At 41.7% G+C, this 243,761-nt stretch overlaps 2 protein-coding genes across 6 annotated transcripts; one reads left to right on the top strand and one right to left on the bottom strand.

Annotated features, from left to right (window-relative positions):
• Nucleotides 1–6,905: 6,905 nt before the first annotated feature.
• Nucleotides 6,906–142,525, top strand: MARCHF8 (membrane associated ring-CH-type finger 8). Of its 2 annotated transcripts, XM_063086959.1 has the most exons (8): nt 6,906–7,463; nt 59,378–59,557; nt 120,946–120,996; nt 133,479–133,561; nt 133,803–134,651; nt 136,087–136,267; nt 138,223–138,370; nt 138,757–142,525. In XM_063086959.1, exons 2-8 carry the CDS (start codon nt 59,456–59,458, stop codon nt 139,056–139,058), a joined length of 1,716 nt encoding a protein of 571 aa, XP_062943029.1. In that variant the 5' UTR covers nt 6,906–7,463; nt 59,378–59,455; the 3' UTR covers nt 139,059–142,525. The 2 variants fall into 2 exon arrangements, with proteins under 2 accessions (XP_062943029.1, XP_062943030.1); XM_063086960.1 differs by lacking the exon at nt 133,803–134,651.
• Nucleotides 142,526–160,805: 18,280 nt separating this feature from the next.
• Nucleotides 160,806–203,148, bottom strand: ALOX5 (arachidonate 5-lipoxygenase). Of its 4 annotated transcripts, none has more exons than XM_063087138.1 (14): nt 202,999–203,148; nt 196,873–197,071; nt 193,342–193,423; nt 184,007–184,129; nt 175,781–175,887; nt 174,862–175,034; nt 171,836–171,982; nt 165,267–165,470; nt 164,549–164,635; nt 163,399–163,577; nt 163,060–163,181; nt 162,708–162,808; nt 162,254–162,424; nt 160,806–161,045 (listed from the first exon to the last, which is right to left on the bottom strand). In XM_063087138.1, exons 1-14 carry the CDS (start codon nt 203,146–203,148, stop codon nt 160,866–160,868), a joined length of 2,025 nt encoding a protein of 674 aa, XP_062943208.1. In that variant the 3' UTR covers nt 160,806–160,865. The 4 variants fall into 4 exon arrangements, with proteins under 4 accessions (XP_062943208.1, XP_062943209.1, XP_062943210.1 ...); XM_063087139.1 differs by having other exon boundaries at nt 163,399–163,490; XM_063087140.1 differs by having other exon boundaries at nt 163,399–163,481.
• Nucleotides 203,149–243,761: the final 40,613 nt, after the last annotated feature.

The raw sequence follows: 243,761 nt of genomic DNA, 5'->3' as shown, positions 1-243,761 counted from the left end.
TTTTTTTCTTTTTTTCCTCAATTGCTTTTTTTTAGAATTAATGTCATAAGAAAAATATACCTGCATCTTATCATCAGATTAAGAATTTCCAGGTTCTTAATTATATAGTTTGTATACTGGGAATCATTCTTGAAGACCTTGTTCACATAATCACTTGACTTTTGTTCTAACTTAGTATTCTTATAATTTATTTAGAAATACTTTCAAATTTACAGAAAAGTTATAAGTGCAGAAAAACAACTCCTATAGTCCTTTCACTCACGGTCCCCAGCTACTAATATTTCACTGTATTTGCACTCTTTCCCTCTGTGTGTGCATATTGCAATTATCATTACTCTTTTTCTTGAAGCATTTGAGAGTAAGACGCAGGCATGATGCCCAGCCATTCATATGTATTTCCAGTATGTACTTCTCCTGAACAAGGACACACTCCTACATAACTTCAACTTTTGACTGACACAGTATGAGTATTACTGTCTAGTCTGCAGAACCCATTCCAATTTCACTAGTTTCCATGACAATGTTTCTTTTTCCTCTGTAGTTCAGGATCCTTGGGCAAAATTTCATACAAGGCTTAGGAAATGTAAATTTTGAGTTCTTTCTGGCATGTATAAAATTGTCTTTCCTATGCCCTCACATTTACGTGGGTGGTTTGACTAGATTTTACAAGTCTAGGTTCAAAATTCTTTTCCTTCAAAAGTTTGAAGGCATTGAAACACTGACTTCTGCCAACAGTGTTGTGGACGGAATCCTAATGCCAATCTAATGCTTACATCCCTGTTAGTAAGGTAGTTTGTTTCTTTCTAAACTAAAAAAGCTTTCTTTTTTAGTTTTTGGGCCTCTGAAATTTCATTAATTTTTCTTGGCATTTGGTGTATCCATTCATTCTGAAGTCCCAAAAGTTTCTACAGCTCAAGGACTTTTTTCATTAAAAAAAAAAATGTGATTTTTCCTCTTCATTGCCTCTGTTCTCTCATTTTGGAAATTCTATCCGATGTTTGGTCGTCTAGAGAGGTCCTCTGTGAATTTTTTTTTTTTCATTTTAAATCACTTTAAAACTTTTCTGAAATACATTGCATTTACAGAAAAGTGAATACTATATGCACAAAATATGTACAGCTCAATGACTTGTCAAAAAGCAAATCTCTGTGTAACCATTGCCCAAGTTAAGAAATATATGTGCAAGACATTGCCAGTACCCCAGAAGCTATCAACACCTCCTACCCTTTCCCAATCGCTACTTCCTTTTCTATAAAGGCAACTACCATCCTGCTTTTTTTGTGATTGTCATTTTCTTACTTTTCCTTATGGCTTTACCCTTCAGTTTTGCCTTACCAAAGACATCAAAGGGAGGAAAAGTTGATAAAGGATGGAATGAATACTAATAGACTCAAGTCTTCAATAAAAAGAAAAAATTAAGGTAGGATCAAAAAATAAAAACCAACACCTTGCTCCCTATAATAAACAATTGAAGTAGAAATATGTAGACAAATATCAGGCCTATCTTTTACTTTTAGCTCATTTATTTCTATTAGTAATATCTCATTGTATGAATATATTTCATTGTTACAAGAGGGCCTAGAAGCAACAATACCCCAGTAGCAATGATCACATTAAGTGCCCAGATCTTGGTTTCTAATACCATTATTTAATAAAAGGGCCAAGACACCTTAGAGAGATAGCTAATTGAAGGACCGGGACAGGAAACATGAAGATGTCTTGTAGTGCCAGCAAGTGAGGAAGTGTTAAAAAAAGAAAAAAAAAAAAAAAACCATCAAAAACTTAAAATAATGACATGGTACATCAGAGGAGCAGGGGAGCCAAATTAAAGTGTTCCTAAACTAGGAAAATTTGAGCAACAAAACAGAGCAGTATTGAGTTATAACTCAAAGTATAAAATAAATGTCCAGAAGTTTATATTGATATAAATAAATGATTAAACAAATGAGGGAGAAGAGACATATATCCCATGCAGAATTCTGTGTCCTTGAAGAGTAGGAGCCTAACTCCCTAACCCTAACCCTTAAGTGTGGGCTATGCATGTGACTTCCTTCCAAAGAGTACAGTATGGAAGGGAAAAAGAGTAACTTTACAATGGAGAAAGAAAACTGACATCTCAGCCAGATGGTCGAGCTCAACATCAACAGTCATAAATCATGTTGATAATGTGTACCCTTGATATGAAGTGTTGAAAATGGCACTTTACCTCTGTAGTCTTCCTCTCAAAACCCACAACCCCAGTCTAACCAAGAGGAAACAAATAATTCTCAACTGCTATAAAGTATCTCACCAACATTATGAAGGCCATCAAAAACAATATCTGAGAAACTGTCACTGCCAAGAGAAGCCAAAGGAGACAGCATGCTGGATGGGATCCTGGAATAGAAAAGGGAAAACTGAGGAAACCTGAATAAAGCATGGACTTTAGTTAGACAATGTATCATTATTGGTTCATTAATTGTAACAAATATACCTTACTAACGTAAGATGTTAATAGGGGAAACTGAGGGTGAGATATATGGGAACTCTGAACTATATTTACAGACTTCCTGTAAATGTAAAATTGTTCTGAAAATAGTTTATTAAAAATCTTAAAAAGATACCTGCAAAACAAAGTGGAATTGACTAGGTAATGATTGCCTTAATATCCATTGTAGATAGAATAAGTTAACAGTGAAAAATGATGGATTTAACAGATTTTTGTAGAGAATAAAATGGGGAAAATAGTAGAAAACATGTTTTCTCAAGTATTTGATTGCTTTATAAAAAATTCACTTTGGGGGCAGGAAAATCCATGTAAAATATAAGAAGTAGAAATTTCAGACACTACATTCTTAGAAATATTGTGTTGCAAAATGCTGTTATTAAAATGTACAATTAAAGACAAAAAATCTTCACATTTAGATAAAAGAATTCTAGAATATATTATTTTATACAGTATTTATAAATAGAACTTACTAAATTTTGCAGGACATAGTCGAAGCTGTAATTACCAGAAAATTCATAGTGCTATATTTATTATAGAAATGATTTAAGGCAGAAATGTCTAGATTACCAAGAAAGAAAAAAACCCACAATGTATAACTAATCTAAAACTCGGGAAAAGAACTCAGAAAACCAAAGGAAAGGAGAAAATGGAAATTAGGGGGAAAAAAGTGAACCCTGGAAATTGAATAAAATTGTGCTTGTAGTGAAATATTTTAACCAGATTCACATCAACATTACCTTAAGAAAGAAAAGCAAACTAGCAAAATTAGAAATGAAAAGTGAAGTTTAATTCAGAGGTGTCTAAAAAAGTATTAGGGAAAGTTAACAAATTTAGAGCCCCAGGAATTTTGAGAAATTTCATTAAAATACAGAATTCAGTCATTTAATAAATATTGAGCACCTGTTAGGTGTCAGGCTCTGTTCTAAGTGCTGTGGATACAGTGTTGAACTAAATAACATCCCTTCTTTCACCACTCACATTCTAGAGGAAAGAAACAATAAAAATAAATATGCCAGATTGTGTATTCAGATCTGGCTTTCATTTGCTAAGGCTTCTGTACAAAGTACCACAGATGGGGTGGTTTAAACAACAGAAATTAATTTTCTCACAGTTTGGGAATTTGAAAGTCCAAGATCAAGGTGTTATCAGGGTTGGTTTCTTCTGAGGCCTTTCTCCTTGGCCTGCAGATGCTGTCTTTCCTTTTGTCTTTCACACGTTCTTCCCTATGTGTCCTAATCTCCTTTTCTTATAAGGACCTCTTTTTAACTTAATCACCTTTTTAAAGGCCCTATCTGCAAATATAGTCACATTCTGAGGTACTGGAAGTTAAGACTTCAACATATGAATTTGGGGAAGGGACAATTCAGACGATAACAAATATTCTATTATACTGTGGTAATAAATTAACCCCCAAGCTCAGTGATTTAACTCCACAATATTCCTTTCTAATACATGGAAAATCCAGTGAGCCAAGCAATTTTCCAGGGCAGCTGCCCAGTGAGATAACTCAGTGATTCAGGCTGTTTCCATTGTGTGGCTTCCTCACTGCACCATAGGGTCTTCCAGGTTGCTGCTGCAGGAAGGTTGCATTTGGCTTTTAAATGTTTTGCCTAGAAGTGTATATTCCTTTTTTTGCTCACAGCCCATTGGCCAAAGCTGGTCATGTGGCCCAACCTAATTGCAAGGGTTGTAGGAAGGGGTGTGTGTGTGTCAAATTGATATTTAATGGGCTGTAAATGTCTCCCTCACAGATGGCCATAAGTGCTAAGAACAAAAACCAAGCAGGGGAAGGTGACATTGATAGAAGTGCTGTTTCACAAAGGGGGGTCAAAGACAGCAAGGTGGCTGGAGTAAAGTCAGTGAGGAGTCAAAGGAAATAAGGGGCTAGATCATGTGGGAACTGTATAGAACTGGGAAAATATTGGGGTTGACACACTCTGACTTTAGTTTTGAAAAATCACTTTGGGGATTGTGTAGAAAGAGACTGTAGGAGGCAAAGATGGCAGTCAGGAGAAGAAAGACACAGCAGTCATGTGGGAAGTCATGGGGCTGGGATGCAGCACTCTCCCAGATGATATTCACATCCTCACCTCTCTCCCTCCTCCCACTTTTGGTTTCTTATTTTATTAAACTACTGTATAAACAATCAAAAAAGAAATTCCACATGCATCCAACAACAAATCTACCAAGCTGACTGTACCTGTGCTCACCCACTCCTTTTCTCTTGTCCACCTTAGCTAAGGATGACTCCTCCCTCCTACTCAAGATTTCCTTCCTACAGTTGTCACTCTCTTCTGCATCTGTATTTCCTGTTTCGAGACTATTTGTATTAGTATATAAATATTTAAACAGAAAACCTTAACTCTCACATTTCTTGCCTGCTGTGGTCCCATTTCCAGGCTCCCCTTTACAGCAAAAAAGAAATGTATCTACTTGTCACCGCCTATTATCTCTACAATCAGGCTTTTATCCCTGCCTATTTATCTTAAGTGCTCTGGCTTCAAGGTCTCAGTGATCTCTATACTGCCAAATCCAAAGGTCAATTCTCATCTGACTCAACCTCTCAGTAGCCAATGATACACTTAGGCACTTCTCTCCTGAAACATTTATTTCACTTAGCTTTCAGGACTCTTCTGTTCCAGTTCTCCTCTTACCTCTGGCTGCTCCTTCTGTTTCCTTTTCTAGTTGTCTTTACTAGTGCCACTTGATAGCCATTGGATCTCTTCTTTTGTTGCGATTATGCAATTACTGGCCTAGGTCATTGACTTTCAGTGATTTTCACAGTGTAGGCCACAACTGTTACTGGGTTAAATCAATTGAGTTGGGAGCAAAAATTTAAAATAAACAAGTAGAGGGGAAAGGGAATCGTGTATCATACATAGGAAGGGTAAATTTGCTTCTAGAAACTTAAAAATTATATACATGTATTTAGGCAACATGTAGAATGTATTTTGTATTTTGGGTTGGGGTCAGAGGTATGAAAGTTACTGCTCTGTGATCTCATTAAGTCCTGTGGTTTGAAATACCATTGACTAATCTCCAATTTATATCTCTCTGTCTCTCCTCTGAATTCCAGGCTCTTTTATCCAGTAGTTAACTGTATAATTCCATTTGGATGTTAATAGGCATATCAAATTTAGCATGCCCCAAATCAAATTCTTGATTCCCCCTCCCCCACCAACGTGCACATAACCCTTCATCTCAGTAAATGACAATTTCATTATTTTGGTTGTATAGGCCAAAAACCTTGGAGTCAACTTTCAGTCTCTTATTCCACATTGACGTGTAATCAATCTGCTGTATATGGTTAACATTTAAATTGTTGTGCAGGCATTGTCCCATTTTGTCTCATGACCACTCTATTCAGTAGATACCTTTCTTTTAGATAGTTGGAGAGGCTCAGAAGCGTTAAATAAATTGCCTAGATTGTAATGGCTGAGCCAAGACTCACCCTAGCTTTGTCTCCAGCCCTTCTGCTTGACTTATAGATCCCTCTGGAACGATGGAGCTTCTGCTGCTTCCTACAGGAGCATGGCAGGATTCTATATCTATAGATCAGTCAACCAACTTTTTTGCTCACCAGGCATAAGGTAAACCAATGGAACATACTGTTCCTGCCTTCATGGAACACCTGCTGCCAGAAGTAGTAGAAAGAGTCAACCAGGTTGTGGCAACTGGCCTTGGTAACTTATTTTCCACAGTAAAAGACAAGTGTGGACAGAACTCATCACTACATCTTTTACTCTTTGTAATGTGGCATTCTAGGTCTGTTATAGAAATAAAGATGTTTTGACCTTGCTGTATATCTGGAGGATATTTTGAGCCCACTGTTTTGACCCTGACAATTTGCTCTTTATTTATACAGACACGTATGCAAAGTGATCAGAACTGTAGCAAGGAACTTGATTAGCTATGCAATAGATCACTCCTAAACAACAGAGCAATTCTGGAATATTTGAGATTTGCTCATGAATTTATAATAAATAATACAAACAGTCTTTTATGCAATTTATAATGAATATTATGGGAGAAATAAAATTGGCAGTGGCTGAAACAAAACATTATTATTTACTTTCCCGCTCCCCCTCCGGTTTGCTAGCTTCTTTCCATTTTTTCTTTCAAGTACATCATTATGCCGGACCGACTCTCTTCTTCCAAAACACCGATAACATACGGGGTGAGGCCCGGCACTAAGGTACGAAGCCGGGCTGGGAGAGTGTTTCCACCTAGGCAGTGCATTCTCGCCTCCGAACCGCCGGCGGGAGGCCGCGCAGAGGGGAGGGGCGAGGCCGCGCTGCCCCCACGCCCGCTCCCACGCGCCGTCGTCGCCGGGCAACGCCTCCGCCCACCCCTCCGGCAGGGCACGTGACAGCAGCGCCACGTGACGGGCCAGTCGGCGTCCTTCCGCGGAGGGGTGTAAACAGGACCCGTGAGGTGCGGCCCCGCTGCGTCCGCTTCTCCGGCATGCTCCAGGCGGGCTGCGGCGGCCGCGCCGCGAGCTGGGCGCCTACCTGAGGAGACTCCTGCGGCCCTCGGATCCGCGTCCAGCGCGCCTCGCGCCCCGCCCCGCCCCGCCCGGCGCCGAGTGGCCGGCCGAGCCCCCGGCCCGGGCAGGGGGTGTGGCTGCCGGCCGCGCGGTCCGCGACAGGTGGGCAGCCCGGCGCGGAGCCCTCGGAGAGGCAGCCCCGCCTCGGGGCTCGCGTCTGCCCCTCGCGGCCGGGCCGAGCCCGGGGCCGCGGGATTCCTCGGGCGCTGAGGGCCTTGGGCTAGCCGCCGGGTTCCGAGGTGCGTCCCAGGTGAAGCCCCGCCCCTGACGGGCTGCGAGGCCTTGGGCAGGCCAGCCCTCGTCCTTGGCCTGAGTTTCCCCGTCTGTAAAATGGGAGTCTGGACTAGTGATCTTCGAGGATCTTCCCCGTCTGACGTGTGATCGCGAGAGAGACCTGCATACGGTGAAGCTGCCCGGGGGAAAGCATAGGTAGCTATTTTGTCTTCTAATTGCTGACTTTTGTCTTTAAATCTGTCTTCATGTAGAACGATTTGGATTCTTGTTCACTTGGGTGAAGTTTTTTTTAAAAAGTAGGGAGAGTCATGATGATTTATATTATGGTTTTCATGCTTCTTTAATGCAATGGGACCTTTTCTCTTAAAACCTTCTTTGGAAGCGCAATTTATAAAACATAAAAATGAAACCTTTTTCTGCCTCACTGTCTCCCCATCCGTCCCCCTAACCGCCCTTAAGTACCCCCAGAGGTCACGCGTTGAGAAGCTCCATTATGGGGTTGAGGAAATGTTTCGTGTATTTGTTCATTTGCTGGGATCTGGAAGATGAATTGTTTGCGTGTGTGGAGGTTTATTTTTCTCTTGATTTTGTTCGATTCTATGTCATGCAAGTAGAGAGACAGTAAGTATATTCTTTCTATACTGGTAAAAGGGCTCAAAATTTCTAATGAAGACCTATCTCTTTACATTTTTTCTTTTTTTAAAAAAAGATGACCGGTAAGGGGATCTTAACCCTTGACTTGGTGTTGTCAGCACCACGCTCTCCCAAGTGAGCTAACCGGCCATCCCTATATAGGGATCTGAACCCGTGGCCTCGGTGTTATCAGCACCACACTTTCCCGAGTGAGCCACAGGCCGGCCCCTTTCCATCTTTTCTTGCATTTTAGTCCCAGGAGAAGTGAGTGCACGAGGGTACTTCAAAAATAGAAGGGTACTGGAAAAATAGAGTTAAAGGATATCACGATTCTTTCCATGAACTTTTTGAGGTACCCTTGTATGTTTGTAATAGTGAGACCTCACGCCTCATTGCCGCTTTAGTTCAGGCACAGGGTGGGAGTGGAAGACTATTATTTGAGGTCAACCAAATGGATTAGGACATGTCCTCTGATAAACACGAAAACTGAAAGAGTATATGAACTAAAATCGTTAAGAGTCCTGAAATAATGTGAACATGCTCTTTTACTGAATCTTGAAACCCCAGGGCAAGAAAATTTTGGATTTTGAGAGAACTGGGTTTAGGAGAAAACAATGTCCTGTTTCATATAATGAGCAAACATACAATATGAGGTAGTGATGTGTAGGCAAAAAAATTATCAGGAATTTTTTTTTCTTTAAGAGCAATGCGTAGTTTCCTAATTTGTTGTTTTTGGATACTAGAGTTGGTAGGAAATGTACCGAAACTTGAAGTTTGATGTTAAAAGAGGAAAACCGTATCCTTTATAGCTTGTCCACTTGGTGCTTCTGTGAAGTGAACAAGAATTGAAGGTGAAATGGACTGAGTGGAACCCAAGGTGACCTACTGGAATATGTTTTCTCTTTTCAAAGCAAACTCACTTGCTTGATGTTTAGTTTAAGCTTGGGCAAGTCACTTCCTGTCTTTGGTTCTCAGTTTCTGCTACAAAGTGAGGAAATTGGATTGATTACTGCTCCATATTTTGGCTCCAACTAGGGTTGCCAGATAAAATACAGGATGCTCAGTTAAATGTTTTTTGTTTTGGTGGCTGGCCAGTACAGGGAATGAAACCTGGACCTTGGTGTTATCAGCACCATGCTCTAACCAACTGATAAATACGACTTTCAGATGTTCTCATACAGTGAATACATTTTTAGTATAAACATTACATGGGGCATACTTATACTAAATAATTATTCGTTGTTTATCTGAACTTCAAGTTTAGCTGGATTTACTGTATTTTTATTTGCTAAATCTGGCAACCCTAGCACCACTATTTTTGTCTCCTTTAAATTAGCGTCAGGAAGAAATTAACTCAAAGCACAGATGGAAATGAATTGACTCAACCAGTCAGGAACCTTTATTTGTTGTCAGTAGTAGTTTTTAGTTCTTGAGGGTTATGTCTGTTTCTCTTGTGATCTCTTTCTCTTTTTCCCCTTATGCAGCAGTTTCATTTCTACTGTATTCACGTGTAGATTTATACTTTTGGTGGTAAATAGTTTAAAATATCTGAAGGCAAATAAAAAATGTTGCTAAAATTTCTAAAATTGACCTGTATTTGAGTTTTGTAATGGCATATTCTATTTTTTTTTTGTAAAAGAGATTTTACAACTCTACCTGTTCTCCAGTTATGTGATTAAGACATTTTTCTAAAGCAGTAAACTATCCTGACGATAATCTTTCAGAAGTTCTTATGCCTTCTGATTCTCCCGTCTGTGAATATGGAATATGATCAGTGTATGCACTCTAAACATTTTATGTTTTAGGTGACTGTTGTCAACCTTGTCTTTGCTGTATTGAAGAGTCAATTTTTCAAGGAGTATAATTTTTAATTCTTCATTTTTTGAGAGGTTTTTTTAAAAACTAGGCCAGATCCAATTTCTACTCAACACACTCAAAGTGCCTGAATTTTCCAATTAATTTATTCATTCACTAGTTCTATCAGTCTGTTTTGTGTTGCTTATAACAAAATACATGGAACTGGGTAATTATAAAGAAAAACGACCTTTATTGTTTACAGTTTCTGAGGCTGGGAAGTCCAAAGTCCATCTGGTGGTGGGGACAGTGGCCCAGGGGTCTCAGATTGCAAGATGGTGGAAGCAGAGAGAGCAGAGAGAGACAGAGAAACAGACTCACCTTTTCTTCTAAAGCCCTCAGAACCACACCCCTGACCACTATTTTTAATCCGTTCCCTATGGCATGGTCCTACAATCCAATCACCTCCTCCAAGCTCCACCTTTCAATTACCATAATAGGATTTTTCGCCCTCTTAACGGTCACAGTGGGGGCTAAGTTTCTAATACATAAAACTTGGGGACACAATTCAAGCTTCAGGGAGTTTTGGGGGGACATAATTCAATCCACTATAGTAGTCAACAAAAAAGTCAGTGCTTTCTGTGTGCCAGGCTGATGTTGTAACTAGTGTTCTCCAGGTGCTTATTTCTGATGAGGAGTTAAATCATTGTAATGCAAGGATAGTGTGATGAGAGCCTTGAAGTGTGCTACAAGCCCTGTGGAAATTGAGAGAAGGGTGTGTACCTCTCAGGTTGACAGACCGAATGGCAAAACCTCCTGGAGGAGGTGGTATTTAACCCAGGTCATGGAAGTGAAGGTGGAGTTAGGAACAACAGAGGTGGGCAGAAAGGTGGAAAGAAGCAGGTAAGGGCAGGGAATTGATCTTCTTAGTTCTACAAAGCTCATATTTCGTTGGATTAAAAATAGATGATATTGTTTACATATGATGCTCATCTACCTTGTATACATTGGGATTGAACTGCTTCAGTGTCTTTCTGTATTAGAAATACCATCAGTTGTTAGTGAAGCTCTTTGAAAAAATGTTTATGAAATGTTGCACGTACAAAAATATGCATTAAAAAATAGAATATTATCCATACCATTGAAACCTGTGTGCCCCTTCCTTCTTCTCAGAAGTAACTGCCATACTAAGTTCTATGTCTGTTATCTCTTTGCTTTTCCTGGTAATCTTACTTTACTTGAGGAAATTTCTCTGAGGAGAAATACATCTAGGTTTGGAGTTGTTTGCAGGGTGTGCAGTAATTTTACTAAACAGTACCAAATTGCTTTCCTATGTAGTTGTGCTATTTTACTCTCCTACCAGCAGTGTATGAGAGTTTTGGTCTACATGCTCGCTAAATGTTCAGTATGAGAAAAATTCTATTATCTAATAATACCTAATTATATATCTAATATCCAGAATATATAAAGAGCTCTTTCACCTCAACAATAAAAAGAAAAAGAACTCTATTAAAAAATGGACAAAGGATTTGAACAGACATTTCCTCAGACAAGACATGCAAATGGCCAATAAGCACATGAAAACATGCTTGTCATCATTAGCCACCAGGGAAATGGAAATCAGAACTCCAAAGAAATACCGTGTCACACCCATTAGGATGGCTGTAATCAAAAAGACTAGTAATTATAAGTGTTGGTGAGGTTGTGGAGAAACTGGAATCTTCATATGCTGTTGATGAGAATGTAAAGTGTTGCAGCTGCTTTGAGAAACAGCCTGGCAGTTCCTCAAGTGGCTAAATATGGGGATAACATGACACAGCAATTCCACTCCTAGGTATATATACCGAACAGAAATGAAAACATATATCTACACCAAAACTTGTACATAAAAGTTCACAGTAGCAGTATTCATAATAGCCAAAACATAGAAACAGCTCAAGTGTGTATCAACTAATGAATGGTTACATAAAATGTGGCTTATCCATACAGTGGAATATTATATTATTCGGGCATAAAAATGAATGAAGTACTGACTTATGGTGCGATATAGATTAACCTTGAAAATATTATGCTAAGTGATAAAAGGGAGTCACAAAAGGCCCTGTATGTATGATTATATTTATATGAAATGTCCAGAATACACAAGTATTTAGAATTGGAGAGTAAATTAGTATTGTCCTAGTGCTGGGATTGGGGTGGAGGGGAAATAAGAGTTTGATTGCTAATGAGTTTCTTTTTGGGGTGATGAAAATCTAAAAGTGATTGTGGTGATGGGGCACAACTCTGAATATGCTAAAAAACATTGAATTGTACATCTAGAAAAAGCCATGGGTGGAAGGAAGGAAATTTTAAAAAAAGATGCCATGTGAGAGCAGACTGGAGAGGCCTATGTGGTAGGGACTGAGACTAACCCATAGCCACATGAGTGAGCTTGGAAGCAGAGGCTGCCCTCCCACCCACAGCCCTCCTTGCACAGAGTCCTGTCTTCAAGAGGACCCCACAGTTAAGCCAGCAGCTTGAGTGCAACCTCACGATAAACTTTGAGCCAGAAGCACTCAGTGAGCTGTACCCATAGTGAGGAATTATAATAAATGTTTGCTTTTTTAAATCACTGATTACTGGGATAATTTGTTATGCAGTAGTAAATAACACATACATGGGCAGCAGCATTACAATATATGTTGTTTTTAATTTTGGTATTCTGGGAAACCATGGTGATCAAATTAATAACTATTAATTGACTCTTTTATCTATCATTTTGTTAACCATAATTCAAAACCAGTAGGCAGACATACACACATTTCTTGAAGTATCCTCTGAATTATTGGGGGGAAATTATGTTTAAAATAGTTACAATTTGTTTTATTATTTTAAAAATTTGTAATCTCTTTACATGATGCACTGTGAATCTTTATCAACCAGAATAGGCCATTTCTAGAACTTATAATAGTACAGAACATTTTGCATGTTGCCACGGTCTTCTGGTAACCCTTATGTATTTAAAAGTTATGGGTGGTGTTAATATATCTTAAGAAATTTATTTAATTATTTGTACTACAGCAAAGGCATCAAAAAATAATCATTGAGGCAAAACTACAGTTTCCTAGAAAGCAACCTATTCTTATAGGAACTATATGAAAGGAGATTAAAAAGATTTTTGTTCTTTTCCTTTGAGTAATATTTCTGTACTTCAGTAGAAGAAAGAGTGTATGAAAATACTGATAAACAGTGACTTTTGAAATTTGGTTTAAGAAATAAGACCCGTTTCTAAAGTTTTTAAGGATTCTTCCTGTCTTTTTCTTACCTTTTAAAAAAAGTCATATGTATATATTAGCATATAAAGGTTTCTGAAATATTGTATGAAAAAAGCAGCCCACAGAAATTTTCTCTTGTGTTTCATTCTAGAAGTTTTATAGTTTTAACTCCAATATTTAGGTCCATGATCAATTTTTAGAGGTTTCTAGGGTATGTGCTGTGAGTTATGGGTCAAGGTTTATTATTTTCTTTTATGGATACACAGTTATTTTGGTATCATTTGTTGAAAAGATTATCCTTTCCCTATTGAATGTCTTGTCCTTTTTCTATCTTTTGGCCATTGAATTATCTTGGCATTTTTGTTGAAAATCAACTCATGATGTACATGTGGGTCTATTTCTGAGCACTGTGTTCTCTTGATTTGTATGTCTGTCCTTATGTCAATACCATATTTTCTTTATTACTGTAGCTTTATGTGAGGATTTGGATCAGTTAGTATAATCCTACAACTTTGTTCTTTATTTTCAGAATTGTTTTGAATATTCTAGGTCCTTTGTATTCTCATAAATATTTTATTCTTTTGTTTGTTTTGTGTTTTTGTGTTATCTTTGGTGGCTTGCTGGTATAGGGATTGAATCCTGGACCTTGGTGTTATCAGCATGTTCTAACCAACTGAGCTAACTGGCCAGCCCCATCATAAGTATTTTAAAATCAGCTTGTCAGTTTCAAAAACTTCTTGAGATTTCAATTGGGATTGCCTTGAATCTGTAGATCAGTTTGTGGAGAATTGCTGTCTTAACAATATTGAACCTTCTAATCCATGAATGTGATCTGCCTGTCCATTTATTTAGTTCTTTAATTTCTTGCAACATGGTTTTTAGTTTTGCAGTATACAGGTCCTGTGCATGTTGTGTTAAGTTTATTACCTTAATAGTTTATATTTTTGATGCTATTGTAAATGGGATTTTTAGAAATAATATTCCAAATGTTCATTGCCAATATGTAAAAGTACAGTTCTTTTTTGTATATTGCCCTTGTACCCTTTCTAAGTTGACTTATCAGTGCTGGTAGTCTTTTGGTTAATTTTGTAGGATTTTCTGCAGACATAGTCATTGAACAAACAAAGCTTTCCTTCCTTTCCAATTAGTTTGCTGTCTTTTTTTTTCTTGATTTATTACATACTGGCAGGGACCTCAAGTCTAATGATAGAAGTGGTGAGAGCAGACATCCATGTTTTGTTCTTAGTCTGAAGGTAACATTTAGTCTTAAGAGATACAAAAAGCACTAACTATAAATTTTTTTTAATGTTAAATTGGACTTTAAAATTTCTGCAGTTTAAAGACATTGTTGGGTTGGATGGTTAGCTGAGTTGGTTAGAGCGTGGTGTTATAACACCAAGGTCAAGGATCCCCGCACCAGCCAGCTGCCCCCCCCCCAAAAGGAATTGTTAAGAAAAAGGTATGCTATAGACTGGGAGCAAATATTTGTAATTCATCTATCTGACAAAGGACTTTTATCCAATATTTATAAATAATTTGCATGAATCAATAGTAAAAAAGGCATACAACCCAAATTTGCAAAATTGTTAAAAGATTTGTACAGAAACTTCAGCAAATAATATATTTGAATTTCCAATAGGCACATTAAAAATTCTCATATTTAGTCGTTAGAGAGATGTAAATTTGTTATAGTTATAAACAACTGTTTGTCTACAAGAATGATTAAAATGAAAAGATTGACAATATCAAGTGTTGGTGAAAATGTAGAGCTACCATAATTTAGATAAATTGCTGGTAGGGGTGTATGGGCACTTTGGAAAACAGTTTGATGATTTCCTATTAAATGTGCACTTACTGTATGACCCAGCATTCCACCCTGGGTATATGTATTAGACTATTTCTGTTGCTTATAACAGAATACCTGAAACTGGGTAATTTATAAAGAAATGAAATTTATTTCTTACAGTTTCAGAGGCTGGGAAGTCCAAAGTCCAGGGAACTTATCTGGTGAGGGCCTTGTTCTTGGTGGTGACTCCCTGCAGTGAGGCAGGGTGTCACATAGTGAACAGGCTGAGCAAGAAAGAGCTAACCTTCTTACTTGCTGTCCTTTTAAAGTTATCAGAACCACACCCATTACCACCATTAAACGATCAATGGATTAATCTATTCATGAGGGTACAGTCCTCATAATCTAATCACCTCCTAAAGGCCTTACCTTTCAATTACCGTAATAGGATTTCCCACCCTCTCAACACTGTTATGATGGAGACCAAGTCTCCAGCACATGAACCTTTTGGGGACACATTTGACCCCAGTATAAAATAAAAACTTAAACCCACAAATGACTTGTATGCTAATACTCAAAGCTCAAAACTGGAAACAGCCTACATGTCCACCAACAAGTCCACAAATATACTACCACTCAGCAGTAAAAAGGAATGAACCACTGGTGATGTCACAGCATGAAATTCAAAAATATACTGAACAAAAGAAGCTGGACAAAAGAATACATTGTGTATGATTCCATTCACATGTAATTTTAGAGCCAGCAAAACATTTAATAAGGAAAGAAGATGAGTGGGTGCCTTCAGAGGTGGGGGGGCAGGGGGGAGATTGACTGCACAGGGGCAAGAGTGAACTTATGTGGTGATGAAAGTGTTCTTATTTTGATTGGGTGGTGTTATGCTCCATGTATGAGGGTTCTTCAGAAAGTTTGTGGAAAAATAGAATTAAAAGATGGTATGAATCTTTCCATGAACTTTTTGAAGTACCCTTGTACTTTTGTCAAAACTTATTGGGCATTATACTTAAAATGGGTGCATTTTATTTTATATGATTATATATCAGTACAGTTGATTTAAAAAAGCAGGGGTCTAAAAAACATTTATAGAATGATCATATACATACGTGTGTGTAATGGTGATTTTACATAAAATATTTAGTGTTTGTATATACACACACATAGAAAATGCCTGAAAGTGTGTTCAGCAGATTGTTACTGAGGATGTCTAGATGGTGGGATTTCAGGTGGTTAAAAAGATGATTGAACTTTTATATATTATTTGAATTTTTTTTTTTTTTTTTCAATGAACAAACCTTGGTAAAAGAAAAAATTTTTTTCGTCTTTTGGTTATGTAGAAGTTTGGTTATCTAGATGTTTTCATCTTTTTAAATATTGAGTAGACACTATAATAATTATAAAATATGTATAGAGTTTAAATAATATTGTCCTATAGTCAGTTAGGAACAACCATACATTATCGTTGATGCCTGTGGTCCCCTTTTGTGCCCCTATCCTCTTACCTCCCACAGACATAACTGCTGCCTTAAATTTCGTGTTTATTTTCTTGCTGTTCTTTATGTTTGATCACATTTGCATCTCTGAGCTGTGTTGTTTTGTTTTGTGTACTATCTAACTTTATAACTAGAATTTCTGAGCTATGTTGTTTTGTTTTGTGTACTATCTAACTTTATAACTAGAATTGTACTGTGCGCACATATTTTTCACTTGCTTTTTATTCCACATAATATGAGACTTGAGACTCATCCCTGTTTTTGTGTGTGGCTGTAGTTTGTTGATCTTTCATTGCTATATTATATTACATTAAATGCGTATTCCACAATTTGTCCTTTGTACTCTCCATGAATGACTGGGTTGTCAATTTTTTTTTTCCCTATTATGAGCAGTGGTGATATGAACATTGTTGTGCATGTCTTCTGGTGCACGCTGGCAAGAGTTTCTCTGGGTATGTAGTTGGGTGTTGTAGGGAAAGTGAAGGTAAATGGTCAGGGTCCCTCAGATGTTCAGAGTCTTGCTGAGCATTTGATGTAAATATACGTGTGCGCCCAGGTGTTCTTTGGTTATTGTCTAATGTAATTGCACATGTGCACCCAGGTGTTCTTTGGTTATTGTCTAATGTAATTGCACATGTGCACCCAGGTGTTCTTTGGTTGTCTGACTCCACCCAGGTGTTCCTGGGTTATCGGATTTAAGTATAAAGGACGAATATTTCTGATTCACCATGCCCCCTGCCCCCAGGATATGCCTGGGGAGGCAGCTACTGCTGCTGGAGGCAGTTGCTACAAACTTTTGCTGCCAGGGCCCCCGAGGATGCCCCTGGGAGGCCACCTCTGCTGGATCTCCTGAAGGCTGTTGTATGCTGCTGCTGCCGAAGAAGCTGAGTGCTGAGCTCGTGTTGGAATGAACCTGTCAATTCTGCCATGGATCTTTCCCAATTATCTTTACCTAGCTTGCGACCTGCATGTAAGAGGTCTGGTGACTCAGCCTGGCATGTGGGGGGTCTGTGACCCAGTCTGTTCAATAGGTTAGAAGCGTCTGAGCCCTAGCCTGTAAGATGTATAGCTGCTGGGTTGTAGAGTAGTGCATCTTCAGTTTGTCTAGAAGTATTAATTTTCTATTGCTGTGTAACAAATTACCACAAACTTAGAGGCCTAAAACAATACAAATTTATTATCTCATGGTTCTGTAGGTCAGAAGTGCAGTAGGTTTGGCTGGGTTATCTGCTCTGGGTCTTACGGGTTGAAATCAAGTTGTCAGTAGGACCGCAGTCTTCTGGAGGCTTTGTAGATGAATCTTCTCCCAAGCTCGCTTAGGTTTTGGAAGAATTCAGTTCCGTATGGTTGTAGGGCTGAGGTCTGTGTTTCCTTGCTGGATGTCAGCTGATGGTCATTCTCAGCTTCTAGAATACACTCACATTCCTCAATTTGTAGCCACTTCCTTCCTTCGTTTTCAAAGCCAGCAGTAGGGGGTTGGGTCCTTCTCCTGCTTTGAATTTTTCCGTCCTCCACTTCTGCCTCCTCTCTTTCTCCTCCTCTAGCTAGAGACAGTTCTCTGCTTCTAAGGGCTTGTGAGATTAGATTGGGCCCACCTGGATAATCTAGGCTACTTTATTTGCACAGTCCCTTCACAGCTGTACCCAGATTAATGTTTAATTAAATGACCAGAAGCAGGAATCTTGGGGGAATATCTTTAGATTTCTGTCTACCACACTATGATGGGTCTTAAAAAAGTTCATGGAGAATGCATATTATGAAAAAACTATGCATGGATTTCAAATTTTTATTGCACCAAAATAAACTTTTATTAACTTGTCATAAAATGTCTGAGCAGGATCTAGTTTGAGGCACTAAGAAAGATAAGACATCAGTTTGAAAAGAGCCCCTATCTGAGCAATATGAATTCTGTGAAAACTGGGGCAAGAACAAACATCAAATTTATGGTTAAGTTTGGGTGGAAGAATAGTGAAATTTTTGATGCTTTATGAAAAGTTTATGAGGACAGTGCTCCAAAGAAATCAGCAGTTTACAAATGGCCAGCTGCCAAAAAAAAAAAAAGGAAAAGAAATCAGTTTACAAATGGATAACTCATTTTAAGAAGGGATGAGACGATGTTGAAGATGGAGCCCATAGTGGCAGACCGTCCACGTTAATTTGCAAGGAAAAAATTAATCTTGTTCATGCCCTAATTGAAGAGGACCAATGATTAACATCAGAAACAATAGCCAATACCATAGACATCTCAATTGGTTCAGCTTACACAAGTCTGACTGAAAAATTAAAGTTGAGCAAACTTTTCACTGAATGGGTGCCAAAGCAGTTGTGCCCAGGTCACCTGCAGACAAGAGTAGAGCTTTCCATGGAAGTTTTAAACAAGTGGGATCAAGATCCTGAAGCATTTCCTTGAAGAGTTGTAACAGGAGATGAAGCATGGCTTTAGCAGTATGATCCTGAAGACAAAGCATAGTCAAAGCCATGGTTACCAAAGGGTGGAAGTGGTCCAGTCAAAGCAAAAGCAGACCAGTCAAGAGCAAAGGTCTTGGCAACAATTTTTGGGGGATGCTCAAGACATTTTGCTTGTTGACTTTCTGGAGGTCCAAAGAACAATAATATCTGCTTATTATGAGAATATTTTGAGAAAGTTAGCCAAAACTTTAGCAGAAAAATGCCCATGAAATCACCAGAGAATTTTTCACCACAACAATGCTCCTGCTCATTCTTCTCATCAAACAAGGCCTATTTTGCGAGAGTTTTGATGGGAAATCATTAGGCATCCACCTTATAGTCCTGATTTGGCTCCTTCTGACTTTTTCTTGTTTTCTAATCTTAAAAGATCTTTAAGGCACCCATTTTTCTTGTTAATAATGTAAAAAAGACTGCATTACGTTCCCAGGACCCTCAGTTCTTTAGGGATGGACTAAATGGCTGATGTTGCTTACAAAAGGGTTTTGAACTCAGTGGAGCTTATGTTGAGAAATAAAGTTTATATATATTATTTTCATCTTTTAATTCTATTTTTCCATGAACTTTTTGAAGTCCTTTCGTATATAACGTAAACTCTTTTCTGTAGTGGCCGTGCCAGTATGAATTTATACCATTTGTGTATAATGAGTTCTTGTTCCATGTCGTTGCTAGCTTAATATTGTCAGGTCATCTGGTGGCTTTGAAGTGGTATCTCATGGTGTTTTAAATCTGTATTTATGGTTCCATATTTATAGGTCCGTATTTATCCATAAATAGATGGTTTTATTTTGTTGCTTTTTAAAACTTTACGTAAATAATTTTATACTGTTTTGTATTCTCTAACATGAGGTTTCCCTCAGAATTGTGCTTTTGTGGTTTATCTTTGAGTTTTTTAACTACTATATGTTATTTTACTGTGTGAGTATATTGTTTCATTCTTTCATTGATAAAAATTTAGATTATTTCTTAATTCTTCTTGTGAATATGTGAGAATTTCTTGAGGATATATACCTAGAAGTGAAATTGCATATATGTAGGTAAGATCTAGAAGTGAAATTGATGTGCAGCTTCTTTTATTTTACTATATAGAGTGATCTCTTTTACAAAAAGTAAGTTATTTCCTTCCCTCCATTCTTCTCTGCTTTTCTTTGTTTACTGCTGTTTATCCAATCTGACAAGCAAATGTGTTTATTGTCTTTTAAAGAACTAATGTTAATTGTTAAAAAAATTCAAACACTAAAAAGTACATAAAAAGTCTCTTATCCAGTTTTACTATGTATTTTAATAAAAGTGGGATCATACTGCATGTTGTTGTTATTATTATTATTGTTGCTGTTGTTATTAATTTTTTTTTGGTGGCTAGCCAGTACAGGGAGCTGGACCTGTGACTTTGGTGTTACCAGCACCACATTCTCCCAAGTAAGCTAACTGGCCAGCCCCATGCACATATTATTTTGAAATATGCTTTTTCACCCAGATTAACACGTATAGATCTACGTTCTTCTTTTAAATAAATATGTAGTATTCCTTTGCTGGCTGAGTTTTGTTTACTGCTCTATACCCAGTGCTGAGCAATCAATAAATACTTGTGGCTGAATGGAGAATATACAGGTACATATGTTCATAATTCATTCAGCTTTTCCCCGTTAGTGGATATTTAGTGTGCTCTGATTTTTCTCTTTTATAACAGGGTTGTAGTGACCATTCTCATATATGTCTTTGAACATTTGTGGAAGTATTATTATAGTATACACAGAGCCCTAGAAATGACTCAAAGGGGATTTAAAACTGGGTCGTGGCAGTTGGTCATCCCATTTTTATTTCAATCCATACTCCCAGCAATAATGTTTAGATATTTTTTTTCCCATTCCCTCGCCTACATTATCTATTACCAGTCTCTTATTTTTCTGTATTTTAGAATTAACGATTAAATTTTTATCAAAATAATACTTGGACATTGTTTAAAAATAATGAACATAAAGCTTTATAATGAGAAAGAGGCAAAACTGTTTCCTTGTTTCTATGGTAGTTAACTTTCATATTTCTAAAAATAATGTTGATACCACTATTATTAATTTTTCAACTTTAGGTATTATTCATTGCCTTCCTATTTTGATACTTGAGGATTTGGGCATCTTAAACTGCTCATTTACCTTTTTTCCACTCTCCAACCATGGTTATAGCCTTATTTTTAGTGAGATCAATAATTAATCATTGACCATTAACTATTGTTCAACTGCAGAGCCAGAGTAATCTTTGACTACATTTCCTTTCTTATGTATCTTTTATGTTAAATTACCTAATTTTTGTACCTGCATGATTTTTTATATACAAATTCTTAATTTTTGCCGGATGGCGTGTCATATAATTTATTCTGTCAGTCTTTATTCTCGCTGGAGGTCTTGCCTTATATCATCCTGCTTTAATCTGAACTCCAATTTGTTGCTTAATTGGAAGTGGTGTATATGTTCAGAGCTTGTATCCCAGCAAGATACAATTAATTACTTTCTAGAGAAATTAAGAGGAAGAGACTCTTTCTGTTGGTAGATTACCACCCCCTTCCCAAGTCAGTGTGTGGAGGCCTTTTCTCTGGGCCATTCAGTTGCTCCAGAGAATCCCACTGTGTGTTAGTCATGGTAGTTTAGGCTCTTGCTCTTCAAACTATGTTCCTATAGGCTCTTGCTCTTCAAACTATGTTCCATAGACCAGCCATATTTGTATCATCTCAGTGCTTGACATGTATTTTCTCAGGCCTCATCCCAGACCTGCTGAATCAGAACAAGATGATTTGTATGCACCCCAAATTTTGAAAAGCAGTGGGCTGTGCTGTGCTGTGGTAACAACAATAGCAACAACAAAATATTTATTTCTGTCATGCAAAATCCAACACAAGTTGGATGTAACTCCTCTATTTGTAGCTATGCCATCTAGCCTCCAAAATGGCAGTGAAAGAGAGACCTGGAGGAGCTCAACGAATGTTTTTAAAGGTCTGGAAGTGGCTGACATCACTCTCCTCATATATTGGCCAAGATTCAGGCACATGTTCCCTGACGTAATTGCAAAGAAGTCTAGAACATGTAGTTTTCTGGGTTGCCTGGGAACAGGAAACTGTGCAGTGAGTAAATAGCATTGACACTGCTTCAGTTGGCCCTTCTGGGCCCCAAGCTGTTTCATTCTTCTTCCCACATGTAGAGCACACTAACCCCCTATCTAGGGAAGGCAGCCTGGAGTTCTATCTAGTCATCGCCTTTAGTTCATAGTACAGGATCTCTGGCTTATGTGGAAGAGCCTCTGGGAAATGATTGAGAGCATGAATCTCTGCTTAGCTAAGGTTTCTCAAAAAGCTCCACGCCATAGATGAGTCCTTCTGTGTTAGTTCCAGAAAGGTTAGTTTGTTTTTAGGTGAACTTCTTCAGGGTGGTTGATACTTAAACTTGACTTTCTCGTTAAAATAACCTTTCATTTTATGCTAGGAGGTTACATACTATAAACCTTTACATTTATCTTTAAAATTATTATTAAAAAATAATATAAATATATTCCCAGGAAGGATAACTTTTACATTAGATTCTATCCAAGCGTAAACATTTTAAAGAATTACTGGAAGTCTTAAGTTTGTTAATTCAGTTGTGGTAATGTTAGGAGTATTCTAGTACTTACCCAGGTCACATAGTGGTTAAGGGTATGGGCTCTGGAACTATTTGCCATAATACCTTGGATGTGGATTTCTTCATTCATATAGTGGGTACTACTTCATGGAGTGATTGTGAGGATTAAATGAGTTATTGTATGTCAGATCTTGGAGAAGTGCCCTGAGCCCGTAGCTCCTGTTGATAATTGGCTTGGATTTTTATTGTAATCAAAAGTACTTATAAATACACAATTTTTTCACAAAGTGAGATTTTTTAAAACTTACCAAAACTGAAAACATTTTTCTATTTTATTATAAAACTTAAAAAAAAAAAGTCAGTCCTGCTACCCAGCATCTTATTATACATCTTGGTATAGTTCTGAGGGCAAAAGAGTTAGGAAGCTTGAGTTCCACTCTGGACTTTCTGGAGCAGCTGCTTGACTTCTGGCAAGCCAGCCTTCTTCACCTCTCTCTGCCTTGTTTACTCATTCATGAAAGTAGGATTGGATTTGAACTGGTTTATCTCTAAGATTCCTTCTAGTTCTACCATTCTGTTTTTTGTCTCCCATTGAATCTTAATTGCATAACTTAAAGAGCTAGCTGTAACAGTTAATGAGGAGAGTACATTTTGGAGAAGAAAAAGGCTTGGGGTGGGACAGAAGCTTTAAGGGTTGTTTTGTAGAGACTAATTAGGCTTGTTTCACATGATTTGAAACTAACACCTGTTTTTGGAAGGGAGGTGCTCTTGATTCAGCATAATGGACACATTTCTGAGAATTAGTCCTGTCTATCTTTGACATGGGCCACTTAAAGTATACCCTGAAACTGAAAGGACAAAGGTTAAGATCATATGGGCAAATGATGCTTCAGAGACAGGGATTTAAAAGACAGCCAGGGATGGTACCGGATAAATTCTCTAAAACATTCTGGCTCCCATGGGTGGAAATTATGGCATGATAAAATAATTGATAAAAACCTATTGTGGTGTAACTCGGTGGTTATGTCTTTAACTAAGTAATAATATTGATTATTTACCAAATTCCTTTTTATCTGCATTTTTTTTTGTTTGAAGTGCAGACTAAGTATTGTTTGTTCTCAGTTTTGAAAATGTTGCTCCTATAAGTCTTGTGTAGTTTTTGATGATTCATCTGGGAAAGCAACACTTATTATTTTCTCCTTTTTGAGTGATTTTTGAATGCTTATCACTTTTCTCTTAAACTAAGCTGGGAATTATGAGTTTAGGTTCTTAGGTCCTGTTGAGATATGCTGCTAAATTTGTCATTGATATGGGTGTGTTGCCAACTTCTCTGGAGATGTTTACTAGTCTGGGCAATTTTGATAGTATTTATCTTAGAGTTTCTGCTGTAAAGCAGTCTTTGAAAAAATATAAGATATGTAGGGAGCAAGCTCTTGGGGAAAAAGGCATTCTTGTTACTTTTATTAAATTATGAGGGTACTTCAAAAAATTGGTGTTATCTTTCATTTCTGTTTTTTCATGAATTTTTTTGAAGTTCCCTTGTATAATGCTCTCATTTCTAATTCCCGAAGAGGTAGAATTTTGTTCACCGAAGGAACAGTTTTCTCACCTTGCCTTAGCATCTGAGGAAGAAGGTTGTGTGTTTGTATTTACATTTCCTAAACTACCTTAGGTTTCCTTTACCCACTGGTGTCTTGTTTTTGCTGAATTTAGTATTAGACTACTGTACTAGTGGATACATCAATTTATGGCAAGATTTCTCAAACTTAGCATTATTGTCATTTGAGGTCGGATAATTCTTTGTTGTGGGAAGCTGTCCTGTGCATTGTAGGATCTTTAACAGCATCTCTGGCCTCTTCCTACTAGATGCCAGTAGCACCTTCACAATTGTGACAACCAAGAATATCTCCAAGACTCTGCCAAAAGGCCCCTGGGGTGCAAAATCGCCTCTGTTGGGAACCACTGACTTATGGATGCTTCTTAGCTGGCTGTCTGCCACGGTTAAGGCCATCTTATTATGTCTGGTTTCTTCATGTTCCCAGCCTTGCTCACAGCCGCCTCTCCCTTACTGTGCTCTGCTCAGCTAATTAGATGGAAAGTTGCCAAGTGGAAGGTGGAATCAGTGGGGAATAGGGCAAAGCTAGAGTCAGGTGTGGCCCTGGGTAGTGGCTGAGCTCTGCAGCACACAGATTGGTGTAGTTTTTGGTCGTAGCTAATGATTAGACTGTTACAAATGTTCCTTGACATGTGAGTGAGCTGCCGATGACAGCGGTGGTCCAGGCACGCACTACCAATCAGGTATGTGGTGTTTTCGTATTTTCTCAGCCTGGCTTGGGAGTCTGGGGTTACGAAAGAAAGCTCCACAGATGTTTTCTCCTTAATGTTCTTATTTGAACGAAGCAAAGAAAAGTGAAACTGCTAGGTGAACTTCTTTGTTCGATTCAGGTTTCAGTTTTGAGATGACTTTAATAGCTAGACAGAGTCCATTTTTTTTTTTTTTTTTTTACATGTATGAAATGAGATGGGAGAGTTTGTAAATAGGAAGCAGCAAATGCATACTAGATGTTGCTGGGGACGGTGCCATGCCCTCAAGAAACTCTCAGATTGCCAAGGGAGCCAGACAAGCAGATGGGAAATGACACCACCATGTAAGGAGTGGTAGCTGTGTCTTGGGTGGGGACAGGAGCTGAGGGGTGGGCAAGTGAGAGCTCAGAGATAAACTAGAGACTGGGACAGGTGTTCACACTCCCTGTGTATTTTCATTTTCAAACACTGTTTATTTTTAGTGTTTCTATTCTGGGCTTTATGAATTGTTTTTTACTCAGTTAAGGATCCTTCTGAATGCCCATTTTTGTAACCTTTATTCTCTTAACATTTATTACATCACATATCCCATTTTTAATAACTTTAAATGGCCACATATTATTGCATTTTGTGGTTGTATCCTAGTTTATGTAACCATTTCTGTATTGTTTAACCTGTAGATTATTTTAAAGAATTTTGCTACTGTAAATATCTTTTGATGGATATCTTTGGGCATACATTTTAATACAAGTTCAGATTATTTTGTTTGCATAGTGTCATGAACCAGAATGGTGTGGATATTTTTAAGGTTCTTGATCATATTCCTCAACTGCTTTCCTGGAAGGTTCTTATTAACATTTCCACTAGCAAAGAGGAAAGTGGCCATTTTAGAGCATATTGGTGTTTTTAAAAAAGAAAATTACTGATTTAACAGGTGGAAAATATCTCGTTGTCTTTCTTTTGAAATTATTAGTGAAGTTGAGTTCTTGTTGTTTTTCTTTTACCTTTTTTTTTTTTGGTGGCTGGCCAGTATGGGGATCTGAACACTTGATCTTGGCGTTATAACACCATGATCTAACCAACGCCATGAGCTAACCAGCCAGCCCTCTTCTTCTTTTAGAAAGTTCATTAGCTTCTTTCATGAATTGGCTGTAATGTCCTTTTCCCATTAATAGTCTTTGTATATTAAGGGTAGTGGCCTTTTGTCTGTCATATTTGTCAAAAACATTTTTCCCATTTTCAGTTACATTTTTTGCTTTATGTGTATCTTTTGATGTGGTGTCAAACATACAGAAAAAGTGTAAGAGTACAAGGAATTACCACAAATCCTTTACTAAGATTCACCAATGGTTTGTATTTTACCCCATTAGCCTTACCATTTTTTCCCTCTTTCTCCATAGACATATATAAAAATGCCTTTTTTTTTTGGATTCATTTGAGTCAAAGTTGTATGTCCTAAGAACACTTCAATATGTTATTCATTTTAATTCACAGTCCGCATTGCAGTTTCAGCACTTGTCCCTATAATGTCCTGTAGTAGTCCATTCCTGTTGCTTATAACAAAATACCTGAAACTAGGTGATTTATAAGGAAAAACAAAATTTATTGCTTAGTTTCTGAGGCTGGGAAGTCCAAAGTCTATCTGGTGGTGGCGACAGTGACTCAGGGGTCTCTTGTTGCAAGATGGTGGAAGCAGAGAGAGCAGTGAGAGAGACTCTACTCTCCTCTTTTTTTAAAGCCATCAGAACCACACCCCTGACTACTATTTTTAATCCATTCACTACTGCATGGCCCTATAATCCAATCACGTTCTCAAGCCCTTGTAACCGTCACAGTGGGGGTCAAGTTTCCAATACATAAAACTTGGGGGACACAGTTCAAGCTTCAGTGAGTTTTGGGGGGACATAATTTAATCCACTACATGTCCTTTGTTCATTTGTTTTCTTTGTCTGGTAATCCAGTGCAGAATCACTCTGAATTTAGTTGTCTCATATTTCTCTAGTGTCCATTAATTTGGAATAGTTTCTTAACCTCTTTTTGTCACTCCTGACATTGACATTTTTGAAGAGTACAGATGAGTTATTTTCTAGAATGTCCCTCAATTTATGCTTGTCTGATGTTTGCTCATGGTTAGATTCAGGTTATACATTTTAGGCAGAGATAACCAAAAAGTGATTTTTCAAATTCTCAGTGTAACATATTAGGAGCCACCTGATGTCAGTTCATCCCAATATTGGCGGTAACATTGGACACTTGGTTAAGTTGGTATCTGCCAGATTTCTCTACTGCCAACATACTATTTTCCTAAATATGCTGTTTCTCATCAAATTTTCACTCACTAGTTTTAGCATCTAATGATTTTCCAACTCTATACTTCCTTCTCTAGTTGACATTCTCTCCTCCTCTTATCTCCTCATTTATTCAATTATTTTTTGAATGATTCATACATATATTCTTATTTAGTGGCTTGTAATTCATTACTCTAATGTTTCATTACTCAAATTTCCCCAAATTTGGCCCATATGAACCCTTTCAAGCTGGCATCTGTGTATTTTTACTATGTCTCCACAATTTGAGCACTTGTTTACTTTCTGGTGCAACAAGATGCTCTGGGCTCATTTTTAATGCCCCAGCCCTCGAATTAATTTCTCTCAGAGGAGCATCGTTTCTTTTGGTGAAGAGTTGTATTTGGAAATCAAGACCTGGGTACATGATATGCTTATTGCAGCTGGTGTGCCATTACTTCTAGGCCCTCTCAGTGGACAAAGTATATATACACACATATATCTATATTTTTAGTTTATATGTTTGTTTTAGTCCATTAGTGCTGCTGTAATAAAATACCTGAGACTGGGTAATTTATAAACAACAGAATTTTATTTCTTACAGTTCTGGAGGCTGGGAAGTCCAGGATCAAGGCACCTGCATTTGGTGTCTTTCGAGGGCCTTTTTGCTATGTCCTTACATGGTGGAAAAACGGAAGAGCAGAAGGGCAGTAGGCACTTGCTTGTTCCCTCCAGCCCTTTTTTAAGGTCCCTAATCTCATTCATGAGGGCTATGTCCTCATGATTTAATTACATTTTAAAGTTTTTCTATCTCTTAACACTATCACATTGGTGATTAAGTTTCAACATGAATTTTGGGGGACACAGGCAATACCAACATCTGTGTGTACACATATCTATATACATTAAAAACTATGATTTTATACTGATAGTACCAGTGTGAATCCAACACCATGGGAGGGTATTTCTAGTGTCCCCCTTATGTTGAATTTCATCAAATGCTTTTCTTGTGTCTTGCCCACACTTGGGGTGTGAAGATATTCTATATTTGTTCTAAAAGGTTTATGTTTTTTGGCTTTTAGGTTTAGATCTGTGCCCAATCTCAAATTATGTTTTTTTATGGTGTGAGATAGAGGTTGAAGTTCATCTTTTTTTCTGTATAGATATCCATTTGCTCCAGCACCATTTGTTGAAAACGCTTTCCATTCTGCATTGAATTGCTTTGGGTGCCTCTTTTGAAAATGAATTGACTATGTAAATTGAGTCTATTCCTAGACTCTATTCTGTTCCTTTGATCTGTTTGTCCTTAGCACAGTACTGTCCTGATTACTGTAGATCTGTAAGAAATCTTGAAGTCACATAGTGTAAGTCATTCAACTTTATTCTTCTTCAAGATAATTTTGGCTCTTCTAGGTCCTTTGTTTTTTCATATAAATTTTAGAATCAAATGGCCAGTTCCTATAAAAATGCATGGTGGGAATATGGTTAGAATTGAGGTTTGGGCAAAATCATCATCTTTACAGTATTGAATCTTCCACATTACAAACGTGGTGTATGTCTCCATTTATTTAGGTATGTAATTTCTCTCAGCAGTATATTGTAGTTTTCAGTACATGGGACATGCATGTCTTTTGTTAAGTATATTCCTAAATGCTCTGCTTTTTGACATTATTTTAAGAACAAGTTTTTTTTTTTTTTTTTTTTTTTTGGAGGCTGGCTGATATGGGGATCTGAATCCTTGACCTTGTTGTTATAATACCATGCTCTAACCAACTGAGCTAACCAGCCAGCCTGATTTTAAGAACAAGTTTTAAAGTTTCATTTTCTTTTTCTTGCTAGTAGATAGAAATATAATTGAATTTTGTATATTGACCTTACATCCTGTGATCTTGCTGTATTGACTTAGATGAATCTTTCTAGACTGACTCAGAGTTCTTAGGAATTTCTTTTATTAACAATTACGTAGCCAGTGAAAAGAAAGTTTTACATCCTCCTTTCCAATCTTAATGCCCTGTACAGATGCTCCTTGATTTACGATGGGGTGATGTCCCCATAAACCCATCTTAAGTTGAAAATGTGTCAGAAATGCATTTAATACACCTAACCTATTGTAGCTCAGCCTTAAGTGTGCTCAGAACACTTACATTAGTCTGCAGTTGGGTAAAATCATCTAACACAAGTCTATTTTATAGTAAAGTGTTAAAATATCTCATGTAACTTATTGAATACTGTACTGAAAGTGAAAATCAGAATGGTTTCACATCATAATAAAGTTGAAAAATTTTAAGTCAAACCATCGTGTTGGGGACTATCTGTATTTATTTTCCTTGCCATATTATACTGGCTAGGACCTTTTGTATAATGTTGAGTAGAACTGTTAAGAAGTGGGTGTATGTATTAGTCTGTTTCTGTTGCTTATAACAAAGTACCTGGAACTTGGTAATCTATAAGAAAATGAAATTTATTGCTTACAGTTCCCAAGTCCAAAGTCCAGGGAACACATCCGGTGAGGGTTTTCTTTGGTGGTGGCTTTACAGCAGTTCAGGAGTCTCACATGGCAGAAAATGGCAGAGCAGAGAGAGAGAGAGAGAGAGAGAGACTCTCATGTGCTCTCCTTTTAAAGCTCTCTGAACCATGCTTCTGATCACCATTGTTAATCCATTCGCTCTGGCATGGTCCTACAGTCTAGTCACCTCTTCAAGGCCCCAACTTTCAATTACTGTAAGAGGACTTCCCATCCTCTTAACACAGTTCACAGTGAGGACCAAGCATTCAACACATTAAACTTTTGGGGGGACACAATTCAGTCCATAATAGCATGTTTACCTTGTTGCCAGTCTTTGAAGGAAGGTCCTCAGGATTTCATTAAATGTGTTATTTGCTCTAGGTTTATATACGATTGAGGAAATTTCTTCTTTCTGTTTCTAGTGTGCTGAGGGTTTTTTATTTCTCTCTAATCCAGAATGGGTGTTGAACTTCATCGGTTGCTTTCCTCCCGTTGTTATAGGTGTTGGGAGAAATCACCCTTGGAGACTGATATAGAAAAAGAAAAAGATTTTTATTTCCAGCGGCTGGGACCACACCAGCCAATTCAGAGTGCGGTGGTGAGCCGTTTTTACTTTCGGTTTTTAAAGCTGCAAGCACGGCAACTCAGTTGCCCGATCACTGCGCTAGGAGTTATTAGCCAATGCAAGCAAGCCAACAGTACGAGCTAATTTTGCAGTTAGCGGAGCTCCTCCTGTCCCAGCCCCACTTTCCCACCTAACTTTCACACAATGGAGGGGCTATCTTTAGTGGCTTCGGTCCTGCTCTTAGAAAGAGGGCATTACTTCATTCCCCACTGGTTTTAAGGGAGTTCCTTAAAAGCGAATCTTTGCCTAAGGGTCAAGATCTGGTCCCCAACTTAAGTGTTCCAAATCTTCTAGTGGAATTTGGTCATAGTGGGAATCGAGAACCAGTAACTTGACCTCTTGTATGCAGGACTGGATCAAGTTAAGGAGTTTGTTGAAAAGGCACGGTCCAAAGGTTACTAGCAAGAGGAGGATTATTAATGGTCCGATAAGGCTGGAAGTTAAAGTTGTTAGCCATGGAGAAAAGTTAAACCAGGATTCAAACCAGTTAGAGGACTGTTCTTGTTCTAAGTCCTGTTGCCTGACGTGTTCTCGTAACCTTTTTATGGAGTCTTTAATGACTCCAGTATGATCTGTATATACACAGCACTTTTTCTTTAATGCCAAACAGAGTCCCCCTTGTTGTAGATAGAGGAGGTCAAGTCCTCTACGGTTTTGGAGGACTACCTCGGAAAGGGAAGACAAGGAAGTTTGGAGGAGGGTTATAGAATTTTCGAGCTCATAATCATTAGTTTTTATATATAGTCCTTGGTTTTGCACACCACCAAGCGTAAGTTTAGGCTTTTATCCCCATGGGCAGAGTCTGTCTGTGGTGATTTCAGTCAGATTCAGAGACCTAACAGTTTGGTTCACAGGCCTAGCCTTATCGTTTCATTCCCCCCTGAGAGATTTTATTCTCCTTATCCTTAAGGTAAAAGGGGCTGGAGGTCTCTTTCTTCTGAAACTTCTTCCTGCAGACCATGGGCGTAGTCCCTGCCTGCATTTTGGAGGTATAAAATCTCTCATTGGCTGATCTAGTGATTTATAGGGACTTAGTTCCTCTCAGGAAAGGTTGGGTTGGAATCCTTGGGTTATCACTGTCTTGACGTGGAACTGTAGCCTGGAAGATACAAGCTTTATAAACAGATTAAAAACACAGGGCTAGAATCAGATAACAGGTGTGTTAGTGTTTCCTTTTGAAAAATAATTTTTTCTCCAAGTTTTTCAAATTCATCAAAGGTATCTATGACAAGACTAATTTATTCGCAAAATAAGTTTAGTTTTTGTCCAGATTATTTGCATAAAGTGCAGCAAGAGTAATGGCTTATCATATAAGATCTTTTTTTTTTTTGAGTTGGCTTTGCTGGGACATTCATGAGGAATCTCAGATTAGACCTTTAAATGCCATTCAGGTCTTAGGAAGCCAAGCCAAGGATTTGACTTACTCTCTGATTACCTGTGTGAGTTGGGTGAATTCCTTTCTTCTGGAAGTCCCCAAAATATCAGGGTTCTGGCCTGTCAGAAAGTTACATTCTTTACTTACTGGAAGACCAGGAACCTTGTAATTATGTAGATAAGGTATTAGGCCCGTCTCTCCAAGGGGCTTTTTATTGGCTCCATAAAAGGGTCAACCTTAATTCCTTAAGGCAGTCTGGTCATGTCTGAAGGTATGATATTCCAGTCAAAGCCTCGGTAAAATAACCAGTGTTTTCAATTGTGTCCTGTTACAAAAAGAACAGATTCTTATTGAATTTATGCAAATAACTGTATTGCTGTAAAACAACTTGTGAATAGTTTTTGTTTTTTTTTTAATCTTGTAGGGATCAAGTAGAGAGAAAGGTGTTTAAATTTTTGTTCATAAACATATACTTTAGCAAGCTGTTATACCTTAAAAGATTTTCTTAGATCTAGAAAACAAAACATTAAGAGAATCAGCAGTGTTTCAAAATAAATTGTAAAAAACTATAATTCCTTTTAATTAGTCTGCCAATTAACTTTTGTTGTTTTGACCTTTGTGAACAATTTCACAAACTCATCAGTTTATTCATTAGAATTTTGGAACTTCGGTTTAAAGCTATGAACTTAAAGTTTTTCGGAAACTGTAACTACCAAAGTTTTTTTCATGAAATATTTGAAGACATAACATTTTAAAATTATAATTAAACCAAGATTATGACTGGTAGCATTTATATCAAGACAGATATTTAAGAACCTTACAAGATTTTGGAACACATATCCATAACACCTTCAGTACTGACGATGCTTTCCCATATAGTCTACTTTATTAAATAAGCCAATTAGCTCTGCTACATCTTTTATACATCCTTTGAAAAACTCCAGGGCCCTTGGAATTCCTTAAAGTTATTTTAAACTTTCAGAATTTAGTGTTGGAAAGCTCTGTTAAATAACAAAAAAGCTTAAAACGCTTAGTTGAATAAAATCACAAATTATTACAAAAAGTAAAACCAAAGTAAAACCAAACAAAAACCAAACAAAAAGTAAAAACAAAGGGTTTTAAAGGCAGAGAGCACAAGAACTTACCATGATAAAACATGAAATAAGCTCTCTAGGCCAGTTATCTAAAAGACAAAGAAAAACTTTTTATAATTTTGTATTAAGAGCAATCAAGTGTTTTTTAGAAAATCTGGTTGTTCCTTCACAGGAGAGCAAGTTCTAACCCTGTATTAGAATACTTTTGACATTAATTTTTAGAAAAACTCACACATAATTTGTTTTTAAATCCAGTTAATTATTATTTTTTTAACTGTAAAACCCTTTTAACAAACTTATCTACCTAAACCATTATCAAGACTTACTCAGACATTCTGTTTTTGTCCTATACTTCCTACTTTCTAAATAGCCAGTCATTTCACTCTAGGACAAAAATACACTGTACCAGATGCTTTCTTACATAAAAATTATTATTTTATTTTTTTCTCTAGCCCCTCTAACCATAACCATATCTCCACATCTATAGCCTTTTTAAAATTACCGTCTTTAAAAAATTACCTCCTTTTTACATGTTTGTTTCGTTATTATCAATGTCAAATTGGCCTAATTTGCCTAAAAATTATACATAGAGAAAGGTTTTTCTGGTTTTCGCTGGGTTTTTAATTAAAAGCCTCTAGTAAAGACAAATATAATCTTGTTTGATTAGTAAACCCAGGCAAACATGTACACTGATAAAAACATTTTTATATATTCAGGCTAGTAAATGCAGGTCCATTTGTCAGAGCAGATTATACAAAGCCCAGTTTGAGTCTCACCTATTTTTACCAAATAAGTATTTATGGTTTTTCCAGCCCCCAAACTTGGTTTATTAAGTAGTTTCAAAGGTCTCTTAACAAAGGTTAAAGTTATGAGGCAGCAATCTTGAGTTTCCATGAATTACAGAAAATACCTTTTTTTATCTGTTATTAATATTATAGGAAAATTTTAAGAAGGAAACCAAATTTTACTTTTTGTACCAGTGCACTGTTAATATTACAACTAATTTGAATAAAAATTTATAAACAAATCTAATCTCAGTGAATTTATCACATAAGATTATCATAAACTTTTTATTAGTTCTTATAAACCCTTTATTTTTAATTTAGACAAAAAAATTTTTTAAACAAAAACCATATTACCTTTGTTTTTAATAACCTTTACCAAAATGTATTTTTATAAAAAATATTCTGTTAAAAAGTCTTTATACCTAGCAGTTTGAATTATGCATATTGATTATAATTGACTCATTAGCTCCAATTTTCCAGTAACAAACCTGTGAAGCAAGTAATTTTGAATTGTTTTATATTAATATTTGTAGATAAAAAACTATTTCTAACTTCTGAAGAGACATGTTTTAATTTTAACAGATTCAAATAGTTGGGGTTTTTTGTATCATATAAAAACAAAACACTAAAATATGAACATAAACTTATATAATAATTAATGTTTTAGTATTTTATTAATATAACAATTTAAGATTTCAAATTCCTGAGAAGCAATTTGAAATAATGTATTTATTTATGATCATTTAACCTATTTATATTTGTATAATTTTTACATCAAGCTACACCTTTATTAATTAATATAGGTTTTGTTTACAATGTTAATGAGACAGATAAAATAGAAAACTTACTAGTTCAAAAAGGACAGTTGATTTTAAATTGCATTTCTGAAAAATGCCAAAGCTTATCTTTTTTAGAGAAAGCAAGGTAACAAATTTACATTGCAAAGCAAAGTACGTGGGAATTTTCAAGGAGACAAATTTACATTGCAAGGCAAGTATGCAAACCTTTTCAAAGAAATGCAGAGAACGTTTTCTTCTCTAGCCAGATCAAATGGAGCAAATCTTCCCAAATATTTTGCTGTAATTTAGCTGGGCACTTGATTTGTTACACCTAGGCATTGCCTTTTCCCAGTGATCTTAAGGCCAAAAGCACAAATTGGATCTTGTGACCCCTAAGTAGTAGCTTGAAAAGCAGGCAGAAATAGTTGCCATATATACAGACAAAACACTCATGCATATGCACACACATACATCCCAAAGAGACATCTCAGCCAAAGTAGTTGGTCTAAGTTGTAACTTGTCATACTCCACACCTATGGTACCAATCAACGGCATGGAATAGGGGGCATCTGTGTTTTGCATGCCAACAGGATTGTAGGGCTTATTCAGATTGCTGGTACTCAACTAAATGTCTAACCAAGCAAACAAAGGGAAAAGAGGAGCAGTGGGGTCATCCAGTTCAGCTTAGTCACAGTGGTGGGGCCAATTTATTCCATTAACAGTAATTGATAAAAGCAGTTTTCCCCACTGTTTTCAGCATAAAGAAGGAAAGTACCAACCAGATTTAAATCAGAAAAACAAAGCCTAGCCAGGAGCCCTCCAGGGTGCACTTAAACAGAAGTGGATACAATCCAACGGAACAGAAGAGGGCTCAGAAAATCAGAGAAAGATAAAGAGAATAAAGCATTTCCTTATCAGAATTTAGGCCAGGGACTCCAGGAGAGATCTACCAGCAGCAGAGACATGGGAGCAAAATAGTCCCAGTGGCCACTTGCCTGTTGCAGCTGGGGTCCTCTCTGGTACCCAAAACTTTCTAATTTTTGCCAGTAATTAAATTAGGCTCTCACATTCCAGTGTCACAGAAATGTATAACTAGCATAATAAAGGTCAGAGACACAGGATGGCACATACTTATCATGCTTCACTATTATATTACATATGACCACAGTTAAAGACATACAAAGCTATAAAACGTATATGCATACCCAGCAACACACAAAAGACAGAGACAAGTGGCCACAACAGATTTCCAAACAATTCCAAACCAAAGGACCCGACGATGTCTCGTGGGAGTCCTGGACTTGGGAAGTAGTGCTGCATCCAGCCTTCCACAAAGTCCCTAAATCAGAGCTCTGATACCCAAATGCAAAACAAGACTCACAACAGCATAAACTCATGAGGTTAATATGAAGACAAACACAAAGATAATACACAAGTTTGGCCACCAAGGGAGGCCACCAAGTGGACCGCAGCGACGTCTCGCTGGGTCCAGGGAAGAGATGTTACGACTGCGTCCAGTCTTGCCTGATTTCTCCACCAAAAGAGTCAACACACCCAAATCTAGAGGCGCCAGGAAATCCTAAGCTGGCCATCAGAAGATCGTGTGCCTCCAGGGCTGAGGAATGTCTTCTCAGGAGCTCCCCCCTAGAGACTTCGTAGTGTGGAAAAAAATCCCAGCACTGTGGGGTCGGTCCCCAAAGGGTGATAGTTATCCCAGACAAGCCCCCAAATGTTATAGGCGTCAGGAGAAATCACCCTCGGAGACTGATATAGAAAAAGAGAAAAAGATTTTTATTTCCAGAGGCCGGGACTGCACCAGCCAATTCAGAGTGCGGCAGCGAGCCATTTTTACTTTCGGTTTTTAAAGCTGCGAGCATGGCAATTCAGTCGCTTGATCACTGCACTAGGAGTTATTAGCCAATGCAAGCAAGCCAACAGTACATGAGCTAATTTTGCAGTTAGCGGAGCTCCTTGCGTCCCACCCCCACTTTCCCGCCTAACTTTTACACAATGGAGGGGCTATCTTAAGTGGCATCGGTCCTGCTCTTAGAAAGAGGGCCTTATTTCACCATCTGTTATAATGGGAAATGACATTGACTTTTAAGTGTTAATTCAAACTTTATATTCTTGGGATAAAACATGCATCATCCTGATATATTATTATTTTCATATTATTGATTTTGATTTTTCCATTGATTTACTAAGGATGTTTTTATCTATGTTCATAAACTGTGGTCATGTTTTGTAGACATTTTATAATTTTTAAAAAGTGTTTTGGTGATAGGTCTATGCAAACCTTCTAAAATGAGTTGGGAATTGTTTCTTCCCTAATTTTCTTCCTTGTATGTTTGATAGAATTCACCAGTGAAACCATCCGAACTTTGAGGGTTTTTTTTTTTTTGCAGAAGGGTAGGCTAACCAGTTTAACTTAATAGATCTGTGCCTATTCAGATTTTTAAAATTTCATCTGTGTCACTGAAAATGTTGTGCTATCCACACTATTATTAATGTTCGTATGGTGTATCTTTTTCTGTCCTCTTACTTTTAACCTGTGTCTTTATATTCAAAATACCTCTCTTGTAGACATGATATAATTGGGTCTTTTTTTTTTTTTTTTCCCTTCCCTGTCTAACAATCAGTACCTTTTAATTGAACCGTTTATTTAGTCTCTTTATGATTAATGTACTTTTGATACACTGATGATCCTCATTTTTCATGGATTCCATATCTGTGAAAATTGCAAAATGCATTTGTAACCACGTAGTCATACTCTAAGTACTCTTGTGGTCATTCATGGACATGCACAGAGCAGCAAAAAAATTTGTCCTTTTTTTTGGCTGCTGGCTGGTATGGTGATTTGAACCTGTGACCTTAGTGTTATAAGGCTGTGCTCTAACCAACTGAGCGTACTGGCCAGCCCTGTCAAAAATTTTAAGGGAAAGTTATATGCCTGTATGGATACTCTCCAAAGTATTAAACTTAGTTTTTATAGTAATAGTAACTTCTTATTTTGTAGCCACATTTGTGCTCATTTGTGATCAGTTTACATAGCATTAAATCAAATTATACAACTGCAGTAATGAGTACAACTGATAAACAGGTTTGGAGATGAACAATAGATCTTTGATAATGTACCCAACTGGTGGAAGCAGAAATGTGCATGTTGATAAAAGAGTAGCTTAATAAATGTGAACATTCTGTACATTCTGGGCATTAGCTATTATATTTTAGGGAGGGAGTGGATAGCATCAGTCCCCTTCTGACATTTTCCAGTTCCCAATAGGAGCCTGGCATTTAGAAGATGCTCAGAAAATGATGGATGAGCCAATTCAGTGTTTGGGTCAGAGTATGAAAATACATGCTTGTCCATTTGTTTGGTTAGGATAATTGACTTAAATGTTTTATTTTATAGTTTGGGGCAGCTGGCCTGTATGGGGATCCAAACCCTTGACCTTGGTGTTACAATGGTGCACTGTAATAACTGAGCTACCTGGCCAGCCATGACTTAAGTATTCCATGTCGTCCCAAAGAGAAGAGATTTAAAATGAGGTTAAAAATCTCTGAAAAGGATAGCTGATTTAAAAACAAATAACTGATCCCATACTGGCCAGCCACCAATAAACAAACAAACAAACAAATAAATAAAATAAATAAAATAAATAAATTAAACAAACAAACAAACAAACAAACAAACAAACAAATAAATAAATAATAGCTGTTTCTTATCCACACTTACATTACTTTAAATTAAGTCTTGGGTTATTGATTTGGGGATTGACAGAAACTCTTTTGCTCTAACTATATGGTTTTTTCACTAGAAGGTGTTTTCTAATTGGAGAAAATTAAAAAGAATGGATTCTAGGATCATAGAGCAAACAGTAAACCTAAAGATTTTTATATCCTACCAACTGTGTGCAAATTAATGTTAAAATTCTTAATAGACATTACATGTCTTTGGGATTTAACCATAGGAGAGTGAGAGCAGTGTTCCTTTACTTTCTTACAGCTTCTTGCTTTGTTATGTATTCATATTAGTGGTGCAGAAAGATTAGGAAACTGGAAGGAAGCAAGGTTTGTCGTAAGGAAACACAAATTAAAGTTCCAGGAATATTTCACCCCTGCTTTGTGTAGAGCACCATAGGGAGTATTAAAGAAATATATAATGGTACAGAACACCATAGGGAGTACTAAAGAAGTATATAACTGTCCAGGGAACATTTAGCATTGTATAGGCCAAGATTTATATGTTACAGGGAATGATCTAAAACTATGGTATATTGTACCAGTTAGAGTTCTCTAAAGAAGCAGAAATAATAGGTTGTGTGTGTGTGTGTGTGTGTGTGAACGTGCGCCTGCTCACATATAAATACATACACACAGTCTGTGTGTTGAGAGAGAGAGGGAGGGATGAAGGGAAGGAAAGAATGAGAGAGGTATTGAGACTTATTCTGAGGGATTGGCTCGTGATTTTGGAGGTTAGCAAGTCCAAAATCTGCAGGGTGGGCTGGCAGGCTGGAGATCCAGGGAAGAGCTGATTTGGGGGTTTAAGACTAAAGGTACCCTTCTGGCAGAATTTCCTTTTTCTGGGGTAGGTTACTCTTTCTTATTAAGGCCTTCAACTAATTGGATGAGGCTTACCCACATTATGGAAGGTAATCTGCTTTATTCAGAGTCTACCAATTTAAATGTTAATTTCATGTAAAAAAAAAATCTTCACAGAAACATCTAGAATAATATTTGACCAAATATCTGGATACTGTGACCTAGTCAAGTTGACATGTAAAATTAACCATCACATATACTGAAATACCATTTTTAGGTGATTAAATGTCAACCTGCGAAGAATATGGGGTGAGTGCTGTGGGTGGTGAGAACAGGGAGGGAGAACTTGTTTTGCTGTTATTTGCCTACAGGGGAGAGAGAAGCTTTGAGATGTGCTCTGAAGGCCAGGGAGTTTTTGGCCTGGTGGGCAGAGTGTGGAGAACATGCCAAGAATGTGGAGCAGAATGCACAAGGGTGGGGTTGACCATGGCATGTCAGGGGTGCTTGGGAAGGTTTGCCCTGGCTGAGCAGATGAATAGGTAAGGCAAGCCCCTCTCTGGTTTCTCCAGTTTACTGCAGTAAGTAGAGAAGATGCTTGCTGCAGCCTGGGGTGACAGCTGGCTGGCACAGAGCAGTCAGTCTGTGCCACCAGCATTGTATGCTACATTATACAGTGACATGCTGAGAATTCCTTTTTGCAGGAAGCGCTTCAAATGAAGTATAACTGCTTTAGATTTTTCTTATAAAATGTGGCTAAAGTTCTTTCCTCTGTCCAGCTATAAAAGATTCTTCAAAAGATCCACATGTTTGTTAAGAAACATAAGATCTTCAAATGGCATGAATTGCTGCCAAAAGTAATTCTAGTCTTTAAACTGTAGCAGGTTTTGGATCCAGTTATTTCTGAAGTAGAAATAGAGCACATCAACTTTTTTTTTCCACGTTACAAATTAAAGATCATAATTAGTTATGAAGATGCAATAGGTATGAAAATGTATAATGAAAGAAACTCTACCAATGAAAATAATAATCAGAAAGATAGCAAAACAAAATGTGTGGTAAATTGTTACAGAATGGCCCCTAATGAATCACCTTTGCAATGTGATTTTGCTTGTTCCTCTCATCAAGTGGTAGAGTCTCTTTCCCCACCCCTTGATTTTGGGCTTATCTATGTGACTTGAAACTGGCCAGTGGGACATGTGGACATCAGCAGACATGATGAAAGCAGAGGCACCCTGTGCAATGGGCAAGCCTTCTCAGGATGTTGCCACCATTAGGTGAAGAATCCCGAGAGAAAAGGCTAGGTGGAGAGGTAGGCCCACCCTTCCCTGCTGAGCCCAGTGGAGCACCCTGAGTAAGTCAGGTAAGAATAGCAGAAGAGCTGACAGGCCAATCCATGGACTTGTGAGAAATAGGAAATCGTGGCTTGTTTTAAGCAACAAAGTTTTGGGTAGTTTGTTACACAGCAGTAGAGCACAGAACATCCTGTGATAAGTGGCTGGAATCCATGCATGTAATTATAATCATCACTTCATTACTGAGCCCTCAAGGAGGGAGGCAGGAAAGTAAACAGGTCACTTCCTTACAATGTGGTCAGTGTCCAGGAAGGGCTCTGGGCTGCTGGAGCCTTGATCTCTCCTCTTTCCCCCTTTCCTCCTCCATAAGGATCAAACACTGCAGGGCAAGATTGAAGAGCTCTTGGAAGAGTTAAAGGAAGTAGACTATTTCTATACTTCGTTAATGGTGTTTTCCATCTCCAAAGGCAGTTAGATTTCCCTTTTTGTGAAATGCTAAAAGAACCCCAACAGATCTCCTTTTTCAAAGAGTGTTTTCACTATTTTTGTATTCTGTGCTAAGGGAATTCCATGGCTAGACCCTAATTTCCCTCAGGTTAAATTAAAAAAAAACCAAAACCCTACATATTTTAAGTTCACCTTATAAGTTGCCATATCCTACCATATTTAATAAAGTATAGGTTGCACATTCGTTCACATTTTAACATCTCTGTAATTGCCACCTTGGAATCCCAGGTTAGGCAGGGAGCAGTTGTGGTCTAGTAGTATGGGAACTTTATGTTGGCACATTCTATAAGATCAGGCGAATGCCATAGATTCCCTGAAATATGACCATGAAACCTTGGGTCAGTTAATTAGCTTCTCTAAGCCATGTGTGAAATGGAGAGAAAAGTTTCTCTCCCTCCTGGCACTGCTATGCAGTTTAAATGAGATATGCATGTAAAGCACTTATAATTTGCAGGTGCTTTCATTTATTATTATTTTTTTCTCTGGCATTATTATTCACAGATGGTGTATTAGTCCATTTATGTGTTGCTATAACAGAATACCTGACACTGGGTAATTTATAAGGAAAAGAGGTTTATATGGCTCAAGAGTCTGAGATGGCGGCTTTTACTCATGGCGGAAAATGGCAGGCAGCTGGAGGGTGCAAGGCGGTCATAATATTTGCACTTAAATCATGGGGTATCAGGAGAAGAGTAAATATCATCTGAGGACTTTACCAGGGATTAATGCGTTTTTGGTTGTATGCAGGATAGGCAGAGCATCATGTTAGGCAGAATGTTACATTACTGTCTCATTTGAAGATTAAGTATGATCTAAGGAGCTAAGTATGGACACCAAATTATGGACAAAGGGTGGACTTGTGACTATTATTTATAGGTGTCAACTTTACTGGATTAAGGAATACTGATAAAACTATGTTATTGGGTGTGTCCATAGGATGTTTCCAGAAGAGATTAGCATGAGAGCCTGAGTAGACTGGGTAGGAAGGATCTGCCCTCAGTATGAGCAGGAACCATCCAATCTGCTGGGGGCCCAGAGAGAACAAAGATGGAGAAAAAAGGCAAATTGTTCTCTCTATCCACTGTAGCTGGGATACACTATGCTCTCCTGTTCATGGATATCAGAGCTCTAGACTCTTCAGCTTTTGAGTTCCAGGACTTACACCAAGGAGATCACATGGCCCGAGGAAGCAAGAGAGAGGGAGAGGGAGAGGGAGGGGAGGTGCCAGGCTCCTTTAAACAACCAGCTGTCCTGGGAGCTAATAGAGCAAGAAGTCACTCGCTATCCCCCTCCCCCAGGGATGGCATCAATCCATTCATGTGTAATCCACCCCCATGACCCAGACACCTCCTAACACTACCACATTGGGGATCAGATTTCAACATGGGCTTTCAGAGAGACAACATATCCAAACTATATCAGGTGGTATTTATATTTTTTTCAGTTTGTTTCTCAAGCTTTATCAGCTGTTTAAACCATTTATGCTTTGGATTTCATTTTCCACTTCAACATTGCTATTATTATTTAACATTGATTTTATTCTTCATTACCTCTAATAATGCTCTGAATTGTTCAAGGAGATATAAAAACTAACAAACCAGTCTTTTGTGTCTCATTGAACTGTAGTCTGTGGTGTATGCTTGTGTTTTATGATTTCTGCACTTTAGTAATTGCATATGTATTTTCTGGTAATTATTACTTTATTTTTGTTGCATTTAAAATGTTTGACTGATTCTGATATTTTAAAATAAGGTCATTGTTCTTTGAGTTAAGTGTTAACAGATGAAGCCTAAATAACAAAGCTTTGTTTCAGACTTTTTTTAAAAAAAAGATGGCATATAACACTTTCCAGTGTTACTATATTATTTTCCCTGAAATTTCTTAGTACTTTGAAGTTTAATTTTGGTCTTCATTTCAGTAAAGCACAGGAGCAGATAATCCTTTATACCTTAGGGTTTTTGCCTTGCTACCCCGTGGTCTAGTGAGGGTGAGACCGTTGCCAGATGTGATGTGCTTGTGGGGTAGTGTTCTTCCTGGCTGAGTGAAGGGAATAAGGCTTTGAAGTGATACTGTTAGTGCAGTAGTGTGTTTTGTGTCCTTATCTGATTGTGCAGATATAGTTTCAGTAACTTGCTACCTATTCAGCATTGGAGTTTTGGCTAAAAGGTTGAAATTTCTCGTCTGTAACTTATGAAAACTTAAGTTTTCCTCTAAAAGTGATTTTATCAGTAATTCTTAACAACTTGTAATTGTGGCCTTTTAAGAAATATTCTTAAAGATATTTAGATCACATTTCATTATATTTGAATTCCATTACAATTTATTTTTTTAAATTTTATTTTGACACATTGTATTTATACATACTTAATGGGATACAGTTTGACGTTTTGATACATATATATGTTGTATGATAATTGGGTTAGGGTAGTTAATATATCAGTCACCTCATGCATATATCATTTCTTTGTGGTGAAAACATTCAAAAGCCTCTCCTCTAGCTATTATGTAACATACAAAATTTAACTGTTAGTCATAGTCACTGTACTGTGCAATAGAACATCAGAACTTGTTCCTCCTATCTAATTGAACTTTGTACCCGTTGATCAACCTCTCCCTTTTTTCCCTCCCCTTCATTTTCCCCAGTCTCTGGTAACCACCATTCTACTCTCTGCCTCTATAATATCAACTTTTTTTTCTTCTTAGAGTCCACAAATGAGTTGAGGTCATTTTTTATTTGTCTTTATGTGCTTGGTTTACTTCACTTAATATAATGTCCTCCCAGTCCAGCCGTGTTTCTGGAAATGACAGGATTTCATTCTTTTTTATGGCCGAATAGTATTCCATTTTGTATATATACCACATTTTTTTTTTTAATCCATTCATCTATTGTTGGGCACTTAGATTGATTCTGTATCTTGGCTATTGTAAATTATGCTGCAGTAAACATGGGAGTGCAGATATCTCTTTGATTACTGACTTAATTTCCTTTGGGTATATACCCAGTAGTGGGATTGCTGGATCAAATGGCAGTTCTATGTTTAATTTTTTGAGAAACCTCCATACTGTTTTCTATAGTGGCTGTACTAATTTTCATTTCCATCAACTGTGTGCAAGTGTTCTCTTTTCTTCACATCCCTATCAACACTTGTTTTCTTTTGTTTTTGATAATAGCCATTCTAACTGGAATGAGGTGGTATCTCATTGTTTTGATTTGCATTTCCTTGATGATTAATGATGTGGAGCATTTTTTCACATGCTTGTTGGCCATTTGTATGTCTTCTTTTGAGAAATATGTATTAAGATCCTTTGCTCATTTCTCAGTTGGGTTATTTGTTTTTTTGCTGTTGACGTAAGTTCCTTATATATTCTTGATATATTGTCAGATGTATAGTTTGTACATATTTTCTCCCATTCTTTAGGTTGCCTCTTCACTCTGTTAACAGTTTCCCATTACAATTTTGAACTAAGTCTGATGTCAGTCTGCTCCAGATATTTAAAGAGCATTGGTTTCTTCTCAGTTGAAAGGAATTGTACCAGATTGAAAAATATCGAATTTTTGTTAGTGTTTTCTAAATTTCCATAAGAGTACTTGATCAGCATTTAAGATAGTTAATAGTGCCGGGTAATAGCTTGAGTTGCAAATGAAATTCAACCCAATTCTGGCTGCTGTCTCAGGGAGATTGATCTACCCAGCATTTATTGAATAGATCTTATATGATTAGGCATTGGGGAGAAGTTGGGGGTGGGGAGAGATATGCAAAGGTGAGCAAAACAAGATATGATCTTTGCCTTTGGGGAGCTTACAGCCCAGTAGGGAAGGAAGTCCTTAATTAAAAAATTCAATAAATGTAGAATTCCATTTGTGATAATTATTAATGAAATAAAGGTTCTTTATTGATGCTGTAAAGACCTATAAATGTGTGATTTTCTTCCCGAAGACGGTTGGATGGTTGAGTAAGAGTTACTTAGATCATGAGGGAAGGAAGAGCACTGCAGGCAGAGAACAGTATATACATATATAAAGGCCCTGTGGTAGGAAGGATCTGGAAGGTCTGAGAGGACTGGACCGTAGAGGGAGAGGGTGTTACAAAATGAGGTTGGATAGGTACATAGGGTTCACACCACATAGGGCCTTGTCAGGCTGTATTAAACAAGACTCTAGAGGTGGAATTTAGAGACCATGAAATTCATGTATTACAAGGATATACAATTCAGTTAGGTTAGTGAATTTAGAGTTGTGCAGCCATCATCATAATCCAGTTTTAGACAAAGTTTCCTTGTGCCCATTTGTGGTTAATTCACTAGGCAACTGCTGATCTGCTTTCTGTTTCTATGAATTTTCCTTTTCAAGTCACTTCATAAAAATAGAATCGTACGATATGTAATCTTTTTTGCCTGATTTCTTTCAATTTGTTTAAGTTTTGAGGTTCACCCATGTTGTAATGTGTATGATTGGTTTATTCCTTTCAGTTGCTGAGTAGTATTCCATTGTGTGGATATGGCACATTTTTTCTGTTGATAGACATTTGGAATATTTTCAGTTTTTGGTTATTATGAATAATGCTGCTGTGAACATTCATGTGTGTGTCTTTGTGTAGATGTATGTTTTTGTTTCTCTTGGATGTATTCTGAAGACTGGAATTCCTGGGTCATATGATGTTTATGTTTAGCTTTTTAAGAAACTTCCAGACTGCTTTCCAAAGTATCTATATTGTTTTACATTCTTACCATGAATACGGAGTATGTGAGGGTTCCGATTTTTCTGTATCAGTTAGTAATATTTATGATTATAGCCATTTTAGTGGGGGTACAGTAGTATCTTGTGGTTTTACTTTGCATCATCTTGTCATGAACTTATTAGCTATTCATATATCTTCTTTGGTAAAATGTCTTTTAAAATATTTTGCTCATTTTTAAATTGGGCTGTTTGTCTTTTTAAGTTGTAGGAGTTCTTCATATATTCTGGATACAAGTCTTTTATTAGATATATGATTGTCAAATATTTTTTTCCCAGTCTTCGGCTTGTCTTCAGTTTTATTAAAGGTGTCTTTTAACATGCAAAAGTTTTAAATTTGGTGAAGTCTGATTTATCAATATTTTTTTTTGAACAACATCACAAGGGTGGTCAAAAAAAACCAAACCAAAACAAACAAAAAAACCCCCACTGAAGCCAAAGTTAGGGATTAGATTACCCAGGAAAAGGGAGCACAGAATGAGAAACAGAGAGGGTAAAATGGAGCTTTGAGGAATCTTAACATTTAATGTGCTACAGGAGACAGATCAATGAAGGAGAAATAGGAAAATTAGGAGACTGTTGTGTCACTTAAGTCAAAAGAAGAGAGTATTTTCTGAATGAGAAGAGACTGGGAAGAGAGTAAAGGTGTTAAGTCAAATAACTACATCATAGGCTGGGAAATGTCCTTTAGGCTTGACAGCATGGAGAGCATTGCTGACCTTACTTTACTGAAGCCAGATTGCAGTTAATTGAAATGTGTGGAGAGTGAAAAAATGTTGAAGGTGAGGGTAGACAACTCTAAAAGAGCAGGAGCGATGGGACAATAGCAGGAGCCAAGTGAAGTTTTCTCCCTTTCTTTTTAAAATTTTAACAAGACAAGGGAACCTCCTTATTTATTACCTAAATAGTGATCCAGGTATAATGCTACTTTTGGAAAATATGTGGAAAAGATATTAATCCATTTAAAGTCATATGAGTTTCCTACCTGTTATTCTCTTATACTTTCTCTCCATTTATTTGTTCAGAATATCTTTAAAATTAAAAGAATGAGAGTCATACATGTACATAGTTTTTTGAAAAATGAAATATAAGCCCAAACTCTCTTATTCAAAACCCTTTGGTTGGAAGTATTTTGGAATTTAGAAATTTGCAGGTTTTTAGAAAGGTAACCTGCTACACATACTATGTATTATTGAATACCCCATTGAGGCTTGCGGTAACACCCCTTAATCAAACACATTACTATTTCTGCATTGAAGTACAGTATTTACACTTGATAGCATAAGTAGAGTTTATGAGTAGCTTCCTATCAGTTCTGGTCAGGTTTTGGCCCCATAGGAGTTCATATAAGGTCAGGTCTTCCTGTTAAGTAAGTAAAGGCAGGCTAAGTTGTCTTTTTTTTTTTTTTTTTTTTTTTTTTTTAAGTTTCCTGAGTTTTAGAACTGCAGTTAGGAGATTATAGTACCCAACCTCCTGTGATGAAAAACAGCAGTCCTTTGCTCTCTTCCTCCATAGTCCTTGTCCTGCTACCCAGAGGCAGCTGCATGTAACCCATAGTTGCTACTTCTGGTAGTTGTGTCCATGTTTTCAAATGATATGCTTATCCTATTTCTTGACTTATAAATATTAGATTAACATCTTCTGACTTTCTTTTATATCCCACCTCGCTTCTCCCCATCTTCCTTATACATATCCTTAGCTCTTCTTAGGTCTCCATAATGTTGTCTGTCATTCCATCTTTCTTGATGAGACATCTCGTATTTTGGAAACCTGCTCCTGAAATATTGCATATGTCTACTCCACTCTGTACTGGTACTCAGTAGGCCTACTGTGTAGCTTTTGCTGGGTGCCCCTCTGAAGTTATGACTCTTTCCTGCATTCTGTGCTTTTCTTTTCCTTGATTTAGTTATTTTGCTCTAGAGCGTATCTTCCAGGAGTCTCCTTTGAAAAGGTACATTGGAAATTTATTTTCTGACTTCTCTCATGCCTCAATATACCATTATTCTCCCTTCTCATTTGTTCGATAGTTTGGCTAGATGTAGCATTCCATGATGGAGTATTCTCTCAGAATTTTGAAGACATTATGCCTCTGTCATTTGGACCCATTTGGTGCTGTTGAGAGGTCTAATTTAATTTTGATTTATATCCCTTTGCAACTCCTATCTCCCCTCCCCCAGCTAGGAAATTTTTCTTTCTAAAATTTTCCTTTATCTCTGGTGTCTTAGAATTTTATACCTTGGTACCTGTTCCCCAGTGTTCATTGCAGCACTCTTTACAATAGCCAAGAGTTGGAACCAGCCCAAATGTCCATCATCGGATGAGTGGATACAGAAAATGTGGTACATCTACACAATGGAATACTACTCAGCTATAAAAAAGAATGAAATACTGCCATTTGCAACGACATGGATGGACCTAGAGAGAATTATATAAAGTGAAACAAGTCAGGCACAGAAAGAGAAATACCACATGTTCTCACTTATTGGTGGAAGCTAAAAATAAATAAATAAATTCATATACACACACACACACAAAACCGGGGGGGGGGGGAGACATAACAATTACAGTTCCTTGAAGTTGACACGACAAGCGAACAGAAAGGACATTGTTAGGTGGAAGGGGGGAGAGAGAGGGAGGAGGGAGGGACGTTTCAGTGATGGGCCACAATAATTAACCACATTGTATATCAACAAAATAAAATTAAATAAAAAAAAAAGAATTTTATACCTTGGTGTGGACTTTAAAAAAAAAATTCGATGTGCTAGGTTGGCCATTCAGTGTGGGGGCTTGTATCATTTTTGATTATTTGCCTCCTTCTGTGTTCTCTCCTGCTTCTTTCTGGATCTCCTTTTGGGTCAGATGTTGGAATTCTTAGACTGATAAAGAGATATTCTTTTTTATTTTTGGCTGGTGGCTCGTAACAAAGATCAAACCCTAGACCTTGGTGTTAATCAGCACCGTGCTTTAAGCAACTGAGCTAACCAGCCAGCCTAGCAGATACTCTTTTACCCACAAATCCTATCTTCTGTCTCTTATTATTTGTCATGTATTTTTGTACTACTTTCTTGGCAATTTCTATGACTTAATTTTCTAATGCTTCTGTTGAATTTTTAACTTGCTTTTCATTTTTAACTACGTTAGTATTACATTTTACTTAGCTTTGCCCCAAGTTGTGGAAATTGAGGTTACTTTGTTTTTCTTTGTTGTAAACAATGTTATGTTGCCAATTTTGGGGCTTGGAGATTTTGGCATGTTTTTCATGCTAAGCTTACCAAAGGTAAGCTGTTCCACAGTTTCCAAGCCCTGTTGCTCAGCAGTTTCCCCTATGGGCATTCTGAGTTTATGATGCTGCCAGAAGGCTGTGAGACACAGGCTCAGCACATACTGGTCATAGACAGGTTTTGCCATATTTTTGTAGAATTCTGTAGAGGGAAAAAAAAAAGGGTTCTCTGAGCCAATGTCTTTCCTTGATTGTTAAGATGTTAAGTGATGCCCATGCCTTCGTTTACTAGCTTTACATCCTCCTTTGTGAAATGGCAGTGCGTATGCCTTGCCCTTTTATCTGTGAGGATTTTAATGTTTTTTTTAACATTTATTGCTATTAACTTCTGTAAAAAAGATATTAACTTTCTGTCCTGTGTACTACACATATTTTCTAGTCCTTTATTTGTCTGTATATTATTTTGGTTTTTAATTGTATAGTCATATCTACAAATATTTTTCTTTCGTGATTTTTAAAAATTTTATGTTTAAAAAGTCATTCTCCTTTTAGTTCTTTAATATATTAATTTGCAACCGAATTTTATTATGCTTTTCTGTGTTTCTTTTTACATTTAACTTTTATATCCATCAAAATTTATTTCAATGCATAAAATGAGTCTAAATTGATATTTTTCCCCTTCCAGATTGTTAACAAATTATCTCAACATTATTGTTGAACAACTTGTTCCTTTCTTATAATTTTGGATTGCTTCCTCCATTGGCTGTTATAGCTTCTGTATAATTCAGTCTCTCTCTTCTCTATAATTCAGTGGACTCTCTTTTCGGTCTTGCACCTTTACCTAGTTGTTTAACAACAGTTTCCTTATAATGTTTTAATATTTCACAGGACTCATTTTCCTATTGCTGCTTCCCAACATTTTTATTTGATTGGCTTATTTATTATTGTGCATAGCTTCAGGATCATTTTCTCACATGGAAAGCCCTACTTAGGCTTTGGTTGGATTTACATTAAATATATGTTTTAGGAAGAACACATCTTTGTAGTACTAAAATATACTCTAAAATCACTGAATGTTTTTCATTTGAGATTCTTAGGTAGTTTTTATATCATTTATCTCTATTTCATGCTTTTTTGCTTTGTTGTTGTATGGGAATGTTGGTGACATTAATATATTTATATATATATATTTCTTACACCAGAATACATTATTGATTTTATACAAATGTTTGTGTATTTAACTGATTCCAATAGTTCTTAGAAAATTCCTTTGAACTTTAGTTTTTCCGTTGTACTATGAAATTGTTTTACTTTTAGGTCTTATTACATTAGCAGAATCATATGTTAAAAAAATAACAGAGATGATGTGCTTATTTTGCTTTTTACTTTAATTAGAATGCCTCTAAGAGTTTTGCCATGTGACTATGTCAAATTTTGGCTTGAGATAAATGTTTTTTAATGTTAGGGATTTTTCCATTGCTGCTTTCTAAAAGACTTTAAAATTCTGTATTGATGTCAGATTTTATCATTTGGTTTGTAGCATCTAATGACATAAGTGACTGATTCTACAGGTTTTCTTTGAAAAACAAATTCTATTCCTGTATGTTCAGGTGTCACGATGCTGGTGACTCTCAGTCTGCATTATGAACATATCTTGAGTTTCCCACAGGCAGGTGAAGCTTAGTGTGTCCACAGTGAGCTCACCTCTCTCCCCACACTCCTTTGTGCATTCCTTATGAATGTATAGCCAGAAACCAGGGAATGGTTTGGACCCCTTACTTGTTAGTCCTCCTTTTCAAATGGTCTCTCTGCTCTCCACATCCACTGCTCTGAATCTGGCCCATAATTCAATGCTGGTTTCTACAACTGATCTCACTCTGCTGGCTGCTTTTTCTTTTTCTGTGTCTGCTAGCAGCTGTGCACAGGCTTTTCATTTTTTATATGAAATATACTTCTGATAAAGACAGGTTTAACTTAAAGTTGTTTATTCTAACAGCACTAGTCAGTATGTTAAGATACAACTCACAGGAGGAGGAGCAGGTGCTGCTGGAGCCTGGCACTCTGTGAGCAAGGGTGTGGGGAGGCATTTGGACCATTCCTGGGGTGACTGTTCCTCAGGGAGGCTGTGACTGGCATCATTGTCTCCTCATGGCTCCCACTTTGTCAGCTGTATTTGTCTACAACGTTGTTGCTGGAATGGGCAGAATCCTTCATTTATCTTGACCATCTGGAAAGCACGTAGAACAGTTTGATTGTTAAGCCACGCTAGTTGTCTTTGAGATCAGTCCTTCCTCTCACTCCCTTTATTAGGGATAGCATTGTCAGCCTTGATGTTCTCCTCAGAGTCATGCTGCCTAGAGGTCTAAATGAATGTCAGAAAGGATTTGAGGGCCCAGTTGTATAAATCTTGTGTTGGACTGAGGCATAGGGGGACAGAAAATAGGACTGGAAAGACAGAGCAGACAAAGAGCCTTTGTGGTGCAGTGAGAGGAATCACTGCGAATGCCTGGGAGAGCCTGATGGCAGATGTGCTCCGGTTAGAAGCCCTTATATTTGTGCACGTGGACACAGTGTTACTTGATCTTCACAGTAATCCTGTGAAATGAGTAGAGATTATTACCCATCTCTTTTACAGACAAGGGTACTAGAGTTTAGAAATTGATCATATTGCCCAGCGTCACACAATTAGAGCCAGGACTTGATTTTTTCTGATTGTGATTTTGTGCTCTTTCTATTGCCTTTCTCAAAACCGGGGTCAGATAGGGTAACAATGGCCATCTCCATGAAGTCTGGATAAATTACATTAGGAATAGAACAAAGAAAAATAAAAATTTTCTCTAGGTTAGTTATCCACTTTAATTATATCCATATTTTTTTTATTTTTAATTTTATTTATTTTTTAAATTTTTATTGAATCATATTTGATTAGACATATTTTGGGGGTTCAACATTGACATGTTGATCAAATCAATATTACTAGCCTATATATTATTATAAATCGTACTTATTCTTTATGTCCCTTGTTCTAACTCTCCCTATCCCTGTCTCCCTCCCCACTCCCACCTCTGATAACACTAGGTTTCTTCTCTCCTGAAAGAGTAATGGTTACTCTGTTGATTTATTGCCTAGATAATCTGTCCAGTGCTGAGAGGTGTGTTCAGGTCCCCCAATATAATCATAGAGCAGATGCTTTTTCTGTAACTTTGGAATGGGCTTTGTGGAGAAAGACATCCTCTTCTTTTCTTTGGTCTCTGCTGATGACTCTCCTTGTGTCAATGCACTCCAAAGGCTGGCCGACCATCTGTGTGGTGGTTATGGCGTCTAGCCACTTTCACAGCAGCTGTGGTTATTGTGATGGCTGTGGTGGGCCACCCACATGGAGGTGATGTTTTGGGCATGCTCCTTGGTGCTGGCGGTGTGCCTCATTGGGGTGGGGGGGGCGGACCTAGCTCCATACCTCAGGACCCTGGTTGGGGCTGGAACTAATTTTCTGTCCTTTGTTTACTTCTAAAATGGGGGAAATTCCTGTGGGGACCAGTACTTGAGCTGTGTGGTTGAACTAAATTGCTGCTTTGCTGCTGTTTCTCTAGGGAAAGCTTTTTGTGCAGCTCAGGTTTTAATGGTTGACCTTGTAGGTAATTCCAGCTCTCCGGAGACCTGGTGCACCTGGGTTGTGTAGAAATTCTGATCTGGGCCTGAGTCTTTTCATCAAACTGCACCCCATGCAATTCTGTATTCCTGACCAGTCTCCTCTGATTGGTCCTTCGCTGATTGGGGTGCCAGTCATCTGTCCTTGCTGTGCCCTAGTGTTCCCCTGGTGGGCCCATCTCCCCCACTGCCCATGCTGCAAACACTTCCCATGGGACGAGCTGTGCGCTGGTCCCTTGCGATGACACACTGGCCTCTGAGTGGCTCCTTTTTTCAGTTGTTGTGGCTCCTTGCTTCTATGTGGGTCCACAGGAACCCTATTAGTGGCCTTGCTGGTCTGGGTGTCACCAAGGCCCTCTTCTTTCCTGCTGCCTCCAAGCAACTCCATCCAAAGGGCACAACTGTGGCTTCTTCTGGCTCCTGCTCCGTGTGCTCAGCAGCTCCATCTTTAAAGCAGTCGTGGCCTGAAACGCTCCAGGCAGTTTTTTCTTTCTCTCATCGTGGCTTCTCCCGCCTTCATGCACTCTGTAGGTCTCTCCTTCTCTTCCCCTGAGCTCTAGTGGCCCCAGCTTGGCTGTTGTTGCGTTTTTATACTTGTAAATTGGTTGTTTGTGGGAAAGAGTGATGCTGGGGACTGTCTATTTCACCATCTTGACCAGAAGCACCATATTCTTTTTCTAAATAGCTTTATTGAGATGTAGTTTACATACATTGATTTGAAGTGTATTATTCTATGAATTTTAGTATACTCAGGAGTTATACAGTCATCACCATAGTCAAATTTAGAGCATTTTCATTACCCTAAAAAGAAACCCTTTTAGCTGTCACCCTCTCCCATTTACCCATTCCCACTGTAGCCCTTGACGACCACTACTCTACTTTCTGTGCCTATATAGATTTACCTACTCTGGACATTTCATACAAATGTCATCATATGATATATGGTCCTTTGCAACTGACTTCTTTCACTTAGCAGACTGTTTTCAAGGTTCATCCATCTTGCAGCATGTATCAGTATTTCATCTCTTTTTATTGCTGAGTAGAGTTCCATTGAATGGATATACCAATTGTATATATCCATTTACCAGTTGATGGATACTTGGGTTGTTTACACTTTTTGGCTGTTACAAATAATGTGATATGAACATTAGTGACATGTTTTTGTGTGGACAAATGTTTTTATTTCCCTTTGGTGTGTATACCCTAGGAGTGAATTTCCTGGGTCATATGGTAACATATTTAACATTTTGAAGAAGAGCCAGATTATTTTCCAAAGCAGCTGCTTACATTCCCACCAGCAGCATGCAAGGGTTTCAGTCTGACCACATTTTTGCCAACACTTGTTATTAGTCTTTAATTACAGACATAAAGTGATATCTTTATGCCGGCGGAAGGATCTGGGAAGTCCAGTAGTCAGCCTCAACCCACTACATCCTCTTACCAGTTTCTTGACTCTGCCACAGGAAAGAATTCAAGAGCAGAGTCACAGGAGAAAGTGAGAACAGGTTTAATGTAACAGATAAGAAATACAGGTTCCACAGAGAGAGTACGGCCTAGCTCCAGAGACTGAGCAGGCCCAAACCAAGTTTAATACAAGAATAAGAAATACACACTTAACGTTTAGAATGGAGTGCAGAGGGCTTAAAAGAGTGAGCAGCCCCCTGCTAAAAGTAAGCTTTAATACAGAAGTAAAGCATACACACCTCAGCTGGTGAAGTGTGGGTTGGCCCCAGGAAAGTGAGCAACAGCCCTGCCTTCTGCTGGGATTTGGTTTTTATAGTTCTGCTATCTAATGAATATTCAATTAAGGGGGTGGTTCCCAGTTATGTAACATAGTCTTGCACATGCTCAGTTGGTCTCCTTTGGGAGAAGGTTCATTTGTAAAATTCTGTCACATGCACCAGACATATTCAAGAATAGTCAATACTCTTTAGCACCCCTAGTGGAAGGTCATTCAAAGGATAAACTCCCTTCCACTGAGCATGCCCAGCTACCAGGGTTATATAAGCCCTTTCTACTGAGCATGCCCAGCCACTAGATTTGCATAAGGCTGAGGTCTCAGTTTCCCCTTATTGGTGCTGGAAATAGGTCTAACTAACAACAGTAACTTTTTCTACGGGAGGGCCCCGCAGAGGGGCCTGAGACCTTGGGGAATGGCTTGAAACCCAGAAATGTGTCCTGTAATATGAGCCCAAGAAACCCAACACCTCCTATCTGAATCTCATGGTTTTGATTTGCATTTTCCTGATGACTAATGATGTTAAGTAAATCATTTTTCATTGGGCTACTTGTCTTTTAATATTGAGTTGGAGAGTTTTTTTATATATTCTAGATATAAGTTCCTTATTAGATACATGATTTGCAAAAATTTTTTTCTGTTCTGTGGGTTGGGTTGTCTTTTCACTTTCTTGAAGCATCTTTGAATGCATATAAGGTTTTATTTAGATGATGTGTAATTTGTCTATTTTTTCTTTGTGTGAGGAAGGGATCCAAATTCATTCTTCTGCATGTGGCTATCCAATTTCCCCAGCTGTTTGTTGGAAAGACTATTCTTTCCCATGGAATAGTCTTGGCACCCTTGTTGAAAATCAGTTGACCATAGCTAATGGGTTTATTTCTGGACTCTAAATTCTGTCCCATTTATCTATATGAGGACACTTCAAAAAGTTTGTGGAAAAATGGAATTAAAAGATAATGCAAACCTTTTTAAAAAAAAATTTTTTTATGTAGCTGGCTGGTATGGGGATCTGAACTCATGACCTTGGTGTTACAAGGCAGCTCAAACCTTTCCATGAACTTTTTGAAGACCTCTTGCATATTCCAGTGCCACACTGTCTTCATTACTCTTCTTTGTAGTAAGTTTTGAAGTTGGGAAGTGTAAGTCCTCCAGCTTTGTTCTTCTCTTTCAAGGTTGTGTTAGTAATTCTGTGATTTCCTTGAATTACCGTATGAATTTCAGGATTAGCTTGTCAAATGTCTGCAAAAAAGTTAGCTAGGTTTTTGATAAGGATTGCGTTGACTCTGTAGATCAATTTGGGGAGAATTATTGTCTTAATAGTATTAAGTCTTCTGATCCGTGAACATATAATATCCATTTCCAGACTCTTAAACAACCAGCTTTCGCATTTCAGTTCTTCTATATATGGATGTTTATATTAGGTGTGCTGCATGTTGCAAGTTAGCATTAATGGAATTGAAATCCTCATGCCTGGATTGTCAGGCACAGGGCAGAGGTTTAACTGTTGCTCTTAATTTAAAGATTAGTTGGATTGGCATAAAACATATATGGGAAGTATGCAAAGAAAATAGTATGAGCAACACCTGCCTTATGGTTTTCATATGAACCTTCACATGGTCTGTTTTGTGGTTTGTTTATAAACTTATTTTTATCCTAAATATGTCTGGCATAGGAGAAGGATTGTTCAGGTAAATTTACAAGTCTGTTGACTGGAAGTGGGGGCACATATCAGAAGAGTAGCTTTAATGGCTTTAAGGAGGGAAGTCCTTCAAAACTCTGCAAAAAATTTAAAACCTTCTTGCATTTCTGTTTCTCTGGCATACATAGTCCTTCCTAGGCCTTGTCATGGGCATGTATCAATGATGTAATAATGATGATTATATCAGAAGCACCACAGGCAGTTATTGGCATGATATGTAGTAAAGTTCTGGTCATGGTTAGTTTGACTAAGTATTTCAAGAGGCTGAGTTTGTCATCTGTGACAGGGGACTTGAATGAATTAGTGATGAGAAAACTGCTCACCCCAGACTGTTGTGATCTCTCAGAGTTTGTAAGGCAACTCAGCAGTAAGTAAGTCCCTCTTGTCTTGTATAATGTTCTTGAATGCAAACATCCAGACCATTTGTTGGACACAGTGCTCCATTGTGTGCCATCCTCATCAAAGGCTTGGAGTAGAATAAGTGATGTATAATATCTAGACAATAACATCACCTACTCAATTTTCCTGTTTTTTTTTTTTTTTTTGTCTTTTTCGTGACCGGCACTCAGCCAGTGAGTGCACTGGCCATTCCTATGTAGGATCCGAACCTCCTGAGTGCGCCACGGGCTCGGCCCTTCCTGGTTTTTTTGGTTATCACCTATCATCCACCTGTTACGAAACTAGAGTTTTGAAAATAGAATATTCTTTTAGCTTATTTTTTCATACATGTCGATTCCTTCCAGTTTCTTGTTCTTTCCTGTTCCTTGTTGATTGGAGAGTTGTGTGAATGCATCCATTTCATGAGTCCTGGTGCTCCTCTGCTTGGTTAGTGACACTGTCAGAGGTGGGATCAACCTCACTAACCTTTGGTCCAGAGCAGAGTTTTGGGAAAGGTGGAATAAATGCCTTTTTGTCAGATGTGACCTTAGGGTTGTCAGGCCTCATTGTTTACCCTCCTTGTCTACTGCCTCACCGCCAATATATGTTTCATAGATGAAAATCCCCAGTTTATTCTTTTGGCTTAAGGCTTGCATTCTCTGTTAAATTCAAACTGCATGACACATTACTATGTTAAACCTTGTGTATAATATGTGTTTAATTGGTTTTGTATACAAAGTTTGATAGATCTTAGTGGGGGCAGTAGGGGGAGAGAGAACATACAATTCAATCACTAAGCACTTTGGGGGAATATAGGAGAAAATAAGGAAAAGGGTGAGGTGCCTGGAATCCTAAAAGACAGCTTATGCTACACTATTATTTTGCTTGAGGGCAGCCTTTTTATGGTTCCTTGCATTCTGGAATGCTTCCTTGGGCTTCTGGTTGGGTTCAAAACAATAGAAAACCCAAGTTGGAGACCTGAGGGAGGACAGTTTCTTCCCTTGCATCCCTGGGAAAAACCCTTTAGAATAGTGTTTGGCAAACAACAGGCCTGTGGACCAAATCTAGCCTGTCACCTGTTTTTATAAATAAAGTTTTAGTAGAACATAACCATTCTCATTCATTTACCTTCTGTCTATGGCTGCTTTTGTGCTATAATGGCAGAGTTGAGTAGCTGGAACAGATTGGTCCCACAGCTCTTATAATATTTATCTTGTCCTTTACAGGAAAAGTTTGCCAATAGTTGGCCTACAGAGTCTAGACTTTTGGAAAGTTAAGACTTTTGGATCATAGATACCTTAAATTTAACTTAGACTTCTTAACCTCTGATTTTACCATTATGTGGACTCAGGGGCAGCAATTTTAAGGAAAGATTGCTGCTTATATCAAGATGAATGCTTGATCATGAAAAACAAGTGTAACTTCAAAAATATTTGTATAATAAATGGTGACACTGCTATGTTATAAACTTAAGTAGCCAGTGGAAAATTAATCTATGATTATACACGTACCTGATCTACCAGCCTCTTACAGGTGCTCCCATCTTATCACAAAAGAGAAAAAAATGGTACAATTCTTCCTCTAGAAATTCATTTTCTATCATTTTTGAAGACCAAGCATTTGTGTCATTGTAACTTATTTATATATAAATAGGAATATAGATATAAAATGCTAATCTCACTCTTGGAAATCCGAGAAATGTTTTAGCTCAGTTGTTTTTCTTCACTTTTTTTTTTTTTTGGCAAGAAATTCCACTTTAATGCAATATTCATAAAGCAACAATGCAAACTATGCAACAGACTGTGAAGAGGGTAGAGGAACTCTCTGTAGAATATTTGTTTTTTTTGTTTTTTGGGCAGCTGGCCAGTACAGTGATTTAAACCCTTGAACTTGGTGTTGTCTCTAACCATCTGAGCTAACTGGCCAGCTTCTAGAACGACATTTCTTAAACTTTTTGGTTCAGGTATTCTTTATAGGTATTGAAGACCCAGTGAGCTTTTGTTTTTTGAATAATACCTATTAATATTTCACCTATGTAAATTTAAGCTGAAAAAATTTTAATACATAAGTTTGTACAAGCACATTCTATGACCTGTTAGAGTGATGACATCACACATCACTTGACCTCTGACAAAGACCACCAGACACTTGAGAAGAGAATGAGAGAAAAAAGACAAATAACATCTCAATACTATAATAAAAATAGTTTGATCCTGTGGACTCTCAGAAAATGTCTCATGAGTCCCCAGACAATACTTTGAGAAACACAGCAATTGGAAAATGGAAGTAATTTGGACATTTAAATGAGTGCTGAACTTAGCCTTGTAAATTGCGATGGCATGTTTATTATTGATACCAAAAGAATTAAAAGCTTGTAAAGGGTAATAATTTCAAAAAGAAACTAAAAACATTAGCATTGATCTTCTACCTAGCCTAGACATCATTAATTTTGTTCATAATAAAGTCAGGGATTAGTTGTTTTAGTATTAGTAAATAATAAATAATAAATCATCAGAATAGATGATTTTCCTACATTTGCCACTGAATCATCTGTTTTTCCCAAGGACAAGTTTTAAAGTGATATCATTTTGATTTTGCAAAGATTTAATAAAGCCAAAAATTAAAAACCCTGTCATGGCTTAGGAGATAGCCTGCCTATCTGTGTGCTCAGCGCATATTACCCATGCAGATGCAGAGACACATGCAGCTTCTTCCTTCTGGCCCTGACTCCACGCTCACAGTCCATGTGACTGTAGCAAACAACAACACTGTCCAGGGGCCTGGTTAGCTGTCTAGGGGTGTATTAGTCTGTTTCTGTTGCTTATAACAAAATACTTGGAACTGGTTAATGTATAAGAAAAAGAAATTTACTGCTTACAGTTTCTGAGGCTGGAAAGTCCAAAGTCTAGGGAACACACCTGGTCTTGGTGGTGGCTTTACAGGAATGCAGGGGTCTCACATGGCAGAAAATGGTGGAGCAGAGACTAACCTGTCATGTGCTCTCCTTTTAAAGCCCTCAGAACCATGCCCCTGACCACCATTATTAATCCATTTACTATGGCTGGGTCCCAGAATCTAATCACCTCTTCAAGACTCCACCCTTCAACCACCAGAATAGGATTTCCCACCCTCAGCAGTTAACAGTGGGGATTAAGCCTCAGTGAGGTTGGCGGGCATCTCATCTACAGCAAGGGGCTGGATTAGTACCCTCAGGCAGTCAGTACAGGGTAAGGCTAACTTGCTTCTCATGGAATCCACAGAAAGCCGAGCAAGTGACCCCCTCAACACTCTTCAGGGGGATAAGAAATTAGGGAGTTTTTTTTGTTTGTATGTTTTCCTGTTTAGTTTTTATAGGCTCCATCATCCACCAGCTTCGTGGTTAATTGTAACAGGCTGAGATATAATAGCCTTTATGTACTCACATTAATGGCTAAAAGTTCTAATTTGTTATTTATATAGATTTGATATTCTTTGTTTTGTGGACCCTAATCTTCAAGAAGGGTTTCAAAGTGAAACTTTATTTTTCTCTTCTCTTCACTTTCTCTCAGCTTGAAGTCCATGGCCCAAAATGACCCTACCAGTGGAGACTCTCTTCTGTAAAGAAGACAGCCAGACAGGAGGCTGGGATGAGCATGCCACTGCATCAAGTCTCTGCCATTCCATCCCAGGATGCCATTGCTGCTAGAGTCCACAGAAGTAAGGCCAAAGAAAAGGAGAGGGAAGAACAGGTAACGAGAGAATACCTTTTTTGGTTTGATTAGTTTTATTGAATTTTCATTAAACATGATCTAGAACTATACTTAAGCTCTAAGATCTGGGTTTTCTCTGGTAATATATTAGCACATAAATAGTTGTGCTCAAAAGAAATCATCTTTTGGTAGGTTTCTCAGTATTTAGATTTTGGTGTAAACTTAGTCTACTTGTAAACAGTTATAAATGACTTATTTATCTTCATTGGTTAGGTCTGCCTGATTGTCTTTGGTAAATCATGGAGGCAAAGTTCTTTGGATTCTCAGAACATGATGCAAAGGATAAATTTATTCAAACAAAAATTTATAAGTGCTCTGCTTGGTGTGAGAGGTAACATAGTTAACATCACAGAGCCTTTCTCTGCTGTTGTACAGCTTGTGATCTGGCTTGACAGTTAAATATGCATTAGAGTCTAATGAGGTCGGTGATGGAGGAAGTTCAAGACCACCCAGTCCCAGCCCAAGGGGTCAGGAGAGACTTCCCCAGAGAAAATGACATTTACGTGGAGAACTGAAATAGTGACCTGCAGTTAGTTAGGAGAAAGGGGGAAGGTAGAGTGTCCCAGGTGGGGGAAATACTGTATGCTGAAGGTCCAAAGGTTAGAGCAAGGTGAGTCTGAAGAGATTAAAATAAAATAACTGGAACATGAGGGTCAAATTGTGTAGTGACAAGATACGAGTTTGGAAAAGTTAGCAGGAAGTTACCTTAAGGAGTTGGATTTATCTTTGCACAAGAATGAACGAACAGATTTTTGTCCTTAAAACTTTCACTCAGGCTGCAGTTTGGAGAGTGAATTGAATGAGTGGTAGGGAGACTGGTCAGAGGATTGTTTAATAGCTTACTTAGCCTAGGTTTGGCAAAATTTTTTTTATAAAAGGCCGGATAATAAATATTTTAGATTTTACGGGCCACACAGTCACAGCTGCTCAACCTTTCCATTGTAGTATGAAGTTGCCCAAAGACTGTGTATGGACATGACTGTGTTCCAGTAAAATTTTGTTTACAAAAATAAGTAGCAGGCTGGATTTGGCTCACAGGCTTATCCCTGCAGATCCTTGGCCTAGGGCAAAGGTGATGGTGACTTGCCGAAGTCCAGCTTCAGCGAGGGGCGGGTACCCGAAAAGGGATGGAGAGGGTTGGTGAAAATAACAAACACAGATGGAGACCTCAGTGCATCACTATACACGTTCTCTCTGTGCGGGCTGTCAGCGCTTTGGAGCTGGAGCCCCATAGAGCATGAGACAATGCCTTTTACTTAAATTTACAGCTCTGTAGGGGGGCTTTGGGTACTATTTTTATTACATCAGCAAGCTTGAGTCAATAATTCAAAAAGGATGGGGGAAGCCAGTTTTTTCCCTTCGTCAGCACGTCTCAGGTGATTAGCTCGTGCTTCCTCCTTTTGGTATCAGGTTATCAGATCGGGAACATCTTCTCATTGTCCTGAAGTTAACCTGTGACCTTTTCCTGTTGGCAAGCTGTGGTTAATATCTACCCTGTTAACAGGGTGGCAGCTATTGTGGTTACAAAGTGATAGACAGTACTATCATATGACCTATGACTATTGTTAAATGTAAGTACAAATTTGCTAAAAGGAACAATGCTAACATTTAAATTCTAATGGGGGTCTAATGATTATGTTCTAATGGAATGAAAAGGAACAATGGATATTTGAGCAGCATTATCACGCACATTTTGAGGTTATGCATTGGCTGTGGCCCTGCAATCTTGATCTAAATGTTAAAGTGTCCTTGTGTACAGCACCATCCCTCACAAAACTAGGTGTACTCTCTTATTCTTCTAAGATCTAATTTTGCAGGTTTAATAATTTTACAGCATATATTTTTATCCCAATACCTGATTTTTAATGATTTATTAAAACTGGACACCACCAAGTGAAGGGGGTTCTACGGTTTCATTCCCATATACTTAATTTGTCCCAATCATATAATTTCTCATTAATGCCAGCCATTCTCTTGCCATTAATACAATCTCCAGTAAATGATGTTTGCCAACTTAGATCAAACTTTGGACGTCCCCTGGGAGGGTACCAAATTTTTCCCTTTCTCATTTTATATCCCATGTAACCATTTACCCAGATGGTGGGAAGAGGATGGGGACTTCTTTTATTTATTAATTTCTCTGGTAAAGGCAGTTGCTCATGATTAATCGTGACCGATGTTTTGGAAACATCCGTTGGCATAATTAATTGACTCAAAAGGGACAATTTGGAATTGTTCAATCTTCCCGGATCTTTGGTGGGACTGTCTAATTTTCTGACAATAACTGTTTGTGTGTCATTTTCTGCGTCTTTTGGAAACTCAGGAAACTGCCACGCTGACAAAAAAAACAAAAGAGAAAGTAAAAGCAGTACCACTATGCTGAGGCAGAGATCCTTACGGTGAAAGCAAGTGCTCATAGCTATGGCCCTGCCAGCAGCTCTCCCTCCAGCGGCCTTGACAACTTGGAGAGGGCAGGCCAAGCTATTCTTTTCAGGACTCCGCCATGGCATGGACCGTGCCAGTGACTCCATCTAGGATAGGAATAATGGGGATAGGGATATTTAGTTTATTAATCCATTGGGCTTGATGATTGCAGGTTGGGAGAGACAGGGAGGAGTCAAGGATGACTCTCTGGGGCCTAGCCCGTGGCGCACTCGGGAGAGTACGGCGCTGGGAGCGCAGCAACGCTCCCGCCGTGGGTTCGGATCCTATATAGGAATGGCCGGTGCACTCACTGGCTAAGTACCGGTCACGAAAAAGACAAAAAAAAAAAAAAAGGATGACTCTCTGCTTTCTTCTTGGCTTTACAATGTGCTTTACAAATATTTGCTTATACGTTCTTGTAGCATTCCAATTTTATAGTTAATCTGTGCCCAAGACTGTAGAGAATCCTTTTTAAGTCAAGAATTAGTAAGTCTCATTTGAATTTGAGTCATTGTACTGGGACACTATTCTTTCCATTATTCCATAAAGAACTTTTTAAAACAGATCTATCATATTATAGCTCTTGAAGTATGTGGACTGTAGAAAAAAGTCCCGTTAAATTAAAAGAGGTCTCAATATTATTTGTGTTTTTCTTTTTAAATTTATTTGTGTTGTCACCCTATACCTTTTCTGTTTTGCTGAGCTTTTGGGAAGAGTGTGTCCAGCACTGGTTGAAATGCCAACTCTGGGTAGTAGTGGAGTAGTGATGGTTTGTGGATTTCAGTATTTCAGTTTTTACTCAATTTGTGGGAATGAGAGAATACCTCAAAGTATCTTTTTCCATATTCTTCCTGTCAATGAAAGATTTAAGATTTATTTGAATTGGTAGTCTTTTCTTGTTACCCCAAATGGAGTTTTAAATATAACTAAATAGAATCCTAGTCTAAGGTGGTCACTTACACCAATTTGGGGCTGCCAGTTTAATATTCATTTTAGTGTTGAATTTGGACTGTAGGTGGCCAAAATTTCTTGGTGTGTGTTTTAATCTGCTCTGGCTGTTGTAGCAAAATACATAGATGGAGTGGTTTAAAAAACAAACATTTATTTCTCACAGTTCTGGAGGCTGGAAGTCTAAGATCAGGGTGCCAGGATGGTTAGATTCTGGTGAGGACCTGCTTCCTGATTTGTAAACAGCCACCTTCTTGCCGTGTCCTCACGTGGGGAGGGGAGAGAAGAAGCAAGCTCTCTTCATATGCAAGCACTAATCCCATTGTGAGTGCTCCACCCTCAGACCTGTTTACTTCCTGGAGGCCCAGTCTCCAAGTACTGTACCATCAAATTGGGGATTAGGGTTCCAACATATGAATTTCGGTGGGGGGAGATACAGACATTCAGTTCATAGCTGGGTGTGTATGAGGAAGCTATACAAACTTGTTTGGAACAGAGAAAAGATGATGTCCAATATTTTAGATCAGGAAGGGAGATTCTTTTTTATATAAACCCCACTGTAGATTCATTGTAGGTGGGTATTTAATAAGTACGGAATTGATCTATTTGATGAGATTCTAAGGTTTAAATAAGGAGCGTTAGCCAGATGTATTTGTAGAATTGGGATTTTGATTGGTTTGGGGAAGAGAGAGAAGCTATCCTCTCCCACCTCAGTGTGGGGACTAGTTTGAACACCTGGTGGCAACCTGACAGTTCTGAGAATCATGGCACTGAGTGGAGGTGGTAGGTGGTAGAAGAGCAGCAGGATTTGTTTGAAAGATAAATTTTTGTCTGGTGAGCCACCCTCCCCCCCCCCCTTTTAAAATCTACTTTCCCTGGCACAACTTCAACCCAGTCTTCTGGTACGATTTCTGACCTTCCTTTGCTTGGGAGAGGAAGAGAGGAGAGCACGAGAAGCTTTCTGTCTCCACGTGAAGATCATGAGCTTATCTATCACTCCCCAAAATTTCTTCATGCCCCTTTGTAATCTCTCCATCCCACCCCTCTCCATCCCCCTTCTCAAGCAGTATTGATCAGTTTTCTTTCACAATAGATTAGTTTGCATTTTCCAGAGATTTATACAGATGGAGTCATACATTATGTCCTCTTTTTTTGTCTGGCTTCTTTCACACAGCTAAATTCTTTTTAAATTCATCCAAGTTATCGAATGTAACAATAGTTTGCTCCTTTTCTTGCTAAGCAGTATCCATTGCATGGAAATACCACAATTTGTTTATGTTTTCCTGTTGATGGACATTTGGTTTTTTTCTAGCTTTTGACTATTACAAATAAGGCTGTTGTGAACATTCATGTACCTATGGACACAAGACTATATTTCCTTTTCCTTGCATAAATACCAAAGAGTGGAATCATATGGTAGAGTATGTTTAACTTTTTAATAAACTGCCAAATTGTCTTCCAAAGTGATTGTACCATTTATACATTCCTACCAGGAATATGAGACTTCCAATTCTTCTACATCCTCACCAGCACTTGGTAAGGGCAGTCTTTAATTTTAGCCATTCTAATAGGTGTATACTAGTATTTCATTGTGGTTTTACTTTATATTTCCCTCACGAATAATGATGTTGAACATGTTTTCATGTGCTTATTTACCATCTGTATATCTTTTTTGTTGAAGTATTTAATTTTTTGTCTATTTATTTTGTATTTTATTTTTTTCATTTTACATGTTTGTGGGATGGGATAATTCTGTCCATTTAAGAAATTTGGTGTTTTTCTTATTGTTAAGTTTTGATCATTGTCTGTATATTTTAGATATAAGCCCTTTATCAGGTATGTGCATATCTGCAAGCGTTTTTCCTCAGTACTTTGTGTCTTCTACCAGTGTCTAGGTTGTCTTTTTGTTCTTCTACTGTCTTTTGAAGACCAAAAGTTTTTAATTTTTGTGAAGTCAAATTTATCCTTTTTTCTTTTATGCATTGTACTTCTGGTGTTCTATTGAGAAATACTTACCTAATAACCTAAGGTTGCAAATGATATCTCCTATGATTTCTCCTAGAAGTTTTATAGCTTTGGTTTTACATGCATGTCTATGATCTATTTTGAATTAATTTTGATATATTGTGTGAAGTATATATCCAACATCCTTTTTTGTATATGAATATTCAGTTGACCCAGCCATATTTGTTGAATAGACTTATCTCCATTGCATTACCTTAAATCATTTGTGCATATATATGTGTGTTTATTCTTTGATTTATTTGCCTATCTTTATACCAGTACCACACGGTCATAAATACTCAAGCTTTATTATACATTTTGAAAATCAGATTCTTCTTTTTCAAACTTATTTTATAAATTATTTTAGTTTTCTTTGTAATTTCTTTTAAAGGCCTACTAGGATTTTTATTGGGATTATGAAATCTATAGTTACTTTTGGGGGAGAATTGACTTTTTAACAATAGTGAGTCTTGATTCATGAACATGGTATATCTCCTCTTTAAGTCTTATTTAATTTCTCTCAGCAGTGAGTGTAAATTTCAGTGTAAAGATCTTACCTTTTGTCAGATTTATCCTTAAGTATTTCATATTTTTGTTGTTATTGTAAATGGTCTTAATTTTTAAATTTTAATTTCCTATTGTTTATTGCTAGTGCATAGAAGTAAAGTTGATTCTGTATATCGGCCTTTTGCCCTGCAGTTTTTCCAAACTCACTTATTAGTTCTAGTAGATTTTTTGTAGATTCCATTGAGTTTTCTACATAGGTGATCATGCTGTCTGTGAGTAAAGATAGTCCTTTATGCTGTCCTTTTCTATCTGGATGCCTTCGTGTCTGCCTGCCTGCCTGCCTACCTCTGCCTCTGCCTCCTCCCTTTCCTTTACCTGCCTTCTTCCCTCTCTCCTCTTGCCCTAGGGAAGACTTTCAGTACTATATTAAATAGAAGTGATGAGAATAGATATCCTTATGCTGTTTCTCATCTTAGGGGGAATAATTCATCATTTCAGCATTAAGTATGACATTAGCTATATGTGTTTTGTAGATACCCTTACAGATTGATGATGTTCCCTTCTGTTACGAGTTTGCTGAGAGTTTTGATCAGGAGTAGGTGGTGGTTTTTGTCAAATGCTTTTTCTGTGGCTTGTCAAAGATAAACAAAGTTGTATGGTGGTTAAAGGGGTAAGGGCAGGTTTTATATAAGCAGTAGTAACTATCATGATTGGGAAGAGAGTCCAGGGTGAACTGAACTCAACTTTGATTTGTGTGGTGGTCACTGGATGTTTTAAGGGGAGAATGAAGGTGTATTATAGTTCATTTATGTTGCTTATAACAAAATACATGGAACTGGGTAATTTATAAAGAAAATGAAATTTATTGCTTATAGTTTCTGAGGCTGGGAGGGTCAAAGTCCATCTGGTGGCAATGACAGTGACCATCAGATGGCGATGACAGTGACTCAGGGGTCTCACATTGCAGGACGGTGGAAGCAGAGAGAGAGAGAGACAGACTCTCCTCTTTTAAAGCCCTCAGATTGATGCCCTTGACCACCATTTTTAATCCATTCACTACTGCATAGTCCTGCAGTCCAATCACATCTTTAAGGCTCCACCTTTCAATTACCATAATAGGATTTCCCACCCTCTTAACAGTCACAGTGGGGGCTAAGTTTCTAATACATAAAACTTGGGAGACAATTCAAGCTTCAGTAGTTTTGGGGGGACATAATTCAATCCACTACAGAGGGATTAGGGAGAGGAGAACCGAGGGAAGTGAAAATTTACAGTAAGTGGGAAAGAAGTTGGTTAGTGTGATCAAGCCATTTGGATTTGCTAACTGGAGCTTATCAAAGTTAGGCTCTCTCCCACAGAGACTGGGGTATCGGAGCTCTATCTTCAGGGGTTGGCTGGAACAAACAGTAAATGCTTTTGGCAGCCTTCAGTTTTCCCAGGTAGGAATTTAAGGGTGTTGGTGTCATCATCCTAGGGACACAGCCTTGAGCTGTTAGAAACTGTGCTAGTGTTTTCTCAAGTCTCGTAGGGCAGGGATTTGGATGTAGTCATTTTATGTGGAAAGTTCTTGCAGTTTTCAGGCTATTGAGATAATCATATGACTTTTATTTTTTATTTTATTAATATAGTGAGGCACACTGGTTGGTTTTTTTTTTTTTTTTTAAAATAGCAAACACATGAATTTAATGTTATCCAGGAGACAACTGATTCACATAGGGTTGGTAAATACTGGAATCTGACCTTGAATCTTTCATGTCAGTGACAGGCAAATGTATTACAAACTGGAAGAAAGCTCTCTTCTGGGTATTTCCCAGGTGTTCACAGAGGAAGGATAGAATGCTTCCAAGCATCTATTTGGGCCTTAGAATGAGCCCTAGGCTCCCTCCCTCAGATCATGGGTTTGCTCAGTAATTTGTGCAGGAAAGCTGAGTGCATGGGGAAGTAAGCAGGCTCAATGTAATGCCCAGTCCCGTGGTGAGAGATGATCTGGGGTTTTTTTCTTTTCGTGGGTCTATAACTGTTTGGAGGCTACTTGGGCATGTAACTCACTTCTCCAGTTATGGTCATACTGAATGACAGTGAGTAGGCCCTGGGCTTTCTCTAATGGAATCAGGCTAGGGTTCTCATACCCTCCTACAATCCCATTTCATGTATCCACAATATCTAGGAGGCTTGAGAAAGCTACCTTGATCTTCCTTGGGTCGTGGCTCAATGGTAGGATGCTAGTCTACTTATAGTGTATATTAGCCCGTTTCTGTTGTTTGTAACAAAATACATGAAACTGGGTGATTTGTAAGAAAACAAAATTTATTGCTTACAGTTTTCAAGGCTGGGAAGTCCAGTGTCCCTGGAACACATCTGGTGAGGGTCTTGGTGGTAGCGACAGTGACCAGGTGTCTCACATGGCAGAAATGGCAAAGCAGAGAGAGAGAGATAGTTCCTCACGCACTCTCCTCTTAAAGCCCTCAGAACCATGCCCATGATCACCGTTTTTAATCCATTCACTAGACATGGTCCTACAATTTGTTCACCTCTTCAAAGCCCCACCTTTCAGTTCCATAATAGGTTTCCCATCCTCTTAATAGTCACAGTGGGGATCAAGCTACTAATACATAAAACTTGGGGGACACAATCCATATCATAGTATATGGCTTTGTTTCCACTGAATCCAGATCCATTGATGGAAACTGTGGCAATGCCTGGGCCCCTGACCTGGGGATGTGGAAGCATGTAGCCCCGGGCTTCTTCAAAGTAGTCCAGGTGTAAGCTGTCACATTCCTTGGGAAGATCTTCAAAATCATAATAAGCTACAGCCAACATTGCAAAGCCATGGCCAGCCAGAAGGCTGGCTTGATATTCCAGTAGGGCCCCTCCAGCACCAAAAATGTCAGTGATCTCTGGGAAGGGTCCAGGTCCTGGCAACAGGAAGAGTGAGATGCGTACCAGCTCCCACCACCTGATTTTTTTTTTTTTTTGAACTTTAAACCAATCCTCTATTCCTGGTATTAACCACATTTAGTTATGGTGTATTATCTTTTTTTATATATTGTTGGATTTGAATTGCTAAAATTTCGTTTAGAATTTTTGCATCTATGTTCAAAAAAGATATTGCTTCGTAGTGTTCTTTGATTGTAGTGCTTTTGTCTGATTTTGTTATAAGGTAATGCTGGTCTTATTCAATGATTAGGGAATTATTTCTTCCTCTTCAATATTTTTGGAAGAGTTAATACAGAATTGGTATTATTATTTCTTTCTTAAGGTTTGATAAAATTAGCCAATGTAGCCATCTGGGCCTGGAGTTTTTTTTGTGAGAAAGTTTAAAACTACAATTTCAATGTCTTCGATTAATATAAGGCCATTCAGGTTATCTATTTCTTCTTGAATGAACTTTTGTAATTTGTGTCTTTTGTAGAATCGGTTGTTTCATTGTTGAATATATTGGCATAAAGTTGTTTATATTGTGTCCTAGTATACTTTTAATATCTTTAGAACGTGTAGTGATGTCACCACTTTCATTTCTGATGCTGGTAATTTGTCTTCTGTTTTTTTCCTGATCATCTGGCCAGGTTTACCAATTTTACTGGTCTTCTCAAAGAACCATCTCTTGGTTTCATTGCTTTTCTCTATTGTCATTCTGTTTTCTATTTTCTTTGGTTTCTGCTTCATATTTATTATTTCTCCCCCCTCACACCCCCCCGTGTTTCTTTTGAGTTTAATTTGCTCTTCTTTTTGTAGTTTCTTAAGGTAGAAACCAAGGATATTTATTTGAGACCTTTTTTATTCTCTTACATAGGTGCTTTAGTGACTATAAATTTTCCAAGTTCTGCTTTTGTGGCATCCCACAAATTCTCCTATACTGTATTTCATTTTCATTCAGTTCAGAGTATTTTCTAATTTCCCTTTTGATTTCTTCTTTGATCTGTGGGCTATTTTTAAGTATGTTGTTTAATTTCTAAAATTTCAGGACTTTCCAGAGATTTTGCTGTTACTGATATCTAATTTAATTCCATCTTGGTCTGAAAACAACTTTGAGTTACTTAAATTCTTCTGAATTTATAGAGGTTTGTTTTATGGTGCAGAATTACTTGTATGGTCTTTTTTGGTAAATGTTCTGCATGCATTTCAGAAAAATGTGTGTATTCTTTTGTTGAGTGGAGTGTTCTATAAATGTCAGTCAGGTCAGGTTGATTGATAGTGTTTGTCAAGTGTATTATATCCTTGCTAATTGGCAGTCTGCTAGTATTATCAGTTATTGAAAGAGTAGTAGTGAAATTGCTGATTATAATTGTGGACTTGGCTATTTCTCTTTGTAATATCAACTCTGCTACATGTATTTGATGCTGTTATTAGGTGCATAAACATTTAGGATTGCTTTGTCTTTTTGATAAATTAACTCCTTTATCATAATAAGTGATGATCTTTGTCCCTGGCGTTATTATTTGCTTCAAAATCTACTTGTTTGATAATAATGTAGGCACTCCAGATTTCTTTTGAGTAATGTTCACGTTATTACCTTTTCTGCCCTTCTACTTTTAACCTATTTGTGTCCTTATATTTAAGATGCATTTCATGTAAGCAGCAGATGGTTGTCTTTCTTTTTTTATCCAGTCTGACAATCTCTACCTTTTATTTAGATGTTTAGACCAATTTTATTTGAAAAGGTTGTTGACATGGTTAGGGTGAGTCTTCCTGCTTGTTTTCTGTTTGTCTCATCTGTTCTTTGTTCTCCTTTTCATCCCTTTTCTGCTTTTTGGGGGGTTGAGGTTTTTTTAAGGTTTCATTTTTTCTTCTTTGTTGGTTTATAAGCTATAACTATTTTAATATATATCTTTAACTCACCACAGTTTATGTTCAAGTTGATATTATTTCAAGTGTAGTATAAGAACTTTACAATATTGTACTTTCATTTATCCTCTCCTGGCCTTTATGATATTGTTGTCACCCATTTTTCTTATAGATTATAAGCCCCAGAATACAATGTTATAATTTTTAAGATACTTTTCTGCTAAACAGATTTGTATAATAAGAAAGAAACATCTCTTTATCCGAGTGATTACCGTTTCTTCTGTTCTTCATTTCTTTGTGTGGGTGCATATTCTCCTGTGTCATTTTCCTTCTGTCTGAAGGACTTCTTTTAACATTTCTTGTAGTGTGAGTTGGCAGACAATGACTTCTTTCAGCTTTATATTTTTTCCTTTATTCTTTGTTTCTTGTATCTGGGGTTTGTTGAGTTTCATGGATCAGTGGGTTTATAGTTTTCATAGAATTTGGAACTTTTTGACAATTCTTCAAATATTTTTTCTTCCCCTCTGCCCCCTTGGAGACTCCATTACGCACATTAACTCACTTTAAGTTGTCAAATGTTATGCTTTTATTGTTTCTTCATTTTATTTTGGATGATTCCATTTGCTATGTTTATCAGTTCATTAATCTTTCTGTTTTTTTTTTTTTTTTTTTTTTTTTTTTTACATCTAATCTGCTGTTAATTCCATCTAGTGTATTTTTCATCTCTAGAAATTCAATTTGAAGAACAAGAAATCAGTTTGGATCATTTTTATATTTTCCATGTCTCTATTCAGCTTTTTGACCATATGGAATATAGTTATTATAACTCTTAATGTCCTTTTCTGCTAATCCTAGCATCTGTGACTATTCTGAGTTTGCTTTTTTCCTTGAGTTGATATCTTGTCAGTTTTATTTTTAAATAAATTTTTTATTTTAGAATAGTTTTAGATTTACAGAAAAATTTATGAAGGAAGTACAGAGAGTTCTTATATACCCAGTACCCAGTTTCCCATATTATTAACTCCTTAACAGTAGTATGGTGCATTCATCACAATGAGCTAATATGGATACATTATAATTAAAGTTTATATTTTATTAGTATTTCCTTAGTTTTTACCTAATGTTATTTTTGTGTTCCAGGATCCCATCCAGGGTACCATATTACATTTAGTCACATGTCTTCTTTGGCTCCTCTTGGCTATGACAGTTTCTCAGACTTTCCTTGTTTTAGATGACCTTAACTGTTTTGAAGAGTCCTGATCACGTATTTCAAAGAGTGTCCTTCTGCTGGGAATTGTCTCATGTTTTCATTTTGGGAAGGAAGTCCACAGATGTAAACTGCTGTGTTCATCACATCATGTCAAGGGTACACACTGTCAGCTTAAGTTGTGACTGTTGACGTTGACCGTGACTGTTGACGTTGACTGTGACTGTTGACGTTGACCTTGACCACCTGGCTGAGATAATGTTTGTCAGGTTTCTCCAATGTGAAGTTACTTTTTTCCTCCCCCTTTGTACTGGACTTTTTGAAAGGAAGTCACTATTTATAGCCCACTCTTAAAAAGTGGAGAGTTATGCTCTCCCTCCTTGAAGATGGAGTATCTACATAAATTATTTGGGATTCTTCTGCATGGAACATTTGTCTGTTCCCTGTAATTTATTTATGTATTCAGTAATTATATCAGTATGGGCTCATGGATATTTATTTTATACTTTGGGTTCTAATCCAATAGTACTTTACATTGTTGCTCAAGTTGTTCCAGCTTTGGCCACCAGGGGCTTTTCCAGTTGGCTCCCATGCCCCTTTAACATACCTTCATCTTCGTTGTTTTGTTTGAGCACTTCCTTGCTTTCTAGCACTAAATTATGTTTTAGGCTCATCTCATATACATCTGGCCCTAGTCTTAGAATCAGCCTTTTCTCCAAAGAGCCTTGGTTCTTTTTGTTAAAGAATGGTATTTAAAACCAAGATCTGGGTGCTAGGTGCTTTTGTTGGTTTCGATTGAGTGATTTTTCTTTTCATGTGTGTCATGTTTTCATACTTTTTACATGCATTTAAATGTTTCATGAGATGCTAGACAGTGAATTTTATCTTGTTGGTTATTGACTATTTCTGTATTTCTGTGAATATGTACACACACACACACACACACACACACACACACACACACACACACCCCTATGTTTGGCAGCTGGCCAGTACGGGATCCAGTCCCTTGACCTTGCTGTTACCAGCATTGTGCTCTAACCAAGTGAGCTAACTGGCCAGCCCTTATGAATGTTTTTGAACTTTGTTTCTTGGATGTAGTCAAGTTACTCCGAAACAGCTTGATCCATTTGCATTGTGTTTTTATTTAAGGCTTGTTAGGTAGGACCAGAGCTACATTTTGTCTTTTTTTACTAATGAAGCAAGACACTTTTGAGGACTGTATGCAGTACCTCGTGAATTATGAGGCATAGGCACTGTTCCCAGCCTGTGGGAGTGTGGGTACTGTACTCTGTAATGCTTTTGGATTATTTCCTGGCCTTGAGTAGTTGTCTTATTCACATGCACTGCTCTATACTTAGCTGAATACTTCAAGGGGCCTTGAGCAGATCCCTAGGGGCCTGTGCGTGCAGCTCTGTTCCCTTCTAGCCAGCTTGGTGTCCCTGACCCTCACCTCCATCTCCTCATCTCACAGAGTCTGCTAAATCTGCTTGGTTTCTGCCTCTTTGCTCTACAACCAGGAAACTTTCTGAAGACAGAAAACTGAGACATTTGTTGGATTCATTTGGTTTCTTTTCCATTTCTCATGCATCACGATTCTTTATTTCTTCATGTCCAGTGTCTTAAGAATTCTTTTTTATATTTTTTTCTTTTCTTTCTTTGGTTGTTCTTTTTTGGTTGTTTATGGCAAGAAGGTAAATTCAGTCCCATTTATTTCATCTTAACTGGAGGAATAATTAAATTCCAGTTTAATGACATGCTTATGTATTCTTTGTAGATTTAAAAAAAATTTCAGCATAGTTGTAGATGCTTGAATACGTTTCCATTTGGTTTTTCTGAGATTTTCCTTCATTTCTTTTTCAGTTCCCTTTTCTTTTTCACAAATTTTTTATCTGTGCTTTTCTTATTCCTCTGTCCCCCTTGTCTGTTATTTGATGTCTTTGCTTATTCTTAGGCTTATTTTAAAACATCCTCTGTATATGTCAGTATACAATTATTAACGTATATTTTAAAAAGGCTAAAAGACAATTTTGTATTTTTCTATCAGAGCAGTGTTTGGAAATTCACATTTCGTTTGACAGTCATCATAAGTTACTTTCTATCTCAAAATAATGTCCGTTTCATTCCGTTATTAACAGATCAGGGCTCTAGGGTCCACTGTAAGCAACAGCATCATTTCTGTTTAGGTTAAAGAGAGAACTTTGATACAGGGAAGTAGATACTTGCAAAGTAGTTGGAAAGGCTGGTGGAGCAGGCCTTCACTGGCTTTCCAGGAACAGCTAACTCCCAGCACCCCAGGACTGCTCTGCTACGATCAGAAGCTGATAAATCAGAAAGTTGCTATTGGCACTTCCGATGAAAAAAATTCTGTCTCTCTGTCTTTACCATGGTTGGAAAAACCGCCAGTTCTGGTACAGACACTACTGAGTTAGGAAGAAGCTGTAGGCCCTGGAACCACATAACTTTTGCCATGATCTGGACAGGCTAAGTGAATGCTCTGTCCTCTGCCTTTCTTCCCCACATCTCAATTCCAAATCAAAGCTTTGAGCATGAGTGCATTGCCTTAGTGGAACCTAATCGTGTCTGGAACCCAAGTTGCAAGACTGTCCAGAAAATATACTTTTTAACTTTTTCCCCCTCTACCCCTTTAAAATGAGATTTGGAAGAACTGATCTACATCATGGTATTCCTGAAAGGAGATTTTAAGAAAAGGTAGTTGAATGATTAGCTTATATTTGAACAGGAAGTTACATGGAAAAATGAAAGGGGTATATTCTTTTATATATTTCTAAACAGTCCAATTTCGGGCTCTGTTGGCTTCACCATCTTGCTTCTGAGGGCAACAGGGGAATTTTACAATGAAGCATCAGATGATGGTCATTTAACCACATTTATATTTGCTCTGAAAATATATGAATGTTGACAGCTAATATTGTACTCATCTGTACCTGACATCATCTGAAAAGATGGTCTCACAGTTGTTCAAGTGATAAGTGTTTTGAGGCATAATCACTACACGTTTATGTCTTAATTATTCTCTTTCTCTAGTAGATAAATTATTTCCTTATAAATCATAAAAACCTAATAAAAGGAACCTGGAGAAAACCTCCAGAGTTTTGACATCCTAGAATCGCCTGAACCATGTAACCCAACTCCAGGTTTAATTCTTGAACCTGCTCTGTATCATCACAGCCAGTTTGTTTTGGGGTCCCCATTAGGGTCTCTCCCATGGCGCTGACCCACTACTTCCAAAGGCAGTTCTTTAGTGTATTTTGGCTACCAGAGATTTGAGATCTAGTTGAGAACAAATTGTCTGTTGCTTTCTCTTATTGATAGTCCTACGTTTTGCTTCCAGGAATTGAGTCTTACACTGCAGAATAAAAATCCTTTGTTTTATGTATTATGTAGTTGAGTTTCTCAACATTCTGGTGACTCTCTTTTTACCATTCCTAGCGTATTTATAGAAGTAATTTAAATGAAGAGATGAATATGAATCTTTAAAATATAACTGTTCCAAAGTACTCTCTGGTCAGACATCACTATCTGTGAAATCATTTCCATCGCTTCTTGAATCATGTATCTACCTTACCTGTGAGGGCCTTAAGAGATTAATATTCCCATACCTGGAAACCAGGATTTCTTATGTCGTTTGTTTACCTTTCCTTGGTCTCTAGAGTGATTCTTTCACTTCTGCTTCCAAGCATGTTTTTCCTATCTGGTAATCACACCATTCACTGTAATGACCTGGGTGCTTCTCCTAGTTTGTTCAAGAACATATAGAAAGTTGTAGCACGCTTATTATTTAAGAACCAAAGATGACTCCTTTAGTAAATGGTTATTTTCTGCCTTGTAGACTTGTTTTCTTTGACAATGAAGAGATAAGTTTTGAATATTTTCCTAGAGATAAAAAAGCATGCTATTAACAAACATTAAATTTAAGTTGATTAATTTGAACTGCTGCATTTTCTTTTGCATGCATAAGTTTTGAAGCTTAAATGCAGACAAAATTAGGTGCCACTTTGAGGTCCTGCAACTTTAGATATTCCTAGTCAAAAATCAACAATATTGGTTTTGGCTATTTTATATGTTAGCAACTTACCTATCCCAGCCAATTCTCACATAAAACTTGGATTGGTAATCATTTACTGTTTACTTATTTAGGGTATGGAGATGAAAGTTCGCACAGAATGACTGTAGCTGACCTCTGTGGATGTTGGTCTAGTGACAGTTTGCTAGGTGAGAGTCCACACAATCTAGGTAAAATCAAGAGTCTAGTCCAGTAAGTGAAGCATTAGCTGTTGGTTGTAGTGTGTTGTATAGAGCTCAAGTGAAGGTGGTATATGAATACATTTGTTTAGATATCACTGCAGGACTCAATGATTATGGTTTGTTGGTTGTCACTACTCTCTTGTAGCTGTCCTATGTGAATTAAACAACTGGGTGACAAAAAAATAAACAACTAGGTGGCAGTTAATTTTTCAAATATTATCAGTAACTGTTGAAAATAAGAACCCCCCCACCAAATTTGTTTTTAATGCAAAGATTTCAACGCATAATACTGTAGTCATTGTATCCTGTAATAGTTGTTAGTGGCTTTTGATATCTGACATCCGGGAGATGACTTCTTTATTTTACACATGAATAAACAGATCCAAAGAGAGATAGATGCCTTACTCATGGTTACCCAACTTTGTATGATATTTTTCCATATTATTTTTTTCCCTCTAAATAGTACTTTCACATGTATGGAGTGTTCATAAAGCAAATGTACTTCACAGGGCCTGGTTTTCCAAAGCCTTGCGTTTCAAATATTGACCGTGCAAAGGACAGGAAATTTTCCCCAGGCTATAAAGTCTCTGTTGTAAGATAAAGAATTGTAACACAGCAAGGTTGCTGGCTCAAAGACAGACAGGTTACCGATTGATATGTAAAGATACTGGGAAATTGCTGTAAGAAGAGAATGTTTGCTAAGATCAAGCTTTTGTTAGTGGATCAACTTAATTGCATGTTACCTGCTTCTATTGTTAAACTTGTTAAACTGTACTTAGCAAAAACCCCACCTATGTTCTCTTCCTGTAACTTGCTGGTCTGGAGAATAAATGCAGGGAGAGAACCCCAATTCGTGATTAATTTTCCAAATGGAAGGAATGCCTTGCTCTTGTGGGTTCTGGGACATTAACCCCTTTTGGAGGCTTCGCACTGCTCAGAAGAAATGGGCTTTGAGTAATCTTTGGCGGCTCCGTCACCCAGGGGAAAAGGGGTGACAAATCCTTGAAAGACAAAGCAACACACATGAATATAAAGTTATGACACACATTTATTCTTTCATCCATTTGTGCATCAAACAGATATTAACAGTGAATTATGTATGTGAAAAAATCCTGCCTTCCAGCAGTCTGTAGTCCAGCAGGGGGACAGCCTGTGTGACTGAATACAGTAAATGCTGTGATAACAGCCTCTGCAGTGTAGTGCCACCAAGACTTTTCTGATCTGTGATGTGTTTTTCTTCACTTCTGCAGAATTCTTAGCTATTATTTCCCTCAGATATTGCCTCTCCCCCATTCTCTTCATTCTCCTTGTTTGTGTGCTTCATTGTGGATGATTTGGCCATTTTCTTTCAGGTCTAGTCTTGTCATTGAGATTTTTATTTAATGTCTACATATTTTTATTTCTTGTGTTTTTTTCCCCATAATTTCCATACTTGCGTTATGTGTTTTATTTTTTCCTTTATCTTTGTGTACACATAATTAAATGTCTCTTTTAGCTGTAGCCTCTCATGTAACTCTCTGACTTTAAATTTTTTCCTTGCTTTTGGCACCTGGGAATTTTTTTTTTTTTTTTTTACTTGCTTTTGCACTTGGTTATATATTAAAAATTATTCTGTTATATTTTATTCAGGATTTTTATGTGTTTGGAGATGGGAGTTGGGTGTTGTATTTTTCTTGGAGCAGCTCTGAAGTTTCCCCAGTGTAAAATTGTGGGTATATATATTTTTAAATTTGTTTTAACTATTACCTAAAACTCTAGACATGGATAATTTTCACATTTTGCAGTAAATAGGATTGATATGTGTCTCTGTAGTGAGTGGAGTTATTCTGTTAATACTTTTCTTTGTACGTGGCCATTTTTATGGCATCTAAATAGGTGAAGCTGCTACCAAGGATTTGCTTTATTTAGTTTAACATAGCAGATAACATATTTACTTTGTGCAGTTACTGTTCTTCTAAGACTTTACAAATATTAACTCATTTAATTCATTTAATCCTCACACGAGTGCTATGAAATACACACTATCTTTGTCATCTTCATTTCACAGGTGAGGCACAGAAAGAGTGAGTTGCCCAAGGTTCTCTGGTTGGCAGATGGTGGAATTGATATTCAGACTCAACCTCCAGACCCAGGCTTTTCACTCACTTGCTCTTCACAGGCTACTCAAGCCAACCACTGGGCTGTATCCCTTTAAATCACATGTTCCTCCCTAATGACCTCGCCTTCTCAACTCCCTCTGTCCATGTTTGTACTCCAGCGTCATTTAAAAATTCTCTACTGAGTTCAATTCAGGGGTTCTTCTTTATCTTGTGTCTCATTAATTTATTTTTTCTTTGAACAAATATTTACTAAGCACTTGTTACATAGCGGGTACTGTGTCAGGCATTGATCATAAATGTGGCATAATGCAGAGATATTCTTTGTGTTGCCTTATTCTCACCCCAGGCTATGTTCTCTGAGTCCCCCTGCTGCCATGATAGCGGAGGCCCCCATTACCTGCACTACTGCAGCAGCCTTCATACTGGTCTCCTTGCCTCAGCCTCCCTCCTCCCGCCTCATGCTGTAGCTGGCAGGGAAAATAGACAATTAAACAGTTCGGTGTGGCAAGTGCCATGGTCCAGAGAAGAGCCCCTGACCCAGTCTTGTGATGACAGAGAAGGTTTTCTGGAGGAAGAGACATCAAAGCTGAATCCTTAAGAGGTAGGAGTTGAGTGAAGATAGAGGAGGATGGTGTTCAGGATGGAGAGAATGGTGCACTGCAAGCATTCTTAGAGAGAAGAGCACACGGTGTGTTTGAGGTGCTGGAAGATATTTATTTTGACTGGAATTTTACAGATGGAGTGTAGTGAGACAGGCTGGAGTGGCCATGTGGATGCTAAGGGCACTGAGAAGTCAGTGAAGGTGTGGAGCAGGGAGTTACATGGTTAGAACTCTATTTTGGTGAGGTCACTATGCAGTTTAGAGAATGCATTTGGTGAGGGAGTCAGGGAAGAGACCACTTAGAGAAGGCTATTCCACCAGTCTGGGTGATGGTGGCCTGAAATAAGGAAGTGATGTTGGGGACAAGGGAAGTGAGTGGATGGCTGGAAGGTGGACAGGAGGCACGCTGGGCAGTGCTGGTGGGTGATGGATCGTGGTGGTCAGAAGTAGGTGAGCTCTGGCCTAGACAGCAGGGTAACATCTGCTGTGGTAGAAGAGGTGCCGCAGGCCAGTGGGAAAGATGGTGGGTGAAGGTGATGGTGGACGTGCAAGTCTGAGGTTCTCATGGCTGGTCCAGCTAGAGATATCCCAGAATTCAGTTGTGTCTGAATCTCTAGAGAGAAATCTGTCTAAGCTAGAGATAGAAGGATAGAAATTTTGGAGTAAAGGAAAACCCTAGGAGTAGATCAATAAAATTGTCAGTCAGGGAGAGTAGTCAGAGAAGAAAAATGGTGTGTGACAGAACACCAAGGAAGAGTGTCCCCATCTCAAGTCATTGTCTCATAGATACCCCTTATCATGACAGCAAGTACCTCTGCTGACAGGTACTCTTGGTGCTTGCTGCATTTTGAAATATTTTATGTCTTTCTTCCATACGGCTTTTTCTTAGGGAATGAAATATCACCACTTTCATCAGGTCATCCTAATGCTGAGTTTGTGCATTTTTCATGTTTGCTTATGAAGAACCCAATTTGCTACATTTCAGAAGCCTGTCTTTTTTTTTTTTTTAAAGTGAGCAGGCAACTGCTGTTGGATTCACATTATTCAGGCAATATGTGAATAACTAGTAGTGGTACAGTTACAAGGAAATCTTACATCTTTTGCCCAGGGCTTTGGTTTTGAATTGGACTTAGGCTGATTAAGGCTTAATGCTTGTGCATTAGTAGCTGTGTAATTAGCTCTTCTAATCAGAGTCACACACCCAAATTGTGAAAGATGCACTCAAGTGATTTGTACTGCACCCCAAAATTGTTAACTAAGGTGCATTGATGTCTGTTCCCTGAGAGCAAAGGTCTTCTCTTCTAATTAGCAGTGTGACCAAAGGTTCTTACTGAACATGGATGAATGAGCCTCTGCTAATTCTCCAGAAACTGGTGGAGATGAAATGGTTAATGTGTGTGAGATGGCCACTCAGTGAGTGTCACCTTCCTCCCTCCTAGCCTCAGTGGCCCTTCCATACCGATCCTTTGGTGGCAGTTGTCATCTCAAAATCTAACTCATAGTCACACAGCCTAGAATCTTTTACCAAGTGAACTTTGATAATAACTTCGAAAACGTTATTTTATTAAATTCAAGATAATTTTAAAGATTTTTTTGAGGAAAATTTGAACTTTGAACCCTTCGCTTAAAAAAATTGTTTATCATGAGAAACAGCGCAATGTAAGGGGACTGTTTTAGATTTAGAGAGACTAAAAAGAAAACCAAATGTAATATGTCAATCTTGATAGAAACCGTTAGGAAAAATAAGCTGCTGTAAACTGTGTTTTTTGAGACAAGCGGGAAATTTAAATATTGCCTATATTTAGATAATTATAGTATTATAATTATAGTTAATTTTATACATCAGAATATGCATCAGAGAAGGAGAGAAAGCAAATGTGTCAAATTTTTTAACAGTGGATACATCTAGGTGAAGGATGTATAGGTATTCATTGTACTGTTCTTTCAGCTTTTCTGTAGATTAAAAGTTTTTCAAAATAAAATGTTTTGGGAAGTAAAAGAATATGCTGTTGTCAAATGTGAGATAAAGCCAGGGTTGCAGTTACAGTGATAAACAGTAAACAGTAAGAAACAATTTAGAGGCAAATGGGTGGGTCACCTAACACTTCTTGGGTATTTATATATTTTTAAATCAGATTCCAGATTTTTTATTTTAGGGTTATGTAAGCATTTAGTTAATATTCATGTTGAGTTGTTGAAATAAAGAATACTGTTTTTAAAATGTGGTTATTTCTGGTCATTGGTGATTGAAAGAAAGTGAGCTGAAATGCCGGTACTGATCCAGCTTTATTAAAGGAAAAGAATCTGCTGGACTGCACTCAAAATGGAGGGCAGCAACCAGCATTAGGGTGGGAGAACTTACCTGGGCTGTAGGGCACCAAGATCTGGCCCAAGCAGTCAAGGAGGGGCACTGTGAGGGAGGGCATTGCACCGATGTGGAAGCAAAAGGGTTTCTGTTACACAGAAGTCAGGAGGCTTCTTGTGAAGGGAAGAGGGGAGAGGTTGGCAGCCATTTTGTGCTTGGTCTTGCCTAAAATGGTGCTGGTTATGTTCAAGATCTATCAGTGACACTCCTGATCCATCACAGTAGCAGAATGTACAAAATGGGAGCTGTGGCCAGATTCTGCTTTATATGTTGCATTTCAGGAGATTTTTCTTCCTTTTCAGTTGTGGTATCAAATATCTGTACTTTAGAGGCTCTCAGATGTGTGGCTCGCTCAGTCCCTTGTTGACCTTTTCTGACATATTAAAGAATAATCTTCAAACTGGCATATCTATGTGTCTCAGTCCATTTAGGCTGCTGTAACAAAATACCTTAGAGTGGACAACTTATAAACAATAGAAATCTGTTGCTCATAGTTCTGGAATCTGCTTAGTTCCAGATCCAGGCACCAGCAGATCTGGTGTCTGGTGAGGTCTGTTCAGTTGTGAGAAGCCCTCATGACTTAATCACTTCCCCAAAGTCCCCATCTCTTTATACTGTCACATTGGGGATTAAGTTTCAACATATGAATTTTGGGGGGGACACAAACATTCAGACCATAGCACCACATCTGGGAGGCATGGGCAGACTTTCCAGAGGAAATTGCAATTATAAGGTAATTCATTTTCAAATCCTCACCTTCCACATATACTTGAGCCTTAAACTGCTTTTACTAGGTGTTCACCCACATCTCCTCTCACACTAGCTGTATTTCACTCTGAAGAAGAAAGGCATGACCCTTAATTTTCTACCCTCTGTTGTCCTAGGGAATAAAGATCTTAGGTCATCAAACAAAGGGACACTTGAAATTATTGGTTTTGGGAAATTCTCTTTTTACTGATTAATCAAATCACTGGATACCTGCCTAAGCAGTTTATCTTCCTGTCTTATTCAGGAGGCTTCAGAACTCGGCTATTTTTGGCACATTCTAAATTCGTGTATAGTGTAAATAGATTGATAAAAGTGACTTCACCTTCACTTTCATCCCCCATCAGCTGTTCTTTGATGAAGAGCTTTTGAGAGAGAGAGACCATTGAAAGCAAAGCGAGTTTCAAAGTGATGAAAAGAGTTTTAAAAAATATTTAACATATTTAAAGATATGCTAATTTAGTAGCAACTCACAGTTTTACTTGCTAGGATGGACGATTAGCCAGAAAGTATACACCTTTACAGAGCAGTTTTTCAAGATATTCCAGATAAAAAGACAAGGACAGAAATATTCTGTGATTTCCTTTAGATAAAATATGTACCATTCAAAAGAGTACTCAATGCCACTTTTTAATCACATGTCATATTTATTCCAATTATATTTAATCCTCATAAAATATTTTATATTTCTTACCTCCTAATAAAAAATGAAGTTATATTTTTGCTGTCAGACTGGTTTGTTTTTAGCAGTATAGTAATTGCACAGGTTTTAGTAATTTCACCTTGGTATTTGCTCCACATCCACTCGTGTGGTGGAATGGGATTTCATAGACTAGATAAATACTTAGACATAACAAATGCCCCAGAAATATGGTGACTAGTCCGGGCCAGAATCCTACTTGACACCTAATTTAGACCCTTGTCCTGTTCTGAGTCTTAAGTCTCACTTTGCTTTGCCTGAATCATAAGTAATTTTGTACTTTTTATCCTGGCTAACACTACTTCAGCATTGATTTTTTTCCAGCATTGAAGAAACTTAATCTGAAATAATTGAGTTTAAATAATACTGTATACTATGTCAAGTGTTCACAGATTGCTTAAATGTTTTAAGAATGTTTATTACTGTGAATACTGTATTTAAGTAGGCCCACAGAAGATGTATGTAAATTACCTCTATAACTTATATTTATGGATTCAAGAATGGCTTTCTATTCCTCATAATGGCTAACACTTATATATCATTTTCTGTGTCAGGCATTGTCCCAAACACTTTCCATGTGTTGACTCATTAAATTGAATCCTCATATCAATGTTATGGCCAACATCCGACAGGTAAAAGAAATTTGCCCATGAGAACCGAGTGATAGGAAAAGGAAAAGAGTTTATTTCTGGCAGCCAGGGCTACGCAGGCCAATCTCGAGGAGCGTAGCCCCAGAGTTGAAACCTCTGGCAGCTTTTATTTTTAGCTAGGCGGGAATTTTTCGCACCTGGCACAATCTAGCCAATGCAGCAAGCCAGCGATACATAAGCTAATTTTTGTGGGTAGCCCTGTAGCCCCTCCCCACCCTGGATTCCCCATAGGGACTTTTCAGGCTAAAATGGCAGAGCCACCTAAAATGGCGTTGGCCATGCTTCTCTGTTTATTCCCCTTTATTTTAGCAAGCGACTTGTACAGAAGCAGAATGCATATGTTAAGGTCAGTAGGGGTTGGGGCGTCCCTTAACATTCCCCCCTGTTGTTGTAGCAATAGCAGATCATTGCTATCTTAGGGGTTGAATTTTTAAAAGCATGTTAAAGTCTCTTTAGTCTTATCTTAGTTGGGCAGTCAGTGGTCTGGATGCTCCAGCAGTCGGTGTTGGGGTTTGTGTTTGGTGCCGGTTTGACGTGAGTCCAACGTATCTAAGCGTCCTTTCCGGCTGCCTTTACAGCTGTGGGCGTGCTGAGGATCACTGGTGCTGGTTTGACGTGAGTCCAGTGTATCCAAGTGTCCTTTCTGGCAGCCTTTACAGCTGTGGGCGTGCTGAGGATCACCGGGTATGGTCCAGTCCAGTGGGGCTGGAGGGACGAGGCAGTTAACTTCTTTATGTACACCATGTCCCCGGGTTGAGGGATGGGTCCGGGTGGCTCCTGCTTTGGAAGGGAAGCGTTAGCATTTAGTTTGTTTCTGATTTGTGAGCAAATCTGTTGTAGGGTTTGAAGTTCCCCCAAAATAGGGGCAGGCAGCTTTTGGGGGTCAGCTTCCATTGGCACTCAGGGTAATAGGGGCGGGAGGCGACCAAAAAGAATTTCATAAGGTGTATATCCCTGTTTATATGGGGAATTTCATACCCTTAATAGTGCAAAGGGAAGGAGGTCTACCCAGTTTTCGCCAGTTTCTAAGTGAGCTTAGTCAAGGTTTCTTTTAAAGTTCTGTTCATGCACTCAACCTGTCCTGAACTTTGAGGGCGGTAGGCGTAATGTAACTTCCATTTTATTCCCAAACATTTGGCCAGTTGTTGGGATATTTGTGCCATAAAGGCAGGTCCATTATCTGACCCGAGGGTTGTGGGTAGCCCAAACCGGGGTAAAATTTCATTGATTAATTTTTTTACTACTATAGAGGCTGTTTCAGACTTGGTAGGAAACGCCTCGACCCATCCAGAATATGTATCTACTAATACAAGCAGGTATTTGTATCCATACCTTCCAGGTGTAACTTCAGTGAAATCAACTTCCCAGTGTTCTCCTGGAGTATTACCTGTTTGTCGAACTCCAGACCATCGATGAGTGACCTGTTTAGAGTTTACTTGAGTACATGCAAGGCATCGGTTAGTTAATGATTCAACAATTTTTGATGCATTATTAAAATTAAATGATTGTCTAATTAATTCTAATAGCTTTTTTTTTTCCCTATATGGGTGGCTTGGTGAATTTCATGAGCCAAGCGTTGACCCATTTTTTCTGGTAGCCATATGGCTTTGTCCTTTGATTCATACCACCCAGTGGTTATGTTTTTTTGGGTATCCCAATGTTTCAGCCTTTTTCTCATCTTCTGGAGAGTACTCAGGTTTTAGTGGCAAATGAGGTTGTGATAGCAAAGGTGCTATGATTGACGTCCTGGTTGGTTAGAGTGCCACTGTTTTAGCAGTCTTATCAGCAAAGTTATTTCCTTGAATTTCTACAGTTGTTCCCTTTTTGGTGTGCCTTGCAATGAATAACTGCAACCTTGGTTGGAAGCCAAATAGCTTCTAATAGTGCAAGAATTTCAGGAACATTTTTAATTGTCTTTCCTTCTGAAGTGAGTAACCCTCTTTCTTTGTAGAGGGCCCCATGTACATGTACAGTAGCAAAGGCATATCTACTGTCAGTGTAGATATTTAGTCTTACCTTTGCTAAGCTGAAGGGCCTTTGTGAGAGCGATAAGTTCTGCCCGCTGGGCTGAGGCCTGGGACCCGAGAGCTTCTGCCCATAGTACTCGTTCAGGAGTAACCACCGCGGCACCTGCATACCTGACTATGTCAACCATGTAGCTGCTGCCATCTGTGAGAAGAGTTAGCTCTGCCTCCTTGAGAGGAGTGTCTTGCAACCCTGGTCGGGTGCCCTGAAAGCCGGCTAAGATTTCAAGGCCATCATGTGTGACTTCGCAGCGGTCAGGGTCACTGTCAGGGAGCAAGGTGGCTGGATTTAGGGCAACCGGGTTGGAGAATGTAATATGTTCAGGTCCAAGCAGTTGGGTCTGGTAGTGAGTTAACCTTGCATCTGAAATCCATTTTCCTTGTGGGGTTTTTAGTATAGTCTCTACCCCATGAGAGGTAACAATATTTAGGGGCTGGCCCAAGGTTAACTTATTAGTTTCTTTTACTAGGAGTGCAATTGCAGCTGTAGCTCGTAAGCATGTGGGCCAGCTGGTGGCCACTGGGTCCAGCTTGCGTGACAGGTAAGCCACCGGTCGTTTCCATGGCCCTAGATCTTGGGTTAGCACCCTCTTTGCGATGCCCTTGTTTTCGGCCACAAATAAGGTAAAAGGCTTTTCTAGATTGGGCAGTGCCAGGGCTGGGGCCTGCATAAGAGCGGCCTTTATGTTGTTGAATGCCAATTGGAGTCTCTCAGTCCAAGTAATTTGATCCCCTGGTCCCTTAGTAGCCTCATAGAGGGGCTGGGCCATTTCAGCAAAGTTGAGAATCCATAAGCGACAGTATCCTGCGGCTCCTAGGAATTCTCGAATTTGCCTTTTAGTCTTTGGCTCTGGTATATTTAGGATGGCTGTTATGCGGTCAGGGGACAATTTCCTTTCCCCTGTGCTTAAGATATATCCCAAATATGTCACCATCAGGGAGCAAAGTTGGGCCTTTTTAGCGGATACCCGGTATCCTAGGTATTGTGAGGTCTTTAATAAATCCCCTGTGGCTTGTTTACAAATCTCCAGGGTGGGTGCAGCCAATAGCAAGTCATCGACATATTGTAACAGTGTTATATTTGATCCCCACTTTGCCTTGAAATTTTGGAGGTCTCAGCTCAGTGCTTCATCAAACAGCATAGGTGAGTTTTTAAATCCTTGGGGCAGTCTAGTCCATGTTAGTTGACCAGAGTAGCTTCCATCTGGGGCTTCCCATTCGAAGGTGAACAGAGGCTGGCAGATTTTGGCTAGGGGCAGACTGAAGAAGGCATCCTTTAAATCCAACACTGTATAAACCTGATGGAGGGGATTAACCAGGCTCAACAACGTATAGGGATTTGGTACAGTTGCATGGATAGTTTCCACCCTCTTATTGACTTCCCAGAGATCCTGGACAGGCCTGTAGTCATTTGTCCCTGGCTTTTGGGCCTGTAACAGGGGAGTATTCCAGCTAGACTTGCAAGGCACTAGTATTCCTTCTTGTTTTAATTTATTGATGTGAGGTTCTATCCCTTGTCGTGCCTTTAATGGAAGAGAGTATTGTATTACTCTGGTGGGGGTGGCAGTTGCCATGAGCTGGACCACTATTGGAGGTTGGTGCCTTGCTAGCCCAGTGGGATTAGACTCAGCCCAGACCTGGGGCACAAGTTTCATGTTATAAGCTAGCAATTCTTGGTGGTTGGAGGTTTTATCCTCCCGCAATTGTTCTGGCAAGAGCTTATATTCTTTGGACAAAGGCAGTGTCACCAAAAGGGTGGCAGGTTGCTCCAAGCTTAGTGCAGTAAATCTCTGCCTAATAAAGGCACTGGGCAGTCAGGCATTAAAATGAACGAATGAGTAACTGTGTTCTTGCCTAAGTCGGTGAGTCGCCCTTCTGTCCATGAACAAAATTTAGTTTTTCCTGTGGCCCCTTGAATGGCAATGGGGGCCTTATTACTAGGCGATTCTGGTTTTTTCAGTACAGAGTATGTAGCCCCCGTGTCCACCAGAAATGATACTGGTTTTCCTTATAGTAGGCACATTGGTCTTTATCCAACGGTGGGCGTTTTTTCACCCCCGTGTTGACTGCTCCTTTAGGGGTCTGAGGTTTCTTGGGTTGGCCTTGTGTGGCCAGCAGAACCTTAGTTAGTCTTTTAAGCTGCTTATCTTCAGGTGGGTCGCAATTTGCGAAAACCTTTTGGGCTATTTCTTCCAACTCTGAAAGAACCTTGCCCTCAAATCCCTCTAATATCTGCAACTTCTATTTTATATCGGGTGCAGACTGAGTTACAAAGACCAAATTAACTGCCCTTCGATTTTCAGGTGCTTCCGCGTCTATGGGTGTATAGATCCGGTATGCCCCTAGGAGGCGCTCTAAGAATGCACTTGGAGATTGGGCGGGCTGTTGGGTTACTTCACCAACCTTAGATAGGTTTGTGGGTTTTCGGGCTGCAGCTCGAACCCCTCGTAACAGGACCTGGCGAAACCGATCGAGAGCCTCCTTACCTCTATTACTATTTGGGTCCCAATCGGGGTGGTGGGTGGGGAAAGCAGCAGCCAATCGCTCAGGGTCATCCGTGGGGAGACCACTGGGGCCCAGGACAGCCCGTTGGGCCTCTCGGCGGATTCGTTCACGTTCCTCAGAAGTGAGCAATTGTTGGCGATCATCTCAGGTGGGCTGGTGAGTATAAAAGACAGACTCAAGCAGAGAAATGAGACCGTGTGGATCGGCGGAAAAGGAAGGGTTCTGCTTTTTCCAGTTGTAAAGATCACTGGTGGTAAAGGGAACATATACCATAGAAGGGCCGTTTGCCCCTGCGGCCTCACGCAAGGGGAAGAGTCCAGGAGGGGAAGCAGTTGAGGGAGGTGAAGAAGGGGAAGCAGAGGAAGGAGAGGAAACTGGTGGGGTGGGACTCTGGAGACAATAAGAGGCCCCATAGTGGGTGTGGGGGAGAGATAAGTGGGTTAGACACTTGGGTGGGGTCCTCTGCGTAAGGTGGAGGGCTGCGGATCAGGTCCAGCTCCTCTGGAGACGTTGATAAAACTTGCTTAGGGGCAGAATCAGGGCGCGGCTTCGTCAGGAGAATGGCGGTGGTCTCTCAGCGGTGAGCATTTTTCTTTAACCCTGGAAAACATCGTTTTAACCAAGGAGGAGGGTAAGACAGAATTTCAGTCCAAATGAGAATATAAGGTATCTGATCAGGGTGTCCGGGTTTTCTGAAGATGACCCGTCTGACAGCCTGAGCTAATGGGAGGCTAAGAGAGCCCTCTGATGGCCAGCGACATTGAAGGCCGGCCATCAATCTCACAAGGGACTCGCAAGACTTCGGGGTCCACAGAGGCCCCAAAGTCTGCAGCCTTCTCTCGGAAGGTGTTAAAGTTCATAAGAAAACATTGGAGGACAGTTGGTCTGGAGGATCCTTGTCCCACGATGTCCTGTGGAGCAGAAATGGTCAAGCTACACTTATAACAGACAACACAAAACAAAACTAGACGAACAAAAGGACTTAAACACAGACCAAAACTAACAAACGATATGCATATAATAAAAGATTTTAAAATCAAAATGGAAGTCCCAATGACCTAAAAAAGTTCCCAACGGTCAGAACGACGTCTCGTTTGATCCAGGGAAAGAGGCGTCTACGGCTGCGTCCAGCCTAGCCTTTTTCCCAACCAAGGAGTCGACTCACCAAATCCAATGGCGCCTGCCGTGGGGTTTGTCTCTCTGGGCTGAAGAACATCTTTTCAGGAATTCCCCCCTAGAGATCCAAAAAGTCCCAGGGCCAAAAGGACGAGCCCCAAAATGTTATGGCCAAAAGGACGGTTCTCGAGAGGCTTAAGGGATCCCGGATGTGCCCCCAAATGTTATGTCCAATGTCCGACGGGTAAAAGAAATTTGCCCACGAGAACCGGGTGATAGGAAAAGGAAAAGAGTTTATTTCTGGCAGCCAGGGCTACGCAGGCCAATCTCGAGGAGCGCAGCCCCAGAGTTGAAACCTCTGGCAGCTTTTATTTTTAGCTAGGCGGGAATTTTTCGCACCTGGCACAATCTAGCCAATGCAGCAAGCCAGCGATACATAAGCTAAGTTTTGTGGGTAGCCCTGTAGCCCCTCCCCACCCTGGATTCCCCATAGGGACTTTTCAGGCTAAAATGGCAGAGCCACCTAAAATGGCGTTGGCCATGCTTCTCTGTTTATTCCCCTTTATTTTAGCAAGCGACTTGTACAGAAGCAGAATGCATATGTTAAGGTCAGTGGGGGTTGGGGTGTCCCTTAACATCAACCTTTATAATACCTTTTGAGGTAGGTGTTATTATCACCAATCTATGGATTGATTAGGAAACTGAGGATCAGAAAGTTTAAGTATATTATGCCTCATGGCCAGCATCAGCACAGCCATCTTAATCAGCGTTCCACCCTCTTCCCCCTTACCCCTCCCTATCTCACGTTAATCAACTTTCCATCCACCTACCCTCTTGCTTTTTGAGAAAAGCCGGAATTTGTGCAAAATAGAATCTTATGCAAAAACGACCACCCAACTCCCTTCCTCTAGTTCCAACCTTATAAAATCTTTTTAGTCTGTACAAGGGTGGGAGTTGATCTGATTCAGTGTCTCTTCTACATTGATGGAATAAAGCTGTTTGGCTGTAATGGCGCCTGGCTTGGGTCTCTCTCTCTTCTCCATCACGCCGAACCTAACAAGGTATCTGGTGACTGATGCTTCTGCTGTATGGAGGCAGGATTTGAACCCTGGCTGACTTCTCCTTGAGTCCATGCATTTGACCATTGCACTGTGCTGTGGTGTCATCTGGGTGGTGAGGCAGTGCAGTTATCCTATAGAGGTGAAGGAGAGGTACTGCTCATATGTGTGTGTAACACTACCCTTGAGTCATCTGGGCTAGAAACTGGGGAGTTAACTTTGACTTCTTTGCCCTCAACATTCCACTCATCAAAGTTTTAGTGATTCTACTACTGAAATGTTTTCTATGTCCATCCCTTTGCTGCTTTGGTTCTACTGCCCTATTTCAGGCAGCTGTCTGAGAGGTTTGCAAATTATAGCTCATGGGCCAAATCTAGCTACCGGTGTTTTTGTATGGCTTGTGAGCTAAGAATGGTTTTTACGTTTTTAAGAGGTTGTAAAAAAGTCAAAAGAATAATATTCCATGATACATTAGAATATGAGACTCAGATTTCAGTGTTCATAAATATGGTTTTATTGGAACAGAGCCATACTCATTTGTTTGTATAGTTTGTGACTACTTTTGTGTGTCAGTGGCAGAGTTGAGTAGTAACAGAATGTATGGCTTGCAAAGCCTGAAATATTTACTCTCTGGCTCTTTATAGAAAAAGTTTGCTGACCCTTCATCTAGATTATTGCAATAGTCTATTTACTGGCTTCCCAAACCTTAACCTACATTGCCTTCCTTTTTATTGTCTATTGTGGGTGGGTGGGTGGTAGTGGTAACCTAGCATCTTTATCCCTGGTGTGTCATTTATTTAGTTTTGCCACATAGTCATTACCTGCTAGTTGTTTACCTGTTTATATCTTGTAAGAGTGTGAACTCCTTATGGTAGGGATGGTATCTTACTCATCAACAGGAGGATGGTTTCCACATTCTATTCATGCCGTCTGTGTTTGAATGAAGATATACTCAGTGTTTTGTAAATGGTAATTTTAATTCTCACTCAAATATTTATATTTTCATTTTAAGAGCAAGTCAAAAAAGGCAGCAGTAAATCTGACAAAGGTTTTCTTGCACCAGCTCCCTGCCAGCATGTTTGTTAGAGCTTTCATAGAAATGAGATTCCCAATACTTCTCTTGTGACACTGGCAAGACCCACAGGTCCTCTGACAAGTACAGTGGTTTGAAAGCTAAGTTATTTCAGTTAGTATATGATGCATGCTTTATTGGAACCATTTTCATCTAGAGCAATGATATGATATTGGTAGCTTTGGGAATGCCCTTGGATGTGGCAAATAAGTTAGAAGAGAGGACTCTGGGTGGAAAACCATATCAGTGTTGTAGTGTATGGTTTGCTGTTGAGCTGAGATCAGCGGGCCGGGGCAAGACTGGCATTATAGAGATAATGTGGAAAGATTTGATGTATTCCTATAGGGTGCTCCCTTGGGCAATCTGTTAGGAACTGAGGAAGTCCTGTTCTCTTGAAAGGACCAAAGAGGCATATAATAAATATCAGAGGAAACCAGATGTCGTGTCTACAGTATATGGCAGTATTTTAGGTAGCAGGTTTCAAAGTTCATGGGAAGCAAAAGTTTATCAGCTAAGAGTCTTCAGAGCATTGGTACAGGCAGGGAAAATCCATGAATGGATTAACTGTAGGCAGGTAGGTTGTTGGTACTTTCCTGTTATCCTTCCTGCTGCCTCAAGGACATGCTATGGCTGTTTTCTTAAGAGTTCTAAGGTCTTGGTTGGGATGCCAGCAATGGGGAGATTTTGTGTGGTACTGTGATCAAAGAATGAGAGGTACTGTGGATTAATCCAGCTTTAAAGCAGAGTTCTCATGAAGGCTGGAGAGACTTGCCTGAGAAACCGTCACCTTGCCTTATTTCAGAATCCTCATGAAAACCTCTGGCCCTCCACAGTCAAGTCTCTTACCTGAGACACCCAAGAAGATCAGAATTCTTTACAAGATACCTGGGATGAATGGTGTGAGTCCATCACCTGTTCCATCAGCTACCAGGGAGGCTAGTTTTTGGATAAAACCTTGTACCTGTACCAGTACTTGTGTAGGTTTTAAGGTCTTCCAGAATGATTCTGTCCGTGAGAATTTTAAACCAGGAATGTAGAGATACTTAGACAGAGAATGTAAGTTGAGGAATACATTATAATAGTTGAGAGACAATAGAGAACAAAGTCATAACTCAAAAATTTGTTATATTTTAAAATATACAAGAAACATAGATTGACTAAAATCTTGATCATCTTAAAATGGAGGATTAGTTTGTCACTTAGAACTAATATTTTGCAGCAATTCCTTATGCTTGTCTGATGTTCATCATGGAAAAAGTATTGAAAATTCTTGGCTGTGTTATATGTTTAAGACTTGTTCACCCTTCAGTCTGCTAAGGAGAACGTGGAGAATACAGAGTATTTTTATGAAGGTATAGAGGAAATTGTGAAGGGCACTGTATTCCAAAATCTTCACTTGTAAAGTTTTAGTTTCTTAGAACAGTTATGAGCCCTTCTTATCCAAGAGGTTTTCCTTTTACTAATTACAGTGATCCCTTGGTATCCATGGTAGCAGGGGTAGGGGTGGGGTTGTGGATACCAAATTTTGAGGATGCTCAAGTCCTTTATATAAGATGACGTTATTTGCATATAACCTACGGACATCCTCCTGCATACTTTAAATTTTCTCTAGATTACTTATAATATCTAATACAATGTAAATGCTATATAAATAGCTATTATACTATATTGTTTCATTTGTATTATTTTTTATAGTTGTATTGTTATCTTTTTTTGTTTTTTCCTGGTTGAATCTGTGGACGGGGAGGGCCAACTGTATATGCATATTATCATCCTCAGGATGGGGAGTGGAAAGAGGCCCTAAAACATGGCATACACTTGTGCATGTGTATAGTCCATAAGAAAGAACTTTAATAACCTGGTTAAGTGCTAATGGGTTCACGATTCTACCATCAACTAACTGATATTCTAGGGAAATTTGGTATCCATGGTGTGACTTGTTGCATCCATGCTCTTTACTACTGCTGCCACCATTGTGAAAAACTGTGTATGCCCTCCTTTTAATTTGCTTCCACAATCTGGTCTTCCCATAGATACCTCAGGCCCAAGGATGAGCCTTATGGTAATAAGGATTTACTTTTAGCAGAGTGAATTGAATTGGCTGCCTTGGGTGGTGGCTGAAATGCTCTTTGTTACTGGGAGTGCTGAGGAGAAACAGCTGGACCTGCTGTATTACAGGATTCGGGCTCTGGATTGGGTTTGACCAAATAATCTTTGTGTTTTTGTCAATTCTGAGGATCATTGATTTTCTGAGCACCCTCAACCACACTTGATCCTTAATAATTAGTTTGAAGTTCTATGCTAATTTAAAAAATACACATGTTAACATGTGTTTAATAGAGTTTAATATTATGGATAGCCCAAATGCTCTGTTAGGATGCTTTTAGCTGCAAGTAACAGAGCAATTAACCCAACCTGGCTTAAATAATGAAAAGCTTTACTAGCTCATTTAAAAGAATGTGCATATAAAAGGAAAGGGTGGGATTCAGGGGTGGCTGATCCAGCATATCAGAGGCTTACTCAAGGACCTAGGTTCTCTCTGTCTGTCTGCTCTCCCACTCATAGGGTCCGCTTCATCTCAAGGCAGCTTTCTCCTTATGGTTGTGGAGGTTGTCAGTAGCATTCAGGACTATACATGGCCTTTTACTAGGGAGGAAAAGAGGAAGAGAAGCTTCCCATTGCTTTCTGCAAGGGTGAGAAAGGTGTTTCCCATATGTCTCCAACAGATCTCATCTTCAGAGTCTCATGGCATGGGCTCTTGCCTACACCAGGGACAAAAGGTGAGGTCTTCATCCCTGAGACAGTTGTTAACTGGAGAGAGGGGATGTGGAAGAGGAGGAGGAGGAAAGGAGGGGTCAGTGTGTGGGCAACCAACAGTGTCCACTGCAGTCATTTCATTACAGTGCTAGTGATTTGACATCTCTTATTAAGTCCTTTGAATTAGAACTATTTTGATGAGACTATATTAGGGTTTTTTGTTGTTTTGGTTTTCTTAAGTAGTAATTTCTCTTTAAAGATGGCAGAGTAAAACCAAATTTGAAAACATCTATTCTTTTAGACCTAATGGTGTTATGATCCCCAAATAGGTAGAAACTGGCAGAATATACCAACAGCAAATTCAGCAAAGAAAACAGCTGATGGCCAATGAGAGTAATGACAGTTTGCAAGAATTCAGAGGGCTTGGCCCAGAGTAATTCTTAACCCCATATTGTGCTCTATGAGAGAAAAGGAAAGTGGGTAAAATACTGAAAAATCCCTAATGGCTGTGGCAGGAGTGTGGGTGGTTCTAGGCAGTCCTGGCAGGGGCACTGGGAATTCCAGATAACTGGAAGTCCTTCCCTGAATGCTTCTCTCCCGTGACAAGGAAGACATACAGGAGATCTCTATTTTGGTATGTCCAGGCTGGGAAGGAAGTAGAGAAGAAGGGTAGAATAGTGATCAACCCAAGAGCAGATTATCTTCATCCGGAAACTGGGAGTTAGCAGAACACAATGCAGAAGGGACCATCAGTGAAGCAAGTGCCTTTGGAGAACAGGAAGTGAAAGAAGGGCATCTTGTGAGTCTCAGGTGACAGGGCTCCCTTATCTCTCACTCATGGAGTGGGGTTGGATGGGGAAGTAGTAGGTAGTCAGGATTTGGAAGAAAAGGAATAACTGTAAAGGAAGAAGAGAACAACCTTTGACTTTTTCTGATGGACATGAAATCTCAGAAGGCATGGGGGAAATTAAAGAATGTTGAGGAAGAAAAGCATCTGTTGCTGGGAGGAGAGAACAGAGATTGTGCTTTCAACAGAGGCTGCTAGTAGCTCTCACCCCAGTTGAGCTGGTTCCCTTTCCCTTTACATACTCTGTGAACCGCCCTCCCGCTGACACACCTGCACAAAGCTGCTAGAATGCAGCACCAGCTCATAATGTAGCTGAAAAGGAAAGTTCCCCTAGACTGCAGAGTAGTACCCACAGAGGCTGGCCAGAATGTCCCTGTGAAGCACAGGCCAATGACAAGCCATTGGCGAGGCCTCTGCACACACAGCAGGATGGACAGAGAAATGAACAGTACATATGGAAGAAGAATGTGAAGTCAAAATAGAAGAAAAAATAATTCCTTTCAGAAAAGGATGAGGATTCCTGAGTACTGTGGAAAAGCTTAATAAGAACCTGAATTTTATAAAACATAAGCTCAGAAGTGATATAGTAAATAAAATATCAGAAGGAACTGAAAAGGGAAAGTAACAGGGCAAAGGAGACACTTTGGAAACCAATTTGCAGAACCAGCAAATAAATTAGAAGCCACTAGGAACAGAATACTCATGTCTGAAAAATTAATTTACTGACAGCAAAGGCTTGAGATATTTACAGTGAGTGTGGAAGAAATAGAAACCAAGAATGAAGCAGTTTGGTGAAAATGGTGGGCTTGAGAAGCAGGTGGAGAACATTACTGGGAATTGCACTTCCCAGAGGTCAGGCTGAGATGGTGGGAGTATAGGCCTTCCATTCTTTTGTTCGTGTTCCTCTTGGAACTTTTTAGTTACAGAGAATTGACTACTTCAGACATCACTCATTTGTAAATATGTAAGCACTGACAAATTGGTGAAAATGAATGTTCATGTGCTTCCTAGAAGAATACCAATGAGATGAAGGATTTATTTATAGCCTGAGACCAGGAAAATTCCCCTTTGAAGCAGTTTATTTCCTGGCATTGATACTCAGAGCTCCCCTCCCCCACCCCATGATGATTTTCTTTGGCTTTCAGGAACTGATCTTTCTTTTGCTAAATGGAAATACTGATTTGCTGATCCCAGGGCAAGCACTTTGTTGCTTTTTCTACAACCAGAACCCACTATGTAGGGCAGGTTTTATGGAGGAAAAGATTTTTTAAATTTTGGTCCATCTGACATCTGTGGTTAATCAGTTATCTTTTCTACATTAAAAAAATAATCCCTTAAGTAAGTCTGGGTGATAGGTTAGCATGCAAGAAGAGCATAGAGATCCAGTATCATTTCCTGTTAGTGACTGGAAAATTGAACTTTAATTCCTCGCATGACACCAAGTATGGCTTAGAATCTTTACATTGCAGATTGCTGTGGGGAAACCATAGAGCAGAAGCGAAATTGCTGGAATGGACTTGTCATGAATTATTCATTCACTACCTCATTCCTTAGAAATCAGCTGGAGGAAGTAGTACAGTTTGATCAAAGGAATGTTACGCTGAGGGCTTCAGCAAGCTCTCAAAGTCCAGCTGTGACAAGGGTGTGTTTCTGCTGGCTGCTGTAGGGCGCAGTGGCTGTGCAGGCAGAGCCTACCCGTGTGGAGTACAGTGACCATGGTGCAAGGTAGAGCTGTACTGAGGACACGCCAATGCATTCTTGTTGGAAAATGAAGCTTCAGGTAGGAGAAGTGGCCTGTCAGTAGTGCCCAGGTTTCTCACTGATTTTAGAAATGCTGTTAGACTTTATGGAGCACATACATACAGAATCCAGAGTTGCTCAAGGGTGTCTCGTTATTGAGGTTCCTGGCAGGGAAGCTTAGCAGATTAATTCCATTTTCAAGGATGTACTTTGTTTCTAACAAAACTGTTCCTTGAAATTGTGAAAAATATTCTTAAGCCAATAAGCATTTAAATATATACATTATAGCACTTTAAATGATATCCACTCACTCTTGATGTAAAAATATCTTTTTTACTGTGCAGTATTGCCCGTTTAATTTTGAATCATGAAGTTATGGCTTTGGAAAATCCTGAGAAAGAACTTAGTTCATAACTTGAATGAGCACAGCAGCAGTCTCTATTGCTATTTGTAGATGAAGTATTGTTTTTAGAAGCCATCTCAATTCTTTCCCCTGGAGCATTCATTCTGGGAAGATGTTTTAACTTCTCATAGGTTGGAAAAATGAATGGAAGACAGAACAAAGAGTCTTTGTTCTGTTTGTTGGTATTATTGTGTGTGTGTGTGTGTGCGTGTGCGTGTGCGCGCGCGCCAGACATGTAATTTCATTTGGCGGGGCTGTTCTTATGTTGCCGTTTGCTTTGTCTGTCTGATTTTGTATGGATGCTGTCTCTGTTACCTTTGCTGAGGCTATGAGATGTTCATGAGCTGTGAGGATAACAAAGATAGGGAAGATGGAAAAAACCACCGCATCAAGGATTCCAGGCCAAATTGGATACAGTATACTATTTCATCAGTTATGGTTTTTTTTTTTTTTTTACTTTTTTTGTGACCGGTAAGGGGATCGCAACCCTTGGCTTGGTGTCGCCCGCACCGTGCTCAGCCAGTGAGCCCACCTGGCCATCCCTATATAGGATCCGAATCTGCGGCGGGAGTGCTGCTGCGCTCCCAGCCCTGCACTCTCCCGAGTGAGCCACGGGGTCGGCCCCATTTATGGTTTTGGACCTCTTCAAACATTACTTGAATACTCTGAGCTCTGAGAACAACCAGAGAAGAATGACAATCTCCTTCTTATACCGTTTCCTTAAGCTCCACAAGAGCAGGCACTTTGTTTTGTTCATTCATCATTCCCAAGGGCCTACAATACCTGGCTCTTAGTAGGTGGTCAATAAAGTGTTCCTGAATGAATATATTCTGTACTAAAGATCTTTACTACAAAGGTTACTTGCTCATGTATAACTGTAAGGAGTAGTTACAGTGTTATAATTCTATAATAACTTTTGTAGCAAATTCTGTTTTGTATTGATATAGATTATTTCATCTTTAAGATTTTGTGTGCTTATTGGATACATTATTTTTAAATGGCAGAAATTTATTTGTTCATGTTTCTATTTGTATAATTAAGATTTTTAAAGAAATAACAGTGAGTATAAAGACCTTTAATTTGTTTTCAGCAAAATTATTTCATATTCAAAAAATGAGAATGGAAAATATTTAATGGAAAATACATTTGAAAAAGATCATATTCTTCACTACATTACTGGGAAGATTATGATAATCATATCATGTTATATGTAACATTTAAAAAGGCACTTAATGTATCAGTCTATGGCAGAAGTATTTTGGGAACTATAAAACCATTTATTCATAACTTTGGGAGTAAGTTTTAAACTGTGGTATGTATGGTACTGAGTGGCACCAAGCAGGGCAATATATTCCATGTACACGCACTGTACTCGAGAGCTCAGAGGAAACAAAAGGGTTGTCTCTATTGATTTCTCCCACTTCCACAAAAGTCTACGTTACAAAGGAGAAAGCTGAAATCCAGAGACTACAGATCAGTGGCCCCAGAACAAGTGGCTAGCTGTTAAAGATCCTGTGCTTGGTCATCTCATGTGTTTTCTAGTTGCTTCATTACGGCCTTATTATAGCTAAGAAAAACTGAAGCCAGTAATCACTTTACTATAAATTTGGACTATATTGTTTTATTTATGGCAATTACTGATGCATTTTTGCATTACTTTAAATAAGTTACCTTAGTCTGTGTCTTAGTCCATTTTTGTTGCTTATAACAGAAATACCTGGAACTGGGTAATTAGAAGGAAACAATATTTATTGCTTACAGTTTTGGAGTCTGGGAAGTCCAAAGTCCAGGGAACACATCTGATGAGAGACTTGTTGTCAGAAGCAGAGAGAGAGCTAACTCTTCACTCCTCTTAAAGCCCTCAGAACCATGCCCATGACCACCATTAAACAAACCATCAATGGATTAATCCATTTACTTGGGCGTGGTCCTCATGATCTAATCACGTCTTCAATGTTCCACCTTTCAACTAGCCCAATAGGATTTCTCATTAACACTCTCAAACTCTTAACACTGTCACAGTGGGGACCAAGCGTCAGTGAGTTTAAGGGGACATACAGTCCACAAAAGTCTGTTTGTTGAAATACACTTTTATAAGTTGTAGGTTCCCCCCCTTTTGTGACGTAATTTTTTTTCCTGACTTAAAATTGTAATGACTAAATGTGTGCTAAATTTTATTTCAAATTTGAACTTCTTGTAAAATATTTTGTGCCATTCTTGTTATTTCTTAAAACTACTTGGCTTTTTCTTTTACTTTTGAGATGTCATAATTTTCCTGAATCCCTTATACTGACTTGTTCGTGTTAGTGTGCTTGGGCTGCCATAACAAAATGCTGTGGACTGCATGGCTTAAACAACAGAAATTTACTTTGTCAGAGGGTTCATTTCCTGGTGAGGGCTCCCCTCCATGTCTTGCAGATGGTTGCCTTGTCTGTGTCTTCACATGGCCTTTTCTCTGTGCACATCCTTGGTGTCAGTTTCTTTTTAGAAGGACACCAGTCCTTTTGGATTAGGGTTCCCATCCCATGACCTCATTTAACCCTAATTACTTCCTGAAAGTCACATGGGGCTTCCAACATGATTTGGGGTCATAGTTTAGTCCATGTCACCAACCAAGGTGATTTTTTTAAAGTAAAATTTCCAATGTTTTTTTGTTTTTGTTTTTTCTTTTTCAAGCTATAGTTTGGAGCTTTATTTTCAAATTATTTAAAACTTTATTATATTTATTATTTACAATGTTTACTATTTATTATCATCTGTAAGCTGAATAATTCTAGTTTCCAGCCTCATCATGTTAGAATTTATTTAAAAATTTGGGAGACTGCCATTCCATCCCATTCCATCTTCTCCCTATCCCAGTCCTCAAGTTGGGATTATTAGGAGGTGTTCAGTCTCCCTCCCCAGAATCAGTGGTTACAGTTAGGATTCACTTAGGTACAGCAACAATGTAAATTTCTCTTATGGGACTTTTAAAGTTTGCTTTACTGCAAGTTTTCTTGAGGAATCTCAGATTAGATTTTTCTAAAGTCTCTTATTTGTGGTCTTAAGGCTAGGAAGTCAAGCCAAAAACTTGCTGTCAGATTTCACCTGTTCTTCATTTCTTGGGGTCCCAAAATATCTTTAGGGTCCTGAGCCTTTCAGGGAGTGGCTTTCCTTACTTATCTATAAAGCTAGTGACTCTGTAAGCTAGTTTTTCCAAACGTTTTGCAAGCGTGGCTCTGTAAAGTCAACCTTAGTTCCTTAAACATATCTGGTCTTATCTGATTGAATGGCTATCATTTTCAAATGTGAGCTTAGTTGCAAAACCAGTATTTCCAATTATGTCCTAGTAAAAAGCTGGACCAGACTTTTATTAAACCTATGCAAATATTATTTTTGCCATGAATATGAGTCTATCCAATAAGTTTCTGAGTTCTGGAGGGCACAAGCGGGGGGAATAAGATGTCATTTACAATTGTTTCAGTTTGCAAGAGCAGAGTCCACTAAATTATTAGTTACAGAAAACATTAAGAGGAAAGCGAAAGGGCTTCCTTATATGTCTAGAAAATAGGGCATTCAGACATCAACAGTATTTCAAACAGAAACTATAACCATTCCTTATCAGTTCGTTTAGCCTTATCTAATTCTTTTTACACTAGATCTGAGGTGAGCAGTCTTATGAACCCATGCTTCTTGATAAGAGTGCTGGAAATCCTGATTTAGTCAAGTGGAATAGTCTCAAAGTTTAAACGATGTCATCAAAAGCCTGTACCCAAAAGTACCTAGACCTTTTCCATGGGGCTCTGACATAGTCCTCTGGCCTGTATCTGATGCAAGGCCTTTGAAGGAAACATCGGACTAAAATAAACAAAATATCTGTAGATGAAAAAAGATATAAATTGGCTGTGATTAATTAAATACTGATAGTTTTCAAAAATGGAAGATCTGATGAGAGTTTATTTCAAGAAAAATATAACTGACAGGAAAATCTGGTTGTTTCTGTGACATGCAAAACAAGGTAATAAAGTCAGTCCAAAAAAATTTAGATAATTATAAACATAACAATGAATTTTATATTCAAAGGATACAGTAAGTAGTACATCTGATTTATAAAATCAGGTGAACATAATCTTTACAGAGAAAAAAATCTTGAGATGTAATATCATAATCTTAGATATAATGTACCATGAACATACCAAGAACACATCAAAGGATATCAAGTAAAGAGATTCAGTTGTAAGCTCCTGTATATAAATGAAACTCCATACTAAGTGATGTGAGTTCCCAATTGAAAACCGCTAGCCTAGAAGATGCTGGATTGGAATTAAGAAAGTAAAGTTGTGACCAAGTTAACATTTAAAAAAATTAACAAATTATGACTGATATCAACATCTATACAGTGCAAAGCAGCAGCCTCAGGACTCTGATAAACGGGAGCATATCATGATGGTGAGGGCATCGACATATCTCTTCTGATTTGTTAATTCTGCCCACGCAATTCATCAGTCACGACAAGTAAATCAAATTATTTCCGGTAATTTTTCTTTTTACAAGGTAAAAATAAATTTTTCTCATTTTTCAAGGGCTTTCTTGGAAATCTGAAAGACAGTTTTAGGTGCAAAAGGTAAACCAAAATTTCTGTCTTAGTTTACATTTAGGATTTGAATTTTTGAAGACAAAATTCAAAAGTTGTCAGATTTGAACACTTAAGATAGGATCAGATCATGAGTGCCTGAGAAACAAATTTGCCTACTCATTTCCAAGTGACATCTAAAATTTGAAAATAAACAGAAGGTAACATGCTTATAAAAGCATTTAGCTCTTCTGTAAGTGAGAAATCTTTGTTTTCTTCTTAATCAAGGACATAAAGTCAACATGAAAAGCGTAGAAAGTTATTCTGGTAAAACAGAGAATCTGTAATATCTAGAGAGCAGATAGCTTACAACCTGTTATTAAGCGCAGACCAATAATCCAAGAAGATTTTAAAATTTTGATGGAGGAAACCAATTTCTGGTTTTGCATCAGTGTAATATTTGATAGGACAGCAACTACAAGCTCTTCTAATAAAATCTTATGAATTAACCTATCAAAACGGAGCTAGGTTTGTCCAAGGTGAGTAAAAGTTCCTTTCCTCAAACCTTCTGTAGCTTTGTATATCAATTCATGTTTTGTCCCTTGCAGCCCTCTTTCTCACCCTGGGACAACTGGCTCTTTTATTTTAAGAAAAAACTATTTTTTTGTTTGTTTGTTTTCTTTTTTTGGTGACTGGCCAGTATGGGGATCAGAAGCCTTGACCCTGGTTTTTATGTTTTTTTTTTCCTTAATAAACAAAACCCATATTACTACCTTACACATAAAGTTGTACCTGTCTGTCATCATTGCTCTAGTAGTCTCATTCACATATGTTAATTACAACTTTTAACCAAGGTAATTTCTACTATATAGAGAAAACTAAGGAGTGGATAATTGTGAGCTATCACACACCACTGTATAAAGCAGACTAGCAGAGCTAACATCAAGAACCGACATGACTTTCTATAGCTATGCATACCTTTATACAAGTGTTAAAGCAGCAAGAATGAACACGTTTGACTGATAAACAGATCCAAAGACATAGCTAGTTTGCAGCATATAAAAATAACCAAAGATACATAAACTTAAAATTATGCTTTTTAATAAATGTTTCAGTATTCTATCTTACTTAGAAGTTATGTAGGCATCCAGTGGATATCTCTTATTAATTCTAATTAGTATTCAAGTTTTTTAAGATTTGTTTAATTTATTTTTTATTTGAAATGTATTAATTTACGTATTTATGGGGTAAAGAGTTACATTTCAATACATAATGTTTAGCCATCAAATCAGGGTAGTTAGCAGATTCATCATCGCAAAAATTTATAATTTCTTTGTGATGAGAACATTTAAACTCATACAGTTTTTTCTATCTATCGTAATTTTGTGTCAATTAACCAGTTTCTCTCTATTCCCTCCACCCCTGCCCAGCTTGTAGTAACTGAAATTCTACTCTCTACTTCTCAAAGCTCAACTTTTTTTTTCTTTGCTTCCCACATGTGACTGACAACATGCAGTGTTTATCTTTCTGTGCCTGACTTATTTCACTTAATATAGTGTCTTTCAGGCTTATCCACATTGCTGCAAATGACAGAATGTTATTCTTTTCATGGCTGAGTATTATTACATTATGTTGTATGCCACATTTTCTTTATCCATTCATCTATCAGTAGACACCTAGGTTGATTCCATATCTTGGTTATTGTAAATAGTGCTGCAGTAAACATAGAGAGGAGTAGATATCTCTTCAGTGTGCTAATTTTTGGATAAATACCCAGAAGTTCTGTTTTTAGTTTGTTAAGGAACGTTCATGCAGTTTTCCATAATGGCTATACTAGTTCACATTCCCACCAACAGTGTATAGGAGTTCCCCTTTCTCCAGATAACATTTGTTAAATAAAATAACATTTGTTGGGTTTTGTTTTTGTTTTAGATAATAGCCATTCTAACTTGGGTGAGATGATATCTCATTGTGATATTGATTTGCATTTCCCTGATGATTAGCAATGTTGAGCATTTTTTTCATAGACCTGTTGGACATTTGTGTCTTCTTTTGAGGTATGTTTATACAGGTCCTTTGTCCATTTCTTAATCAGATTATTTATTTATTTTTTTGTTGTTGAGTTGTTTAAGTTCCTTGTATATTCTGGATATTAATCCCTTGTCAAATGAATAGTTTGCAAATATTCTCTCCCATTCTGCTGGTTGCCTCTTCACTTTGTTGATTGTTTCTTTTGCTGTGCAGAAGCTTTTTAGGTTAATGTAATTATTATTGATTTTGTTGCTTGTTTATTTTTGCTTTTGTTGCTTGTGCTTTAGAAGTCTCTTTAAAATTTTTGACCAGACCAATGTCTTGGAGTGTTTCTGCTATGTTTTCTTCTAGTAGCTTTATAGTTTCAGGTCTTACATTTAAGTCTTTAATCCATTTTGACTTGATTTTAGTAAATGATGAGATAGGGGTTTAGTTTCAGTCTTCTGCATGTGGATATCTGGTTTTCCCAGTTCCATTTATTGAAGAGGCTGTCTTTTCCCCAACATATGCTCTTGATACCTTTGTCAAAGATTGGTTGGCTATAATTATGTGGATTTAATTCTGGGTTCTCTGTTTTGTTCCATTGTTCTGTGTTTCTGTTTTTATGCCAGTATCATGCTGTTTGGTTACTATCGCTTTGTAGTATATTTTGAAGTCAGGTAGTGTAATGCCTCCAGCTTTATTCTTTTTAGCTTCAGATTGCTTTGGCTATTAGGGGTATTTTGTGGTTCCATATGAATTTTAGGATTGTTTTTTCTATTTCTGTGAAGAATGTTGTTAGTATTTTGATAGGGATTGCATTGAATCTGCAGATTGCTTTGGGTAGTAAGGCCATTTTGACAATATTAATTCTTAAATCCATGAACATAGAATATCCTTCTATTTTTTTGTGTGTCCTCTTTAATTTCTTTCATCAGTGTTTTGCAGTTTTCAATGCAGAGATCTTTCACCTCCTTGGTTAAATTAATTCCTAGTTATTTTATTTTTTGGTAGCTATTGTAAATGAGCTTGCTTTCTTGATTTGTTTTTCAGCTATTTGTCATTAGTATATAGAAATGCTACTGATTTTGGTATATTCATTTTGTATCCTGCAACTTTCCTGAATTTGTTTGTCAGTTTTAAGAGGGTTTTTTTTTTTGTGTGTGTGTGTGTGTGTGTGTGTGTGTGTGTGTGGAGTCTTTATGTTTTTCTATATATAAGGCCATGTCATCTGCAGAGACAATAAGACTTTCTCTTTTTCAGTTTGGACACTCTTTATTTTTTTCACTTGCCTAATTGCTCTTACTAGAACTTCCAGTACTGTGTTAAATAGGAGTGGTGAGAGTGGGCACCTGTCTTGTAAGCTTTCAACTTTACCCCATTGAGGATGATGTTAGCTATGGGTTTGTCTTATATGGTATTTACTGGTTCTACAGTGATGCAGTGTATCATATGGTAAAAATGGCTGAGCAAGAGAGACAGCTAACTTGCTCACTTGTTCTCCTTATAAAGCCATTGTAACCATGTCCGTTACTCCATGAATGGATTAATCCATTCACAAGGGTACAGTCCTCACATTCTAATCACCTCTTAAAAGCACCAGTTTTCAAGTACAATAATAGGATTTCCCACTCTTTTAACACTGTCACAGTGGGGGTAAGTTTCTAATACATGAAACTTTGGGGAATACATTCAAACAATAGTTGGGGTTTTGAAGTCTCCAACTGTTATTGTACTGGGGGGCCTATCTCTCACTTTAGATCCAGTAACATTTGCTTTATATATCTGGGTGCTCCAATGTTGGGTGCACATATATTTACAATTATTATATCCTCTTGCTGAATTGATGCTTTCTCATTATATAATATCCTTCTTTGTTTCTTTACATATTTTTAGTTTAAAGTCTAATTTACCCAATAAAAGTTAAGCTGCTCCTGCATGTTTTTGATTTTCATTTGCTTGGAATATATTTTTCTGTTCCTTCACTATTAGTCTATGTGTGTCTTTCCAGGTGAAGTTTCATGAGTTTCTTGTAGGCTGCATATAGTTGGGTCTTGTTTTTTAATCCATTCAGCCAGTCTATATATTTTAAATAGGAAATTTGATCCATTTACATTCAAGGTTTTTATTGAAAGGTATTGCCTCATTCCTGACATTTTATTAATTTTTTATGGTTGATTTATATATCTTTTGTTCTCTCTTTTTTATTGTTTGTCTTTGCTGTTTCATGTTTTTTTGTAGTGATAAGATGTAATTTCTTTTTTTCTCACTTGTGTATCTGCTTTGCCAGTGAGTTTTATTCCTTTACGTGTTATTATGATGGTAGTTATCATTCTTTTGCTTCCAGATGTAAGACTCCCTTAGAGATTGTTACACTTCTCACTGTGTAATGGAGACAAAAAAAAAAACATTACTCAAAGTGACATGAATGCAATGAGAAGCTGGAAGGGACTGCACCTCAGCAACTCCTCTGTTAGTAGGAGAAAACTGGGTACAGCCCAATTCAGAGTTAGCTTCTGTTTTTTATTATAAAGACAAAGAAGTTTCACAAGAACAATCAGTTGATTCAGTCATTTCAAAAGGACACAAAAACATGGGCAATGTGACAAAAGTTATCTGTGGCTGAGTATAGCTTAAACAATGGAAACTAGTAACATTATTTAAATTAACAAGGTGACATTCCAAAGTACAATTTGTGAAAAGCTAAGTTGATAAGACTGTGATCATTATTTAACCCAAATATAAACTCTACCCAAATGATTTAAGCAAAAGTTACATTCTTCTGATAATTGTCTCTGAAGTTTCCACCAACAAGTAGCTTGTCCTTAGCAAACATTTTTTTCACATTTTTCCCTACAGCAATTCATTCAACATATTTTTAACAACAATCAGTATGTGAAATAATCAAAGTACATAATCCCATCTCTAAACAGTGATTAGAATTGATTAGATAGCCTTTTGCCACACTATCTGTGGACTTTTGTCCCCTGGCCAGAGACCTTTGTCTCATGCATGCATTACCTAAAAACACTATCTAAAAATCAAATGAGAATCAAGATTTATAACCTTCTACAGAGATTTCTTGTAGGGCTGGTCTTGTGGTGGTGAGTTCCCACAGTTTTTGTTTGTCTGGGAAAGACACTTCTCTTTCATTTCAGAAGGATAGCTTTGCTGGGTATAATACTCTGGGCTGGCAGTTTTTTTCTTTCAGCATTTTGAATATATCATCTCACTCTCTCCTGCCCTATAAGTTATCTGCTGAGAAATCTGTTGTTAGTCTGATGATGATGCCCTTATAGGTGACTTGACACTTTTCTCTTGCTGTTTTTAGAATTCTCTGTCTTTGACTTTTGACAATTTGACTATATTTTGTTTCAGAGAAGACCTTTTTGTGTTAAATCTGTTTAGGGATCTTTGAGCTTCCTGGATCTGGGAGTTTATATCTCTCTTAATACTTGGGAGATTTTCATCTATTATTTTGTTAATGGGTTTTCTATGCATTTTCCCTTCTCTTTTCCCAGAACATGCATAATAGGGATGTTGGTAGCCTTAAAGTTGTCCCATAGATCTCATAGACTTTCTTCAATTTCTTAATTCTTTTTTCAAAAAACTTGTTTTTAAGTTTAGAAATTCTTTCTTCTGCTTGATTTAGGCTGTTGCTTAAGCTCTCAAGTGTATTTTTAACTTTATTTATTGAATTCTTCAGTTCTAAGTTTTTTTAGTTCTTTTTTTTTAATGATATCTATCTTTTCATTCAATTTCTCTTTCAGATCCTGGAATGTTTTTCTTATTTCATTCTGTTGTCTATCTGTATTTTCTTGAATCTCATTGAGGTTCCTCAAGATTATTATTTGGAATTCCTTTCCATGCATTTCATAGGTTTCCTTTTCTTTGGAGTCTGGTACTGGAGAATTATTGTATTCCTTAGGGGGTGTCCTGTTTCCTTGTTTTTTCATTTTTCTTGTATCCCTCTGTTGATGTCTGCACATCTGGTGGAACAGTCACTTCTAATACTTTGGAGTAGCTTTTGAAGGGAGAGACTGCTTCTGGTAGATGTGTTTGATAATGTCAGTCGGGTAGGGTGTTTTAGGTTTGGATCTGGGTGAGTGTAGTAGTTTCCATGTGATTTTTTTCCAACTGTATTCAGTGTTGGAGTTGTCTGTGAGTGTCTCTGTAGCCTAGACACTGGGACACTTGGCACCTTCTTGCTGGAGTGGGCAACACTGGGCTGGGTTGCAGGGGTCACGGATGAGGTCTCAAACTCTTGGGAGATGAGGTGGGGTGCTCTGCAGCTCCTCAGCTTAAATGGACAGGATTTCTGGGGTCGTGGTCAAGTCCTCGGACCTAGATGGTAGCAATGAGGTGCTCAACAATTCCTTAGCTAAAGTGGGCAACTCTGGATGAGGTCACTGGGGCTTCAGGCTAATCCCTGCACCCCCCAAAAGAGGTGCGGGGTCACTCTATGGTTCCTCAGCTAAAGTGGGCAGCACTGGGCAAGGTTGCTGAGGCTGTGGGTGGGACCTTGTGCCCTCAAGATAGATGCTGCGATGCTCTACAACTGCTCAACTGGAGCAGGCCATTCTGAGTGAGGCAGCTGTGGTTGTGGGAAGGCCTCTGTGACTCCAAGAGAGATGCTGGGGTGCTCTGTATCATATTAGCTGGAGTTGTCCACTCTGGGTGACATTGCTGGGGTTGTGAGCTGGACTCTTGCCACCAAGAGAGACACTGGGGTGCTCTACAGCTTCACTGTTTAAGTGGGCCATTCTGGGTGAGGCTGCTAGGGTTATGGGTGGGGCTCTGCACCCTCAATACAGTTGCTGGGTTGCTCTGCATTATCTCAGTTTGAGTGGGCCACTCTGGACTAGGTTCTTGTGGTTATGGGTGGGCCCTGTGCTCCTAAGAGAGATGTCATGTTGCTATGCTGCTCCTCAGCCAGAGCAGGCTACTCTGGGTAAGGTGGCTGGGGCTGTGGGTGGGACCCTGTGTTCCTAAGAGAGATGCCGGGGTGCTTTCCAGCTGCTCAGCTGGAGCAGGCCACTCTGGGTGAGGCCGCTGTGGTCGTGGATGGACCCCTTTTCCCCCCAGAGAGATACTGGTTCACTTTTATAACTCCTCAGCTGGGGTGTGTGGCCCTGGGTGGGCTCACTGGATCTGGAGACAGGCTCTGTGCCCATGAGAGAGGGTGCTCCACAGTTTCTGAACTGGAGTGCCCATATCTGGGTGGGTTTGCCGCAGCTGCCGTGGGACTCTGTGCCCCTAGAGATTCATGGGTGCTTCACTGAAGAGAGCAGAGCTACCGGCAGTGGCAGAAAGCACCAGTTGGTTCACTCTCTGAATGTTTTTTGAAAATTTACTGTTTTGTGAAATCCAAAAGTCTGAGAGTCATTGTTCTAGGGACTGTGATACCAAACATGTCCAATAACAACTACAGTATTACAGCTATGGTAAGAGTATAGCCCTTCAGATTTGCAGTTCAGTCTACTAATACAGTTGGTCCCCAACAACAATGGTGCTACTTAGGTGTTTTGACTTTACGATGGTGTGAAAGCAATACACGTTCAGTAGAAACTGTACTTTGAGTGCCCATTCTTTTAGTACAGTATTCAATAAATTACATGAAATATTTAACACCTTATTTATTATAGAAGAGGCTTTGTGTTATATGATTTAATGCAACTGCAAGCTATTTTAAATGTTTTGAGCACGCCTAAGGTAGGCTATGCAGATTTATTAAATGCACTTTTTTGCCTTTAAATATTTTCAACTTATGATGAAATTTTTTATCTGTAAAATTTTTAATTGAAAGAATGCCTGGCAGTCAAAGAATAGGTATTCTGACTTGGGCAGATTTTCTCAAAAATGAAGTTTTCACTTCAAGGAGAGCAAGGAACAATTTTTGTTGCCAATGATAAAATTTGAGGTTTCTAAGCAAAAACAGAATTTTGGAAACATTCATCACTGTGAGCTTGGCTGCTTTTCAGTAATTAAATAGTCCTTTGATGACATTGATGGTCATATTGAGTATGAGTGTTTTGATATTATATAAGGAAACACATTGACATTTGGAAGATTTGTATAACTGAGTGAGCCAATAATTTCTATGTGGCCAAGGTGTGATGTTATAAAATCATGAATGGTTAAAGAGATCAATTCAAAATGCAAGATGGGCCAATTGATTTTTAATGTGATGAAGTACTAAAAGTTCATTGATACATTTCAGAGCTAATCACTTGTTTTTTGTGTATTACAAAGAATAATGTCCATAGTTCTCTGAAATAGCATTAAAGTACACCTTCTTTTCTGACTACATAACTGTATAAAGCCAGAGTTTGTTTATTTACTTCAGTGAAACTGTTGGGGAGGAAAAACTTCTCCTCTCCCCTCCTAGGTTCATGGTTGGTGGCTTGTAAATTAAACTGACAAAAGACAGATCAACAGGAGAAAAAAAAAGTTTATTAATATGCATATAGGAGCTCACAAAGAAGTAACTTCTTAAGTGGTTAAAGTTAGAGGCTTAACTAAATAAGTTAACTAAATAAGTTAAATAAGTTAGTAAGTTATTTACTTAACTAAATAAGGGGAAAGGAGGGGAGAGAAAGGTTTTTGTGGTAAGAATAAATGGGTTTCTTCAGGAAAGACAAATGGGTTTCTAGGAGAACAAATTGGAGATAAGGAGGCTTGTGATAATGTTTGTTTATGCAGGTGGGAGTATTCTTTCTTCCTTCTTGGCCATAAAACTCCCCTGGTGAGAGGCATTATGGCAGGTTTACTCTGGTTTTCTTCCTGAAGAGGAAATTTATGGCCACCTTGTTTGTCAGAAGTTTCTGCTTTTAGTCAGATAAAGGAAGCATGGAGAAAGAAGGCTTCTCTTTGTGTCCATTGAATCTCAAATGTCTTCAGCTTAAAATAATCTTCATACCAACTCTGGGCTTCCAAGTGGGTCCCCGTGAAAGTGACATATCAGAAGAGATTGAATGCACAAGCAGATGTAAGAATTCAGCTGCCTTCTGTTAGTTAGAAGACAATAAAATTTACAAAAATGCAAAACAGTGCCATTCTGCTTGCTTATATTTTTTGTTTGTGAAAATAGTTCTTTTGCTTTCTTTCTTTTTTTTTTGGTGGCTGGCCAGTACGGGGATCCAGAAAATAGTTATTTTTCATACAAATGTTACTTATTAGTGGGTTTATTATTGTTAGTGCTAAATGAATTAAGAGATACATATTTAAAAATTGTTAGTTTTAATTTCTAATATGGCAGATATCAGTAGACATAACTCACATAACCAAAAGGTTTTGGGGATCCTTAATAATTTTTTACAGAGTAAAGGGGTCCTGAAAGGGATTCAAAAAGTTTGAGATTTCTGGTGTATACCTTTCCTCCTCATAGTTTCAAGGTAACTGCTGTACCTCCTGGCATTATATCTATGTTCCAGGCTGGTGAGGGAGGAGGAATTCTGGAGAAACGAGCAATGGATGTATCAGGAAAGCAAAAAGTTTTTCCAGAAGACCTCTAGTTAATTTCTTTAGAAAGAACTTTTAAAAATATTTTCCTTAACTGCAAATTAGTGTGGGAAAGTGAGAACTTTTAGCCCGGTCCTTTGCTGTCAGAACAAAGTGAGGGTTCTGTTGGTGGGGGGGAAAGGGTGTTGGGTGTTGGGCAGGCAATTAGTAATGTATATAGATTTTTTTGTTTGTTTTATGACTGGTCCTCGTCAGAGTTTCAGGGAAACAGCCACATGAAGTTCTGTTGTTTGACTCTTTTATATAGATTCCCCAAAACTTGCTTAGACATCTCTCTTCATTGTCTTCTTGATTCTTGGCTTCTACTTTCCAGGGCGTGTTTGGTCTATGTGGGTTCTGCCTCTTGGTTGTACCTCCAAGGTACTTTCTGTTGGAGCCACACATGGACTTGCAAAACATCATTGATAGGACTGATTAAATTGTGTAATATCCCTTATTCTTCAACAGAGCTTCTCTTTATCTTTGTGATTTGGTAACTTCTTATATTAATAAAACTTTGCTTTCTCACACCCTCAGACTCAGTCTTTCCCAATCTGTGTATCAATCTGTTACCTGATTGGCTTATTTGTATTAACTCATTTGTGAACTCACTGCCATCTTTTACATAGAAATTTACATTTACAATAGTCATGATTTGCTTTTTAAAAAATGAATCATAACCTTTATGGATTATTCTGGTTCAGGATTTGAAATGAAATTTGCACCTCAAAGTATAGTCCGGGAACCAGCAGCATGGGAGTTACCAGGAGCTTACTGGAAATACAGAATTGCTGTACACCCCAGACCTAAAAAATCACAACCTGCATTTTAGCAAGATCACTTAAATGGTCAAGTGCATAGAGTTTGAGAAGCACTGTTGTAAGGGAGACAGTGAACAAGAAGAGGGCATGGGGCAGTGTTCTGAGAATCTTTCACATTTAATGTAGTTGAAAAGAGCCCACCAAAGAGAGTGTGGAGAAGAGAGACAGCCAGGGAATGTGTGGCATTTCCTGGTATCTTCTCTGAGGAAGATGCAGCGAGGCTTCCATTTCTCTCAGCGTCAAGATGCTGGTACCCACTAAGCAGTAACTGAATGTTAGAGATCTTATGAAAATAATTTGCCACAATTTTTATTACTTGGGCATTAAAGCTTAGTTTTGGCTTGAACTGGACTCTTCTCTTGGTATGACTAATTCCAATTCTTGACATTGGTGTTTGGCATACTCTCCTCCTCATTCAAAAACGTACCACTCTAACTGTAGGACAGAGTGGTGTCACTTCACGCTGATATAATTTATGTATGTGGTTTTTTATGTCATTCTTCAGCTTTTCCCTAGTTTGTACATTCCTCATCATAACACTGAAAGCAGTGGTGATCTAATTGGCATAGGACTAGGAGTTAGATTTATTAGGTCGTATGAGAACCCTTTTTCAGCCGCATCCCATCATGGTGCTGGCTACCCTTCTCTTCTGCCTTTTTCCTTCCCGCCGGTGCCACAATACCTTCCCGCCGGCACGAATCGTGCGCCAGTCAGCACAGGCTCCCTGCTCCTGGCCCCTTAGCAACATAACTCATCCAATCCCCAAATGCCCTGTGTCCCTTGTAAACCTATCAACTCTCTTCTAACCCTATAAAAAAGATGTACTCGCTAAATAAAATCGGAACTTCTCCGGTGAGCTGCCTTGCGTTTGTGTCTCATCCTTTAACTGGTGCTGAATTTTATTGCTTTCATTGGTGCCGAAACCTGGGGGGCGGGATTGTCCACTGTGGGCCCCGTCTCCATCTCAACCAAGGCGGCTCGCCCTCGTCCACCTTTTTGGGCACTGGCTCTCTGCACTCACCACTGCTTCCACCCTTAGGTAAGTTTCCCTTATAAGGCTGCCACCCTCTTCTGGGCTACAGCGGAGCAGTTATCAACTAACAAGCCTCCGACGCCCTTAAGAGATGTAAAGTTACACCCCATTAAGACCTTTATGGTCGTGGCGGACCCTCCGGCTATACACTCCCTTCTCTCCAGGAGCCTTTGAGCGTGAGGGTTCAGGGTGGAAGCTCCTTTCTGCTTCTCTCTCTCTCTGGACACTAAAATGGGTTCCAAAAATTCTAGTACTAGGTTCCTCGTGACCTCCAGCACTGTGCCTCGTGGGAGCTTGAAGTGTGGGTGACGACCCTCACTCTCCTCCTAATCCGGTTCCTATAGAACCTCCGTGGCTCACAAACTCCTCGGGGGACGCCTCCTGGATTTTGCTGACCCACTTCCGGCCTGGGGATTCATTTCCTCGTTTTCTCTTTTTCTCTTCCTCTTGATTTCCTTATCTCTGTCCACTTCACAATGGGAGCCTCCTCATCCCTTCTGGAAACCTCGCCCCTCAAATGCTTATTTAGAAAGCTTACTGTACTCTCCCTTACACCAGATATTAAGCCAAAGCTCTTGATCAGATTTTGCACTCAAGATTGGCCCCAGTACCCCCTGGACAACCAAAACCATTGGCCTTTTGAGGGATCCCTAGACCCAGACCTCCGTCGTGACCTTTTTAACTATTGCCAGTGCCTCAAAAAGTGGAAGGAGATCCCCTATGTCGAAGCCTTTCGCCTCCTCAGACAAAATCCTCATCTTTGTTCTTCATGCTCTCCCTCCCAAGTCGTCCTGGCCTGTAAGTCTCCACCCCTTTTGACCCTCCTACTTTCGATCCTATGGACGAACCGCCCACCTCCTTCCGTTCCCACTTCCCCCTCCGCTCTCCGCCATCTTCCATTTCAGCTTCCCCTTCCACTCCAATTCCACAGCTGCCCTCCATTTCCCCTCCTCCTGCAAAACCTTTTAGTCCTCCACAGACTAGATCACAGGGGCTCCCTCCGGTCCCTCCCACTATTGCACTGCTTTGAGAAGTGGCTGGCTCAGAAGGGGTAATCAGAGTTCATGTACCTTTTTCCATCTCTGATCTCACACAGTTAGAGAAGAAACTGGGCTCCTTTACCACTCTCCCCACCACCTATGTTAGGGAGTTTCAGTGGATCCTGCAGGCTTACAGTCTCACACACCATGACATATACATGTTGATAGCTAACACTCTCCTTCCTGAGGAGCGAAGGCGTGTATGGGAATTGGCCCGAGCCCATGCAGACAAAACACTCAGGACTAATCCTAACCACCCTACAGGTCCCAATGCAGTTCCAGAACAGGATCCCCAATGGGATTATAACACCCCTATTGGCATAAATTCCCGTGATGTTTTTGCTTCCTGCCTTGTAGCCAGACTCAAATGGGCTGCTCAAAAAGTTGTAAATTTTAGCCGGCCTCAAATGGGCTGCTCGAAAAGTTGTAAATTTCCAAAAGGTGCAGGAAGTAATACAAAAAAAGGAAGAAACCCCTTCCGAATTTTTAGACAGGTTAACCAAGGCCCTTCAACAATATACCAGTCTAGACCCAGAAACCCCAGATGGTTGTCATGTTTTAATGACCTATTTCTTAGCCCAGAGCTACCCCGACATTAGGGCTAAATTTAAAAAGCTAGAGCAGGGGCCCGCTACTCCTCAGACTGAAATTCTTATGGTGGCTTTTAAGCTTTTTCATAATAGAGAGGAGGAAAAGGAACGCCACAAGCAGAGAGCTGATCAGGCAAATTTTCAGATGCTTGCACAAATAATCCAAGGACAGCTGCAACCCAGGTGCCCACAAACCCATAAGCCGCCCCCTGGAACCTGCTTTAAAGGCGGAAAAGAGGGATGTTGGGCAAAAGCCTGCCCCTCTCCTTGGCCTCCAACCATTCCCTGTCCCAAATGCCACAAAAGGGACCATTGGGGATCTGATTGCCCTGCCACCTGACGGGGAGAGGGGCCAATCACCCCACAATCTAAGCCCGACCTTTTGGGACTAGCAGGAGAAGATTGATGGGGCCCTGGGTCTCTGTTCCCGACCAGGACCATCACGACACAGGAACCCAGGGTGCGGCTTGTGGTGGATGGGCGCCCCATTTCCTTACTCTTAGACACCAGAGCCACTTTTTTGGTCTTGAGGGAGTTCTGGGGCCCAACTACACCTTCCACCTCTCCTATTGTCGGGGTAGGAGGTAAACAGATTTTCCCTCATAAAACCCCCCCCTATTAACATGCACCATGCAAGATGTTTCCACATCCTTCCCACACTCCTTCCCTGTCATGCCCCAATGTCCCATCCCTCTACTGGGAAGAGATATTCTCTCCCTTCTCAGGGCCACGATCAGCATCACCTCCCATGCCTCGACTGCCACACAGTTTTTATAGCACTCCTGGCTGACGACTCGGACTCACGGCCTCCTTTTCCAACATTAACTGAGCCTGTCAACACAGTTGCCTGGGACACGTCAAGCCCCTCCACTGCAAAGTGTTCTCCAATACACATTAGGCTTAAGGACCCCACTAAGTTTATATGCCAGGCCCAGTATCCCCTGACCACCACAGCCCTTCTTGGCCTTTGCCCCATCGTTCAGGATTTACAAAAAAAGGGCCATCTCCGGCCCACTCACTCGCCTTTCAACACCCCTATACTAGCTGTAAAAAAACCTAACGGGACCTATCGCTTGGTGCAGGATTTGCGCCTCATTAACTCCTGAGTCATCCCGATCCATTCCTTAGTGCCCAATGTCTATACCCTCCTTTCTAACATCCCAGCCACCACCACCCATTTTTCGGTTTTGGATTTAAAGGATGCTTTCTTCTCTATACCTCTAGCGCCAAACTCTCAAGATATTTTTGCTTTCACTTGGACTGATCCTCACACCCGACACTCCCGACAATTTACCTGGACTGTTCTCCCACAGGGATTTCGGGACAGTCCTCACATCTTTGGTCAGGTTTTAGCCCAGGATCTCACTGATTTTTATGCCAACCACCCTGACTCCATGCTTCTTCAGTATGTAGATGACCTTCTCTTGTGCAGCCCCTCGTGGGAGCAGTCTCAAACAGATGCCGCTCACCTATTAAATCACTGAGCTAATAAAGGATGTCGGGTCTCCCCACATAAAGCCCAAATTTCCCAGTCAACGGTAACCTACCTCGGCTTTCTCCTTTCCCCAGGGAAAAAGTCAATTACGCTTAACAGAAAACAACTTCTCGTGGACCTTCCCATTCCCCAAACAAAGGCTGAAATATTGTCATTTTTGGGATTAGCTGGATACTTCAGAGCCTGGGTCCCAAATTATTCCTTCCTGGCCAGACCTCTGTATAACCTAACTAAGGGTCCCCCTGATGAACCCCTACTCTCCTCCCCCCACCATCCCTTTTTAAAATTGCGACATACCCTTGTACAGGCGCCAGCACTCCATCTCCCTGATCTCTCTAAACCTTTCTTCTTGTACGTCCATGAGAAGGGCGGACAGGCACTCGGGGCATTGGGACAAAATTATGGACCCACCTTTGCTCCTGTAGCATACCTTTCTAAGCAGTTAGATCTCACCATCCGTGAATGGGCACCCTGCATAAGGGCCCTAGCCGCCGGGCAGCTCTTACAAAAGGAGGCATACAAATTAACTGTCGGGGCACTATTAACTATCCTTTCCCCCCACCACTTAAAGAATCTCCTGACATACAAGGGACTTCAGTCCCTCCCTCCATCCAGGGTTTTGTCTCTTCTCACCTCCTTCCTTGAAAACCCTGACATCACCTTTCTTCCGTGCGCCCCCTTAAATCCTGCCACTTTACTTCCCATACCTTGTCCTTCAGGTATAGGCGCCCCTTCCCATGATTGCCTGGAGGCCCTAGAAAACTTCCTGCCCTGTCACTCCTCTATTTCAGAAGGACCTCTCTCTCATCCCGATTACATGTGGTTTACGGACGGTAGTTCTTTCAGACAGGACTCTGCCCATTATGCAGGATATGCCGTAACCTCTCTCACCGAAATCATAGAAGCCAAACCCCTACCGCCAGGCACTACCAACCAGCAGGCTGAGCTTATAGCAGTTACAAAAGCCTGTATTTTAGCCCAAGGTAAATCCCTCTTGCTTTACACTGACTCCAAATATGTTTTCCACATCCTGTTGTCCCATGCTGCTGTGTGGAGGGAACGGGGCCCACTCACCACAAAAGGAAATTAATTCATCCCTTATCACCAAACTTGTAGAGGCCTCTCGTCTGCCTGTCCGGCTAGGGGTAGTTCACTGCAAGTCTCATCAGAAAGACAACTCCCCTATCACACAGGGCAATTCCAGGGCCGACGCGGCTGCACGAACAGCGGCCATGAATCCCGAACATAAACCTGCTCACCTTTTAGCCGCCCTCACTGACTTACCCCCCGCCGACAATACAGCCCTGTTCCAGCTTCTACATGCTCTCTTCCACACTAGCCCCCAAACTTTAACCATCTTTTTACAAACTTTCTTTACGCTCACCCCTTTAGATAAAGCCCTCCTACAGGAAATTTCCCTTACTTGTAAAGTCTGCCAGAACTCTAACCCCAACACTCCTTTAAAACCTAAAGCTTTCTCCTCCCACCAGGCCAGAGGTCACACACCTGCAGCTGATTGGCAGGTGGATGTCACTAACATGCCGCCTGTATGATATCTCCTAGTGTTCGTAGACACCTTCTCTGGATGGGTAGAGGCCTTCCCCACGTCTAATAAAAGGGCTGTTACAGTGGCGTCCATCTTTCTCTCTCAGATTATCCCTAGCTTTGGAATGCCCACTTCATTACAGTCAGACAATGGTCCTGAGTTCATCTATCAGATTACCCAGAAAGTTTCCCAAGCTCTCTCTTTTCAGTGGCACTTACACTGTCCCTATCGTCCCCAGGCTTTTGGAAAGGTAGAGAGATCCAACAGAACTCTTAAAAACATTTTAACAAAATTATCCTTAGAACTACACCTGGACTGGGTTCAGCTACTCCCGTTGGCCTTACTCAGGATAAGGGCTCTTCCAAAAAACCCTCTCTGTTGTCTCCTTTTGAAATAATGTACGGGCGTCCCCTCTTACCTCCAGGGCTCACTCCCTCACAGGGTCCAATACCGCCAGACCTCAATTGACCTCTCCTTTTCCATCTCCGCTCTGAACTTTGGAAATTTCAAGATTGGCTTCTTCCTGACCCTGCTTCTTCTCAAAACTTCTTGCCTCTCCACCCTGGACAACTAGTGTATTACAACTCCCCGGAAGAAAAAGGACCTCTCATGCCCAAGTGGGAGGGCCCCCACCCAGTTATTCTTTGCACCCCTACAGCCGCCAAACTCTCTTTACCTGGTAACCGTTTTACTCCCTGGATTCACATTTCTAGATTAAAACCAGACACCTGGAACCTCGTCCCCACCAGCGTCCAGGATATCTCAGAAGAGTCCCGAGGCTCCCCTCCATCTACTCCTTCTCCCTCTTATTCTTGTACTCTGGACCCATCTAATCCCCTGAAATTGCGATTTTCCTGCACTCCTGCCCTTTCTCTCACCAACCACAATGATGCTCCCTTTTAGTATTCTTAATACTTTTAATATCCTCCTCCTCTTTCTCTTTATACTTCCTCAAAGTTCCTCTTCTTCTCCGTCTTATGTATGGAGATTTAAGGTGAGAGAGTCATACACACACACAACAAACACCAAAGTCACCCATTTGGCTGCTACTGCAGACTGCTCCATCAAAGGTTGCTCCGAGGCTGTCACTATCACTCTTTCCAATTCCAAGTTAGTTAAACAAGCCAACCGTCCTTACCTTTGCTTCCTCTTTGATCAGACCCGCGATTACTGCCGCTGGTGGCCTGACACCTATGGCGGCTGTCCGTACTGGTCATGTTAGATGCACTGGGGGTTAGGGTATATGGGACAGTCTACTGGTAGGAGACTTTTTCAGTGTGACGGCAAACGACAGTGTTTTTTAACCATCCAGGACCCATGGGAGAGCCGATGGGCTACCAGGGTCCTTGCTTCTGTTTACTGTAATGGCTATGCTTCACACCCCTGCGGAACTTTTGAAATATCCCGTGAGTATGTTCCTCTTCACGACCCTATATCTCTTGTCTCTACAGACATAAAACATCATGAACAGAACATCATATCCTCTTTAGAAAATGCCCCTTCCCTTCATGCCCCGGGCTCCCCTATATATACTTGGTTACAGATCATCTCCGATACCCTGTCCTTTTTAAACCAGACTGTTCCATCCATTTCCCCCGGAGATTGCTTTTTGTGTGCCTCCTGGGCTCGCCCCCTGCTTGCCGCTGTCCCAGTCAACAACACTGACTCACTCCTTCGTCCAAACCCTTCCCAGGCCCCACTGCCCTCTTCACCCCTACCCAATGTGCCTTTGTGGGAGCCTGAGGACGGCAACCACACCCTCCTCCCTAGAACATGCCTTTGTGGCCCCACTATTCCCAAATCTTTCAATGACCCCTTTTGCCAATACAGTCTTAACCTGACAAATACCACTCATGCATCTCCTGGAACCTTTTTTTGGTGCAATGGAACCCTTATCACCACTTTCCTCCCCAACATAACTTCTCCTTGCCTTCTCGTAACTGTTGTTCACCAGCTCACCCTATACACCAGCTCAGAAATGTTTCACCTTCTTAATCCCCCAGACCGACAGAAAAGAGCGGCTTTCCTCCCTATCTTGGTTGGTATGTCTTTAACCATTTCCGTCGCCAGTGCCGGCCTCTCGGGAGCAGCCCTGGGCCACTCTTTGTGGGTTGTCGAAGATGTTAAATCCAGGTTAGAAAGGGCCCTCACATCCACGGCAGAATCTCTGACCTCCCTACAAAAACAAATAACTTCTTTGGCCCAAGTGACCCTCCAGAACAGGAGAGCCCTTGATTTGCTCAGAGCGGAAAAAGGTGGCACCTCCTCTTCCTAAGAGAAGAATATTATTATATTAACGAATCGGGTGTGGTAGAAAATAACATCATTAAACTCACTGAATTAGCTACCAGCCTGCGTGCCCCACCCGACTCCAGCCCATTCTCCTCTCTAATGTCCAGCCCTCTCCTAACCTGGGTTTGGCCCATTCTTGGCCCCCTCTCTGTAATCCTTCTGGTATGCCTTTTTTTTACCTTGTATACTCAAGTTTTTTACAAACCCAAGTGGACAAAGTTTCTAACCAGACTTTTAACCAGCTTTTACTTAGAAACTACCAGCTCCTAGCTACTGATGAACACTCCGAGGGCCTCTTCTCGGAAACTCCTCACCACACGCTGATGAAACCTACAGGACACGATGGATTGCCTTCCTAGATGCCCTTTCCTCCGACGCCTGGCTACTACACCCGGTTTTTACACACCAGGCGTGGACTCAACAGATTATGGCTGCAGGGAACTTTCATCCATTTCACCCCCCAGGAGGTTCTTTTATATTCCACCATATTATGGGGTCTCCTGACCATATTCCTCCCTGACACTCCAACCCCTTCCCAAACAACGCCCCCTACCAGCAGGAAGTAGCCAGAGAGAAAAAGGACGTCGCCCTTTTCCTAACAAAACAAAAAGGGAGGAATATTAGGTCGTATGAGAACCCTTTTTCGGCCGTGCCCCATCATGGCACTGGCTATCCTTCTCTACCGCCTTTTTCCTTCCCCCCCAGCGCCACAATACCTTCCCGCCGGCGCGAATCGCACATCAATCAGCACAGGCTCCCTGCTCCTGGCCCCTTAGCAACATAATCCATCCAGTCCCCAAACGCCCTGTGTCCCCTGTAAACCTATCAACTCTCTTCTAATCCTATAAAAAAGATGTACTCACTAAATAAAATCGGAACTTCTCCGGCGAGCTGCCTTGCGTTTGTGCCTCATCCTTTCAAGACTGATTTTTGTCAGTATTCTGTGCCTGATACAGTTGTTTGCATGTGTAGTAGTTGCGTTGTAAATAAGAGTGACTGATTTTAATGACTCCTGGGATTTGTTTTCTGGAAAATATCTGTTGTTGTCCTGAACATCTTAGATTTTTCTGTGAAGTCCAAATCAATGAATATTAAATAGCAAATTTTATGGAGCTAAATAGGTGTTCTGTTGGAACTGAGTTGTTAAGATTCTACCAAGTAGTGGAGAAGCAGCCCTAAATATTGGCAGGTTTCAGGCTTTAAACTGTATCTTCTGGGCTGGTTATTTGTTTGATTTTACCAATATAAATTATTAATTGTTCTAATAATGAAAACAGAATGAAAGCCTGCATCATCAAATTTATTTCTCAAATTCATAAGGGTAAAGAGCAACTTTTAGCTCTCAGTCTGGATGTATGATGATATATAGCTTAACAGCCAGGCATCTTATTTTTATAGTTAATTCCAAGCTCTGTTCTTTTCCTGATAACTTGCTGTATTTCTTTAAGGCAGGAACTATCGTTTTATTCATTTTTGCCCAATTGACCAGTATCTAATATCTGCTATACGCCACTAGTACATAGTAGTTTGTGCTTAGCAAATTCTAGTGTAAGTAATGATGTGTCAAGATTGGTATGATCAGTTGTTCTTTGCACATTTTAATCAAAGCTTGATATTTAACACCTGTTTGGTTTTCTTGCAGAATGAGAAGACTTTGGGACATTCCATGAGTCATTCAAGCAATATTTCTAAGGTAGAGTGCACTAAACTATGTTATTTTAGTACCTTGGGGGTTTTGACCTGGCCTGTATTCATACTTTTTTCTTTTAAAGACACAAAGTTCTTGATACATTTCTGTAATCTGCCCTGGGACCATATGAGATGTGTGGAGGTTATGTTTTTTTAGTGAGGCAGTTCTGAGTCTGTGTTGGGGAACGCAACTTATAGGAGAAAAGTTCATTTCTTCTAGCAAATCATGTACTTTCTGGCAGAAGAAATCTCAGTCTCTAGAGAATCTGTCACCTCATTTAGGAATGCATTTGACTGAAGGTAACAAAAAGCCAACTGTGGTAACTTTTAAATAATTAGGGATTTATATGGTTCAGATGACAAGGTGTCTGGAGGTAGGTGGTCTGGGGCTAAGTTGCTCACAGATGTTGCCAGGGACACATCTCTTTCCTGGCTCTCTCTTTCCTGTCTGTGCCACCTGCCTTAGTATGTTGCCATATACCTGTTTAGCACATGGTCTCATGATGGGAGCTGGACCTCCAGGCATCTTGACTATGGCATTTGCAGGAATAAGAGGAATGATAAAGAATGGAAGGGTCTGTCAGCTGAGAATGACCCCCTCCCCCCTTTTTTTTATCAGGAAGGCAGAAGCTTTCCCAGAAGCCCTACCCAGCTGCCTAACTTCTGCTTACATCTCACTGACCAGAGTTGGATTACAGGCCACCTCTAGCTGGAAGGCAGCTAGAGAAAGGAGGGCCATTTTAATTTATTAACTATACAGCTGTTTTCATCCAGATCACCTTATTTTTTTTTAAACTAAAAGTAGAATTTAGCAAATTCTCTAAGACATTAATTGGTCTATTCTTAGGCATATTTGTGACCTAATCATATGATTCTTCTACTCAATTTTGCATATTAAGAAAAATTGATGGTGTTTAGCATGATATTGTAGGCCATTTACAGTGTGGTCCTGGCTCCTGTCCTGACCCAGTTGCCCCCGAGACCAGTCACTTAAGCCATGGGCTTTTCCATATTGTATGAATGCCTTTCACCAAATACTCCTTCCTGTCCAACCTCCATTTTTTGTTTTTTTGCTGTTCCTTCAGCCAGGAGCTCTAGAACTGTGCAGTGGTTGATCATTACTGTCTGGAAGAAGTGTCCAGTTTTTCCCTATCATCTTTCAAAGGAATTAGTTAGCATTTAACTATCAAGAAGAGAAGGTGCAGAGGCAGATGGCTTGTTTGGTTAAGTTGAAACATGTTAAAAGCACGCAGTAGCACACAGGTTCCTTGCCCCAGTGGCTAAGGCATCTCTGAAAGAGGACGTCATTCTGTGCCTCAAATGTGTACCTGTTTGTTTATGGGTTTTAGTAACTTTTTATTTGCAGTAATTTTTTCTATGGTTAAAAAAAGAGTTTGTAAACCACTCGCTTAAAATGTCTAGAGGAAAGGTTATGAGCTTGGCCTAGGGTGTGGGTGTTTTGGGGATTTGGGGATAGATGATGGTTTATTAGCCATGTGACTTTGAGGAAGGACACATCTCTGAGCTTTAATTTCCTGTTGAGTAAATTAGGGTAATAATATAACCTTCAGGGTTTTGTGAGTCTTGCAGTTAATGTTGTTACAGAACCACAGGGTAGCGTCCTCATTGCACTGAGTCAACAAACCTGACTCTTGTCAATCTTTGTTGAATCCTGGTGATCATGTGTTGATTGGGCCAGTACAGACCTTGATGGTAGTGTTTATATATTGCCGATCAAGAGCAAAACTATATGCTTTTTCTTTTCTTCCTTCTTGCACATGTTTTTAACGTGTGTTCTTTGCACCTGCACACATACTGTGTTCATTGAGTTCCTGGACACTTACTGGGGTCTTAGGAGAATCTTGGGAGTGGAGTATGCCTTTGGAACCTCTGATTGCTCACAGAACTTCCCAGTGAACCCATCAGTATCAAATTTTGTTGCAAAGTGTACCCAGTTCAATGGGGCTGGGGCCGAGTGGGCAGGACCCCTGTAGAAAATAACTTTGTTTTTGAGAATGCAGTTCTTTATTGCGGTATTTATCAAATGAACCGCTGATTGAGGCCACTTTTAGGCCTGACATGTAAAACTATATCTTAGTGTGGCAGACATATTGGAGCAGAGGCTTCATACCCTTGACATAAAAGGTCCAAAGCAGCATGTTTTCTGCTGCCTGAGATCTCCATTCTCTGTCAGGAGACTTTCTGCCAACTCTCGGCATCCAGCTGGGTTTAGCAGGATACTTAGTCACCTGCATTCTGCTATACTCCTGCAGTTTACCTCTTGCTGGCATGAAGTTAGGTGTTGAGAAGAGGTCAAAATAAAACTTTAATCTGTCTCATAGTATTCCATCTAGGTTTTGTTACACGATAATTGAGTGTTTTGGTGTTTATTGGAAGCTTCCCATATTTCATATTGACTTCAGAAACCAGGCTCCACTTTCAAAGACAAGCTAGCAGGCTGTACTAGGTCTGCGGTGGCTTGCCTGTCTCTAAAATGGGCAGCTGGATTCAATCCCCTTAGAAAGTTAATAAAAGAAGCATATTGGTACACTTAACGGAATTCTGATGGCAAAGTCATCACCCAGTGCTTACTTTTTATTAACAGAAATGATGTTAATGGATATCATTTATTGAGTCTTTGTTACAAGTGCAGGATTTCATAAAATCTGTCACCTCTTCCTGTTGGCCCGTCCTAACCACCTAAGTGGTCCCCAGTCACCTTTTTCTCTTTTATTTTCCACATACCACTTACCTCTGCCTGGCTTTCTATTGAATTTTTTCTGTTGCCCATTCACTCCACATGTAAGCTCCATGAGCACAGAACCGTGTCTTGTTTACCCTTGAACCCTCAGATCTAAGGATAGAATGTAGCCTGAGGTTCCTAGTATGTGCTGAGTGAACATTGCATGGTGTTGTACTAGGCGCTTTATACCTAGCCCGGGGTTTCTCTTCATCATCACAGCCACTTCTAGGCCCAGGCCTCCTCAACTACTGCAGTAGCCTCCCAGAGTCTGCTTACATTATGGCCGCCTCCCAAACCATCTTCCACCCAGCAGCCGATAAATAGAATCCTGATGCTTCTTCTTTCAAGTCTTCAGTGCTCCTTATTGCATTTAGAATAAGATCCCAACTCTACCTTGACCTGTCAGATCTAAGGTGATCTGGTGCTGGCCACTTGGAGTCTTGTCCAACGCAGTGTCCCCTTGGTTATCATGATCTAAGTGCAGTGACCACCTTGATGATTCTCAAACAGGCCAATGTCCTTCCTACACGTACACTTTTGGACATGCTGTTTCCTCCGACAGGGAGCCCCCCCCCACTCCCACTGATTGTTTGTGTGAATGGCTAACTCTTGTTTCTCCTTCAGTTTTAGGTTCTTTAGAGGGGTTTTCCCCTGATTAACCTAAATTACGTTACTCATCTGGGTATTATATTTTTTTCCTTTATAGCACCTATCACAGTTTGTAATGATATTATAGCAATGTGTAGAAAATCTTATCTTTTTTTTTTTGAAGCAGCAGAATTGCCCCCAGGGGAAACACCTGTTTTGTTGCCTGGATAAGCTGTTTGAGGTGGGATGAGCCCCACAGGGGACATGATCATGGAAAGATGGGCATTGGAATGCAGCCCTGTGCTGGCCTTCCCCTTGCTTAGACGTCCTGGATCACGTGGGCCAGCAGAACTGTCCTGTAGCATTGTTTCCCAGGTCCCAAGTCCTCACCCCACTCTCCCACCATGTGCTCCCCTTGCTGCTGTTTGCTTAATCATTCTCTAAATAACCAACTCAATTTTATACTATTATAGTATCTGAAATATATAATATTCATATTATTATAATATCTGAAGTCATGTTTGACTGGTTGGTTTTCTAACCTGAAATTAAAACATAACTTTTAAAAAATAACATTCTTCGGTATATCACCTAAACTCATTGTCACCCTCCTCTGGTCCTGATGCCACCCTTTGTGAGACAGAGTTCTGCCAGGGAGGCTGTGTGGCAGAGAGGATGGGGGGTGGGGGCCAGCACTTACCCCAGGGAAGGCAGAGGAAGCCCGGAGCCCCCGGGTACCCTCCTCCAGCAGGCAGCCGAGTTCCTGAGAGCTGGTATGCTGTACACTCTTTTTAGAGCTCTGCATAATTTTATTCAGATACCATTATGCACCTCTGGTTAATTAAATATTCCTGCACAGAAGTCAGACTGGACATGCTTAGTGAGCACTTAAAATTATTGCTCTTCTGTTGTTTGGAAAGCAGATCTCAATGAATTTCAGCATTGACTCTCCTAGCTCTCATGAATATCTGCTAGTTATTGTTGCCATTAGACAGGAATGAGTTGCAGCAGAGTGTCCCATCAAATGTAAATGCAGCCTTAGGGGGGAAGCTTGCCGGTTGTCAAGACCAGTTTGCTTCTCTATTTCTGAGTCCGGAGTTGACCAGTGACAGACTGAGGTTACTGTTTAAAAGTTTCATAATAATCCCAAGGCACTGTTTGCCTTTTTCACTCTCGTTCTCTCACAAGTGTGCTCATACAGTTGAGTTCCCAGAGGCTTCTCTTAGACACTGATGGAATATGTTCTTGTGTTTTAAAATGTTCTAACATAGTAAAGGTTGAGAGATGTAATCTGCATAAACAAAAGCTCTTTGGGGGCCTCAATAATTTTTAAGAGTGTAAAGGGATCCCAACACCAATAAGTTTGAGAACCACTGTTTTAGGGGCACAGTCTCCCCCAGAATGTAGCCGTTGAGTTCATTTGACAAGTATTCATTGAATACCTACTGTACACCAGGCCAGACAGCAGCTTCTAAATTAACATATTGTTCCAGGAACATCTTCTCATAAACCTTGAAATGAGTGCTAGGAAAGAAATGAACAAGGTGCGAAGACAGTGAGTAAATCATGATGAAAAGCCCTTTTCTGGGAGAACTCAGTGGAGGTCACTTGTGCTGGGTGGGTGTGGGAGCGTTCCTGGGGGCAGCAGAAGGGTGTGGTTCTGAGTGTGGGAAAGGCCATGGGGTGCTGGGTGAATGGCACCATGTGACAGAGCAGAGGGCTGGGGGCAGGGGAGCAGTGAAGGGGTTTCAAGTAGGTCTCTGAATCTTTGTTTAGATTAAGAGGGGTTGCTTAAAAAGATGACTGATTACATTTGTCACCTTCAATTCATTTGGCTTTGGAGGAAGAGCAGTGGCAGGAAGTTAGGGTCATGTTTCCTGCCTCCTGTTCCTGTCAGTAGCATGCTCCAGGCTCTGAATTCACCAAGGCTGGCCAGACAAGTAGCCTGGGCAGAAGCTCTTTTCATCCCAGGTGGGTGGACAGTGGTAACTTCTGTTGGAACGAGGCATTTTGTAGCAGAGATGAAACCTGCAGGTGTACTCTGTAGGTTGTGAAGCAGTGGCAGTCGGCATGGGAGCCTTGCTAGAGGCATCCCTGGAGTAGTGTTGTCGCATTTCTGCATCTCCTCTGATTTTATCGGCTCCTTCCAGTAGCCCTGTGAATTGTTGACTTGATTTTTAAATGATTAAACTCCTGCTCAGTGGTGGGCTCAGTGGAGTAGCCCCAGAATACAGATGAGGACTTTGGGGTCAAAGGCCAGTGCTTTTGCCACCACCCCAGAATTCTCTCAAAGGGAGAGTTCTTGGCAATGAGAATATATTTTGATTATATTTGAAAAACTAAATATTTAAAGGAAGTCTACAAGTAGTACCACTTTCGAGCGATAAATAACGCACAAACACAGCCCTTTCACCATGTTATTTCTGGTGATTTTGGTTTTATATGGTTACATCTGTATTTTCTGGGACTGTGAAGCCATCTTTGCTCGGAAACATTGCCTTCGATGTAATTTATTGAAAACAAATTATATTTGCAAGATCCCTGACTGTTGCATGGAGACTCTCTTTGGGAGACAAGCCCTGAGGTAGTCCCTTCAGCTGCTGTTTTCCCTCTAGCAGTGCTGTGACATATGCCCCTCATTGTGCAGGGTGTGTATTGCTATTCACGTGATTCTGACTCCCTTTACAAGGCCACCAAAGAAAAGAATTCGGTGTTTGTGCTCCTTGCTAAGCGATGCTAATGAGAGTCATTTGTTATGGAAATTATTTTAGCTTCAGAGTTTTTATTGTACATTCTCCTCTATGAATCCTATATTGTGTATATTTGCTTTTTTAATGATCAGTTTTAATTAATTGCCTTTGTGAAATCTGGTTCTTGGCACGGTCTTTCATCAAGAGTCAGCATGTATTTATCAGAGCAGCTACAGAATGGTCTTTCCTCCTTTAATTGTAACTCATTTTTGAAATGAATACAACTGGGTATTTATTTATAGAAATCAGAGTCTCATAATCAAGCATTGGTTTTGACAGAGTAACTTCTGTGCTAAGCAGAAAGTTTGCTGAAATGTAATCTCAGTCTGTACATTTCAGTATCTAAATACCAAGTGAGATTTTATTTGGCTCTTTTATATGAAGTCAGGCCTGCTGAGCTGGCAGTTAGGAATAGATCACTGTCTCTTAGCTTCCATGTGGGAGGGCAGTAACCTTAGCCACCTCATGAGCAGGAAGCACAGACAAAAAGGTGGTCTGGTAAGCAGGATTTCTAAAATGTCCCCCCAAAGATGTCCCACCCTGTTGCCTGGAAGCTGTGAATGTGATATTACTCCATTATCATGTTGTGTTGTAAGATTATTTTGGATTAAACAAATAATCCCCTAGTGGGATCCCATGAGCACTTAAAAGCAGAGAACTTTCTCTGCCTGGTAGCAGAAGGGGAAGCGGGAGAGAATGATAGTACAAGTTGGCTTAAAGATGGGGAGGGGTCATGTGACAGGGAATGCATGCAGTCTCTGGGTGGCAGTCTGCAACCTCACAGGGGTCCTCAGTCCTAAAGCTGCAAGAAACTGCATTCTGTCAGCAGTCCAAATGACTGTGGAAACCTGTTCTTCCCCAGGGCCTCCAGGAAGGAGGGAGACCCTGAGCAGACAGTTGCGTCCAGCTGTGCCTGGACTCTGGTCCACAGAAGCTGTGAGATGATAAGTTTGTGTAATTTTAATCCGCTAAGTTTGTGATGATTTGTTACACAACAGTAGAAGTCTCATACCAGTGGCAAATGCTATCCATGTAGAGGAAAGACCTTCTGTCCTAGGAGCTGTCAGAGACGTTCACTTCTGAAGTCTCTCTGCCAACAGAGGACCTCGATCTTCTGATTTAACCATATTCTTCTTCTACTTGATAGTTTGTATTTCCTTTGTAGAACTACAGTGGTGCAGTGACTTTCAAAGTACTTTGACCATGATTTATAGAAGAAATAGGTTTTCCATTTAAACCCAGTTCTCTCACACTCAACTGAAAGACAAAATTCCTCCCAGAAGACTTAATCCATATTATGTCAGATACACTTGGACATCTTCTATTTTATTCTATTCAGTTACATTTTTTAAAATTAGATTGTGACCCACGAAATCAGTTTCTTTACCTGTTGTCCCAGAGTTGGAAAATCATTGCAGTTGGTTGTGCTTCTGTAGTTTGGTTTACTTCTTAAACCATCAATCACATGTTATTTTTTAAATGAGTTTCTGTTTAGGGACTATTGCTCAGGGTGAAAGTGGCATAATGGTTCTGAAGGGTTTTTGTGAGAAGTCATGTCCCCCCTCAATCGTGTGTGGACATGCCAGCACTTGTGGCAGTGGTGCTTCTCTCTGCTGTTCCACTTCGTGTATCCATCGCTGGTCATACGGAGCTTTTGCCTTCTTTTTAATGAATGCCTAGTATTCCTTTTTGTGCATTGACCAGCATGGCCTCACTCAGCTCCAAGAGGATGGGCATTTAGATCAATGCCAGCTCTTTGCTGTCACAAACAATTCTGTACAAACCTCTTCATGCAGGTGCGAAGATGAACTCCTGAAAGAAGAACTGCTGGGACAGAGTGCATGTGCCTTGTAATTAGGAGGACAGTAGCCATCTCACGGAGGTTTACCATTTGCTTTCCCACCAGCAGTGTGTAAGCATGTCTGTGCCCCCACACTTTTGCCAACATAGATATTATTTTAAAAAATTTTGTTTTGCTGGAGCTGATATCTCTTTGTAGTTTTAATTTGTATTTCATTGTGAGAGAAGCTATGCATCTTTTCATGTTTTAAGAGCCATCTCTATGTCTTTTCCTGTTTTTTCTATTAGGTCATTGATTTGATGTACTGTAAGTTGAGGTCAGTAGTAAATATGAGCACTACTTGCTTCTTATCCTCCTTGTCCAGTCCCTCTTCAAGTTGTCTGGCTTCAAAACAAACCTACCCAACTAGGCCATTTCTTGTGGCCATTCACCTGTTGATGTAAATCAGATGGGCACATTCACTTTTGTTAGGGGCCTGAGACCCCAAATGTTTAAGAGCAGCTTTGCTGGTAAATGAAAAGAAGGCCCGGATGGCTTTGCAGCAGAGAATAAGGAGGTTGGACGTAACCTAGTGGGAGGAGCAGGGAAGGCAGGGAGGACGTGCTGTGTCCTGCAGTGAGAAGGTGCTCCATTCCTGGTGCAAGTCCTCCTGATGAGCGTGCTACGGTAGCCACAGCAACAGCAGCAGGTGCTCTCAAATGGACACAGAGAGGCAGGAAATGCCATTTTCAGCCAAGGGTATATGGAAAGTTTTCTTTGCTCCATTTGTTCTTGGCAGCCTTGATAAAATCATTTGAAATGGGGGGAATCTGGTAGGAAACGCAACCCTAAGAGACTTGAGTACAGCAGAACAAACTGTCTAAAAGTATTTGTCATTCCTAAGAAATAAAATCAACTGGGATTTAGGATTGGACAGAATCCAGAGGTTTGTTTTGGCATAACTGATTGCAACATCTCAAGAGGGGATTTTTTACAAAAAATTTTTTGTAGTGTTGCTTGACATTCCTTTTTTATGACTGGAAAATCTCTTGTTTGAGAACCAACAAAGGAACACAGGGCTTAAGTTTTCTTGACACATTTAATTTTTCTCCTTACGAACATTTATACCTTTTATAAGTAACTGTTGTGTCCTATGTGATCCGACCCTATGGAGAGGAGAGTACAGGTGTTCTCCAGAGTTTTGTGTGGCACAGACCTCTGAAGCTGCTACTGCCCCCTGGCTCCTGCGTGCCACCCTACTGCTGTGCCCAGGAAGAGCAGGAGAGCTGGTCCTGTCCCAGCTAGTGAGAGCCCATGCTGCAGAGCCGGGGGGGGGATTGTGGGTCTTTGGCTTACCTTGACTCTCTGAGCTCGACTGTAGAAACGTATACTAATCTTCATAGGCTTTGTTTTGTTGTTGATCAGGCCAGTCTTTTAGATCCTTGCTGGTAGACTTGATAGTTTAACTCAGCTTGATACCAGCAAAACCTTAAGCTCTTTAAAATTGCTTTGTTGATCATTCTGCCTGTGGATTTGTCCTGAACTTCAGAACATATGCTCTTCTTTAGCTGGTGACAGAGGATCCTTTTATGGGAGCTGTGATGTTCCCAAAAATCTAACTGATTTTCTCGCCTTATTGGGGTGTCAACATTTGTTGAAGTTTATAGTTATGTAAAATAACTGCAAGTAGATTTTTAACATTTCCTTACATCTTATGATCTAATAAGAGACTTTTTCTGTGTCACTTGGAGGCTTGTTGAAGCTTGGGCATTACCCGCTGCGTGTCTTGTAAGTTTGTGTCTCATGTCTTGTGAGTTTGGAAGGGGTGAGATAAGAGTGAGAACATAGGCCAAGGGTGCTGAGGTTGTTCCTGTTACCTAAGTAAAAACTGAGCAGCAGGAGAATCTTCCCAGCCCTGCCGTGATGCTTTTCTCCTTTGGACTGTGCCACTGTCTTGCTGGCCTTGTCGTCTGCTCCAGTGCAGACACACCTGTGTGAGTTCCCTGTGATACATCCGAGATGGGGAAGTACATGGAGAAGTGAGCACAGGTCCTGTCGCATGTGTGTATGGACAGTCTGGCTGCTTCCTCGATGCAGGCCTAGAGGCTTCTTCCACCTCTAGGCCTCGCCCCCATCATGGACATGTAAGGATGTGATTGTTTCTCCAGGGTACCCTTTTTTGACATGGATTACTTGAAGTTCAGAATGGAAGAGGACATATTTCCTTACCTTCTGCTTCCCCTCTGAGACCTGCCTCCTCTTAGGACACTAATCCTGGTTGGGTGCCATTCTCCAGATGCATCCACACCCTCTTCCCACAGGGTTTGCCTTCCCTTCAGAATACAGGAAAGTACATGTGGTTCCAAAAGGATCATGTCCTTACTCACATAACAAGGAGGGAGATAACTAGGAATTCTCTCTGTCTTCCATCCCTCACGGGGAGGGGCTTTCCTCCTATACCTCAGTCGCAGTGAGGGGACAAGGACGTGAATATAGCTGGACATTCCTTCATGCAAGTTTACCTGGAAAGGGGTGGTAATGACTCACTTCTCTGCAGTACACCATGACCAGCCTGTGGCCTTTGTGATACATTTTTGGCCTTGCCTGTAGATGCTAAACAGAGCTGGTCACCCTCAGAAGTAAAAGAAGAGAGCAAGAAGTCCATGAAGGCTTTCAGTATCAGATGGTGTTAGGACTAAATATCAGAGAACAGGCAGATTTTAGGAACCTTTGCATGGGTACCCTCAGTCTGCTTCCCTGTAGTGATTAACAGGAAAGTGTTTGGTACTGGAAGGCTTTGTGTGCTCACCTTGGGGGCTGAGGAGTCCCCAAGGGGTGGAGCCTATGATGGCTGCCCCCCAGAGCAGGACACTGGGGAAAGAGGAGGATGACCCTCACAGTCAGGTCTAGGGGATACAAGGGACATAACAGCACAATGTCCACATAGGTCCTGAGGGCCCCATCATTTTTTTTTTAGGAAGAATCTTGAAAAAGTAGTGATGGGGCTATTTGGGAGATGTTATTTTCATGTCTCCTAGTAAACTTTAGATTCTTAAGAACTTTGACTGTTAATGCTTTTAAGGAAGATATACCCAATTTCCATATGCACGTTCAGTTAGAAAATAGATGTGGATTCTTTGGTGACTCTGAAGATGTGCTAATTAAGTCACACTGCATGATTTCAGCATGCACATGCAGCATGCTGGCAAGTAACTTCTTGGGTCAGGTTTCTTTAGGTTTAGTTGGATTTAAAAATGATGTTTAATCTCTGTGCTGGGGAGTAGGAATAGCAGTCCAGTGAGCACCCCAATCAAAGTGCCCAGCCTGTCTCTCTCTCGGGGCTAGTGCATTTCCCCAGGGGAGGGGAGGAGTTTCTGGGCAATGGCAGTGCTTGTTCTGGTGGTGGCTGATGTCAGGGGTCCCATAGGTAGAGTGCCAAGATGAGAGTGCGCCCCTGGGGGTGGCACTTAGAGTAGGGGCTAGGCCCAGCCAGGGAATTGTGGGTCGGGGTGGAGTTCTCCCCTATCAAGGAGTAGGGCCAAGGGCCACTAGCGCAGGCCTGGGGAAGGTGGGTGGTGACGCGGGCTTACTCGTAATAACAGACTCAACGCAGTTTTGCTGAGGCTGTTTGGGTTGCTTGGAGCAGATGCTCACTCAGGCTCACTGTCCTAAGGGGGAAAGAATGTATTGATATGAATATGCATGGGTCTGTGAGTGTTGCGGTGACTCTGGAATCTGATTTGATAAGGCCTAGCCAGGGCTCCACAGAGTCTGGCATGGGACGCAGGGGCCCTCTAGTGGTGGTTTTGCACCTTCAGCTCACCTATTCTCCCTGCCCCTATCTCTCTCCCTCCACTTCTCTCCCACTGTGGTGCTTCCTCTCCCTCCTAAGTCTTTAATATTGGCTTGTTCATCACACCCCAGAGGCCCTCTTCTATCCCATGATCTCTTGGCTACACATTTTTCAAGTTTAAATTTTCTTGATTATTTTTCTTAATTCACAATTCCGAGATTAGATCTCTTGGGAGCATTCTGTGCTCAGCCCCTTCCTAGGCCCTGGGTTGAGCTATATGGATTGGTGGCCCTGGATCTAGTAGTCTCCCTTTTGCATAAAGAGCTCTGTCAGGGTAGCGAGGTATCGTGGACCAGACCATGGGCACCGTGCGTGAGGTGCTGAGGTAGGAGAGAGCCCTCCACTTTGCCAGCCTTGATTAGGGTTATCTCAGGACCTAGGTGAAAGAGTGCTGGGGAAGCAGGTGATGGCAGGTGTGGCACCTCACGTTTCTTTTGCATTTGCATGTCATCTTATTTTTTCTCAATGTGTGTAGGAACTAATTAAATTTAGATGCTGAGGGCATAAACGGCCCCTGAACCTGCAGGACATTGCTAGTGGTGTTCCATAGTTTCAGGTATTCCTTGGCTACACTTTTATCCACAGATGAGAAGAAAAGAGTGCTGTTTGATGTGTTTTGCCTGGGCGTGTAAGGACCTAATACATGTTACTCATTGAGTTGTGAGAAATAGCAGACATCTTAGGTTTTCTGTCCAGTGCCATTCAAAAGGAGATGGTGTTTACAGGTCCCTTGGCTCCTTCCTGAACACTAACTGGAGGTGTGTCGTTGCAGGCTGGGAGTCCTCCATCAGCGTCAGCCCCCGTGTACGCCTTTTCTCGCACTTCTATCACGCCATCCAACCAGGACATCTGCAGGTAACGCTCTGCTTCAGAAGTCTTGATGGTCACTGTTCACCCCCGAAATAAGCATTAGTGTCGCAGGTTCTCAGCTTCCCACTTGCTCGACCAGTCTTCCTTTGGTCTAAACAGTTGGCCCGATTTTGTGTGCTGTTTGCTCACCCGGTTACCACACGAGTCTCATTCTTCACTTTGATGTCTATTCTCTTTTAAAATTGTTTTTACTTTCTGTGCTTTTATTCCACTGTTCTGCATGCAGTTCCAGTGCAGTGTTTTCTGAGTGTTGTCACCACAGTCCCGTGCAGTCTGCTGTTGTCTTGAAAGCTCCTCATTGCCAGAGTTCTCTGACACAAGGGCTCACTGTGACAGTTATCTGTAAAGACACATTACAGGCGTCAAAGAGAAATTCCTTTGGTTCAGAACGGGTCCAGGCCTTGAAGCCTGATAAGAATACCCAAGCCAGAAGAACACTAAAGTTCTCAAAGTCCCTGAACGACGTGGGTGAGAGGGCCCAGCATGCCTTGGAAAGTTTTGACTATGTGGAAAGAACTTGTTCTGAAGGAAGATTGATACTCCCTCAAGATACAGATCTCAGAATTAACAGGTTCCATCATAAAGAAAAAAGAACACTGAACCGCAAACCTGTTGGCAATTCCAAACACTCTTGTGTTTCCTCTTCCCTTTTTGCCAATTGTTCACCTGCTTCAGAAGTGGAAGCTGGCAAGAGGGACATGCACGTCTCACTTTTGGAAGAGAAAACAGATGGCGAGGCCGTGTCCAGAAGCCGGCGACTGCTCCGGTACCTGTTCTCGCTCTCGCATGGCTCGAGCACCAGCAGCCTGCACAGGTTCCACGAGCTGGAGAGCTGTGCCATCCACCTGCATGCTGCCAAGTCCTCCAGTGGGCTGGCGGAGAGCACGGGCTTCTGCTCTGATGAGATGGGCGACGATGATGTCTTCGAGGACAGCACGTCCACCAAACTCAAGAGCAGGGTCCTGCGGGCGCCCCTGTGCTCAGCAGAAAAGGACAGTGACCTGGATTGTCCTTCTCCCTTCTCTGAAAAGTGTCCCCCCATATCCCCTGTGTCCATGTCAGGGGATGCCTGCAGGTTGGTTGCCAGGAACTGCCATACTGGCCATCTCTGCCCACACCTCCATAGCCTCGTCTTGCTTTAATATGTGAAGTTTTGGGAAAGTGAAGTAATAGGCAGTTATAACCAATTGTGGGTTCATGTTTTCTCCAGAAGACTGGAGTATTGATATCATTTGAAAAACCAAATTTTATGACGTGGGCCCCAAGATAGTGTCACAGATGATAAAAGAGGAAGAAGCTACACATATTAAAGACCAAGTTGGCTCTTGTCAACTAAAAATAAGTAGACGTTGCATGAAGTAATTGGAAGAAAGAAAACAGTATCTCCAGCTGTCTAGCTTGTTGGTCCAGATTTTAAGCATTTGCCACCCCTCCCCCAGGTTTTTTTTTTCCCCGCCTCACTCCCCCCCCCCCCATGTGTGTGTCGGGGGTGGCTGTCCTTCAGGAGCTCCTTCCTGCCTTCCTTTTTACTTGAGTGTGGCCACCTCTGCCCAGGTCCTAACTCCATGCCCACCATGCAACATCCTTATCTGGCCTCCAGAGTCTTTCAGAATTCACTTTTTGTCACCATTCTGTGCCTTCGCCAGTCTGCCCTTTCCCTAGTTGCCCTTCTCAGTGCCAGCTGTGCTTGTTTCTAACAGTTGGATCAGAAAACCCCCTCACTGAAGCAGCCTGAGAACTGGGCCAGGGCCCAGCTCCTTTCAGGACAGGTGTCCTGACTACTCTTCCAGCTGCTGGAAAAAGACCTCTCTGTGTCTCAAAAGCCTATTAAGTTCCTTGAGGTTAGTAGTTACATCTGGCTGCATGCTTCCTTAGAAGTAATGAATACTTTTAAATTAATTCTCATTTACTGCTATGAGTGGTCCTGGGGAAAAATAAAATGACATTGCAGCTCCTTACAATGTGAAGTTTTTAGGCCCTGGAGGGCGCTGTGATCTCTGCTCACTCCCTGAGTGAGACAGGATAGAGATGTGTGGTTATGGTGTGTGAAGGTGGAGTTAGTGATTAAAGCTAAAAAGCAAACATCATCGTCTTTTAAGTCACTGTGATATTTTTGGAAGGTAGAGTACTGGTTTTGTTTTGCATAGGAATTTTTCTTTTGATTATTTTAACATGTTATGTTCTGGAAGATGATTCCCCGTTGCCTTAAATTCACCTTTCAGTGAAGTTCTTAAGTCTTACCCAAAAATGACTGCTTTGTCATTTCTTATATCATTTTTTCCTCTCTGTTGCCAAATGCCATCCAGAGTTTCCATGTTGGTGCGGTAAGCTAGACATTTTTAGTTTGTAGTGATTGTTTTCATTTGTGTTTGTATGTTTTTGTGCTTGTAGTCACTCAGTGATGTTTGTTTCTGAAAGTTTTCTTTGCGGGGGGATTGACTTTCCACAGAAGTGTCACCTTCCCTGTCGTGAGGCCCTCCTGTCAGTGACTGGTTTTCCTTCCACCACAGGATCTGCCACTGTGAAGGAGATGACGAGAGCCCTCTGATCACCCCCTGCCGCTGTACCGGGAGCCTCCACTTCGTGCACCAGGCCTGCCTGCAGCAGTGGATCAAGAGCTCTGATGCGCGCTGCTGCGAGCTCTGCAAGTATGAGTTCATCATGGAGAGCAAGCTGAAGCCTTTGAGAAAAGTACGTGTGAGGAACAGATGCCCCGGAAGTGCTTTGCCATCCCTGAAATGAGGGACCCTGGAAGAGTTAGCATCTCTGGCCACGGAGCCAGAGCTTGCTTGTGATCATTTCTGTAAAAAGTGGGGCTGGTGCTTGTATTCCCATTGTAGAGGTGGTTATTTCTGGTACTGATTTCTAAGTTTTTCCCCTCAGGAAGTTCTTTCTGACTGTTGTCATAATGTTTCTTTTTCCTTCAAACTAAGACTGCTTGCTTGTGACTGTTTTGTGATGTCTTAGTCAGCAGTTAACTTCATATGTATGAACTGTCCATGTCTTGCCTCTTTGATTATTTATTTGTACATTAGAGATGAGTATATTATTTATTTGTATATTAGAGATGAGTATCTCTTTCCAGCACTCAGCACAGTGTAGCACACAGTAGATTTATTTATATACACCTGTGATAGGTATTTTCTGGACCAAGGGTGGGTGAGTGATAGGTAAGGGAAGGGAACCACAGACATGATGTGGCATGCAGCTGTCTTCAGCCCCAAGTCTCTGCTCCCTTCTGAGAGGAACTTTGTCTGTGGCACTGTCTCCCATTTAAACACTGACTGTTCAACATGTTTCTCTATATGCCCAGCAGAGAAGGTTTTGTTTGGAAGGGTAAAAGACTTCCTGTCTCAAAACATTAATATATAAATTGTAAGGGGAATCACAACAAAATAACAGCAGTGCTAATTAAATGCTTAATTATGTTACTGTGGAACTTTTATTAGACATTTAGAGGAGGAAATGCTCTTTATGGGCTGGAGAACTAGGGAAGTGGGGTGGGAGTAGTAGTATCATAGAATGTTGGAGTTTTAGAGCAATTCTTGAAGGATCAGTAGGATTTGGAGGCAAAGTGAAAGTTTAAAGAGGGCAAGTTGTCTGTGGAGAAAAGCGTATACCCAAAAGGTAAGGGTGAGCATTTCGGGAGGTTTGAAAGGGTTGAGCTGCTTGTGTCTTAGGAAATAGCAGGGAGCAGGGGACGCTGAGGCACTAGATCTGTGCTTTAGGTAGGAAGCCCCAGTGCATAAGACCCAGTAGAAAGCTGTCAGGTGGTTAGAAAAGGCAGGCGGAACTACTTAAAAAATGTTTGGCGCCAGTAAAAGCCTATAATTTATTGGATACCTACTCTATGCTAATCTCTCAAGTGAGTCTTACGACACTTTGACAATATAGATAGTCCATGAGGTGCTGTTTTTTCACCTTACCCTGTATAGAACCATCTGGAAAGAGGCTGTGATTAGGTTTAACAAAGGATATACAGAGTGTTTACACTTTGTTCTTTCTCTCCACCTTTATGTGTTTTCTTCCTATTCGGAAACCAGTAAATGAAAAGAAAATCTGGCTATTTGGAGTAAATTAATGAGCTCCTAGAGGAGATGGGACTGGCAGAGTCTGCTTGTACCAGGAACCCTTAGCATTGATTTCAAGCTGTTGCTGCCAAAGTAGCAGAGGATCAAAGAGTGAGCGCTGTCTGCCATTCACCTTCACAATGTAGTGTGACCCATCTGCCAGTGTGTTGTGGCATCATCAGCCCTCTTCTTCTGCCTGTCCATGCCGGTTAGCAAGTCAGGGAGACTGAAAACATAGTAGCTGGGGCTCGGGTCAACGTGTTTGCATCAGGACTGAAATCATACAATCCTTTCTCAGGCCACCTAATGTCTGCTTGCAGAAAAGGGGATTGCTGGTGGTAGTTTAGCCCTCATCTCGGTCCCAGCTTCTTTTTATTGCATAGAAAGTTGGCCGTGCCTGGTACCTGGTTGAAGTCAAGTGGTTTAAAGAGAACAACTTTGGGCATTTTGGGAAACTCATCTAGTTTGGGAAAGGGGTTGTGGGCGGGAAGTCAATCTTACCCATCTACAATGCTTTCACACCCATTGTGGCCCTTTCTCTGAGCCCAAGCCCCACGCTCTGCGTGTTCTTTCCAGTGGGAGAAGTTGCAGATGACGGCCAGCGAGCGCAGGAAGATCATGTGCTCAGTGACATTCCATGTCATCGCCATCACCTGTGTGGTCTGGTCCTTGTATGTGCTCATTGACCGCACTGCTGAGGAGATCAAGCAGGGGCAGGCAACAGGTAAGTACTCAGCTGCAAGGTGAGCTCAGCACAGAGGTCCTGGATAGCACACTGGGGTCTTAGGATCAGAGTGTTGTTGGAGTCAAACTGTAAACGTCTGGGTTTCTAGAGGGGCACATCAGTTAGGAGGCACCAAGCATCCATTGTAGATGTCTCTCTTGCTGTGGTGGCAGTTTTTGAAACCCAGAAGAGGTCAGATTGTGGAGTGTGAGACTCTCCATGAACTACCTCCTGGAACAGCAGAATGAAAATTGTGGACACTCTGTTTCACTCTCCTTTGATAAAGCAAGATTTGATGAGTTAAGAATCCACTGGGTATAGAAGGTTTTATTTACTTCAGATCTTAAATAAGATCTACTGATAGGCTAAGTATTTTTCCCTTCCAGGAATTCTAGAGTGGCCCTTTTGGACTAAATTGGTGGTTGTGGCCATCGGCTTCACTGGAGGACTTCTTTTTATGTACGTGCAGTGCAAAGTGTATGCGCAATTATGGAAGAGACTCAAGGCTTATAATAGAGTGATCTATGTTCAGAACTGTCCAGAAACAAGCAAAAAGAATATTTTTGAAAAATCTGCACTAACAGAGCCCAACTTTGAAAATAAAGGTGGACGTGGAATATGTCGTTCCGACACAAACTCTTGTTGCACAGAGCCTGAAGACACTGGAGCAGAGATCATTCACGTCTGATTGTGTAGAGGGTGTAGTTTTCCTAGACATCCATGAAGAGCTGAAGGAAATTGTTTACTGCCAATTGTGTACCTTTCTTTTGTCCTTTAATAGCATAGACTGGGCAGGTGACTGTTAGTGGCTTCTCTTTTCTGAACCTTCCTTAATGAATCTCTTGGAGAGCCCTCCCGTGGGTCAGGCATGGCTGGGTCCCACCTCTGCCAGACTGCTCTGTGGGAAGGGAAGGAAAGGTGGAAGACCGTGTGATGCCGTGATGGGGAGCCAGCTGTGGTCCTGCCCATGGTCTTGAGCAGAATGAGACAATAAAATGCCAAACCTGAGGAAGAGCAGGAGCAGGGACGTCTGGGTCCAGCACACAGCCTCTGCCAGTTTGCTGCAGCCCTGCCCCAGAACAGAGCATTTGGAATGTCTAGCCGTGGCAAGAGGATTCCCTCCTCACTAAGGGGAGCCCCAGGGAGGGGACTGAAACAGCCCTATGAACCCAAACTCATGCCCTCCCTCTGCCGATGCTGCCACAACAGCCTTCCCGAGCGGATGGGCCAGATGTTCTGTGTATGTTGGTGTGTGATTCACTGAGCCATCAGCACTTTACAAAAGACAGTCTTTATTTTGTAATACTTGTGTCCAGTGGGATTGACACTTAAAAGAATGTTTGTCTCATTTAGAAGTCTTCCCTTCATTACCCTTGTTATCTCTTTTACATTATAATAGATCTAAAACCCTTTTTGCCTTATATAGTCTGAGATGCGTGACATCCACTCTGTGTCCATAAGACAGACTTGGGACTTTAAAACAGGACAAACAAGTCTGAGGCTTTTTGTAACAGATTTCATGGGAATTACTGGATGCTAAATAGCAATTAGAGCAGAATTCCTGTGGTTTTAAGCCTGTCTTATCTTGAGTCCTTATCTTGGGCCTGCCCTGTACATTTCTTTTTTGTCAACACTGGGGAAGAAGCGATTTTGAAATCTAAATGGAAGGAAAGCAAGTGAGAAATTAGAACAAAAGTGAATATTTAAAAAATACTCCTTTACAGACAGAGCTCCCCAATTCGTGCAGGCTTTACACTGAAAGAATGGCCTGTGCCATCTGCCATGCTGGCTTCTGCTGGAGAGGCTCCATGGAGTCACTGCCGAGGGCTGGGAGGCAGGTGAGCTGGCTCCGGGACAAGGCCAGGCATAAGCAGCAAACTGAAGGGGTCCACTGTGTCACCATTCCCCTGCCACACACCCACCGATCTGTTGCCTTAACCAGACTGACCAAGACCCTTTGGGGGCCGTTGGCCTCACTCTTGGTCCATTCTGTCATCAGGGACTACCTCCTGTTCATTTTTCATAAAACAAAATCAAAATCATGACCATCAAATGGTCTTTGTCCCTTTAAAAAGTCTGATTAAAATTCTCTTTGTTAAAACCCTGTTTTATAGTGCCAGACAAATAGTCAACCCCAGGAAAGTAGGCCAGGAGCTCCTACAACACCGTGTGAGGAAACACCAGACATTTACTCTCCAGGTGACTCTCATCCAGTGGGTGGCATCTGCAGAGCCTCCTGGGGTCGGGGGAGATCCTGGGGGTCCTGCCCTCACCTCTCTCAACCTTAGGTGCCTGACCCGTCCTAAGGGGATGAAGCAAACACAAGATGATTTCTTTGCCTTGCAGAGTGGAAGCCCTGTGGTTGGTTCTGAAGACCAGGTGGAGGCTGAGGGTCTCTCTCTGAGCAGGGGCTCATGGCAGCAGGCTCTGTGCTGCCATCTCCTCCCACCCAGTCCCTGACTCACTGGGATCACAGGTCCCAGTCTGTGGAGCTGCTCTGCCATGGCCTTCCTCTGTCTCCCAGGCCCTGTCCAGCCCATGCCTTTGTCACTGTGCCCCAAAGTGCAATTACCCATGCCCCTTTTCAGTCTGGGGACTCCAGGCAGCCATAGGCTGTCCACTCAGGGGAGCTGAATCCCAGGTCATCCCTGCTCATATCCCTTAAGAGTTGCCCAGGCAAGGCTCCTGGTTTGTACACTCGTCCCTGCCACCCTCCAACAGTGATGAGTGGGTCAGATGAAGACTAGGGTAGACTTTTAGTGTGACTGCTCACCCTTCCCCAATCCCCATTGATCCCCTCATGCTGAACTTGAAAAGCACGGACACTTCCTGTAGAGGTAGAGTGTGCTTAGGGAAGGAGAGCCCTGGGCAGCCCACCCAGTGTGGGTGGCACCCCCTAATGGCAGAGGTGCCTTTATAACTGTGACTCCTGGATCACTCCTGTGCCCAGCCAGAGTCTCATGTGAAGCCCTCCACCTTCTTTTCAGGAAGATCTAACGTTGTCTCTTCCCCTCTGGCTGCTCTGTGGATAATCTGCTTAAACTCCTCCTCTCCTCCTCCTGGCCCAGCACACAGCCACCCCCTTGCCTTCTCCTCTCCTGCAGGTTCTAGTTCAGCACCTTGGAGCCCTCAGACCCTCCACCCATCATGACTGGCGGGAAGCACGAGGGCAAGGCTGTGCCGTGCTGCCACCTAGTGGGGGCATCAGGTCTACCGTTGTTCCTTTAGTCTGTAAACTTGCCCTCTACGTTCTTTTGGGGGGGCTATTTATTCCCCCGTTTTCCCTCATTTTGCACCTAGCTTTGGTGGGAGTATGACATTTGGCTGAACCTGGCATGAGGTCTCAGGGCCTGGGGGGCTGGCTGGTACTTATACGCCAGGCATGGGAAGAGGGAGTGGTCTCGGGTGTCACCAGCAAACCCTCTACTTGTGTGCTTCTGACTTCAGCTGCCAGCAGTAATTTGGTTTTTGTGCCCAAGTTTATTGCAAGAATTTCCTGGAAACCCTGTAAAATGTGTCTCTGTACTCTAGGTCTCAATGTCTCCCTCTTTTTTGCTTCAGTTCACTCTTTTCAGTCGTGTAGGCCTGGTTTCCAAACCTGCAGTAGTGCCCTACCTGGCCTCGGATGTGCAGGCCTCAGGCAGCTGGGCCAGTTCAGGAGCCTCGGGTGAGGCCGCATGGTCTGGGCTGCAGGGCTTGCGGGGCTGGGGGAGGGTTGTGGCAGCCGCTGAAGGTCCACCATGCTGTGGATGTAGCTGGACACAAGCACACATTTGAGATACTTTCCCTTTTAAATCTGGTTTGAAACATGCAGCTTCCATCTCTAGCCCGAGGGAAGACCGAAACATAGGGACATGAAAACATTTATCTTTGTTTTGGAGGTAATAGGTCAAGTTGTGCAGCTGATCGATGCACAGTTAGATAAAGTGTTTTTAGGGAATTGATTGTTAAAAAAAAACAGATTTACACTGGCCTGTGAGGTGTAGTTTCTAAAAGACACTTTACAGTTGACGTTTTTCTTAACCAAGAAAGTTTCTGGTCACCTAAATATCTAATTTTGTATCCTTTCACGTATGTTCACTATTTCTCAGTATTACCACTTGAGTGATTCTCTGTACGGGGGGTTGTTTGTGCTGTACACGGGGATGTCTAATTGCAGCAATAAAGCTTTTCTTTAAGAAGGAGTTTTTCTGTGAGACTGTTTTCCTGTGAGGAGGCTGGGGACCTTGACAGATGCCAGCGGCCCTGGCCCCCCTTCCCGGTTCCTCTGGCTTGTGCATCAGGAGAGAATCCCTACGGCCTCTGGCGGTGTCTCTTCCTCAGCCTGTTCCTCAGACACTGGTGTGCGTGTGTGTGTGGAAGGGGCCTGGAAGGGGTGTGGGATGGGAGGGAAACTGAGGCCTTTCACACAGGTGTGCTGACTTCAAACATCCGGGCTCCACTTGCACTCGTCACCCTGAGGGAAGCCAGGCTCAAGTTCAGGGTGTGTCTGGCAACATGACTGGGAGCAGTTGATTGTTTAGCTAGCCTTATCTGTGGGTACTTGTTTCCTGACCCACACCCAGCTGAGAAAAGAGGACCAGGGGGAGCAGCAGGGTTGCTGGTGACTGCTCTGCCAGGCTGTGTCTCCTGGCGGGCTTCCCTGGGGACTGGCAGTGCCACTGATCCTCCTCGGACTGCAAGTGCCTGCAGGGCTGTGACCCCACATGGGCAGCCAAGGTCAGGGGTTGCTTGAGATGAAAGGAGGGAGGCCAGGCTTGCCCGGACCTGCTGCAGCCTCATAGGTGAGCCGGGAGAAGTCTTCCGATCTGAGCCCGGCTGTGCCACCGGCACACTTGAGGGCTAAGCCCAAGGATGCTTTTGCAGCTTGCTGGAGGACAGGAGGACCTCAGGGAAGCCACTGCATAGGGTCTGTGCTCAGGCAGGGAGAGGCCAGGCACCCTGAGGGGGAGTGGCACCGAAAGAGAAGCCTGCGCTGGTCAGAATGTGGGGCCAGGCTCCTGAGAGGAGCCACTAGGCTTTGGGCACCTGATAAACGCTGGCGTGTGGCTGAAGAGACAACAGATGGGGTCTTGTTGCAGGCAGGTGTGAGGCACTGGTGCCCCAGGCCTTTCTCTCCTTTGACACCAGCACAGTGACGGGTGTAGGGTGCCACAGGGCTCACCTCCAGGGCTCTTTCCATCTTCGATGTAGGGGTAGCAAACTTCTCAAAAGCAGCTTCCTGTTTTTTTGTAAACAAACTTTTATGGCATATGCCATTCCCATTCATTTACACATCGCCTGCAGCTGGTTTCCTGCTACAGTGGCAAAGCTGAATAGTCGGGACAGGTTGTATGGCCTGCACAGCCTAAAATAGTTACCATGTGGCCTTCTATAGAAAAAGTCTGCCAACTCTTGATCCATGTGCATGGTGCCCCTAATGGTGCACACCCACAGCCTGTGTGACGTCTTGGTGACAGAGGCGTTGATGTCTCTCCAGGGCCTTGAAGTGCCACTCCTGCCACACCTCTGCATTGCTGGGTCTGGAAGGAGCGGAGGGGATGGCTCCTCACGAGGAGTGTCATGCCGGGGGGGAGGCAGGATGATCCCCAGGGCTCACATGGAGCTGACCGGATGACCAGGGAGTGCTGCTGGCCTCTCTTTGGAGGCGAGGGAATGTCTGATTAAGCATTAAGAGATTCGAAAAGGTAAAATCAGTGCAGTGAAGGGGAGGCGTGCAACAATCAAAGCTGTCAGTGTGGTAATAACAAAAGGGTAATAAAATCAAACACAGCCCCTTTCCAGGGAAAGGCCCATCGGCAGGGCATGGGTTCTCCTGGAGCCCTAGTCATTGCATTTGGAGGCATCCTGCTCAGATGTATATAAATATTTGTATAAAATACATAAAATGCATTTTGCTTACTGCATTCACATAGCATATCGCTTTGTAGCTTGCTTTTTTGATCTAAGAACCAGTTTAAGTGGGAACTGAGGCTTTTCCAGGAGCTAGTGTTGCAGGGAACTCTAAGCATTTTTAATTGTTGAGCTTTTCCCTTTTCCACTTAGAAACTCTATGCTCCACTGCCAACTCGGGCCCCTGCCGTTTACCCTGCTTGCTTCTTGGGCCCGCCCTCTATGAGATAAAGCAGTCTCACACCCGCTCCCCCAGGGGCCAGAGGCAAATTAGGCTCCTAAAATGACCAACTGGACTGTGTCCCATAACCAGCCAATCCAAATTAGGACAGCATCCCTCATTTACATGAGAGGACCTGAATGAGAACCTGGGAGGGAGAAGGGCGGGAATTTAGGCCAAGGGGGTCTTTTCCTTTGTTCTGGGAGACACTGGCTTAGGAGTTTCTGCTCCCCAGTGCTCTCCTTGCTTGCGAGCAAAAAGAGGCGCTATAACACTGAACAAAGAGCTGTAACTAAAATAAAGAGCTATGAAACTGCAGCTCTGACGCCGGTCTTGGATTCCTCTGTGCGTTTGCCCCACAACACTAGGGTTGCAGCGGGTCTGCGGGAGCCAGCGGAGGTGGGCGCTGCAGCAGGAGATGGTCTGGACAGTCCTCGGGAGTGGCGAGGCTCGTGCGAGACTGGGAGGCAGCAGTAGAACCACGATGTGCGGCCTTGGTCTGGAGCAAACGGGCTTCCAAGATGCTCCTTCTGGCTGGATCTCTGGCTCTTTATCCTTTTCGACGTGGTGTTGTTTCTCTTCGTGTATCTTTTGCCCTGACTGGTTTGCTGATAACTAAATGAAGAAGTTGGCTTCTGGAGTGAATTCTGGAAATGACTACAAACTTCTTGAATAAGGAAGACAGACGGATTGTGCAGCTGAAGAACTTCAAACCTCTAAGGGATCTTTCTTTCATTTTACACATTCTGTTACTTGGAGAACACTATTAAATGGGTAGTGATCTCACCCATTCACAGCTAAGTTCTTAAAACTAGACCCTTTGTTTCATGTTTAAAAACTTTTTTCAAACATCTATGGCTTTACAGAGGCTAAATATAAAAGTATTTGTATCTAAAGGTTTAGTGTATTCGTTAAGAAATATACCAATGTCGTCCCACTCCCTCCGCGGTTCTCTGGCGGGGCTGGTGGCGGGGGGGCGTCCCCAGCCAGTGTCGGGAGGGCAAGGAAGTACGGGCGGGCCGACAGTCACTCCACCACACCCTGGACTCCGCCCCCGGTAAACTTCCTGTTACTGGGAGGCAGATATCATCTCTGCGGCCACCAGTTTGGAAAAAAGCCTAACAAATTTCTGGTTGGGAATAGTGTGGTAGGAGAGTTCCCAGGTCCGCTTGAACCTGCCGGAGAGCAGGCTGCAGGCGGGCGCTAGACTCGGTTTATACCGGGGGGATACAAAGGTGAACAAGACCCGAGAAAGATCTACATAGTGCTACAAAGGCACCCAGAGAGACCGGTCGTCTGTGCCTAGCAGAAACCTGGTAGACTTCCTGGGCGAGGCGGTGCAGAGCAGGGTCTTGAAGGCCCAGCTGATAGATGAGGGGTGCAGAAGACACGCCCCAGCCCAGCACAGTGCGCACAGAGTAGGGAGACGTGCGGCCAGGGAGGCGGAGACTCGACAGAAACCACACACCCGGTGGGGTTGCCACTGCACGATCTAACAGCCTGGGCCAGAGCACACGGAACGGGGAGAAGTCCTGCACAGGAAGTGAAAGCTCAACAGAGATCACACACCCTGTGGTACGTGATCCACCAGCCCAGCAGAGTCCAAGCTGACCAGAAAGGTGGATCCCCGGAGAAGCCCAAGACCCGAGGCAACCACACACACAAGGCACTAGAGGCCAACTGAGCAGTCACGGAGGGAGCCATACGAAATTGGCAACCACAGCAACATCCTAGTTAGTCATTAGTCTCAAACTGGTGGACTGTGAAACCCCCTGCCACAATGAATAAACACCAAAAAAAAAGATACCAGAAATACAAAAAATCAAAAAAGTACACCACCAAAAGTTAATAAATCTCAAAATCTAGATCCTATAGAACAAGAAGCCCTTGAAATAACTGACAAGGAATTTCGAGTGATAATTCTAAGGAAACTGAATGAGATACAAGAAAACTCAGCTAGACATCATGATGAAATGAGGAAAAGTATACAGGATCTGAAAGAGGAAATGTACAAGGAAATCAATGTCCTGAAAAAAAATGTAGCAGAACTTGCTGAACTGAAGAAGTTATTCAGCGAAATAAAAGACACAACGGAGAGATTAACCAGCAGGCTTGTCGAAGTTGAAGAGAGAACCTCTGAACTTGAAGATGGGCTGTTTGAAATAACACAAGCAGACAAAAAGAAAGAAAAAAGAATCAAGGACATTGAAGAAAATCTGAGAGAGATATCAGACAACCTTAAGCGATCAAATATCCGAGTCATGGGTATTCCAGAAGGGGAGGAAAATGGAGATTCCATTGAAAACATATTCAACAAAATAGTGGAAGATAACTTCCCAGGTATAGGAAAAATCATAGATCTTCAGATCCAGGAAGCTCAACGATCTCCAAATGTATTCAACCCAAAAAGACCTTCTCCAAGACATGTCATAGTCAAATTGGCAAAACTCAGAGACAAAGAGAGAATCTTAAAAGCTGCAAGAGAGAAGCGTCAAATCACCTATAAGGGAGCTCCAATCAGGTTAACATCAGACTTTTCATCACAAACCCTAAAAGCTAGAAAGGAATGGGATGATATTTTCAAAATACTAAAAGACAAAGATTGCCAGCCAAGAATACTCTACCCTGCAAGGCTATCCTTCCGAAATGAGGGGCAAATAGTATATTTCTCAGACAAACAAAAACTGCGGGAGTTCACTACCACACGACCACCCTTACAAGAAATCCTCAAGGGAGTACTGGGTTTGGTTCCTGAAAAATAACTACCACTACCATAAAAACCCAAGAAAAATCTAAACCCGCTAGTATAATAAAAATGGCATTCATGAAGAGAAAACAAGCTAACAAAAACACTATCTACAACCTAAGGAACCAACAAACACAGAAACCAAACAGTAAATCAGAAAGCAAGGAACAAAAGACACCTAAGACAACCAAACAACCAATAAAATGCTAGGAACAAATCAACACCTTTCAATAACAACTCAATGTAAAAGGCTTAAATTCCCCAATTAAAAGACACAGACTGGCTGACTGGATCAAAAAGGAGGACCCAACTATATGCTGCCTACAAGAGACCCACCTCACCCATAAAGATTCACACAGACTAAGAGTGAAAGGATGGAAAAAGATTTACCATGCAAACAGGAAAGAAAAACGAGCTGGAGTAGCTATTCTTATATCTGACAAAATAGACTTTAAACTAAAAACCATAAAAAGAGACAATGAGGGACACTACTTAATGATAAAAGAACTGATCCATCAAGAAGACATAACAATCATAAATATGTACGCACCCAATGTTGGAGCAGCCAGATTTATAAAACAAACTCTATTAGACCTAAAGAAGGAAATAGACACTAATACCATAATAGCAGGGGACCTGAACACCCCACTGTCAATATTAGACAATTCATCTAGGCAAAGAATCAGTAGAGAAACACAAGATCTAAACAAGACTCTAGACCAATTGGAATTGGCAGATATCTACAGAACATTCCACCCAACAACCTCAGAATATTCATTCTTCTCATCAGCACATGGATCATTCTCCAGGATAGATCACATATTAGGTCACAAATCAAGTCTCAATAAGTTCAAAAAAATTGGAATTATCCCATGTATCTTCTCAGACCACAATGGATTAAAACTAGAAATTAATAACAACTGAGACTCTGGAAACTATACAAACACATGGAAATTAAACAGCATTCTACTTAATGACATATGGGTCCAAGAAGAAATCAAGCAGGAAATCAAAAAATTTATTGAAACTAATGAAAACAATGATACATCATACCAAAACCTGTGGGATACTGCAAAAGCAGTATTGAGGGGAAAATTTATTGCATTAAACGCTCACTTCAGAAGAATAGAAAGATGGCAAGTGAACAACCTAACACTTCACCTTAAAGAACTAGAAAAACAAGAACAATCCAAACCTAAAGTTAGCAGACAGAAAGAAATCATTAAGATCAGAGCAGAACTGAATGAAATTGAAAACCAAAAAACAATTCAAAAGATCAACGAATCAAAAAGTTGGTTTTTTGAAAAGATAAATAAAACTGACAAACCATTAGCATGGCTAACAAAAAACAGAAGAGAGAAGACTCAAATAACAAAAATTAGAAATGAAAAAGGCAATATTACAACTGATTCATCTGAAATACAGGGAATCATTCGAGACTACTATAAACAACTATACGCCAACAAATTTGAAAATCTGGAGGAAATGGATAAATTTCTGGACACACACAAGCTCCCAAAACTGAACCGTGAAGACGTAGAAAATTTGAACAGACCAATAACAATAAAGGAGATTGAAGCTGTTATCAGAAGGCTCCCAACAAGGAAAAGCCCAGGACCAGATGGATTCACAGCAGAATTTTACCAAACATTCAAAGAGGAATTGACACCGATTCTTTACAAACTATTCCAAAAGATTGAAACGGACGCAAATCTCCGAAACTCATTCTATGAAGCAAACATCATCCTGATACCAAAACCAGGTAAAGATATAACCAAAAAAGAAAACTACAGGCCAATAATATCCTTGATGAATATAGATGCAAAAATCCTCACTAAAATACTAGCAAACAGAATACAGCAACACATACGAAAAATTATTCATCATGATCAAGTGGGATTCATCCCAGGGATGCAAGGTTGGTTCAACATACGCAAATCAATAAATGTGATACACCATATTAATAAACTCAAACACAAGGACCATATGATCATCTCTATAGATGCTGAAAAAGCATTTGATAAAGTTCAGCACTCATTCATGACAAAGACCCTCTATAAGTTAGGTATAGAGGGAAAGTATTGCAACATAATTAAAGCCATATATGCCAAACCCACTGCCAATATCATCCTGAATGGGGAAAAGCTGAAAGCTTTTCCTTTAAGAACAGGAACTAGACAAGGATGCCCACTCTCACCACTCCTATTCAACATAGTATTGGAAGTACTAGCCAGAGCAATCAGAGAAGAGAAGGAAATAAAGGGCATCCAGATTGGAAAAGATGAAGTCAAACCGTCCCTGTTTGCAGATGACATGATCCTATATATCGAACGGCCTAAAACCTCTACAAAAAAACTCTTGGAATTGATAAATGATTTCAGCACAGTAGCAGGATACAAAATCAACACACAAAAATCAGCAGCATTTGTTTTCTCTAATAGTGAACATGCAGAACGAGAAATCAAGAAAGCCTGCCCATTTACAATAGCCACCAAAAAAATAAAATACTTAGGAATTGAGTTAACCAAGGAGGTGAAAAATCTCTATCATGAGAACTACAAACCACTGCTGAGAGAAATTAGAGAGGGACAAGAAGATGGAAAGATATCCCATGCTCTTGGATTGGAAGAATCAACATAGTGAAAATGTCCATACTACCCAAAGTGATATACAAATTCAATGCAATCCCCATCAAAATTCCAAAGACATTTTTCTCAGAAATGGAAAAAACTATCCAGACATTTATATGGAACAATAAAAGACCACACATAGCCAAAGCAATGCTGAGCAAAAAAAATAAAGCTGGAATATAGCTGACTTTAAGCTATACTACAAAGCTGTAATAACCAAAACAGTATGGTACTGGCATAAAAACAGACACACTGACCAATGGAGTAGAATAGAGAATCCAGAAATCAACCCACACACTTACTGTCAGCTGATCTTTGACAAAGGCACCAAGCCTATTCACTGGCGAAGGGACTGCCTCTTCAGCAAATGGTGCTGGGATAACTGGATATCCATATGCAGGAGAATGAAACTAGATCCATACCTCTCACCGTATACTAAAATCAACTCAAAATGGATTAAGGATTTCAATATACACCCTGAAACAATAAAACTTCTTAAAGAAAACATAGGAGAAACACTTCAGGAAATAGGACTGGGCACAGACTTCATGAATACGACCCCAAAAGCACGGGCAACCAAAGGAAAAATAAACAAATGGGATTATATCAAACTAAAAAGCTTTTGCGCAGGAAAAGAAACAATTAAAAGAGTTAAAAGACAACCAACAGAGTGGGAGAAAATATTTGCAAAATATACATCTGACAAAGGATTAATATCCAGAATATATAAGGAACTCAAACAACTTTACAAGAAGAAAACAAGGAACCCAATTAAAAAATGGGCAAAAGAGCTAAGTAGGCATTTCTCTAAGGAAGATATACAAATGGCCAACAGACATATGAAAAAATGCTCAACATCACTCAGCATCCGGGAAATGCAAATCAAAACCACATTGAGATACCATCTAACCCCAGTTAGGATGGCTAAAATCCAAAAGACTATGAACGATAAATGCTGGCGAGGCTGCAGAGAAAAAGGAACTCTCATGCATTGTTGGTGGGACGGCAAAATGGTGCAGCCTCTATGGAAAATGGTATGGAGGTTCCTCAAACAATTGCAGATAGATCTACCATACGACCCAGCTATCCCACTGTTGGGAATATACCCAGAGGAATGGAAATCATCAAGTCGAAGGTATACCTGTTCCCCAATGTTCATCGCAGCACTCTTTACAATAGCCAAGAGTTGGAACCAGCCCAAATGCCCATCATCAGATGAGTGGATATGGAAAATGTGGTACATCTACACAATGGAATACTACTCAGCTATAAAAACGAATGAAATTCTGCCATTTGCAACAACATGGATGGACCTTGAGAGAATTATATTAAGTGAAACAAGTCAGGCATAGAAAGAGAAATACCACATGTTCTCACTTATTGGTGGGAGCTAAAAATTAATATATAAAGTCACACACACACACACACACACACACACACACACACACACACACAAACCGGGGGGGGGGGGAGAAGATATGACAACCACAATTATTTGAAGTTGATACGACAAGCAAACAGAAAGGACATTGTTGGGGGGGGCGGGGGGGAGGGAGAAGGGAGGGAGGTTTTGGTGATGGGGAGCAATAATCAGCCACAATGTATATCGACAAAATAAAATTTTAAAAAAAATAAAAAATAAAAAAATTAAAAAAAGAATAAGACATATAGCAATGTCTTTCCTTTAACATTTTAACAGTTGATCAGGATTTGGTATGATGCAAATAATATGGTAAATAATGTGAGGTATTTATAAATTCAAAAGTAGATTACTGAAAAGCAAGGTGAGGATTTTGAGAGAAGGAACAAAGTGTTCTTAGATTGCATCAGTGCTGTAAACAAACACAAAAGCTATAATGAAAATGTAGTCCTGCAGTGTACTGGCTGTAAATACCAGTTAAATTTTTAGATTAAGTGGGACTCTTATGAAAAGATATGTCATGGTTGACAGGTTGAAACAGTCTTACAGAAAGGAGGTAATATCCAGTATTAGAAAGTTAGTATGCATGTCCTCTTACCTGTTTTTCTCCCTTTCTTTTAAACTCTTGAGTTCCCTAAAATAGGATTTCGTGTTTCAGACCTATTTTTTAATCCTGTTGTATTAAGTATGCTTGTGGCCCAAACATATTCTTATGAAGTCAGTACTCATTCAACAGGTATTTGAGCCCTCACTATCGGCCAGGCATGAGTTTAGAAACAGCATTGAACAAAACACAAAAATGCTTGCTTTCATGGAGTTTACTTTCTCATTTGTTGTTTTTTAAATCTGAATATGTATTTAACAAGAATTTACATTCTAGGGGTGATCAGCTGGCATCTAATCAGAAAAGCTCCACTCGCAAAGCAGCTACTATATAACCACTTCAGAAGCCATTCCTATTAGCCCTAAACACTTTATGTCAGGGATTTTAGAAATCGGCTCTTATCCTTGAAATTAGCAACATATTCTGGTCTTCAAAAAGTTCGTGGAAAGACTTAGTATCTTTTAATTCTATTTTTCCATGAACTTTTTGAAGTACCATCATATATGTGATCGGTCTAAAATATTTTGGAGATATTCCCCTCCCTTGGAAACAGGGTATAAGATATGGTAAACTCTATACCCTTGCCTGTCAGCTTGGCTTCAGGTTACAGTCAAGTCTGGAATTGATTTTAGAGGATTTTAAGTGCCTAATACCATCTATGAAGTTAACGATTATGCTTTCAGGGTATTGTTGAATCTGCCTAAAGAGAACCTTTTATAGAATGTGGGGTTGAATCATATTAGAGGAATACAGAACTGGGATTTCATTGAATTTACCAAGTAGATTGTATGAACTATTTTTGTGCTGCTTGCTAATAATTTTGTCTAATAAAGTCTACTTACAGTTGGAAAAAAAAAAAAACCAGTTTAATATCTTCCTATGTTAGAACATAGGCATCTACCTTATTCTTTTTAACTAATGCAGGATTTATTTAACTAAACCCTTATCGATATAGATTTTTAGGTTGTTTACTCATTTTTGACATTGGAAACAAGACTGAAATCCACATTCATGATATTTATCTCTGTACACTTGGATGTGTAGGGGGAGGAAGGGGCAATTCTGAAGATAAATCTCTAGAAGTAGGAAAAAAAAGGGGTAGATATATTTTAATTTTTAAGTTGCAAAGTTGACCCCCAAAATGATTCACTTACCTTACTACTGTGAGAATGAGCTTCTTTCGTCACATCTGCATCACATGGGCGTTCTTTTTCAAATCATTACTAAAATGATTGTCTTTGCTTTGTACCTCATTGAGGTTTTACTTTGCATTTCTCATATAAATGAGATTCAGCATCTTTACTGCCCGCTTGTGCTGCTGTGAATTTCCATACCGTGGCCGTTTTTCTTGGATATTTTTGTATTTTTACATTGAATCCTAGGTGCTTTTAGTTAAGGGCATTAACTCTGTTTTTATGTAACTTACAAGTAAGTACAATTCTAAGTTTATCTTATTTTTAAAAGATTTTATTTTTTAGAGCAGTTTTAGGTCCACAGCATAATTGGGAGGAAGGTGCAGAGGTTTCCCACATCCCCCTGCACAGCCTCCCGCATTATCAATATCCCCCCCACATTTATTGCAATCCATGAACCTGCACTAACACATCGTAATCACTCAAGGTCCATAGTTCGCACGAGAGTTCACTCTTGATGTTGTACATTCTGTGGATTTAGCAAATGTTAATGATGTGTGTCTACCATGACGGTACCATGCAGAGCAGTTCCACTGCCCTTAAACTCTTCTGTGCTCTGCCTGTTCATCCCTCCCCCCCCACCCCCCCACCCCCCAGATCCCTAGAAACTACTGGTCTTTTTACTGGCTTCATAGTTTCACCTTTTCCAGAATGTCATAACATTGGAACGCCATATAGAATGCAGTCTTTTCAGATTGGCTTCTTTCACTTATGAATAGGCACTTAAGGCTGTCCCATGTCTTTTCATGGCTTTTATTTAGCACTGAATAATATCCCATTGTCTGGATGCACCACAGATTATTTATTCACTCACCTGCTGAAGGACATCTTGGTTGTTTCCAAGTTTGAACAAGGCTGCTACAGTCCTCTGGGTGGGGGTCTTTGTGTACACGTAAGTGTGCAGTTCCTTGTAGTAAATGCCAAGGAGTGTGCGATTGCTGGGTTGTGTGGTAAGAGTGTGTTCGGTTTTATAAGAAACTGCCAAGCTGTCTTCCAGAGTGGCTGTACATTTGGTTTCCCATCAGCCATGAATGAGAGCTGCTGTTGTTCCACATCCTTGTCAGCATTTGGGGTTGTCAGTGTTCTGGATTTTGGCCATTCTAATATGTAGGTGGTAGTAACCATTGTTTTAGTTTGTATTTCCCTAATGATACATGATATGGAGCACCCTTTCTTGTGCTTATTTGCCATCTGCACACCTTATTTGGTGAGGTGTTTGTTAAGACCGTTGGCCCATTTTTTAACTGGGTTATTTTCTTATTGTTGCGTTTTAAAAATTCTTTGTATATTTTGTATAACAGTCCTTTATCAGATGTGTCGTTTGCAAATATTTTCTCTCAGTCTGTGGCTTGTTTTCTCATTCTGTTGACTTTGTCTTTTGTGGAGCAGATATAATTTTAATGATACTTACTTGCTAATCAATTCTTTTCTTTATGGATTGTGCCTTTGGTGTTGTATCTAAAAAGGCATTGTCATCCCTATCCATGAGTGGAATATCTCTCCATTTATTTAGTTCTTCTTTGATTTTTTTCATTAGAGTTTTATAGTTTTCTTCATGGGTTTTGTACATATTTTGTTAGATTTTTACCCAAGTACTTTATTTTTGGGGTGCTAATGTAAATGGTATTTTGTTTTTAATTTCAAATTTCACTTGTTCATTGCTGGTGTATAGGAAAGTGATTGACTTTTGTATATTAACCTTGTATCCTGCAACCCTGCTATAATCACTTATTAGTTCCAGGGTTTTTTTTTTTTTTTTTTGGTCTGTTCTTTTGGATTTTCTACATAGATGATGGTGTCATCTGCTAATAAGTTTTATTTCTTCCTTTGTGTTATGTGTATCTTTTTTTTCCTTGTCTTATTTCATTATGTAGAACTCCATATGTGTTTTTCAACATTTTATTATAAAATTCCTTGAACATAAAAAAGTTTAAACAATCGTATGGTGAGAATACATATAGCCTAGATTCTGCAATTCACATTTTGCTCTATATACTTTACTACATGTCTCTATATATTTGCTACTCTATCCTTTCATCAGCTTATGTTTTTATGCATTTCAGAGTAAATTGCAGCCATGAGTGTACCTCTTCATCCAGCCACTTCAGTCTGCACATAGCTAACTAGAATTCAATATTTGTTTATGATTATTTTTGTTAATTAGGTAATATTTACATACAGTAAAATGCATAAATCATAAGTGTATCATTTGATGAATTCTGAAAAATGTCTGTCTGTTTAGCCCAAACCCCTATCAAAATACAGAACACTATCTCAATCCTGAAAACTCCCTGAAGCCCCTTCCCAGTCTGCCCCTGGTCCCATCCCCCCAAAAGCAAACACCCTGTTCTGATTTTCCCAAAGATTGGTTTTAGTCTATTCTAGGACTTAATTTTAATAGAGTCATACCACACACACACACACACACACACACACACACACACACACACACACACACACACACACACACACACACACACACACACACACACACACACACACACACACACACGTACACACTCTTCTGTGTAAGAGTTCTCTCAGCATAATATTTTTGAGATTCATCCACATTGTTGTATCAGCTTGTTGCTTTTTATAGTTGAATATATTCCATTGTATGAACATACCTCTCCTTATTTTCTTATTGCTGGATACTTGAGCTATTTCCAGTTTTTGGCTATTATGAATAAAACTGCAAAGAATATTTTGTACAAATATTTTTGTGGACATACGTTTTTGTTTCTCTTGGGTAAATATCCAGGAGTGTAATGCTGGTACAGAGATGGTGGGGATGTGTTTAGTTTTATAAGAAACTTCCAGGGGATGGAGAGAGGGGGTGAGAGGTCAGGGATTAACTGGGTGGGGACACATGGAACAATTGCAATTTGTGTTAATGGGCATGCAGATAGTATTGATCTGGCCATCACATCTTGGGCACAGATGGTGATGGTCAGCTTTGTATCCCATGAATATACTAATCAATAAAAAGTTGTACATAATAATCACATTGCGTTCTTTTAAGCAGACATGCATTCTGTAATATTAACTATTTTCTTTCTGAAGAAACAAAAATATTTGCCATCTGTAAATATTAAGTATATTCTAGACATTACATTTTATGTACATCATTTAACCCTTATTTAAACCTTAGAAAACAACCTTGTGAAGTAGAGATTATTATTTTCATTATTTATATTTAAAAAAACCCATAAATGCAGACAGGCCAAATATGTTTTCCTTGGTCACATGGTTGCTAAGAGATAGGGCCAGAATTTTCATACCATGAATCTTTGACTCAAAAATTCTTACCCTATGCACTGCATTATACTGCCTTCAAGAATATTGAGACCCAAAATGTTGCTTCCCGCTGTGGTAGGCTAGCTTACATCAGATTGACAAGTAGTCTAAGAATAACTAGAGGCTGAGTTTAAAAAAGAAAAGAAAAGAAACTGCCAGATGTTTTTCCAGAGCAGGCATACCATTTTACATTCCCACTAACAATGTGTGAGGGTTCCAGTTACTGTATTTCATATCCTTGCCAACATTTGGTGTCGTCAGTCATTTTAGTTTTAGCCATTCTGGCAGATGTGCAGTTGTATTTCCTTGTGGTTTTTACATTTTCCTACTGACTAATGATGTCGAACATGTTCTTATGTGCTTATTTGCCATTCACAAATCTTATCTGTCTCTTTATATCAGGGTCTAGAAAACTATGGCCTGCTGACCAAATCTAGCCCATGGTCTGCTTTTCTAAGGTTCTTGACTTAGGAATGTGTTTTATATTTTTAAGGAGTTGTTTAAAAATCCAGCTGATTGTATTGTATGTGGCCTGCAAAACCTAAACTATCTTACTGAAAAGAATTTCTGACCCTGCTATGTACAGTATCTTGTCCATAGCATATTGTTGGGTATTGATTTTTGAATCCATTCTGATAATCTCTTCCTTTTAGTTGGATTTTTTACTTCATTAACATTTGATATAATTATTGATAAGGTTGAATCTATGTCTACCATTTTATTTCTTAATTTGTTTTTATCTCTGTTTTTGTTTCTCTGTTCCTCTTTTCCTGCCTTTGTCATTATTTATATATTTTTAGAATTTGATGTTAAGTCATTTATTGCTTTTTAGCTCTACATACTTCTTTATAGTATTTTTAGTGGTTTCTCTAGGGATTTAATCTACCTCCTTAAATTTTTACAAATTACCTAAAATTAATATTGTACCACTTGATATAAAATGTAGAAACCATGTAACTACCATTTACTACCTATTGTCTTTTATGATTTGCTTTAAATAGTCATATATATATGTATATATATTTCATATATATATGAAATTAAGGGGAGGAAATCTTTTACATTTAACAAATATTTACCATTTTGGACACTCTATTCCTTCCTGAGGACCTGAGTTTTCATCTAGCATTATTTTCCTTTAGCCTGAAGAATTTCCTTTAGCATTTTTTGTAGTGTGGATCTGCTGGTGATAGATTCTCTCAATTTTATTGTACCTGAAATTTTTATTTTGTTTTGATTCTTTCATTTTTGCCAATTACAGAATTCTGTGTTGGTGATTTTTTATTTTAATGCTTTAAAAATGCTGTTCCATTGTATTTTGACCTCCATAGTTTCTGATGAAAAGTCAGCTGTAACTCACATTTTTGTTTGACTGTATATTATTTGTTTCTGCTTTTAAGATTTTCTCTTTAACTCTGGTTTAGAACAGTTCAACTCTGAAGTATATAGGTGTGGTTTTCTCTGTATTTATTCTGCTTAGGTTTGGTTGAGCTTCTTGAAAATTTAAATTTGTTTTTCACCAAATTTAACTTATAGTCCTGTAGATCCCTGAGGCTCTGTTCATTAAAAGAATTCTCTCTGTACTTCAGATTGGATCATTTCTATCTTCAAGTTCACTCTCTCTTAGCTCTGTCATTTCTGTTCTGCTGTTAAGCCCATTCAGTTATTTTTTCCCACATATTTTTTAGTTTCTATAATTTCCTCCTCCTCCTCCTCCTACTCTACATAGTTCTTTGCTAAGATAGCCTATTCTTTCATTCATTGGAGAATATATTTTCTTTAACTCACTGAGCACAGAAATAAAACCTGCATTAAAATAATTGCTAATTTTAACATCTCGATCATCTTGAGATTGGCCTGTTAATTGTCTTTCCCTTGTGAATACATCATGTTTTCCTAATTATTTGTAAAATTTTGGATTGTATCTCGGCTATTATGAACATTATTTTGTAGAGATTCTGAATTCTGTTATATTACTCCAAAGGGTGTTGCTTTTTTTTTTTTTTTTTTTTTTTAAGCAAGCAATCAACTTGGTTGAACTTAAACTGAAAACTTTTAAAAGTTTAAATCTCAGTTTGGTTGTGCTGGTTGGAACGTATGTGTCCCTCCAAAAATCATATGTTGGAACTTAAGTCCTAAGGTGATAATATTAGGAAGTGGGTCCTTTTGGGAAGTGATTAAATCATGAGGGTTCTGTCCTTATGAATGGATCAGTGCCCTTATAAGAGAGGCTTCAGAGAGCATTTGTCCCTTTTCACCCTTCTACTGTGTGGGGACACGCACACAAGGTTCATCTTTGTTTTTTTTGTTTTTTTTTTTGTCTTTTTCATGACCGGCACTCAGCCAGTGAGTGCACCACCGGCCATTCCTATATAGGATCCGAACCTGCGGTGGGAGCGTCGCCACGCTCCCAGCACCGCACTCTCCCGAGTGCACCACAGGCTCGGCCCACAAGGTTCATCTTTGAAGCAGAGACCAGGCCCTCACCAGACATCAATCCTGTGGTGACTTCAGTACCTCCAGAACTGAGAAATTTTTATTCTGTATCAATTATCCAGTCTCAGGTATTTTGTTATAGCAGCACAAATGAACTATACAGGTTGTTTTATCCTAAATTGGGCTGTCTGCAGTTTTATCCATGCATATGTGGCTTAGAGGTCACCTAGAGGTTTGGACAGTTTATACACCGATTTTGGGACTCTCTCTCTTCTGTAGCAGCAGTGAAGCTGTACTCAGATACCTACCCACAGGGAGTGAGGAAGACAGCTGCAGAGAACTTAACTGACTGACAGTCTCAGCTGCCAAATCTTTGCATCCACTGCTGTCATTCCTGCCAGATGCAAAATCTCTGTAATGGGTGACTTTTGTTTGAGAACTCCCCATTAGCTGAAGTGAGACTTTTTCAGAGGTGCTCTGTAGTCTGAAGTCCTTTCTACCCAATCCTTCTCTCCTTTCATCAGTGTCAGACCTGCATCATCAGCCCTGCCTACTTCTATTCCTGCCTGCCTGCTCCTCCTTGACCACATACATGGCTTTGTGAGTTCTAAAGGTTGGCATATTTGCCCTCATAGGGACAGGGCTTAGTGCCTCTACCATGGCCATATGTTTATGGTGCCTGTCTTGAAAGTCATTCACATGTGTGGTGGGCAATTCTCAGAGGGATGGAAGGAAGTCTGGGCCAGGAAGGGGCTGGACCTCAGTCTCTCTAGTACCTGTCCCAGTAATCAAGTTTTCTCGGAGGAACTGGTGGCTTCAGGAACACACACACAGCTTCTTCCATGCCATGTTGGTCCTGGTAGAAGCCTTTTGCCCAGACTCTGAGCTGCCGGCCGACCACATCAGAAGCACCTTTCAGAGACACTGGAGACCCTGTTGACACAATTCTGAAGCCAGGGGCTGGGAGGGGGGGAATGTGTGTAGGAGGGGACAGTAAATCACCATGGCCAAGCTCACAGCTGACTCTTTTTTGGGCCTGGGGAAAGAGAATGCATTTTTTTAAAGTCATGTTGAGAACCCTGTCTCAAGAGAAAACAAGACCCTAGCTCCTAAGACAGTGCCTGAAATTTGTCAGCTAGGTACTGTGCCAGGAGGAAAATGAGAGAGCAGCTTTGTGTTGGAGTCTTATGCCAACCCTGGAGCACAGAAATGAGCAAGGTGGGTTCCACGTCCTTCCAGAGGCTCCCATCCCAAGGGAGAGACCACATGGGAGGGCAATAACAGAGGTTCAGACAAAGCCCTAGGGAGAGACAAGCTTTATCTGGGCAACCAAGGGTGCTTTTACAGAGGCGGTGGCATTTGGGATGAGTACTAAAAACAGGACACAGGATGTGTCTGGGAAAAGAAGCATCTTCTAGCCAAACTTGGGTGGGGAGGCTTTGCCCAGATGGAATCACAGGGCTTATGTTTTTTGGTGGTTTTTCCCGGTGGGGTGGGGGGGTGGGGCAGTGAGCTCTTTGGGGTGATTGGAACATAGCATGTGGAACGAGTCCTGTTTTAAATGCACTTTATTTTTATGACAACCAATTAATTCATTGAACAAAAATTTATTTGGGCACCTACTAAATGCAAGAAGTTGGGCTAAGCGTAAACAGAAAAGAAAATAATCATTCCATGTCTGCAACAAGAGTGGACATCTATCAGTTGTCCTGGTCTGCTGGTGCTGCTTGTGGAAGTGCTGAGCTGGGCAGGGGCAAAGGGCTAGAGTCCTGCCCTGGGAAGGAGGGGTCTTTGCAGTGTTTACACACTTGATGAAAGTACAGGATTTCCTAACGATTGAGGAATAAACAGGAAACACACTGAAGCTTTGCTGTAATGTGGCCCAACCTGGAGTAGTCTTTGGTTTGACACCAGCCCACCTGGGGCTCGGGAGTGGCACTGCCAGCCTCAGAGGAAGAGAAGCAGCTGCTGGGGACTCCCGTGGTGAGCCTGCCAGGCCATCCTCCCACTGGCCGTGACAAGCTGCCTTCCCAGACAGAGACTGGCACGGACGGTGCTCAGATGGCCACACTGTTGGGAATCCGGTCTGGGGACAAGTAGTAGTACGGTAGCTGCTTGTTCTTGTTGCGCTCGGCGATCACGCTGACAATGGCCTGGAGGTTCTTGCGGAATCGGGCCATGGCCTCCTTCACGGGCTTCTCAATGAAGTGCTCCTCTGGGTACATGCCCAGGAACAGCTGAGGGCCCAGACAGGGACAGACAGGTCAATCTGTGACAAGACTGCATAAACAGAGGACTGTCCATCCCCCAGGGACCTTCCCCTCCCTATCACCACCCTCTGCCACCTGCAGAGTGCCTCAAGAATGCAAATGCCACCTCCAACCCGCTTTCCCCCGAGGAAGGCCCCAGGGCTGGGGCTTCAAGGGTGAATGGGAAGATGAACTGCCCCGCTGCCTGTGGTTGGTTACAAGGCCATGTAATAATGCAGGGAACGTGGAGGCTGTTGGTGGTCCTGGCTGTGGTGGCCATGGTGTCCTGCTCGGGCTGCCCTATGCAGCACTCCTGCTTCGCATCTGGGCCCAGGCACGTGGGGGCAGAGGGGCCAGTGCTGGCCTCTCCAGCCTGGGAGGGTAGCGGCCAGGCCCTGTGGGGCGAGGAGTCGGAAGGGGTGGCCACCCTGTCGGGCTGGTGTGCTTATCTGCATGCTCACACAGACGTCTGCAAATTAGAGCTAGACATATCTTTTTAAAAAACCTATTGGATTGTTAAAATCAGAACGTTTCAGGGTTTTAAAGGTTGCAAGAAACATCATATGCTATTGATGGTGAGATTTGGGGTTTAGTTTGTGGAGGGCAAGTCAGTCTCAACATTCTCTGGCCAAGACATTCCTCTACTAGGCATGTAGCCTTTGGTCATACTGAACACATGTGCAAAGACACAGGTACAAGCATGTCTCATGAGGGACCAACACATTAGCAAAGGCCTCAAAGCGACTTAGATGCCCTTGGGTCTGGGGCTGGTTGAACTGGTGCCATCATTCTGTGCAGCACTCAGCTCCTGCCAAGGGCTCCACCAAGATGCACCAGATGTGTGGTGTTAGTTTAAACGGTGTACATGTCTGGAAGGAACTCAGGAAACTCTTGGGAGAAAACCACATGGAATAGTGCTATCATAGCTGGGGGTGGTGTGTGTACCCGTGGGGGTGGGGTGACAGTGAGTGGAGCAGAGCCTGTGTGCTCTCCCGCCTCATCCACCCTGAGCTCTGTCGAGGCTCAGGCCTGAGGACCTAGTGGCACCTGCAGCCCTCCTAGGCCCCTCCAGCCTTGGTAGTCAGGATTCCTGGCCACATATGTCCTGCCTAAGCCTTGAATCAGGAAACCCTGAGGCTAAAGAATGGGTTAAACCTGGAGTGACCTGCACTGTCCCCCACCCTGCCTGGCCTCACCTCGTTTTCCTGGAACTGGCTCAGTGCCCACACTGCGCCCAGATGCCAGCAGGAGCGGCCGCGGTCGGGCAGCGTGTCCACGATCTGCTCAATGGTCACCACGCCCTTGGCCGTGGGCGGCGGGGCCCGCATGGTTGGGGGGGCATTGGGGATCCAGGAGCACCAGTCGTACTGCGGGGACAGCCATCCACGAGCGTGGGTGCCCCGGAAGCCCAGCTGCCCGCCCATCTGTCGGTCGGAAAGGGCGCCTGCCCGGGCGCCCCTGCCCCTCAAGCGGGCGGGCAGTTGCCCCCTCCTCCGTCCCCGCGCCCGCAACCCCGATGCCAGGCCCTGAGGCTGCCCGAGGAAGACGGTGGCGGGAGCCGAGCCGGGAGGAGGCAGGGGGCGGGCCCGGCTCTGCCCGGCCAGGGGCGGGTCGAGCGGACCTTGGCGAGATCCCGCCCCGAAGGCCTACCTGGCCGAAGTTCACCGCGGCGTGCTGGGCGGAGGCCGTGAAGATGATCACGGTCAGGTACTCCGACAGCTTGTCCCTGCTCTTGATGCACTTGGGGAAGCCTGGGGCGGAGCCACGGGCCGGCTGAGCCCCGCCCTGGGAGGGCACCTGCCCCGGGAGGGCCCCTGGGCACCAGCACCGCGCCCGAGAGGCTCGGCCCAGGCTTCCTGATGTTTCTCAGGGAGGCCTGTCCTCTGAGACGTCCCCATGAGGCACACTGGTGGGCAGGGGCCCCGCGGGGGCTCTGGCCCCAGCGAGCGGCCGCGGCGCGGGAAGGGCACGAGAGAGGGCGGAGGAGGCTGAGTGGCCCTACCTGAGGCCTTCCTGCCCCGCATGCCGTACACGTAGACGTCCTTCACGAAGTCCTGCAGCTCCTGGTCCTCGTCCACCACCTGGTCACTCTCGTAGTAGATGCCCACCACCTCGGCCGTGAACCTGGCTCAGGAGGGGGGCCAGCCAGGAGTGGGGGACCAGCACCGTCTGCGGCGCCTGCCCCACAGGCGACACTTACCCCTTAACGTGAGGACTCCCACCCCCCCACGTCCCAGGCCTCCATCAGCGCTCGTGAAGGAGCCAGACCCACCCCGTGCAGTCCGTTGCGGAGGCCCCTGCGGTCCCACGGGCTCCCCCCACGACCTGGGCAGGTGCTCACGTCTTGATGGCCTCCCACACCAGGAGCCCGTCGTCCCGGTAGAAGTAGTAGGGGATGTCCTCTGTGCTGTCCATGCCCCGGGCCTTGATGGCCTCGGGGAAGCACAGGGAGGCGTAGGTCAGGTCCTGCATGGCCCTCTGCACCATCTGGACGTGCCCGCCGCCCCCTGTGGCGTTGGCCTGGGGGAGAGGAAATGCCCTGAGCGGAGCCGTCCAGCCCCAGACCTCACCCCCTCATCCGTGAGAAACTGGGGAAGAGCGGGGAATGGCCAGGCGCGCAGAGGGGCAGACAGTGTCCTGTGAGGTGGCGTGGGAGGGATGTTTAACCCAGAATGCCAAGGCGGCCAGAGACGCGGTGACAGGGAGGAGGGAGGGGCGAGCTCCCATCCCTGAGGAGGGCAGCTGGCTGCATTTGTGGGGGACCCTAGCACTAGGGGGCCCGGGCTGGTGAAGCCCCCAGGCTGCCCTAGTTCTGAGCGCAGGACGCCCAGAATCATCACTCTCAGTGACCCGCAGGCAGCCCCGGAAGCACCCTGCTGGAGGGACTCTGGTCCTGCTCCCGGATGCACGCTCACAGGCACGCAGGCACGAGCACACACGCGGTGCACACACGCGGTGCACACACGCACACGGGGCTGAGCAGCCAGGGCCGCAGAAGCTTCGAGGGAGGAGTCGGGTGCTGGGGTGCCGGAGATCGGCCCATGGTGCCCGAGTGGGACGGTGCTTTCTCTTGAGGTACCGCCTGGGAGACGATGGGCACGTGGCAGCAGGAGCCTGGGACTCGCTGTGACCAGGTCCCCGCCCCGTGGGGAGAGCCTGGCTGCAGCAGGGGAATGAGGCCCCCGCCGCTGGAGGAGGGGCGGAGTCTGAGCCCCGGATCCACTTTGGCCTGTGCCCCGCCCCCACGTTATGTCCAGTGCGAGGTGGCACGTCCTATCCAGCTTCGGCTGCCTTGAGTTGGGCTTTGTCGTTTGCAACCCAGTGTCTCAACTTTAGTGGTCGTCTGGCCTGGTCACCAGTGCGTGGTGGGACAGGGGTGGAAGGTCAGGGGCGGGGCTGACGTGAGTGTCCAGGCTCCGTAAGGCGCTGGGGGACGGGGGTGGGGGAGGGAGCACGGAGGCTGGGAAGGGAGAGGGCGGGAGGGCACCCACCTTGTCAAAGAGGCCGTACTCGCAGATGAGCTGCTCGCGGGCCTTGGTGTTGATGGCGATGGTGAACCGCACGTGCGCTACCAGCAGCTGGGCGGGGGAGGGGACACCTCAGCAAGGGGCCGGCCAGGGACCCGCGCACCCCCACCGGCCATGAAGGGGTGACGTTGGGCACAGGGACGCAGTGGGAGTCGGGTATTGAGCTTCCTGCCGAGAAATTGCTGGAGGCCCCGGGGGGGACGCGGCCTTCATGCTCAACGATGACAAGGACGATGATGATAAAACGACAGTAGTCAGCACCTGGTGCTTAACTCTGCTGCTGGGAGCTCTCTGAAGGAGCATCATCCTGCCAGGCAGGTGCACGATTTTGATCTGTTTTACAGATGCAGAAACTGAGGCGCAAAGAGGTATTGTCAGTGCTGGTAGGACTTGGGAAGAGGGATGGAAGGACAACAGGGGTGGCCACCTGGGACCAGCCTGAGACCAACTGAACTCATTTGCCTTTTCAAACTCTGCTCCCCGTCCAGCCTGGCCCTTGTGTCTGGGCTGGGTCCTGGCCTTGTGTCCTGGGGAACCACAGGTCCCCGCCTCTGCTTTCTTTCTTGGGGGGCATTACTGCCTCCCGAGCATCTCTGCAGTGGTCACACTCCCACCACAGTCCCCCTGTGGGGACGGCAGCCCCCTTCGCTCCCCCGCCAAGTGCAGCAGGAGCTGGCTGTACCTTGAAAATGGGGTGCACGGCAGGCAGCTGGCGGTACATGGCGATGCCAAAAACTTCCGACACCAGATGTGTACGCAGAAGGTGGGTGATGGTCTGGTGCACGTGGAAGTCACTGGAGCGCACCCAGATTTTGGCTAACAGCCAGTCGTATTTTGCATCCGAAGGGAGAAAAATGGGGTTCTCATCTCCTGGGATTTGGTTGAGCTGATAGGATGGAGAAAGAAACACATTGCTGTATCTTGCTCCACGCTAACGTTATTGGAAAAACCTGGCCTCAGGAAATTCCAGAAGAATCCAAATTTCTTAAACTGTAACTTTTGAATCATGAGCAGAGCCTGGAGCGGGACAGAGGACCCTGGACTTGTATTTCCTGTCCCAGCGACATCACTTACAACCTTCACGACCCTGAACGTCCAGCATCTGTAGAATGTGACAGTTCTCCCTGGTCTCGCAGAGGGGCTGTGGGCACAGGGGCGGTCGGGGAGGTGTCCCCCTGCGGATGTGGGCCCCGCCGTCCTCTCCTGCCTGCCTCGCCCTGCTCCCACTTGTCCGCCTGCTCTTCTGGGGTCTCCCACACTGTTCCTCCCTCTGCTCTTCCCCTAGATGGTGTCCCAGGTCTGGCCTTGGTGTCCCGGATCTGGCCTTGGTGTCCCAGGTCTGGCCTTGGTGTCCTGGGTCTGGCCTTGGCGTCCCTGGCTTCTCTCTAGTGCCCGGGCCTAATGCTGCGGAGTCTCCCAGGTCAGGCTCGGCAGCTTGAGCTGTGCCCCGAGCCCCAGACTTGTCTTCCCCTTGCCAGTTTCAACCCCACGCTGGGACCAAAGTGATTTTTTCCCCTAAAATGCCAGTCATGTCATTTTAAACACACTCAGTCACCTCTTAATGCCAGAAAATAAAGTCCCCAAACTCCGTGGGGATCTGGCCACCGATGTGTCTGCAGACGTAGCCCCACGTTCTGGTCTCCCTGTCACCAAGCCCCTGGTCTCCAGCTTTGCCCATGACAGTGGCTGTCCTCACTCAGGAGCGCCCAGCACAGCTTCAGCACCTGCCAGCAAGGTACCACGTGAGCTTGGAAGGCAGGTGCTGGCACTGCGCCGTCTTTCAGATTTTAAGCCTCGGAGGGGTTGACATTTCAGATGAGCCAGAGGAGACCAGTGGAGGAACAGCAAGCCGGGTGCAGCTGGAGAGCGGGTGCCGGGAAGGGGTCTGGCTGGGCTTTTGGCACTGGGAGAGCCTGTGTAACTAGAGCAGAGTGACCACCAGGAGGGGCACTGCCCAAGAGCACACTTAGCTGGGTCATACTAAGTACGTGGAAGGTGGTTTCTTTGTCTGTCTTTCCCTCAGTGCTGCCCAATAGAAATGCAATGCCAACCACACACCAGTAGTGCCAGGCATGCCACCCTGGACCAAGGAGCTCCAGCAGCCAGCTCTCTAGGCACAGAGGTGCAGGGCTGGGGGTGGGGGTACGGGGACAGCAGAGCAGAGCTTGACCTGCACAGTGTTCTTATTTGCTTGTTTGTTAGTGGGATGTCCACTTTTAAATATCTAACAATTTCACGTACAAATTTGGGTGACCAGGTTTTCCTGAAAAATTAGAAGGTCTGAGAACTCTGTACCCATATTCTCACAGAACAACACTCTTGGCCCTTTTAAATAGTCTCAGCTATCAGGGTCTCCACTGCCCCACCCTTCCTGGTGGGGGTTCACTCATTTGTATTAACTGCCTGGCCCAAGACACCTGGGTCTGTGCCCCACCTCCTAGAGCACATGGGATGCCTGACACGCTCTGGGACTCTCTCTGACATGTTCCCCAAAGGCTCTCAGGCACACACTGACGTGTTTTCGAAATGCTCCTGGATGTGCTCCTGACATGCTCTGGGGCCAAAGAGACCCTCTGCTTGTGCTAGGGGCTTTACCTGTACTGTCTCATTTAATCCTCACCATGACCCTGCAGGGCAGGTATTCCTTGCCACTCCCATTTTACGTAGGGGAAAACTGAGGCTCTGAGTGGTTAAGCAGCTCTCACATGTCACACAGCAGGTAAAGAGCTGAGCTGAAAGGGCCCAGTGCTCTGCCCATTTCACCCTGTTGCCCTGCCTCGGCCTTTCTCTCCACTCCCTCTGCCTCCCCAGGCCTCACCTGCATCCCCAGAGCTCTTCGGCCTCCACCCACCCTGCACTTCTATCCAGGGTCTTTGTCTGCCAGGGGGCTCCAGAACGCGCCCTGAACAACTTGGTTGTATTTTTTAAATTTGTTTTTTTGGGTGAGAAAGTAGCTTTTTGTTTCAGAAAATAATATATGCTTATTGTAAAAAATGACAAAAATCCAGTCATTACAGAAGAGCATATGAAACAAAGAAAACATATTTTATAATCCAGCGCTGAGGGCTAACCACCACATGCTGGTGGGCCTACTTTCCCAGGTCTTTGCACGTATGCATATTTATCTGTCCAGTCTTCCATGAGATGAATACTATTATAATGAGTATCTGTCTCTTCTTTCTTTTGCTCATCTGTGCTCCATCCCCAATGTTCCCAACCCGGTGACGCTGTGTCCGTGCCTCCCCATCCCACACAAGTATCTGCTCACGTATATGGCATGCTGCAGCCATGCACGCATTTTATGTAAACGAGATCATGTTATCTAGACCCTGTGTCTTGCTTTTCTGCCTTGTCAACTCACTGTGGAAACCCCTCCAGGTCAGCTGGGATAACAGATCGAACGCATTCATTTTGAAGGTGCGTAACATTTCCTGGTCTGGGCATGAGAGGTTTCACTCCATCCTCTCCTGCCTTCAGATTGTTTCCAAGTTTGTTTTCCCACCACAAACAAGGCTGCGATAATCGCCTTCCCACATGCATCATACGTATTAGCACTTGCATTTCTCTACTGGCTTCTAGAGAAGATGCTGCTAAGCGCAGGAGGGTGGCTATCTTTTATTTCAGTAGATGTGCCCTACTGCTCCTCAGAAAGGCTCATTCCACTGGTACACAACTGTTCAGTGGTACCGGCTGTCAGATCACTTAAATGGTAAGGGTCTCGTGGCTTAGAGTCCCTCCAGTGCCCCTCCAATTGCCTGGCCACTCCAGCCCCAATCCGAGGATCCTCTGACTGCCCACTCTGAAATCCAGAACCTCAAGAGGTGCACATGGTACAGCAGGTGCTGGGGACCTGCTCAGGTGTTGGCCTAGGAACTGGCCTTGGGCTGTCCGGGCCAACTCAGGTATCATACTGTCAATACCATCCCTGGCTACAACACTTCACGGGCACTGGCATGGAGTGTCTGCCTTGCTAGTGGCTGGGTGTTACCACTCCCCCCCGTCAATCTGATGGGTCAAAAGTGACATCTCATTGTTAACTTTGATTTGCATTTCCCTAACTACTGGTGAAGTTGAAAATCTGTCCACATGCTGATTGTCTGTTCATATTCCCTGCCCATTTTTCTATTGAGGTATTTGTCTTTTCCTTATCAATTTGTAGAAGCTGTGTATTATATTCATCCTTTGGCTGTCATTTGTGTCAAAGTTATTTTCCCCAGTCTATTTTTTGCCTTTTGGCTTTGTGTATGGTGTATTTTACCATTCAGTTTTTAAAAATATTACATAATTAAATATACCTGTCTTTCCCTTATAACTTCTTGGTTTCCTGTTTTTACTTTTAGAAGTCTCCTTAGTCTCCACATTATCCATCGTTCTCCTAAATTCTCTTTTATTATTTCCATCTTAATCCTTACTTCACGTGAAATTTATTTTTGTAGATGGCATGACAGGGAGGCATGAATATTTTTCTTATGCAAAGGCAGTATGATAGCATGATTATAATACTGTCCCTTTTTTAGTGAACTGAAAGACCACAATTGTCATACATTAAATTCCTCTGTAGAAGGGTCTATTTCTGGCCTCTTTACCATATACCATCCCCCCACTCTGTTCATCCTCATGCATAACATCTGCTTAGAACAGTGGCCTTACAGTATTCCCTAATGTCCAGCAAAAGAAGTTCTTCCTCTGAACTTTATATGAACATTATGTTTTCTTGTTAGCATGGAGAAAGACTATTGGTTTTTTTGAGGAGTATATTTATCTAGACACTTTGGTAAATGAATGTACTAATTCTAGTAGCTTTTTAAGAAATTAGAATCACCTGTGTTTTCTAGGTCCACCATCATATCATTACCAGAAAAGATACTATTTCCTATTCTTTTACAATATGCGATTGATTGTTTTATTTTCATGTTTCATCACATGTTGTAGGACCTCTAAGACAGTGCTGGATAACACTAGTGGTATCAGTACCTTACTTACGATTTTAATGGAAGTGGCTTTAGCGTTGCTCCTGTTTGATGTTTGCTGTTTTTATCCCATGTAAGTAGGCTCCTTCTATTACTATTTTAATTTTCATTAGTTGTGGCTACTAAATGTTATTAAATTCCCTTTTGGTGTCAATTGGTGTACTCATAAACTTTATCCTTATGGAAATAATTAATTATGCTGGTATCTCTCTTGATATTGAAATATCTGGAATAAAACTGACTTGGTTGTAACACATTAGTTATTTATTACACTGCTGCATTCATTTTGCTAATATCATTTGTAGATTTCTTTCTAACTCTTTATTTGCGGTTTGGGTTGGTCTTCAGCTTTCTTTTGGATCCTGTCAGTATCTGGTTTCAGAACTAAGCTTATGCAAGCCTTATAGAGGGAATTTGGGGGCTGATTCACCTTAAAGAGCTCTGGAAATATCCGCTATCTAAAGCTTGGCTAAAACTCAGCTCCTCATTCTACAACCTCTCACCAGTCTAGACGTTTAAGCAGCTTTCCAATCACTTATTTGGAAAGAGGCCTATTTTGTACAATTTCTTCTAATAACTTAAATGTTTTCCTAGGTTTTTATCCATCTCCTCTAGCTTTTCATATTAGTCGCCACATAATTACTCTTTTTAAGAAATTGGTAATCATAATTACTCTTTTTTTTAGGTCTACTAGTCCTAATCTTGCTCTCTGTTTTTTGTCAACCTCATAAGGAGGTTTATTTTCTCCGACCTTTCAAAGAATGAGATTTTGGATTTATTAACCCGTGGCTTCCATTTGCATGGGTCTTTATAGTTGGCAAAGTTTCCATTTGTAGGAGAGGAAACAGACTTGGGAGCATTCTGGCTCACCCAAGGTCCCACGGGCTGCTAGCAAGTGGCACAATCAGGGTTTCAACCAGGCCCCTGGTTCCAGACTGCTCCAAGAGGTCTCCGGGACAGGCAGCTTCAGAGGCACCCGTCAGTGGTAACTGGGCCCTCTCCCGAGATCTCTGAACACTGTTTTCCTCTCTTCTGTCACCTGTCCCTTTACCTTCTGCTTCAGTTCCTTAGGTATACGGCTTCTCTCTGATACCCATCTGGGAACTCCTCTGGGGGGATGTGCCCCTGAGAAACTGGGGGGAGCAAGGAACTGGAGCCAGACAGCCTGGCTTGAATCCTAGCTCTGTAGCTGACAGTGTGCACCTGTGCCTCAGTTTCCTCATCTGTGTAAAATGATTGACATGATTAGTGCTCACCTCTTTGGAGGGTTGCGGTCATGATTACATGAATAAGGACAAGGTCCTTGTCTGAAATCCCAGTGACCAAATGTGCTTCAGAATCTGCAAGTTTTAGGATTTTAGCAGCTCTTGTACTTCATTATGTGACCACCCCCCCCAGGGTCTGGGGCAACATACTATTTTACAGAGTGTGTTCCTGCACTGATCTACATGCATATCACATTGAATGGGACAAAGCCTCTCCTATTGGTTCAGAGAAGGTTTGTTTGCAGTCTATGAATTTTCAGAATTTTGACATTTCAGAATCAAGGATAGGGGACTGTGGACTGTGCAGGTTAACCCTTAGGTTAGTCCTGGCGTGTGGGTGGTGCCTGACAAATCCAGCTGCTGTTACGACCACAGCCCCCAGTGTCCACAGGCATTGTTTGGTAAATGCTGATCTGCCCATCCCCAGCGGGGGCCCTCGCAGTCCCTCTCCACCCACAGGGACCTCTGCCTACTCCTGTCCTGGCCCTGGTCCTTGCCGTCTGCATGCCAGCTCCCATAGTGCGGCAGGGGATGGGAGAGATGAAGCCCTGTGCCTGCCTGCCCCTCCTCCTCCACAGTACTGGTGGACACCCGCACAATGCCCCTCGGTGGCCTCGGTCTCCACTTCAGCTCACAGTTTCACCTGCTTGGCCCTGTCACCATCTTGACTTCGGGCCCCTGGTCAAGACGCCAGAGTAGGAGTGCAGTATGGCATCCCAGGACAGGTCCTCCCCAGTGCACCTCGCCCATCCAAGAGTTCCCGAGGTATATGTTGGAGACTGGAGCCCCTCTGCCCCTTGTGGAGACAGCCTGCCCCACAGCTGGCAGAAAGCCCCAATATCTCGTTTTTCCTGTCCACCTGGAAGAGCCTGGGGCTTCAGCATCGTGCCTAGGACTGCAAGGCAGAGCTGTGTCCTGCTCCTGGAGGTGTGGTTGGAGCCACCTGGAAAGTTCCTCCTCAGCCCTGGACCACTGAGGGCCGAGCCACCCAGAATGGTGTGAAGCCGGCAGCCTACCTGGATGGCAATGGGGACGATCTTGTTGGCCAGGTTCTTGTACAGCAGGCAGATGGGTGCGGCCAGGAACTGGAGAGTGCAGGGGTCTGTTTTGTTGGCATCAATGCCGTCCAGCAGCTTGAAGTCCACGATGAAAATGTTCCCTTGCTGCAGTGGCAGGGAAATGGGTCCAGATCAGTCTCAGCAGAGCCAGGCCCCAGGGAGTGACGGCCTCAGCTCAGGGGAGTTCAGAATTTATAGCTCATTTGTCCTCTGACTCAGGCTGATTCACATCAAGTGTTTCCACAGGTTGTGGCAATTTTTGGGTAAAGTGAAGGAATGCAGCAGCTAATTCCACAATTATGTACCTTAAACCTGCTTGACCCTCATGAAAGACGTTAAAAGACCACTCTGAGAGGCGGTTTAATAAGAAGAAAGCAGAGTTTAGGTAATATAGACGACAGAAATCAAATACCGAAAAGTGATTCTGCAGGATTTCATTCACATAGAGTTCAAAACTGTACAAACTCGGCCACAGCCAGACCCTGGACAAGGGGGCCCCTTGGGGGGAAGAGGCAGAGAGAGGAGGGGGCTGTCTGAGGGTGGGGTGGGGGGTGGGATTCTGCAGGTGCAGGAGAGTCTACAGGGGTGAAGGAGGGTCTGCAGGGGCTGGGGGCATCTGCAGGGTGGGGAGTGGGGTGCACAGGAGCTCTGGCACAGCCGCCTGCTTTTGGTGGCCCCACCCTGGGAGGGGCTGGCTGGGCATGGGACACCTCGTCAGGGAGGCAGCAGCTGCGGGTTGGGGGTGCGGGGTCGCTGGACTTCCAGGGAGGCTGGATGGCTGGACCCTCCAAGTGGGCTCCTCGGTGACTGCACCCAGAGGAACGGCCGCTGGTCTCATGCTGAGACCCAGGCTGGTCAAGGATCCCCGACCCACTGGGGGGACCCGGCCCTGCAGCAGCATCCCCGGCGGGAGGCTCTCTCTCAGTCCTGACATTCTGGGATTCTGTGGCAGACAGTGGCTCTTGCCTGTCCAGGTCCCCGTCTTCTTTTGGTCAGCACAGTCATTCTCCTGGCATGGTGGCTAGTTCAGGGAATCATCTCATGACTCAAGCTGAGGATGGGCCCCAAGACATTTGATGCGAGTGCTGGGAACTAGGGCCTTTCCTTCTGGAAGTGGGTGGTGGTCTCTGGGTGCTGGAAGGTAAGTCTGAAGCTGGTGTGGTCCTTTTTACCTCAAGGTAAGGAGACCCTCCCAAGAAAACAATCCACCGGAGGCAGAGAACTAGACACTGAGAGAGCACCAGTGGCTCTCTGGGCCTCCCAGCGAAGCCTGAGCTAGTTCGCTCTGTGCTCACTGTTGCCTGAGCCAGTACATGTCTTGGATTAAGCCAGATTGAGATGATTTTTGTGACTTAAAACCGAAGAATCCTAATATAAAGTCTAAAAACTAAAATAACCTTAAGCTGTAACAATGAATCAAAACCAACAACAGGGATAGAATTTCTCTGTTCGTGTTCCAAAACATAATTGCACAGGTAAAGGTTTAAAGAAACAGTTAAGAATTTTAGTAGTCCACAGCTTACCCCAGATCACTAAGATGCTGACAAAGAAAGGTAGTGCAAGCAACTGTGGGAGAGAAGTAGTTGCGTGTAGGAGATGGGTGTGTGTGTGTAAAAGCCTAGTCACTGGGCTACAGATTATTGCTTCGTGACTAAAACCACAGCTGAGTGTCCACACCAGGAGGGGGTTGACCCAAAACCCATCTGCCCTGGAGGTGGCAAGGACTCCTCAGTGCGAGGCTGTCGCCTGCCTGGGGGCCTTGGTTGGCTGGATGCACGGATGGCTGCTTGGTCCCTTCCGATTCTAGGATTCTTTGGCTTTTAAGGTTCTATGGTTCTCTGGTTGAAGTTTGAAACCCATAGGTACCAAGTCAATGTTACTATGACTAGCAATTAAGTCTACAGAGGAATATGCTCTGTTTGTGTGTGTGTATATGTGCGCATGTGTATGCATGAACGTGTGGGATGTTGTTACTGTTAGTTGTGCACGTGGCCAGGTAGTGTCCTGCTTGGGCAGGTCTAAGACAAGGGGGCCAGGACTGCCTGCACTGGGGCAGGGGCCTTGTTGGGGACTTCAGCTGGGTGGATGGCCCTCTAGAGTCAGGGCAGAAGGGGTTAGGAGTTGGGGGATCTACCCCCAGAGGGCACTGACCACCCGTCTCTGGCTTGGGCCCCAAGGCAGGCTGAGCATGCAAGATGGGATGGCTGGAAGCAGCAGAGGCCACCTGGACACCTGAGGGCAGGTGGCAGGGGCTGGGTGGCAGGAGGCCCAGTCATGCTGACTCCAGTGGGAAGAGGCAGACTGATGGGAGACCAAGGGCTGTTGCTGGGACCTCCAGTCCCTGTCGTGAAAGGTGCCTGTCCCCAAGCCCCACCAGATTCAGGTGAAGGCAGTCTGAACCCTTTATGTCTCAAGACCAGGTCAGCCTTGGCACTGGCAGGCACTGGGCCTGCCTGTGAGGGCTGAGAGAAGGTCTGGGAGAGGGGGAGATTGGGAAGCAGGGTCAGACGGCACCAGCTTTTCTAATTAGAAAGCTGAAAATTCCATCAGGCTTCTTCCCCACCCCCACCTTTTTTGCTCTTCTACAAGGCCTGCTTTTTTCTCCAGTTTCCTCACCTTTACAAGGCAGGTGACAATTTGATGACAGTGTGTGTAAAGCATCTATCACAATGCCTGGCCCACCACAGGGGTAGCTCTTGTAATTATTACTGGTATTAAAAATTTTGATATTATGTTCTCAGGAAGCGCATCATGGAGTAAGTCTTCCTCCGACATTGCACAAGACAGTTTGCATAAGGCCCTGGACCCTCCTCGTGGGGCTGCCAGGAGCAGGAAGAGGCTGTTGCAGCCAAGGTGGTCAATCTCCTGCCATCAGCCAGCCACATGGGGCCTGGAGACAGAGGCCTGGGGGTGGCGAGCACTGGCCCGTGGGAAGTGGCTTCCGCCTGACAGCCCTGGACACTTCTCCTGCCTGGCAGGCCTACCTGAACCTCCTGCTCCAGGCTGAGCTTCCGCTCCAGGCTGCACTCCACCATCTTCGTGGTCACCGGGAGCTTCTCGGGCAGCTCCGTGCAGCGCTGGATCAGCACGGGGTTGCAGCCGTTCAGGAACTGGTAGCCAAACATGAGGTCTTCCTGCCAGTGATTCATGACCCGCTCTACAGGGAGAGAAGCAGGGTCCAGCCTGAGCTCTGCACAGAGGGCAGCGTCCTTGCTGGGTCCCCTCTGCAGGGGCCCACTGGCTTTACCCGCAGTGCCCAACTGCTGTCCCCTGCCTGTCACTGGGCTAGGCCGTGTGCCACCTGGTCCTCCCTGAGTTGGCCCCCAGTGGCTCAGAGCACTGCTGGCACCCCTCCCTCAAGAATTCACGTCCTTCAGCCCAGCACAGAGGGTCCAGAACAGCGAGAGCAGGAGCAGAGGGGAGGGGAATCCCAGGAGGATTTGGCCAAGGCCATGTCCCCACGAGCAGATTTCCACACCTCTTTACGAGCTGTGCCTGTCCCCCTAACTTTCTGGTGCTGCTTGGTCTTTCCCATGCCGTTACCAGCCATCAGGATGCTAGCGCTCTAGCCAGACACATCTGAGTCCAAAGGGAACCAATGTTGCTTTTATGAAGATGCTTAGGAAACAAATTCTGCCTTCACTCCTGATGTTTTTGAAGCTTTTAACAATGAAATGAGGTGGTGGGTGCTCAAGCTTGAATGTCCAAGGAGGAGCAACCTCTGGGCGTGAGGGTGACTGCAGTGAAGCAGAGGCATGAGGTGCAGGGCCTGGGTGATGTGGCGGTGAGGTCCCTGCGCTGCAGGGGGATGGGGCAGCCCTTGCCAATTTCCAAGCAAGTCTCGGACAGGAAAATGGCATCCCCTCTCCCCAGCACTGCCAGAGACCCTAGAGACACACTCACCAGAAATAGTGTTGCTGATCTTGACAAAGATTTTCTCGAAGTCGGCAAAGTCATTCCAGGAAGACTGGAACATGTGCATGAAGCGGTTGATGAACAGGTTCTCCATCCTGCAGACCAGGGGACAGGTCACCCCACATGTGCCAGCCACACCTCACTCTGCATAGCCCCTTAATGCTGTGCTCTTAGAGGGCCTGGAGAGCCCCCGGGCAGCTCCCAGGGGGAGGTGATCAGCTGTGTGGAACCAGGACAGACGTCAGCTCCCGCACCTGATGCTCTTCCCACCACACCTCAGCCGTGGGGAGACCGGGTGTGCCCTCCATAGCAGCCTCCACTGTCCCTAGTTCCACTCACGTGTGCAGCCATGCAGTCATTCATTTATTCAACAGGCACTTGCTGCCCCTGCATGGTGTCCCCAGCTTCCGGGAACAGAGTGCCATATCCCCAGTGCAGCTGCTCTATTGACTTGCCTGGATTTGGGGGAGATGAGCAATTCAGCTGAGTTGAACCCTCATTTACTTTCTGCCTGACACTGGCTCTGCCTGGTGCTGAGGACACAAATTTCTACATGCTCCTTAGGCAGGATAGCAAAATAGAAACCTAAGGCGGAAGCTCGCTAAATTCAAAATGCACAAATGCACGGAAGCAGGAGTGAGATGTGAGTGGCCAGAGCAGTCCCAGGGACTTCCTGGAGGTGGCAGGGTGTGGGATGGCTCTGGGAAAGGGGGAGAAGAGGGGAAAGGCTTCCCAGGCTTCCTACATAACCCAAGCAGGAGGCAAGACAGAGGCATGGGAATTCTGGCCTGTATTCTCTGTGACACACACTGCCTCAGTTTCTCTCTCTGGCACATGCAGCTGAGAGTAGAGAGAGTAACAAGTTACCCTGTCTGCTCTACATCGTCAGTGCTTGCTGCCCACTCCTCCAGCCCTAACCCTGGCTGCCCCTCGGAGCACAGGCCTCCCACCTGCTCCATCTTCTGCATGTCTTGACTCCGGCCTTTGCCCGTGTGCTTCCCGTGGCCTGGCATGCTCTGTGCTCCTCTTTCTTTTCTGCTATGGGCTGAATTGTGTCCCCTACAAATTCATATGTTGAAGCCCGAACTGCCAGTGTGACGGCATTAGGAGGTGGGGCCTTTGGGAGATGATTAGGTTTAGATGAGGTCTGAGGGTAGAAGCTTCAGGATGTGATTATAAGAAGAGACACCAGAGAGCTTGCTCATGTGCTCTCCCCCTGCCATGCCATGTGAGGACACAGTGAGAGGGTGGCCTTCTGCAAGCCTGGACAAGAGCCCTTACCAGGAACCAAGGCTACTGGTGCCTTGATCTTGGACTTCTTGCTTCCAGAACCATGGGAAATAAATTCTTGCTGTTTAAGCCCCATAATTTGTGGTATTTTGTTATGGCCACCCCAGCAAAATAAGACATTCTCCTACTGAGTGAGCATCTGGGGTGAGTGTCCAAAGGCCTTGACTGGCTTTTTGTGATGTCAGGGAAGACACCACTTTCTCAGGGAAGCCTCCTCTTCCCCAGACTGGGTCCCACTCCTCTGCAGCACTTAGCACAGCTCAACGCAAACTCATGTGCCTGAATACTTGGTGGCTGCCTTAAGCCTCTTAGGGCTAGGGCATATCTGCCCCAAGCCCAGGCCCCCCAGCACGCAGAGGGGCTTGTTCTGCACAGGCTCATTGACTGAGCAGACGGCTGGTGCAGGGATGTCGTGGCATGCCTCCTGTGGGCTCCCCTTCCTGCCTGCTCACCCTCCAAGGGAGCAGCCCTCAGTAACTGGGCCCAGCGTCCTGCTTGGACTCAGGCCTTGGGTGGCAGCTGGCTGGGGCTGAGCTGCAGACACATACTACACGTTGTGATGAGAAAGCTTTGGAAATCCAATCTGGGAGCCGCCTCATGCCCCCGTGACCCAGCAGAATCAGAGCACCAAGGTTGGGGTGTTCTGCCCAGAGTGAACCTGGCTGATGGGACAAGGGCTCAATGACGTCCTAGCTCTGTCACCCTGTGGATATGCAGGAGGGCAGCAAGGGGGAGTGGCCAAAGGTGGGGAGCTCCTCGGACAAGCAGGAGATGCTGGGCCCTCTCCTGGCCCTGCTGGGCCCAGGAAAGCCCTCAAAGGCAGAACATCAGATACCTGCTCACCGAATCCCCTTTGGATCCCTCCTCAGTTTGACAAAAGCTTCTCTCCTTTGTCCTGGCCTCCCTGTGTCCCCTAAGAGGCCAATGAGGAGAGGGTGCTGGGGCCATGAGGCTGGAGACCTCTGTGAGTGTTTTTTCCTCCACTGTGAGTTGGGACAAGCAAACTGCCTGCAGGTGATTGGCAGGACGCTCTGCTGGAAGTTGCTGGAGCACAGCCTGGACAGAGTGGTGGGCTCTGTGGTGGCTGCACACAGTAGGCTCTCAGCACCTCAGGCTGTAGAATAACACTGGTGGCACCTTCCGGTCTGTCTGGTGCCTTCATCACTTGGACCCAGACCCTCGTGGGGCGGGAAGAGCTCTTCCACACATGCCTGCGGTGGCTGCCCATGGAGGCTGCTGCAGCCTCGCTGTGACTGCAGTGGGACGGAGGGGGTCCAGACTGCCCCAGCTGAGCTTCCATCAGCCTGGCCGCCTCCTTCCTCACCCGGCACCCTTGCTAGCTGAGTGTCCTGGGAGACCCTTGACAAGCTAGAGCAGCAAATCTCAAGTAAGGATGGGTGTGCAAAAGGACTTAATTCTGGGAGAGGAGAGGGCTTCTCAGGCCCCTAAGATCCCCGTGAGGCCTGAGGATGACCCAGCACCAGATGGTGTCCAGGAAAGAGGTCCTGTGCCCAGGGTGTCCCTGAGGTCCAGGCTTGCCACTCACCCGGGTTCTTGTGGGGAACCGAGAGTGAGTCATGGTCCCCCCAGCTGGGTCGCTTTGACCTCAGGACAGAAGGCTAGCACCAAAAGCAGGGCAGGGTGTGGCGGTACCCAGAGGAAGCCACAGATCCAGGAAGAGGTGGAGCAGGGAGGAAAATATCTGCAAGTCATCTAGAGGCAAAACACTTCTGCACACTTACAGATAGCTGCGACAGTCAGGAAGGGTCTGCTCTTGCACAAAAGAGGAACCTGCAGCCCAGAGAGGGCACCTGGCTTGTTCAAAGTCACACAGCCAGGTATTGGCACGGCCAGACCGGAGCCCTGACCGCCTGCCTCCACGGCTTTCTCCAGGGGAGCTGCTGGCCGTGTGCTGGGAGGGGAGCTGCTGCTTCTTCTGCCTCCCCTGCCCTTTCCTTCTCTTGACGGCTTCTCCACTCCCCGTTTCACGATCTTACTGTTTGGGGTGGGGCACAGCTTGTTGAGGAGGGCTGGCCTCCTGCCAAGCAGAGCAGGTGGCACAGAGGGAACCAGCGGCCAGTTACCCAGAAGAGGCGTGGAAACCCAGCTGTCCAGAGCTGGAGGTTCAATGGGGAAGGCCTCTTAGTTACTCCAGCCACGAATGTCAGCTTCTGCTGGCGGGGACAGGGCTTAGCCATGAGAGAGTGGTCCTCCACAGCAGGAGGCGTGGGGATGCAGGCCCACCCTGGTCTGTGTTCGTGTCATCTGTCTTCAGGCAGGGGTGGGCTCTGCTTCCCCGTCAGTCCACAAGAAAGCTGGGCCAGAGGGCCTCAGAGCCCCCCTTCTACCCTCCTGCTGCCATGGACTGGAGGTCTGGACACAGAATCCCGGATTGGGATGAGGGCCTAGCCGGGCCTGGCAAGAGAGCGCAACTGATGGGCACAGGTCAGCGCAGAGCACGAAGCCTGGCCTACAATTCCGGTCCTGTCACTTCCCAGCCGTGTAGCCCTGGGCCAGGCCCTTCACCTCACGGGGCCTCAGTCACCTCATTTGTGAAATGGGAGTAATGACAGTACCTGCCTCACAGGGCTGACATGATGCATATCAGGCACCGGTATGTAAAAAGAGTTCAATAGGTATCAGTGACTATTACGGTGATCATCATTTCCCATTAATATTAAAATTGGCAGCTGGGGCCATGGTGTCTAGGGGACCCACGGACAAATTCATAGTCCAGTCTGTGGCATGGCACTTTGCCCTCTCCCTCCATCTGTTCCCTCTGTTAATTAATGCAGCCCTTTCTTCCCTGCCCACTCAGTGCATGAAAGTGGCCTCACCTACGGACTCCTCCTGACTCCTCTCTCTCTCTGCCTCTGACAGTCCTCAGGACCCAGTGACTTCCAAGTGGCTGCATCCAAAGGGTCCTGGTCAGACCTGAACTCTCCCCATCTCTCTGAGGCATCTGACAATTGACAATCTCTAAATGCAGAGCCCCCCAGGCCTCACCCCTGCTCAAACCCCCACGTTCCTGCCCGCGCAGGCACAGGCCGGGCTCCTTGCCCGCTCCTCACCTCGGCAGCTGCATCCCCACTTCCTCACTCAGGCCCCCACTCTGGCCCTCCTGGCTCACACACTGCCACGCTGGCCAGAATGCCATCCCCTCCACTCCTGTATTCAGCACGGTCAACTCCCACACATCCTGGAAGACCCAGCTGGGCAACTGCTCACCTAGCTTTTTCCTGATCTGTCCCCACAGAGTTACTAACTCCCTAAATTCTCCTTCCCTAAGGAATATCTACCATGTGCTATTGTGATGAGCTGTCCACAGCTCTGTCCCCATGAGACTGTGAGCTTCCTGGAGCTGGGACAAAGGGGCCACTTTTGATTCACCTCAGTCCCCCATGCCCCAGGAGCTCAATGAGCATTTGTCAAAGGAGGGTGGCAGACAGACTCCTCCCTTGGGAGCGGTGGAAGCCCAGAGTGGCCAGCAGGCAGGCACTGACAGTGCCTGAGAAGGCAGCTCCCCTGGCCAGGCTCCTTCCTTGAGCCTCAGCAATAAAGAGGAAGTCCTGCCACGTACCCAGGATCAAGGCCCTAGAAGGAACTCACCTACTGTGTGCTAGACATCACCCTAGGGAATTTGCATACCTGAGTTCATTCAAGTCATAACAATTCTACCAGGTAGGCATCACCAGCCTCATTTTATAGGAAGGAAGCTAGGGGTTGGAAAAGTTGAGTAACTCTCCTGAGATGCACAACTCAAGTCTAAATTCAAACCCCACCTGGCCAGACTCTGAAGAAGGTGATTTTAAAGGGTGATTAGAGATGAGATGACACTTGTTGCTGTAACTTTAATAGATTAACAGATTTTCCCCACAAGAAAGCAGAGTATAACTTTGTTACTCAAAGCGTGGTCCACAGACCGGCAGCACTGGCCTCACCCAGGAGTTCATTGGGAAGGCAGGCTTGTCCCCACTCGGACCCACTGATCAGAACCTGTGTTTTCATAATGTCCCAAGGCCATCCACATGCACGGGACTGTTGGTGCAGCTGCCAGGGTCCAGGAGGAGCCGGCTGCCCTAGAACGGGCCCTGCAGAAACAGCTGTAGGCTTAAGACGGACATGGGGGAGGGGCACAGGAAAGAAAAGAGAGTGAGCTGGTGCCTTCAATAGTCTCCAGGCCTGGCACACAGTAGGCATTTCATAAATGCCAGCTGAACTAAACTGAGGAGCAGAGAAGGATGCAGGGATGAGAGAACAAGAAAGGGGAAAGGGAGATGTTCTTCTTTGTCTGTGCTGAGGGACACCTCTCCTGTGGGTCCCCTGGCACACGAATGGCAAGCCAGTGTAAAGGATTTGGAAAGAGACCATGGGAATGATGATGTCCAGCTGATTTCTTTATGATAGGATTTGTTAAACCCTTAAAATCCTGTAGAGCAGGGGTTCTCAGTGGGCCCCAGACCTAAAGCAGCATCAGCACCACTCGGGACCTTGTTAGAAATGCAGATCCCCAGGCCTCCCTCCGACCTCCGTCTCTGGGGGTAGGTCCCACAATCCAGATTTTAACAAGCCCCCCAGGGGATTGTGATGCAAGCTACAGTCCAAGCACCACTGCTGGAGAGTTTGTGATGTTCTCCCAATCAATTTGACTATGGAACAAATTTTTAAGGAAACACTACTTTATGCTTTATGTTAACTCTTGATCTTATTTTGTGACCCTTCTGATTACACTGGGCCCACCTAGATGGGCTCGGCTGTGACCATCTCAGGATTTTCTTGCTCTGTTCTTGACAAATAGTCCCATTGCTCAAGGCATTGAGTGCCATGGCTGACGTGGGGGAAGATGTGCTGCGAAGTCGCTAGAGAGATATGTGGCCTGTGTGGGCAAGACTTGGGATATGGGGCACAGGGGAGGCCCTCACTCAGGCCCAGGGGCTTCTGGCAGCTTCTGGAGAAGGGGCCTTCCACCCAAGACATGGTAAAGGAGGAAGGGTGTTTGAGGTGAAGCGAACAGCCATGGCAAAGACAAGAGGGAGTGAAGACACCCCACAAACTGATTCTGGATCCACAGGCTGGAGCACCCTGTGCATATGGGAGAGAAGGCTGGAGCACCCTGTGCATATGGGGGGCGGCAGGTTCATTTTGATGTGTCTTCTCTGCTGGGCAGACACACCTGGCTGTCTCCTGTGACTGGGACAATCATGACCGGTTTTAGGTAGGGGTGTGCAAGAATTATATTTATTTTTTAGAAGGAGCTTCCAATAAAATTATATGTGCACCCAAGAATGAGCCCTCCATCAGGCCTGTGAGATGGAGCTGGGGAAGCAGGTGTAAGGTGCTCCTGACTGCACCCGGGAGAGTGGCAGAGCCAGGAGAGGAGGACAAGCTCCCTGAGACCTCAGCAATGGACTTGACCCCACATGCAATGGAGTGATGGGTGAGGCCCAGGGAGGCATCTAGGCCAGTGGTTTCTACCCTGGCTGCACACGGGAATCCCCAGCAGCTTAAACAGCACCTGTGCCTGGACCTCACAGACCCTCTCTTCACCCACCCATTCACCGTCCACCCACCCATTCACCGTACACCCACAATCCATCCATCCGTCCGTCTGTCCATCCATCCTTCCATTCCCTCCACCATTACTAAAGCCCGGTGACAATACTCCCCAGGGCAGTATCATTTCCTCTGACCTCACTGCCTCTCCATCCTTATCATTCTTCCTCCAAATTGTCGCTTTCACAAAGGCCTTTTGTCCTCCTTACCCCGTCCTGGCCTAGGGTCTACCCTACTAAAGCCACATGGCTTCACTCAGCAAAGCCAAGCCTGAGAGACATTTAATTGCTGAGATATTTCTAGGGAGCCAGATGTTGGGTACTGCTGCATTACTAATCCAGATGTTTGGTTTTAATTTTTCTCTTTAGTTGATCCTGATTGTAGAAGAGGAAAAATTCCCCAGATTTGGACCCATATGGATTTGGATTCAAATCTAGGTTTTGCCAATTTATGCCTAAATGACTTTAGGTAAATTTCTTGAGCTTGACCCACTGAAGCCTCAGTTTCCTTACCTAGAAATGGCCAATAATAATAATATCTACTTTCCAGGACTGCTGTGAAGCTTAAAATAGATGACTGTACCGAGAAAGCCCCCACACCAAGAAGACTGATGAGCTAGTGTTTCCCAGCCCTATCTGCCCATTGATGTGCAGACCCATGGCCAGGGCCAGGCTCTCAGAGACACATGTCTATGAGTATGCAGTCGGCCTGGGTCTGGGAGGTGCGGAAGCTCCTCAGGGGATTCCAGGTTCAGAACCACAAATTGTCCAGACTTGCATGCTCATAAGAATTCCCTAAAGTGTCAGTGTGCCATTCAAAGGCCCCTCAGCTAAGGGTAGGGCTAGGGGATCCATATTCTTAACAAGCAGGGGTTCTTGATAAAGAACTAGATCTCCTTATTCCTCAGGTTCCTCAAAAGCAAAATGGGGACAAAATGTGCCTACCTCACCTGGCAGTTGTGATGGACAGACGGGATGCATTGGTGCTTTGGCCATTATTGCTGCAGAGCCTGCCACCTTGGTGATAGCCTAGATACTGTATACTCTTGAATTGGCCATAGAGGGGATGACATTTGGGTGGACACGGGGCATTCCAAGTAAAGACCCCTGCTTTTGGGTTGAAAATACGCTATCGCTATGTTTAGTGTCTGGAGTCCTCCAGGTTGTGACTTTGTTTAGGTGCAGGTTATCCTGTGATTGTGCACTGAGAATCCACTCTACAGCCGAGATCTAATCAGACACTTTTGGGAAGAGCTGCTTGGCTGGGCTTCTCCCCCAGCCCAAGGCCCCCACAAGGAAAGGAGAGAGGGTCCCACCCCAGCCCCAACCACCGGAGGGGCTGCCCAGTGTCCTGAAGTTCTTGTAAACTTACGCTTTGGAGTAGTTCAAAACAAAGTCCACTCCTTTCTCGCTATCAAACTGGATATCGCGGGGTAAGTCCCTGTGGCATTTGGCATCGATACTCAAGGGGAAGCCAGGGTTCCACTCCATCCATCTGAGTGTGAGAAAGAAGGAGAAGAAAATTGGGTTAAATGCCGGCCTCTGGTCCGCCCCGTCAGCTGAAGGCTGCCCATGTTGTCTCATGATGTTACACCTGGTGGCTGACGTGCACACTATAAGGCCGACACACCATAGGCTGACCCTGTACCCAGCGAGGTCCTGGGACCCCTTAACAAGGTCTGGTGGCAGTGCCCTGAGCATCGTGATGGGAGGCCTGAGACTGGGTTGCCAGCAAAAGGTTAGTGAATGGCTCGGGAGAGTGCGGCGCTGGGAGCGCAGCGACGCTCCCACCGCGGGTTCGGATCCTATATAGGAATGGCTGGTGCACTCACTGGCTGAGTACAGGTCACGAAAAAGACAAAAAAAAAAAAAAAAAAAAAAAAAAAAGGTTAGTGAATGGGATAGGTGTGTACCAGTGCCTGAAAAGGAGTTAAGAAGGAAGCCTCAGGAGACCTCACTTACTAGCGGAGACACTAAACAGCAGTGTCTCCCACAGCAGATGCCTGCCCTGCTGGTCACTGGAGGCAGAAGTCAAGGCTGCCTATCCACACCCAACCTGGACGTCCAATGTCCCACCAGCTCGGTCAGTGCATGCCCCGAACCGTGTGCATGTTCTCTATGTGGTGGTCAGGGCTAGGGGACAGCTCTCATGCCTTCACAATAGGGCTACAGGGCAGCAATGGCCACGGGCACAGATCGCTGAAGGGCTGTCGTCTCCAACCTGCCGACCTACAGCAGGTTTAGAGATTGTCACAATAAAAGCAGCCCCTCCTCCCCAAGGACAAGCCATGCACTATATCCAGTAAAAACGCTTAGATCCTGGTGTTCCTGAAACTATCCTGCAGCACTGGACATTCACATTTTATTTTTTTATTTTTCTCTTTGTTTACTTATTCACCAAACTTGAACTGTGAAAACAAAACACAATAAAAATCCCATTAGTTTTTTGGGGGCAGGGGGAATGATCTTATGTTTGTTTAAAACCCAAAATTTACATTCTGGGATTTTGGTTTCTTCATCTATATTTCTAATTCTCCTTCCTTTCTAATCTGTCTTTTAAGAGTAAAGTAAAACATTGAGATTTTAGGTTATTACAAAGTCTTGAGTTCCTTTAACACGATCGTGTGCTTTTACTGCCACAACCCCCCCGCTGTTCCTCATGTGTCCTGTTCACCAGGGAAGCCTCTCATAGGCTCGTAACAGGTGAAAAAGAACTGGATAGAATCGCCCTGAAAATACACTCTGGGAAGTGTTTTCTGTTAGGACCTTATTTTTCTCACTATTGGTTTACTTATAATATCCTACTTTCCTGGACTTTAAGAAAACATTTTTGTTGTTTGTATTAATACCAATGCTAGTACATTAACAATGATAAAAATGTGAACAAGTGCACTAACATTTTCCTTTTGCTTTAGAAAATGACTCAGGGCATCTCCAATATACAGTTCCTGCCTCAGTACCAATGGGGGGCTGTTCCACGACTCCCATGGATACCAACATTGGCGGAGGTACAAGTCCCTGATATAAAAAGATGCAGTATTTGCATGTAACCTATGCACATCATCCCGTGTACTTTAAATCATCTCTATGTTACTTAGTATACCTAATACAGTGCAAAATGCCATATAAATAGTTGTTATTGTTTAGGAAATAATGACAAGGAAAAAAGTTTGTACATGTTCAGTACAGACGTGATTTTTTTTTTCCTGAATATTTTTGATCCGAGTTTGGTTGAATCGGGGATGTGAAACCCTTGGATATGGGGGGCCAACTGTATGTCTAAAATTGAGGCAGTCAATTGGTAGCTCCACTGGTAGTAACTATTGATTAGTTAACTCTCAGTAGTTACATCAATTTAATATTACTAACAGTTTTTCTTCTTGCCACTGGGCAGTTCAAGGGTTCTAATTAATTCTAAGAGCTCGGTGGAGCTAGGGTTTTTCAGTGTGTGAACAGTCAGCTCAGCGAGGACAAATGAGCCAGCAGATGGCATTCACGTTTTCTTAAGAGTTTGTTTCTTTTTCTTTTTGGTGGCTGGCCAGTACAGGGATTAAAAACTGGACCTTGGTGTTATCAGCACTGGGCTCCTACAAACTGAGCTAACCAGCCAGCCCTTAAGGGAAGAGTTTGCTTGGAGAGACGTGGAACAGTTTTCTTTGGCACAGAAAGAACCCTCTTCTCCACCCCCAGCCTCCCGAGGGTGCAGCTCCGACAGGTAGAAATGCCCCACCTTGGGTGGTTAGAAGAGATGTCCTCCCAGCACACAGAGACAGGACACTTTGCCAGTGAATTTGCTACTGGTCCCTGAAACCAAATACCTGTGTCCCTTCCACTGCAGGTCACTGTTGCCTGAGAGCCCCTGACAAGCTGATCTGTACAGGAGCCAAAGGCCTGCACAGCCACAGACATGGATAGGAAGGACAAAATCACACTCCATTGAGGAAGGCCAAGCAGAACAACCAGGCAGAAGTAAGGAGGAAGCAGTTTTTTTTTGTTTTAAAAAAAACAAAAAAGAGAAAAAGAGAGAAAAATCTTATGGAGATGCAATTAGTGCAACTGGAATGTAAAAGACTTTCTGCAGCCACAAAACATGATTCCTGAATTAAGAATTCTACAGAGATATGGAAAAAGAGAATAGACACTGTGAGATCTGATCGGTCTCCTGGAAGACACAATTTGTTCATTCAGTAACTAATTACTGAGCACCTCTTATGTGCCAGGAAGTGCTCTGTGCAAAATAGAAGGAAAGGCAGCACAAATACAGAGAAAATCCACAAAGAAATGGAAGTCATGAATGAAAGCATGAGAGACATGAGAGCCAGATACAGAAGATTTAATATGCAAAGAGTAACAGTTCCAGAAGGACACAGGAATAGATGAAGAATCAAAAACAAAACAAAACAAAAAACCCACAAAGAAAACTTCCTTAAGCTGAAAAAAATCCTCCAATTTCCCGAATCCTGAATAAGTCCCAGGTAGGGGAAAAAAAAGAAAACAAGGGACATCTAGATATTTAGTAATTAAATTTTAAAATGTTAAAGAGAGAGAATATGAGAGACATGGAGAGAGAGAGAGAGAGAGACAGAGAGAGAGAGAGGAGGAAGGGAAGGAGGGAGATAAAAACTCTTGGCAAAGAAAAATTATCAAACTATTATTAGATTTTTCATTTTTCATACTGAAATGGGAAGACAGTGTAAAGAGTTTACAAACTTTTAAAAAAAATGATCACCTAAGCCCCTTAGATCAAGTCAAACAATTGGTAAAAGCAGGAGAATCTGGGGGGTGGGGGGTTGGGGGTGCGTGGGACCAGCACAGACTCAGATGTCACCCCACCTGTGTAACCTTTCTGAGGAAATTAAAGTTCAGCTGAATGAAAATTAAATTAGAATGAACCAAGAAACTCCTAAATACAGTAAAGAGTGCTCATCATAAAACAGCAGCAAATATAATATAAAACCAAGAAACAAATATATAAGAGGACGCTCAGGATTACCTCTGTTACTTGTTTTGGGAATTCCAGCATGCAATAAGAAAAGAATATCAGTGGTGTAAATAATGGAAAATAAGAGACAAAAGTATTATCATTTAAAAAATATGATCAAATAACCAGGTAATTAAAAAGACTCACTAGAAACAAACAAAATAAGCAGAGTCAATAAGGAATTTAGCAAGATGACAATACCAGGTGAACACAAAAACAACTCAATTATCTTTACCCCAGCAATATTTATTTACAGGCAAAAATATCCCACTCAGAATGGTAAAAGCTACACTATCCCTTGGTTTAAAGTAACTAGAAAGGTGAAAGACCTTCATGAAGAAAAGTAGAAATTCTGTGAAAGAACATGACACGAAATCTGGATGGGTGGAAGGACATACTATGTTCTTAGAAGGAAAGACCGAATATCACCAAAATGCCAGTGCAAAACACAGCTATGTGTAATTCAAAGCAATTTTCATCATGAAAACCTTAAAAAAAGAACAGTGAGATATGGAACAGATATTAACATTTATTAAAAAGTTATGATAGCCAAAAGTCGGCGCTCAATGGACTCTGGAGTAGAAAAAATAGGTAACACGCAAAGTTCAGAAACAGGCCAGAAAATATGTGAATACACTACAAAACTAGCTAGCACTTACCGAGTGCTTTCTATGTGCCACATACTATTCTATGTGTTGTCGTGGTGTAACCTATTCAAAACTCTAGACGTAGGCACTATTATTTTTACAGATGAGGAAACGAGGCATAGAGAGATTAAACAACTTTCACAGTACATGGAGCGGGTGGCAGTAAGTGGAGCTGAGCCCCAGCTTGGGGCTGCCAAACTCCTGATGTGACAGCCGTCCCATGCTGCTGTGCGCTGTGCTTGTCACACCCCGTCAGCCCTACTGTGTTACGTAATAAAGGACTGTGTTACATAATAAATGATACCAGGAAAGTTCAACCCCTACTTCACATCATGTATAAAAATACAAGGCAGAGGAATGAAAGGTCTAAATTCAAAAACAAAACCACAAAAGTATTAGACAAAAATATATAGAAGAAGTATTTGTGTAACATTGGGGTGGGGAGGGCTTTTTTAAGTAAAGCAGGGAACACAAAAGTTATAAAGAAAAAATAATACACATGGTTAGGAAAGTGAACTAAAAACTCCTGTGACATAGCAACAGATGATAAATGCTACGTGTATAACAAAGTCCTAATACATAAAGAGCTCCTTTAGATGAATAATAAAAAAGTGTTTAAGTATGGAATTCAAAGAAGAGACAATGCAGAGATGCTTAACTCACAAAGCAGTGGGCAGGAGAATGCAGATTGAAACAACACTGGGATCTTACTTAGGTATTTTAGATTATAAAAAATTTAAACAAGCAAGTCATGAGGTATTGGCAGTAGCCTGGGTAAAAGCATATTTTCATATATGATTGGTGAGACTGAAAATTACTATAACATTTTAGGAAACCTTTTTTATTAGTATTTCTTAAAATGAAAAATGCTGACTCGACCCAGCAGTCTGAGTTCTGGAAATGGACCTTCCAGTAATTAAAGCACTCGTACATCGAGATGTCCATACAAGGCTGCTGCTTGTAGCACTGTTTGTAATACTCAAAGCAAACAGACAGACACACACACAAATGGGAAACAAGCTGAATGTCCATCAACAGGGAAATGGTTGAATAAGTTGTGATACATCGCATAAAGCAAGAAGTACGCAGCGACTGAAGGTGAGAGAACGGTGAGATGCTGTGTCACACACGTTACACTGACAAGCATGGAAATGTCTCAAGAGGCGTTTGTTGTGTGTCGATGGTGTGGGGAAACAGCAACTCTCAGAAATAGCTTCCCAGGTTGAAATTGTCAGAGGCCCTTTGGAAAACAGTCAGCAATACAGATGCTCCTGGACTGATGATGGGACTACGTCCCAATAGACCCATCGTAAGTTGAAAATAACCTAAGCAGAAATGAATTTGATACCCCAATAAACCCATTGTAAAGTCTAAATATCCTAAGTCGAACCACCCTAGAAACACATGTGGCCTGCAACCCTGCAAGTCTACTTGTGAGAATATTCCTTAGAGTAACTCTTCCATGAGAGCACCAGGAGACATCTGAGGAAGCTCACTGTGACTTGGTTTGTAACATCCTGCATGCCCATCTACAGGTGGGTGGACGAGCATGGTGGCTTATTTATGCAATGGTGCACCCTGCAGAAGCTAAAATGAATGGGTGACATCTGTGTCAACTGGATCCTCTTCAAAACAGGATGAGCAAAAAATGCAAGACGTGAATATTAAATTAAATGATGTAGATCTAAAAAGACACACACTCTATTCTGTAATGCCGTGTGTGTGTGATACACACAGGCAGATGCAGTCACAGTGAGAGAACGTGGGCTGTGGGGTTATGACCTGTTGGCTTCTCCACCTCCTTGCAAGGCTGAGTGAGGTGGCCAGGTGGATACACTGGCTTTCTGACATATTGGGGACTATTCTTAGTAACTATTATTTTACTTCCAAATTCTAGATGACTGAGAATTCATGTGAAAGAGGAACTCCAAGACAGTGCAGACAGTGCAAAGTTCAGTGTTTCCTGAACGGAAGAAGAGGAGGTCATCTGAAAAGGACAGATGGCTGGGAGGAGGAACAAAAAATGATGATTAGATATAAGAAAGGGGCAAAATATCTCACCAGAAAACCCTCTGCTTCTCAGCTCCATGAAACAAACATGCCACTGAATCCACCTTTTCCTGGGCAAAGAGGTGTTTCCCAAAGGTGCTCCACAGAGCATGTGTTCTGCAGGATGTTAACAGTCATATGTCAAATTCCCTTGGGCAGCACTGGGTTAAAAAGTTAACCATGATTCCTTACCAAAGAACTTCTCAGAATTCTTCATGCTTATCGGCACTGTGCACCTCCAGGAGGAGGATGTGATAAGCAGTTTCTCAAACTTGTTGTACTATGGGTCCATTTTCTGGGGAGAAAGTTTTGGGACCAATATTCCAGGGCATACTTTGGTTTAAGACAAAATGTAAGATTAATTTAATTTGTTATCAGCCATTAGCACCTTAGTATGAATTAGCGTGTGTGTGTGTGTGTGTATCGGGGGGTGGGGGGTGCTTATTAGATTTGTCCACTCACCTAACAGGACACAAACTAGCCAGATTCTCTGGAAGCTGTTTAACATCACTACAATCTAAGACTTCTTCCTTCCACAAGGTCAGAGGTACCTGGAGAACCAGCTGTAGGAGCTTTGCCACAGGTGGTTGAAATGGGGGAGAAAGCCAAGGAGGAAGTGTGGAACCACACTCCTCTGGGATGAGGGCAGAGCTCCTGGACCATGCTGTGTGCACTCTGCCATGTATGGAGTCTCAAAGCACATCATATGGTGCCTGTGCTGCGAGGCCTGCACACACTCTACAACAAATCCTGAATTCATATATCCTTAATGTTACCTGCAGGATAATCAGATTACTCTCCCACACCAGCCACTAGATATACAAAAGAATTATTTTTAACTGTTCAATTGTGAGATAGAACATACAAATATATGTATGTACATGTATATATGCACACACAGTCACATATGCAGAAAAATTCACAGAACACCTGTATGGCCGCCACCCGAGTCAAAAACAGAGCACTGCCAGTACCCTTGACCCCCACCTTTCCCAATCAACCCTCCCCACCGGCCCCCAGTAATCGCTATCCTCATTTTTAGGGTAATTCTTTTCTTGTTATTGTTTATAGTTCCACCACTTTATGTCTCCATAAACACTATAGTTCCAAACTTTGTGGATTGGCCAGACATGCTGTTTCTGGCTTCTCTCCTTCAACATTGTACTTGTGAGAGTCATCCGTGTTGCTCTGTGGGCAGCAGTTCATTAATTTTCCTTGCTGTGTAGAATTATGACAATTGATTTATCTGTTCTGCTCTTGATGGACATGGAGTTGTTTCCATTTTTCGGCTGTCGTGAATAATGCTGCTGTGAATATCCAGGTGCACATGCACACGATTTGTTGCCAACCAAGTGCTGCACATTGAATCTGCGCATCACCTGGGGAGTATTGCCATTCCAACAAAGTTAAGTCCTCTGATCAGTGACGGAAGATGTCTTGCAACTTCCTCATATTTAGATCTTCCTTCATTACTTTCAACAATGTTTTGTAGTTTCATTGTCAAGTCTTGAACTACTTTTGTTAATTTTATTCATAAATATTTATTCCTTTTGATGCTATTGTAAATGGAATTTTTTTCTTATTTTTATTTTCAGATTGTTGGTTGCTGGTGTATAGAAGAACAATTGATTTTTTGCATATTGATCTTGTATCCTGCAACCTTGCTGGTTTTTTAGTTCCAATAGTTTTTGTTTTGGTGAGTTCCTTAGGATTTTCTATATATAAGACTGTATCATCTGTGAACGGTGATAGTTTTACTTATTGAATTCCAATGTGGGTTCCTTTCTTTTTCTTTCCTAACTGACCTGGCAAGACCCTCTACTACAATGTTGAACAGAAGTGATAAAAATGGACATCCTTATCTTGTTCCCGGATCTTAGGGGCAAAACATTCAGTCTGTCACCATTAAGTATGATATTAACTGTGAGTTTTTGTAGATGTCCTTTATCAGGTTGACAAATTTCCCTTCATATCCTATTTTTTTTGTGTTTTTATCATGAAAGGGTGGTGGATTTTGTCAAATACTTTCTTGTGTTTATTGAGATGATTACATGTTTTTTGTTTCTTTATTAATTATGGTGTATTAGGTTAATTGACTTTTGGAAGTTAAACCAACTTTGCATACCTGGGATAAATCTCACCTGTTCATATTGTATATAGCCTTTTATATGCTACTGGATGGGGTTTGCTAGTATTCTGTTGAAAATGTTTGCATGTATATTCATAACGGATATAGCGTTCTTTTCTTGGGATGTCTTTGTCTAGTTCTGGTATGATGGTCATACCAGAACAATGAATTGAGAAGTGGTCCCTCCTCTTCTATTTTTCCGAAGAGTTTATGCAATATTGGTATTAATTCTTTAAATGTTTGATAGAATTCACCAGTGAAGCTATCTGGGCATGGGCTTTTATCTGTGGGAAAATTTTAAATTACTAATTCAGTCTCTTTGCTTGTGATTGGTTTGTTCAGATTATCTATTTCTTCCTGAGTCAGTTTTGGTTGTTTGGTAGTCTTTCTAGAATTTGTCTCTTTCACCTAATTTAACCAATTTGTTGACATACAGTTCATAGTATTCTCTTTTTAGTCATTTTAATTTCTGCGAGATTGGTATTGACTTTTTTCTTTCTTATTTCAAATTTTAATAATTTGGTTCTCTCTTTTTTTATTAGCCAAAAATTTGTCAATTTTGTTCTAGATTATTGAATTATTATAAGAAGACACAGCAACTGAGGGGTAATCCCTACAATGGAAAGTGGGAGAACATTATGGTGGACTCCAGCTCTGGCTGCTCCATTCCTCCTACATGCCAATGTGGTTGATTCCAAGTTTTTTCCGTAACTCTCTTCCCCATCTGTCCTGGAGCAGTAGCTAAGGAGAAGCTTGGGGATTGTAGAGCCACCACAGGGAGCTGGTGCCCTGGTGACCAGTAGTGATGGGCCATAAGCTGTGGTCAGGGTTTATTTCATGCCATGCACCAAGACAGAAGAAACCACGGCCTCACGGCCACTTGTTCTGATGTCATAACTTACCGATACTGTTTTTGCCGCATTTCCAGTTCTTTACGTCTGTGCTGCTTGAGAATGTGAATTTGGTCATCTCGGGGCAGCTTTGCTGTGAAGAAAGGGTACATATGAGAGGAGCCTAAGGAACACTGATAACAATGTTCTGTGTTCAGGTTTCCCTCAAACTGAGAGCTTCACACTCATCATCTCATCTAAGCCTCGGAACGCACCCCATTTTATGGCAAGGAAACTGAGGCTCGGAGAGGTTGAATAGCTTTGCCCTTGAACTTTGCCAAGGACACATACTTAATTAGTGGATTTTCAACACAAGACTCAAATCCCATGCTCTTAGCCACTCCCTTTACAACAGGCAAATCCAGTTCCTCATCCTCCTCCCCATTACTCAGTGAGCCCGTCCAGATGCAGGAGCCAGGTTTGGTTCTCACCAGGCGTGGCAGGGATGGGTGGTAATGATCCTCTGTCTTGCTGCACAGGTGCAGTATATGCCCATCTCTGGCCCACCTGTGCATTTCCACCTGGGGGCTCTGCCTTCATTCCACCTGGCCCCTCAGGGCACCGCCTCTGCAGGAATCCTGAGGCCCCTGGTGCAGAGCAGCTTGTTCACTCCAGAGGAGAGGCATTCATGGTCCTTGGTGGAGGTTTTTAAACCATGGCAGAACCGTTTACTCCTCTTCCCCTGCAATTCTTAGGCTGAGCGGAAACTGAGAATGAAGTTCCATTCTAACACAGAGTATAGTGTCCTAGACCATGGGCTTTAGAAGAGAAACAGCTCGGCTTGGACCTGGGGGTTCTGTCACTTAGTGTGACCTTGAGAAAGTTGCCTTGACTTCTTCATAATGATGCCTATATCCCAGAGTCATGGTGGGGCTTTAGCGAAGAATTCAGTAAAGCACTTCACACAATGCCAGCACCTGGTAAATGCTCAGTAAATGGGAACAATGCTTATTATCACTGTGCAAAATCCTACGGCTAGAGGCTTCCTTCCTCCCTCTAAGCCTGGGCTTCAAAGGCACCTTGTCTTCAGCATGTCCTACTGCCTTCTCTCGTTTTGGGACCTGGGGCAGGTGACTATGGGCAGGGTTGCTTCTCAGGGCCTTTACAGCAGACAAGGTCAAACCATGACCATTCTTTATACTATTATTTAAGGTAAAGCCAGTGAACGCAGTCAATGGAGCCCAGGTAGGAAGAGCCCAGATCTCCTGAAAAGGGGGCCTATAGTAGTGTTTCTCCAGCTCTCTGTGGTGAAGGGCAAGGTTTTTAAAAACTTCCTATCCATGACAGATTGACATTTTTATAAAATACAATAAAAGTTAATTACTAGGAAAATGAAATAAAAACAAACCAAATGCATTCGAAATGCAAGCCCTATTTTTTATTATTAGATGCAACAGTCATAGAATTATTCTGACAAGTAGCTATAAAAGTTTCTGAAACACCTACTCTCAATCTCTGTACTTACCTCATTGCAGACCTGCACCCAGCAGTTCTTGGACCACACTCAGTTCTCTGGCTCACAGCACCTCAGGCTAAGTCAGTGCCAGTCCTGAGCTTGGAACTGGGGCCCAATGAGGAAGACCTGCATTCTCCCCTGGGATATAAAATCAGCCAGTAGGGCAGGCTTGAGGCCACTGAAGGCGAGCTGAGTGTTAATTGGACAGTAGCCATTACCGTTGCTGCAGGAGGCACTGCTGTCGGCCCTCACCGCTTATCACCTCTAACCTATCTCAGGGAACCAGCCTGTCTCTTGGGCACCTTGGCTCTGAGGAGCTGAATCTCTTCAGCTTCACTGGTATGGGTAAATCAGAACATGTGGAATTACAACACAGCAAGTTTCAAAAAGAATGGCTGTGTTTCTCCTGGCTCTGAGGGTGTTGGAAGACTCTACCTAATGATGATGGAACTTCTGGGGGGACGGCAGGTTGACAAAGCCTGGACTTACTGCAGGAGAGTTTGGGGGGGTAGCTTCCTGGGGACTGATACAAGTGCCTTAGTGAGGCCGTCCCTGCGCACAGATGCTCTGGGTTCCTGGGACCCTGTGACACCCTCTGACTTTTATGCCTACCCAAGGTGCAGTGGTGAAATAATAAACTTAAGAGGTTATCCTGTGGTGAGTGATTAAGTCACTTCTGGGCTGGGCCCCCTTATTTCTGGGTTGTTCAAAGGATTGGTTGCTGTGCCATGTGGTGGTGGATCAGTAATAGCCACAAATTCTTTGACATTAGTCTCATCGAGAGGTGGGGGCCTCCACTCCTTCCCCTTGAGTCTGCGTGACTGCTCAGACCAACAGACTATGTGGAAGTTACACTACTCCAGCTTCCACTTTCTGTCTCTGGAGCGCTTGCTCTCAGAAGCCTGTCACCACGTAGGAAGTGTGACTACCCTGCGGCCACCACCTGTTTTTTGCTGGGAAGAGCTACAGGGTCTGTGGGAAGGACTTCACAACCGAGAACTTGTGTGGGATAAGCAGGAGGGAGATTCAGAGCTAGTGTTTCCCAACTACTGGAAAAAGGGAAGCTCCCTGTCTGCAACCTTCCACTTCTGGCCAAGTCAGTTTTGTGATATTTTTTCCTGCAATGTGTTAGGTGGACAAAAATCCTCCTAGCCCCAATTGTGCAGTTCAGGACTATTCTTGGAATCTGGTTTCTTAAGGCAAACTCCCTACCAGAAGCAATGGGATGTAGCCTGATAGTTGAAGAACACCAGGTAGAGAAGACCTTTTTCCTCCTGTGTCTCAGTTTTCTCAGCTATAAAATGGGGTAATAGCCATTCCCATCGGTCTTACCCCACCAAACTTCTGTGAGGAGCTGATGAACCACGACAGGGAATGCCTTGTCTATGAGGGAGTGTTAGACGCCGTCTCCTCCTCCCTGTTATAGTGGCTGCCTGGCATTTGAAGGTTTATTGCTCCAGGTTTAGGTTGTTCAGGGAGAGTGGCCTTAGCTGACCTCTGACATCAGCTTCTCTCTCTAATCCTCTGTACCAGGCCAGCTGCATGTCCCTTACAAGAATGGCCTCCTGAGGAAGTGCCAAATTAGGGTCTGTACATTTGGGGATCGTGCTGAGGGGACAGATTTTAGGTTTTTCTCCCTGTCAGAAAAAAGTGAGACTTCAGGCTTAAGAACTGGTGACTGTGAACCCCAGGCCTGCCCACAGCCCTCAGAGCTGGCATTCTGGGTGCTCCTCATGTACCCCTTCCCTCCCAGGCCTGCATCGGGTGACCTAAGCCCATCTAGCCTGACTGTGATCTCTCAGAAGACTGCCTGTGGATCTGGAAAGTGATGCCACAACCTCGACATCTGGAGAATTGCCCTTCAGGGCAGAGGGAGGACACAGCTGGCCATGTGCCCTGTGGCAACTTGCTCCACCCTGGGGCTCAGTACTCGAAGAAGACCACACCTCCTTCAGGTGCACTGAGGCACAGGGCAGGTGCTGTACCCTGGAGGCGATGTTACTCCTCCCACAAATCCAGTTCTTTGAGGAGGGGAAGACCTTTTGGTTCTCAGGAAGCTTAGGGGTGGAAGGGGCCTGAGCACTCACCACGTCCATCCCTCAGGACAATCTCGCCCTCGCCTGTGATCCAGCGGTAGCAGGGGAACTCGATGTAGTCCCCGCTGGGCGTCTTCAGCGTGATGTACTTCAGGTACCAGTCATCATGCAGCCAGTACCTGCGCTTCTCGATTCTGACCAGCTGGATCTCGCCCAGTTCTTCATCCACAGTCACGTCATATGAGTCCACCTGAGAAAGAGAGCAGGCAAGTCAGCCCGTCTGTGCTCTCTTGAGCCTTTGTTCTGCAGGAGTTAATAATATGCCACCCCAAAATATGCTGCTCTGGCACGTTGACTATTTTGAATTAAATGCAGTTAAAAAAACAGCAGGGGTAATAAAATCATTCCGACCTTCATTCTGTTTCTTAAAAGCGGGAGATGAAATTCTCACGTGAAAGACACCCTCTGTATACCAGAAGGAAAGTGACATTCTCTTCATCAAGGATGGGAATTTGAAGCCGAAGGAAATCCACACAAACAGACCTTGTTAAACTAGCCCTTATTGTCCTGGTCACTTCTGAGAAACCGCCCCGGCCCAAGCCCTCTGCCTGGTCACATTTCACTACTTCCTGCTCTTTGTCCAGCTCAGAACGTGAGTGAGTGACACTTCATTCTCCCTCAGGTCTTCCTTCCTTATGAGGGTTATATAACTGGTATTAAATAAATGTGCATGCTTTTCTCCTTATGTCATTTAATTCTCAGGCCCTGCTGAAATGGGAAGAGGTAAAGTTTTGCTTCCCTGCAGTTTACTTAGCCATGAGTCTTAATGAGCCCCTGAAATGAACTCCTTAGTTCATTTAGCCAAGATGTTTACCAAATGCCAGTCCTTGACACGGCTCAGTGCTGTGCCGCAGGGGACAGAGAGGGATTTGTCCTCGGTCCTGCCCTCAAGGAGATGGAATCTAGAGAGCCAGGGACTGTGCTGCTGGGGGTGGTGGGGACTGTCTGCTGCCTGCACAGGGCTCAGGCTGGAGGAGGGGAAATGCCCAGGCTCAGTGAGGGTCTTCTTCCATGCCCTCGTGCGGCCCTCTCCAGGGACAGCCCTTTACAACTGCTGATGATAGCTGTGGGTCCCCACAGTAACCCTGGGAGTGGGGAATTATGAGCTGTTTGGCAGATGAGGAGAGTGAGGCTCAGTAACTCCCACACCAGCTGCTAACTGGAAACTCCAGACGTTTCCATCACTTCACCCCTCTCTAGTTCTCGGTGGGGCCAATAAGTGAGTAAAAATGGGGAGGTTGGATGCAAGCAAAGCTGCAGGACCCAAGTTCTCCTGGGTCCTCTGTGGTTCACAGCCACACAGCAAAGCCCAGAACAACCAGACCAGGCCGTCTGCTGCATGTGCCAGGCTCCTGCCTCCAGGGCTCAGCAGTGGCACCCGCGGCTCTGGGTGGTCTGTGTCTCTGTGGCATCCATGGCAGATGGGAAGGAGGCCTGGAAAGCCCTGGACTCGATGCCCTCCAGGGCACTTTCTAAACCAGATATCACTATTCTGGAACTTCTACCTTGCAGCAGAACTGAGAATTCTCAGCTCATAATGAAGCAAATGGAGGGGGTGGGAATGTTCACCTGCCTGTGATCCCATGTGCCCCTATTTCCATCCCCCTCCCTCCAAGCTGCAAGGAGAACCCCTGGAGGGCTTCTTAAGAGGCATGGGAAGTTGCAGGTTTTCAGCAAACTTCTGGGCTCTGAACACAGTGAGCACTTTGTATGTGGTACTGCTGCCGAGGCCAGACGCTCATGGTCAGAAAGCAGAAGCTTCCTCCCATCCCCTGTGGTCCAGGTCTGCATCCTCAGTTAGGAACAGTTTCTGAGGACGGAGAGGCCAGGCCCATCTGCTGGGATGGGTCCTGCAGGAATGCCCCCCCTGCAGGGAGGGTGCAGGTCCTGCATAGCGGCCTCCAAAAAAGAGCCCTCCTGCCCCACAGCTTGTCCTGTGGGAAAGCTGGGGCCACAGGCACTGCCACATGGACAGAGCACTGATCTTGGGGCCTGTGGGCCCTGTGTGCACCACAGGGTGATGGCCCCAGGATGCAGAGTTGGGAAGAGGAGCCCCCGTGAGGGGCTGGGAGGAGTGATCTGGGAGGGGGGATAAAAGGATGGGTGTGTCTCTTGTTGGGTGGCTTCTGGGGGCAGGGCGAGAGGGGAGACCACTGTGCTGAAGTGTCAGTGGGCCGGGCAGGCAGGTTCCGATGGGACAAGAGGCCTAGTGTTTAGGGGCTCAGGCCTGTCTGGAGAACCAGAGTGGGTACTGGTAGCCCAGGAATGGACGCCTGCAGCAGCTGCCCCCATGCCAGGCATCAGCCCTCTCTGGGCCAAGACAGAGACTCCTGACCCCACCGAGGACTAGGGGCAGGATGAGGGGCAGGGGATCTGGGGAGTGCTGGTGTCTGAGGCTCTGAAGTCACATTCCAGCTCCAAAGTGGCTGGGCAACTTGCTTCACTCTCTGAGGCCATTTCCTCATCTATCAAGGGGAGATAATACCCAGCTTGCAAGACCATTGAGAAATCTAAATGACAGGATGCCCAGGTAGCCTCCTTTCTACAAAGGCACAAGCCTCCTGCTGTGTGCAGGGGGTCACAGACGCCAGCCCCGCATTGCCTGTGAGTGGCTGTGAGCTAGCACGGGCCCTGTGCTGTGGTCCTTCCGTGACTACACGTGCCAAACCGTGTAGCCAAGAGTGCACGGGGTGTGGGGGAGAAACTGAGTCTCTGAGCTCACATCCCTTGGCTCAAAACCTGGGCAGAATTCCTGTGAGGGCGGAGAAGGGGCTATGAGGTTGGAGGGAGCCCGAGAGGCATTTTGGGCACTGGAGGTGCAGGTGGGGCAAAGGGAAGTCGGCATGTGGTGAGGACTGAGCGGCAGCCACCCAGATGCCTGGGCCTGGCTGCTCTGGGGGAAGTGGCTTTCCTGTGGCTCCGAGGGGCTGGAGGGGTAGAAGGTGGCTATAGGGATTCATGCCAGGAAGGCTGGGCGAGGGGGTAGAGGATGCCTGTTCTAAAGTAACAGGTACCATGAGGATCCAAGGGGGATGCTCTCATGGGAGGGAGGAGCCTGGCACCATGGAGTAAAAGGGAAGGGAGACGGGGCTAAAGGCTGTGTTCCATGACTGCCGAGTCTCAGAGGAAGGCTAGATGTCTACTGGGGGTGGTGACCCATAAGGAAGAGACCCAGCAGCTTCTCTGGGGGATGGGACAGTGGGGTGACCCTTCAGTACACCTGTGGTGCAGTCAGGTCCCCTTCCCCACCCATACCTGCAGGCACCTGGTGGAAGATGCTGGAGTTTCATCTGGGAAGAAGTCACTGGAAAGACATACAGGGACTCAGTATGCCATCTGACGGGGTGTTCCACAGGGGAGTGAGACAGGCCTGCAGCCTGGCTTGTCTCTGGCCAGCCTGGGGGTATTGCTGGTCCTGTTTACAGGCCTGGATGTGACAGGAGGTGAACAAGGGGCTGAGGGGCTCAGCCCAGACCCAACTCAGGAAGTCTTAGGGACAAAGTCTGGGGGCTGTGGCTCTAGCATCCCAAGGAGTCACAGAGGACAGAGAAGGCCTCCCTCTAGGAAGATATCAGGGTCACATGTGTCCCTAAGCAAAAGTAGGTCTTAGGAAGGCATGTGGAGCTCCAGATATGCCACACTGAATCCTGCACAGTGGACACTCTAAACAGTAGGTGGCTCACAACAGGCCCTCAAGGAACACTGCACATGTGAATGGCCAGGAGGATGGTTATCCCGTTCTACAGATGGGAACGGAGGCACAAGAGGTCAGGTGGCTACCGTGCTAGCGAGCAGTTGGTGGCCCTGTGATCAGCACCCATACCTGAGTAATGGACACATCTGAGTTCCTCCTACTGTCCCCCAAGGCCACATATTGGGAAGAACCCTGTTCTAGGAGTCAGAAGTCCCAGCTTTGAGCCTTGGTCCATTCCCGTGATGGGGTATGAAGGGGCCACGTGGTGTAGGCTGGATGGACAGGGAAAAGCTTCATAAGAGGGCTGGTATTTGAGGCAGCATTTGGGAGCTGGTCAGATTTCAGAGGTGAGGAGAGTGGGGAGGAGGGGGACAGCCTCATCTTCTCAGCAAGTACTTCTCTGAGGTTTCTCTTTTACCTTTACCCAAAAGGGACGGATTATTTTTTGAAGTACGCTGGCTGGAGAAGGAGGAAGTAGCTCTGAGCTGTGCAAGACAAAGTGTGGAGTAACTCTGCATCAACAGGAACTTTCTCAAAAGCTGATTTTCTCGAAGAGTCTTTTGGACCCAGCTGGTTCCCCTGGCTAGGCAGCGGCACCCCGACTTGCTGCTCTCGCTACCCAGTGGACACGTGACATGCAAATCTCTCCTGAAATTTGCTTCTGGGATTCTCGCTGAGTTTAATCACAATGTCCTTTGCATGACTTCTCAGGGTGAGGAAAACAACAGAGAGAGGGAAACAGTGAACAGAGAGGTGCTTTCACCCTCTGACCAACAGCCAACTCCATAGCCTCCTCCTGGGAGAAGCTACACTCAGGGTGCCCTGTGCTTCAGTGTGAGCACATTGATGACCTGTGCTTCTAGAACCTCAAGTGTGTGGAGGAGAACAGGGCCCACTGTGGCCCACTCATAGAGTGGAAGTAGTCTGCACCCTGTCCTCCTCCCCTAGGTGTTGGGGGAACCCATAAAATAATGGAAATAGATGAAGGTGCTTCAGAAGTGGGAGGGGGTGTCATCATCCTGAATGGATGACCCTAACCCCACTGTGACCCTAACTCCCTGCACCACTGTCCATGGGGTCGGTTCTGGGATTGGGTAAGCCAAGCAGGAGAAGGTCATTCTTATACTCAGCCCCTGACTCCTACTGAAGAGAGCTCAAGGCAGGTTAATAGCGTACTGAGCTAGGTGGCAAGTCAGGTTACTGCAGGTTTCTGAGGCTTCTGGGTAGGAATCAAGGCCACCTGGAGTCTGGAATCCAGAGAAAGAGTAGACTACTGTTTACTTACTTTAATCTCTGCAGACCGAAAACACACTTCCCGAATTTTATCCAAGAAGTATTCATTTGAAACATATGAAATTGCCAGTTGTGTTTGTCAAAATAGTCGATTATGAGCAATTTCATATGATTTGAACTGATAAACTGAATGGTAAGAAGGCACTGGTGAGGTCCAAATCTTTCTGGTCCAGTTCGGGAGCTGGGGTGGTGGGAGCACCTGCAGTGTGCCTGGGACTACTGCTGTAGTCGTTTACTGAGCACTTCCAAGGCACCAGGTTCCTTGAAGGCTTAGTGAGAACCCTGACCTGTACATGCAGGGAGAAAGTTACAGGGGTGGAATTCATGCCCCAGCCAGCATCAGGAGCTGGCTTCTAAATGAGGCCACCTGTGCACAGCCTCACACAGGCCTGGCATCACGGAGTAGAGGTCCAACAGATGTTGGCTGCCTTGGCTCCCTGAATTCCCAGGCTCCAGGGTCTCTAGTGAGGAGGGGGAAGGGAAGCCCTTCTCTCTCTACCTCCACAGAGTCCTCATACCTGGGGTGGAAGTGTTCCCTGGTGTACATTCTGCTGGGAGGCAGTGACCACCCCTAGGTTTCCGAAAGGCCACTCCTTGCCTGGGTTCTTTTGTTCCTTCTCTTAAAATTCCTCTGGGGCCTGTCCTGAGACTGTAAACTGCCCAGGTGTGAAGACATCTGCTAGTGCCCCTCAGAGCCACCGGGTGGACCTGGGCTCCCCCATGACTCATGGACCAGACTGGGGAAACTGAGGTCCGGAGATGAGACAGAGTGAGCTGGTGCTCAAGCCCAGAGGGAACCCGGACCTCTGGACCCACTGACCCGCGCTCTCTCCCCACAGCTCAGGCTGCTCCGAGATGCTGTCAGTGTTTCACAGGAAGCCAAGGACCCCCAGGCTTCTGTGAGCACGACCCCTCCCGTCCCCCGCGCGACCCGGGGAAGAAGTCCTGCGAAGCGGAGGGCGGGGGTAAGGCCCGTGCCCGGTGCAGGCGCCTCTCAGAGCCTCGGGGTCCCCACCCGTCCCGGGGGAGCAGCGCGGCGCCCGGCAGACACACGCGGGGAGCCCCCCTTCCTGTCTCCTGGGCCCGGCCGCCCGCCCGCCCCGGCCCCTGCGGTCCCCGCGCGCCCTCACCGCGCCGCGCTCGAAGTCGTTGTAGAAGGCCTTGTCCAGCAGGTGCTTCTCGCTGCAGCCCGCCGAGCCCACGAGGCTGAGGTAGATGTAGTCGTCGGTGCCGGCGAACCACTGGCTGCCGGTGGCCACGGTGACCGTGTAGGACGGCATGACGGCGGCAGCGAGCGCGGGAGCCCGGCGCGGCGGTCCGTGCACGTCCGCACCAGGCGGCGACCCGCGTCCCCGCCGCCTCCAGCCCCGGCCCGCCCCGGCCCGCCTCCGGCTCGGCCCCGCCCCGCGTCCCCACCTGCGACCGCGCCCCGCCTGCGGTGCGGGCGGTGTCCGGACCCCGCCTCCGACGCGGCAGGGGTCGCCTCCTCCGCGCCGTGAGGTCGACGGGGCCAACCTCGGTGGCCGTCCCCCGTCCACGCGTTCATCCGGCCGCCTCCGTGGCCGTTTCCGCCCCTCGCCCTGCCCGCGTCCCCTTCCCTCAGTGCCAGGCTCCCGTCAGGCGCTGACGTGGGGCTTCAGGGACCTCTAGGAAACCGAGCGTGGTCCCCGCTCTCACCAAGTTCTCAGCGGCGGTGGGACGCTGCGCCACGGGGACGATGACCCGGGCTGTGGCAGTTAGAGCAGAGACGCTCTGGGCGTCTACGCGGGAGGAGCCCACCCGGGGAGCCAGGAAGGCTGCGCGGAGGAGGCCGCGCCTGAGCTGACGCCGAGGGTGGCGTCCCGGGCTGAGGCTTCCCCGGGCCGCGGACAGCAGCCGCCAGCCGCGCTCGGGCCGGGACGTGGTCCCCGGATGGCGGGAGGCGGGGCCGCCGGACGAGAAGACCCGCGGCTGGACGCGCAGGGGCGTCTGCAGGAGGCGTGGGCCGGGGGCACGGGGCCCGGGGCCGGGCTGGGGCTGGAGACGGTTCGGGGGGTGACCGGAAGCCGTGGGGAAGGTGGACTTCACAGCGAGGACGCTCCCGACTCAGAGCCCGAACCTGGGGAGCAGGCCGCCCGGCCGGGTCAGGGGCCGAGGCCTGGGAGGCGCCGGGGGGAGGCTTCCCGACCTCGGAAGACGGCCCCGCCGCTGCCACCAGCGCGCCCCGCGCCCCGCAGCCCGGACTTCAGCGCCGGCTCCACGGTGGCACACGCTGGGCACCGCTCAGTGAGCAGAGCTAAATTGAAAACATGAGTGGATTCCGCGTGCGGAGGTGGCACGGAAAGCCAGCTGCTTAGTACGCTCTCTGTGGCGGATGCCAAAGGCGGGCTCCCCGTTTCTGGGAGCCTGGGCTTCAAATGATGGCAAGTCCTGCTTCCTCCTGTGCCAGGCAGGACCACGCCCAGGGCGGAGAGGCTGTACCTGTCATCTCACCTCTGCAGGTGAGAGATGAGGGCAGAGTTCAGTGGACTGACTTTATTCATCAAAAGATGGCACCAAAGGGGTTTCCTGGGAGTCCGATTGTAGGACACGAAAGGCTCTGGGCACAAGTTGAGGTGGGGCTGATGGAGACAGCGTCAGAGTGAAGGGACGCTCTCCGAGGACCGGTGAAGGACAGCTGCGGAATTTGCCTTTCAAATCTGAGAATAAAATGGATTTTTTTTTTCTTAAGAAGGAAATACAGTAGTTTTTTTCCTGACAAAAGTAATGAACTATCATTTTACAAAATGTAGAAGTTACAGAAAGTTTGATACAGAAACAAAATTCATAACACACAGAAAAAGCAATTGGTAAAAATTTGTTACATCTTTTACAGACAGTTTTACACCATGTGACATATGTATTTTCCTATGTAATTTTACTTTTAAAATATTTTAACATAATATTGAATTATATGGATATACCACGGTTGCCCCTATTATTGAACATTTAGGTTGTTTTCTCTCATAAATAATGCTATCATACATATTTCGTGCTTAAAATATTTAAAAGTCTTTTTTTTTTTTTTTTTTTTAAGATAGGGACTTAGAAACAGGCCATAGTATACGAACATTTTGAGACCTTTGTTACTTGTTTTTAAGCTACTGAAGGACTCAAGGACTATAGTGACTTACACTCATGCAGAACATGGGATGTTTCCATCATAAAAACTTTGCCATAATGGGATTGTTTCCCAAATAGCTCTACATCTTGTCTTCACTGCTTCTGTCCTGGTTGAAGCTCTCAGCATCTCCTGTATAAATTGTCATAATTCTATGTATTTCCTCTACCTCTAGAGGTAGATCATATCATCTCACTGCCTTACTTAAAGTACATCATTGCTTTCTTTCCTTTTATACAGCTTTACTGAGATGTAAATAGCATATCATACAATTCACCCACGTAAAGTGCATAATTGAGTGGTTCTTAGTAATATTCACAGCCTTGTGAGATCATCACCTCATTAGCAGTCACTTCCCATTTCCCCCTCACCCTTCCAGCCACGGCAAAAATAAAACTACCTTCTGTCTCCGTAGATTTGTCTACTCTGGTTGTTTCATATAAACGGAGCCACAGAATATGTGACCTTTTGTGACTGGCGTCTTTCACTTGCTGTAATGTTTTCAAGGTTCATCCATGTTGCAGCATGTATCGGTACTTCATTCCTTTTTTTGCTGAATAACATTCAATTTTATCCTTATCCCACACAGGGTTCATCCACTCATTAGATAATGAAAATTTGAGGTGCTTCCACGTAGGGGGTGTTATGAAGAATGATACTATGAACATTCATGTATAAGTTTCTGTGTATACATACGTTTTCATTTCCCTTGAGGAGATTAACTAGGAGTGGAACTGCGGAATCATATGGTAACTCTCTGTTTGGTACTTTGTGGAACTGCCAGATTGTTTTCCAAAGTGGCTATATTTCTATGAGTGATATATGAGGGTTCCAATTTCTTCGTATTCTTGCCAACACTTTACATTATCTGTGAAGTAGGATCACACTGGTTTTTATTTGCATTTTCCCAATAGCTAATACTGCTGAACGTCTTTTTCACATGCTTATGGGCCATTTGTATATCTTCTTTGGAGAGATGTATATTCAGATGTTTGACCCATTTTAAAAATTGGGCTATTTATCTTTTTATGATTGAATTATAAGTGTTTTTTTTTAATATATCCTGGATAGGAGTCTCTTATCAGATGCCTGACTTATAGATATTTTATTGCTTCTGTGGGTTTTTTCACTTTCCTTATGGTGATGTTTGAAACACAAAAGTTTTAACTTTGAGTAAGTCCAATTAATATATATTTTATTTCATCACTTGTGATTTTGGTGCCATATCTAAGAAACCATTGCTTATACTAAGATCACAAAGATTTACTCCTATGTTTTCTTCTAAGATCTTTATGGTTTAAATGCTTCGTTTACATCTATGATCCGTTTTGAGTTAATTTTCGTGTACAGTGTGATATAGGAACCCGAACCGATTCTATTGCCTGCGGAATCCTGTTGTGTGAGTGTCATTTGCTGAAACGACTGTTCTTTTCTCATTATGTTGTATTGGTACCTTATTTAAAAATTAACTCACCATAAATATAAGTGCTTATTTATGGACTTTCAATTCTAGTGCAGTGATCTACATGTGCTTGCTATGCAGTGTCTTGATTACTGTATCTTTATAGTAAGTTTTGAAATCAGCAAGTGTTAATCCACCAAAGTCATTCTTTACTTTTCGAGAGAGTTTTGGCTATTCTGGATCCTTTGCAATTCCACGTAAATTATAGAATCAGGTTATCAGTTTCAGCAAAAAATGCAAGCTGGGATTTTGATAGGGATTGTGTTGAAGCTGCAGATCAATCAGGGTGTACTGCCATCTTAACAATATTAAATCTTCTGATCTTTGAACATGGGATATGCTTCAATTTATTTAAATATTTTCTAATTTGTTTCAACAATGTTCTATAGTTTTCAGGGCACCGTGTTTGTTAAATTTATTCCTAAGTATTTTATTCTTTCTGATGCTATTGTAAACGGAATTGTTTTCTTAGTTAATTTTGAGACTTTCATTGCCAGTATATAGAAGAACACTTGATTTCTGCATATTGATTTTGCATCCTGCAAACTTGCTGAATTTGTTTATTAGTTCTAATGGTTGTGTGTGTGTGTGTATTCCCATACACAAGATCATGTAATGTGCCAGTAGAGATAGTTTTACTTCCTTTTCTCTTGTCTGGAAGCCTTTTACTCCTATTTTTTTCTTGTCTAATTGCCCTGGCTAGAACCTCTAGTACAAGGTTGGGTAGAAGTGGCAAAAGCAGGCATCATTGTCTTGTTCTTGACTTAAGAGGTGAACATCTGGTTTTTCCTCACTAAGTATGATGCTAGTCATGGGTTTTTTATAGATACCCTTTATCAGGTTGAGGGAGTTTCCTTTTATTCCTTTTTAAAAAAGCATTCTATCAAGAAAGGGTGTTGGATTTTATCCAAAAAAAAAATTTTTTTTTTTTTTTGTCTTTTTCGTGACCGGCACTCAGCCAGTAGTGCACCAGCCATTCCTATATAGGATCCGAACCTGCGGCGGGAGCGTCGCTGCGCTCCCAGCGCTGCACTCTCCCGAGTGCTCCACGGGCTTGGCCCTTATCAAATTTTTTTCTGCGTTGAGATATCATGTAATTTACTCCTGTTCTATATTAATATGGAGTATTACTTTGATTTCCTTTTTTATAAGCTATTATGATTATTTCCATTTAAAAATATTTAATTGATGAATAAAAACTGCATATATTCAAGGTATATAATGTGATGATTTGATATATAGATGTATTGTGTAATGATTACCACATACAAGTAATTGACATATCCATTACCACCTATAGATACCATTTGTGCATGTGTGTGTGTGGTGGAGATGCTTAATATCTGCTCTGTTATCAAATTTCAAGTAAGCAATGAGTGTTATTAACTATAGTCACCATTCTGTACATTCTGTACATTCTGGGGACAGAACTTATGCATCTTATGAAAGCTTGTACCCTTTGGCCAACATCTCCCTATTTCTCCCACCCCCTGCCCCTGACAACCACTGTTCTACTCTCTGCTTCTATGAGTTTGACTTTAGATTCCACATATAATTGAGATCACACAGTATGTCTTTCCATGTTAGGCTTATTTTGCTTCACATAATGTCCTCCAAGTTCATTCTCATTGTTGCAAATGACAGGCTTTCCTTCCTTTTAATGGCCCAAACAATTCTGTTTAATATATACATATAAAACATACATATATGTAACTTTATATATGTATAACAATTCATATATATATAACATTACTTGTGTATAACAATTCATATAAATATAGAAAATATTTTCTTTGTCCATTCATCCATTAATGGGCACTTAGATTGTTTGCATATCTTGGCTCTTGTGAATAGAGCTGCTGCAATGAACATGGGAGAGCAGGTATCTCTTCGACATACTGATTTCATTTCCTCTGAATAAATACCCAGAAGTGGGATTGATGGATCACGTGGTAGTTCTGTTTTAAATTTTTTAGGAGAAGCTCCATACTGTTTTTCATAATGGCTGAACAAATTTATACTCTCACCAACAGTGTACAAGGGTTCTCTTTTCTCCACACCCTTGCCAACACTAGCTGTCCCTTGTGTTTTTGATAATAGCCATCCTAACAGGTGTGGGGTGATATCTCATTGTGGTTTTGATTTGCATTTGGTTTTGATTAGTGATGTTGAGTACCTTTTCATATCCCCGGTGGCTATCTGTATGAATTCTTTGGAAAAACGTCTATTCAGGTTTTTTGCCCATTTAAAAATCAGATTTTGGGGTTTTTTTTTGCTATTGAGTTGCATGGGTTCTTTTTATATTTTGGATATTAACCCCTTATCAAATATATAGTTTGCAAATATTTCCTTCTACTCCATGGTTGCCTTTTTGGTTTTTTTGACTGTTTCCTTTGCTGTGCAGAAGCTTTTTAGTTTGATGTAGTGCTACTTGTTTATTTTTGTAACAGCCTGTGCTTTTGGTGACAAATCCAAAAAATGTCCTTCTAGGAGTTTTGTGGTTTCAGATTTTACATTTAAGATTTTAATCCATTTTGAGTTAATTTCTGCATATGGCATAAGACAAGGGTCCAATTTCATTCTTTTGCATGTGGCTGTTCACTTCTCCCAACAGTACTTACTGTAGAGACTATCATTTCTCTATTGTGTATTCTTGGCATCCTCGTCAAAGATCAGTTGGCCATATATGCGTGGGTTTATTTCTGGGCTGTCTATTCTGTTCCATTGGTCTAAGTGTCTGTTTTTATGCCAGGACCATACTGTTTTGATTATTATCATTTTGTAATATAGTTTGAAACCTGGGAGTGTGATGCTTCCAGCTTTGTTTTTCTTTCTTAAGATTGCCTTAGCTATTTGGGGTCTTTTGTGGTTCCATATGAATTTTGGGATTTTTTTCTATTTCTGTGAAAAATGGAATTGTAATTTTGATAAGTAATTGTAATTTGCATTGATTCAGTAGATTGCTTTGGGTAGTATGGATATTTTAACAATGTTGATTCTTCCAATCTATGAGCACAGGATATCTTTCCATTTATTTGTCTTCTTCAATTTCTTTTATTAATGTCTTATTTTAATTGATGTTCAGATGCTAAACAAACCTTGCAATCCTAGGCTAAATCCCACTTAGTCCTGGTGTACAACACTTTTTTATATTACTGGATTCAGTGCTAGTACTTTAAGATTTTTTGTGTCTATATTATGAGATAGTGGTCTTTAGTTCTCTTCTTGTTTTTTTCCTGCTTTGGTATCTGGGTGATACTGGCCTTGGAAAATGAGTTGGGAAGTGTTCCCTCAATTCTTTTTTTTTTTTTTTGGAAGGGATTGTAAAAGATTGGTATTAACACTTTGAATGTTTGGTAAAATTCAGCAATGAAGACTTATGGGCTTGGGGTTTTCTTTGTGGGTAATTTTCTGATTATTGATTCAATCTCTTAATTTGTCATAGGACTATTCAGATTGTTTATTTCTTTCTGAGTCACTTCCAGTAGGCTTTCTAGTAATTTGTCTATTTCATCTGAGTTACCTAATTTGTTGGCATACAGTTGTACATAGTATTCCTTATAATTTTTATTATTTCCATAAGATTGGGAGCAATGCCCTCTTTTTCATTACTTATTTTAGTAATTTCAGTCTCCTCTTACTTACTCTCTCAGTTTAACTCATGTTTTGTTAATTTTGTTGATCTTTTCAAAGACCAACTTTTTGGTTTCATTGACTTTATCAATTTTCACCCTTTAATTAATTTCCACTTTTTAATTTTTATGTTTTATTTTAATTTATCAATATACAATGTAGTTGATTTTCATGTCCCTCTACAAATTCTTCCTTTCCTCCCTCCCTCTCCCCCTTGCCCCCATCAACATCATATGTGTTCACTTGCCTTAACAAGCTCAAGGAATTGTCGTGATTGTTTTGTCTTCTTTCTTTATCCTCCCCCCATTTATTTGTATATTTATTTATTCATTTTTATTAGCTCCTGCAAATAAGTGAGAACATGTGGTATTTCTCTTTCTGTGACTGGCTTATTTCACTTAACATAATTTTCTCTAAGTCCATCCATGTTGTTGCGAATGGTAGTATTTCATTCTCTCTTTTTATGGCAGAGTAGTAGTATTCCATTGTGTGTATATACCACATTTTCCATATCCAGTCATCCGATGACGGACATTTAGGTTGGTTCCATATCTTGGCTATTGTAAATAGAACTGCAATAAACATGAGAGTGCAGGTATCCCTTTGACACGATGATTTCCATTCCTTTGGATATATAATCAGTGGTGGGGTTGCTGGATCATATGGAAGTTCTAGCTGTAGTTTTTGGGGGAACCTCCATACTATTTTCCATAGTGACTGCACCAATTTACAGTCCCACTAACAGTGTAGGAGAGTTCCCCTTTCTCCACAACCTCACCAGCATTTGTTATTCTTTGTCTTTTTGATAATGGCCAGTCTAACTGAGGTGAGATGATATCTCAGTGTGGTTTGGATTTACATTTCCCTGATGCTAACTGAGGTTGAGCATTTTTTCATGTGTCTGTTGACCATTTGTATATCTTCTTTTGAGAAATGCCTATTCAGCTCTTCTGCCCATTTTTAAATTGGGTTAGCTTTCTTACTGTCAAGTTTGAGTTCTTTGAGTATATTCTGGATATTAATCCTTCATCAGGTGCATTGTTTGTAAATATTTTCTCCTACTCTGTAAGTTGTCTTTTCACACATTGTTTCCTTTGCTGTGCAGAAGCTTTTTAGTTTGATATGATTTTGTTTGTCTATTTTTCCTTTGGTTGCCTGTGCTTTTAGAGTCATATTCATAAAGTCTTTGCCCACTTTTTCCTGAAGTGTTTCCCCATGTTTTCATTTAGGAGTTTTATAGCTTCTGGGCTTATATTTAAGTCTTTAATTCATTTTGAATTTATTTTGGTATATGGCAAAATGTATGGGTCTAGTTTCATTCCTCTACTTATGGATGTCCAGTTTTCCCAGCACCATTAATTGAAGAGGCAGTCTTTTCCCTTATGTATGTTCTTGACGCCTTTATTGAAGATCAGTTGGTTGTAAGTATGTGGGTTTATTTTGGGGTTCTCTATTTTGTTCAATTGGTTCAAGTGTCTTTTTTAATGACAATACCATGCTGTTTTGGCTACTATAGCTTTGTAGTATAATTTAAAATCAGATAGTGTTATGCCTCCAGATTTATTTATTTATTTTTTGTTTGTTCAGGATTTTCTTGGTTATTCAGGGTCTTTTGTTGTTCCATATAAATGTTAGGATTATTTTTTCTATATATGTGAAGAATATCATTGGTATATTGATAGGGATTGTATTGAATCTGTAGATCACTTTGGGTAGTATAGACATTTTCACAATGTTAATTATTCCAATCTAAGAGCATGAAATGTCTTTCCATATTTTGTCTCCTCTTTAATTTCTTTCAACAGTGATTTATAGTTCTTATTATAGAGATCTTTCACCTCCTTGGTTAAATTGATTCCTAGGTATTTTATTTTTCTTGGTGACTAATGTAAATGGGCTAGCCTTCTTGATTTCTATTTCTGCTAGATTGCTGTTGGAGTATTAAAATGCTACTGATTTTTTGCATATTGATTTTGCATCCTGCAACTTTATTAAAATCACTTATCAGCTCTAAGAGTTTTCTGGTAGAGCATTTAGGCTTTTCTATATATAGGATCATGTCATCTGCAAACCGGGACAATTTGACTTTGTCTTTTCTAATGTGGATGCCCTTAATTTCTTTCTCTTGAATGATTGCTCTTGCTAGTACCTCTAATACTATGTAAAATAGGAGTGACGAGTGGTATCCTTGTCTTGTTCCCATTCTTAAGGGGAAAGCTTTCAGCTTTTCCCCATTCAGGGTGATATTGGCAGTGGGTTTTATTGTGTTGAGATATTTTCCTTCTATACCTAATTTGCTGAGAGTCTTTATTATGAAGGGAAGTTGAATTTTGTCAAATGCTTTTTCTGTGTCTATTGAGATAATCTGGTTTTTGTCCTTGATTTTGTTGGTGTGGTGTACACATTTATTGATTTGCATATGTTGAACCATCCTTGCTTCTCTGGGATGATCATGGTGTATAATTTTTTTTATGTGTTGCTGTATTCTGTTTGGTAATATTTTATTGAGAATTTTTGTATCTATGTTCATCAAAGATATACAGTTTTCTTCTTTTGCAGTGTCTTTTCTGGTTTTGGTATCAGGGTGATGCTGACTTCATAGAGTAAGTTTGGAAAAATGACCTCTGTTTCAATTTTTAAAATAGTTTGAGTAGAATTGGTATTAATTTCTCTTTAATGGTTTGGTAGTAGAATTCAGCAGCAAAACAGTCCAGCCCTGGGCTTTTCTTTGTTGGGACATAGCTGATTGCTGACTCTATCTTGTTGCTTATTATTGGTCTGTTCAGATTTTCTATTTCTTCTTGGTCCAGTGTTGGTAGCTCCTATGCATCAAGACATTTATCCATTTCCTGCAGGTTTTCAAATTTGTTGGTGTGTAGTTGTTTATAATACTCTCTAATGGTTCTTTGTATTTCTGTGGTTTCAGTTGTAATGTATCCTTTTTCATTTCTAATTTTTGTTATTTGGGTCTTCTTTCTTCTTATTTTAGTTAGCCTAGCTAATGGTTTGTCTATTTTGTTTATCTTCTCAGAAAACCAATTTTTTTGTTTCATTGATCTTTTGTATCATTTTTTGTCTTTATTTCATTTAGTTCTCTGTGGTCTTATTGCTTTCCATCTACTAATTTGGTGATTGAATTATACTTGTTTTTCTAGTTCTTTGAGGCATGACATTAAGTTGTTTATTTGACATATTTTTATTCTTTTTATGTAAGCATTTGTTGCAATAAACTTCTGTCTTACTACTGCTTTTTTTTTTGTCGTTTTTTCGTGACCGGCACTCAGCCAGTGAGTGCACCGGTCAGTCCTATATAGGATCCGAACCCGCGGCGGGAGCGTCGCTGCGCTCCCAGCGCAGCACTCTACCAAGTGCGCCACGGGTTCGGCCCTGTCTTACTACTGCTTTTGCAGCATCCCACATGATTTGGTATGATGTGTCTTTATTTTCACTGGTTTTGAGAATTTTTTTATTTCCTACTTAATTTCTTCTTGGACCCATGCACTTCTTGTTTAACTTCTTCTATATCTGTGATAGAGTTTGGCTGTGTTGTCCCTGCCAAACCTCCTGTGGAAATCTGATCCCTAACGTGGCAGTGCTGGGAGCTGTTTTTAATCATGGGGGCAGATCCCTCATGAATTGACTAATGCTCTCCCTGGGGGAGGGGGACTTGAGTGAGATCTTGCTCTATTAGTTCCCACAAGAGCTGGCTGTTTAAAAGACCCTGACACCCCCTCCTCTCTTGCTTCCTCTCACCATGTGATCTGCTTGTACCCCCTGGCTGCCTGCCATTTTCCACCATGCGTAGAAGCAGCCTGAGGCCTGCACCAGATACAGCTGTCCCAGAATTGTAAGCCAAATAAACCTCTGTTCTTTATAAATCACCCAGTCTCAGGTATTCTGTTATAGCAACACAAAATGGATTAATACAGTCGGTCAGGAGCATGTTGTTAAATTTCCTGTGTTTGTGTAGTTTCCAGAGTTTTGCTTGTTAATATTTTCTAGTTTTAATCCATTTTGGTCTGAGAAGATATTTGAAATTATTTAAATTTTAAAAAATTTGTTGAGGCTTGATTTGTAACCTAACATGTAGTCTATCCTGGAGAATGAATATTCCATGTGCTGATAATGTATATTCTGTGATTGTTGGATAAAATGTTCTGTGGATATCTGCCAAGTCCAATTGGTCTAAAGTGTAGTTTAAATCCTGTGTCTCTGTTGATTTGTTGCCTAGATTATCTGTACAAATTTTAGAAAGGGGTGTTCAGGTCCCCAGCTATTATTGTATTGGGGTCTATGTCTTTTTTTTAGGTCTAATAGTGTTTGCTTTATATATCTGGGTGCTCTAGTGTGGGGTGCATATATATTTATGACTGTTATGTCTTCTTGCTGGATACCTTTATCATTATATAATGACCTTCTTTGTCTTTTTATAGTTTTTGGTTTAAAGTCTATTTTTTCTGATATAAGAATAACTACTCCAGCTCATTTTTTGATTTCCATTTGTGTAGTATATCTTTTTTCCATCCCTTCACTCTTAGTCTTTGTGTCTTTTCAGGTGAAGTGAGTCTCTTGTAGATAGCATATAGATGAGTCTAGCTTTTAAAATCCAATCAGTCAGTCTTTCGAGTGGGGAATTTAATCCAGTTACATTCAGAGCTGTTTCTGAAAGGTATTGTCTTACTTCTGGCATTTTATTCATTTACATTTGGATGTTTCAAGTATCTTTCTTACCCTTTTATTATTTGTCTTTGATGTTCATTGGTTTTTGGAGGTGGTAAGATACAGTATTTTTCTTTCTCATTTGCATTTTTGTTCTGTTGGTAGGTTTTGTTCTTTCTTGTGTATTCATGAAAGTGATTATTGCTTTTTGAATTCCAGTTGCTGGATTCCTTTGAGGATTCTCTTACAGGGCTGGTCATGTGGTGGTGAAATCTCATAGTTTTTGTTTGTCTGCAAAATACACTATTTCTCTTTCATTTCTGAAGGATAGCCTTACTGGGCATAGCATTCTTGGCCGGCAGTTTTTTTCTTTTAGTGTATTGAATATACCATCCCGTTCTTTTCTGGCCCATAGAGTTTCTGTTGAGAAGTCTGCTGTTAGTCTGATGGGGACTTACTTATAGGTGACTTGATGCTTTTCTCTTGCTGTTTTTAGGATTTTCTTTTTGTCTTTGTTTTGCCAGTTTGACTATAATGTGCCTTGGAGAGGACCTTTTGGATTGAATCTGTTTAGGGATCTTTGAACCTTCTGAATCTGAAGGTTAATGTCTCTCTATACCTGTGAAGTTTTCTGCTATTATTTCATTGAATATATTCTCAATGCCTTTTACTCTCTCCTCCCCTTCTGGAATACCCATGATTTGGATGTTTATTTGCTTAAAATTGTCTGCTACCTTAGATTCTCTTGACTTTTAAAAATCCTTTTTTTCTGGTCTGCCTGAGTTATTTTGAAGAGACTGTCTTCAAGATCAGAAATTCTTTCTTTTGTTTGTTCTATCCTGCTGCATAAGCTCTCAGTTGTGTTTTTTATTTCACTGAATGACTCCTTCAGTTCCATGAGTTCTGCTACATTCTTTTTTAAAGTATTGATCCCTTTGTAAATTTCTTCCTTCACAGCCTGGATAGTTTTTCTCAGTTCATTGTGTCATCTAACTGTGTATTCTTGTATCTCATTGAGTTTCCTTAAGAATTGTTATATGGAATTCCTTTTCAGTCATTTCAAGGGTTTCCTGCACTATGGGGTCTTGTACTTGGGAGTTATTGTATTCTTTTGGTGGACTCATACATTCCTATTTTTTCATGTTTCTACTATCTCTACATTGATGTCTGGTCATCTGTTGAGCAGTTGCTTTTCCTATCACTCTTCTTCCCTGGACTCTATTGGTGACCCACCTTGTGTCAATTCAGTTGAGTGGTCAGTGGTCTACCTGCACAGTTTCACTGGCTGCTGTGGCTGCTGCTGTAGTAGCAGGCTGCCCTTGTGGTGGAAGTGGTTGTGGAGGTGGCTGTGGCTGGCTGCCCACATGGCAGTGGTGGCTCCAGTAGCAGCAGATGCTTGTGTGATGATGGCAACTGCCTGGTGGTGCTGGTGGTGGCAGTGACTGCAGTGGTGGCAGTTGCAGCAACTGCCCATTTGGCTGTGGTGTCCAAAATAGTGGCCTGTGCAGCTATGGTGTTTGTAGTGGCAGCAGGTTACCTTGCAGTGGTGGCAGTGGCATTGCATCCAACTGCCTCCCTGGCATCTGTGATGTCCTTGGCAGCAGCTGGGTTGTCTTATGGTGGTGGCAGCAGAACCAGTGTCTGCAACTTCCTTTCTCAAGTCTGCAGTGTCTGCAGTGGTAGCAAGGTTACCTTGTGGGAATGCTGGGGGTGCCATAGGCTGCAACTGTTTTCCTTGCATCTACAGTTTCCACAGCTGCAGAGGGGTTGCCTTGTTGGGGCAGCAGGAGTGCTGGCAGCTGGATCTTTCTCCCTTGTGTTTGCAGTGTCTGCAGTAATAATGTGGTTACCTAGAGTGGGTGGTAGGGGCTGCAACAGCCTCCAATGCATCTGTGATGTTGGCAGCTGCAGTGATGTCCAGACTGTGGGACTGCTGCTCTGTGGGGAGCTGCTCTGCAATGGGCGTTTGTTCTGGGACCAGAGAATGGCTCTGGTTGCTATAATTTCCACTTTGATCCTCACGTTATTTCTTCTATTGTTCTAGACTTAGTTTTTCTTCTTTTGGTTGTGCCTTATGGTTATTTTTCTTCTTATGGTTGTGTCTTAAGGCTAGGTTATGTATTTGAGATCTTATTTTTTTTAAATATAGGCAATTACAGCTATAGTTTTCACTCAAAGTACTGCTTTAATTGCATCTCTTAAGTTGTGGTAAGTTTTATCATCATTTTTATTCAGCTCAAAGCGTATTATAATTTTCTTTATGATTTCTTCTTTGACTCTCGGTAATTTAGGAGTGTGTTATTTAATTTCCACATATGCTTGAATTTTCCAAATTTCTTTCTGTTACTTATTTCTTCTTTTATTCCATTTGGTTGAAGAACATACTTTGTATAATTCCATCCATTTAAATTTATTGAGGCTTGTTTTATAGCCTAGCCTATAGCTTATCTTGAAGAATGTTTCCTGTGCTTTTGAAATTAATGTGTACTCTGTTGACATTGGGTGGATTGTTCTGTAGGTGTGTGTTAGGTATAGTTATTTTGTACTATTTTCCATGTTTTCTATATCCTTATCGATCTATTGTGGAGGTGTTCTATCCATGATTGAAAGCCAGGTATTTAAGTCTCCAGATTTTACTGATAATTATTTCTTTCTTCAGTTCTTACTTCATATAGTTTTGGATTCTGGTGCTAGGTTTGTATATATTTGTCATTGTTATATTTTACTTATGGATTGTCCTTATCATTATGAAATGTTCTTGTTTATCTCTAATAACATTTTTTTTCTGTTCTAAAGTTTATTTTGTCTGACGTTAGCATGGCCACATCAGCTCTGTTATGGTTGCTGTTTGCATGCTATGTCTCGTTTCATCCTTTTAATTTCCAGCTATTTGTATTTTTGAATCTAAATTGTGTCTCTTGTAGAAAGCATATTTCTACAAGTCTGATCTTTTTAAAATCCAGTCTGATAATTTCTTTATTTTGATCGGACTGTTTAATCCATTCATCTTTAATGCAATCACGGATATGGTTGGATTTATTTCCACAATCTTAAAATTCATTTTCCATTATGTCTTTTTTTGTTCCTCTGTTTCTCCTTTTACTGCTTTCTTTTGCATAAGGTGAATATTTTTTAGTGGAATGTTAAAAACCCTTCAATGATCTTTTGCTATTATTTGAGTTACTTTCTTAGTTTATGCCCTAGATTATAGTATATGTTTTAACTTATCAGACTCTATCTCAGATTTATACTAACTTAATTCCAGTGAGATATAGAAACATTATATCTACATGGGTCTATTTTCTTTCTCTTTTTTTGGTCCTACTATTATTATACATGGTATATATATCAAAAATGACAATACATTGTTATAATTACTGCTTTATTTAATTGATATCTTTTAAAGAAGTGAGAAGAAAGGAGAACGTGCATATATTTGTAGACCTTTTTATATTAATCTTATTTACTATTTGTTGTTCTCTTTATTTCTTTTGTAGATTTGAGTTGCCATCTGGTGTAATTTCCTTACTCCAACACAGATTTGTTCCCACTTGACTTCCTTGTGCTGTTAATGTAAAATATGTTACATTTCTGTATGTTATAGAACTAACAATACAATTATATATATAGTATATAATTACTTTTTCAATTAGTTAAGAAAAGAAAGGAGAAAAGTATGCAGTTACAGTGACTTTTGTAATTACCTCTACAGTTACCATTACGGGTTGTCATTGTGTTTTGGGGTGGATTCAAATTATTTTCTGGGGTTACTTGCATTTAGCCTGTAGAACTTCCTTCACTATTTCTTTTGAGGTGAATCTACTAGCAACAAATTCTCTCAATTTTTGTTTTTTGGAAATGTCTTTATTTCATCTTTATTTTTGAATGATAGTTTTGCTGGATATAAGATTTTTTATTGTGATAAAATATATATAACATTAAATTTACCTTTATTTTTTAAATGTGGTAAAATATACAAAATATTAAATTTACCATTTTATTTCTTCCAGTCAAGATGGCAGAATAGACAGTCCCCAGCGTCACTCTCTCTCACAAATCAACCAATTTACAACCATAAAAAGGCAACAACAGCCAAGCTGGGGCTGTTAGAGCTCAGGGGAAGAGGAGGAGAGACCTACAGACTGCATGAAGGTGGGAGAAGTCATGATGAGAGAAAGAAAAAACTGCTCCAACCATTTTGTGCTGTGGCCACTTTAAGGCTGGAGCTGCTGAGTGCACAGAGCAGGAAGCAGCAAAAGCCACAGCTATGCCCTTTGGATGAAGTTGCTTGGTGGTGGCAGGGGAGAAGAGGGCCTTGGCAACCCCCAGGCCAGGAAGACCACTAATAGGGTTCCCGTGGACCCATGTAGGAGTGAAGAGCCACAACAACTGAAAAAAAGTTGCCACTCAGAGGCCGGCGAGTCATTGCAAGAGAACAATGCACAGCCCCATCCCATGGGAAGTGTCTGCAGCTTGGGTCGTGGGGGAGACGGGCCCACTGGGGCAATACTGGGGCACAGCAAGGACAGCTGACCAGCACCCCACTCAGTGAAGCACCACTCAGAGGAGACTGGCCATGAATATAGAATTGCATGGGGTGCGGTTTGATGGAAAGACTCAGGCCCAGATCAGAGTTTCTACACAACCCAGGTGCACCGGGTCTCTGGAGAGCCAGAAGTACCTATAAAGTCAACCATTAAAACCTGAGCTGCTCTAAAAGCCTTCCCTAGGGAATCAGCAGCAAATTAGCAATTTAGTTAAACCACACGGCTCAAGTACTGGTACCCACAGAAAGTTCCTCCATTTTAGAAGTAAGCAAAGGACAAAAAATTGGTTCTGGCCCTGCCTGGTGTCCTGAGGTATGGAGTAGGGGACCAGACCCACTCCCACAACCAGGCACACTGCCAGCACCAAGAGCATGTCAAAAACATCACCTCCATGTGGGTGGCCCACCACAGCCACCACAATAACCGCAGCTGCTGCAAAAGTGGCTAAATATCACAACCACTGTGCAGATGGTCTGCCAGCCACTGGAGTGCATTGACACAAGGAGAGTCACCAGCAGAGATAAAGAAAAGAAGAGGATGTCTCTCTCCACAAAGCCCATTCCAGAGTGACAGAAGAAGCATCTGTTCTGTGATAATATTGGGGAACCTGAACACATCTCTCAGCATTGGACAGATCATCTAGGCAACAAATCAACAGAGTAACCATTACTCTTTCAGAAGGAGAGAAGAAATCTAGGGTTATCAGAGGTGGGAGGGGGGAGGAAGAGGGGGATGGGGAGAGATTGGACAAGGGGCATAAAAAATAAGTACAATTTATAACACTATATATAGGCTAGTAATATTGATTTGATCAACATATGTCAATGTTGAACCCCCAAAATATGTATAATCAAATATGATTCAGTAAAAATAATAAATAAATACATTTACCATTTTAGTCATTTTTTAGGTGTACAGTAAAGTGACGTTAAGTACCTCAAAAAGTTTATGGAAAAATAGAATAAAAAGCTTTTACAAATCTTTTCATGAACTTTTTGAGGTGCCCTCATACATCCATATTACTGTGCTACTGTCACCACCATACATCTCCAGAACTTTTTCATCTTCCCAAACTGAAACTCTATATCCATTAAAAAATAATTCCCTATTCTCCCCTCCCCATACCCCTGGTAACCTCTGTTTTACTTTCCATCTCTATTAATTTGTCTACTCTAGGTATACCACATAACTGGTATTATACATTATTTGTCCTTTTGTGTCTGGCTTATTTCACTGAGCGTAATGTCCTTAAGGTTCATCCATGTTGTAGCATGCATCAGAATTTCCTGTATTTCTAAGCCTGAATAATATCACATTTTCTTTATCCATTTATCTGTTAATAGATACTTGAGTTGCCTCCATCTTTTGACTGTTGTGAATAAGGCTGCTATAAAAAAAGGGTGGACAAATATTCCAAGATCCTGCTTTGGGGTATAGACCCAAAAGTGGAATTGCTGGATCATAGGATAATTCTATCACATGATAATTCTATCATATGATAATCAATTCTATCAGTATGGTGAGGAACCACCATAGTGCTTTTTATAGCAGCTTCATCATTTTACACTTTCACAAACAGGGCACAAGTGCTGAATTTCTTCATGTCCTCACCAACACTTGTTGTTTCTGGTTATTAAAATTTTTTTCCGTAGTAGCCATCCTAATAAGTGTGAGTTGGTATCTCATGTGGTTTTGATTTGCTTTTCACTAATGATTAATGGCATTGAATATCTTTTCATATGCGTGTTGGCCATTTGTATATAATCCTTTTTTGTTGTTGGAGGGGTGGCTGGCTGGTACAGGGATTGAACCTAGACCTCGGTGTTATCAGTACCACACTAAACAGCCGAGCTAACCAGCCAGCCCATTTGTATATAATCTTTGGAGAAATGTCTATTCAAGTAATTTGCTCACTTTTGAATCAGGTTGTTGGTTTTTACGTTGTTGAGTTGTAAGAGTTTTTTTTATATATTCTGGATATTAACCCCTTATTGGATAGATATATGATTTGCAAATCTATTCTCCCATTCCATGGGTTACTTTCTCACTCTGTTGTGATAGTGTCCTTTGATGCACAGAAGTTTTTAATTTGGTGAAGTCCAGCTTATTTATTTTTCTTTCTTTTTTTGCCTGTGCTTTTGGTGTTATAACCAAAAAAATCATTTGCCAAATCCAATGTCATGAAGACTTTCCCCTATGTTTTTTCCTAGGAGTTTTATAGTTTTAGGCCTTATATTTAGGTCTCTGACAATTGTATATGGTGTATGGTAAGAGCCCAGCTTCATTGTTTTGCATGTGGTTACCCAGTTTTTCCAACACCATTTGTTGAAGGGCTCTGTTTTCCCCATTGAATAATTTTGGCATCTTTGTCAAAAATTATTTGACCACATATTTCAGTGTTTATTTCTGAGCTCTTCGTTGTATTTCATTAGTCTCCATATGTCTGTCTTTATGTGAGTACAACACTGTTTTTATATGGTAGCTTTGTAGTAAGTTTTGGAATCAGGATATGGAAGTCCTCCAGTTTTTTTTTTTTTTTTTTGACGTTTTGGCTGTTCTGGATCCTTTGAGATTTCAAATGAATTTTAGGATTTATTTTTTTATTTCGCAAGAAAACATCATGGGATTTTGATAGGGACTGCAATGAATCTTTAGATTTCTTTGGATAGTATTGACATTTTAACAATATTAAATCTTCCAGTCTCTGAAAATAGAATGTCTTTCCATTTACTTGCATCTTCTTTAATTTCTTTCAGCAATGTTTTATAGCTTTCAGAATGACAGTCTTTCACCTCCTTGGTTAAGTTTATTTCTGAACATTTTTTTCTTTTTGATGCTATTGCAGATGAAATAGTTTTCTTAATATCCTTTTTGGATTGTTCATTGTTAGCGTATAAATATGCAACTGATTTTTGTGTATTGGTTTTGTATCCTGCAACTTTGCTGAATTCATTTATTAGTTCTAGTAGCTTTTTGGTGTGTGTGTGTGTGTGTGTGTATGTGTGTGTGTGTGTGTGTGTGTATTTGTGATCTTTAGAGTTTAAATATAAGATCATGTCCTCTGTGAGCAGAGATAATTGTACTTTTTTTTTTCCAATTTGGATGCCTTTTGTTTCTTTTTCTTGCTTAATTACTCTGGCTAGAACTTCCAATATTATATTCAATAGTTATAAGATTCTTGATTGACAGTTTTTTCTTTTATCACTTTGAAATTCCATTCCACTGCCTCTAGTCTACATTTTTTTTGGTGATAATCAGCTGTTAACCATACTGAGGTTATGCATAACAAATTGTTATTTGTGCATGACAAATTGTTTTTCTTTTGCTGTTTCAACACTGTCTACGTGTCTTTTAACATTTTAATAATGATGTGTCTGGATGTGGATAATCTTGCATTTATCCTACTTGAAATTCATTCAGCTTTTTCTGATGTGCAGATTAATGTTTTTTATTAAATTTTGGGGTGTTTTTGCCATTATTTCTTGGAATATTTTTATTCTGTACTTTTCTCCTTTGCTTTGTTTCTTCCATCAGGTATATATGTTGGTGAGAATAATGTTGTTCCATACTTATCTGAGGTTTTATTTTCTTCATTCTTTCCTTTATTTTTCAAATTTCATAATCTATATCAATGTACCTTCAGTTCTTTGATTCCTTCTTCTTCCAGCTCAAATGTACTATTCATCCCCCCTAGTAAAATTCTCATATTAGTTATTGCACATTTTAAAATTTTAATTTTAATTTATCAATATGCAATGTATTTGATTTTCATGTCCCTTTACTAATTCCTCCCTTCCCCTCACCTATCCCTCCTCCCCCATCAACATCATATCTGTTCCCTTGTTTTAACAAATTCAAGTAATTGTTGTGACTGTTGTGTTTTCTCTTCTGTTCCCCAGGTTATTGGTTTGTATATTTATTTATTTATTTTTATGAGCTCCCACAAATAAGTGAGAACATTCAGTATTTCTCTTTCTGTGCCTGGCTTATTTCACTTAATATAATTTTCTCTAAGTCCATCCATGTTGCTGTTAATGTAGTATTTCATTTTTAAAAATAGCACAGTAGTATTCCATTGTGTAGATATACCATATTTTCCTTATGCACTCATCCAGTGATAGGCATTTAAGCTGATTCCAACTCTTGGCTATTGTAAATAGCACTGCAATAATCATGGGAGTACAGCCATCCCTTTGATATGATAATTTCCATTCCTCTGGGTATGTACCCAGCAGTGGAAAAGCTGAGTCATATGGTAGATCTACTTGTAATTGTTTGAGGAACCTCCATACCATTTTCCACAAAGACAGCATCATTTTGCAGTCCCACCAACAGTGTAGAAGGATTCCTTTTTCTCCACATCCTCATCAGCATTTATCATTCTCAGTCTTTTGGATATTAGCCATCCTAACTGGAGTGAGATGGTATCTCAAGTTGATTTTGATTTGCAATTCCTGAATGCTGAGTGATATTGAACAGTTTTTCATGTGTCTGTTGGCCATTCACATATCTTCCTTGGAGAAATGCCTATTCAGCCCCTTTGTGCATTTTTCAGTTGGGTTACTTGTTTTTTTGCTGTTGTTTGAGTTCCTTGTATATTCTGGATATTAATCCTTTGTCAGATGAACATTTTGCAAATATTTTCTCCTACTCTGTAGGTTGTCTTTTTGCTCTGTTAATTGTTTCTTTTGCTGCGCAGAAGCTTTTTAGTTTGATACAATCCCATTTGTTTATTTTTCCTTTTGCTACCTGTGCTTTTAGGGTCATATTCATAAAGTCTGTACCCAATCCTGCTCCCTGAAGTGTTTCCCATATGTTTTCTTTAAGGAGTTTTATTGTTTCAGGACATATATTTAATTCCTTAATCCATTTTGAGTTGATTTTGGTATATGGTGAGAAGTACAGGTCTAGTTTCATTCTGCTACATATGAATGTCTGATTTTCCCAGCACCATTTACTTAAGAGGCAGTCTCTTCTCCATTGTGCAGTCTTGGTGCCTTTGTCAAAGATCAGATGGCTGTAGGTGTATAGGTTGATTTCTGGATTCTCTATTCTGTTCCATTGGTCCATGTGTCTGTTTTTATGCCAGTACCATGATGTTTTGGTTACTATAGCTTTGTAGTACAGTTTAAAGTCAGGTAGTGTTATGCCTCAGGCTTTATGGTTTTTGCTCAAGATTGCTTTGTCTATTTGTGGTCTTTTGTTATTCCATATGAAATTTAGAATTTTTTTTTCCATTTATGAGAAGAACATTTACGAGAAGAGCATTGAATCTGTAGATCACTTTGGGTAGTGTGGACATTTTCACAATGTTAATTCTTCCAATCCAAGAGCATGGGATATATTTCCATCATCTTCTGTCCTCTTTAATTTCTCTCAACAGTAGTTTGTAGTTATCATTGTAGAAATTTTTCACATCCTTGGTTAACTTTATTCCTAGGTATCTTATTTTTTTGGAAATGCTACTGATTTTTGCATGTTGATTTTGTATCCTGCAACTTTGCTGAAATCATTTATCAACTCTAAGAGCTCTTTTTTAGAAGCTTCTGGCTGTTCTATACATAGGATCATATCATCTGCAAACAGGGACAGTTTGACTTCATCTTTTCCAATCTGGATGCCCTTTATTCCATTCTCTTCCCTGATTGCTCTGGCTAGTACTTCCAATACTGTGTTGAGTAGGAGTGGTGAAAGTGGGCATCCTTGTCTTGTTCCTGTTCTTAGGGGAAATGCTTTCAACTTTTCCCCATTCAGGATGATATTGGCAGTGGATTTGTCATCTATGGCTTTAATTGTGTTGAGATACTTTACTTCTTTACGTGATTTATAGAGAGTCTTTATCATGAACGATTGTTGAATTTTGTCAAATGCTTTTTCAGCATCTATAGAGATGATTATATGGTTTTTGTCTTTGATTTTGTTGATGTGGTGTATCACATTTATTGCTTTGCATATGTTGAACCAAGCTTACTTACATCCCTTACTTGATCATGTGTATAATTTTATATATGTGTTGCTGTATTTTATTAGCTAGTATTTTACTGAGAAATTTTGCATCTATGTTCGTCAAAGATATTGGCCTGTATTTTTTGTTTGTTTGTTTATTGTATCTTTGTTTTTGGTATCAGGGTGATGTTTGCCTACTAGAATGAGTTTGGGAAAATGGCCTCTGTTTCAATTTTTTGGAATAGTTTGTAGAGAAATGGTATTAATTTATCTTTAAAAGTTTGGTAGAATTCTGCAGTGAAGCTATTGGGTCCTGAGCCTTTCTTCATTGTGAGATTGCTGTTTACAGCTTCAATCTCTTTGATTGTTATTGGTCTGTTCATATTTTCTATGTCTTCTTGACTCAGTCTTGGTAGCTTGTTTGTGTCCAGAGATTTATACATTTCACCAGATTTTCAAATTTGTTGGTGTATAGTTGTTTATAGTAGTCTCTAATGATTCCCTGTATTTTTGAGGTAACAGTTGTAATATCACCTTTTTCATTTCTAATTTTTATTATTTATGTCTTCTCTCTTCTTTTTTTAGTTAGCCTTGCTAATGGCCTGTCAATTTTATTTATCTTCTCAAAAAACCAACTTTTAGTTCCATTTTTTGGGTTTCTATTTCATCTAGTTCTGCTCTGATCTTAATTATTTCTTTCCATCTACTTACTTTGGGTTTGGAGTGTTCCTGTTTTTCTAGTTCTTTAAGGTGAAGTGTTAGGTTGTTCACTTCCCATCTTTCCATTCTTCTGAAGTAGGCATTTAATGCAATAAATTTCCCCCTTAGTACTTCTTTTGCAGTATCCCACAGGGTTTGGTATGATGTGCCATTATTTTCATTAGTTTCAATAAATTTTTTGATTTATTGTTAGTTTCTTCTTGGACCCTTATATCATTAATTAAAATTTTGTTTAATTTCCATGTATTTGTATAGTTTTCAGAGTTTCATTTGTTATTGATTTCTAGTTTTCCTCCATTGTGGTCTGAAAAAGTACATGGAGTAATTCCAACTTTTTTTGAATTGTTGAGACTTGATTTGTGACCCAACATGTGATCTATTCTGGAGAAAGTTCCATGTGCTGATAAGAAGAATGAATATTCTGAGGTTGTTGGATGAAATGTTCTGTAGATGTCTGTCAAGTCCAATTGGTCTAAAGTGTTGTTTAGATCTTGTGTTTCTCTGTTGATTTTTTGCCTAGATGATCTGTCCAATGTTGAGAGTGGGGTGTTCAGGTCCCCTACTGTATTAGTCCATTTGTGTTGCTTAGAACAAAGTACACTGAACTGGGTGACTTATAAAGAAAATGATATTTGTTGTTACAGTTTCTGAGGCTGGGAAGTCCAAAGTCCATCTGGTGGTGGCAACATTGACCCAGGGGTCTCACATTGCAAGATGGTGGAAGCAGAGAGAGCAGAGAGAGAGAGAGACAGACTCTCCTCTTCTTTTAAAGCCCTCAGAACCACACTCTGACCACCATTTTAAATCTATTCACTACTTCATGGTCCTACAATCCAATCACCCCCTTCAGAGCTCCACTTTTCAATTACCATAATAGGATTTCCCATTCTCTTAATAGATACAGTGGGGGCTAAGTTTCTGATACATAAAACTTGGGGGGACACAACTGAAGCTTCAGGGAGTTTTGGGGAGACATAATTCAAACCATTACACCTACCATTATAGTATTAGTCTCTATCTCTTTCCTTAGGTCTAATAGTGTTTACTTTATATATGCAGCTGCTCTGATGTTGGGTGCATATATATTTATGATTGTTATGTCTTCTTGTTGGATAGATCCCTTTATCATTATATAGTGGCCTTTATCTTTTTTTATGTTTTTTAGCTTATAGTGTATTTTATTTGATATTAGAATAGCTACTCCAGCTCATTTTTCATTTCTATTTGCATGGAATATCTTTTTCACTCTTAGTCTTTGTGTATGTTTTCAGGGACATGAGTCTATTGAAGGTAGCATATTGTTGGGTCCATCTTTTTAATCCAATCAGTCAGTCTGTGTCTTTTGAGTGGGGAATTTAATCCTTTTACATTAAAAGTTATTATTGAAAGGTGTTGATTTACTCCTGGCACTTTATTGATTTTTGTTTGGATGTTTTAAATGTCTTTTGTTCCCTTCTTTCTGATTTACTGTTTTTCTTCTGTGTTTGTTGGTTTCTTGGGATGGTAGATAAACTTTTTTTCTCTTTATTGTTAGTATTTTTATTTTACTGGTGGGTTTTGTTCTCTCTTGAGTATTCATGGTAGTGATGGTTGTTTTTCAGGTACCAGACCCAGTACTCCCTTGAGAATTTCTTGTAAGTCTGGTCGTGTGGTAGTGAACTCCTGCAGTTTTTGTTGTCTGGGAAATGTACTACTTGTCCTTTATTTCAGAAGGATAGCCTTGCTGGGTAAATTATTCTTGGCTGGCAATTTTTGTCTTTTAGTATTTTGAATATATCTTCCCATTCTTTTCTGGCTTTTAGGGTTTCTGATGAAAAGTCTGATGTTAGTCTGAATGGGCTCCCTTATAGGTAACTTGATGCTTTTCTCTTGTAGCTTTTAAGATTCTCTCTTTGTCTTTGAGTGTTGCCAATTTGACTATAACATGTCTTGGAGAGTATCTTTTGGGTTGAATATGTTTGGGGATCTTTGAGCCTCCTGAATCTGAAGATCGCTATCTCTACCTATACCTGGGAAGTTTTCTGCCATTATTTCATTGAATATGTTTTCAATTCCATTTCCTTTTCCCTCTCCTTCTGGAATACTCATGATTTGGATATTTGAGATATTAAGGTTGTCTGTTGTCTCTCTTAGATTTCCTTCAATTTTTTAAATTCTTTTTTTAAAAATTGTCTGCCTGTTTTATTTCAAACAGGCTGTCTTCAAGGTCAGAAATTCTCTCTTCTGCTTGTTCTAGCCTGCTGGTTAAACTCTGTTTTGTTTTTTATTTCATTGAATGAATCCTTCAGCTCCACAAGCTCTGCTACATTCTTTTTCAGGGCATTCATTTCTTTGTACTGTTCCTCTTTCAGGTCCTGTATACTTTTTATCATTTTGTTGTGTTGTCTAACTGAGTCTTCTTGTATCTCATTTAGTTTCCTTAGAATTGTTACTCAAAATTCCTTGTCAGTTATCTCAAGGACTTCCTGTTCTATAGGATCTAGTAGTTTAGAGTTATTATATTTCTTTGGTAGTGTTGTACTTTCTTGTTTTTCCATATTCCTAGCATTTCTCCATTGGGGTGTAGTCATTGCAGCAGAGGCTTTCATAGTCCACTCATTCCACCCTGGTGTCTGGAGCAGTGGCTGGGAGTGTTGCTGATGTTCAGCTGCCTGTTGCTGCCTTGGGAATGAGGGTCGAAGAGTTGGGCCTCTTGGGGTCAGTGTTTCACCTGGCCTGGATCCCATGGGGGCTGTAGGGTCAGTGCTGCTCCCTCCGGGCCTTGGGGTCAGTGGATTGGGCCTCTCAGGGGTGGGGTCTCGCCTGGCGTGGACCCTGTGGAGGGTGCTGAGTCGGCACTGCTGCCTTGGGGCCTCCTCTGCCATACAGCTGCCCTTGCAGCCCTCTCAGTCTGCTGCTGTTGCACTACCCATACTCCATCTTGGGAGCCTGCATGCACCTGGCCGTTCGCCCGGAGCTTGCGAGATCTCTGGACTCCCACTTTCCTTGTACTTTTTAATTCCAGAATTTCCATTTGCTTGTTGAAGCTTTTTAAAAACTATTTTCTATCTCTTTATTGATATTCTCTAATTGATGAGAAATTATTATTATACCTTCCTTTACTTCTCTAAGCATGGTTTCCTTTAGTTTTTGAACATATTTGTAATAGTTACTCTGAGTCTTTTTCTGCTGTGTAAGATATCTTGGCCTTCTCAAAGGCAGTTATTCTTGCTTACCTTTTTTCCTTTGTATAGGTCACACTTTCCTGTTTTTCTGCATGTCTCACAATCTTTTGTTCAAAATCATATTTTCAAAACTCTCTACTTATTTCTTCTCCCCTCCCCAGGTTGCTGCTATTTGATTGGTTATTTATTTAATAGCCTGACTGTATTATATAGTGAAGTCTATTTCCTTCACAAAGCGTGGCCTCTGATGTTGCTTCTTAGGGGTACAGGCTTGGGCACAAGTACTCTCAAGCTGGGATTACAGTGCTTTTAGTAGTGCTCTCTTTGACTGTCTCCTTGCCTGAGTTAAGCTGTCTGCATCTGTTGGTATCATACCCAGCTGGCAGCCTCCAGAAATTGCTGGATGATTGCAGTTTGTTTCTGACAGTTCTCTGGGGGCATAAATTGCTCCACAGTCTGATCCAAGTAAATTTGGATGCCTCTGTATGAGCAGTTTTTGAGACCAATCTTTAAAGTTTGTTTTGACCTCAGTAAGGCTCTTCTGAACTGTCTCTTTCTTTGGTTTCTGTTGCACATTTCTAGCTGGTTTATGGTTTAGCCTATTGCTTTCATTAAGCTGCCATTATCCTCTTAATTGTTTACCACCAGCATCTCTACTGTTTTTGACAGCACACTTAGGTTCAAATTTCCCCTTGTTCTGTTTCAAATAAAGTCAGTCCCCTTAGGGAGACCTATAGACTTCTTCTTATGGCTTGCTTCTCCCCCTGAGCATGTCCTCTGTGCCATTTCCCTGCAGCTGGGGTTAGGGACAGTGGCATGTTTTTCTCAGATGTCTTCCCTCCTCTATGGGTGGGATATTGGGTGGGGCAATAGGCCCTGGTTTGCCTTTCCTGGTATGGAACCTCCTCTCTTGGCATGGATTCTGTGCCCTATAAGTGATGTAGGGTGAAGGAATTCAGGGCCTGTATGGTTACAGTAATAGTAATAGCTATGCCAATTGTAGGTTTATGTGACTTTGCCAATTGTCTGGTTGAGCATTTCATAACTAAAGAGGGAATAGTATTTCTAAAGCAATTCATGACTGAAGCCAAGACATTTCATTATTTTAGTTACACTAAGTTTTCCATTTGTATTGTCTGGGCTAGGGGTTAGAGCCCACAGACCCTTCAAACCTGTTGTACAGACTGGGTCACAGGCCCCTCACATGCCAGGCTGGGTCATCAGACCCCTCACACACATGTTAAGGTAACTGGGAAAGATCCTGGGAGCCGCTAGCAGATATGAGCTCAGTCCTCAGCAATGGTAGCAGCAGCTTAAAGGTCCAGCAGCAGCAGAAGCAGCAGTGGCAGTGGCCTCTCGGAGCATCCCAGGGTCACTGGCAGTAACAGCCTGCAGCAACAGCCTCCAGCAGCAGTAGCAGCCTCCCTGTCACCCCCTGGGGGCATCCTGGGGGTGGGCAACCCTGTGGGTCAGAGCCCCTCATCCTTTATATTTAACTCCACAACCCAGGACACCTGGGTGCACATGTGCAATTACATTAGACAATAACCAAGGAACACCTGGGAACGTGCATATTTACATCAAATGCTTGGCAATGTTCTGAACATCTGAGGGGCCCTGACCATTTTCCTGTATTTTCCCAACAGGGCCCAATATTCTTGGCCTGCTGTACCTGGGATAGAACTTGTGGAGGCTCAGTGGAAGAGATCTTCAGATCTATTGGTCAAGCATTCCTGGAATAGAGGTTTCTGCAACATGGAGCCAGGGATAGGGATGAAAAGTGCTGGTGGTCCGCCCCTAGCCTGGGAGATGAGGGGAGTGGGTACCCTGTCTTCTTGGCTGCACATCACTAGAGTAGAGTTTCTGTCTCATGGAACTGTTTGCAGGAGAGAGAGGGGGTGGGACATGGCTTAAACACCATAGAATCTTGTGGTTCTCACTAAGACTAGTAGATTTTCTTAGATAAATATTTCTTCATTTGCGGTGTGCTGACAATTTCCACACTCAATCCTTTTTGTTTTGTTTATTTTTAATTATCAACAGTTGTGGTTGTTTTGCTCTGGAGAACATCTGCAGAGCTCCTCATGGCATTATTCTGGAAGGGGTTCTCTCATCGATTTATAACACCTGAAGTGTGAATCCTTTTTTCAAATGGAATTCCACATGGAAGCAGATAAAAGTGGAGACGTTCTGGTTGAATATAAAATAAACTAACACAAGGTCTGGCAATTCTGATTGGTTGGCTTTTTCTTGTTCCATGCCTTCCCCTCCTCCTGATCTTCCAAGCCCCGATGTAGGTGGAAATACTTTTTTAAAAATTAAATTAAACTAAATTAAATTAATTATTTATTTAACAGTTAAGTAAACTTTATTTTGGCATCTGAAATGCATCATATTATTTATTTATTTATTATTATTTATTTATTACGAATATTCATGAGATACAAAGCTGATTGTCTCCTCTTCCGCCCTTGATGTGAGGGCCAGATTCATACTGGGGGCATTCCCATTACCAGAAATTACTTTTGTACCCTTTGTTCTCTCCCAATTATCCCCCAACTACCCTCCCCTTCCCCTGCACTCCAATTTGTAGCCCTTGGAATGTTCCCTCCCTCTGCTGGATCATGGCACTACTGTGGTCTTTCTTTCCTGCCTTTCTTTCTCCCTTAGCTCCCACATACGAGTGAGCACATGCGGTATTCATCCCTCTGTGCTTTGCTTGTTTCAGTTAACATAAGTTTCTCCAGGTTCATCCATGTTGTTGCAAATGGGAGTATTTCATTCTTTTTTATGGCAGAGTAGTATTCCATAGTGTATATATACCACAGTTTCCTTATCCAATCATCTATTGATGGACATTTAGGTTGGTTCCCTATCTTGGCTATTGTACACAGAGCTGCAATAAACATGGGAGTGCAGATATCTCTTCAACATGATGATTTCCATTCCTCTGGATTTATACCCAGAAGAGGGATTGCTGGATCATATGGAAGATCTATCTGTAGTTGTTTGAGAAACCTCCAAATTGTTTTCCAAAGTGGTTGTACTAATTTACAGTCCCACCAACAGTGCAGTAGTGTTCCCTTCTCTCCACGCCCTCGCCAGCATTTCTTATTCACCGTCTTTTTGATCACAGCCAGTCTAACTGGAGTGAGGTGTTATCTCAGTGTGGTTTAAATTAGCATTTCCCTGATTACTAGTGATGTTGAGCATTTTTTCATGTAACTGTTGGCCATTTGTATGTCTTCCTTTGAAAAATGTCTATTCAGCTCCTTTGCCCATTTTTTAATTGAGTCATTTATTTTTTTACTGTATAATTGCTAAAGTTCTATGTATATTCTGGATATTAGTCCATTGTTGGATACATAATTAGCAAAATTTTTCTCCCACTCTGTAGGTTGTCTTTTCACTCTGTTGATTGTTTCTTTTGCTGTGCAGAAACTTTTTAGTTTGATATAGTCCCATTTGTTTATTTTTTCTTTCACTGCTTGTGCTTTCGGGCACAAGTTCATAAAGCCTGTGCTCTGACCTAACTCCTGTAGTATTTCACCTATATTTTCCCTTAGTAATTTTACAGTTTCAGGTCTTATACCTAGGTCTTTAATCCATTTTGAGTTGATTTTAGTGTATGGTGAGAGATGCATATCTAGTTTCATTCTTCTGCATATGGATATCCAGTAAACAGGTGGAAATACTTTGGAAGAGTCATTTGTCTTTGCATGAAGCACCTGCTCTGTGCACAGGCCCCTCATGGTCTTGCCCGCCTGTCCTAATCCACTTACTTCTCCACCCTTCCCATGTGTATCAGTCAGGTTTCCCACACGGAAACAGAACCATGAGGATATGTGTCCATAGGAAGAGATTTACTGCAACGGTTGGCTTACGTGACCGTGGGAGCTGGCTAGGAAAGTCTGAAATCTGTGACGAAATATACAGAAGGGCAGGCTGGAAATTCTCAGGCAGGAGCTGATGCTGCTATCCATGTATGAATTTATTTTTCTTCAGGGAATCCTCAGTTCTGTCTTAAAGCATTCAATTGATTGGATCAACTCACCCAGAAAATCCAGGGTAAGTCCTTCACACACAGTCAACTGATTGTAAAGATTAATCACATCTACAAAATACCTTCACAGAAGCACCTAGATCAGTGTTTGATGGAATAACTGGGTACTGGCCAAGCTGACACATTAAACTGACCATCATGCCATGCTTCCTTGGTGCTGTGTCCTGAACAGTTTACATCTTCTCATTCCCGTGATATCTTAGTACATTTCCTTCCCTTGGTCTGCAGTGCTCCTACCCTCCTTCTGTGACTTCTGATAACCTCCTACAAGGGCCAACATGAATGCCGCTTCTCCCGTGGAGACTTTCTTGACTCTCCCAGGCAGAGTTAGCTGCTCCTCTTTGAGCTCCCGTGACCTTTCCTTGTGCTCATGTTTTGGCACATTGCCACACTGTCCCACCCATATTTGCTTCTGTCCCATCTGCCCCACCATATTCTGAGGTACTAAAGGGCAGGGACCACATTATATTCATCTCTTGGTCTCCAGCATGTTGACAGGTGCAAAGAAGCTATAAACAGGACCTAGTAGGTTGAATTACCTGAGAGCCTGCAACTTGCTAGGAAACTATACTTTTTGTGATTTGCAAATCAGCCTAAGCTCAAAAGAACAGCCCTAACTTCCCCCCAGCTGGTTGCGTGATCCCCTGACTCATGAAGTGGAACTTGTGGCATGTCTACAGGAAGCCCTGGAGCCACAGTACTCTACTGTAGCAGGACAAGGTGTCCCTCTAGTAGGACAACATAGCCCTGGTCTTTTGGCTGGTCAGGAAAATAACTGAGAATCCATCTGTTCGAGTAGTCATGTTCCTCTGGAGGGTATCTTGTGGGGCCACACCTTCTTTTGGCCAGCTCTAAATATACGTAGCCTATTTCCGTTTCTCCCAGCTCATTTGCATAGTTAAATGAAATTAAGCCCTGTCTATCACTGAGCACTAGAAAGAGAAGCTCATTCTTTGGGGACTTAGGGAAAGAAAGAAAAAGAAATCAGTTGTCCAGACTCCATCCCCCCAGCCCTGCCCTAGGTAGTGGGTGCTGACTTCCCCTCGCGCCCATTGCTAGTTTACTTGCCATCTGTCCTGTCCCAGGAAGAATCAGAGGAAGAGGAAAAAGTCTTAAAATGTCTTTGTAACATTGTAAGATCCTGCTGGGAAGATAATGAAGACATGCTTATTGCGGCTTCTTCAGTCTGAGGTCAGTGCTCAGTCATTTTTGGATAAGCATCTCCCAATCTTCCTCCCCCTTGTGCCCTTCAGACTTTCGCCAGTTGTTTCCTTTCTTCTCCCTAAGACCCAGGCAGGTTTACCATCTGTGGCTCAGTTCAAGTACTCTGTTTAGGAAGAACACGTTAATGAATGCTCTTTCCTTTGGACTTCTTATATCTATGATTAGTGTAACCTTGATTCCTGTCTTTTCCAAAGGGAGAATAATTCCACATTTAGGCTGAAACTCTCTGACATTCTTCATCCCAAGATTAGATCATCACGACAGATGAACTTTACGAGCACTGATTAAACAAGCATATGAGAAATGATTCAGTCCAAGAGTGAGCGTGGCTCTCTCCTTGGAGGTCTGCACTGACTCCCCAATCTGAGAGAGCCACCTCATGCTGCCTGAACAGTCTTCATTGCACTTGCCACTACCTAACACTGTTTTATGACTTTCCTTGTTTACTGTCTGTGTCTCCTCCTGGAGGCTGAGCACTGAGACATCTTGCAGTTTTGTTCACTTTCACATGTTATCCTCACAATGAGAATTTGTGGTGAGGCATGGGTGGGAAGAAAGGGAACTAATAATTTGTTAAGGACTCTGCTAGGAAATTTTACACACTCCAGCTCATTCATTCTTACAACAGCCCCAGGAGGTAAATTTCATTACTCAGTTTTACAGAGAAGAAAACCCAAGTTCAAACATCTCCTAAATGGTATTGTGTGTGTTTGAACATTTCAGGTATTTGAGGGCTGCAGTCAGTATCCAAGAAAGTGACACTTGGAGTGAAAAAGTCTTACAGAAGGAAAATGCTCCAGTAGGATAAAAACCTAATACTTGAAGATGTCAATTATGGATGTGATGTTAACTAACCTTTATTGGGCTTTATGCTGCCAGGCACTGTACCAGTCACCTTATTTGGGTATGTGCTATTTTCACCCCCACTTTAAAAGTGGGGAAACTGAGGTAAAGAGGGATCAAGTAACATTCCTGAGGTCACATAGCTAGAAAGTCGTGCAGCTGGGATTTGAATCTTGGCAGTTTAACTTCAGGGGACCTGCTCTTAACCAAAGATTTGGGGGAAGAAAAGAGGAACGATTTGTAAAACAAATGAAAAGAACACTTTCCTTTCAAGGGTTAGATTTAGAGTTCAAGCATTTTGGGTCTGTGAGATAATGATAATAGTATCAACTAACATTTGCACTGCACTTCGTACATGGCAAAGCATTTTTTTTTTTGCATATGACCTCATGGTGCTCTTCACGATGACTAAGAGGTGGGAGAGGTGAGTGTTAGTTGTTATTCTCAGTTGACAGCTGGGAAAGAGGAGCTCAAAAAGTCAAAGTGACTTCCCCAGTGTCTACACAGTAATTCTACTCCATGAGACTCCCCTGTGCAGGATGGAGGCTGATGGGATTTCACACCAGCTGCCAGCTCCCCAGGCCTAAGTCTGGAGCTTAAAGTCCTGCTTGGGGAGGGGAAGAGGGAAGCCTGAGGTGAGAGGAGGTGGGCGACAAGGGCGCATCCTTCTCTTCACGCAGCTTTGGGGGCCAGCACTTTTCCTGTCTCGTCTCGGAAGGCTGGTGTGGCCAGGGCCCTGAGGTGCTGAGCTGGTGGCAAAGTTAAGAGTAAGGTAAGTAGAGAAGATTGGGGAGCACGATCCAGGAGACTGATCCTCCTGGTTTTCATTTCAACAGTAGACACCAAATGGTGGTAGCAAAAGGGGCAGAATATGGAGGCTGATTCTAGCCTGTGACTGCCTCTGTCATGGGCCACGAGGTCTCCTTGATAACCCCAATCCTTTTCTGAGGTGTCAGAAATGTCTCTGAGGCTTCCTGCCTTTTGAGAAGAGGCTGACTTTATCACCAACCACTTGGTGCTTAGCGCTGGGATTTGCACTTAGTAGGTGCTGAATAAATGTTGAATCAATGAATTTCCTTCTTGCTTAAATTGTGATTTTTGTAATCAGGCAAACCTCTCTGTCCTTTGATTGTTTTGTATTTTGTTCCCTCTTTTTAAATCTTGTTTAATGAACTCTGATACTTTGCTTATGAGCTAGTGAACTGACAACAGTACATGCTAAGTCACTCGGCTTCGTGATTCAGCTCGAGGCATTCTCCAGGCAGGAGCTGCCTGAATCCAGATTTCCTTAATATGTTTTATTTTTAAATTTAAAATATTTAATTGACAAAAATTGCATATATTTAAGGTGTACAGTATGATGATTTGGTATATGTATACATTGTGTACTGATTACTGTAGTGCTTACTTGAAATTTGATAAGAGCAGATTTTAAGTGTTCACATGTATACACACACACACACACACACACGGTAATTATGGGTAGTGATGGATGTATTAATTAATTTGACTGTGGTAATCAGTACACAACGTATGCGTCTCATTATATTGAATCCAGATTTCTTAAAGTGAAGGGCACCATTTCTCACTAAAAGGACCCAGGGCTCCTTGGAGAAATAGTTGATTTCAGGTCTAGGGCAGGAAATCTTCAAGATGAACTTGGAATATCTTGTGGAATCAGAAAAAAAGGAAGCTGTCTGGCTACTGGGATTGTATCAAAGACACGAGGCTTTAAAGAGGCTCCTACAGGGTCAATTTGGGCATCAAAAGAATAATAACTAAAATGAAATAAAACATGTGGAATATATTAACACTTGTTCGTCACCTCTGGAGGTTGCTAAGGAAACTACTTATTCTGAAAGCAGGTGAATAAAGGAAGAGAAAATAAAATGAGTTATTATCAGTTTTTTATGGTGATCTAAAATAAAACATAAATGCTGCCAGGCTCTATGCCAGTCCAGAATTGTCCCTATGGACTGCAATGAGCATAGGAGTTTGATGTCCCAGGAAAGAAGGAACTGTGAGGATCACTTAATCTCCCTGTCTGGAATATTAATCTCTCCTACACAATATCCAATAAAGGTCTGCCTAGAGCAGTTTGAACACTTCTTGGGATGGGAATTCACTGTCCAGTCAGGTGGCCTATTCTCTCTCTGATTTACTTGGAATATTTGAAAACCTTTTTTTATGGTGACCTCAAATCTGTCTCTCCAAAGCTTTCACCCACTGTTCCTAATTAGACTCCTTAGAGACATACACACTGTCAGAAGTAGCTCTTAGGATATTCCATCTTAGATCTCTTGAATGTATTCTCTGGTGTGTGAACTATTTTTGTCAAAAACTGCCCTCTGTGCCTAGGATAAGACTTCTTTCAAAATATATTGATATGTCTTTTGTACACTATGTTCTTTTCTTTAATATTTTGAGTGGAATGTTTGCATTGGTCTTATGCCATTATCCCCTGAAAATTTATTGTTTTGGGTTTGCTGTTTTTACTTTATAGAAATTATTGTATTTAAACCTAATATTGCTACTACTGTTATTATTCCCGTATGGAAGATAATGAAAATATGGTAGAGAACACAAAACAGGCATTTTACAACCTTTTGGATTATAAGAGAGTACAATCAGCATTGAAGATCTACCTTTTTTAGAATCTTGATGTATGTGATAGAGTTGTATCCCCTGACAAATTACCTAGTCCCTGATGTGACTGTTTATGTGGGTAGCATTTGTAGGAGATAATTAAGGTTAAATGAGCTCATTAAGGGTGGGGCCCTAATCTGACAGGACTGTGGTGTCACAAGAAGAGGAAGAGATAGATCTCTCCCTCTACCACGTGAAGATACAGCAAGAAGGGCCGTCATCTGCAAGCCAGCAAGAGAGCCCTGACCAGGAACTGAATTGTGCAGCACCTTGATCTTGGACTTTCCAGCCTGCAGAACTACAAAAAAATAAACTTCTGGTGTTGAAGCCACCCACTTTATGGTATTTCGTTATGGCAGTCCTAGGGAACTAACACAGTAGCATAATTCAAATCCATAAGGCAAAATTTACAAGAAGTATAAGCATAAGTAAACAGATAAATTTAACTCATTTCTACTAGAAACAATACAAAAATTAAGAAATGTGCATTTTTGCAAAATTAAACGAGTATGATGGTAGAGAAAAGCCCCATTTATACAGTCATAGAAAGGTAAAATACCTAGAAATAAACCTAGCAATACCTGTGCAAGACTTATATGTAAAAAAAATTTTAATCTTTTACAAAGAAATATAAAATGAGGCCTAAAAATGAAAAGACATGGCTAACTCTTAGAGAGGAGGATAAATATTGTAAAAGTGCCTGATCTTCCTAATTTAAGCCCTAAAGTCAATACAATATCAATAAAGATATTAAGATTATTTTTGGAACTATAGGAGCTGATTCTAAAGTTTACATGGGGGAAAAGATGAGGTAATAGTAAAAAAATTCTAGAAATTATATTAAAACTGCTGCAATAATTAAAACAGTTTGAAAGTGAAGAAGGAATAGACAGACATGAATTGAAAGTCTAAATATAGTCCCAAATTACTATGGGACTTTGAAGTAATATAAATACTGCATTTCAAAGTAGAAAAAGATGGATTTTTTAATAAATGAGTTTAACCAATGGCTACTGTCTTCTCATCTTACTACTTAACAGATTAATTATACCTTTTTTATTGTGGTAAATACACATAGCATAAAATTTATAATTTTAACCATTTTTAAAGTGTACAGTTCAGTTACATTAAGTTAATTCACAGTGCAACCACAACAAAATGAAAGAACCATCCATCTCCAGAACTTTTCATCGTCCAAATCCCAAACTCTACACCCATTAAACCATAGCTTTTGGTTCTCCCCTCCCCCATCCCCGGGTAGCTACCATTTTCCTCTGTCTTCATGAATTGAACTAGGTACTTCATATAAGTGGAATCATGCAATATTTGTCCTTTTGTGATTGGCTCATTTCACTCAGCATAATGTCTTTTTTTTCTTTTCTTTTCTTCCTTTTTGTTTTTTAGAATAATGCCTTTAAGATTCATCCATATTGTAGCATGTGCCAGAATTTCCTTCCTTCAATAGAAATTTTCTTCCTTTAATAGAAAGGAAGGAAATTCTGGCACATGCTACAACATAGATGCTGATTAACAATTTCAGTAATGTTGCAGGATACAAAATCAACACCCCCAAATCAGTAGCATTCTTATACTCCAGTAATGATCCAGCAGAAAAAGAAATCAAGAAAGCAAGCCCATTTACAATAGTCACCAAAACAACAACAACAGCAAAAAAAAAAACCCCCGTAGGAATCAATTTAACCAAGGAGGAGAAAGATCTCTACAATGAGAAGTACAAAACACTACTGAAAGATATTAAAGAGGACACGGACACAAAAAGATGGAAAGACATACCATGTTCTTGGATGGGAAGAATTAACATCATGAAAATGGCCATTCTACCCAAAGCAATCTACAGATTCAATGTAGTCCCCATCAAAATACCAATGAAATTCTTCAAAGAAATTGAAAAAGCAATCCTAACATTCACATGGAAATACAAAAGACCTTGAATAGCCAAAGCAATCCTGAGCAAAAAAATAAAGCTGGAGGCATAACAATACCTGACTTCAAATTATATTACAAAGCTATTGTACCCCAAACAGCATGGTACTACATAAAAACAGACAATCAGATAAAAAAAAAAAAGAATAGAAAACCCAGAAATAAACCCACATACTTACAGCCAACTGATCTTTGACAAAGTCAACAAGAACATACATTAGAGAAAAGACTGCCTCTTCAATAAATGGTGCTGGGAAAATTGGACTTCTACACACAGAAGAATGAAACTGGACCTGTCTGTACCTCTCACCATAAACCACAAGCAACTCAAAATGGATTAAAGACTTAAATATAAGACCCAAAGCCATAAAATTACTAAAGAAAAACATTGGGGAAACACTCCAGGAAGGAGGACGGGGCAAAGACTTTATGAATAAGACCCCAAAAGCACAAGCAACAAAAGAAAAAATAAACAAATGGTACTATACCAAACCCAAAAGCTTCTACACAGCAAAGGAAACCATAACATAGCAGAAAGAAAACCTATGGAATGGGAGAAGATATTTGCAAACTATACATCCAACAAGGGATTAATATCTAGAATATATAAAGAACTCAAACAACTATACAGTGAAAAAACACCAAATAATCCAATTAAAAAATGGGAAAAGGAGATGAATAGACATTTTTCAAAGGAAGGTGTACAAATGGACTACTGGTACATGAAAAAATGCTCAACATCACTAGTCATCAGAGAAATGCAAATCAAAACCACATTGAAATATCATTTCACCCAAGTTAGACTGGCCATTACTAGGAAGACCTAGAATGACAAATGCTGGTGAGGATGTGGAGAAAAGGGGACCCTTCTACACTGTTGGTGGGACTGTAAATTAGCACAGTCATTATGGAAAACAGTATGGAGGTTCCTCAAAAAACTACAGATAGAACTACCATATGATCCAGCAATCCCACTACTGGGTATATATTTAAAGGAATGGAAATCATCAGGTTGAAGGGGTACCTGCACTCCCATGTTCACTACAGCTCTATTTACAATAGCCACAATATGGAACCAACCTAAGTGTCCATGGACAAACAAATGGATAAGGAAAATGTGGTATATATACACAATGGAATACTACTCATCCATAAAAGAAAATGAAATTCTGCCATTTGCAGCAACATGGATGAACTTGTAGAAAATTATGTTAAGTGAAATAAGACAGATGAGGAAAGAGAAATGCCACATGTTCTCACTCATAACTGGGTGCTAAGAAAGAAGGAAAGGAAGGAAGGAAGGAAGGAAGGAAGGAAATTTCAGAAGGAGAAAACAAACCTAAGGATACTAGAGATGGGGAGGAGGCAGAGGGGTTTGGGGAGGGGTACGTTGAGTGAAGGGCATAAAGAAAAAAATCACGATTTGTAATAATGAATATGCTTACAATAAATAAGAAAAATTTAAAAAAACCCAGAATTTCCTTCCTTTCTAAGCCTGAGTAATATTTAATTGTATGTATATACCACATTTTGTGTATCCACTCACCAGTGGATACTTGGGTTATTTCCACCTTTAGGCTATTGTGAATAATGCTGCTATGGACACGAATGTGCAAGTATCTGTTTGAATCTCTGTTTTCAATTCTTTTGGGTATATACCCAGAAGTGGAATTGCCAAATCATATGGTAATTCTATGTTACAGTTTTGAGGAACTGCTGATTCATGGTTTTAGGCAATAAAATATTAGAACTTAAAAGTACTAAGTAAAAACAAAAACAAAATATTTTTAACATTCTAGAGTAAAGAAGACAATTAATTCTTAGCAAGACAGAAAATTCAAAACACACAAAGAAGGGACTTGTTAATTTGACTACATAAAAAATTCAAAATTCTGTCCACACAGAGACATACAACACACACATACACATACACACAAAAGGAAAGCTATTTGTAATGTGTGGTAGATAAAGAGATCATTTCATTCTATAGCAAGAGTCCATGAAAATAATTAATACAAAGAATAACCATACAAATGTAATGTATATGAAAAGCTTTTCAACCTTTCTCATTAATTAAAGAAATAAAATATAAAACAAGAACACATCATTTTCCACTTAACAGAGATAAAATGCCAAAACAGACAGGTGCAGTTGTAGAAAACATTTCCTTGATTGGCAGTTAGGCAATATCTATAAAAATCTCTTGCCACAGTAATTTTAATTTTGGACATTTATCTCATAGTAGTATGCTTATTCTGTCCTGTAACCATAAATTCCATGGTTGCTTAGTGATGGTTCTGTATTTGAATGTATTCAATGCTTAAATCAGTCTTTTTTACCACAGCCTCTTCATTCTGAGTTCTTTATTTTATCTCCTAAATGGCTGCAATTTATTGTCTCATAGGATTAAATTTTTTTTATTGTGTATATTTAAGGTGCACACTATGATGTTTGGATATACTTCTCTTGGTATACATGTACATAGTGAAGTGATTACTACAGTCGAGCAGATTAACACACCCATCTTTGCTGGTATACAGGAACACAGCTGATTTTTGTGTGTTGATATTGTACCCTGCAACTTTACTAAGTTAATTTATTAAATTTAGTATTGTGGTGGATTTTGGGGATTTTCTATATATAGATTCATATCTTCTAAAAATAGAGATAATTTAACTTCTTTCCTTCAAATGTGTATGTCTTTTATGTCTTTTTATTGCCCATGTGAGCTGGCTAGGACTTCCAGGACCATGGTGAGTGGCACTGGTGGAAACATGCATCCCTGCCTTGTTCCTGACTTTAGGGGTAAAGCTGACAGTCTCTCACTATTGCATAAGATGTTAGCAGTGGGTATTTCCTATGTGCCCTTGATCATGTTAAGAAGTGCCCTTTTATTCTTAGTTTGCTGACTTTTTTTTTTTTTAATCATGAAAGGGTGTTAAATTTTATTGAATACTTTCTCTGAGTCGATTGACATAAAAATGTGGGTTTTGCCCTTTTTTTCTATTGAAGTGTTGTACAAGTATTACGGTAATTGATTTTTGGATGTTAAACTGACCCTGTGTCTCTGGGATAAATTCTACTTGGTCATGGTGTATAATTTTTTTTATATATTGTTGGATTCAGTTTGCTAGTATTTTGTTGAGGACTTTTGTGCCTGTATTTATAAGAGGCATTGGTCTGTAGTTTTCTTTTCTTGGATGTCTTTATCTAGTTTTGATGTCAGGGAGATACTTACCTCATAAAATGATTTGGGAACTGTACCCTCCTCATCTCTTTGTTGGAAGAGTTTGTGAAGAGTTGGCATTAATTCTTGAATGTTGGTTGAATTCACCAGTCAAGCTGTTTGGCCTAGGCTCTTCTTTGTGGACAGTTTTTTGATTGCTGATTTAATCTCTTAATTTGTTTTAGGTCTATTCAGATTGTCTATTTCTTCTCGAGTCAGTTTTGGTAGTTGTGCCTTTTTAGGAATTTGTCCATTTCATCTAAATTATCTTATTTATTGGTGTCCAATTCTTCTTTAATTTAATTATTCCTTTATAATCCTTTTTATTTCTGTAATGTCAGAAGAAATGTCCCTTCTTTCATTTCTGATTCTATAATTTGAGTCTTTTCTTTTTCTTTTTTACCTGGAGAAACTAGATAAAAGTTTGTCAGATTTTTTTTTCAAAGAATCAAATGCTAAATTCATTTATTTGTGTATTGTTTTTCTATTCTTTATTTTATTGATTTCTGCTATAGTTATTATTTCCTTCCTTCTTTCTTAGATTTAGTTTAATCTTCTTTTTCAGGGTCTTAAGGTGAAAGTTTAGGTTACTGATTTGAGACTTTTCTTCTTTCGTATTATATGTATTTATAGCTATTAATTTCACTCTAAATACTTCTGTAGCTGCATCCCATAAG

This window comes from Cynocephalus volans, chromosome 2, assembly GCF_027409185.1.
Source record: "Cynocephalus volans isolate mCynVol1 chromosome 2, mCynVol1.pri, whole genome shotgun sequence".
NCBI lineage: Eukaryota > Metazoa > Chordata > Mammalia > Dermoptera > Cynocephalidae > Cynocephalus > Cynocephalus volans.
Note: the sequence above shows the minus strand (reverse complement) of the source record. Positions and strands in the feature narration are given on the sequence as shown.

Coding starts and splice junctions, on each gene's coding strand:
- MARCHF8 (XM_063086959.1), top strand. CDS start 59,456: ATGAGCATGCCACTGCATCAAGTCTCTGCCATTCCATCCCAGGATGCC. Junction 120,997..133,478: donor ATTCAAGCAATATTTCTAAG/GTAGAGTGCACT, acceptor GTGTCGTTGCAG/GCTGGGAGTCCTCCATCAGC. Junction 134,652..136,086: donor ATGTCAGGGGATGCCTGCAG/GTTGGTTGCCAG, acceptor CTTCCACCACAG/GATCTGCCACTGTGAAGGAG.
- ALOX5 (XM_063087138.1), bottom strand. CDS start 203,148: ATGCCGTCCTACACGGTCACCGTGGCCACCGGCAGCCAGTGGTTCGCC. Junction 193,424..196,872: donor TGTCCTGAGGGATGGACGTG/GTGAGTGCTCAG, acceptor CTTTCTTCACAG/CAAAGCTGCCCCGAGATGAC. Junction 165,471..171,835: donor TCGTCCCCATTGCCATCCAG/GTAGGCTGCCGG, acceptor CCATCCTATCAG/CTCAACCAAATCCCAGGAGA.